The sequence below is a fragment of the Gymnogyps californianus genome, chromosome 5 (genome assembly GCF_018139145.2).
Source record: "Gymnogyps californianus isolate 813 chromosome 5, ASM1813914v2, whole genome shotgun sequence".
NCBI classification, from domain to species: Eukaryota; Metazoa; Chordata; class Aves; order Accipitriformes; family Cathartidae; genus Gymnogyps; species Gymnogyps californianus.
Genome location: NC_059475.1, coordinates 5,663,704 through 5,952,061, shown reverse-complemented (window position 1 = coordinate 5,952,061; position 288,358 = coordinate 5,663,704). Strand labels below are relative to the sequence as shown.

The window sequence follows — 288,358 nt, the reverse complement described above, 5'->3', positions numbered from 1 at the left end:
TCCCAGCTGGAAACACAGATTGCCTTCAAGGTGCAAATATGATAGGTTTTTTTAATGTTAAAAACTACTAAAGAATATTTTATATATTTTTCTTTTCTCATTGGTTGATGAGTTATGAATTGTGGAAAAAAATGACAAGTCAAACAAATGCAAATAAAGTTAGCTATACTTCATTATTTTTGAAAGGCTATAGCATGGTCTTATCTTTGGAATTCTGGAATAAGTATCAGTGATAATTAAAGGTAATATGACATTTCAGTAACATTCTGTAATATCAGTACTGCATCTAGTGAGATATATCAAAAAGTGAAAGCTTAAATCACATTCTGATAACATTTCCTAATCTATTTTGAAACAATATAATCCTTCAGAAATTAAGGATGCAAATCATTCCAGATGTGGTTGATTTTTTGGCAGTCCCACACACACCAAAACTTTGGATCATACAGTCTGCGTTCTCCCTCTCTCGGGACAGTATGGCTATCAAACAGGAGTTTGGGAAAAGAGCCAAAGGAACCAAAACCACAGATGTCTGCAATGAAGATACATTATTTCATCTTGGTGAAAACAAACTGTCATGTATTAAGGAAACAAAACCAATATAAGATCAGGATGTCCCAAAGCTTAATTTACTTGAGCACCTATGCAATTTAAAGCTCTTGACTATTTACCCCGAAAACCCAAGTGGAACATCAGAACTTTTCGTGAGCTTGTAGGTGTAGATATGTTGACACAAATAACAGCAGCAGAGTGTTAATAAACCCACTGTGCAGATAAATGGCTTCAATTAGGTTTCTTGTTAGTTTCTACCAGGATATTTCCTTAGCTATGACTAATTTATCTCATTTTGTTGCTGGCTTTTTTTTTTTCTCCCCTCTCTCCTCCTTCTGTTTACTAAGGCTTCAGGGAGCTATTCGCCAGGCATATGAATTAGGATGCATTTAGGAATCTACCTTTTTCTTTACCTTTCCGGCTTTTCTTCATCTCTTCTATTTAAAAAGAGCTACCAGCACTGTACTACAATGAATAGAGTAGAAGAAAATAATGAAATATATATATGAAAGGGTGACAGATTCATAGGACTGCAGGAATATTCACAACTATAGCAAGAATGTTGTGATTAATCCACTAGTGTTTCTGCCAGGGTTTACCAGTTGTTGCACTCTTGCTTAAATGGGAGACAAAAGAAAGCATCTCCAACTGAGCTAAAGCGCTTCCAAGACAACTAGAAATAAGCTGAAACACGGAGATAACAAAGAGTTTAAAGCTCCATGCTTGCTGCAGCTGAGGGAAGACACATCAGCTGGTGTTACAGATTACACAGTTAGAGCAAGGTAAGGATTTAAGGGAAATGATTTTGAGTTTGAAGAACAAAAGCTTATGATATGACTCTGCTTTGGCTAGGCACTGAGTTACGCTCCTGACATGTCTCTCCGCATCTTGAGCTCGATGACAGGCATGGGCAGGAAGCAAAGGTGCTGGAAAACACCCATTTCACACCACGTGGAAGTGCGCTCTGCAACGACGTAGAAAACTAATTCACAAAAACTATTCTGTTTTTAAGAGTACTTTGGGACTATTTCATCTCTCTCATTTTTAAGAGATGACTGGCAAGCCCGGTAGCATTTTTAAAGTGGAGACAGAAGGCAGCAGAAGCAGGCTGGTAATATCACAGCATCACCTGCTGTCCTGCCAGGTCTAGAGCCTCATCCAATGCAAAGTTTGGACAGATACTAGGAATATTTGACTCCAAACCTCATGCTCAATCATTTAAATTCAAGTCTTCACGGACATAAACTCTGCCCTGAGCAAGGTCTCAGTCACCCAGGTATCACCTGTACTGCTTATGATGGGGGAGGCCAGAAGCAGAGCAGACATCCTTTAATCCAGAAACTGTAGTACCCATTTTTATGGGAGAAGCAGGAAGAATACTCCAAACTTCATCCAAAATCCACTGAAGTAAACAGGTTTTCTTTGATTTTAAAGGGCTTTGGCACAAATTTGTTAAAGTGATAGAATGTAAGAGGCTATATAGATTCAAGGAAAGCTAAGTGACTGCACAAGATCCTTAACCTAACCAAGAAGGAAAGAAAGGTAGAGGAGAGTTTCAGGACGATAGCCTGAAACTGATAGAAAGCATTGGAAAGTAGAAGACATAATGAAAAAGGCAGTAGGAGGAATGTACTAATCATGTGCTGTCACCATCCAGCTTGGAACATGAAACATTTAAGAGGAAAACAAAACCAATCTGTCCAACATGCTGTTAGTATGGCAGGATATCAGGTCGTCATTCTGCACCGCTGAGATCAGTGAGTGTTTGGTTCAGACTAAGAGGAACTAAAGCTTTGATTTTACTGCGTTTCAGTGGTAAATGAGTAATGTGCAAATGAATTTATTAAGAAATTACAGATTTATTATTTATGCCACTTAACACACACAATAGTTCTGAGGAAGTTATTCGGACTACTCCAGTGCTTAAACTTAGACATACTTAGTCCTTTCCTGAATCAAGATTTCATAAATCAAGTTTTCACCTAAAGGATCAAAGAAATAAATTGACCATGTAAACAAACTTGGTACTCAGACCCCTAGAATAGAGCTGTTCTCCTGCTTTTTTGAAAGTTGGGCAAATAAAGTCACATTTCTCTGTTAATCATAAGATCTAAGCACTTGGAATCTGCTTTGATTGCTGCAGGGCAGCAGAAGTTCTTCTAGCAGTAAAACCTTAGGATTTCTGCTAAGGTTCCTGTCCCAAGTATAAAATAGAGCAATGCAGAAGTAAATAGTATTGGGCTGAATTTGGCTGACAGTTTCCTAGTTGTGGCTGGCACTTATTTTCTAGCTATGTTTAGTTTGTCACAGTGTGCTAAGGTGTTCTTTTGGTAATTCAGTTTCCTAGTGGAGTTTCTTGGCAGAAGTGTTATTAAAGGTCATCCCAGAACTTCATGCTTCAGATCAAAATAAAGCTATGTACGTTAAACTTTTAGCCTATTCTGAGTTCTGTCACAGCAGCGTAGAATTCTGTATTTTGGCACATCATTAAAAGAAAAGCTCTATTCCAAGGCCAGACCAAGAAAATGAGGTCAATCAGAGATCAAACTGGCCTCCTTGGAAAACAAGGTTGTGCCAAGAACAAGCTATCCATTTGGGATTAGCAAACTTTCATTCTACACAGAATTTCATTTGCAGTTGCAATTCTGCATTGAATATTTGGAATATCTGTACTGAAATCTATAGACTCTGTCCAGAGTTGTTTTAATGTCCAGATGTACATTAAAATAAGAAAGAGATCCCTCCCAGCTCCCTCAGTTGCTGATATTTCCACCTTGTTTTTAATAAAGAACAAGTAAGCCACTTCCCCTGCCCCCGGGACAAGTTTTATCGTGTTTCTTCACTTCTGTTTGTCAGTCTCCCAAACACATTTATTCCCCCCAGAAGTCCGTTCATCTTTTATTTATTGTAGAAGCTGAACTCTCTTAAAATGATATACAAGCTATGGAGCTGAAGAGCAAACTTTAAGGTTTTGGATAACACCTTATGAAATTACATTGACCTTCTACTAAATCTTTTTGCACAAACACTGCATCCAAATTAAGTGTTTGTAGGAACCATCACTGGTTTGTAACAGCCGTGTTGTTACAACCAAAGCCTTTTGAAGGTTTCCAGGTTCTAGCTGTAATTTGAGGGGTCTTGTATTTGGGTTAGGATCTTGCTTAAGAAGCAGCAATACTGTGGCATCATTACTTTCATAGAATTGCAAACTGAAATGTGAAGCATTGATTAGCTAGTTAAAAATAAATATTTTACCTCCTGCAAAAGCACTGAGAGATAATATGATATGAAAGTGTTTTAATATTTTTTTCATGCAATTTATAGAGATTTTAGGACTGGATCCAGCAACACTGATACCAGTAGGAATTGCGAACAGTGAAAGCATCACAACATTGCAGTGCAGTAATTTCTCAGTTTTAGCATTGTTATTCCCGTTTGAGGTCCCAGTCCAACACAGCATACTTATTCAGGATAGAATTTGAACAAGCAGAACATGCAGATCATAGGTTTATCTTGAATTTGGTCATACGAAGAGCTTATAATGACAAAGTCACAGAAATGAGAGAAGAACCCCTGTTAGTGTGTCAACTTGAGCCATAAGGAAAGCTTTAACAGGGATTTTCTCCTTTAGTTGACCTGTGTCTCATGACTCTTTAATGAGAGGTATACATGATAGGTACTGGTAAAAGAAGAAACTGTACTTTGCCTACAGCTCCACTTAATATGTGGCCTATTCACTTACAACATAACTATTTTAAAAAGATTGGTGTAATCATATAGCCAATCTGAGGCATTTTCCATTTGACCTATTCGCCTCTCTTAGCTGGAACTATTACTTCCCTGTAGTTCCCCATTACCTTCCCGTACTTTCTTTTTTTTTTGTTTACCAAGCAATGAACAGAATACTTTACAAACACATACCATTCAACCCCAGTAAACTAGGCTTTTAAATTGTGTAATAACTCATTCTTATAGTAAAGATTTAAGGAGAGAATCAGAAGGGACAATTTCATTTATCTTTCTATCAGAGGCTTAGGTGAAGAATGTTTTCAAGAGAGAATAATGTTTCTGGGACTCAAAGATATTCAAGGCAAAAAAAAAAAAATCTATTGAACTAAATTGCCCAGGGATATCCAAAGATTACTAAATCAAAAGTTCACAAACACCCCAGTACTGCAAGATGTCTAAGTCAACTTCATGCTTCTAATTCTCATTAATCCAACTGAAATTGGGTACCTAAATATCTTACAGATCGAAGTTCAGTTTGCTGACTGAATAAAGTAAAGTTTCACACTAGCACCTATTTTATGAGTAGTCCCATTGATTTTTAATCTTTTGACATTCTGATCTGTCAATATTTTTAATATTTGTCAATTTTCTCCAGGAATGGTTTACTTGAACGTTCAAAATTTTAGCTGGGAAGTGTTTTGGTTTTTATCACAGTCGTTTTCTGTCACTCATGAAGGGATTAAGCTTTCCTTGCCCACTAAAATCAGCAAATGATGCCATGGATTGATCTAAAACATAAAGCATGTTGTAAAGCACACCACAGAGCCACTTGTTGCAACTGAGTGAAACCTAACATACGGAAATTCTGCTCGTAAGGAATTGCCTGGGATTGTTTCACTCCACTGCAACAAGTCAACTGAAAGGTTCTCGTGGAGGGCTCCGTCATGCAAGATACTGACCATCCAGGCTCTAGTCCACAAAAACAGGCACAAAGTTCAGCATATTTTTAGAAAAAAGCCTAAAGTAAAGTACCTGCTGAAGTGCTTGGCCATTCCTCAGGCTGCACAGAGCTGAGCCCCCAGTAGACCTTCCTGCCCCTTCCTGGTCACAGGAGGGGCAGGACAGAGCCCTGAGCAGGGTGGGAGACTCCCTCTCCCCAGGACCCGCCAGATTTTGTCTGGTAAAGACACGGCTCCAGTTCCACAAAGATCAGGAGTTTTGACAGCGGCATGATTTGTAATTCCCATTGAGAGTGGTACAGCTCATGGTAGGCTCTGTAGACACTGGTATTTCATTTTAACATGACTTTACTACTAATCAAAGTGAAGGATTTAGACCACTGGGTAGGATACCAAGCTGCAGGCAGTGCCACTCCGTTATCTCATATAACCTTGCTAAGGTGCCTCATTCCCTTCCTACAGGAAATTTCCTTCTTCAGGTTTTTTTTTTTTGGTTGGTTGGGTTTTTTGAGAGGAAAAGTACCAATTACAAATGAGCTTAAATAGATTCATGATGAAACTTACTGTTCCTACTGGCATCAAAAATGTAGTCATTTCTTGTAGAAGTTGTTCATAAGGCATTTAAGACTTCAGATTTAATGATTCCTTTGTATGTAATGTAATTACACATTTTCTATGTTAATTACCCCTTTGTATACAAACTATGTCTTTGCATACAATTACTTTTGAAAAAAAGGCACGGTTATTTTTACTGCTGCTAATTAGCGGAGTTCTTTGTTCCAGTTCCCACAATGTATTTTCCCTTTTTATTTTAACATGCAAAGTTAAAACTCTAGAACCTGGAAATTCTCTGCAATATTGCTGGGTTTTGTTTCTTTTTAATAACTACTCTGATTTCAGACATTCTTTTCCCATATTTACCTCGGTCTCTCCTTACTGAAGGATAAATTCAAACAAGCTCAATAACAGTATGTGTTGCCCTCACTGAAGGAGCCCACAGAAACATACAACTTGTCGACCCAATGAATGCTGAACTTGATTATTTTTTTCCTGGGAAACCTTATTCCCATGCAGTTAAGATTCAAAGACACTGCAGCCTGCTTGCAAATATTCCACAGAGCGATAAACAGCCAAATTAGTAAACTGAATTATTCATCGCAAATTATTTGCTCATTTTTACAGAGCACATTGCACACCACGTATAATTGCCATTACACTTTCTTCTCATAATGTTGATTTTGTGGCTAGATTTTACTTTTCATTGAGTTTTCCATTCTCCCTCATCTCCTTTCAGTATTAGGATGCTCTTTCACTAAAATATCTTTTCACAACCAAATTCCAAATTGGTTCTGTGTGAAGCATAATAGCCACTTTCTTCCCCTGTCCAAAACAGCTCTTCAAATTAAAAAGAAGCGACAGTCACTGTGATCTAACAGAGAAAAACGTGACAAAGCTAATAATGTTGGGCAGTATTCATTGTGAAGGTGAAGAATAAAGACAAAAACTAGGCAAATAGACCAAAAATGGAGACTGCAATGAACGGATATAACACAATAGCATCACTCTACTTATTTGGAAATGCTAATGAAACCATGAAGACAAAGCTATACGAGGGAGAGTTTTACGTTGTATAATGACAAGGCTGTAACAGCTCTATTGGAACTGGAAGAGGCAAACCTACCGACTCTGGTTTTGCTAAGATAATCAACAACTTCTGTAAGTGCTTCTCAGCTCTCATTCGAATTGCTGTTTCACTATAATTGTCTCTGTATCGGCATACACAGTGGTTAATTTGAAAAGCCTTGTGAAACTGGCCAAATAACTGCTGCCCTCACCCTTCCAATCTCCCGAAGGCTGAACCTGCCACAACCATTTGCAAGTGATGAAGCTGTCACGGCTGGCTACTGAGAGCGGAGGACAAACCATAGAGACCACCGAGGATATGGTGTAAGCCATCTGCGTATTTTAAGTCTGTCTCTACAGTCAGATGACATAACATATTTGGACAGGTAGGAATTATTGGCCTGTAAATAAGGACCAGAACATTTGAGTTAAAGCAAATGCCCCAGAATATTAGCTGTAACTTCAGAACTAATAGCTGCTATTACAGCCACTGTGAATTCTCCATTTATACTTTTGCTCCCAGGTTTATCTATTCACTGCCGTGGAACTAGAGATTATACAAGAATGGGGTGGGGGGACATAGCAGGAGAGTATGTGAAAGATCTCCCAAATAGAAAATTCTTCTGTGATGGAAAAGATCATATCAGTACTTATATTTCCTAGTTTCCCCAGATTTCCTCATGTTTAATTTCTTATTTCATTTTTTTCCCGAAAAGACCTGCTGCTTTTTAAATAAGAGAAAATGATTCTTCAGTGACTGAAACATCATTATTCTGTGCTATTAACAGAAGTCAGGTCTATAGTGCAGAAATATATTTCTCAACATTTAGATTAATTAGAAAATCAGATTTATTACATTATGTCCTTTCCCTCCTTTTGCTTTACATTGGTGCTTAGATAAATTATGTTTTGTTCATACAGAAGCATACAAAAAAAAAGTTTGAATTCTAATTACCTCCCTCTATTTTTTCAAACAGTGATTTTTTTTTTTTTTTTTTTGGCATGAGGCTCTATTCAAAAGGAGAACTAGTAATGCATAGTCCCTAAACCTTGCTGTGATAAATGGATTCCGCTCCCATAACTTTTTATTTTCCTTTCTCTGGGAGAATTGAAATTCCACTGGTTAAAACTTATCACACTGTATTTTTCTTACAGTTCTAATCATCCAAACTGGAGAAGAAAAACAATATGTCATTCAGGTGACTAATCGCAAAGAGATAATTATGAATAATGAGCATAATCCACAGCATGAAACTTGCTTCAGCAATCACTGATAGTTTTATACAGTTTTTAGCTTGCTCACAAACAGAATGGGTCAAAATGCACCAATAAGGTACAGAGACAAAGGCAAAAGTCTAATATCAATTACTTTAAGGTCTTTGCACACGATTCTGTTATACTATATGATAAGAATTCCATCTAAAGTCAGAAGTGAGTAACATGAAATTGCAAAAGACCGTTCTGGAGATTCTGCAACAGAACTGTGACAGATGCAATGCTCTGGAATCATGGACTATCCAAATCTTTTACATTGAGATACACAGATGCAATATTAAAACACTGCTGTAATAAATAGATGCTCTATGCTTATTTCTGGACTTTCTTCCTATCTGTATTGCTCACTCAATGGAAGATGAAGAGTACTTAACCCAGGTACTAAAGGTATATCCAAGGAAGAAAATCTACACAAATTCCCAATACCAAAAAGGTCTCAGTAACTCATCACTTGCCATTTTATTTCTCTGGGAGAATGAAGCAGGTAACACTAACATGGGCAGAAGAAACTGTATGAACTATTCCAAGAAGTGGTATTAATATTTAACTGAAGAACCCAAAGTTGTACATTTATTGCTGGAAGCCAATCATGAGACCGTGTCTGAACTGCTTTAGATGGACTAGTGCATTCACTGGGAATGGAGCGACCATCAACCAGTCAGAGTCTAAAATGGTTACAGGGCTGTGAAAAGGCATTGTTTAAAACACGTCTCTACTAGCAATGATGCCTTACCTTATAAGCACTACCACTGCTGTGTCCTTTGTATCTCTCCTCTGAAAGTGCCTTTCTTCCTCATTTCAAGTTTGAAGTGATGGATGTGATCTAAGCAGAAGTCCCAGAGGGTGTTTATTTGTCTGGATTTAATTTTCCTGGGAGACATGCTATAGGTCTCTATACTGAGCTGGACACTGTAGTTCATCTAAATAGATTCAGTTGCCGGATGATTTTGTGCAAAGAATATTGAGACCCAACGTCATTCATCCTTTTTATTCCCCTAAATTAAGTCACTGGATAGCCTAAGAAAATAGAAGTATAGCACTTGCTAACCCTCATGGGAGGGGAAAAAAAAAAAAGCAATATTTTTTCTACTTTATGTTATAGCTCATTGTGTTGTTTTATCTTTTCAAGAGTAATGTTCATTGCATTGGAATATGTCTAGCAGTAAACAGTTTTGCAGTTATCAGACGTCTCAGCTTTACTCCAGCATTTAACCAATATCTAATGCCTTAATGTTTTGTATATTCAGGACCATACACACCATTCCCTTCCAGTTCAGAGAGTGCTTATAAATATCTGTTCTTTATAACATGTTTCCAGACAATCGTAGGCATAAGTTACTATTGATAATTTTTTTTTTTTTTGAGTTCTCAGTGACTCTGTCTTATCACGCACCTGACAGGAAAAGGAACAGACATTTATTTTCAGTTTCACATATGAATATTTGAAGGGCAAGGGTTACAAGCACATATATCCAATGCATCAAAATGAGAATACACTAACAAGAGGATACCAGAGATTTTAATGTCATCTCCAATATAAGCATTCAGCATGCTCCATCACAAATAAACTACTCTTGACATTCCTGTTAAAAGCGATGCAAAACTGGAAAACCCTTACCATTTTCCTAGTTTAAGTACTACTTTAATGCAGTTGCTCATGCAATGCAGTGCTGCTTGATGCGAGTCATTAGCAGAACAAGGTTCATACAGGTTCTTCTCTCACACCCTCAAGTACACTCATCAGTGTTTTAATTTTAGCTTTACCTTACAAAACACAGACTGAATGGGAGAGCAGGACCTTACAGATCTGTGAACCCACTTTGTCTGAGACACACATGTAAAAATTATATCTAAGCTTGTGGAGTCTTGGCAGCTTAGCTTTCCTAGTTCAACTACTGTTTATTAATAAATACCTTCTCTAAAAATTCAAATCAGCAACCGCATTATTACTTGGCAAAATGTGGCAGAATGCAGATGCATCCTCTAATATATAATTTACAAAGCCAATTATACTCGCCTCATTAATAAGGTGGATGGGAAGCTGTTGGTAACTACACCTGGAGAAATACTAGTACAGCTTCACAAGGATTATTAAGAATACCTCCTGTGAGTTCTTTCTGGTTTTGATGATCTCTGCATTGATTCACACAGGTCTACTTCTGCACTTCAGAATCCTATTTCCAGATCCAAAACCAGGTAAATCTCAAAATCTGTTAAGTCATTTCCATTTTCATTACTTTTGCCATTTTCTATTTGTAATAAGGAAAAGTTACTGATGCTCATTACACTAGTTTCTTTCCTACCATTTCAAGCAAATGATATGCTTTATTATCATTTCATTCTCCTCTTAGGATAGTAAATAGACAGTCACAGCAGGGATATAGATGTTTTTTGGAAGTAAAGAATTTGGCACTTCTCCTAGCCACCCAGGAAGTTAATTTTATAGGTTTAACTGGAAGTGTCAGGGTGCCGATGAAAAGAAACGTCTGAGCAGTAGCACCCAAGGGTCAGAGCCAGTAAGTGACTAACACTGGTCATTTAGCCATCCTAAGGCAAACTGCCCAAGTGAATGACTGCAAGCCCATGAGATAGCTCTGTAATAGGCGAGCTGAAACGGTTAACACTAAGCTCATGATTAAACTTAAAGGAAAAAAGGAACTCACAAAAAACCAGGATACAGGCATTCTTCCACTGTGGGAATCAGGATGTCAGGGATCTTCAGAGAACTTAACAAATGAACTCAATTGAGTTATATGTGACGCAGTGACAACGGCTGTTGTGTCTTGAAACTCAGGACTGCCGCCTCCGAGGTGTACTAGGCAGAGACAAGCCTGCCTAATTTACCCTGACTTCGTGAGATCCTGATCTGTCCTCTGCCTGACAGAAAGGGAACGTATGCCATCTCCCTCTGAGAGGTGCTTTGTGAGGAGATTTCATGCAAATCTGAATACTGGCCACACTGCAAAAAGCAGTGTAAGGTGTCCTGTAAGAGAAATGGGCTGTAGAGACCTGCAGTTAACCTCCGTGACTGCAAAGCCCCGTCTTCCACTCCAAATCTTGGGAGGGAGTAAGGCGGGGACAGGGTGAGAGGATGGTAATTTTGTTTTAAAGCATGGCAAGAGGAATAAGAGGGAAGAGTTTCCTTTGCTCAGCTCTTTAGAAGAAAGCTCATGGACACCTAGCTTCATTTAAGGACTCCAGGCTGCAAATCCAGCTTTAAAGAGGTAGAGATCCTACAGGTGCAGATCCTAGACCCCTCAGAAAAGCACCTGGGAAACAGCAGGAGTCTCATAACACCATTTTTTGAAATGACTCTCTAGTTTTTCCCCCTTTTTTGCTCTGTAAAGGGACTCAGGCACTTCAGTTATAGCTCTAGAGCCTACTCTATAGCCAAGTACCTAAAACACAGGCATTGCAGCAGATAATGCTTACTTGTCTAAGTTTGATTGGCAATAGCTTTTGATCCCTTCCCAACCAATCTGAATAATTTACAGCCTTTCTTGACCTTCATTTAAGTATATGTAAATTTTATGCATCATCTACCCTACCTAAATCACAGCTATAATAAATATAATAAAAAGCTTAAGTGTTTGCAGAGTACTCTGAGCTCCACCAGTGAATAGTTTCACGTAGGAGAAAAACATTCATATCCAGGCCTTTAAATAGCTTCACCAAAAGAAAGCTACATTAAATCTCAGATGCAAAGAGTATCATGTGGATATGGAGAGTGTTAAAGGATAAAGTGTCTTCACTGGAATTGGTATTTGTACATGTATTTAGAAACACTTTTCATGATGTAATGGAATGGGTGAGAAAGTCTCCAGGAATCTATCCACTGACTGTATAGAAGTGTCAGCAATCCTTTCTACTGACATATCATTTATTCCCAGCCTATCCACACATGTCACTGGCAAAAACTCTATGCTGCAAGCCAGACCCAAGGGAAATGAAAGAAAGAGTAATTAATTCTCAAGAACTTCCTCAAACTGCCTCCAGTAGATCCATCAGAGCTCCCTGCTCCAGCTGTCTAAGCTCGAGGCAGAGACGGCAGAAAAGGCTCCGGCTGCACAACCTTTCTCTTAATAATCTGCACTCCAAAGGTTTCCCTCAGCTGGCTAGCAAAGCATTTCTCTCCCCATCACAGCCACACACCAGATGGGAAGCTCTAAAGAGAAACAGAAAATTAATACGGCTTTCTTGATGGAACAACACAAAGAAAATGCTCCTGAAGGACCCAGCCTTTTCTTCAGGCTCCCACTGCAATGAAATCTACAGTTTCCACATGGATATTACAGTGCAGAAAGTGATATAGCACATCCCCCCCCACTCTGTTTTACCCCTGGGGAGCTTATGGCAGCTGAAATGCTTGATTTAACTTACTGCTACCTACTGACTTCTCCTGGACCAAATGACTCGGCACTTTAAACACAAAAAAGTCTTCTCTGATGTAGAAGTTTGTGCTGGAAATTTCCCCAAGCAGAGGAGATTATTGAATGTAGGTCGCACATATTGGCCTGCTATGGGTTGTTATAAAAAAAAAGTATTAGCCCCTGGGCTAATGCACTAGAGATTTTTCTCTGGTGTTTTTGCCATTCTACTCCCTTCTTAGTCATGACTGTCCAAGCATGCTCAGTGCAAAAGTCTAAAGAATAAAGCAAAGAAAACAAAGAATCTGTCCTCAAGACATCTGGTCTCCTCTTTTCCCATCCATTTTCACATCACAAGTCTCGATAACTGTAAATCCCCCTTTGTATTACTGAATCAATGAATGAATAAATAAGCAGATATATTGAAGTGCTGAGAGGACACAGTACACAGGAGAAGTCAAAGCAGCGACAGGGGAAGGGATGTACGATATGAAGACCATTAGAATAAACAGAATTCTGATGACAGGAAACACTGCAAAATCTTGAGTTTGGATTTAAAGGCCACTGTTTTATTAGGGAGAAAAAGATGACCGGAATAAGACCATCATGTTTAGCAATGGAGGTTAGCACTGTCTGGTGGATTGCACAATGAACGTGTAATTAAGCAAGACGAATTTTCGACCTACATTTACAACCCTGGGCAAGCGACTTCAATTCTCAGTACTATAATTTCCACATGTTGATCACGGACCACACAAAGCCTTAGCACAGTAGGACAGACAGGCTATGTTGGGTTTTTGGGATGACACCAGAATATAAATAATAGGTGGTAATAATATTAAATTAGAGGAGAAAGAGCATTCAAACTCCACAAAAGTGTTGACAGAAAGAATAAAGACACATTGCAAGAATATTCAGCTCAGCTGGATGTTTCATTACTGCTATGATCTATCTTTACTAGATCAAGAAAAAAGTTACTTTGGGAAATTAACTGTTGTAAAACAAAGACAAGAGTAGACCCTGAAAAGCAAAGAAAAGGGTATTTTTACTATCATGCAGAGCCTTCACTACAAGACTAAAATTTCTCACTCCAAATCTGCACTTCATGACCTGCCTAATTTTATAAATAATTGAAAAGGAAATACATGCTACATGAGAAAGAATAAAACAATTGGGAGAAAAATCTGGAACAAGTTTTGTTTCTTTCTCAACTTTACTCATCCAACCTAAATGTTTACTTTCAGAGAAGACACTGAAATAAGAATAAAGCAGAAACACAGCACAGGGAATAAGCACGCATTCCTAATTATGAAATTGTATTTTATTCCCAAGACAGCTGACTTTTCAGTATATTTAATAAAAGGAAACCAAGCAAATGGTTTCAACCATTAATGAGACCTCCTGGGAAATCAAAAAATGTAAAAGAAACAAATTCTCATGTAGGGACAAAATAGAGAAGCTGTAATTATAGCTAAACAGTTGACAGATTCTAAAGTAATACTTTGCCACAAAGTTGCAAGAGAATTTCTAGCATTAAGACATCCTTTGGAGACTCACTCAGCACTGTTTATCTCTGCTCATATTCTGACTTCCACTTTAAATTGCCTGTGTTGAAATAAAGGATTTTTCAGTGGTAAACAAATTATAGACCAAGATGAAAGAAAGTATTACAATTTGACTTGTTGAAGGATTTCTATCTATTGTAAAGCTTGTTTTTGAGATTGTTGCTCACACTGAGCTGTTTCTTAGTCCAAAGGTATTCCCACTGAAGGTAATGGGGGGAGAGAAGGTCGGGATCTGTTCTGTTGTGCCAGCTGAAGGTCAGTTGCTGTGGCACCAAAGGAATTTAAAGTGATATAAAATAGTAACTCTTTCTACTACATCACTCTTGACTTGAAATCATATGCCTCTGGTGACTTTTTTTGAATTGGACATCCAAATGTATGATGACTTGGAGACTATAAAAGTAGACCCATTCCTTTTTCTCTTTTCTTTCCAAAGGAAAACAAGCCCAGACTTTAACATAAAGTTACAGGTTTCCTGAAATGTTCTGCTTTACCTTCGAGCAATGATTTAAGTACTTAGTACACAGCTTCAGGAGTCCGAAATAAAACCTGAGCACATTTAACACTTTGCAGATTAAACTCAGCATCTGATTAAAGATTTCTGGTGCACTTTTGAATTTAGCAATATTTCTTTTTCCCTAGCATGAAAAGCATATTTCTTCTACTGACCTTCTGCCAGCAACCCTCCTGAAAGCGCTGAGTAACACAATTATTTTACAGTGCCAGGAAATGTTTGTCTCCACCTTAACTAGATTATTCTCACTGTCTTTCAGAAACCTGACTGCCCTCATTTATGTGTGTGTATATACACATATATAAACACACACACACACTTCAGAATGCCTTCTTAATTGCCTACACTTCCATGCAACTTCTAATTTAATTTCAATTTCATGGCAGTTTTTCCTAAATGCTTTCACATTGTAAGCTTTCTCATGCTTCCCGGAACATGGTGTTATACATTTTCTCTTAACTTTCATTGCTTCTTGTACTTCTGTATCCAACTTCCTTGCCCTTTCTCTGATAACGCTGGGGTTTTTTTCCCCCTATATTACTCACACACAACCTTTGGGTACACAACAATTTCTCCTGAACACTTTCATTTCTTTCTGCACTCTTTCAGCCTATTACTGACTTGCAGAGTATCTCTCCAAGTCCTAGCCTATCTCTTCCTATCCGTGTGGCCTGAAATTCAAAGTTCTGCCTTATTATTTTCCAATATTACTCACTCAGCCTTACCCTGACTGAAGACCTAATTAGATTAGTCACTTTTCCCAACTGTTCACCTACCATCACACTCAAATCTTGTTTATATGTTGCTCAGAACCAACTGTGAATCAACACTTATTAAGCTTCCTCCTTTATTTACTGTGCAATGAAAGCAGCTTCTTGTAGTACGGCTAGAACAGTGAGTAGCAGTAGTAAGTATGCCTTTCATACGCCTGTTTGCTTTTGGCCTCTTAGATTGAGGTAGAAGTTTGATTTCCCATCACCAGTTGTCTGTACTTGCTATAACTCTTTGAATGGAGTGATGAAGAAAACACAGAAGTCAAAGTCTGAACTCTGTTCGGATGAACAGCAAAACTAGAGAGACAGATCTGCACTTCAGCCAAACTTAATACACTTCTTGCGTCAGAGACTGTAAAAATCTCAGGACTGGACTCAGCTGAACTATTATGAATTGGTGCATTGCTTATTTCCAGTCCTAAGAATAAATCCCACAAGGGTACTTAGAGTAATCTGTTATGATGCAGCTAGAACTTCATGTGAAAAAGCACATAAAGAGAAAAAATATAAATGTTCTCCAAAAATTTAGGAATTAAGACAGGTCTCCTTGAGTTTGGGTCCAAGTATTAAGTTAATAAAACTTCATTTTTCTTTCAGCCAGATTGTCAGTTAATTCATTCATTTTGCACAGGACAGACTGAGTACTTTTGTTTTGTGTTGTGTCTCTCGTTTAAGTCCTGATTGATCCTACACTTCAGCCTGCCTCTGGTAAATTAATAGAAGGACAGACTGCAGAAAAGCAATGGATCAGTCTTCTATGTTTTCTTACTTACTACCCACTGTACGAATTAGTGTCTGGGAACATCTGGAATGGGATAAACACTCTGCTTTTTCCCCCACTTAGCTTCCATTTGTCTCCCTCGTTCCTCAGTTCCTCTCCTCCCCCAAAATGCCTGGAGCAGGAAAAACTTCACTGCCTCAGGATACAGTCTGGTTTTACCAGGAGAAGGTTACGTTCTTACCTCACCCTACTCAGTAAGTGAAACTAAACACAAAATAAAACCCTTTAGGCAGCTCTCATATTACAAAATGCCTTGCCTTCCTTTCACCTTCAATTCATTAACAGTGGTAACTGATAAGAAGGAGCACTTTTTTTTTTCCAAAAGAAGGCAATGTCTTTTTGAAGCGACTGCTGTTATATTTCTGCTGTTTCTTTTTTCCTTCCTATGACCTTATGCTACTGCTGCTATGCATCAGTCTTCATTATCTGCTGTGGCTTTTTGCAACGTTCTTGAATAAAATCTTTCTTCTTCCCTTTACCATTTCATCCTGTAGTGATAACGATTGCATGGGGTCTAGCACGGATGCTACAGCACGACATGAGACATTGTTTCAAATGTCCTAGAATTTGCCTTTTTCAGGCCAGGTCTTCAAACCTTTCCTTGAAGAAAGGGACACATTTGTGATGACGTGATATTGGTATGTCTTTGGAAAACGGGTATTTCTCATTCGCTGGTAATATCTGTACGATATCTGAAAAATATTTAAAGGCTTCAAAAAAATCTATGAGTATCACATCTTATACTCATTATAGCAATAGTCCTATGGTTTCCTAGCCAAAATACCTCTCTCATGTACATTTTAAATCAAAAGACTGGCTTTTGTACCTGGGAAGCTATCATTATCTGAGATAAAATATAGAGACAAGTACATAGCAGCATGAATTTAATGGGAAAAGCCTGCAGATTTGCCTCCTGTTGCTCACAGAATCATTGTAAAACCCCAGAGAATTAGGAATAAGCCTACTTCTATTCAAAATACAGCAGAGTGGAAATGTTCCTCTTAAGTCATTTTACATGGAGAAAAAGTTTATCAACCCAAAGACATTATGATTCTGGAAGTAGCAGTAACATATGGTTTATTCTTCTTACCTGATCTGCTCCCTATGCTCTGTTTCCCCAAGCTGCGTATATTTTAGTCCTACGTCTGGTCTGTCAGATCTTTTACAAAGCAACTGTAGACCTGCCAGCAATTCAGGAATTAAACTAACAACCATTTCTGATCAAAAGGAAAAAAACACTGTCTGGAAAGCAAGATATAGAGAATTTTTTTTTTTTTTTTTTTTTAATCAATGTCTTTATTATTACATTGCTACTCCTGTGCCTGGATTTCACATGACTTCAAAATAAGGTCAGGTACCAAAATGACAAACTCAGAAACACTTTGCATAGACCAGCTCCAGAGCAAGGAGGAGGAGGGGAGAAACAGGTGCAGAAATATATAAGCTGACTATACATGAACCTGCTCATGTTTGGGTTTTTTGTAAACACGTCTAGGATGTTCTAGCCCTTTATTGATAAATCCCTGATTGAATCATGATCCCATATTCCACCTGTTCCTAAGCAAGTCCCCACACTGATAGTTATGGCAATTTATCTAAGATTGAATCCAAATTTCCTGAATCAATGAGGCTTTGATTCTGCTGAGCAAATGATTAGGTTACTGGGGTGGGAAGGGAGAGAGAGACAGAGCAAGAAAGAAAAAAATAGTGACTGCTGAGATCTTATAACCAACAAAGAAGCCATATTCTGTTTTCTGCAGAACTGGATGTAATGGGAGTGCGTAGATCCTCCCAGGCGATAAAAGTGGAATATTTTATGCAACGTGAGATATATTTTGCACTTCTCAAAACTGTCAAAAAGCATCTAAGCAAGTTGGGAAGCTTTGGACTTCTAAAGTAATAAAAAGACCCAAATGCATCTTGTGCTAGGGAAATGAAAATGAAAGTTTACAAGGGTTTTTATAGTAAATTAAGTCCTCCTTAAATCTTTTGGATCATCTAATTTTAAATCCGTTTCTCAGAAAACTTTTGCCTGTTCCTAGTTGGTGGAACAAAGAAAATGCAAGGACTCTTCCTTTAAAAGAGATCAACATGACTTAGGTGGTCTCAAGGCAGGAGAGAGGACCAGATTTAGAACTCCTGCTAGAAACCTGCAGGAAGGTTACTAAAAGATTTGTATGCAAAAGCAATATTTAGAAATAGATATGTTTTATAACGATAAAGAGACTGTTAGAGATTTTCTTTTCACCAGTTTAGACTCCTTTTGTAAAACATAATTATTGTACTGGCAAGTCTGCACAAAACCTCAGAATATCCTTTTTTCTTCCCTTATTTTTTGCTATCTTCACTTTCAATTTTACTGTCTAATGCCTCTTCATAAACAAATATGAGTGAATACGGAACTACTGCAAGAGGAAAGAGAAAGAAATAGAATTTCTTGCTCATGTACTGAGGACTTGGTAAGGCAGTCACGTACCAGAGTGATAAGAATGGCTGGATACAGACAGCTCGATTCTCATTGTGCTTTAGTGCTTCCATTTGCATCTGAAACTAGAAATTTGAACTCAGGCAAATGTTGAACAGAGTGGTTAAAAAAAGTGCTTTCCCCAGAAACTAAATAAAAGCCAAATTTATTTTAAAATCTAAGAAGGAAAGTTGTGGTTTAAGCATGTGGCAACAGTCAGGAACTTTAAGAGTTAATGTTGGAACTGCATTAGATTCAGTGGACATCAATGCACTAATAGAAAGCTGGACTGCAGTTAAGAATGTAACAGTTAACACCAGTTGTCAGATTATAAACCAAGCCAAGCACGTACAAAATAAAACATGAACTGTGTACACATGATAATGGAAATAATCACAGCGTTAAGTATAATTACCTCTAAATTCAACCAAAAAACCCCCAATCTGCTAATGATAGTGTAATAATTTTCAATCTGAGTCCCAAACACTCATAAAAAACCCAATGCAGCTGGCAAGAAATGCTTTTAAGTGTCCAGAATTTAAGGAAAAAACATAACTATCTTAATGGAAATTACTTATGAACTCATTCATGGTGGTGCCATCTAGACTGCACTCATTAGAATATTTTCTAATATGTTCAAGCAAAATTAATATTAAAAAGTTCTGTCCTCTTAATTTCTGCTTTCTTCATCTCTTGTGATTTCTATAGCCAGTGGAGCAAAGTGATCCAATTCCTTGACCCAGTTTGAAAGGACATGAGCAATAAACACAGTACAATAAAAAGCCAAGAGCTGACATGAGCTGAACTGCATAAAGGGTTAAGGAAACACAGGGGTATTGGCTCCAATTACTAGTCAATATTTATGCAACAATAACACCCTAAAACTGAAGTTGGCACTGGAGAGCCATTGTCCTAGGTGCTGTACAAACACTGAATGATACACCCAACCATAAATGAGTAAAAGATTTTGGTTTTCCATTTGCCCAGATGGAAGTTGGTGTTGTCCCAGGTAAGAGGTAGAACAATTGAAACTTACTTCTGTGCTTTCTTGGAGTACAACCATGTCTATTCATGTATGATTATTGATGATCTTACCAGAGAATTGTTCAGATGCCTTCTCCGAGCATCACTGGCTTTGAACACTCAGCAGCTGACTTCCCAATAGTCAGTCATACACTGCTTTTCTCCTTCCTGGTTCTCCTCAACGATGACTGTTCTCCATTCCCATTTTAGTTATTTTTTCAAATCTCTCTGTCTCCACCAGACTTTAATCATTTTAGAGGACACCTCTCTAATTGAGAAACTCCAAAGCATAAATAAATGTAATAAAATCATATTTACTGTTAATGTACTGCCCTAAGACTTTTATCAATTAATTACAAATAACATAGAATGTAATAACCACTGCAAGTTAACAATGGATTAATTTTTTGTGTGTGTGAGCACAGGAGCTGGGTTACAGGCATTGGTCTTGGAGATGTTGGAACATGTAACATTTATATTAATTATGAAAATATATCCCTAGTGTGGTCTGCAGAGGGCCTGTAAAAGTAATTTCAGTGCATATAAGCAACACATATGTAAACTAACAGCAGATCAACTGATTTTTTTTTCCTTGCTCAGTATATGCAATTCAGAGAAAACTATATAGTCAAAACAAAAAAAACCAAAGCTTAAGCAGGTGATAGATTGAGTTCAGCTTTCTACTGTCCTAGGAAAACTGAACAAAACAGACAGTAACTGGACATTTTAATGCACCATCCAGCTTCATTCTCAGGTGATTCTGTTACGGACTAAGGAAATTTAGCTGACAGAGAAGGAACTAGGGACCATATGCTTATGGTACCTAAATACAGAAAGCCCAAACACACTCCGTATCCAAAAATTAATAATTAGGACAATATTCCATCCTTTCAGTTCACAGTAAGTGGCACCACAAGTGGTTAAGGAACAGGCAGAAATTATATTACATGCCAAGAAAATTTAGAACTGCATGGCATCCTTCCCAGGTAAGTATTGTCTTCAAATAACCAGTTTAAATGGTATAACCCTACATACCAGTTTGCACATATATGCACTTCCTATTTTAAAGCAAAATGTATCACTGTAATTCAAACTATTCTGTAATGCAAAGTAACTGGCCCTCATCAACATACAACCACGTGCACAGATCAACACATGGAAAACTATCTTTATAATTGCCAGGACAGAATTTCTTTGAATCTCTTCTATGATCATTCTTGTCTGCTTTTTGGTGTTCTCACGGGGGAATTCTCACTCCCTGACCAGTGTTGAATGCTCAGCAGCTGACCTCCCAACAGACCACCCATATCCTGGCTGACTATTCTCTACACCTGGTGCATCAAGTTCTTTCTCCTAGGAGAGACTTTTATTGCTTCTCCCACATCTTCTTCTCGGTTGTTTTAAGAACATTTTCCAGTTTTAATGTTTGTGAGCATTCTGATGTGCAAGGCTGCACAATGCTGTAGATCTGTTTACTTTAATTTTCTCTTAACTGCGTGGCTTCATTAAAAGCAAACAAAAATCCAAGCCTGATTAAACCCAAAGGAAATAAGTTATTTCCATTTGCTTCTCTGCGCTTTGGACTGAGCTCCCCGAGAATAATGTTAGTCTCTTTCTCAGTCTCTTTTTGGTGGGCTTTTCTTTGAAGGGTTAGTATTGTAAAAGGGGTCTAATTCTAGACTATGTCAATTTTTACCTCACACTGCTGCATATATTTTTCTCAACATTCATGTATTTGAAAGCTGTTAAGTCAAAATTGCACATTATTTCTTTTAGAATGACAAGGTATGCACATAATATGCAAAACCTGTAAGATGATACCAGTCACTGTTTACCTCTTTCATCTAAAAGAAATCATTTTATTCACTTCAAAAGAACAGATTTCAAGCTTGGATCCCTTGAACTGAGCAGCTGATGAAATGAATGTATTTAATACTAATGGATTTAACTAACTAAGCAACCAGTGTGGTGTTTAGCCTTCTTAATGTGTTTCTATATCAGATGTCACTAATGGAATTTAGTGGATTTAATTCTCTCCTGCTTAAAAGCTTTTATTTATAATAGGTTTTCTGGATATTAATGTTGTAAATTTAAATTATAATAATTAGGGAAGTTTAATGTCCCATGAGTTCTATTGCTGTTTTTAATAATGCAACTACTTTGAGGGCTTCCCCCCCCATGCAAAGCAGTACAAGAACAAAACCTGATCATGCCCAATGACTACCCAGAAACTTTCTTTGTATAATTGTTAAGAAGGCATGAAATAAGATGGAAAAATAACCTATTCAAACCTATTACGTATCAGTTAAATACCACAGGATGATACTTCTCTGAAATTGAAAGGTTACCTAAGGCTGTGAAGAACCCCTTGCCATCCTTTGTTTGGCAGGTGCAAACAATCTGGGTGACTTGTTTGAACTGAAAGAATTAAGGAGTGGAAGAATTGGCCGATAGAGAATAACACTACACTAGAGAAGCTTAAGTATTAGACCCCTAGGGAAATTATCTGAGAATGTCAGCATTTGTTGAAATCGAGCATTTATCAAAGGTAAATACATGTGCTCTTTAGAAATATCTATCCGATTCACAGAAAATTTATCTGTACATTGTCCTCAGAGGGACCTACTATTTCAAAGCAGCATGTGGACAAGCTGAGAACAATAGAAAGCAGACCAAAGAAAGCATCATGACCCTCTACTCCCCTATTCCTACTGTGCTACAGAAACACCCAAGCTTTTCTTAATTTAACTGAAACACTCAAAGTAATGTTCTGCTGTATATAGGCTTAAAAAAGAAATTGAAATATATTTCCATCTTCTGATCTGTTCCAACTTCTCAACACAACATGAATCTTGGCACCTGTTCTTGTGTGCCTTTCAATGTCACTTTCTTTGCAACAATACCCCTGTATGAAAGGGAATATAGTTAACTTAATTCCTCTTACTTAGGTTTTTCTTGGAAAGTAGAATATCTCTCATTACAAGCACTATATTTAGCAACTGTTCCAAAAAGTTGATAAACTCCATTAAAATAGAGTAGCAAAGAAACACAGCTGAACTGTATCCTTAAATCATATCACTATCTAAGGAAACAGCTGGAAAATTCAGCTTAGAAATCCATAGAGGCATATGAATGAATATTATTTTTACCTGAGGAACACTGTCGTGCAGGCATTTTAACCTTCTACTGTACCAAGAAACAACTCAACTAAGTGCTTAAGAGCTTTATACAAGAACTGTGGATGACAAAGAGGGCTACCTCAATTTTGTATGACCTGTAATGGCTTGCTCCTGCTTCACAGCACCTTCCCACCATCCACTCACAGTATCACAACTAAAACAGCTTCTAAGCCGCTGCTATTTATTAGCCAGCAAACCGAGGTAACTCAGTGCCAATTAGCCAATTATCTTAACACACCAACCTATGAGCTAATTCTGCAGCCAGCCAAACAAATGCCACAGCTCTCATTTCAACAACAACAAACTGCAGATTCATCTCGGCACATACTCGCAGCTCTCGCTCTTATGTTTCATAAAATCACATAAAGAAAAAACAGCTGATTTATTCTACTAAGCACCTTGTCACTAGTGGTACTATCTCCTCTGAGTGCTGTTTGTGTGTTCATTTTGTGTACAAAATAATCTCTTGAATTAAAGGCCCAGGAATGAGATTATTAAGATTAATCTTTCACCTATATTCTTACTCTAGGAGTGTTAGCAGCACAGGGATCTCCATGCAGCTTTTCCAATCTCCATAAGCTCTTGACATATTGAGTTCACCTGAGCATTAGCAGAAGTTGCTCTTGTTGGCAGTTTCCTTCACCGTCAGCTTTGAGATCTGAACTCTCTTTTCATAGTAGAAAAACCAGACAGATTTCAACAGGGTTTCCTAAACAGGCTTTGGCCCACATAGTGATTAACCAGAAATTATGTAATATCATTTCCTAAGTGAGACTGGATGTGAATTTTGTGATCAGCTTGGAGGAAGTAACAAAGTACGTTCTGGTTTTATGGACATCTAGATAATTCATCTCAAATCAGTCCAACAAAGCAATACTTGTGGGCAAACCCAGAGAAGGAAGATTAGAATTTGTATTTTTGAAGGACATGACTTTGAGTTAATCTAGACAGCCACTGGGTTAAAATGAAGCCAGTTATCTGTATCTTCCGCTGCTCCCAGATGCGGATTTGTTCTTCTACCATGACATCTACAAAAGATAATATTTCATGATGTGCTTTCCGCTGCAATATGATTACTTTTTGTGCGTTATCAGTAAGCGAGATGAGACAGATTCATCCCGGTTGTGGTGACCAACTGGGGGGCCTGGCTTTCCCGCAGGACTCATTGCTACTTGTTGGAGAACTCAGTCAGCGACGGAGCTCAGACACGTCAGTGCTTTGGCGAGGAAACGCTGGAGGACAGTCCTAATTCAAGAGATATTCTTTGCTGTTGTTTTTAAAGGATGCAGGTATTGCTCCATTTTGAAAGGCAGCCAAAACACAGTGGGAGGTAAAGAGTGTGAAAAACAGACTGGGAAAAATCACTTATTAACAGATATAATTTAGTAAATACATACATAACCACGGAAAACTCCTGCAGTATAACCAATGGGTAATAAGGGAGCATGCCAGTGCAGATACGGTGTGTAATGATGTGACACAAGATGTTGCTTTATTCACACATACACAGATGACTTAAAACTTTTTTTTTGCACTGCTTCAAATAATTCAGCAATATCCTTGATGAAGTTCAGTCTGTGAAGTCAGTTGTATTGGAACAAAGTGTTGGTGTTGATGATCCTTATTTTCTGTACATTTGTAGAGTTTAATCAAATACAATACAATGGTACCACACTAGTTAACCTCAGTGGCTAAAATAGGGCATAAAATAAAGTTCAGGTTTGCGTAAGCTTTCTTCACAGAAACGGTTTCACCCACAGAGGCGATTACAGTGTTCTGTTTTTGGAAAGAGATGAGGAATTTATAGCCTAACAAATCTCCCTTCTCATAATTAGTGCTCCTTAATTCATCGGGAGCTTGACCTTCCCTATCTTCGCCTGCACAGCACTGCATTTCACACAGAGGTAACACCAGTTCCTTCCTGAGGAAGTTCACAACAGCATATACCTTCAAAACACACTGCCCTGTAGCCGTCCAAGGAGGTGAAAAGGCAGAAGTTACGCTGCCAGGGAGCAGATCTATTCAGTAACTTCCAACAGGAAAGTGCAAATGCTTATTTCTGTGTATGCAAAGAGCGTTGTCAAAACTGCCTTTTAGGGAATGTGCTGATGAAAGTAATCGAGAGGATATCACACAGAGAAGTAAAGCCTACCATATGGCAAAAATCAGAAGACGCATGGGCTGTTCCCACGTAAGAAAACAGCCTTTAGGCACAGGTAACAAAATAAACATGTAGCAAAACCAGTCAGAAGCAGAAAGGAAAGCAAGCTGTGAGTAAGTTAGAAGATGCTCTTCAAGTATGCACAGCAAGAAATCAAAGGAGCAAAATGAGTTATCAGTCACCACAGAATGGCAGCTTTTAGCCTAGGCAAAAAAAAACCACAAAGAACAATTCACAACGAAATAGAGGTTCTATTGACTTATTAAATTAAAATCCTTTCTCTGACAGCTCAAGAGATTTAAATGAAACAAAAAGAAACAAACAAAAAAACACCTCAGGAAAAACTCTGTTTGTTTATTTAGTGTGTTTGTGCTGGCTTCTAATTTAAATGAGCTTCTTTGTCAGCTCTGTGGTAGCAATCTCCTCCTGGTATTCATCAAGCTAACCGAGTGAAAATAAGTGGTGAGGAAGACCTCTGTTACTACAGTATTGCAATACTAACAATCATGGTAAACTACATATGCTCTCTAATTACAAATGTCCCTGTATGATTAGATGCCCAGCTCTCTTACATCAATGCTTTCTGAAATGTTTTCACCTTTGGAAAACAATCAGCTTTATTGGATGCATTAGCATGCAATACACAATAGATATATTACCAAGGATGAAGAAACCGTATCCCAAATTCAATTCATTACTGATGCATCAATTCATTTCCCAAATACAATTGATGTAATACATCTAAGAATATTAGGCAATGAATAGGCAAGTTATTGATCCTGTAAGTATGCTCTTTTTCTGGTGAGCACACATATTTTTGCCATAATATAATTGTCATGGACACCTATGCACATTACCACTATATTTAAATGATTGGGTTCAAAACTTTATATTATTGCTACAGTAAACAAAGGTTTTTGTTTAGCTTATTACTCACTAAGTTTATGTATGTGTGGAAAAAAAAAATCTGAGCTCCAGTGTTCATATGTCATGAAGCCTTAAGTAAGTAAGGAGTAGCCACCTCAGCTATACTATTCATCTACGTTCCTTCTGTAATGAGGGGAGACAGACATCTCCAGAAGGTGAGCAATCCCATCCGATCTTTAAATACTTGAGATGGGTGATGTGAATTTCCCTCTGGAGCATCCTGTATCTCTCAATTGCCTGTAGAGGAATCCTAGATTAACTAGCGTAGACCACTTCGGCACAGCTAATATTGCTTCTATCATCTTTACTTACATGGGTCTGCAAGTTACAGTGCTCATCACAACTGCAATATTTTCACAACTAAGGGAAGTTCTTATGACATTTTTGTATTTTTTAAGAGCATCATCTTTGAAAACAATATATTCCCTACTCTTATTAAATAAAATGTTTCCTTCTTAAGCCTTACTATTTATACTGTGAGCAAAACAATTTAAATATTGCAAAATCCTTCTTTTACAGAAGTAGCTGTAATGAAGATTTTCAAAATAAAACAGATATCTAACATATATTTTAGGGCCCATATATACGTATAATACTGTATTAATGCTTCTGCAGGCTAGCATGTTAGTTGTGCAAGAATATATTAATGATAATGCAAAATGCCCCAGTATGCAGGGAGTATAAATAGCAACCTACTAGTTTGATCTCAATAAAAATAAACTGAAAAATAAAGAGAACTCTATCACCTTTGCTTCTGCATGTGTGTGTATGGAGGCATAGTCTTGTTTTTCGAATCACCTTCCTTTTTACTCCTCTCAACTACATGCAGATTCTTCACTAATTACCACAAAAAAAAAAGCAAGTGCAAGTCTGAGCAATTAGACATTACAGGTTTCCTGTAAATGCTGCTGAACCAGACAAGTGTATGTTTATATCTGTGTGAAAATCCATTATATACAGTTATGACTTATCTAAAGTTAGCTAGAAATGCATACTATTTGATTAAAGATATATAATAAGCTAGAGCAGCAATTGGTGATGTTTTTACTTCATTACAGATATGAGACAGACATTCTGCATGGCTGTGCTCGGACTATGTATTCTGTAACGTCCTGGGCCCATTGCAGTCTGGCAGAGTTATAGACGGTATAACCTTCCAACAATAAATCTCAAGGACCAGGCCCCAATTACAGTTGGTGCTTTTCCTTTAGTATCACAAGAATCTGTACAAAACTGCTAGAATAGCAGAAAGGGAAATAGCTGGTCATAATTTTTTGAACTATGGACTGAAGTAGTTAGTTTTGTTAGAATATGTATCTGTTTTCTGAAAACAAAGCAAGATAGCATTAGTGCATTTCCATTTTGATAGAACTTGGCATGCTTCAACCTAATCTATTAATTTGTTTGTGTGATAAGGTAGAAAAGATTTTCAATACATATAGAAAGCATTGAAAATACAAATTCGATTTGCTAAATCATAAAGTGACATTCGTAAAGAAATCTTGCTTCTTCTGTTTTGCCTTTTCCCCCATCCCATGAGCGGTGACAGTCATAAGTACTATTGGATATACCTATTTCTAGGTGCTGCCAGTGAGACTAGTGATTTGAGGAGGAGACAATATACAGCTGTGAGGAAGTATGGGCGCAGGGTAACACATGTAGAAGGAGCAGAGGATGAGTAGAGAGTGGCAGGGAAGCATAATCACGAGAGCTGAAAGGACTAGGAACAGGCAAAGGAAATGAAAGGAAAGGATGAAAAAAAAAGACAGAGAAAACGTAGCATTGGCTTGAAAAAAAACCTTAATGAAAGTGTAAACAATGTGCTTTAAAAAGGACAAAACCGTCTGTCACATGAAAGCCAGTTAAAGTTACAGATCTTATTAGCCTCGTGTGAAAACAGTTGCTGCAGATCCCACAGGGATGCTTTATTTGTGTTATTAGGAGAGAGATCAGATTTCATGATACTGTTTCCTCATAATTGATAGAAACCAAGAATATTTTAACCTTAAATTATTGCCCCAGGCATAAAGAAAGATTGAAAGCATGCAACTTTAACATCCTAACTTTTGGGGACAGAATAGTTCGTGACCTCTTGAGGCCTCTTCCACACTGAATCTATTACCTATGATTCACGGTTCTTTCCTTAGCCATTTCTCCTTAATGGAGGGATATCATTAACCTGCTTAAGGGTTCCTGAACACTATCTCAACTACTCAGTCCTTCAACAAGAACTAAGGGACTGTCTATTTACTCTATGTCCCAGCTCTGCCATGTTTCTTTCAGGATCTGCTCCTAAGTCTACTTCCATTTCAGGCTTACCAGAGGTTTGGGTTTTCTGTGGAAAAAGGATCTACATGTAGTTCTTCCCCTGAGGACACACAAGCGGTTATTCTGACCTCCCATTTCTGTCCAGATTTCTAAATACTCAATAACTGTCTCCTTAATGTTGATCAAAAATATACTGGCTTCTTAAACCCATTCAAAAATATGTTGGCTCCAGCTTTGAGGACTGCACTCTGCATTTTGCTTCAGTGGTTCCATCACTGTAGGTGCACCCATGTGTGGCACAGTTTTGTTTAGAAATAAAGATAAATGTTACAACTTAGGCTGCCTTTCCACTAAACCATCACTCATCTCTTCCAGCTAATGAAGAAACCGTACTTGGACAAGCAGACTCCGTGAACACAGGACAGCACAGTGCATGCTGTTCACCTGGATTGTCACTCCCAAGTTTTCAAGCTTTGCCCTAATGGTGCCCAGTTAACCACAGTGGTTACTGCCAGAGACAGCACTGTCATCATCTGACTCCGCTGTACCTTCTTTTCCTTTATCTGTACTTCTGAGCTATTGGAAGCTGTTAGATTTTTCTCCATGAGAGGCCACAAAACCAATCAGCCAACCTACATCTTCCCGTATCTGGAGTATTTTCAGGCACTGAAAGTTTTTTTTCTGATAAAATTAAGTACTAAGCCTCAGTTTTTCAAAGTGATTCTCCTCAAGTGGATTTTAATTTCAGAAAGCATTAAACAGCTAGAATAGTGAATCACTGAAAACTTAAGTCTACCTTTTTCCAAAAATGGTGTTAGAAACCAAGCTGGCTATTGCACCTTCAGCAGTACCTTTGTTATTGGGACCAGTGCCTGAGACCACCATCGCTGTCTGCATTAAATAGCAGCTTGCTGTAGAAGTCAACTGGGCTCCTCGTGCAGTGAGGAATTCTGCTGCATGAATAAGTAGATCTGATCACAACTATTTTTTTAATTGCCTGTATTTCCATACTGCCCATGTCCATTTTGTTGCTATTAAATACGTCTAAAATTGCACCAAGACCCTTTAAAAAGGGGAAAATTGTATTAGTTTATCCAGAAAACTGAAGCTGGTTGTTGGAAAGATTACTTTTGATGATTTTTAAATAATATAGCTTGCAAAGTAACATGTCGGCTCTTTTCTTTAGAAAAGCATTTTATTTCTGATTTTAGTGGGCTTAATACAGTTTACCTGAAAGACCTGAAGCCTCTTCCAGACAAGTTCAGTTTTAAGGGTCTAGCGCTATAACAATTTTGAATTAAATTTTCCCTACTCCCTAAATGAAAATACTGGTCTAAACATTCAAAACACTAGCTGATGTCTGCCCATCAATTTTTCTCTACCAGTCTTCCTGGAAAAATCAAGCTTATTTCTACTAGACCATGCATAACACCATCTTCAGAAACAAATTGGAAAGTTAATAGGAATGTGCAAATGTTAAACTGCATGTAGTGATGAGAAAAAAAGCTGTTAAAATGGTCAGTTCGTAGCTGTCTTTTTGCTGGCTCGAATAAACCATAACTTCTTTATAATCTTGATAATTGTATCTTACTGTGTTCTTAGAAAAATGGACAACTTCTTGGCAATGTGCAATTCAGTCATAATCATGTCATTTCAAAAGCCCAGCAAGGCAGTATTTGAAGCCTCCCAAGTAAGAAAAGGATTACATTTATCATACTGCTCCATTTTCAGCAGTCAAAATGATGAGAAAAAAAATGGTTAGACTCCTAAATATGGCTCATTGCATTTTTCTTTTCATTATGCTTTGAAGTTATCTGTTACAGTGCTTGACACCCTCCCTATGAGAAATTAAGAATATATGCATTCATCATGCTCAGAGCTAGATATCAAGATAGAATAAATACAATGATGTCATGAAGAAAGCAGTAAGCTGCTAGAACATAAAAGGTTTTTACGTTCTTTCATAGAAGAGCTGATATTGTATTATTTTGATCCATCATGTCATATAGAGTAATCGAATTCATTAGTACTGGAATACCTAGTACTGGCTACACAAAGTGTCAATAAAAAACCAGAGCTGTAATTAAGGAAGACGAAAGTGATTATCAGCAGCAAATCAGGTACTTATCAGCATCGTAGTAAACTGCGCGCTCCAGAACTGACTTCTCCTTCTCCCACAAAATCAAAACTCACGACACTACTGAGTCTGTACACAACAGCCTGTTTTGAAGTGTTGTTACCCCAGGTGTCACACTGGCAGGACGCAGTGATCATGCTGCTGGTTAGCTTATTGAATTAATCTATTCTAGAAAAGGCTGCTCAGCTGCTGGAGACTCAGAATCAAACCTGGATCAACTTCAGCTGCTGAAGTCTATTTCCTAGACACCACCTGGAAGATTGTTGGAGGGAAAGAGGATTCGAACTTTAAAGTTGTATATTTTGCTGAAGGTGTTTTGCACAGACTTGTACTGCTATATAACTTTATAGAGAAAACTATTATTATTATTACTGCAAGGCTATATTAAAGTTAGCTAGACGTTTTAATATCTAATGTATTAATGTTTTTCTAACAATGTCATTGTGTTCCTCAAAGGAACGTAGGATGGTTAATATGGTCTGCAATTATTTTATGTGATTACTCTTTCAGCAAAAAAAAATGATCAAAAAATGTCCTTTCATATTGCCATTCCAGTTTAAATGTGGTAATTGTTAGTGTCTCCTTCCATCAGCTGCATTCAACATTTGTGTATTGCATATACAGCTAGCTAGCATTTATTGACCAGCATTTGCAGGAGCAGAGATACTACTGTGTCTGTATCTTTATGACATTTTCTATGGGTAGGAGCTCTGATAGCGTATGTTACCAGACAATTGGAAAAATGTTGCCAAACACTCTGCCCTGGAGCTGCTGTAGAACAGCAACTAGCAATAAACTGAGGCACCATCAAATACTGACCTCAGTCCCTTAAATACACATTTTACAGTATGATCACTATCATAATTTTGATCCGAATTTAAGAATAATTGTGTTAAATCAACACTACATTTGACAACAGATCAAATAAATCTCTGGAACAGAGAATTAATTAATCATGTCCCTGTAGAGAGAAATAATGCATGACTCAGTGAACTTCTCAGTCTTTATTTTCCTCATTGTCCACTCCAAAAACTTTAAATGTTGTATCTATTCATTATTTTAGTAATTCTAGTTGTCCACTTCGGTACTCTACTAAGTAGAATTATGTTAACTACATAAAAGTAAGAAGAAAGCTTTGATTTACTGGTCTGTGCTTTTATGGACTGTTCTAGCTGAATACTGATTCATTAATCAACCACTAATTCCTCCTCATTGTTTTGTTATATCAGTTTATATGTGTTTATTTTCCGTCACCTATTTGCAACTTTAGTAGGCAATACTTTGCTATATGATTTACAATCATATATGTTATGCTGGACTCAAATAAAGTAGTCCAGTAATACAAGCACATTGCAAAACTGAAATCCTGTAACTCTTCTCTGTAGCCATCCGTACCTTTCCCTTCTTAAAAATCAAAGTCAAGTCTCCTTGGTAGGAGAAGGGAGAGCAGGTAAATTTAGAACTTCACTTTCTCATTATGCTAGCGTGGCACATTGCACAAACCTTACCTTCTCCTATGGAAATTGCTCAGGTTTTTGGAGTTCTTTCTGGACAGAAAAGTAGAACAAAAAGTAACAGTGCCACAGTAGAATTGTCCTCGTTCTCACCGAAGTACGTTGGGATCCCATTGCATACGTCACTTTTAGGTCACCATTGAGATCAATATGTGTTTCCTAATTTTATGCTGCTTGATGTCACTGTTAGATTAATGATACATAATAGACAAGGTCAGCTGTGGTCAATATTTGCTTGGTTTTTTTCCTCTTTAAATTCAGGGGTAAAGGAGACACTCTGTCCTCAATAACCTGACACTACCGTGAGAAAACAAAGGTGAAGTGTTTCATTGTTAATTTCTTGTATTGCATCCTTGGCAAAATTGTCTCTTTGCGTTTAATGATGACTAATAATATATCGTTTTGAAATTATCTTAGCAGGAGATTCTCACTTTTTTCATTTTATAAAAGCCTCCCAAACTGAAACTACCTGTCTTTCTATAATTAACTTCCTTTTTATTCCTGCTTTGCCCCATTCCCATTTTTCTTTGGGAATATTAGAAAAATGGGAAAATAACATGTGCAGGGAGGAACACCCACACCTTGGAAACATCTTTACATAAAAGAGAGAGAAAAAATATTTCAGGCATATTGCAGAAAAATAAGAGGCTGGGGTTTATATATATTTTTTTAATGAAAAAGATCTGTTAAATGTATTCATTCTTTTTTTCAGATATTACTTCTGCACAGCATTTAACAAAAAAAAATTAATAATGACACCCACACAAAACATTGGTTCACCCTCACCCATTTTAAGTGCTTAACTAATTTTTTTTTTAATTTTTTAATTAATTTTTTTAAAAAATACTTTAATCACCTTATTTCCCTTCACTATTTTTCACTTTTTTAGTTTTCCTGACTTCTGCCATAAGGAACTAGCAATATTACAATGGTATTAAGACTGTTTTTGTAGCTTTTCTTTAAGCAATAAGTTATAAGTTACCTTGTAACTTGTCTATGATAAAGAGATTTGTGACCTTATTTCCCTGAGTCCAAACTGCAGAAAATTTCCATAAGCGACTCAAGTATACTTTGAGTTACTCCCTACTAAATTAAACATTGATTTTTTTCTTACATTCTTAACTTTATTCCTTTTTTATTTATTTTTTTAAATAAGAAGGAACCCATTTTCTACTAACTAAGAAGCACACATGACATATATCAAAGTTTTTAATGTCATTTTTTCCTGACCCTTGGCATTTTTCAGGATCCATGGTTGCATTCAAGGATAGTCAATATTTTTTAAGAACTTTCAATTTAAAATATTTCTAAGGAATGTCACTCAATGCCATTCTAATTAATTTTATTTTCTCATTAGAAGTCTAAAGTAGTTCACGAACCTTTATTTTGCATTTATGCCAAAAACCAGATCCTCAGTTGTTGTAGGTCCTCCAGGTTGATTTTACCTGGAGTGAACAGATTTTGTCGATTTATACCAAGCTGAAAGATCTAGCACTCATATTTTAACATTTCTTTTTAATAGAAAAAAAAAGAAAAAAATATTTTTATAGCATTTGTATTATATGAATGTAGCTTCTACACACAAAATGAATATACTGCCTATATTGACAGAATTGGGTTATTTTTAGGGAAGATTCAAAACAAGACAACTGCACAATGTAAAACCAGCAACAAACCGGAACGGTTGTCCCCCTTTTTCTCAAGTGGGACTCCCCTTATCTTTAATACCAAGGGCAGATACTTTACTATTTAGTAAAGTCCTTTGTGACATGTGGATATTTTAGGCTTATCACACAGTCCAAAGCTCTCTGTTTTAAGCAAGAGAAGCATGTGTGGCTCATTCATTTCCATATGCCACATAAACTGCTCTCCTACTGGGTAAATTAGGAGTTCTAAAATTGCTGTATTATTGATGGCAGAATAATAATTTAGAGTCATTTACATAACTCATAAAACACAGTTCTTCCTTGTAAATTATGTGTCACTGAAATGCCTAGCTCTGAAGTTGCAGTCAGGGAAGCCCGTCAGTTCCAACTGTGAATCTTGGCTCCCTTGACACCAAGGATGCTGTTACTTCTCTCAAATTGCCTTTTAATTGGTGGGTAATGTTCAAGTATGCATAATGCTTGAATTTCAGCGCAAAAGAAAGTGTAGTCATGTATTTGCTACCACTGGAAGTTTTCATTAAGGGCTCCATAAGATGTCTATCCCTCTTTTTAAACTCATTATATATATATATATACACATGCTTAGTCTTTTCCAGGAAAACAGGGCTTCATCTCCCATAACAGTTACTTGGGAAGACAAACTCCATAACTCCAAATGTCCCTCCTTCCTCCTCCTTCCCCCAGCTTTTATTGCTGAGCACGACGTCATATGGTATGGGATATCCCTTTGGTCAGTTGGGATCAGTGGTCCTGGCTGTGTCCCCTCCCAGCTTTTTGTGCACCCCAGCCTACTCACTGGTGGAGCAGCATGAGAAACAGAAAAGCCCTTGATGATGTGTAAGCACTGCTCAGCAGTAACTAAACTATGTTGTATTATCAACACTGTTTTGGTCACAAATCCAAAACATAGCACCATACAACAATGGTCATTCATACTAAACTGTTATCTGACTTAATGTGTTAACAACGTGTCTGTGATACCAAACAGATCTATTTGCTGCTTAACGAAAATCTACGCATTACTAGATGTTTTACTATAATTGACAAATGCTATATTAGACAGTGCTACACAGAAGACGGTCCTAGTAAACTGAATTTAATAGTCCAGCCATGATGAAGGGAATTACACTGACAGTTCAGTTGCTCCAAACCATTTAGTGGCAAATACCAAATTACTCGGCAACATCTTCCAAGTAACAGAGGTGTCTCTTCCTACAGACCCATTACTTGTATTTGCAGTTTAGAGTTTGTTGGGTTTTTGGTTTTGTTTTGGGTTTTGGGTTTGTTGTTGTTCGGTTTGTTATTTTTAAAATTTCAAGAAATGAAGAGAGCGAAGTACATTTAAGAAGATCAAGAAGTCGCCCTCAGCGACACTGGTGTCGTGACCTAGAGAAGCTATTCGCGACCTGTTGGCACACCCAGCAAGGATGGGAAATCCTAGATCAGCTCTTCTCACATCTGTGGCATGTAAAAAAGGTCTAGCTGAGGGACATCGACACCACTAGCAAGGAACCTGGCTGGTGAGGCATGTTAAACAGATTTCTCAATTATATTGCCATCTTTGTCAAGTACTTGTGACAAGTAGATGACACCAAGACCAGCGAGGTAAGATTATAAACTCCCTGAACCAGAATAAAGCAAGCCATCCATGGGGACATAAGTCTCCCAGGAGCCAGAGATCTCGTCTCTCTAGCACTTCTCTAGCTAAAACACTCAGGCCAGTCTTTCACTGCACAGTAAAATGGGAGTGAGAAGGCTGCACACACCAAAGCTAAATACTCTGTGAGAAGGTCTAGCTAAACAGTGTCTCCCAGTCATTTGCAAGACTGCTTTTGCTCCATGTCCCAAAAGACATGACTTCCCACTGGAGACCTAGGAAAAATCATTTCATCTGTTACTTGCACCTTGCTGATTGCTACAGATTATTTTCTAAATTGTTAATATATCCCATTAATACATTGCTTCTGTTCCGGTACGTGCCTTGCTTCTTCTCAAGGAGATCCATAGTCTGTGGAATATTTACTTGTCAACGTAAGGAAGGATTTACTGAAATAAATATCAGTTAGTTCTTTTGTCTCCATACAGCTTGTCTGCTTAACACAGCTAATACAGAACATTGGAATACATTGACTTAATTTGCACTTGACAAAATACAAATATATATGATTATGTTTGACTGTATTATGTTGCTAATCAGTGTATTCAAGATGGCTGCATGCATATTATAATAAACTCCTATTTATTATGTATGTGCATGAACTGTATTAAGTCAATGCATTGCCTAATTGTGTAGGCAGGAACTAATCTTCCCTGTTATTACACATGTTGCTACAATTCGCTATGATAGAAATAGCTTTTACTTTGAATCTTTCTGTAGTATGGTAGATTAACAAAGCACTACAATCCCATGAAAGACATCAACGCACTGGGATTAATTTGCTAAACTAATATTTTTCCTTTTATTAGAAAAACGCTATATTAACATTTAAATACCTTGTTTCATCTGAGTATCAGAATGCTGTTGTAGTCGCTCATGTTTTCTGCATCTGTCAAATCTGTACTCTTAGCAAATATCAATTCATTTTTAACAAAACCCTAACTGCAGCAATTAGTGTTCTAAAGATAAGAATATTACATTCCTCAGGAGAAGCTGAGGCATATTATGTTAACTTGTTCGTCTGTCTCTATATAGGGACACTTGCCTTTAATTAAGTAGATAAGACAAGTTTTAATGAACTCTTTCAAAAATATGAAAGTTGTGATTTAGTTTTAATAAGAGAAAATTTGATGCTCAGCACATCCTCAGCAGTGTTATTTAGTTCAGATGCTGTAATGACTTTTCATTTTAAATGACAATCTTTATACAATCTGCTTATTTACTCTGAAACATTAGTCCATGAGAGGAATTTAATCCCTTTTCAGAAAGTGAATGTAAGCTCCACGTGTCAGCTAAGTCTCAAGCCTGTGATCACGGATGTACATAAATTTTGAGTTGGCTTTTGGCAGCAGGGAGACTATAACCTATATTCTATGCAGGCAAAAGAAAGTATAGTTAGGGTATTGTCATCTCTGTCCTAAAAATAACAACTCTTGATTCTCAGCACAACTAGTTAGTCTGAATGCAGCACTAAACTAATTCCAGTTCCAGAGTGATTTAACTAGTGCTACTAATAGAATCACATGTCATAATCTGTGACGTGTTGGTCTGTATAGTATGGACATTCCCTCTGGTGCCAAACTAATACCAAAAAAAACCCCACCCCAAACACTGAGAGAGAAAAGAAAGAAATCTGATGAAAACTGTGACAGGATATGTCCGCAGACATAGTTTTAAACATTCATGGTATAGGGTCGGGGATGTTACTTGAAACAAAGGAACTGAAAATGAAACAAATGCTATTACTGCGGTGTCACAGGTAGGAGGTATCTGACACCTACGTGCAGTCCTGGAGAACTAGGGATGCTCCAAGCAGAGGAGGAACCATCCATAAAACACAGGATCCCGCCTTACAAGTAGAGCTGCAGAGAAAAAGACCTCTCATCAGCATGAACAGAACACAGGCATGCAAACAGAAAAAAGGCAGTAAGCCAGACACTGAGAGATGAAACAAAATGTAGGCACTCTGGTGCCAACGATGCAGAGAACACAAGTAAGATGGAAGGAAAGTACAATAACGGACAGGACTTGAGCAGAGGACAAACCGTATGTCCCAATGCTGCAACTGCCTGAGGAAGAAAAAGTAGCGACACACAACATTATTTAGATGACAGAGGCATCCAATCAAGAGAAAAATATTTATGGTAAGACTCAAGTAAATCTAATGAGTCAAAGTACATGAACTTCAGGAAAAAGTCACTCCTCCCCTTACTATGTCGTGAGGGGAACAACCAACTTCATTCCAGCCTGATTCCAGCAGCACAGATAAAGTGCAACAGAAGACAGGTACTATGACAAGTCCTTATTATCTCCAGAAACATCAGTTGGAAGATTGCTAAAAAAACACGTTATTAATGCAAAAATACTCTAAAAAGCACCAAGACTTATCAATGCTTGATGTTCACAATGACACAGCAGAGTGTCATCTATTGTTACGCCATTGGAAAGCACAACCTAGAAATTGAGTGTCACACACCAGCTTAGTTTTGATGTGTCAAAAGAGTGAACACAGACACTGTTAGCTTTCTCTAGAGTTCTCATTGACTTCAAAGGCAACTTTAAATCCATAGAGATCCGCATGTATAGGCCATGGAACTATTAAAATGCAGAGTTTCATGACTTCTGCTAGATTTGCCAGACATAAAACCAACAAACCTACAAAGCATCGAGAGCTCCATGCTATTTATTCCATTTCAAATACATAGGCAGACAGATTAAATAAAAATCTTCTAATATTACAGGGATCTATGCAAATCCAAAACTACTGAGAACAAGAAGAAATCACAGCCTGCTACTGTAACTGCAGACATATGAGCAGCTTGAACCTGTCCACTGTTTTGTGGTCAAGCATGAGGTTTTGCACATTGAATGACAGGTTCCTCCCAGAAGTTATTAGTGGCTGCAAATGTTACAGGCAGAGCACATCATCCAGAATATATTGTAAGGGACAGCAGGACAGAAAAAAAAACCCAATCTATTGTTTATTGACATGCTATCTAACTTTTGTATTTCGGCTGGGTCTGTCAGCCCTTGAATTAGCCCAACTGTCTGAGGGGCAGACTGAAATTCTGGGCTCTGCCACAGTCTCTAGACAAACCAGCAAACAAAGTTGGGAGTCACAGGAGGAGATGAGTTCCTATCAAGATAGTGATATGGAAAAGTCAATTTCCCTGAAAGGGACTGAAGAAAATACAGCAGGTTTGTGCTGTAGCGTCATGAGAGCGAGAAACTTCACATCTGAAGACAGAGAAAGGCCAGAGACAAATGAAGGTTTATGTCTTTTGGCAGGTCTGATCACTTCAAAAGTGGAAGGCATGTAATGCCTCAGAGATGCCATTTCTTTCCCACACCTCATAAATAACCCAAGTATGTTACTCAGCCTAGCCGTGGCTCATCTTTTCAGGATCACTTTACCAGCAGGATGGCTGGTAAAGGTGTTTGGCAAGGTGCTCTGCATCTCGTGGGGCTGCGAGGTGTCTTCTGCCTTGCTGAATTCAGTGCTCATACATAGCTCACCTTCAAGGTTTCCTTGCACATTTTTAAACAAAAAGCCCAGCAGATACTAATTGTTCTTAATATTAGATACCTAAATGGAATAGCAGGAGAAGGCAACCAGATTTGGCTTATAGGCAGAGATCCATTCCAGTATGCCAGAGGGGACAAATGGAGGCCACCTTCCCTGTCTCATGCCACCTTATGGGACATTCTGACCGTATTCAATAAGGGCAAACTCTTCTGAGAAACAAGAAGACAACAGCCAATATTTTGGTTTAAATATTTGTGCCTAAATATATTTGCTTTCACAACCAGCTTACGTATTAAATTACCGTATGTTTTGCCTTTATAGAAAATTTAAAGAATTACCTTTTTTCCATGAAATAAGTTTATTTTTAAAAAATTACTTAAAGTACCTTCTTTTGCATGTCTACTTATTTGTAATGATCTTAATTTAAGTTTACTCAACAGGTTAAAAAAAAAACCAATTTAAAAATTTATTCAGAAACTTTCATGGTGTAAATTTTTGCAAAACTGGAAATTACACGTTTGTTTTCTCTATTCAAAGCAATGAAGTTGCAACCTTCTTCAATGTGGAAAACAAAACAGATATAAGGACCTGTAAGTGCAGCTTGTCTGGTGTATGAATCAAAATACATCATCTCTAAATAAAGAGCTAGAAATAAAGAAGATTGCTGCTGTGGGACATACTTATTTTTATTTAACTTTTCTCCAGCAAGTTTGAATACAGCTTACAAAACAGACATTAACAATTGCATAGGAGAATTCTGATTCATGGATAACCGCTGCTAGCTGGATTCAAATGAAAGGATTTTTGCTGTATTCAAAATACCAGCACGTCGTGGTTTGACCCCAGCCAGCAACAAGGCACCACGCAGCCGCTCCCCCCTCCCCTCTCCCAGTGGGATGGGGAAGAGGATCGGGAAAAAAAGTAAAGCTCATGGGTTGAGATAAGAACAGTTTAATAACTAAAGTAAAATAACATATAACACTAACTAATAATAATAAAAATACAATAATAACAATACTCATAATGAAAAGGAATATAAAATAAAAAGAGAAATAAAACCCAAGAAAAGACAAGTGATGCACAATGCAATTGCTCACCACCCGCTGACCGATGCCCCTCCCGGCCAACTCCCCCCTGTTTATATACTGGGCATGACGTTCTATGGTATGGAATACCCCTTTGGCTAGTTCGGGTCAGCTGCCCCGGCTCTGCTCCCTCCCAGCTTCTTGCACACCTGCTTGCTGGCAGAGCACGGGAAACTGAAAATCCTTGGCTTAAGATAAGCGCTTGTAGTGGGTTGACCCTGGCTGGATGCCAGGTGCCCACCAAAGCCGCTCTATCACTCCCCTCCTCAACTGGACAGGGGAGAGAAAATATAACGACAGGCTCATGGGTCGAGATAAGGACAGGGAGATCTCTCAGCAATTACTGTCATGGGCAAAACAGACTCGACTTGGGGAAAAATTAGTTTAATTTATTACAATCAAATCAGAGCAGGATAATGAGAAATAAAACCAAATCTTAAAAACAACTTCCCCCCACCCCTCCCTTCTTCTCAGGCTTAACTTTACTCCTGATTTTCTCTACCTCCTCCCCTCTCCGAGCGGCGCAGGGGGATGGGGAATGGGGGTTTGGGTCAGTTCATCACACGTTGTTTCTGCCGCTCCTTCCTCCTCAGGGGGAGGACTCCTCACACTCTTCCCCTGCTCCAGCGTGGGTCCCTCCCACGGGAGACAGTCCTCCACAAACTTCTCCAACATGAATCCTTCCCACGGGCTGCAGTTCTTCACAAACTGCTCCAGCGTGGGTCCCTTCCACAGGGTGCAGTCCTTCAGGAACAGACTGCTCCAGCGTGGGTCCCCCGTGGGGTCACAAGTCCTGCCAGCAAACCTGCTCCAGCCTGGGCTCCTCTCTCCACGGGGCCACAGGTCCTGCCAGGAGCCTGCTCCAGCTGGGCTTCCCACGGGGTCACAGCCTCCTTAGGGCATCCACCTGCTCCGTGTGGGGTCCTCCACGGGCTGCAGGTGGATATCTGCTCCCCCGTGGACCTCCATGGGCTGCAGGGGGACAGCCTGCCTCACCAGGGTCTTCCCCACGGGCTGCAGGGGAATCTCTGCTGGGGCGCCTGGAGCACCTCCTCCCCCTCCTTCTTCACTGACCTTGGTGTCTGCGGAGTTGTTCCTCTCACATCTTCTCACTCCTCTCTCTGGCTGCAACTGCTACTCCCCTGTCACTTCTTTTCCCTTTCTTAAGTATGTGATCCCAGAGGCGCTACCACTGTTGCTGACGGGCTTGGCCTTGGCCAGCAGCGGGTCCGTCTTGGAACCCGCTGGCATTAACTTTATCGGACATAGGGGAAGCTTCTAGCAGCTTCTCACAGAAGCCACCCCTGTAGCACCCCCAAAACCTTGCCACGCAAACCCAATACAGCGCTACTTAGCAACAACTAAAACATCAGTGTGTTATCAACAGTATTCTCACACTAAATCCAAAACCCAGCACTGTACCAGCTACTAAGAAGAGAGTTAACTCTAGCCCAGCCAAAACCAGGACAAGGCAACTACAAATGCATTTTCTGTTTCCTTGTAAAAAATAATCACAAAGTAATGGAGTACTCTTAGATTTCAATTAGTTAACTTACTGGGTAAAAATAATTTGGCTCCATCTACTAAACATCCCAAACCTACTCTTTGAACACTATAGCAGTTGGAAGACTTTCAAGTTCTCTAAATTTATTTAACTTAGGTGTTTGATTTTAAGCAAAAATTGAAGTACAATAGCCTAGTGAAGCCAGCAGATATTTTTTATCTTACACTCACATGTTATAATGGTGTTCATAAGTTCCCTAGGAGAAAATGAGACAGTCATCAGAACCTTTGAAGTTTATCTTCACAGTCTTTCTGCATCTGCAAAAATTCAAAAAGAGAGACTTTAATTTACATTTTAATTTGTTATTTTGAATTCAGCAGGACATTTGAGTAAGCAAAGATGACCCTCTCTTTTTTCCTGTATATTTTAAGTGACAGAACTTACACTGTATATTACTGCAGTTACATAGTTATGAGTCAATTTTAAAAACAATTTAATGTATTCCTTTTTTTTTCTTTTGAAGGCTTTAGAATACAATTAAATCATTTTTGCTTTGAAAATTCAATTACACGTTTTAACTAGCCTTAAATAACTGGATCTGTCAGAGGAGTTAAATGGAGTCTCTGGGGTACACCTAGAAACTCCATTAGTTCAGCCAAAGAACTTAACCCTTACCAGGTTCTTGCAGGGACTGCTACTTAAAAGAGGATCTTTAAAGCAAGTTGTTCCACAACAGACCAACACAATGTCTCTGCCTTGGTTAAAAGGGACCTGTGAATCCGTAGCTCTCTTCCCCACTTCTGGCGATGACAAGGAAAGCCGGGTGGGAGGAGAACACCTGGGACCTCACTGCTGCGAGAACTTGTGCACACAAAATGCACACTTGTGCACATGCTTGAGCCACAAAATGCTTCTCATCCCCAGTAATTTCCCTGAATAGGCATGGAAAACCCCCTCAGACTTGTATTACCATGTTTGGAAAATAGCATAATTTTGAGAGCACTTCTATTACTCATTTACATGCTAAAACATTGGCCTTTATTTCTGAAAAAAAATCAACTGCATTGCTCCCCTTCTATCAGAAAAGGATGGTGAGATGAGCCAGCCCTAGTGACAGCACACTGGCCCAGTCCAGCAGCCACCATGCCCGTCTGCTGAGGAAGAAGCCACAGCTGCTGCCTGTGGAGTCACATTGCCACCACACAGCTGGCTTCATGTCCTGACCAAAGCACCAGCTCGCTGCTGCTCAAAGGAGAGGTCACGCAGACCCACCAGCGTGATGCTCAGTGCTCATCTGATTAGGAGATAAGTCAGTTCACCTTGCTAACACAGCAAAGTGCTACTGATTTACTTTCTTGGCCCTCTTTTTTACCATTTTACTCTTGAATGTGTATGATGAGCTGAAGCACTTGGATAAAAGTTATCAGCACTTGTAGGGAAAGCCAAGCTTCACAAACCTGATGCTTTTGTAAGGAGTCATAAGGTTTTCACATGGGCAGATCCAGTTGATACAATCCATTTACACTTCTAAACGACTCCCAACCAAGCCTCTTACTATAGGTCTGAAGATATTTAAGCAACCCTTGCATAAAAAGGAAAATAGGTAAAATAATTGGTGAACAGGTAGGAAACCGAGCATAGGATAATTTTCTCAATCGAGAGTGATCTCCAACGGTGTTTCACAGTATTCTGCATTGAGATCTCTGATGCTTAACATATCTGTAATATCACAGGAATGCACTGAATAGCAAGATGGCAAAATTTGTTGATGGTAGAAAGTTATTCAGAGTAGAAAAGGTAAGAGCTACTGCAAAGAATTCTAGAAAGACCTTGTGACACTGAGCAGCTTTGTGTCAAAAGGCAGATAAAATTCAGTGTAGAATAATATATGGCACACGCAGTAAAAAGCAATCCTAACTTCAGAAAGAAAATAATGGGCTTTGAGCTGACCTTTACCAGGAAAGCAATCTTGGGATTATGATAGATAACTCCAGGAAACATCAGCACAGAGCTCAATAGCAGTCAAAGAGCAAATAAAGTCTTAGGAACTACACGGAAAGAAAAGAGAACAAAAGAGAGAACTTTGGATCACTGAATAATGTGGTTTGGCTTTCCCATCTCAAAAATGACTGAACAGATCTACAAAAGGTTCAGAGAAGAGCAACAAGGATGATCATAAATTACGAAAAACTTGTGTCCAAAGAACGATTAAGGTTAGGAGTTTTCATCCTGGAAAATAGGTGAGCAAATGGAGATAAGACAGACGTGGATGAAGACATGAGAGTCGGAGAGAGGATGGCAGATCAACTGTTCACTGCCTCCTCCAGTAGAAGAAGGAGAGGGTATTACGTGGTTTCCACCAGGTGGCAGGTTGAAAGCAAACAGAAGGTGGTGGTCCATCACACAGTACACAGCTAAACGGTGGCTCCTGTCCATGGCTTGCTGCGAGTGATAAAAGCTTATAAGCGTTCAAGGAACGACTGGATGAGTCTTCCCTGACAACTTCTCTGCTGAAAAATCCCTTGAGGGTTATCACATACCTAGATGCCTCTTCTGGCTTAGAAAGCCTTGGAGTCACAAATTGCTGGAGGGTGTTTGGGAGGGGTATAACTTTCTGATTTTTCTCTCCTTCATGAGCCTTCAGTTTTGCCCACCATCAGAGGCAGAGTCCTGGGCTAGAGGGACCAGCCCTGTATGGCCTTTCTGCACGTAAAAAATAAGGTTGTTAGACAAGTGCCACAGCCACTACAAGGTAAGTAGCAGAAATACGTGCTTGGGACAGAGAGTTATAGAGGAGGGAGGAAAAAAGGCTTTATCCATTCTGGTGAGCTTTTAGAAGAGCTCAAACTATAACTTGCAACCACACTTTAGATGTTTCAGTTGGGACACTACTAACCTTAAAATAGCGTTGTTCCTAAGGGTGCTAAACTTCACACAGGATGATTCAAAACACCTAAACAGGATGCATAACCTCCAGCTTTTTCAAGTTACCTCCTTATTGGGGCAAAGGCAAGGTACCAGATTAAATCTCCACCACTGATTTTTTCAGCTCACAAAGCATCTTCTTCACACAGTGTAGCCCCATTTAGAAATACTTTGGTATTCTTGTTGCACCAGGGGTCCCCACAGTCCTCAGGCTTCAGCTAAATTATGTTTTCATGAAATCATGTTCACAAAGCTCTCAGGAACCTTCAGCAGAATTGTGCTTCACCTGCATGAGATACAGTGTCACTGTATTTAGAAGAGTGTTGTCAGGTGGGATAAAAAAAAAAATTAAGATAATTTTACTAGCTTTAGCCCTGTAATTTTAAATTAGTTAATACTATAAGCATGTGTAGCTGTTGTGCATACGCCTGAGCAACAAATGCTACCCGCAAGCTAGATATAATGCCAGGAATATTTTATGATAAATATGTTTCATCTGCTGCTTCTATGCTTACACTTCCTAATCACTCTTCCAAAACCTGGGACAATGAGGTGCACTGTATGGTCTATAAGGGGCAGAGGAGAGTATCTGCTATATTTCCACAATTCCTGTGGCATTTGAGAAGCTTTAGGAAATTTTATTGCAAATTAGATACATAATGATCGCTTCACTCATTACTGAAATGTCCGGGAACAAGCATTTCTACTGGGGTAAAGGGCAAAAGCCTTTTAGCAATGCACAACACAACAGTTGAGGAGAAAAATGAGGAATATCTTTTCTAACAGAAACCAGTGAGGAATTTTTAAGTAGGTAGAATGTAATTATCCAATTGAAATTAAGCCATGACATTGCAGCTGTCACCTCTACTCTTGAAAAAAGGGCCCTGGGATCTGTTTAAATGACTACATGTGGTCAGGACCTCAGTTTTATATCTCATTCAGAAGCGTGGTGGGAAGGGATGTCAACTCAGCATTTAAAAATCCCATTTGTTTTACATGCAGCTTGGGAATATTTTTAAGCTTTCACTTTTCATTGATTTGTTCTTAATACTAAGGGAGAAAGAAAGAGAGTTTCCACAGAAAGGACTGCAGGTACAAAATAGATAAATGGTCTTTCTGCACAAGAAAAATAACACTGGCAAAAAGAATGCAAAGATACCAAAATATTTGTGTGCTAAAAATATGTAAAAAATACTCAGGGAATAAAACACCCTGAAACTGGAAACTGGTGAATACTCACTCATTTGGAGATATTTGTTCATATTTTATGTAAATATATCCAGAATATAAATGGAAAGGATTTTCACTAGGGTAAAATAAAACTGGACTTTCTTCAGCCAGAGTAATGAGTTGCAAATAAAACAATTTTTAACACAGCAACTCAAATATGCCAGACGTGGGGCACACATACGTGTGTGTGTTTTACTAAAAATAAAATTAAAAAATGGTGAGTCTCTTTCCCACAGAATAAGCTTCATCACAATGACCCTACCAGTTATTGCCTCCGACTTCAGGTTTTATCTATACTCTATTTGAAAGAATCTCGTGTTCCTGTAATATGAAGGATGGGAAACTGAGTACTCAGAGCATGGAACAGTGTAGAGCAAAGCTGAAATGTCCACATTAACTCTGCTCGCTTCTGCTTGCATCTTGAAATATGATTTCCATCAGCAGCATGAATAGCCATAAATGAATGTAACGTACAGCACAAATAAACTGGAACACCTTCACAAGTGGCACGTGCAGCCTTCACCTCTGCCTTGATCTTAACAGCGAGTCTAAGCTTGGTGTCCTGAAGCGCTAGTTGCTCCCGAGACCTGAAGCTTGATGTTTCCTTCAGCTACCCTGACTTGTCTGTCCAGCCCTGCTAGTAAGACGGGTCACTCACACCATGCTCTGATGGGGGTGTGACAGAAGCCATGCCAGGCCCCTTCTCTGAGGGGACAAATTCGTCCTTGAGGGTAACCTTAAATTTAGGGAACTTCTCAATTCCCCAAATTCAACTCCTCAAATTCTCCCCTGCTCTCAGCTCCGCTGCCTCACGGGTACTCCAGTAGATCGCTAGTGTGGATTGGCAGCGAGTTTAGGCTCAGGCTGGATTCTGCACTGTATATATGCAGTCAATCCCAGTGCTTCGATACAGAGTCCCAGAGGAATCAATGGATTGACACGAGGAAGCAAGGGTTCAAAACTTTACAGGAATGGGTCAAAACTGTGCCTAGCATATTTCATAAAAGTACACACATACCTACTCAGCTGCTGAGGAATTCTAGTTTTTTCTTCCCCTTTTACCCAACATCTAACCCTCTCACGGAAACTCAAGCAGATGAGAGTGTCTACACATGAGAAAGCTAAAGCCAGCTGGAACTGGACGGAACAGACCTGGGAAGGGCTTAATCAGAAAAGCTAGCATATTTAGCATCTTCTCTGTTCAGACTCAACGCTCAACAAGGAACACAGTAGCAGCTGTGGATAAAAGGAGCTTTGTCACAGGCTTCAGCAGGAACAAAGGCAATCTCTGTATGAACCGTTAAGGTGAAGGCAGCCCTGATTATCAATATGGTTATTACTACCTCAAAGACATCTTCAGGTGCTGTGCAGAACACCCCTATGCATGTGTGCTGCACCTTCGCCTGCACGACCCGTCCCACCTGCATACACCTCGCACCAGCAATGTGCAGGATCCTCACTCTGAAGGGTAAAACCCCCTTGTTCTCACCAGATGAATGCGAAGCTGCCAGCATATGGTGCTCAGTTAACACTGTCCTCCCATCCTTGCACAGTTTCGAAGCACATCGGAACCTGTTCCTAATCCAATGGCTGCCTGCCGCTTGTGATACACACAGTGCTAATGTTCAGAGAAATTATTCGGCTGACACACTTTTCAACTAACCCTTGTCTTTAAAAACATGTTATATGATACAATTTGCTGTGAGTTAGAGCTGAATTTTAATTCATATTATTTGTATTCTGTAAGTGCATGAGGGGTTCTTGGAAGTAACGTTTGAAATGAACAGTTAATTTCTGAGTAGAAATTAAACCTGAAAAGAAAAGCTAGAAAGATGACACTTTTGCACCTCCTGTACAATGGAAATCAAAGTGTTAGAATACAGCTCTAGAAAATTCCATATATCCAACAATAATATCTAGAAACAGTCTAGGAAACATTCTCAGAGCTTCATTTTGTTGAACCCTTCTAAAAAAAATTGAAAGTGTCCGTCTGAGGTGCATATATACAATATACGCTTACAAATCAGGATCTGGAACGCAAACTAATGTTTTTATCTTACCTGTTTCAAGCATCATATAAAAAAATCTGTAAGTAAGAATATTCTAATTTGCAGCATCTAAGATCAGTGGTCAAAAAGCAGACCAAATCTCTCTCCCATCTCCATCGCCTTGAGCCTATTGGGTATAATGTTTGTTAGTGAAAATATGGATTTGGATTTCTTCCTTGTTCTTAAAAGTTTGAACCGAATAAAAATGATCATAGCAGCTTTCTAAACTTTTGCTGAAGAGGCAAGATCATGAAAGTGAAACACAGCAACGGTCTCCATTAATCTTCCACATTACGCTATGCTTTATCCTTTGCTTCTGCTTCACTAATTCTCCTGTTCCCAGACGTGATGACTCAGCCAGGTTTGCTTTTTTTTTAAAAAACTGTTTCCCTTCTGACTAACCAAACATCAGACTCTTAGTCCAATCTTTACACAGTGTGCACAGGAAATTTCATCTTATTCTCAGCAGAAATAACTACACGGACATAATAAATACGCTTACATCAGCACTGCAGCTCAGATCAGAAGCTCACATGGAAGCAAACCTCTCGTTTTACTTCCTTTGCTGTGGTTTTCTCTCTCCATAAGCTCAGTCTCAGAGCACACAGGTTTGATTCCTTTTGGATGTAACTGAACTGGAAGGTGTGCTCTAGTGTGCACAAACAGTATTTAGCTCCTAAATACCTCAAGTCATTCTTTTCCTAAAGTAACTTCCAGGCAGATAACACAGGAGTGGTCTTTCAAATTTCATTTCTGTCTTTAGCTCTGATAGATGTCAATTTTTATTGTCTGACATTGTAATAAAAGTCACCTGTAATTATTTTACTCTAAGTTCTCAAAAAGAATATAATTTTAGTTTCTTTTCAGCCTACACTCTCCTTCTTATCTCACAGCATGTTTGCATGATGAAAAAAATACTTTTGAAATGAAATCACATCCTTCTAAATTAAATCTCTCTGCAATACAAGTGGCAAACTCATGCAGTGATTATTGCTATGAAACAACACTCTTTACAAGAAACAAAGTGTGAGATCTTGTGTGTATATATATGCATGTATTTAAGACAGAAACTTTTTGAACAGAGTAACAGTCCCTCCAGAAAACCTTCTAGCATCGTCTTCTGAGAGCTAGCTACCTTGTTAAAAAAAATTTAAAAAGGACTAAAAAATTATTTTTCAGTGTTCTTCTTGGCCATATGCTTTTGTATTTTCTTTTCCAGCAAGTGATAGATTGGAATTGTGAATCCAAAGATACAGTATTTGACATTAAGTACAACTGAGGAATTAAAAAGAAGGTTTCTAAAACAAAACTCTTTGGATAAATCAAATCTACCCCTTCTATGTAAATAAAATGAATAACCAAATATCTGCCCTATCCTCACCTCCTTCCAAAATGACTTTGCTGTTTTATACCAAAGACTAGTGCCTATCCGTCTTAAAGTCCCTTTTTGTATTACAGCTATAGCAATGCATGTCAGCTCTATTCTATGCGATTTAAATGACTGTGGTCTTGTATCCAGAGCAGGAGACCTGAAGTCAAGGCAACACTAGCCAAGCTCTGATTTTTGTCAATGGTAGGACAAGGGGCAAATACGTCTCTGTTTTCAGTGCTCTGAACACCCGTAGTTTGCACTGGAGATGAGTAATTGTAGGGATATAGGTTTGAAAACTGGAATCATATGGTCTGTCTCACTGTCTGAGCAGGAGGTGACATTATACTATTTATAAAGACAGAGATCCTGAGGTTTAACTGACTTAATATAAGCATCTTTTAAACTACTGTACGAAAGGCGCTATATGGATTTTTATTCTCTCACGTTTCATCCTTGAACCAAGAAAGGCAAAGATCATTGAAACCTTCATTAATGATTTCATTTTGTGTATACAACCAAAACAATGTTTAAAAGAAGCCTATTACTGTGTATGTCCACAGTACAAAAAACATCCTTCCTAAAGATCAGTTCCAGCTTTTTTCTTTTCTCTCTCAGCTCAAAATTTCTAAAACAAGATGGGACAGTGTTGCAGCTTTCAAGGAATGGGGTCTTTGTGGCACTGCGTGGTTTAACCCCAGCCAGCAACTAAGCACCACGCAGCCCCTTGTTCGCTCCCCCCACACAGTGGGATGGGGGAGAGAATTGGAAAAAAAAAAAACAACTCATGGGTTGAGATAAAGACAGCTGAATAGGACAGAAAGGAAGAAAAAAAAACCAATGATAATAATAATTATAATAAAGTGACAATAATAATACTAAAAGAATTAGAATATACAAAACAAGTGAGGCACAGTGCAATTGCTCACCACTCGTTGACTGATGCCCAGTTAGTTCCCGAGCAGCGATCTGCCCTTCCCAGCCAGCTCCCCCAGTTTATATACTGGGCATGACGTCATATGGTATGGAATATCCCTTTGGCCAGTTTGGGTCAGCTGTCCTGATGGTGTCCCCTCCCAGCTTCTTGTGCCCCTCCAGCCTTCTTGCTGGCTGGGCATGAGAAGCTGAAAAATCCTTGACTTAGTATAAAGACTACTTAGCAACAACTAAAAACATGAGTGTATTATCAACATTATTTTCCTACTAAATCCAAACCACAGCACTATACCAGCTACTAGGAAGAAAATTAACTCTATCCCAGCCAAAACTAGGACAGGCACAAAGCCAGGGGTACCTTTAGCAAGCTGTTGGGCATGGCGCTGAGGGCAAGGAGGTGCTCAACGACAGAAGAGCAGCAGAGGTAGCGCCTGGGGAGGGTGCGAGCCAAGCATGGCACGGGCTCATCTGCCTTCCTGCAGCAGACTCTCCCCTTGTTGAGTTACACCCAGCTTTCTTGCAAAAATAGCTTCTTGGGTTTGGCAGAGGGGTGGTTGTTTCAGTCCACCCACCCATGAAAGAACATAGGAATGAGTAACCATAGCGTGGACAACCAAAATGCTGCATCCAGAGAACAAACGAGGATGCCATGGGTTATTTGATAGCATCCTGTTAGCGGTCGCTTTACATGTCTACTCTCCTTCCATGAAACTCCTCCATTCCCTGATTTTGGAAGCTGCCCAGCCACTTTGGCTTTGCCTTACCAACTACGTAGGAAACTTGGAAGCCTTTTACAAAGGAAGATACTTATGTCACGCATCTGATGTATGCTGCATATATATCTGTTCCAGACAGTTCCAGCTTTTGAGAGACCAACACTCTCTTAATAAAAGTACCTGGACAGTTTCATCCATCTAAAGATAATTATATTTCAGGACAAAGCACGCTTCCTCACATTTGCCTCAGAAAATGCCACTTTATATTGTTGCCTGGCTACCCTCCACTGAATTCAGGCACAGCACTGGTTTTGCCCTTTAAATGTACTAATTACTTACTGCGGTAATTACAGCACACTAGTTTAAAGGTTTTATCATTACTTTGGACAGATTAACATGCTGTTGTAAGAGCACTTGAGAGCCTTTTGTTGCAAATTTCCATCATTACTCAGGCCAATGTTTCTGTGAAAATTCAATATTTATATTCCAGATAACAATGTGTGTACTTATGGGCATCTGTGTTCATAAATGACATATAAAATACAGGTAAACCAGTGGTCACTGAGTACATAATACATCTTTCTAATGTACTGGAAGTATTATATACTTGATGAATCTCTTTTTTTCCTGTCATTGCATAAAGACAGAGTGGAGCAGGATTTGCAGTAGGGCTAGTCAATGCATTGCTCATCCTGCTCGGACATCTGCCTTCACTTTCACTTAAGTAGATGGGACATTACCCAAAAGGGCTGTGCATATTTGTGTGCTGTGGCCCAGCGCACAGTGAGATATTTAAGGCTCTGGACATTTGGCATAGGGGGTGCGGGGGGACAGCCCTTTGGCCCTCTGCCCAGCTCAGCCTGCCACAGCAGACTTCCAGCTCCTAATCACAAGCAGCAGCTGCACAAGCATCTTTCCATGCCAAGCACCCTTCTTATAGGCAAACCCCATCATCCAACCTTGCTATGGCCCTATTCACTATGAGTTTTGTATGCAGGTACATCATGTTCAGAAACAGGCAAGGAAATCAAGAAGATAATTATTGGAATTAAACACTCTTCACTAATAGGCTAAATATTTTTATTATGTTACACATAGCTTGTTGCCTGAATTTATTACAACCTATCATGTTTGGCTTTTAGAGCAACAACTTTCATGTCCTAGCTTTTAGGCAGATGAACAGCTCTGGGACACAGAGTCCTCAGTCAGGTCCCTTCTGCCTGGCAGCAAGCAGAGCAACTGAGATAACATTTTTCCACCAGCAGAGATCTGAGCTTCTATAGAAGTTTTATTTATAATTTCCAGCAGCGTGAATTACGGGCAGACTACAGGTAATCCTTAATTAGCACTGTCTATCTAGATGTCTATTATCATTAGCTGATCAATCATAGTCAGGATTTTCAATTAAGAACAAAACTGTAGCTTGGCCTGCATATGGAGGAAAAAATTGAAGTTTCTAAATCTCTGAGCTAGGCAGGAATAAGCACAATCCTTGCATTCAGGGAACCCAAAATTGATAAGCACAAGTTGACTGCAACTGTAATGGCCTCTCCACTGCATATAGCAAGAAGTGGAATAATGGTCTTCTACTACCCAGCCCCATAGTAAGGACTAAGACTGACCTCCTGCGGCATGCATTGCAGCCTGAAGGGTATTACAGAGAGCACGTTTCATCAGGAAGAATAACCAGAGCAAAAACAGTTATTCCAGAGATTAAGTATTTGGAAATTAGCTATAATTTTTACTAATTTGTGAAATAGTCGTTGGGTACTCATTAATAGTTATGTGCTGTTAACCAAATCACACTGCATATTTCTTCTGATTCAATAGATTATGGTTTAATAAACAAATCACTTTTCTGTTGATAAAGTCCAAGCTGACATAACAATTTGATTTTTTTGTAAAAAATGTATAATTTTTAAAGCTTCTTTAAAAGTTTTAAGTGAGGGTGCTTCTCACCTTAGAAGCACAAATGTTGGACTGCTTTATTCATAGCTGTACAACTAGAGATCTAGTCCCTCCTGGAGAAGTCCATCCTCCCATTCTTTTCAGAGGCCAGCTATCCAGTTGCAGCTTTTTTGGCCTTTCCATTCAAGTAAGAGTCCATTCCAGTAGTATTATCTCCTTCATATACTAAGAAAATAATGAGTGTGATTACTCATTGAAACACTTACTGATACCTTCTCAGTGCTTTTATTCTCTACAAATACTCCTCAAAATGGCATTCAGCTTTACGCTAGTACTCATTGATAAGTACTAAGGAGAATACAAGAACTAGAGCATACAGCAAAATATTAAAATATTAAAATATTTCTTTCCGTTATGTCTTCCCAGCTTTATCTGGCTTCAATATATGGGCCAAATTCCCACCTATAACAGCCTCTAACTGTGCGGATTCTGCTAGGGTCTTCTGCGAGTTATAAGCATATGAATTACCTTCCTTTTGGCCACCCTACAGAACTGCTCTTTTTGCTTAATTGCCAAGCGCTATCGGAAGCTGCTGAGCAGAACCGCCAAGCAAAAAGAGTTCAGCATCCATGCACCTTCTTATAGCTTCTTCTTCAACACTTCAATGGCCAGAACACCGCCACAGAACCAGGGGTTTTTTGTTTCACAGTAGAAATGAATGGCTCTCTTCCACTTAGGTTAGGTACGTCAATGACATGAGTAGCTAAATTTGACCTATTGACTTCTCTGAGGCAATGGCCTAAATCAGGATCACAAGACTGATAATTGCCTGATACTGCAAAGGCCAAAATTTGGTAGAGTATTCCTGCAAAAAGTATTGATTTTCTGTCTAAAGCAAAAATTGACATTTCATTTACTTAATTACTTTTCTCTTGTTCCTAACATGTCACTATAAAATGCTTCTGATGCAACAAAGATATCTAAGCTCTGGGTTGCAGACACTGAAAACTCTTTAAAGACTACAGTCTAGTACCGTCATTGGTAGTTGCAGAAAGTACTTATACATAGCAAGGATAACACACTGGTTGCATCAAGGTGATAAATTCCTAACATGGGCAGAATCAACAGCTTCTACCTTAGCTATTCAGTCCACAAGAAAAATGCAGTAAATACAGTTACAAGAAATTGAAATTTAGAGTTATATGTAATTTTTATCAGGGAAAAAAGCTAATAATCCAGGCACAGAAAAAATAATGATAAATATTTACAAATTAGCAACCAAATCCAATGTGTATGGAAGTAGAATCCTGTCTTGAAAAATATTTCAACTGACTTTTTTTTGCACTTACACAGCATCTTTGTGAGGGTATCTGTCCTGCTTTCGGCTAGGACGGAGTTAATTTTCTTCCTAGTAGCTGGTACAGTGCTGTGCTTTGGATTTAGTAGGAAAATAATGTTGATAACACACTGAAGTTTTTAGTCATTGCTAAGTAGTGTTTCTGCTAAGTCAAGGATTTTTCAGCTTCTCGTGCCCAGCCAGCAAGAAGGCTGGAGGGGCACAAGAAGTTGCGGGGGGACACAGCCAGGACAGCTGACCCGAACTGGCCAAAGGGATATTCCAGACTATATGATGTCATGCCCAGTATATAAACTGGGGGAGTTGGCTGGGAGGGGCGGATCGCGGCTCAGGAGCTAACTGGGCATCGGTCAACGAGTGGTGAGCAATTGCATTGTGCATCACTTGCTTTGTATATTCTAATTCTTTTAGTATTACTATTGTCATATTATTATTATCATTATCATTGTTTTTCATTCCTTTCTATCCTCTTAAACTGTCTTTATCTCAACCCACGAGGTTTTTTTTTTTTCCAATTCTCTCCCCCATCCCACTGGGTGGGGGGGCAGTGAGCGAGCAGCTGCGTGGTGCTTAGTTGCCGGCTGAGGTTAAACCACGACAGTATCAAAGCACTTTCCAAACACTGTCAGTATTCATCTCCAGAAACACTGGTGAGGAACTGAAGTAGAGTTTCACTATCAACCAGAACAGTCTTCTATTAAAAATAATGACCTGATGGTGTAAAAACATGCTCCGGGGACTTTAAATAGAATTGGCAGTCACACAAGTCAAGCATCAAGCAATGCCTGATTTCCATCTGACCTACCTGGTTGGAATCTGGAATTAAAATCAGAAAAGGACAAAAAAAATAAAGTCAGGAAAAGTGACATTTACCACAGGATTATCTAGTTCTCTCGCATTACCTTCAGCTATTTCTATTGGCAAATAGCCTAATTCAGGCAGAGCTCCTTTGCATAGAAACTCAATTTTGAAATATGTTTCATATTCAGATGGACTTGGCTAGATTTGTATATTAAGACTGTAATAGCTTTAGCAACAGAAGTAATATTGTAACCTCACAGCTTAGCCTAACAGATGCCCTATATCTCAGAGTTGCATAATAGCGTAAGTTCATCTGGGTGTTTGACCATATGTACTTTTTGGAATATCTCAGTGTACTTATTCTGTGAAATGATATATTCCACTCTTGCATCTTTCCATTGAACTTGCTTTCCTCTTGCTGCCCTCTCATCCAAGAATTCCTCCTTTTTGGCTTTGGTTATGATTCATTTGGGTTTGAAGCAGTAAATGAACCTTTGGGGGATGATAAGATCTCTCAGTATCAGCAGTCAGAAGAGCCAAGTCCAAACAAATTGAATCCTTTGTGAAACACTTGTGTTCAGTCATAATTCCTGGACTCAACACACAGTTTCATTAAATGCCTTTAACAGGCAATGCTGCTTTTCTGGAGGGGGAAAGAGGAAGGGGACAGAGAACAGTTATTAGTGAGAACGAGAGAGATACAGCTACCTCAGTAGTGGTCTACACATCATGAGTGACATGTACAGAGAGGGTCTTCACCATCTTCTCCAGCAAAAATCTAGGGGGGTAGAGTGAAGAAAGTAGAGGTCAGGTTCAAATCAAACCAAAAGAACTTGTTCTTCACACGCCAGGTGGGAGACCTGCTACACCTCTTCCCAACGAGGGCTATGATTGCCATCCGAGGGGCCGACACAGTAACAGGATAGAAGTCCGTTCAATAATTACTAAAGAGATCAGAAACCACACCTGACCCAGCAAGTTCCTGGAGATGAAACTAGCTGGCTGCTGGAAGATTAGTGAAGAAGCCTTCCCTTCTCTGTGCTTCCTTGGGAGTCCTCGAGCCCTTTGCCATGGTAGGAGTAGGCACCACTGGTCTTACAAACAGGTATCAGGTCCAACTCAGCCCTGTGTTCTCAGTCTTCCATACAAAACTATGCATAAGCTGCCTAACAACCCTATTAAAAATGCAACTAAATAGTCACTCTAAACCATCAAATTATACACATTCCACTGTTCAAAACCACTTGTAATTATACAGCACTCCATACATTTCCAGACTGCAAGGAAATCAATAATGTTCCAATGGTTACTGCTAATGACCACTTACAAAATGAGGTGTTTAAAGCACACTCTCCCTTGAAAGCCTAGCCCCTTAGAAGGCAGCACAGGAGGAGTAATCTCTAGGTTAGAAGTGGCTAATTTAAATGAGGAACTAAAATACTGCTTATCAACAATATGAGAGACAAGTAAGTACCATGAGATTTAATGGTGGTATTACTGCTTTGATCCCTGGTGCTCAAAGCAATAATCCATGAGTTTTAAAATTCAAGTGTTTGACTGAAACTCCGAAAGCTCAAGTGGATTGTAAAGCACAATTGATAAAAGTAGATCTTTAATTAGACAATCACTTTATAGGAGACTTCTATGAATATTAAGGAGGTTTGAAAAACTATCAGAAGTTGTTTACGAAACACATGCAGCTCTGGGCATTTTTTCCCTAGGAAATCTCATGAGTAGGAAAAAAAGGTATATCTTTTTAAAAAACTGTATATGAGCTAAACATCTATGATACACATACAGAGTCATCAAATTACAGACATGGGATATGTGGACATGCCCTAAAACTGACGTTGGGTGGTCGAAAATCCCCACTAACCCAGAGCACCTGTAATATACGAAACACAATGTACAGTTTGCAATTTTAAGGTTAACCGTGCGTTTTCTTTGTCATGTTGCATCTCAGCTTTTTTCTTCTCTGACTCAGTATTTCAGTCGAGTACACTGCTTTTGAAGTGCCACTTGAGGCACCCTGTACCCCTCACTTGCCTTGCATCGCTCAGAACTCGCCCATCTGCTTGCTATTCATTGCATGGGATAACCCTGCCGAAAAATGAGAATTCGCAGTCAAACCCAAATTGTGGCAAATACTCCAAACACAGTCATGTTCCATACAAAAATAACTTGTTTCATATAGTTTATCAGCTTTCACCCCTTCCATCCCACTTGTATTCTCAGAATTATTTTAAATTACTCGCTGGTTCTTAAATTCTTGATGAACGACAATTGTTGTTGGCTAAGAGAACAATCAACTGGATTAATTTAAAGGGATTTGCTTGTTTTCTCCTACAGCTAGGAGAAGCTGACTTGTTTCCTGAAGAGAAAAAAGATTGTTTGTTAAAGTCAGCTGGAGCTGTGTTGGAAGAGTTAGGAGCTACTGTGTACAAGTGTCTGCATTTTATCTAGTGTACTAAATGAAACAGTCAAAATAGTTTCACCTTTTGTTTCCTGCAGGCACTATGCACTGCTGTTTAAGAAACAGTAATATTTGTTCTGAAGAAAAAGGATATTTAATTTACCCAACATGCAGACTCCCTAGTTTCCGTGCACACCCCCCCCCGCCAAGTCCACTCATGAAAATCTTCCTGTTTGTGAGTATAACTTGAACATTAACTCAAAAGTTATGACCTTGATTTCAGCCATTCCCGAAGCTAATCTGCAGTTAGGAAATAAGTAATACTTTAATGGTTTTCATGTACTCCATTTTTTTCTCAGTACACTATGCTATCTGCTAGAAATTTCTTAAATAATAACAGCAGCATTCGAAAATAAAGATAAAACCCAGAAGTTGAGGTTTCACTTTGCTATATGACCCGTGCTATGTGTCTGGCAGAGAAATGCATGCCCAAGTTATTAATTGCTCTTCCTTAGTAAGGAAAGATAGAAATAGAGACATAGAAATGCTCCTGTTATCAGCTTTTCATTTTTATTACCCCTTTCTTTACCAGTGTATACTAATAATTTTTACTTATCCCAGGTGACATAACTTGTAACCACTATAAGCTTTTATCCCACAACAATCAAAATATCTCTTCCTTATTTCTTTTTTTACTAACTCTCTTGTTTATACTTGCTTAATAATATATCATCTTCATTTCTCCCCTTTCTTGCTATGTACCCATGCAAGAAAGAGAGCTATAATTTCTGTAGCTTTCACTCCTTTTTTCTTCCCCTCAAGTTTTTGCTAAATTAATTCCTGGGAAGTCCCTGGGGTAAATGTGTATGCAAAAAAGAAATGTCCTTATTGCAATATGTTAGTAAGCTCCTATAATTTTAGTATTAGCTTCTTTCAGTGTCTAAAATGCACTTGCCAACTGACTTGATGCAGGGTGAGAGTTAACCAATGATATATTCAAATATATATTGTTAAAGAAATGTCCCAGAAATAAATGGCAGACTATTTCTGGAAATGAACTTCTCAGACTACCTCCAGTGGCATCGTGGTATAGGAAAGACTCCAATTATTTTCACAGCAGCGCTGGCTGTAGCCATCAAAGGTGCATATCAACCGCAACTGCGACTATATGCTTTCTTTTTCCTACCCTGAACAATTTCTCTTTTTAGCTCACCTTTTTCCAGGTACTTGCCTGTACTAGCTGCAGCTTTATGCTTTCCTTTCAAATTGCCATTCAATCTGGCAAGCAATGTGCTGATTTCTAGCTCAGATTAAATTTACAGCAAACCTTTGGGTTACAATTACCTCTAGCAGATGTTATATGACCATCGTCGTGAGGATCTGTTCATTCCTAGCCACATCATTTTGTAAGATCACTTTCCTTTACCTTGATTTTACATGAGTTACCATCTTTTGTATCTTCCCTTCTCAGAATCTATCAGCATTTCAACTTCTTAGTCAAACAGCACTTTTTATAATGCTATGTATTTATTAATACCACATGTGTTTGTTCTATATTCATCACACAGTTTTATGCAATGGTTATGATTCCTCATCCTTTTCTGCACAACCACTTTATTTCCGAGGTGTGTTACTGCATATAGCCCCAGTGGCTCCTACTTCAACTGATGGCTCGCTCTGACGAGCTCTATAAACGCTGTCTTGGCAAGCTCAGGAAGCTCTTCCTATTTTTTGTAGCAGAATAGTAGAGAAACATTCAAGTGATGTCCCTCATCTGCAGAAACATGGCTCCGTTCATTTTGCTTGGATCCTGCTCAGCTTAAAACTTTATAACTGTAGGATGTTGTAGGAAATTTCAACTAGAATGAGCTTATTAGCAGATAATTTCCTTTTTCTTCCTCAATAAAAACAATACTAGCTGCAGCTATTTCTTGATACACGGTCTACTTGCTTTGTAGTAACAGAGAATAAAAGTGACTGCAGCAGAAACATTTTCAAAAAGCTTTCATATGCGAAGGAGTGTTTCTGTCCCAGGCCTTGGGTCTCCCTGTCATCCACGCATTCATCTGCCTCCGGTGCCTTGAGACTTTTACTGCATGTCATTAGCAATTGCCTTGACTCCAGATTTGATTATTTGGTGCGAGACTGGCAGAGTTGCACAGGTTCTGGCTCTCTAGAGGCTCGATTCTGGATTTTCACCTCCAGAACTATACCTTTATGTTGGGGGTTTGTAGTTCGTGTATCTTGTAAAAAAAAGTTGTGCAGGTATTTTTTTTCCTCTAATCAAGAAATGAGATGCATGTTTTTCGTTAAATGCTTGCAAGTTAAAAATAATGAACCAACAATAGATCTCTGTCTGTCTTATTTCTGTCTCTCTGCATTTCTGAGCACCTCTTGCACTCTTCTGCCACTTTATCCAGGAGCACTGACCCACCTCGGGGTTACAGAAACAGACTGCTGTTTCAGTGACACTTTTTGCTCCGTCTTGCTTTCTGTAACTGGAAACAAACGCAGTCTGCGTGTAAAGAAGAACATGTGCACTTTGTATATGGAAGAAATAATACCTGTCTTTTTATGTCTAGTTTTGATTTTTCAGTGTCACTGAGGTGTAGAAAAAGGTATATGAGCTATACCTTGGGGTCCAGTGCATGCTTATTCTAACTCAGGATTTGGATATTAAGCTTTTCCAGAGTTAGTGTGTTACATGATGTTTAATTCAAAGTTATATATGTTCTGATAATTCAAAAAATCCTCCAGGAAGAAAAATGTGGTTTTGAGTTGTTACAAGCACGTAAAATCCTGTCCTGAGACGAAGGTTTGGATTACCTGGAAATAGGTCTTGGAATGGAAAACCGTATCTCCATCTCTAGGAAGATAAAGAATTATCTGTTCTGTCCACTGCAGAGCAGACATTACCTTCAAACTCACCTAATGCAATTAAAATGGCTACACTTTTAATTGATACTTATGTCATAATAATTATGCATAATAGGGCCACAAAAGTTAATAAATACATTTTAATAGCCCATGGCAATTTCTCATCATGCATCTGACAGTAGCTAACAGATGTGTCAAGAAATTTTCTTCTGTGTAAAGAGCTTTCTTGAGAAGAGCTGCTGAGTATGTCATTGCACTATTAATTGCTTTTCTTCCCCTCACTTTGAAAAACCCTACGGGTGTAAAAACTACTGGCTGACGAACTGCAGGTAGAACAGGTTGAGGGACTTTCAGACGCTCAGCTGAGGGGCTAGGGAGGAAATAGCTTATATGTATTGATGTTATCTTGGGAAAAAATTGCCAAAATGGCACATACAGTGCCTTCAGCCTCTGTCTAGTACAATAGAAAAATCATCCTCCTCATCAGACAGTAACAGCAGGTATAATTCATGTGCTGAGTGTAGACCCTTACCTCTACACAACCCGTTGAGTTGGTCATAGAAATCACAGAGGAGTTTTACCCCTGGAAGCAAACTGAACAAATTAAGACCCATCTTTTCAGAGGACAGCTACAATTTAGCAGACAGATTTCCTCAGGAAAATGTTTACATCTAAGTGGAGGTCTGTGGAGCTCACTGGGGCTCTGAACGCCTCCAAATATTGAATTGTACGACTGGGTAAAAAACTGCTCAGAGAATCACCACAGATTATTTCAGTGCCCAGTCTGCCATAAACTCAGAGGACATCCAACATTGTGAATTTTGCCCCCTTTGATGAAGCAAAACATAAAGCATGGAGCAATACTATATACTTCTAATTTCAGTAAACAACCATGGGAACATCATGCAAGCATGGCTGGTATATTTTGCTGTTGTTGTGTTTGATGCAGTGCTTCAATACTCCTTAGCGATGAGATTCCTTGTTGAAGTCAATTTAAAAAGTTGGCAGAAACACGTTGTTTCAGCAAAGTAAAAAACATGAAGTTTTATTTTCCAGAATCTGTATTTTCTGTGTTTTTTACAGAAAATTCTCGGTCCCACCAGATCACAGTACTAAGGTTGCATAATTTATCTGTATTCTACTTCTTAGGCAAAAGGAGTATTACAAATAGAAGTCACAAGCATCAAAAGGTTATAACGTTGAAAGAAAGAGACAGTAGAAGAGTGAAAGCAGACAACAATCACTTTTAAAGCTGCAAATGTCATAATCAACTCATAATGTATATTGCAAAGAGATTAAAATACTCAGCATACGTAATACCTCAGTTTTGACTTAGGATTTGTATTAAGTACAGTGTCTGAAGCAAGAAGAGAAATTAAGACATGTATAAATCTTTTGAAAAGCTGCTAGGCTGGCAGTAGCATTTCAGGTTTCATTGTATTGAATAAAATAATTGGAATGGCCACAATCATCACACCGTCAAGAATTTTCCAGTAGCATTTTAAACAAAGATGAGTATCTATTATATTGTTTTGGTGCTTTTGTATGGTTGGCGGTTTCAAAAAAATAACACACACCCATATACACACACAGCACTGTTAGTGAAGAAAAATAAAATCCATTTGTACTTTAAAGAAGCAGCTCCACAGCGCCTGCAGCAACGCAGACACCCGTCACGCACCTCAGCACCTTTTGGACACTGTAGACATATAAATGGTAACAGTACTGCTTGTTAGCATGCGGCTCCTAACCCAAGCCACTTATGGTTTCCCTGTCAGTACCTGTCAAAGTCAGTGAAAGTTCTTCTGTATGTCGTGTTATGTTACTTTAAATATGTGAGGGATTGGGATGTATGAATATATCAGAAGAAATATCTTAAAGTAACATCTTACCCCTCTGCCTCGTGAAATTTAGAAGTGAGTAGGACTACTCAAAAAAAAAAAAAAAAGAAAAAAAAAGAAGTAATCTTCACAAAAGAAAAAAAAATATCTGTAAAATCAGAGCTTTGGTGTGGTTTTTTTGGTTTGGGTTTTGGGGATTTTGTTTTGGGTTGTTTTGGTTTTGGTTTTGGGGGTTTTCAGGACACACAAACAAGCACCAAATAGGATCTATGGTCCAAGAGTAGGGATTAAAGGCTAAAAGTTCTCAATTCAACATAAGGGGTTTTTTTTGTGGGAGAGTGAGACTTAGTTTGGTCTCTGCTTCCCTCTGCTTCTCTTTTTACTGTATTTTTTAATGCAAATTGCTTCTCCCAGTCATTTCAGTGATGTCTAATTTTTCATCTGTTGAGCATGATCTCACTTGAACACTGTTACGTTTTTAATTAAACTCTTTGGTTTTCATGGTTGAGATCCTTGATCAATTACTTTACATCATGTCTTATCCATGAATGAAATATAGTCCATAAATATGTACTGGCTTATTTATCTTCTTTACAAAGTTGAAGAGGCACTCTGGAAGTACTAAAGAAATGCTCTGTTTAGCAAGCTTCCTGATGATAGTTCATATTTTCTGAATATTTTAAAAATACTTTATATTGCTAAATAGCAGCTACATGCAGGATTAACATCTTTTTTTCTGATTAATGAATTAATGTTTTCCCACTCACAGACAACTGTATATAAAGAATACTTCCAGGATTATTTTTGTGAGTGCACATTTAAAGGAAGGGAGAATAGAGCTTTATTATGGCTGTGGTTTAAGAAAACCTTGTTATTCCCAATGCAAAATAAAGCTCCTGCTTTGTTTGCTCCCAGTGCAAGACAACACACAACACATCTGTGTGCTGTAATGTTTTTATGGCTTGAGAATAGACTACTGATTTTAAAAGAAAACTTATATTCACTTACTGACATATGTTGACATGGGTGGTCTTACTAGCAATATATTTCTTTCAATTTAGCGGTCTCACCATGCAAGTTGGGGCTTGATGTCAAAGTCTAGTTTCACTCACCAACTAATGAAGCTTCGTCTCTAGCGCAACTCACCCTAACGTACTGATTTGTATATGCAAATGGCCCTTATAGTCTTTGAGAATACGGCCTTCAAAGTGACACACCAGTAATTGGTAGTCAGCATTGTTTCACTGCAATCAAAAATGATGTTGCAAGTACAGGATTACAATTTCAAGGTGAGAAAGAGCAGGTAGTGGACCTTAACTTGCCGTACTCTTAAAAAAAGAGTGAAGAAAGAGAAATACAGAAAGGAGTAGAAATGTAGTGAGAATGTAGAAAGAATTGGCTCTGAAGGCAATGCTTTTCAAAGTTATCTGGGATGCACCGGTCTGGTTTTAATGTATACCTTATCGTGCCAAGCCAGGCTGTGGAAGGAACAGACCGCAAAGAGCTTTAGAGGGATTATTTTCCCTTGTCTTACTCCACTTCTTTTCTCTAGGCCTTTCTGTTTTTTTTTTTCAGGAGATACTGTGTATGAGATGAGCAATTTTTCACACAGAAAGGTAGAATCCTACAGAGTAGCAGCCCCAGAAATTTCAACCTCCCTGTGAAAACACAGCCAGGAATTAGCATGTTGGGGAGAGAGAAGGGCTGGCAAACACCGTGCGGGCTTCCAAGCCTGCCGCGGCTCTGCCAGCGCACCTCGGTGCTTCCCTGAATAAACCTTTTCAATCATGCTCTCGTACAGAGCCACTGTGATGAACTGCAGCAAACAATTGGCAATGCCAACGTGGATGCAAGCGTAGGGGCTGGCACAAACACCCCAGGCTTATTCATCTGTGGCCTAATTACTGTTTGCACCTGTATCACCTACTGAAGAGATTTCTGCGGCAGATTCGTCTTCCCCTGCTGTGAACACCCACACTTGCAGCCCTCTCAATTACAGGTGAGAGAAACAATAACAAAAAAATACACCCTCAGACTTGGCCATTTTTCAGAATTCAGCTGGTAGCAAATACAGCAGGTGCTTGTATCTCATAAATATCAGTTAATCTGAACACACAGCTTCACTTTCAAATAGGTATCATTCAGATAGAAGAGGTGTGTTCTGTACATTCACATCACCAAGGTCTTGGTCAGGCAAAAAATAATTCCAGATAAAATTAAGTCTTTTGCAGCTTCTGGGGACACAGCACAGCACTAAAGCCTGCCGCTCTGCCTGTAATGCATTGCATAAAGCTCAGCCTCTACGTATAATCTGCTTGAAAAGGGAAGCGCGTCAACCAGTTTAAGAGGTGGCTTTCCAGTTGGCACTTACCGCGATACCACTATAGTACTTGCTAATAAGCAATTGTTAATCTCTAGCATCAGCAACAGCTCGTCTTGTACTGTTAAGTAATGGGAATCTGATCCCGGTGATGGATTTTGATGAAGGTTTGTAGGAGTTCAAGCTACATTTAATTATCACCAGAGGGGTTTTTTTTTTAATACAACTCCTTATAATGTTCATTGGATAAACCACTCTTTCTGCCTGTGGGGTTATCATTTTTCTCCAGAACTTTTTCCTCCATTGTCTTCTGGGAATAATTTTCATCCCAAGACCACTGAATTTTCTCTGGCTTTGAAGAATAGCTTAGCATAAAACCAAAATGAGAATCGTATTTCACTCCTATAAAAGTTAGCTCATCGGAAGGCAGCGGGAGAACTGTGAGAATCCAAATTGCGTAAACCAGTCCTTCGCTTTATTAGGGATGTGCTGTTCTTCTACTGCTGAAACATCAAAAATCATGACTACTATCTGTCAGCATCCTGAAATATGCGTGTAGTGTGAAACAACTATAAATGCCATTAAGGTGTCTTATTTTGTATAAGTCGTCATGAAAATCAATGTGCTGACAAATCTAGAAAATTTCATAAATAAAAATGCAAATGAATATCACACAATTCAAAAAAAAATCTTATGCCCAGGCACACTGCACAATGACAGTTTGGAGCCAGCGTCTGAATCCTCACTTATCATGACTCACAAATCCATTTTTCTCTCTTTTTATGGATTCTAAGGCCATAAGTAGCTGCAGAGATAGTCCAGTCTCACATCCCACAGAATACAAACCTCTTCACTTCCAACAGCAAACTAATGATCACTGACAAGGTATTTTGGGGGAATTTAAGTTAACAAAATAATTTTTTTTTTCCTCAGTTTCGTCCTTCCAGCTTTTAGAATTCAGAGATTCCTCCAAGATCACCAAAATTAGGCTTCCCAGAGCTTGCAGCTGGGACTAAAGCCTTCCAGAGAAATTTGTTTGCAAACCATCTAATCTCTGTATAGAAAATACTAGTCTACACATGTATTTCCAAATATGAATCATCATCTTCTAGGTTTTCTTATGAATTAAATAAAAGGCATAATCTGGTTCCTTTCAAAACAAGATGTTGAGAATGATTCATTTCTTGGACCCACCTAGAGAGGGCAAATTCAACCATCTCCTTGGACCTCCCATTCCTAGGAGAATTTTGCACTTGGCAATTTCCAGTAGGTTTTCTTGGAGGTATTGACACAAGAACCTGGGACTGCAATTTTACTCCTTCAAGAAGAAAATTGAGGGAAATTCCTGCCCCACTCCAATCCTACAAAATCCAGATTTACGCCTCGAAGATTTCGCTTCCTATATTATCACCAAGACTTCTTTCTGGTGCCCGAGACATTTCTTTTCCTATCTCACATACTTTATCCTCATGTGAATGAGTTTGCAGTATGGCCAATACCCATAATGCAAAAGCATTAAGAAGTCTTCCCCCAAATTATACTTACTGCTTAAAATAATCTCATTTTTATATATACACATAAACACAAGCAGAATGCTTCTTTTAAAAAAAAAAAAATTGTCAAACTTCTATCTGGCACCAAAATGGGCAGAAATGTCCTTGTTATGAAAACCAAATTAGCCATGAACCTAACTTGCATTTCAGTAAGAAGGGTTGCTGGCCTGACCAGAAAAGGCAGCGTCAGGAACCTCATGAGGACATGTTTTTCAAATTTAGTTTTTTCAAACAAAAGAAGCTTTGTGATAACATAGGTAAGAGTGAAAATTTCCGAGTCCTCATTAAAACCAACAATTACTACAATCACTATTTTTCTAAATTCATAACGGAGAAAAAAAAAATCTGAAAACCTTTAAGTCAAATTGTTTTCAAGGCATCCATTAGTTCCTTACTGCTCCCTTTAGAGAAACTGTTTAAATGTTGTTTGGTACTTCTGACTGCGTAAACATTTCTCTCATGATGACAGTTACCTACAATTATCCTTAATCATGCTTTTTTGCTTTGTTGAAGTACAAATAATGTTCATTACTTATATTTTCCAAGCTCTGCAGTTTAATGCACATCCTCCTCTATATGGTTGTAAACATATTTGTGAACTGCAGCTTTCATTCCCACAGTTAATAGGCTGTATAATGCAAAAATGTAAAGGTCACAATGACCTACAAGAAATCTTCATTTTAATTTAAAAGCTTTCTCGACACTCAGAGGGGAAAATACTGTAGCACCTTAAGATCCTAAAGCTTAAGATTCACATATAACACAATAAAAGCAAGACCCTCGTGGGATAAAAACACACGTACAAACCCAGAAAGTAACAAGAAAGAATATGACTCTATATTTGAAATTTTTATTTTAAAACAGGGTTTTGATCCTGGGGAGAGCTGAACTAATGTATTTTTCCTGTCTTTATTTTCTTGTAGTGTGGAGTGAACAACTGGAACAGACATGTAACAGCAGAAAGCATAACAGCTTTATGTAAATGCTTTGTAGCTGAATATCTGAGGAAATGGCAACAGCATTTTATGTCCTGCTTCTTTTAAGGAGGAAAAAAAAAAAAAAAATATGGTGCCTACTTTTTTTTTTTTCCCACGGCTCAATTTGCAAACAAAAATAATGAAGAAAATAATGAAGGCAATAAAGCACAAATTCAGACTCAGAGGGAAAACATTTTGTTTCAGTCAGCATTTTCAAGGACAAGACAACAACGTTTATACTTTTGCAGCAGTTCGATTTATACGGCAACTAGATTGCTGCACCAAAATTGCAATGGAGCTGGAGACGTACTTGTCACTCACTCTGTTATTCTGTTATTCTGTTCGTCCTGGCACTAAGTGAAATTCTCTCCTGCCCTCTTGGTTTTGTGTTGTGGGGCATAATTGACACAGCTTTAAGGAAAACAAAAGACAAAAAAAGTGAAAACCGCATGTTAAGGAGTTTGCTGGAGGTGTTTATTTCTATTTAACTAGCAGAGAATGGGGAGGACTTGCTTGTTTTCTGTCTGTCTGACTGTCCCTTCAGGAAGATGACACTGATGAAACGGCACCAGGACTCCACAGTACTGAGAGTTTCCTTTCTGCTTTTGTGTAAGCATTTCAGAATTCAAATCCTGAAAGCAAGAAATGCAATATCAATAATCCCCTTTCCTTTCCTCTTCTCCTAAGACAGGAGCAGATCAGATCGGCAGTGCTTTCACAGCACTGATTAGCCCTCAGAAGTCTCTTATACTGCTCCTGCAGCTCTCCGAACGATATCTGTGAACCATCTGTTTTCCCCTCTTATGTTTTGTTTAGCTTTAGAATTCATTCCTTCATCTATTCCTGTCAACAGGACTGTTTCATTAATCTAAGTGGGAAGGGATAAGCAGTTTGATTACTTACCTCAAGCAGTAAAAACTGTAATGCACTCCAAGTTACCATGAGGTCACTAAAAAAATAGACACGGGGTTTCAGCTGCTTTCTCCTCACTGTACACTGTTCATCAGCCCAGAAGCTGTGCCACCAGGGACCCAGAGAAATCCAGCTCCGTGTTTCTTTGGAGTCACTCTGTGTAGGGGACTTGTCTGAAACAATAAGCCTAATAACGTGACGGCCTTGCACTCTTGCTATCTCTAACCCAAGGAACAGGCTGCTGTGTCCCCTTCCTTAGCATACAACCTGGAGGAGGTTTTAGGCTGTTCAAATTTGTGCCAGCAGCTGAAAAGCTTCTAGATAGCCTAGGGAAATTAAGAACAGAAAGTTAGGTTGAATTTCTTCCTTCTCTCAGGTCCTACGCTTCGTATTTCACCTACCCAACTTGAAGATTGCAAAGGCTGTCAGAGCATCCCAAGATAAATTCCCTCTACAGAAATCTCCAACCGTGTCATGTAAACTGTCTCAAACAACTCTAATCTTTCCTAATTGTGAATAAAGGCCAGTGTTAGAAAATTCTTGCTTCCTCATATTGTCAGATACATTACTATTTCTGCTAAATATACGGAAAACACCTTAGCACCCTTGCTACATCACAGTGTGGCAACTCGACAGCAAAGTTGATTTTTCCAGTGAAATCTATTCTGTGCATCTTGGTCATCACTATGTGTCTGTCCCCTAAAGAAAGACCAGCCTGTTTTGGAAGTTATTCCCTTTCATGAAGGGACATTTTTGGCACACGCACCAAAAATTTCACATGACCTGGCACACTACAGATATATACCCCTGTTACCTTAACAAAGAACGACTTTTCAGTTGTATCCTGCTGCTTCCAGGGCTGTTTATATCATGGCATTAACAATTGCAGAGGTTTCACACCGAGGCAAGTGAAGCCTTGGCAAGGCCACCACTACTCACACCAGCACACTGAGAGTCCATTACCACCGTACCGTCATGCCCCACCATCCCCTTCACTCCCTGATGAAGGAAGCAGTATTTTTTTTTTTTTTCCTTTTACCCTTCCAATTCATAAACAAAATTAATGAATACAAGTTTTACATAAATTAAAACCCACAAATCTTACTCCAAGCAATGCTTCAACCCATGAGAAGAGAAACACAGATAAGACCACAAGCATTTCAATATCCTACGGAGCTTGTCTTAAAAGGATTTATATACCACACCAGTAATGAGAAATATCAAATTCTGAAATAAATCAGAATAAATGTGTCTTGTGTTAGTGTTTAGGAGCGCCAGGGTGCGACAGTGTCACAACTTCACCATGACTCTAGAACAAAAAACATAGTTTCTGTTTCAAAGGATTTAAAATGAAAAAATAAGACAATGGACAGTAAGTGAATATAAACAAACAGATAGGGAACAGGAGAACAACATATTTTAATCAGAATTGTGCACGGTTAATGCAAGAAATCTTTTCAGAGTGATAGTCTCTGTTAAATACATGTATGAGCACCTTGAAAGTTTCAACATAATTCTACATAAAAAAGAAAGTTTTCTTTTTCTCCTTCCTGCTGTCTAAAAGCCATCTGCAATCAGTTACTAAATATAACCCTAGGAAAAGCAATAAGACCCCGTGTGGCCTCATGTAGGTGTATAGAAAAGGTAACACAGTTGTGAAACTGCAAGTATTTACCTCCAATCAAAATTTTCTGGCTGGATTCCAAGCAATGGATTTAGCATCACTAAAGGCTGTTTAGCATGTCTTGAAAACACATTGTAATTTGTCTTTGTTCCCTTGCATAAGGATGTAATTCTAGGGAAAAAGCTCTCTAAATGGGGAAAGGGGCTAAGCATAATTCTAATAACGGGTGTTAAGATTTGTACAATCCAGAGTGGCATAACATAAAAATGCAAATTGAAAAAAGCAAAAAAAGCCGCAGTGTTTTCTCTAATGCAACTCAGTGTTCACATCTGTAGACAGATATACTCCAGTGAATCTACTATCTTGATTTTATAGCACCTGATGCATCAGCACCTGACTACTAATAGAATTAAAACACTCTCTCCATTTCTAAAAAGACTGCATGAGAGGCATATGTATTTGCCAAAACAATGAAGAATTACTGATCCGTTGCAATACAGCTGGTGTCTCCAGAGCCACTGAGCCCTCAAAGTATCCTTCTGAGGTATAGCATCCCAAAGACATTGTCAAGGAGCTCCACACACATTAATGTATGTGCAATGAGGCCACGGTATTTTGGGATATCAAATCACTTTTTTTTTTTTTCCTGAATTGAATGCTAACTTCTCATACATCGGTTTCAAACCTGCCAAAAACATTTTGCATGAAAAATTAAAAAGAATACATAAGTTTAAAAAGGAGACATACCATTTATTATTGATGACATCTGTGAAGACTGAAATCTTGTACTTTTCTCCATTAATAACAATTTCTCCTAGTACACTGCCAATACATGACAAAAAAAAAAAGATTGCAAAGGTATTAGTCCCTGTGCAGAAGATGCTGAGCACTTCGGAAATCGAAACACTCATTTCAGTAACTAATGCACAGATTTACACATCTGGTGCTGCATAACTTAGCCGGTGAATACTGGACTTTCTTTTATACGAAACTCTAAACATATTACAAAGCTATTGAAAAAGTTCTCACAATTGCAGGAATCATCTAGAAAGTGGGGTTGAAGTTTGTCAAGAATAGATCTAATGCACCTAATTTTGAAAATATATTCACAGGAGGAAAACCTGTCCTGTAGTCATCTCTTCTTTGTTTTTGCCCTCCTCTCTCATCAGAATTTAAAACCCATTCAGGACACTACTTTAAACTTAGAATTTATACATTACAGTATATGGTAATATCACTCACTGCTACACTTGATGAAAATTAAAGCTGAATGCAATTTTTCACTGAAGTATTCAGATTCAGATCTGCAGCATTTTTGAATTTGTGTGGGATTTAACTCAATTGACTGAATATGAAGAACAAACCGCACTCCCTTCAAGACACAGAACTTTCAGGACTTCAGCATTTTTATGATGAAACTTCAAGTCGGGTTTTAATTTAAGAAAAAACAATTTTGTTTGAAATAGCCAAATAGAATAAAAAATTATTTTGGAGTTAAACAAAATATTTCCTTGACCTAGGCGCATTTTTTTCTAAAAATTTAATGAAAAATAATTTTCAGAATGGTTGTATGGGATAAATCCAAAACTCATTTCCCCCATTTTTTTTCTTGAAACCAAGAACAAAATAATTCCTGTACTCCTAATTGAATCCTGATTTTTTTGGCAGCCAACAATGCAATATCCGTATAAGCTTTGTTGACCTCTCCTTCCCTAGATGATGGTGCTTCCTTCATCCTTTTAGGAAAAGGAAAGGGAAGTGGTTGTCCATAGCTAGGCATTGAGCGCAACATTGAAAAGGGACTGAAAATCTGGATCTGGTGGCAGATCCCAGCTAGCTGTACTTACTATGCAAGGTCGTTTGAGCATGCTTCTAAGCAAAAATAAATAAATAAAACAAATAAATCAATCTTTAGTTTCAACATCAGCAAGATCCTGTTGAAATCCCAGCACACTTACTGCAGGGAAACACTAAATGGCTAAGTAAGTATTCATTCATGTCTCCCTTTAAGCCTTCAAAAATCAGTAAATTAACTTCAGTTTTCCCTGCTACCACCAAAAATTCTAAAGAAATATACCCTGGAATTTCCTTTACATTACCAAGTTGTTTTACCTCGGAAGTTCAACTTTGAGGAATAATATTCTACGTGACAGTGTAGCAGATGGGGCATCACTTGTGGATCTGCCATCAATTCATTCAAGTCTCTATTGCCTTCATTATGACAGAGAATTAAAACCAAATCTGAAACCTGCCATAATAATTTTAAAAAATCTTTTCAGATGGGACTTTCTTCCAAAAGATTAAAATGCAAGAGAAATGTCCAATGAACTCACACCATATGTTTGTTAAAAAACGCATTCCTGGGACAATACCTTTAGATACTTGCTTAACCCAGCAAAATGAAGAAAAGCAACAATAATCCACTTTGCAGGTGACAGACGGTGCCATGGGCTATGGGCTATTACATTTTGTAACTCTGCCAAACAATTTAATGCAGCTTCATTAAGCTATGGGCGTGTGTAATTATAAACTTGCCAGGTAAAATCTAAATTCAGAATCTCAATTTCAAAATCAAGTTTGCATATGTCAGGAAATCTTGAAGTTATGTGCAATTGGAAGAAGTTAACTAATCCCACTCAGTATTTCTTATCTGGTGAGTCCTGAGAATTAGTTAATCTTTGCACAAAATGGTATTTTTTGGAATGTTTACAACACCAATAAAAAGTCTGAACAGCACCCCTCCAAGGGACCATCATGAAGTAAATTGAGTTGGCCAAAAAATAATGGTTCCATCTTGCCTTTATAGCCTGATTATTCTCTTGTATTTCCTCTCCACCTCCTATACCGACGCAGATGCTGTGAATGAAAGCCAACAAGACTGGCTGGACTGACTGGTCCCTGAGCATCTTTAACAAGGCTGGCTTCAGCTGTCATGAAATGTATGTTCCACTTCAAGCTTTACCTTTGGGTGTTTCCCTCTTGTATGGGACTATTTGAGGAGGAAGATTTGCCTATATGAATGGAGAGCAAAGCATCAGGTCCCATGCTCTCAGCACGCTACCAGAAATCATCATGTTACTATAGCTCCTCTCCCCCTGACATCAGCAGCAGTTTTCACTCAGCTTTTGGAGAAGCATGTTTCAGTAGGGCCTGTTGTGATAGGACAAGGGGTAATGGTTTTAAACTAAAAGAGGGTAGATTCAGACTAGATACAAGGAAGAAATTTTTTACGATGAGGGTGGTGAAACACTGGAACGGGATGCCCAGAGAGGTGGTAGATGCCCCATCCCTGGAAACATTCAAGGTCAGGCTGGACGGGGCTCTGAGCAACCTGATCTAGCTGAAGATGGCCCTGCTCATCGCAGGGGGGTTGGACTAGATGAACTTTAAAGGTCCCTTCCAACCCAAACCATTCTAACATTCTATGTTTAGACATTTAGCTGGGTTCAGGTAAAGACATACTTATTGCACTTAATGTGTAAGGTTCATAAAAGTTTTCATAGTTGACTGTACATCCATATAAACTTCTAACCAAGTGGCTCTTCCTACCAGTGACCTGCTATCAGAGACCTTAGCTGGGAACACAGGGACCAGAGCAGGTAACTCTCGTTTTTTGCTGAAAATTGCCCGTGTCTGGAATTCCCTGAATATTGTTTTAAATCCCCTTTTCCCTGCTCGGGTATTGAATTGGGGGAGACCCAGATTACAACCAGTTGTTATTAGACCACCCTGCATTCACTAAGATGTTACCATCAAGAGACTCAAGCTGGTTTTGTTACGAGCAGGTAGCTGTTCACACTACGCATGGACTTCGCACAAAGGGGCACGTAGAGGTTCAGCAGGCACCTGGTTTCTGCATCCACCAGTTCTTGCAGATACCACCGGGGTAGGACACACCAGAGCTCCTCAGTCCTTGGGGAACTTTTGCATGCTACCTATTTTTCATCTCTTCAGCCTGCTGTTTTCAAAGGAACCATTTCTGCATCCGACCTATAGGTACACAGAGAAACCATTCAAACACTTGGATGGAAGTGGCCTTTCTAACAATATTCCTTTTCTAGAGCCTTGGGCACCAAAAAGTTTCATCATATTCAAAATTAAAATAAAAACCTTCTCATCTAATAAAAACAGGAATCTGAACAAATAAGTAAATACAGTGCATATTTCAACTTCCAAACTTAGTATTTCCATAGGGAAACAATATATAGTCAAACATGCTTCATTAATTGGACTTTTTTTCCTTTTCCCAATCCCCTCCTCCTAAACATTCAGTCACAGAACTCTTTAAAAACATTCATTTTCTCTTCATCTCAACCACATTACACAGTAATATCACTTAAACCATTACTGTAAGTCTGAAGTTGATGAAGATTTCTGGAGTTTACCCTGTCATACAGGTAAGCTGGATATTTAAAAATTCTTTTAAATCCCAAAATGAAACATAGTGGCAAATATGGATACATTTTATATACACGTCCATCAGAATAATCCATTTCAATAGGCTTGCAGCTTTCAGTCCAGTTTTATTTGCATCTGTTACATATCTTTATTCCACATGAAAAAAACCCAGCATTTTTAAGTCTCCAAAATTTCCAGACTAAATTATTGTGGTGGGTTGACCCTGGCTGGATGCCAGGTGCCCACCAAAGCCGCTCTGTCACTCCCCTCCTCAGCTGGGCAGGGGAGAGAAAATATAACGAAAGGCTCGTAGGTCAAGACAAGGACAGTTTAATAAAGCAAAAGCAAAGGTCACGCGCGAAAGCAAAGAAAACCAAAAGATTTTTATTCTCTACTTCCCATCAGCAGGCGATGTTTGGCCACTTCCCGGGAAGCACGGCTTCAGTACACATAACAGTTGCTCCGGAAGACAAACGTAAATAATGAATGCCCCCCCCTTCCTCCTCCTTCTCCTAGCTTTTATTGCTGAGTAGATGTCATATGGTACGGAATATCCCTTTGGTCAGTTTGGGTCAGCTGTCCTGGCTGTGCCCACTCCCAAGATCTTGCTCACCCCCAGCCTACTGGTGAAGGGGGAGGAACATTGGAGAGACAGCCTTGATGCTGTGCGAGCACTGCTCAGCAGTAGCCAAAACACTACTGTGTTATCAACACCTTTCTAGCTACCAATACAGAGCACAGCACTATGAGGGCTGCTATGGAGAAAATTAACTCCATCTCAGCCAGACCCAATACAATTATAAAAGCATTAAATATATCTTCAGTTATTATTTTAAAATTTTAAAAAACATCGAAACCAACTCTTCCCTAATGAAATTTTCCTTTTCAGCAATTTGCAACTTCAGAAAAAAAAAAGTTTCAGCCAAAAGCTGCTGCCCAGTGCAGTTCAGCCGTACTGAGTCCCTGTCTCCCAGGATAAAAGGAAGAGCCTAATTGTCACAGCTCTCTCTACCTCAAGGCAGTTTCCAAGCACCCCAAGTTCCACGAAGCTTTAAAACAGCAATAACATGCAGGAACTGAGCATTGAAGCACAAAGCGCATTGAAAATCCCTGTTCAAAAGTAGCCCAGAAATTAATTCCCCTCAAACCAGTGGCTTCTGTCACAGGCAAGGTCCTCTATAGTCACAGAAAAGATAGCTCTGTGTTTGATTTGCTTCTACAGAGGTCCACGGATTTTATGATGCTTGATAGCTCATCAAAAATATGTTCATCTAACACCCTTCTGAGGAGCTGCCTCGTGGACACTCCCTTCTTCCTGAACACTTTGTAGAATAAATGGATCCTTTGCTAATGAGTCCACAAATAGAGGCAATTTTACCAAGGTAAGGAGAAACGTATGACCTGCAAAAGTATCTACCATTTTCATCCCTGCTGATTCTGGAAATCTATAAAAATAACTTCACACCATGTAGCAAGACTACATTTCTGCTTTTATCAGAAAATTGGCATTGCTGAGGTCTCATCCTTCTCCCACCTCAAGTCAATTGAAGTTTTGCCATTGACGTCAGCTGGAACAGATTCAGATGTAACTCGAAAATACCTTGCTGGGTGTGGGTAGGCAGGGGGGTGAGCTCTGGCAGGCGTCCTCCGACAATTCCCGCTTACAGTATTAGTATGGAAAATTCCTCACCTCTTCTGAAACACTGTCAGAGCCTCTCTACCTTTAGTCCCTCTGATACGAAAGCAAGCAAATTGAACTCTTAGGCATACATTTATATTTTTGTAAGGGAATAGAGGGGTTTTTTTTCTAAAACTAATGAAAAATGCACTTAACATGGAATTTAATTATGTCAAGTACACTACGTGAATTTCTGGTGATACATGGTGAGGCTCTAACAGTTAAAACAGAGACCTTTATAGGCAAGCTTTTTTTGTCTTTTTTTTTTTTTAAACAAGTATTAGGCATATGAAAATTGAAGGACTCTTCAATACATCACTCAAGTGTTTATAAAGCACTAGCCTAACACTTGAAAAGCTCTAATTTCTGTTCATATATTCTTGCTGTCTTCTCTCCAGCACAATTCACTGGCTGAAAGCTTCATGAGTACATTACAGACTTCCTTATAGATGTTTAACCTCAACTTCGAAGTATCAGTGATGCCAACCTTAGGGCTCCCAAGAAAACCTCCTCTACCATCTCCGTGCTTTGCATTGCATTTACTGTGGCCATAGCACCACTTCTTGGAGCATCATGTGGTTCACAGGAATCCCGCACCAGTGATGCTCAGACACATCGTCATGTACAGGGCACAAAGCAAAGAGAGAAACAGTCCTGTGATTGTCATTGCGTAGAGGCACTGGACGAACACGGTTGTGGTTTCCATAGAGTTGCCCAGCAGGCCAGCAATAAAGCCAAGAAGAAAATCCTCCACTTATATCCGAAGCTGCCTTCCTGTTTCACATATCTGGAAACAAGAGAGGAATTCAGAGACCTAGGACAACTGTAAACTATGCACCTGTGAATGTATGCATAGACATTGATCTCCAGCTAAGGATCAGTCAGAGGAATATTTCTTTGATCTGGCTATTAGTTTCTTCTCTGGTTGACTTTCCCAAACCAGGACAGTGGAGAAAATGGTATAGATCTAGTCACAGTTGCTTCATTTCACAGGACTTTCTTTTAATCTTGAAAATCCATAATGTCTCTTCCTTAAGGAAACTTCCTGGTGGCTCTGTGTCACCCCACAAATAACAACTCAAAGTAGCAAAGGCTCAAGTCTGCTGTATCATAATGAGGCACAATTAGTACTCTAGTACCTTGTAGTACCTTTCCGATTCACAGGCTTAATTTTACTAGCATGCTTACCAAAGCACCTAGTCAATACTTACATTAGTAAAAATTATTTTTAAAGTATTCTAGTTAATGCCTTCTTTGGGTTATCCCAGGTGTTTTTACTGCTCCATTTCCATTTCCCTGATTAAAAAGTAATCTTTTACCATAGGAACTCTCTCTACCCAGTGGTGACAAGAGCAAATATAAATTTTTTTCCAAGATAGAAGGAGCTCTGAGGTTTTTTTATTTTTGTTTCATTTTCCTTTGGAAATGCAGAGACTACACAGCTTTTTGATAATTCTGGACAATTGTGTATTTCCTTTTTAATCTTTTCTCTACCCACATTTGCTGAAAGTTCAAGACAAAAACTTATTTTGCAGTAAGAAGACAAAGTGGGTTTAGATTGATTCCTGATTAGGACCGATCAGGAGCTTTAACAGGAATTTTTAACTAGAATTTCTACTTTTTTTTTTTTTTTCTTAAATACAATGACATCTGCATCAGATTATACCCAGGCTTGTGCTTTGCAAGAAAAACAGAAATAATGCCAGTCAAGGCTATTTGTAATGAACTTTCATTACATTGCTGGAACATTGTATCTGAAGATGATAAAAATAAAGCTCTCGAGCATTCAAATACTGAAAGCTTAGAATATGAGCCTTGATCTGAAAGCATGGTCTAAGCTAACGTTGACACGAGTGGAAAGACTAGAATAGTTTTCAGTGGGATTGGGATCAGGCCCCTTATGATTAAGCCTGCTAGAGCTGGCTTCAGCATCCATTTTCATTGATGGTCCCACGTGTAACCCTTTGTTTACAGGATGAGCCCTTAAGCAAGCTGCCCCAACCAACCAGGGGAAACATGATTCAGACTATCTTCTTCTGACATGCAGCTTCTCAAGTGCAGCAGGTATTGCAGGCAGCTTTAGAAGATTAGTGTCAATGTAGGGTGGAACAATAATAAACTCATCCCTAAAGATGGTTAATGGCCAAGTCCACATAATTTTATTGTCTGCACATCACAGTTGCTGAGCAACCTTCCCGCTACACAGCCCAGAACATATTTGAAGCAATCAACTTCAATTGAAATGAGTGAAGTAGTAAACTGCTGGGACATTATTATTGATCCCTAATTAAAATGGACTACGTGGAAAATAGTACTGGAGAAGGCTATTAAATTGAGCAACATAGAAACTAAAGCCCAGACCTTTAATGGCATTTAGATGCTCAGCTCTCAGGTGAAGCTTTCCTCTTCCCACACGGCATCTTGCAGAACTAAAAAATGCTTTAAAAAAAATAATCTTTTGACATAACTGAAGCATTACTCCTTTATCCATATGACCCAGAAGTTAGAAGCGAATTCCAATGGTTTCAGCCCTGTACTGATGTGAATGTGGCATTATTTCAATCTGATTTCAGCTAACTACTCTCATTCACAAAATTATGCACATGCTTATATGTAAGCAGAATCAGATACCAATTTTCAGGGGTTTTGTTTTGGGTTTTTTTTTGTTTGGTTGGTTTTTTAAACAACACTTTCTGCAAACATATTCTTTGACTACATATAACATTCCTTCTCTATTATCTGATGGTAAATGAAACAGCACCTCTACTATTTGCATCCTTTTTAATAAAAGGCTTAAATTTGTCCTACACAGTTCTTTACACTTGGTTGGAATATCACTGCTTTACTGAGCAGAAGTTTTTGTGCCTGCAGATCCGAGCCTAATCAGCAAATGTAGATGTTCATAACTAGCCCGTTTCCCTATAATTTACCTGGACAATAAGCAGTAATTTTCTAGCGCCTGGGCCAAAAAAAACATTGCATATATGTAGGCATATATATGCATATATGTGCACACACACACAAAATTTAAACAGAATAAGGTAAATAACTAAAAAAATCTTGTTGGTTTTCTTTTTCCGCCACTGTATTACAAGATGCAGTGTATAACATAATCTTTTAACATCTTTCAGTACGTGGTATAATTTTTTCCTTCCTCTAAATGGATCACCAGGCACCAACTGGAGGATTATTACCAATCAAGGCAGGTTTAAGTTCTGCTCGCTCTTCCAACATCTTTCACTGGTAAAAGACTGCGTCATCATCTGATTTGTCTGTCACGGCTCTATCCACAGCACGTTTCCTCAGCACTGGGGATGCGATTTTCAGTGCCTGATCCCTCGACAAGCTTTTGACTTGAGCTGACTTTGGTTTATTTGTCTTTCCTCCCCTCCTCACACCACCCTGCCCCTCCTCTTTGTTTTCCACCTAATTCACAGCAGTCTAGAAGCGCTGCCCATCAGGCACTTCAACATTATTTCTCCCCTTTCGGAAGGTTACAGAGAAGAAGTAGTGTGCCTGCGCTAGTCTGCTGCGGCCAAGAGGGTACAGCATGCAAAAGAAATACAGGACTCTCTTCTCTAGTGTAAAGCATCATAGATGTATGAGTACAGACTCCTGTGCTGAGAAAGACCCTTGGTTAATAATGCCACATCATTTACAAGACAGCTGACAATAATGCAGCTTGCATCCTTATGTTGATTCAAGGATGTACATGCCATTCCACCCAAACGACACACCAATGAATGCTTACGCTCTTTTATTCGAAAACACCCATACTACTTATTTCAGAAGCCTGTCTACTGTGAGCACTGAGGCCGTGCCACCCTGCAAGGGGATTTGTACCACCCGTGGGGAACCAGAGGATGCAGTCCTAGGTCCTTCTAGGGCAGGAACCACTGTGGTACCCAGCCTAGACACCACTGCTAAACACTGAGCCTCAGTCACCACACGAGACCTGCACACAAATTATTTCCAGGTTGCAAACCAAAAAAGAACAACAACAAAAACATTTCAAGACAGCCACTAATGTGTTACAAGGGAAGGGCAAGAAGAAATGCAGACAGATACCCCAGCCCCGCTAAGAGGGAACCACCAGCAGACAGCCCATGGGGGAAGGCAGAAGACATTTCTGCTGGGATCAAAGTGGCTGAGAAGACTGCTCTGGGACACCATGTGCTTCCCACATGGGGTGGCTACACGGCAGCCTCCCAAGCGCTGCCCTGCCACTGGGATTGCCCACTGCTCCTCCAGGACCATCGCTGGGGAATGGGTGGGATTTTGAAAAACAAAGGAATTTTAATAAACAAGAGGCAATTTCCTAATGGGCAAAGTAGAAAGTCCTTCTGAGCAGAAGTACAGTCTTCAATTTATTATGAAAATCCTCTCCACAGATGTGTTGAGGTCTCACTGTTCTCTTGATCCATATGAAATTATTAAAAATATCTGAAGTTTTTTATGCAAAGATCTTTAGTTCTGTGCTGCACATTTAGACTCAGTCCTCTTTTTTCCTCGTTTCTCTTGTGCTAAGTAATCAGTACATTTTTAATTCCTATAATTTTAAAAAGTAGTTTTCCCTTGTAGAGGTTTTCCCCCCCAACTGTTACTACCATTTTGAAAAAAAAGATATTTTAAAAGCAAAATTCCAGAGTTGACAGCATGAAGGAAAAAGCAGCTTACATTACTTTAGTTAGTCATGACAGCAAACATTTTAAGCCATACTACCCAGAACTGAGAAACATAATCCAGATTTAGTCACTTAAATAAAAAGGATATTAACTGTCAGAGGTGCTAAGCAGGACAGCATCATTTCTGCTCTAAACTCGCCCACAGTTTCTTATATAAACTCAGCTGACTTTCTCCACTGCTTGAATCCCATCTGGTCTGCTCCTCACAGCAAAGTCACGGTGCATCTTCTCTGAGAAGTGTTTGTGCAAGGATAACAAAAGTCCTCTGCTGAGATACGTCCCAGTTCCTAACCTGTGTATTTCCATTAGCTGCTGCACTTTAGCTCAGCTGGAGAGATCTTTTCAAACTTTTTATATTTTGTCATCCTGAACAACAAAACAAAGAGCTGAGTGACCCAGATGCTTCTTCTGAATGAGATACAGTGTGGGCTGCTCTAACAGCTTCTGTAATAGTAACTCCTTCACTCTGAAAGTAATTGTTGTTTGGACACGAAACACAGGAAGCCCGGAAAGCGTGAGATGCGGTAGGAATTGCATAGAATCTATGGCAGCAAGTTAGACCTTTACAAATAGCCTGGAAATGTGATATCTGTAAATAAATCCGCTTGGCCAGATAAGAGGAGGCTATCAGCATCAACCCTATTCCACAATGTCTTCTGCACCTGTGAACTCCTGTTTCCCCATTTCATTGTTTTTGTTGCCTGAAACAGAAGAAACCAAAATGCTGTGAGGCTGCTCGCTGCCATCTGTCAATTTAAGAAAGAAAATATTGGGATGTGGCGAGGTGGCAGCGCGAGGGCCAGCCGGAAGCTCTGCGCATTGGGCAAACCTAGTTCTCTAATTGCGGTTAATATATTATATAGGGGATTTTTAATTGTTTCACAGGGGACCTTTGTGAATGTAGCAAAACCCAGCAGTGGCTCAAACATACCCTTAACTAATAGAATAGCAGGGATAGGGACTATTATTTTGACTTAGTGCAAGCAATGAAAGGAATGCACACAGCACTATGGTAAATACAATAAACTCCCTTTTTATACATGATAGAAAAGTATTTGATGAAATTTCTCAAGTTATCTTATGGAGTCCCGTCAGTAAGCTAATTTCTATTTTAGGGGTGTTTAGAGAGGATACGAAGGAGAAAAGAGGTATATTCTGATGGGTGCCCTGCGCTTTTATGCTTTTCCCATTTCTAGACTTCATCTTGATTTTTTTCCTTAAATGCAACATCTGCAAAAGCCTTTGTTTACAGGCAACCCCACTGCATTTCAGCTTTGCTATTATACGTTGAGCTACTTAATATTTTTCTCAGGAGTGGACAATGAGTATCTACATTGACATTTATTTAAATATTTACTGTGGATCAAAGCATCATCAAGTAGGGATTTAAAGCCTAAAGTAGTTGCCTGATGATTAATTTAGACTCCTTGCATTGCTGATTAAGGACTCATTTTACTTAAGAAGGATTCTCTGAAGTTAAGTAGATGCAGACCTCCTCAGAGAAGAAGATTTTACACATCTTTAACTATAATTAAAATAAGCAAATGGTTTCATTTACTATTTTTAAGAATTTATCTACTCCTTATTTTCACTTAGAGCAAATAAAGCTGTCAGATTGGTTCCTTGTGGTCTCAAGAACATCAGTAAATGAAGCTTCTCCTACATATTTGTTAACATTACTTTTGTGTGTGTGTGTGTGTGTGTGACTTTAGCACATTAATCCAGTTTTATCCTGCACAATCATTAAAAAAAAAAAAAAAAAGAGAGAGAGAAAACATAAATCAAAGCTTCCCTGCTGTGGTAAATTCTTACTCTTTTGGGTTTGTTTGGGTTTTGTTTGGTTGGTTTTTGTTTTGTTTTGTTTTAATGTGCAATTTAAAATATTTTATCAGGAACATTAACTCCAGAAAATTCTGCTTTTAAAAAGAGTTTATTTTGCATTTCAGCTGGTATAAGATGTTGATACTTGTGTTCCATTTCTTCAATCAAGCAGAAACACCACGTGTTGTTTCAGACCAGTATTGCCAGTATTTCTGGCATACTCTGTCTTATAAAAGGCATACTCTACAGAAGGAACCTGGCATGGATTTTTTTTCCCTATGCATCATATTTCCTGGTGGGACCATGTCAGTGCCTTTGGCCAGTCGGGTCTATGACTGCATGCTAAGGGATGCCATTCTTCAGCGAGCCAGGCTCATGAGAGGACTGGGCACCCGAAATGCAACCTTGGTAGGGCAGGAACAGAAACAAAGTCTGATGTGTCAGCAAAGGAGGTGCCATCATCTGCTCAAATCAGCTTCCGAGTTCAGTGACAACCTCCAGGACAGTACCTCCTAATGCAAAGGCCACAGTTTCAGCCATACGACCAAACCCACACTTTAAATTTAGAAAGCGTTATAGCTAAAAAAGGTTAAAATCTGCTGTATCTCAAGATATTATTGAGGTTATGCCTCCATGTCAGGATGCACTGCTGCAAAAACCATGCAACCAAACTGAGATCGTCCAGTGTCATGATGACTAAATCTACGTCTACATTAGCAAATGGCACGTGTAGCAGCTGATGCAGAGGGCCTGGTGTCCACATTTTAGGGAGCTACCTCAGCTGAGCTCCAGCCTGGTACCCTCGACAGACGGCCCGTTTGTGGCTGGGGTGCATGAGGTGTGCTCTGAGATACAGACCACAGCACAGCGACAGGGACAACTATGAGATTCACTTCAAAAGCGCATACCTGGTCGAACCTAAACCACACTTAGAGTTTTCCACTGGATCTGCTTAAACGTCCTCCTACAGTCCAGTTGCTTCCAGCAAACTCACTGAATTATGCTAGTGTCAGCCACAGGCTCATTCCAGCACAGCTATTAAACTGACACTGTCTTTTATTCTAGGATAAGTTTCAGATATAGGGAATATCAAAACATTGCAGACTTCTGATTAAGGGCAAAATTCTGTTATATGCTTTTCAGAACTACTGTTACTCTAAAATCTTTTCATTTGCTCAATACACAAAACAGTTCAAAGACAGATTTAGTAATTTCTTCCAGCTATCAAGACAACTGAAAAGGAATATACATTCTGGAAGGGAAAACAGACTGTTATTTTATTTATCTGTGTATGTGACTACATCATAAAAACATAAAGAGATAATGGAAAAATAGAATGGAAGAATAAATGAGTTGTTTTAATCTAATGTTTGACTGTTTTTAAAAGCAGTCATTAAAATTTCAATCCTATTTAACATTTCCCACAATTATATTAAAAACAAGGCATTGCCATACTGTAATTAGTTGTATACCGTGGGGCTACGATCACAGACTTCTTATTGACAGTGAACTGCAATTCCAGTGAAGGAAACAAAACATATTTTAGTGAGCGGGAAGAAAGGTCATACAATACATTTTCATATTTCCATTCATATTTTGATTTTTTTCACTAGCACGGGGTTAGAGTTCGAAACTATTACAGCCAACCAGAAATTTCCCAAGGAAATCATCTCAGCTGGAAAAGTCTGATTTACAAAAATTGTTTACAAAGGCAGTGCTGATACTGAGAGGAAATAAGATGGTGGTTTTGCCACAGAAAAAGATCCAGTCTTTTCAAAAGCTGGTGTTGGAGGCAGGCTCACCCTTCCCCATGCCATTAATCCATCTCGGACTGCTGCTCATGGTCACCCCCAGCACTACCTCCTCACCGCCTGGCTGCTCTCCCTTCTTTCACGTTATCTTTGTCTCAGTATGAGACACAGTTTTGCTATGCAACCAGCCCGACTCCGTAAGACCCTTTGATCTTCTTTTGTCTGGCATGGATTTAATGCCCAAGGAAATTTCCTCGCATAAGATTTTTTTTTTCCATCTATGAGATGATTATTCTCGGTGGGATCCAACAGGTACCCAGGTATTTGTAAAATCAGAGTAGTTAAGTGTCTACGCACATAGCCACTGCACAAGGAACCCAGCTCTCCTTGTACTGAAAAATCTGGATTTTAAACTGCGCTCTGGCTGGCATCCTGGGCTACAGGTTAAACGCAAAGGTGGTTTGTTTTCTTTTCTTTTCCTTTTTTCTCAATTCTGCCAATAAATTGAAGTGTCGTCTTTGTCCAATCAGTTTATTAGTAGCATGGAGACAAAAATGCTTAGCTAGATGTTGCAGAAATACCTGCTACAGACAAGCAGCACATTTTTATTCTTATTACGACTGCAGACTGTAACTCTATGCTGTGAGCAGGACGTGATGAATGCAAGATTATTGAAACCATGACTGGACAAATAATATGATGAACCCAGAGGGAAGAAGAAACACCACCAAAAAAACCCAGAAAGATTAAGTGCTTAGACTGTAAAACAAGGTTTTATAAACAAGCATTGAATGAGAGAAAAGAAGACTGAGCATGGATATTTAAACTTCAAACAGCTACTAGCATTCCAGGTTTTTTCCCCATACTGTTATGGTGTTATTTCAGAAAACACAGAGCATCTATTTTAAGAAATGAGTTTTATTTATGATGTTTTGAAAGCTGAGGAGAAAAACGTCTATTGATTTTAACCGCAGACAGAAACCCAGAAACAAATCAAGGTGAAGTGACAAAGCTAATAAGAGGGCAAGCCATCACAGCAAAGTACAATAGAGCAATTTACTCGAGTCCTTGAAGCAGCCCATTGCAACGAGGCTGTGCTGCACAGTCAGCATCATTTGAGGATTTTTCCAGTCAAACTACTTGGCTACCACAGGTGAACGAAAGCTTACCTTGTAGTCAGATACTTCAAGAGCCATGAATTGAACTTCTGTCTATGGATTTCGCTAAATACAGTGATAAAACCTGATCCTAATTCTGATATATCTAACAGAAAAATTGTACCTACTTTCAGGATGTCAGGTCCCTGAAGCATAATGTCAGAAAATCACTTCCAGTTCTCCGTACACCCATCTCCCCCTTTGCAGAACTGAGAAAAGATTATGGCCAAGTTTCTGATGCTTGTGGACATCACATATTTTACTAGCTCCAAAATTCTGGGAAATGTATTGTAAGGACATGCATTGTATTTGTCTTAAGAAACTGTAAATTCTGCATAGTTTTGTAGCAGTCTTAACTGGTGAGCCCTTAAAAATCACTTTTCATCAATAGGTGGCTAAATGGTTCACAGAGGAGAATGATCTTTGTTTTCAGGAAAGAGAATGTGAAGGAGAGTATCGGTATGAAAAGAACTCAGTCCTCCTGAGTCCCAGCCCAGTATTTTTAACAGTCATACAGGTTTTTCCCTTTGATCATTGCTTTTTGGAACAAGTTAATGCTTCAAAGAGTAGCAAGGTGTGGTCATCTGTTGAAAAATAACTGCAAAGTATTTTCCAGTACATTAAACACCGTTGACTGGATTCTAACCTGTCTGTTACTCACATATCTATTTTCCATACGTGATAACATCCCTGCAGAATGTACAAAACATTCTCACAGACCTTTGCTCAACAAAATAATTCATTTCAGCACCAAGCCAAATCGACATTATGACTACCAGCACCAGCTCAGGCACACGCTCCTCTGCTTTTCTGGATCAAGATCATCTCAGCTACTCCTCCGGAGCATTTTATATCAAATCGTAATGCATATGCTTGCAAAAAGGACATCTTAACTAAGTGCAGAGGAATTTCCTCCATGTAAAAACCTCATTCTAAGGTCACGTCAACAAACCAAGAATCAGTCAAATTATTTTGTAAGTAATCTGGAAAAAAAACACCCCACACCAAAAAAAAAAAACCCCAACCCAAACAAAAAAACCCCCAAAACTATGAACTGCAATTTGTGAACAGAAAGAAGATTACACATATATATATATCCACTTGAATCTATTATTCACTACAAGTTATCACTCTATTCCTGCTGTAATTGCTTTATTTATAGAAAACAGCAAATGAGCTCTTCCTGCTGTCTGCTCTGCAGAGCCAGACTGGCTGAAGAAGAACAAGCTGGCCTCCTTTCTTTTTAACGTGATTATCAGAATTACCAATGCTGCTGCCACGGTCCTTATCGTCATCGTTAATCCATAATGCCAAAAGTCTGGGGACCAATTCCTAGGTTCAGGTGAAGCTCACAGTTAAAACACAATGTCATATTTTTTGTACTGTAATTCAATAGATTTTGTCTGGGAATCAGTGAGGGAGAATAAATGTGAAACACTGAAGTGATGCTTTCCTTCAGAGACTCACTCTTCAGACAAGCTCTACATGCAGAGGGTTTTCATTTATCATAATGAAAAATGGCAGATCATTAACATTAACATGTCTTTAAAAACTCAAGGTGCACGCTCCAGTAACGATGTGATGAATTAATGGGCCAGCTACTCACCCTACGATGGCTTCTTCGCTGCTTAGCCAGCAAACCGAATGAAAAGCCCGTTTAACCAGCCAGCTGCATATAGATCCTGCTCTATATAGTCTGAAGGGTACTTCAGTGATCCCCAAACCTGAGCAGTTAGAAACAAAAAGACCTCAAACCAGAAACTGTTCTCATCTTCTCTACAGCAAACGGGCCAAGGACTGGCACTCATATGGAAGATCCTTCATCCGTCCCTCAATGTTTTTTTTTCCAACCCTTTTCAGGCAGAGCCAAGAATTTATCCCACTCAGTCCACTCTGATTTGCTTTTTTTGAAAGCAATATATCACGGAAGGCATTTTGCAATTCCCTCATAAAATTTAATCAAACATGCAATGTCCTTTTTCAGGAAGCACAGTCAGAAATATTGTCCATTAAATTAATACAGGAAGAAACATTTCAAAGGCTGTTCTCAATACCCAGAACTGTTTATTCATAATAAAAATCTATGCTGCTTTCAATAGAAGTTTGAAGTAGTAAATTGGAAATGGAAGACTGAGTCTGGAAGCCTTGGGGAGGGCAGGGGGAGTAGAGGAATACAATAGAAAACCTTTTAAATTTGTTAAATTTCAGATCCATCAGACCAACGCATTACTTGAATGCTTGCCTGCAAATCAGCGGATTATTTTAACTGTCAGTCACATTAGTCTGTAATGCTCCCATGTGCACACTGATGTCTCCAATGCCGCAGAGATCCATGAGTGAAGACAGCTACATTTTATTCCCAGTTCTGCTAGAGACCTCCTATGCAACACCACGCAGGATGTCTCACCTGCCTCTGCCTCGCTCTTCCCACCGGCTAAATGCTGCTGTAATCATCCTCCGGCTCCCTGGGGAGTGACCCAGAGAATACGAACTGTTTGCAAAGTTGTCAGAGAAGCACAAATAAATACATGTCTACGGTGCACAAATGGGTCTTTTACATTTCAGAGCAGACACTGGAGGTGGGTGGGGAGGCTGTTTTCTTCTGATGGATGAATATAAGCGATACAGAGAAAATTAAAGTGTATATTGGCTTCACGTCTTACATGTCTGAGAATGATTACCTAAATATAAATGTTTTTCTGAAGATGCCAGCCCATTTAGACACATTTTTCAGATCCCGCTTATTTATAAACAGTAGCTCCCAAATACTTGTTGTCAAGATACTAATGCCAAATTTGAGAAAGCTGTTACAGGTATTCTGAAACATCTAGCTTGTCCCATTATCTCCAATTTATAGAACACTTTCATTTCACTACCTGCATAGCTGAATTACTCTCTATAAAGCATACAAGCTTTATTCACGTTTGAAATGCTGGCTGTCTGGCTTGAGTAATTTCCTCTTTGCTCCAACTACTGCAGATATTTAATTGTACCAGCCCACAGAGGTACAATTGTACCAAGACTGGCACAGGGCTCATTGCAACAGTTGGAACAGCTTGGTCTTTGATTTCATGGACCTCACTCCAGACCTAGCACGGCGCAGCATGGGTGCATCCCTGCCTCCCCACCACTCACTCCCTCTGGGCAAGGGCTAGTGCGAGCCCCCAGGCTCCGTTGCGTCTTCACTGCTGCAGGTTTGGGGTTTTATGTCCTTTCTCCTTCAGATTCTGCACTTCATCCTGCCGCGGTGGTGGAGGCAGGGCAGCGATCCCAAATCCGCCGTCGTCTTCTCTGCCTCTCTCAGTTTTCACACCGGAGCGCCGAGACGAACATTAGCGGCTTCAAATGCAGAACACTTCGGCTCTCTTTCTGCAGAGAGGTTAACGCCGAGTAGCTGATTGCTGCTCCCAGGAGTGCCTCTCTGGTGTTTTCAGCAATGCCCTGGACAATCTTTGCATTAATTTCTCAGCAGTTCTCAGTGTACTGTAAATGTAGCTGCACTTCAGTTTTTATTAGGCCAACACAGCTGTTGCTCCAGTTCTTGTCTGCCTGCTTGTCACAAGGGAGAAAGCTTTTTCAAGCCAAAGTGTTTGAAGATTAAAAAGTCTCAAGACAAGGAGAAATGGCTCTTTTGCTTGTGTTTTTCCACAGTTCTCAAGGCTTTCTTCTTTTTCTTTTTTATTTTTAAACCAGATATAGAAATATCTCCATTTTCTTTAGTTGCCAGAGTAATAAAGAACTCTGATCACTGCATATTTTGCATACACTCTATGTTCAATTTCTCCTCCATACTTAGTTCAGAGCACTTTTTTATTTTATTTTATTTTTAATTTTAAGCAGTGTGACTTCATTTATTAAGAACAAATGTTTTCATGTTTAAAAAAAAAAATTAACTATTTAATGACCAAGGGACCAAAAGAAAATATTACTTATCTTCCTCAGTGAAAATCTCTTGAATTTCTTCTTCATCTCTGTGTTATAAAAATTTGTCCATTCTAAAGCTGGTGTTTTATCTTTACAACTGGACTGGACATCATAAAGCAGTTTGGAATTGCTGCCTTGTTCCAGATAGTAATTTTTGTGTCTTCTTTGTACGCAGTAGAAGGATACTGTTACTACACATCTGTTGCTACTTCCACCTCTTTTCCTGAATCCAGATATTGGACTGAAAAATCTTACTTATGCTTGGTAATCTAGATGGTATTCTTTCCTGTAGGGTAGTTTCAAAGTTATTACATTCCAGGGAAAGTTTTATCTGGAAATACAACAAGGACTCTTTCTGCACGAGTTTATAGCTTTTCAATATTAACAACTCTAGCATCTTTCTCTATAACTAGTTTCACCTCATCATCGTAAGTTACACTTAAAATAAGAATGCTGATGATGAAATAGAGGAACATTTGAAATAGAATACGGATATCATTCACAAAGGAGGCTGAATCACTGCAGTGTTTGGTAGCCATTTCTACAGTGGTTTTTCCAATAGCAGCTAGTTTTCTGATATTTGTTCAGAACTGAAAATTAAATAAAAAATAATAGGTATAGTCCAAGTAAGGCCCATTCTTATCAAAATGATTACTAATTTTCCCAAAGACCAGAACTTTCTTTTCTCTCCTACCATCCTAAATAACCATAGCTCCAGCTGGGATCTGAAGTAAATGTATTTAAAAAAAAATAGACAAAAAATTAACTCTGTGTTATTCCTATTCCTGATACTGTGTATAAAGTAATGCAGTAGTATATATGAACATTAACTGGATGTCTGACAAAACAGCTGTGTATACCACAAATCTGAACCATCAGATAATTTGCTTTAACATTATTTACAAAGAAAAGTCACCAGTATTAGTAAAGTTATTATGTGATTTTTGAATATACATAAATACTTTGCAACATTTTGCCAGAAACAGTGTTGGCCTTGACTCGCCTCTATTTATCAGTGCTCCAATTAATAAAAGGTTTGCAGTTTCTGTAATTCAGTTTTCCAAGAATGTCTAAACAGAATCATGTGTGCCTAATTAATATTTAAAATGTCAGCAAAATTACAAAAATATTACTTCATTTAGATAGTGCTCAGACAGAAATCTCATGTCTAATCTTGAAATTATCTATTTGGTTCGTAAAAATGCCCAGATGCTCACAATTTCTCACAAGAAAGCATCTCTCTTATTCCTAAAATATTCTTTGAGGCAGAACAAATTATAAACCTGCTCTGAACTATTTCTTTCATGGGGGTTTCGCTGCCAAGACACTTTCTTTGTTGAACTGCTTTGGTTTGCTTACAACTCTTTTCTCTCACAGCAATAGTAGAAAGAAATAAATGGGATGAAAAAGTTTCGTTATAAGCCAAGACAGCTCATCCCAGCTTTACTGTACAGGAGGACTAGTCCAGCTACCTCCATTTGCTGTGGTCCCACTCACTTTATATTTGTTGTGCAAGTCTTAGAAATTAAACCTCTTGAATTGTCATGTAAAGAATTTTAATTAAAAAAATAGGAGACAATACTATTCATTCAGTTATTTCTGCTCTAAACTATGCTTTTTTTTAGAAACAGGATAGGATTCCAGAAAGAGGAAAGTACATCTTGTTGTTCTTCTGATTATAACAGCATATTTAATTGCATTTCAATCATTTCAAAGTAGATAAAGCTGACCTTTATGCTCAGCACAGTGTGTTTCAAAAGAGACATGAATAAAGATTAGGTGACTATGAGGATTTCTCCATCAGCTGCTCTTCAATAACATTTTAAGAGAACATAACACTAATGCCAGTTTATCATAAACTTGGTTATCATAATCCAATATGGTTCACCTAAAAGTTAAGTCTGTTTACTGAAACTTCCTCAAAATTACAAATTCACCTATTTGCCATTGCAGATTTTTCCAAACTTATGAAGTGTATTAATGTTTTTATGTAATTTACATTCCCAAAGTAATTTTACTATGAGTTTTCAGCTCAAAATATGATTACAAGCACACCTAATCTCACTTTGTATTTTTGTATTCTGTAAAATTGTACTTTACTACAACTTAATGACAGTACAGATATTGTAATGCATTAAATACGTGAAGGGGTTTGTATTTTACTTTCTTAGCATGAGTGGCCCAGTAACCTATTTCAAATAGTGCCCACAACTACACATAGGGAGAAAGCACACACGATAAATACTTTTTTTAATTTAAAAAGCAGTATTTAAAAAAAAAAAAAAACTGCTAGGTAGGACAGACTGACCCATTCTATTTTCTTGAGAAAAAAGCTCTATGTTTATTTGTCTTGCGATGATCCTATACCAAAGTGTCACACTCTTCCTTAGAAACAGAAGACGTTTTGAAGCCTACACAGTAGGACAGGTCAATCGGCAGCTTCCCTGTTTTTAAAGAAAATATAACATTTCAGTTATAGTATTACTAACGTACAATGAAATCGATCACCAGTTGATACCCTGAACCAACTTCTTGGGCTCCAAAGAGCACACACAGAGTGGAGCCCAACATCTCTGCTGCCAGAGCAATCCAACAGCTCTCAACAGTTACCTCTCAATCCTGCCTGCTTTTGATTTATCCAGATCCCTAGCAGCAGGCTCTTTCACAAAAAAAAAAAAAAAAAAGAGAGAGAGAGAGAGAGAGAGAGAGAGTATATTCCATAATACAGAGAAACTACAGAAGTGGATCTGCTTTTTATAAGATGAATTTTCATCAGAGTTTCCCCAGGCTCTTAGCCAGCTATGTCAGAAGAAGTAGTTTCACCGAAAACTTGAAAGGCACCAGATCAATTTGCCTGTATGTTTTTTTTTCATTCAGCTATCATCCTCTGTCATTAAACAGGAAAAAATATCACCTGGAGCTGAAGAAAACATCAAAAAAGTCAAGTGAAAGGCCAGTTTTAATCAGTATTTCATCATTTATCTTCAATGTTAGAATTTATTTAGTAAGGTTTTAAAATGGAACTAGGCATATTATCAGATTTCAAAAAATGAAGCATTTAAATGATATTGAAAATTCTCATAAACATCTTTCTGCAAGTTTATATCCTTTTTTCTTTTAAAAAATAACTCAGCTACTTCTGGCAAAAAGCTTTTTCATCCTTTATGAAACAATTTCAGGAGCAGGCATAGAAAGCCTGAGCCAATGCATCTTAATGGTTTGCAAGCATCACCAACATCAAGCATATGCAGACCAAACCAAACATTAGCATGTAGACACACGAACTAAACCAAAGGTGTCCAAATTTAGTTTTTATTACAGATATACCATGCTCATTCTTATTTTTCTTTACCCACTGCAGAAAAGATCCTTAAATAGAAAGCTAAAACCAAATTGCATCTATGCTTTATATAGAGAGATGTCTCCTAATAGGAACGCCCCATCCCTCCTAGCTAGACAAACAGATGGTGACCCATTAGAACAAGCAAGTTTTGTTAAACAAAGCTGACTTTTTCCTTCTAAAATAAGTTCAGATGATGAAATTATTTTGCTGAGTTAGTAACCTAAACAGGAAAATATTTTGGAGAAGAATATTATTTCAACTAATTAATATTAGTGTAATTAAAGCCATAAACGAAGTTTGATTCCGAGCAATGCTAATTCAGAACAGGGCATTCTAATTTACTTTTACCTCCAATCAGTGGAAATTTCACTGTTCTTATCCTGGAAGATACAAGCTTTGAAGAAAATCACTTAGCTTCCAAGGGTTGTTTTAATCAGTAAAGAATACCCATTCAGCCTTAATTTCAGAGCTGTTCTGATTCAGAATTCGTGTTTATTACAGAGATAAGTGTCTTAGTGTCTTCATAAATCTGGTCTTGTACAACAATAATTTTTGCACTGTAATAAATGCTGACTGAAATTGTTATTTAATAAACAGTTAATTGATAGATTAACAAAAACCAGAAATGGAAAATGTTAAAGTATAATTGAATCAAGGTTATTCTAAAGAAGGTCTCTCAGAAATCTATTCTTGAAATAGGACTTTCATTATTTTTATGAATCCTATGGAAAAGGATAGAAATGCAGTGGTTGTAAGCCTTGTAGGTGATGCAGAAGTAAGTAGACAGTTATTTCCCAAGAAATCTCATAGTGTTCAGTATGTTCAGCTTTGGTAAAAAATGATGTGGAATACAGTTCAATGCAAACTGGTCTGAGGAACCAAGAATGTATATCACAGGTAAGCTTAAGAATTCAAAAACCGTAAGAGAAAGAATAGCCAAGTACAAATAAGATGCTAGGACAATGCAAATGGGAGCAAACGCAATCCTTCAATGAGTTCACAGCAGAATATCAGACAAAAAACTGTTATTGCCATGACATATCATTACTGAGACACTCCTGGAGCGCTGTATCTAATAATGGTGTCCAGATTTCTAAAAACTGTTGAATATAAATAAATTGGGCAGTATCTTTTTAGTGTGCACAACAGATATGGCAAGATATGGTTTATTTTTAAAAAGCATGCAATAAATCAAATAAAATAACATGCCTGACAGTGCAGCGAAGCTAGATCTCAGGTACTCCTCAAATCAGCCCTTCTCAGCCATGCTTCTCCACAGGCAGTGTAACGCTTCGATATCTCTAAGAATTTCAGTTCACCAGGTTTATTAGGGACCACAGGTTATTAAGGGCTTGATTATGTCAAGTGAGCTTCATGGTTGAAGCCTCATGCTAATTATTTATCTTTACGAGTACCAGTCCCCAGAAGTTATTTTGTTGGATATACCAAAAAAAAAAAAAAAAAACCAAAAAAACCCAAACCAAAAAACCAAACAGGACTGAGCTGTGCTTGACCAGGCATACAGTCTTCTGATAACTCCCCTTTGTGTAAGTTACTAGTGAATTTTATTCCTTGGCTGTTAACCACAATAGCACACAGTCAATGCTTGATTTAAAAGAGCCGACTGCAATAGTGTCCATTAGTTTCCAAAGAACGAGCAACTACAGAGCGACGTGATGCCTTGGTGCCACGTAACCAAGCAAGCATTTCTGCAGGAACAGTAGCGTGGGGACAGAAACCAAACAGCCAAGCTGCTTGACTTGCTTTCCTTCTACATACAGTGTTGCTGGTACACCTCATCCACTTTTTTTAAAATATATATACACACACATATATATATATACATACATACAGAAAGCAGATGCAGAGACAAACACACACTGCCTTTACATTAATCTTTTAAAAGAATTAATAATTTAAAAGAATGAATAATTTAAAAGAATGAATAGTTACAGAAGCATTTGGTCTTTTTAAGGGTACAGATGGCAGGGGAAAGAAACCACACGACACAGACCAGCTGAAACACTGAGTAGAAGGTTGCACCTAGACAGCATCTCAAGCAGATGAGGAAAATGCACTACATATAATGCAGAGGGAGCATTAAGAGCTCCAGTTTAAAGGAAACCAGACTAGGAGAGTTCAAGTTATTTGGAGACAAAAGCTAGAAGATTAGTGACAGTCAGTCTGTGGCTCCAGGCGCCCCAAATGACTCGGTTTCAAAGCTGACTGGAAATGAGGGATATTTACAAATATTTCCCCCAGGCACTTCATGTTTTTAGCTTCAGCCTGAGTTATAGCATATCTCTTCTCACCACCGTTCTTTGAGGAAAAAATGAAGTTCAAATGTACTTACAGTACATTCATTCACACTTGAACTACAAATTAAGACAGCCTGTCAATTGCCAAACCTTTATCTTTTCAGGAAGTCACAGGAGCTGGTTTTATTCTCAGTATAATTTGACTGGAAGGGGTTGCTGCTTCCAAATGAAAGGAGGATTGGAAAGACCAGCAGATGCCAGGAGCTAAAAAATAATAAACTTAGAAGTCACAAACACAGGGAAAGACAAAAAGGAGAAGAACAGGGTAGGAAAAAAAGTGGCCCTAACAAGATAAATTTAAGACACAAAAAAGAAACAAACCAAAAATTGTCTCTCTAGATTGTCTCTGAATTTTTGCAGCCTCATAAGTATCCGGCAGAGTAGCTGATCAGGAGGGATTTGAATATTTACAGGATAGAGATGTAAGAGATAAGATGGCATATATATAGGAATCAAAGCAAGCTTCAGATGAGGCTTGCGTCGCTGAGCAGATAAAGAGAGAGAGCGAGAGGATAATAGAGGCAAGTACAAGGGTTATACAGAGCTACAATGGATGGAAAAGAAATATCTCTGACCATGGCAGAAAAGGGAGCCAACCCAGGGATTCAAAGAAAGGCTAAGCATCCTAACGGCGTCACCTTGCACCGCGCCAGGTGGAGAGCACGGGGGATAGTTGGGTGCTGCAAGGACAAGGCCCCAGTTAACACATGGAAGGAGAAGAGGATAGAAGTGACAGGGGTATGGAGGAGTATGAAGGCTGAAGGTATGTTGTAGCAAGGCTGTATGAGAGTAGGGAGGCCAGGAAGAATACAGATTTCGTACCAAATGGAAGGACCAAATTCTCCTTGGCTTCCTGCAGAAGAAATGATTTAGTGGTTGAAACACATGCCTGAAGGTCTGGAGCTCTTTATTCTGCTCCCATCTCTGCTGATTATTTGCTCCATGACCCCAGGCACAGAACTTCTCTGTGCCTCAGGATTTCCACCGCAAAAATTAGAACGATTCTGTTGCGAGCAAGTGACCCTTCAGGCTGCCCAGAGCCACCCACTCCCAGGGCACCAACTGCTGGAGGGACTTTAAGAACGACTACTGCTGTTGAGATTGAGCCAGTTTCAAAATAAATAAATAAATCAAATCAGATTTACCTTTGTACAACCAATGAGACAGCCTCATTGGTTTCCAATTCAAAGAGAAAACGAGTTAAAATGTTCTGATGTTGGACTCAACAGCTCTACCCCCCACACCCCACAGAATACTGCTCCTCTTGCTGCATTTACTTTGTCTGCTAACATCTCCTCCACCAGCTCATCTAAGTGCAAGAGAGAAAACTGATACAAAAATAATATGGAGGCTTCATGGCTGGAAAAAGATATGAATTAAAAATTGAGATACCCATACCAAAAAGATATATTTTTTTTTAAAAGGAGAATTTTACTTTCCTTTGCAGTCTTAAAAGAGAAACTGAGATCCAGGTATTCAGGACAAATAACTGCAGGAAAAAGAAATCCCCGCAGTAACCTCTAAATTACCTGAATGAGTCATCTATGTCATTTTTCTTTTTAAAAGAGTGCTTTGTGGAATTATACCTAATTTTGCAGTAAAGTTTTAAGAGAATTATTTTGCTGATTCTTCACTTAATAATAGGAAAAAAGCCCTTCACATAACAAATTAGCAGCAGTACCAGGAAGCTATTCATATGGGGAACTCCATACAAAGATCCATAATCCTTCTGTTTTCATATAAAGTATAGAAATAAGCAGAGAGGAAGACTGCATAAGTTCTTAAAATAATCATAATGTATAAAACAGGACACGATAGTTTCTACATCATTCTGGAAGGCAGGAAAACTCTCTTTTCTGATCCTGATAAGAAATTCAATCTTCTGCCATCACAGAATCCAATCGCTTTGGCTGGTTTTGACTATATGAAAAGATTGAAAACTCAATTCTTCCGCTATATTGGGGCTAGATTGATTAGGGGTTGTTCATATTGATTAGCTGTGACAGCTAGCAGCTAGTTATAAACAACAAAAATTCTTTCTTCTCCCCACACTGGCCTTATATAGAAAGCTCACCAAGGAAAAATTTGTGTGGGTGCAGGGGGAGGGAGAAGAGGCCACCTCCTTCACTTTTCTAGGTACTCTCTCAAGTCAGAGGACTTAATAAGGGATTATTTTTTGTTTAGAATTGCTTCTTGTCTCATGCCTTTTCTTCTCATGCCCTAAGTTAATTAAACCCTTAAAGGAAAAAGGAGGGGAAAAAAATAATTAGGAAGGCAGGCCCTTTCTCACCATATACCATAGGTATTTTCACCAACACCTGCAGATCAGAAAGCAGCATGGAACTGATTAGCGACAGTTCTATTCTCATTTTACCCTCCTTTCTGTTGCCCTGAGTCAAAATTGCATTACAAAGGAACAGACACATTAGCTAAACTCAAGCTCTTCCCACAAGCAATATTCCACTGAGCTGAGTCTCATGTTGCTTGTACACGTTCCTCTGCATTTCTTAGACTTGGTTCATCCTTGGATGTACCTTATTCAGGGGGACTCTTACACATTTTCTCCCTTTTCTATGAAAACTAAAATACTACCAGAACCCAGACTTCCTGCTACAAGCACTACCAGCCAGCAGAGATATTAGAGCACTTTATCTAAGCTATATAGTTCAGATAAACGCATGCAAGGCATCTCAAATCAAAAGCTTTCAGGGCAAAGTTAATTTTACACCCCAGCCCCCCCAAAGTCATTATGCTATACCAGCAAAACAACAATAATGCAGACAATATGCCACAATACCCCTCTTGAAGCTGGAACGGGTGGAGTTACTTCTCTTTCCATTTATTTAAGGAAGGTATATAGAGTCAGTAATACACCTACACCTGCCATGTAATTTGAAGCTAGCTGTGGTACAAAACCATGAAGGCCCACTGAGATCAAAATAGTGATATCCCAGGCTCTTAGGTACATATTTACCGCAGTTTGCTTTTTTACAGGTTATCTTAAAAATTCCAATAGACACAGAAACTTGATTAAATGGGGAGTTTTGTAGGATGAGGTAGTATATTTTGTTACGCTGATTGATAGATAGAGAAAGAGCTTTTACCAGCTCATTTTTTTAAATTCAACCTCATACATGCAAAACTTTGTTTTTTCTAACCATATCAGATATTATTTCTCTTGCAGATTTTGTCTCATTCATACGCATGATCTGTCAGAGAATGACAACATTGGTACACTACAAAACTTATGCAAAGCACAAGGAGAACTGCAGGAGCGCAAAGGAAAATGAGTCCAACCTCAGCTCTTCCAACACGGTTAGAAAGCACAATGTTTGTCAGTCTCAGATTTCTGGCACAGTTTTGCAAACCCCAAAAATATGCTTATGCATCCAGGCTTTTTATACACTTATCTGAAAGACAGCTTTCTTCACTTGGTTTCCTACAGCTCTAACAATTTTAGTAACAAAATATGTGCACCTTCACTGATTTAGACAAATGATACCAAAGTTCCCAGGGTATTCGTCACAGCAGCATCTTCAAACTCAAATACTTTATTTTCATGAATAACTGAGTTCAACATCACTACTAATGTTACTACTCCAATTCAGCCCTTTGAGAAATCTTGTGCTATTTCAGGAAAACATGAGAAAAAAAAAAAAGGTACAAGAAAGAAGTCATTGTGTTAGATTAAACAAGGTAGCACTGTTTAGCAAATTCAAGCAAAAATTAATGATACAGATCTGGTGATCTACAGAAAAACACAGTGGCTGAGAACCTACCCCCCTCCCTTTTTCAGACATGACAGCTTGTTTTTAATCCCACACTGTTAAACACAATGGTAAGGTTTCCAACCTCATCTCTGGTGCAGCTATATACCTAATGCATTTCTGGGGATATCTGGTATTTGCAGAGAACTGCCTTAAGTGTCTTACAGATTAGGAAGTTCAAAAGTGCACAAAAGACCTACGTATATCATACCCTCATCCACTCACACAAACATGTGTCTGTACAACACCGCTCTGACTTGTTCTGAACCTAAGCCTTTCCTCCTAGGAACTGCCATTGCTGTATTTCAGGGTTTTTCCTAAAACAAGATCTGAAAATATTTGTATTACACTCAGACTTGATCAGTTTAACTAGAATTTTAGACAACAGTCATCCTACTGGTTCATTACACTACCGCCCTAATCGTACGTAGCAAGAACAGGAGGATGATGCCTTCACCTAAACATAAAAACAGGTTTCTGAACATCATTGCAGACCTCTCAAAGTAGTTCCTGCTATTGCAAAGTGGTTTACTTGCCAGACACACTGCTGAGTCTTGTTTGAAAAAAGTAAAAAAGTATAACTATGCAGGATTGGAATAGCCACAGCCGTCTTGTTTCCCGTTTAATTTCTTCCTTTCCCACCAGCCAGCTGATCAATCAGACCTACTTCTGGTAGTGCGACAGTAGTGAATAGGTGGACGGTGCTCTACAATCGAAATATTTTACACTCACTTAACTTCTGAAGGTATCTGAACGCAGTAATGGTTCAGGGCACAGGAGAGTTGGGCTGTAATTGTTCTTTTCTGCTTTGAATAATGCATGTGAATAAATATCCCCCTTCTCTATTGTCCTTTCAAATACTAAAATCCTATGTTACCTATTCCTCTGAAGAATAAGGTCAGACCAGAAGCCGCTAAGCTTGCTGCAATAGGTGTAGAAAGCCATTCTCCATAGAATAGCCACATTGCTGCGTAAATTAGCCATGAAATCCTTGTAGAGCGTGAATAATCAAAAAAAAGCAAAGCACCTTAAATTTTTTCCCAGTTATTCATATTTAATCAGAAAACAGACTTTACATTGCAACCAAAAAAAGAATGTATGTAGCATGCATGGAATAAAATTTGAAAAAAGGCACTCAGTTTGACTTTACCAACTCCTGCAATGCTATGCTGTTTCAAGAAGATAGGCAGGACACACAGATTCTAATATTAATCAAAATTTTTTCTTGTAACCTGTGCTGATAAATCCTTGGCAAGGTCTTATTTAAAGGAAGCTTCTTGATAGGAAAAATTGTCTGCATCTTCCATATGTGCATAAACAGACTAGTAATTGAAAGAGCGAGCAATAGCTGTGATATCAAGAAATCCCAGGATATTATTTACAAAACGGACAGCTGTGCAATTGCAACTACAGCAATTTCAGTGGCTACCATTTTCAGGCAGTTTTCAACTCCTCTGGTGCCAGTCCCTAGAACGGAGACGACCCCTTCCTCTCCCTTAGGGAGGAATTGCCAGACATGAAGTCAAAAAACGAGTAATGTCTGGACGGCAACTGGGCCTGCCTGTCTGGAAAGTGGAGCCTTATCAGCTTTAATTCCAGTTGGTCCTCAGGGACGATCGGTGAAGTTTTAATAGATACAGGGGCACAAATTTCAATACTAATGCAACAAGATGCCAAGAAGCTGGGCGTGCCATCCGGACGGCAAAGAGTTAATTAAAATTACCGGTGTGAACGGAGGGAGTGTTGTGTGTCCAATTGCCAAGGTGAATTTATGGCTCCCTGGCGAGGAGCGCATGGCAACTACTCGCTTTGCAATTAAAGATCACCATGAAAATATTTGAGTTCTGATGTTTTGATCTGACGAACCTGGCGCCTGCCGAATGGCAGTGTGTGGTCCTTCCGCTCAAACATCGATCCCAACCCCGGCAGACATCGAGAGGCGACGGTGCGGGTACTTCGTGCAGCGCCGGCACTCCCCAATTCAAAAATTACTAATGTACCGCAACATCCGATTTCTGCTGTGGCACGAAATGGAATTTCTGAAGTCATAGCTGATTTGGAGAAACAACAAATTATCTCCAGAACCCGCTCCCCATAGAACTCACCTGTCTGGCCAGTTCGGAAACCAGACGTGAGGTGGCGTATAACAACTGATTATCGGCGCCTGAATGCTAATACCAGCCCTATTAACAGCTGCTGTACCAAACATTGCAGACTTAACAGCTACTTTGCAAGCAACTGCACACCCATGGATGGTGGTGCTAGATGTAAAAGATGTGTTCTTTATGGTTCCCTCCAAGGAGGAGGACAAAGAGAAGTTTGCTTTTACTTGGGAGGGAATACCTTTAACAGACTCCCACAGGGGTATAAACATTCACACACAATTGTTCATGCCCCGCTCACTGAACTTTTACAGACAGTCTCCTTCCCCCAAGATGTGAAACTGTACTAATATATAGATGATATTCTGGTTGGAGGATCTTCCCCTGAGAAGGTGGGAGAAGCAGCAGCAAGCAGTATGGCAAGCACTAAATAAAGCAGAAATTGAGATTCCACCTGGAAAATGTCAGGGACCAAGTAAAGAAGTAAAATTTTTAGGTACTTGGTGGATAGCAGGCAGTGCAGTGATTCCTCCAGATATCTTAAGAAAAATCGAAGAGCTGCAAATGCCCCAATCAAGGAAGGAGTTACAACAATTAGTGCGAACTTGAGGATTTTGGAGGAAGCATGTACCTGGATTTTCTGTAATTTCCTGTCCATTACACTCACTCTTACGGAAAGGCAAACCCTGGAAGCGGAAATTAGAGCATAAAGAAGAGGTCAAAACTCTAACTGAAGAATTAAAAACATATCGGTCACTGGGACCAGTACACCCCCGCAACCCTATTATAGCCGAATGGGGTTTCGCCAAACACGCTACTTACTGTAACCTGTTCCAAACTGGCCCCGATGGGCCAAGGAGGCCTTTATTGCTTAGCTCAACTGCATTTAAAGAAACAGAACAACAATACTCTGAATGGGAAAAGGGACTTCTATCTTTAGTCCGAGCAGTTAAACAAGTTGAGAAAATACATCAAGGACAACCTGTGCAAACTAGAGGACCATTTAATTTACTAGAAGCAATCCTAAAGGGGACTGCTCCCCCAGAAGGAATTGCTCAAAAACCCACTATCAGAAAATGGTATGCCTACTTAACAGGAGTTGCAGAAAATACGCAATTAACTGAAGGACACACTAAGGTCTCCAATTTGCAGATGCCCATAAACACAGACCCTTTAGTGTTTTGGGTCTTTTACCACCCACCTTTTAAACCTTCACCCATTCTGGATGCACCGCCCCTCACTGAGGGTACACCAACAGAAAACATTTGGTTTACGGATGCTTCAGCAAAAAGGGTAAATGGCAAACGGCAATATAAGACCATTGCATTAGATATTACCACCAGCAAACAAGTAATAGAAGGTGGTGAAGGCAGTGCACAAGTAGGAGAAATAAGAGCAGCTGTTTTGGCAGCACAGAACGAGCAAAAATCACATGCGTAGACTTATGCTGTGTGGGCTGGTGCCACACAGTGGCTCTGTCAATGGAAAACCTTGAATCGGGAAGTAAACAGATCCCCAGTTTGGAGAAGCAAAGATCGGCAATTATGACTAGATACAGCCAGGAAAACACCTTTCAAGATGGGATGGGTAAAAGCTCATGCTAAGGATAATCAAACAGCCACAAAGTGGAATCAAAAGGTAGATGAGCTAACTAAAATTAGGAAAATCACCTTAAAAATCCTGAGTGGTATTGATTGGGAGAATGGTTACATCAAAACCTAGGCCACACATGTAAAGAAGCACTCTGCTGCACAGAGTAAAGGCTGGCCTATAAACAGAAAAACTTGTGAAACTACTCTTACAGAATGTCGCCAGTGTAGATTGAAATTACAAGCAGATCACCCTGCTAAAGCACTGCCTCTACGTATCAATGAAGGGAAAATTTTATGGTCTACATGGCAAATTGATTGTACCAGAACATTCAAATCCTCTGTGGGATATCGATACATCCTTACAGGGGTGGAAGTATTCTCCGGCTTGCTTATGGCGACTAAGTATTGGAAAGCCGATGGGTGAAATACAGTGTGAGGGTTACTGTTTTGGTTCTCAAATCTACTTACTCCTGATGTTATTAGAACACCCATTGCGGTCTTCTCTATTAGCACTGGGAACTAACCAATGGCTCTTATCTGATATACTGCCTCAGTGGGAAAGAATCAATGAAAGGGACCACCAATTGATTGTGGATGCACTTGGTGCAGCCCAAAATAATGTTTCTCCAGCTCTTAGTTGTATCCAAGCGCAACTGTGGATGCAATCTATGGTAGCACTAATTATAACAGAAGGTGAAGATGGCACCTTACCCACTGAAATTCGAAAGGTAATCTAGGATAATGCAAGTAAATTTGAAAAGGAATTCCAATCCTGGTAGTATTTAGTAAATTTTACTTATGACCCCATCAACAATAAGGCCACAGCTTTTGTCTTAACAATATGCAATGCTTCGGTATATACCATATTCCCAATCATTGCGCTAGGATTAAATCACAATGGAGCTATACTCTATCCATTAGAACACAGAGTATGGGCCCAACGAAATGGAAACAAATGGCAAACTATTGATATTAACGCATGCGTTGTATGGGAACAACAAGGATTTATTTGTGAGAGTAACACCATCAAAGCCCAAGATATTTGTCTTGAACAAAATGTTTGTCATTTTGAAATACATCCCGATGAAACCCCTGAAACTGTACTTGTATATATCGGAAAAGGATGTGTTTGTATGAGAACCCTTTGTGATTTTATATTTGTAGATAATATTACTGTAGATACAAGCAATCGCTCAAATATTTGTGTTTGTAACTTTACTAAAATTATGCGATGTGACTTTAATTATTCAGCTCCTGTTATATCTTATCAATTGTTACAATCTAATTATACATTGAGTCAAGATTTATTGCCTATCCCCATCAGAATGAATCTTACATTGGTGAAGAAACTACTACAACACGATGACCTGTGTCAACTGCTAGAACACATCCAAAACAACGGACAAAAAACTCTAATCATCGTTCATCATGATACAGAAGAGATACACCATGTCTTGGAAAGAGTGAAGAAGGATGGAGAATGCCATTGGTGGGAAACTCTTCTTGGATGGTTACTCACAGCAATGGGAGTTTTTAATTTCATGTTTCACCCAGTTGTGATTTTACTAACTCTAATACGTCTATTGCTTATAATTATATTGTACATAAAGGTTTGGTACATGATAAAACAAGTAACCCAACTTCAACCACCCAAAACATACAAGCTAATACATAGCAAATAGCAGTGCTTCACTATCTGCTTACCATGGATCTCTAACTGCACAAACTATCGATATACTATTTATGGCACAGAGGCAAGAGGTGACTGTACCACCACTCTGTGAGGGTAAAATGAACTGACCACAGTCACGGGGTGGAGTGTGACGGTGTGCTCCCCACCAGCTCCCAACCTGACCTGTGTTTCCCATAACCCTGCTCAAGTGATAACCACCAGTGGCGGTCGTAATGGACACGTCTGGTCACGTGGATTTGGGGGAGAGAGATAACAACACAATAGCCAAGGGCTACTTTGAACAATGCGCCCATCTAACCAGTGCTGGTCAGTGTCCGACTCAAGCCAAATTTGGAAGAAACTAACATCTGTAGTTGGTATGTAAATATGACTGTAAGTCAATTATCTTACTCCATAAATAGTGGACAGGCCAGGGCCCGTTGAGCTCTCCTGCACGGCAGCGGGCTGCATGCCAGGATCTCCCCTTGAGTAGGGACACCTCTCAAGGTTACTCCTCAAGGCTGAGAGAATCTTTATTGCATCAGATACTCGGTAAGTGAATTGGGAATAAGCGCACTGAAACTTTGAAATCTTAGCTAAGTGATATAAAGGATTGATTGTGCACATATAATCCTTTAGACATAAACCATTGACCAAGTCTGGGATTAATTCTGGATTCAGCCGCACCTAGACTCCTCTCTGAGAAGGAGTTTAGAATGCAAGGTCCTTTCTGAACCTCATGACTCAACAGGAGGGTCTCCCTGACAGTTTTGTCTGACCCTATCCTCTATGCAGTAAATAATCAAGCATACCTTGCCATCGAATCTTGTTAAACTACTGTCACGTTTACCATTTAACTTTGTTAACTCACTGTCTTATATCAATAAAATATATTTAAAAATATAAGTAGCAATAAAATATATTGCTACTCCTCTCTTACTCCATCTGCAACACCTACCCAAATCCAACCACATTGCTCCTCATGCAGACCAGCTTCTTCCCAGAAGTAACTATTTTCTTAGCATGCCTTCACACAGTTTTCTTAATTTATGCGTTTCAAGCATAGGCTATCTTAGAAATGAGGGGTATTAGATATTCTGAATCCCAGCAAAACACATGAATCCTAGAACTTCACCCAGTATTTTTTGCAGCATGCCATAATTCCTTACTGAATGAAAGCATATCATTATTTAAGTGCCTTAGATCTCAATTTAAAAAATTAAGAGAACTGGAGAGCTCATGATTCTAGCAGTCTCCATATAAGCCATCATTTATATTAAATCCATCAGTGTTTCCTTAAATGATCTTCCAAGATGAAAATCAGTTGTGGCGTTAGTACAGGGATCAGTAAATTTGGGAGTCCACACACAACTCAAAACCCATTTCTCAGCATGCATTTCAGTATTTTCATTTGATAAAAATTTCTGAGAAACCAAACAAGAACTGATTTAACAGATATTATTTCTCTGTACAGTATATTTCCCCACCTCATCCTGTCAGTTGTCGTCTATTCTTGTTATTTAGAAAAAACCTGCCGTTGTAATTGAATGCACCAAAATTCCCAGCCAACCAGTATAAGCTAATCCAAATACAAGAGGAACAGTGTCACGTACCTGCAGGCTAGATTTGGTTAGGCACCTGGCCTCTTTCAGACGTGATCTATGAAAAGAAAAGAGAAGATGCTGGAAAATTGTGTGTTCTTTCTGAGCCAAGCCATAGAGATAAATGTGCTGCAGCCTGTTTCAAAATCTTTTTATGACTGCGATACCTCTGGGTCAGGGTCTGTTTTTGTAGAGCAAAGCAGATTTTGACAGAACTGTATCTCTTTGTGGCTGTAATAGAGTAATGTATCAAACTGGTGAACAAGACAAAATAGGATGCCATTTTTTCCAAGTTCACTGAAAACTGTAGGGGTGAGTCATTACACAAATGAAAAACTCAGAACTGAAGAACTCAAATAGGGCAAAAAACACTCTAATGTAACCTTGAAGCATCCTCCGCTGGAATATACGCTTTTTTACAACAGCCAAACACACAAAGGGAAGCTTTAAATACCAAGCGTGACTTGACTCACTATTAGATGTAACTGAATTTCTCATTTGTTTGGTAATAAACAGTTTGGTGATTACCATTTCATTTACATGTAGGAATCGTTTGCAAACTTCAGAAGGTCAGAAAGATGTTTCCGAAAAACACAGTGGCAGAATAAGGGATTTTGTAGTCTGCAAGAATAAAGCAAATAAAATATAAGGAAGACTGGAGACCTGGCTAGGGTCATGAATATTTTCACAAGCCTGCAGAAAACAGAGGAGTGACTTGCTGTGATGTTTTGCCAATGGACTCTAGCCTATGTTATTATTCACTTTCAAAATCTCTTGACTTGCAAGAAAGTGCTGTGGCATTTAATTATACATGAATTTGCATGACTAAGCAGCCCTCAGTACTTTTTTCCTTTCTTTTTGAGAAGCCCCAAACAATAGAATTTTGATTTCAGGTAGGTTTCAAGAAAATATTGATCTGTTTCTATTATTGTGAAGAATAATTAAAAATCCCTGATCACCTCCAAGTAGAAAGCAATGTGTGCTTAGTAGAAATTTTGTGCAGTTGATAATATGCACATTTCTAATACTTTTCAACACACATATGAAACGTTTTCCAGAGAAAGCTTGCTAAGCTGTCCTGGTTAGGTAAATGCACACAACCCGAGAAGTAGTATTCTCCTGTAGGAAAGGACACGTGGATCACATCAACCCAACTTCATGTAAATATCTGAATATTTATATAATGCATTTTTTAATACAAGCATACATAAGTGCTTATTATAAAAACATTACACCTCAGGCTTTTAAAGCATTACTTGATGTAATACCTAATGTGAGACCGCACCAGAGACAGAAAGACAACCCAGAAAGCCTAATGAGCTGGTAACAGAAGTCAGCATACAAAGTGTAAGGATATCACAAATTAAAAAGACCTTCCAGTGAGATTTTTGCTAATGTCTCACGGTTAAGCTCCAGGGCTCTAGTGTCATTTACTTTCTTGCCTTGAGTAGGGAAATTAGAGCACTGCAAACACCAGAAATGAATGTTTATGTCTGGTCTGATTCACTGCTGAATCAAAGCTCTCTGTGAACCAGCCTGAAGAAGTGTGTTTAACTGGTAACATGCATTGGGAGATACAAGCTGCCACTTTTTATCAAAGGCTTACACACAGGAATATATGGGAATTTGAGCTATACAAACTGGTTATGGCAGTATTTTGGGATAAGGCTTCTATTTTATTTTCTAGAATCCAAGTTACATGTTCTCTACTGTCTGTATTGTCCACTTGCATCATTAAATAACATGAAGCTCCACACTGACCCTGAAAAAACCTTAAAACAGCTATTTAAGTGCTAGGCAAAAGAATACCAGAAAAGAGAAATGGCTAAGTGGAATCACTTGTGTGAGATCTCTCATTTAGGGGACAGGGAGAGTAACACTACTCAAAACCTCCCCACTCTGCTGCTGCTGTCTTACAGCGGCTTTCGGGGGCGGGGGGGTACGGGCAGGGAACGGAGTACGTGTCATCTTATTTTCTGTAGGGAAGCTTGCAAACATGGACTGCTGTGGGATCAGGCAGAGAAGAATTTAGATGCCTGGCACTCCAAATTTCCAAACAGCGCTCTGCTGTAGAGTGAGGTTATATTTCCCTTCTCTACAGCTCATGTGTACCACATGTAATGCAGTAACTCAAATTAATTTTTCATAAGATAAAAATAACTCATCATGTCCCAGCCAGCTGGGTACTAAACCTAACTAGAAATAAAAAAGTTTCAGAGAAGGAATTCCACTTATTTTTTTTAATATTTCCAACTCTTTTCTTATATACATGAACAGCATCTGCCTATCTGCTTGATAGCTGTTACCATGTGACAGATATTCCAGCACAGCGCTCCTATCCTAAAGAGAAATGTGTACAAACATTTCATGAAATAATCACAAGATCATTGTTTAGTATGAGAATTTTCCAATGCCTTTCCTCTGTTTAATATCCCAAGTGAGTACAAGTAGATGTGTTACGTCCTATAACTTTACAGCTACAAAACCAGAATCTGAATGATAGTCCTTCCCCCATTTGGGAAAACTAAAAACTGTACTACTACTCAGCTTTGATAGCGATACTGGTACAGCTACAAAACAAATACTGAATGATAGTATACCGAACACTATTCCCACTGAGATTAATGGGTTTTGCCAAAATAACACAGATCACACAGCAGTGCGAGGCACTAATGCTGGGGAAGCAAAATGAAATCTAAGGGGAATTCCAGGTGAGCAAAGTTCCCGTTTGTCCTTTCTGGATCCTCCTCTTTGAACCTGCACCTCCGACTCAGTGAAGGTTTTGCTCTTGATTTGTACAGGAGAAGCAAGAACATTTCTTCCCTGTTTGCACACACTGGACTCATCTCTGTGTTGCAATCGAACAGCCTTTCTGAAGTCCTCATTGTCCATACACAGCATCTGCTTTCTGTCTTCCCTCCGAAGTGATTCTAGCCAGACAACTTGTTATGTCCTTCCCCGATCAATTCACAACTAAGTTCATGCCGAGAAGTTCTATCCCAAGTCCAAGGTTTCAAAAAAATCTCTCCTCCCACAGCTAAGAAAAAGCAATGCAATTTACAAATGGCTTTAAAACATATTTAACTACAGCTATTAAAGTATTACATAGTTATTTTAGTGTACACAGCCACCCCAAACTAGAACCCAGTTTGTTGTGCGCTATAGAACCAAAGCCAGTCTTGACATTCCTGTCTTATTTCCCTCTTCTCTCTAGAGATAGGAACTCCCTTGGCAAAGAAACGAGGTTCAAACATCACAAACTGAATCCATGCAGAGGTTCCTCCCCACCTTAGCTACTACTCAATTGCAGAGTCAGTTCAAAACCCACAGGACCTAAATTTTCCATATTAAGATTCTTCATGCACGTAAAACTCTGCCTAAAGCATTTCCAAGAGCTACACAAGTTCTGACAGTGCCCATCAGTAAGTGCCTAGGTTTCTAAATTCAGCTTTGGCAAAACTGGGTGCTCTGGCATCCACTGCCTTTGCAGGACCCACATTTGGCACCTGATCTGCAAGTATATCTGGTGGACAAGGTGCCAGAGAAAGAGATGGCAATGGTGCTGCTCTGTCTTCTCTTCTCGTCCCTCTTACTGCCAGCGTTAAAGCAGTGACAGAAGATACGGCAGATGAGCTCAGTTCCATCCTTCGTCTTATTTAAGCTGCCACTTGCCACAGAAAATGTTTAAACCTCCAGATACAGGACAGTCTGAGGTAGGAACGGCAATGGTATCAATCTTTCCTACTGAAGCTAAACCGCTTCACAGGGATGAATTAAATACTCATTGAGCCAAGAAAAGAAGAAAAAGGACTCATAGACCACTGGTTTGGGTATCTGATTATTCACCAGGGAAACACAGCTTTCTGTGCTGCTCTACTGAATGCTTAATGGAAAGAAAGTGTTGAACAGCACAGACATGGGGATGAATGTCTCCTTACCTCCCAGCTAGCCACCAGAGCCACTGGGCTTTAGAGTCATGCTGGCTCTATTTGCTACACCAACAAATACTTAACCCTTCCGCACAAAGGGAATCAGGTTAAGGAGACTGAAGCTCTTTCTATCTAGGAGGGTTTATTGATGCTATAATATCCCTGTGTCCAACAAAGCCAAAAAATTTCAAAACCAAAACAAAGCAAGCAGAAACACCCCCAGACAAACTGAATGCGCTCATTTATGAAAAGTTGACATAGCTGGTCACAGTGCAAATTAGTAGAGAAGTATGTAGTTATTTTTATTACTCCAAATTAAAAACCAATGTTATCTGCAACTCTGACAAGTGATTGGTTATTACCATAATAAAATATTTACAAGCAATGGATGACACAGACCCTGACATAATTTTTTGTGAAGCAGGACATAGAAATAAGTTTCCTACAGATCTCAAAAAATAGTCCCTACAAATCTCAAGTTAGCTGCAATATACATACATGTGATCTGTTAGTAAAACCCTCTTGCAGTAATGAACCACTAGCCATATAGTCACAGCAATAGCTGCTGAAATTTCCTCACTAGGCTAATGAGAAGAAAAACAGAAAGACCTTTGTTTACGCTATAACCAGAAGCCATTGTAATTATTTTCCTAGGGTTAGCTGACTGCAAAAAAAGTCTGCTATAATGAATGTACACTGGATTTGTCAGGTGGTCAAAGTTATTTCTGGTTTGATGGTGGAATTCAGTAGGTTTGATCCCTAAGGACTTGCTCAGAAAATTGTAATTTGGGGATAATCTCTAGCGATGCATACAATGAAAATTAAGTTCTACAAAAAAATAAAGATTTGCCACTGGGCAGATTGCTGAATAAAAAGCTGGAGTTGCATTAGTTCCCGTTATCTGTATTTGCAAGCTGTTCACAAATAGCTAGCCGAATGATAGGAGATTTTCCATAAATATTCACTTCATGTTTACTGAAAAAAACATTGTAGTTTGCTATCCGAATATATAGTAACTATTTTCTCTAGAAATATCATTTTCAATAGGCAACACAAGCATAGAAAAAGCTTTTTTGGGTAGAAAATAGCGGAACCCGTGCCAAACTATCAGCTTTGTGCACAGACCAGAAAATGCTCCAGTGCGCTGGAATTCAAATTTTATCAAGTCAGTCAACACATTTCCAATAAATGTCATTTTCATGCCCCCTTTTTGCATACTTAAGCAAACTAGGACCAAACAAGCAATATAATACCACTGAAACAGAACTAATAAACTAGAAATTATGTGCCTTTTTTTTTCTTGCAATATATCTCCAGGGTATCAGAAATTCAGCCATGGTGACGAAGGACTCAAACCCATTAGAGTTGTTGTTGTCTCTGCTGTTACGCGGCACAGACTGCAATACATAGTTCAGTGAGGAAAGCACGTTGGAGGGACACAGTCAAAGGACTCCTCCTCCCATATGTATTAAAGAACAACTTCGATGATCAACCAGATCATCGGGCCACTCACTTTAAGCATACGGTAGTTGGTAAGTAGTTCACGGCAGCACTTCAGAAGAGCTACAGTAAGCAGGTTGATACAATTCAGTCTTTTTTCAGACCGATAGCCGTATAAAATTTCTTAGGCTCTGGGATTTACAGAGAGAGGTTGGATCCTCAGCTATTACAAAGCATCGTAGTTTCATTCAGATCAATGATGCAGTAAGCATGAAAGTCATTTACACTAGCCAAGGATCTAGTCTACAACGCCTGGCTCATGGCCACTGAACAGTTCACAAAGCTTTGAGAGAACTCGTAAAGCATTGCCCAGTAACAAAAAAGAAATTCACAGCTGTCCTTGAAACTTGTTGGTTTACTAGGAATTTTGCTTTTAGATTAATAAACCCAAAATTGGAAGGACAACAGTGACAGGGATCACTGGTGCATAAAATCAACTGAAATAAAAGAACTGAAACCATGATCTTTATGACATGCCCCACATGCCTCACTCAAAGCCTGGTTTCAAAGATTTAAGTGGCCAATATCTGGTGTCCAGAGTAACATAAGGCCTCCAAGAGCAGAGGACAGAATAGCAGGAATTCAGAAATTGTACTTGCTCATTGAGAGAAGTGGCACCCATAGCAATGCTTTAGATGTGTAGAAAGTATTGTTAGTTAATATAACCGAGATCTCAACTTTGTAGTCAGGTTAAAAGTGAGGTAAGTGGTTTAATAATTGCCCTTCCCCCTAGAGACTACCAATATTTATTTTGTTTGGTTTTTTTAAATACCTCTTCCCATGGTTTTACATACGTATTTTTAATATGCTTACACATGTGTGTATGTGTGCATGCAAGCTGCACAAAAACTCAAGCAGCATCCAGTACGTGAAGTTATTATGCACCATAGCGAGCAGGGTAGTCCTGTTTAATCATGAGAATATCTGTTGTCCAGTCAAATAAACAGGGAAATGGAAAATATATATAGTTAATTTTATCATTCCAGTCACATACTACAAGCAAAAAGGTAGCAAAAAAAATTTAGAGCATTGACAGATTCTTTTAATCAGCCCATACTCTAAAAAGCACCTGAACCATGAGTGGTGTGGGGCAGGCTACAAAGCTGACTTGACAGAAAAGGTCATGCAGGGCCTGAACGCACAGATAAATTGAGAAGGGATATTAGTTCATTACCCTGAGCTCCTGTAAGGCCAAAGGCTTTAGTCTTTCACACAGTTGCTCCTGCACTGAATCCAGTAATGTGTATTTGCTAAACCGCATCTTCCACGGATGCGGTCAGTCTTGATTTAAAACAACAGTGATATTATGGAAAGAATTACAACTTCCCTGGTAATTAGCTCCAGTGGTTGATTACTACATTGCAATGGAGAGGGGAAAAAACCAAACCAAACCAAACCAAAAAAATCTGATTCCAAGACAAACCTGTCAGGCTTCAGCTTCTAGCTGCTGGGCACCACCAGAATAAGTGCTTCGGTGATCAGTGGGTGGGTTGTTCGGTTTTTATTGGTTTTCCTCCTGTTAGATTTATATATATTCTGTCACTTCTTACTTCCTCCTTCCTTTCTTCTTTGATTTTGAAGTACTAAATAGCCTGATCCTTCTCTCATTACAATGCATTTTCACCTGCCTTCAAAAGTGTCGGACCTTCTTTTTCCTTTGAGATCATCAATTGCATGCCACAACATTAAAAGAAGTTACTGAAAACTCAGCGCCATATACCAGTATCACCATTCTCACTAGTGCTGTAAAGAGACGAATCACTTCCTTGCTCCTATTTACTGCTCCCTTATTGATGCCCCTGCAGAGCATCTCACCTTGTTTGGTTACAGCATCACACAGAGAGCATACGTTCTGTTGTTCATATACTGTTACCCCCAGGTCCTTTTAGTTGTTGCCTTCCAGGGTAATTTCTCATTTGAAGTAAGCTCACACTCCTTGTTTCTATAAGAATCGCTTCACATTTGGTGTATTTAAAGCTTATTTCTGTTTCAATGAACCTCTATTTATCATTCTTTCAACCGTTGATTTATCTGAACGTTTTCTCCATATTGATTTTATAGATACTGTTACAAAACCGGTATAGCTGAGCTGTGGAAAACTTAATAGGATGATTCCATACAATCTATCCTGGAGTCCTGGGGACTGCTAGCATCCATCAGACCAGGAGCTTATAGCACTTCTGGAAAAGAAAGGCCTTTCTGGCATGCCCACAAATTTACTTGGGTGGAAGTTTGGGGGGCAGGGAGCAGCAATCAAACTTTCTCAAGTAAGGAAGCACTTCATCTTTGCTGTAAAATAAAGTAATGGCAAGAGAGCTCTCTACTGTACAGTCAACAAAGGTACATGAAAAAGAAAGAGAGCTCATGAACCGTGAGAGGTTAGGCTACCAAGAGTGTACTTCGGCATGGGCAAAGGGCCCATCGAACCCCCAACTGTCACACTGACACTAGTCTTACACAATGAGTAACAAGAAGCATTTGAAATAGCTTTCTTCAAATGACTGCAGAAGATTTAAGGCTGGATGGACTCACTTTGTCACCAGAGGAAGCCATGGGTCAAGGAAGAAATGGGTCAAGGGGAAAGTGAGGAAGATCATTTTTACGCTAGTCCACAATCCACCTTGCAGGCGAGGGAATGACTGACATCCCAGACCCAGCGGGTACCAGATACAAAATACAGTAACCCACCAGGCGAGCCGAGCACTGCATTAGGACAGAGTCAGGGACAGCGTGTCATGTCCTAGAGACGTTAGCAAGGAGCAGCATCTCAGTAATTCTCCTAATGACAAACAGAGAGGAGCAACTTTCTCAATGAAGAGAAATTCATCATCTGGCCTGCTAAGCATGGCAGATAACCTAAGAGAGTCAGGACAAGGGCTCCTATCACACCCTCATCTCACAGATGGCCACCTTCTCCCTACCAGTCTTTGACCGCTGTATTGGGGCCAGCAGCGGTCTAATTCCAACAAGAACTGGTGCCAGCCCAGCACTGATGATCAAGTTTTCTACCTATCCTTCTGACTTGCCCCACACAATGCTTGATCAAAGTAACTTATAATTATCACCGCAGCATCTTATGGATTCATTGGCACTGCCACAGAACTGCCTACTCAAGGGTATCATAGTGTTGTGTAAACAGAAGCAAACCAAGTCTCAAAGAAAATGGTGCAGATGATTATATCTATTTTGCAGTTGGGAAAAGCAGAAGCTCAGCGAATGCATCTCATACAGCAAATCCACGGGTAGAGCTGCAAATAAAAGCTCAGCTCAGCCCTTGACTCTCATGCACTATTCCTGCCTTTCTTCCTTTCTCAAAGTCATTTTGAAACAAAGAAAGCAATAAAGGATTTAAGTGCTTTGAAGTGACAAGAGATAATATTAATGCTTGTTAATCAAGTGTTTAAGGAAACTAAATAGTGCAGGAAGTTGCCTGTACAGAGTATATTTCATTCGAATTGACTTAATCTATTTTGCTTTATGAAACAGTTGCCTATATTAGAATAAACAAAGGAATTAGTGTAGTGCCTTAATACTCTGGTAATCTTGAACTGCTCTTTACAATTTTTTTCTTGCTGTGGAACTTCAAAATCATTTCTGATAATTTGAAAAATGTTCCCAAGCAGAGTCAGTCTGCCTCTGCTCGGAACTCTGCGCCTCCACTTGGGACCTGCTTCCTTTCCCACGTTATTACTGCAAACAGAATGTCTCCTAAACTGAGAAATCCAGCATGAAAAGATACTTCATTACTCTGTATGGCAATGAATACCAAATTTCTCTTGGGCTGTCAGGAAGTGGAAGGTTTTTTTCTGTGTATATCAAAACAACAGTCGGATTTCATGAAACCTACTTACAGAGGATTTTTCCCCACCTCCTTAAAGTTCTTTACGATTACTAACATTTCGGGACAGGGAGCAGAAGCAACACCATTTAAGATAGTTCCATTTTAAAGATGTTGTAGCCACTGTAAGCAATTTCTGCTGCCCAAGACAAGTTATAAAGGTTATTTTCAAAGACTGTTTATCTTTATTGGGACTTCAGTGTGGTTTTGTATCATATTTTAAACAATTATTTGCCCTGAAAGGCATTACGATGACCTTTCATCAACAAATCAGCTTATTTATTGCTATTCACAGTTTTCATTCACATGCTGGCTGACTTGGGAAAACAGTTTGGTTTTTTAAAACTTGATTTTACTCATTCAACTTTTGCTAAAATAGCATTTCTGTCAATCAAAATAATTACACTCACATTTTCCTTCCTTCACATTTATCTCTCACACAATGACGAGGGGAAAAAACAAAAGTAACTTTTTAGACCTTCACATGTTTACATTTCTCCAGCTACTCCACACTGACATTATTTTCAGACAGGACTTCAAAATATTATCAGTATAATGATCACAGATTGGAGCTAGAAGCACACAAAGTATCAGAAAAACATGATAAATATAGGATAACGATCAGCAGGAAAGTTTTCCCTGAAGCAAGTGAACAAGAAGTTGGCAGATAGTTTCTATGATTTATATTTGCCGTGACACTTTCATAGAGACTAAGAGTATTGCTTCACAATAAATATATTTCAGTTCACTATTCATAGTCACATAGACACCTTAGATTTGCATTGGGCTACAGAAAATGCTACATCAATATACCATCTCCTCTGCTTATCAGAGATTTTGTGCAATAAGGACCTACGCTACACTTGAACATAAGTTTGCTGAACTGGCTTTGCTCATTTGTACCGTGCTCTTAGTGCAAACAGTAGATCGAGCAGGATCTTAAACACAGAGCCCTGTCTTTAGAAGTCCTGCATTTCTCTGGGCCAGCTGCATGCACCGTATCACCGCAATACATCATCTACCCTGTACCCTAGTAGATAGCCAAGACTTTCAAATGCACTGAGAATGTATAAAAAAAATGCACGTAGGAACAGAAAATACGGACAGCGATCATTTATAAACAGACGATGAATAAAGTAATCATGACTTCCAAGATGTGAACATTTTTCTCATTGCAAGAAGGGAAAGTGAAATGCCATTATGAATTTAGAGATTAAAAGCTTCTGCACAGTCACCAGAGAAACTGATTTTCTTGACACATGTTGAAGATAAACACGACATTTTTTATTTATACCTTACACTCAGAAGCTCAAATAAGCAAGTTATCAAAACTGTAGTAAAAGTGTGGGTTAATGATAGTATTAAAAAAATTTTAGATTAAGAAGTCTTCTAGCTTCCTGATGCACACAAACTGTTCTCTGCGATTTAAGGAACTTGACATGTAAATACAGAGTATTCAAGAAAAATACTACTTCTTCAATAGTCAAGCTAACCTCCTGTATCAGTTAGAATGATGGAAGAAACGAGATCATTTCAGCACCCTTTCATCATCTGCTGAATATGAATCTATGGTGATTCTTGTCTCAATACATAAAATCCTAGCAGGTTTTCCCCTCAAGTGAAAGATGAAAGATATAACACATGCTTATTCACCAGTGAGGTTCAAGTATTGTGAAAATCTGATCATGAACCATGGTGCCAAGTTTACTCTCTTTCAAAATTCATTAGAAAACCCTTTTTATTTTTTTTCCTGGTGTTAACAAAGACAAATCTCCTTCCCAACACACTCCCATTCCCTATTAAAATGCATATTGCTTACTTTTCTCTTTAGTGAAAAACACTGTTCTCTGACAATCTTTTTAAACATCTCTTCTATATAATAGAATTCCCTAAAAATCAGTCTTCATACTTTGCAATCACAGTGGCTAATGTTGGCAAGACTTGTTCATGACATCCCTGCTGTTCTTCTCTATCTTGTTTCAGGCTTATGGCACATTTACATTAGCCAGATATTTATCAGGATTCTTTAGATATATTCCTTTTATATTACACAGATATACATGACTCATTGAATTTCCTCCCAACGTGAGCGAATTACTTCAGGGGGTTATCACAACAACCCAGCTCTGTTACTTCCAGGACCCCAACTCTTTGTATCCCTTATTACCTATTTCTACATACTACATCATCATAAATGTATTTTTACTGTAAACCGCTCCCAAAGTGCTACATGTACCCTCCATAATTCAAATGGCTATGAATCCAAACACTTACAGATGGAACTCTAAAAATCAACTTCTGTCTTTAAAAAAAAACAACATCAAAAAGAACATGCCCTCAATTAGAGCACTTTCTATTTAAAGCAGAGCTCTGAAAATCTGTAGCATTTGGCTATCAGTCTCACAAAAACAATCTGTTGAAAGACTTCCCCTTCCTGCTTCCAAGCGGACCAGAAATACACACAATCTGCTTTGTGGTACTTTAGTATTTCTAGTCTCTGCTGTACGAAAGTACACGAATATAGTAAGGCATGTTACAACTGGTTGAGAAAAGGACATAGGTTCTTCCCATCCTCAAAAAATATAGTTGAATAAACCTACAAGTTTGTTTAATGGAAGAAAGGACCACCTAAGGATGACTTAAAAACTAAAACACTGAGTTTGCAAAGTTGCAAGCGGTACTCAAATCCCTGATCCTTCTAAATAATAAGAAACATGCCTTAGAGCTGGGGACCATTTGCAACCTTGATTGTGATGATAGCCCCAGGCTCTTGAACGCTTTAAAATCATTTCCCAGTTTAATGAACTGTTCATTGCACAGCAGAGTTAAAATCATTTCTGGCAGAAATCCCCCAGCTAATGGAAACACTGGACTTCATCTTTTAAAGGTAGCAAGGACAGGGCAAGTGAACTAAGTAACATCACGTCTGAGGTAGGGAATCTCCAAAGTGATGCTATTTTGACAGCTTTGAAAATGCAACAGATAAGCCAGAGGCTGCATAATTAAATGATGTGATGCCAGAATTATTACTGCTACATCACTAGAAACCCCTGGGTGTATGGTCTCCTAGTCAGAATTAAAAAAACACCTGTAACTTGAAACAGTTAATTTGTTTATCAGTGAAGTACCAGCAGCTGGCCAAAGCTAAGGGTTAAAAGATTACCATTTGCAAACCTTCAAGTTGCAATTGATTTGATCTCAGGACAAGTCTAAATGCCTGGGCTGTCCAGGTCCCACAGCGAAGGCCAGGAAGCACAAGTTAAATGTTCTGTTGTGTTCTCTCCACATCACCGTAAGCCTGGACTGAAATCCCAAGGACCATTCTTAGGTCGCACTCGTGCAAACATATGGGACTGACAGTTCACACCCGACCAATGGTTATCATTGAGCAACCTGATCTAGTGGAAGATGTCCCTGCCCACAGCTGGGGGGTTGGAACTAGATCATCTTTAAAGGTCCCTTCCAACCCAAACCATTCTATGATTGTATTAGATACAGGTGTCTATGTGTGACATAGATGTGTGGCATCTAAAGACCATGCTTCATTTTTTCCTCTCAAAAGAAAACTCCTGCCTTTTTGATCACTAAGTCCAAATCCTCCACCAAAGTACGGGCAAACTCAAAAATTTAAAACTGGACGAGTCTGCTCCTCCAGAACCAAGGCAAAGGCAGCTGCATGAGGGGCCTTCCCACCACAGTTCCTTGTCTGATTCCAGAGCCGGTCGAATGACCGCCAGCATAGGGTTTCGTAGCATAAAGAAAAGACTTGCAGCCTCACAGGTCTGATACTTTTCCTCCTTTTCTGGAAGCGGCAGAGTATGCTTGAGGTGCAGCCTGCCCAGTCTCCAACATTAATGCACATTCACAGGCAGCACTTTGGGAAATGTCTTGTTGCAGCTCTTACTCCATGGAGCCAGTTTCTCTCTACCGTGGAGCTGGCTGGTCTCAGAGAAAGCGATAGGAATGCGTCTGCTCTTTGACTGACTGTTTGTCAGAGAGGCTGACACATTTAGTTTTGAAACCTGCCAATATTTCACAGCCTCTGGAACAGACAAGCTGCCAGATTTCCTTTGGGAGAAAGAAAGGAGGGGATGTACATCCACTGAATGAAAATAACTGATACAGGGCTGGATCCAGCCTTAAATAAGCAAACCTTTCACTGAATAAGGGCTACAGGACTTGCCTTACTGATTTTAGGTGGAAAACAATTCTAGGATTTGGTCTTTACATTTAAGTGTAAGACTATTTTATAGGGTTTACTTGCCTAAAACCAGTAAAAGACTGAAAATTTGCATGAGCACCAGATGCATACAGAACAGTTTCAACGCCTGAAAAATAACTCTGCAGGCACACAACTGTTACACAGACCAGCAGCCACTGCAAGCTCATATTGTTTAATACAACAGCAGCATCATTAAAAGAACAATTTGCAACGCTCCAAAACATCGCAGAGCTTTGTGAATGGCTTGTCAAAAAGTGGTCACCATGATGGCTAGCTTATTTCATTATTAATGACATATTATACATAATAAATCTATTTATATGGAATAGCCAATACAGAAAACTCTGTAGATGAACAACTGTTACTGCTTTCCAACAAATGGTCAAGTGAATCCTCCTTTTGCTCCCCAGGTTTCTAGAGATTTCCATGCTCCAGCATGGAATCGCCCTCGACTCTGCAAGGATCCCCAACCCACAGAAAGTCCTTCCAAGTCTTGGATTTAGGCAGAACAGAGTGTGAGCATGCAGCATAAAGCTCACTGATACTGTCCAAAACCTTTTCACTGAGATTTGGTGTCTTTAATCCTTGTCTTTCAAGGTATAGAGGGGTTCCAGAAAGGGATTCATGCTTGAAAGAGCCTTTCTTTCACAATCTGAAGTGGTTGCGAACACAGCTTGTACTTGTCTAAACAGAAAAGGCTAAGCAGGGACCAGTTCTGCTTTGGCAGAAGGTTTTTCTTTGGGGAGGGCGGGTGTGTGGGTGGTGGCATTAGGTTTGTTTAATTTTTTTTTTTTTTTTTTTTACACACATAGAAAACACAATTCAGATAATAGTGGATATGCTTTCTCTGACTTTTGATTGCAAAACCTATTTCTGTTACCTGTAACTTTGTCAAGCTGAAGTTTATCAGCATGAGGCAGAAACCTGACATAGCTGTTTCATTTTTTTGACAGAACCAACTGAAATGTTACATTGGTTTCAGAGAAAAAGGTGGGAGAAGGAGCCATACATAGGTGTAGAAAAATAATTTCAGCAGGTGTTTCAGTGCAATGTTTTGAAAAGTGAGTCTCCACATTCATCATAAGGGTCACCTTTCTTGTCAAGGAATTGGCTTGTGGGAATATTCTTGAAGTAGGGGGAAAAAAAAAAATCCACAAAGATAAGCAAGAAATGAGCTGCTGAAAGAAATAATCACACTGAGGGTTACTGCAGCTTTTCAAAACCCACGTGCTAACTCACAGCTCCTCCACTCTAATAAAATCACATCAGCACCAACCTTTTAAACTGACTAACTATGCACCAGCCCAGAAGGGCAGGAGCCAAGCAGTTGCCAGGCACAGGATTTCATAAGAAAGAGGCTACTCCGAGGGTTTCTGCTGGACATAGGAAGAGGACCCATTTTTTCCTCTTCACATAAAAATAAAGGTTATAATGGTGGAGGGCTGAATAGCAGCAGAAACAGCTAGAGAAGAAACTGGTGAATCAGGAGGCAGGTCTGCTGCTGGGGCTGTACCTTTAGAAAATCTGCATGGGGCAAAATCCGCTTCAGTGGAATATCACTTGCATACCTATACACCTAATGCAATCACCCAGCATTGTGTGAGAAGAGAGGGCTAACACGCACCATCCACTGAATTCCCACGGACCCCCAGGAGAAAGGAGTCTTTTCATCTATTCTTGCCTTTTGCTGGGGGAGAGAAAAAGAGGAATGCAGTGTAAGGCGAAAATATTCTGTCTGAAACGCTAAATGTTAGGCAGCTAAACAAACATCTTGCCTCCTGTAGCCCCAGGTGATTTCCATTAAAACAAGGAGGAATAATTCTGTCATGAAGCGGGGTAGCCTACCTGGTTAACTGCCCCCACGTAGATTCGGATAGGAAATCCTAGATGCTCCGAAGAGGACGAATTCTTTGCTCAAGGAAGCCTAGAGTACTTTGAATTACTCAAATTACCGGCCAGATTACTTACATGTTTCTAGGCATGCTCCCCCATGTTACGGCTGTAACCTTTAGTATACAGCTCTTAAGTCTTCTTTCGAAACACTGGGGACTTGCACAAAGGACTAAGTCCTCCCCTCCTCATAGTGCTAGAATTACCAAAATAATTTCAGGACAAAGGAGTAAAGGGCAGTTCAGGAGCGGGAAACCATACTTTTCCTGTCTGCAGCCCAGGGGTTTGAAAGGATGCAGGAGCTAAAGAGAGCCACATAATGGAGGTAATAAGCATTCCTGTATTGTAGGATACAGCGCTAAGAGAGCGAAAAGAGATAAATATCATTTCATTTGTTCTAAATCAATGCATAATTTCAAGAGGATTCACATTTGTATCTGAATACAATATTTACATTGTTGGTAAGTGTATTTTCTCGACAGATGTCTTATTGTAACCCTGATCTGATTCAATCTGCAATCACTGGGGCCATTCACATGCTAAAACACTATGATGGATGATGCATTTTAAAGAGTAATTGAAATGGGAAATAAAATACTTAGTTTTGAGTCACAAAGGCTACATTACATATTCAAGAAGTACTAGGACTGAAAAGCAAGCACTGTTACGGATGGAAAGACTCCATGTAGCTTTCCCTGGCCTCTAGCTTACCACCGAGCCCCTAAAGCTTTCCTGGGCAACAGACACAACTCCCTTTTCATGATAAAAGCATAACAGAATTCAGGATTTGCCCCACTGCAATGAGTATGCTGACATTGACTAGGAATTTTATAATTACTTTTACGTTTTAGAGGCTCATGAAATCTGGCTGAGATGACCGTGTTCTTGAGGAACGTTCACACCTGAAATGAGGACCTTGGGCCTGGGGCACTTGTGGATCTCTTGTCCTCACCATCTCAGCTAGCAACCCACGCACTGCAAGTCCTTCGCAGTGAAAAATTAGTATAGCATCCAATCTGAAAAATACTTCCAATTGCAAACAATAAACTTCTGGGAAAGAAATCAATATTAGATTAGCTGCAAGGTTAGTGCAAGTCTGTGAAGGACATAAAACAAACACACCAAAACCAACCCCACAGAGCAGGTTACAGAAGACAAGCGCACAAGGTCAGGATTCCGTATTAAGGGCACATTGTTCAAACCAGAAAATGAAACTTTCTGTTTTATTAAAGGCTAATACACATCTGCTTTGAAAAATGAACTCCAAAAATATTGTTCACACATGAGTACAGACAAAATATTTTGCATTGAGCATACTCAAAATATCGAACAGAAATTAGGCTGAGAAGAAAACATGTAGTGAAACTAATCTGAAAGTTTAGAACTTAATTTTTTTTTTTTTAAATGGCAATCTTTTGATGTCATTGCTATGTCTTCTCAATTTACCAGTCAAAACTAAATAGCATACTGATCACTTCTCAGGTCTCCTGGCAAAGAATACTCCAATATTCAAGGAAAACAGGATGCACTTTTTTTCTACCTTGATCTTCAAAAACATTTGCTCAGCATTTTGTGTGTTAAGTCAGGGGACCTCAGGTACAAAAGATGCTTACAAACAATCTAACACAGGACCAAATCCAGCCAGAGAAAATCTCTCAAATTTAATAAGCTTTGTACAAGCAGCAAAAAGCTGAGTCCCAGAGGTCATCCATAGTGGTGACAACGCAACTAGAGGATGTTGCATTTATGAACAAAGCTTACAAGTGTTTAGTATGTAGAAGAATTTCCCCAGGTGCCTCCCTGTTGAAAGCACAGTGATGAAGATGGAGATGGGTAGTGATCTGATCTGTGTCGAAAGCAGTTGGGTCCTACAGTAGGACGTTGACAGGGGCACACAGCAACCCAGTGCAGTGCCTTGCCCAGGTTCACAGGCATGAGAGCCCGCAGTAAAATTCAAGTCAGCCCTCTCATTCTAGCACCATACATCACACCAGCTAACAACAAAGCACAAGTTTGTCTAGCTGTAATGTAATATTGTGTCATTTTCCCCACCGTACTAGACACGAGTCTACTCTGTAACAAACTCTCCTATAACAGTATCGATTGCTTGGGTCCATAGACTAAATTCCAGCCACATACTCGCAGGAAGATCCCTCTTTCAACAGAAAAATCTCCGGTAGTAAACCAATAACCCAAATTCGCCCTAACACCAAGTGCTCAATTCGGCTCCTAGTCTTCCCATTTTCATGAATATGAACTTCAGCTTCTTAACATGGGCCAGGGCGCTGCTAGAGTCCTGTAGCTTTATTATGCAATGAACAAATGAGAGGGAGTAACCTTAGATATTGATCAAGGGCTATGGGTATCGATCGGTGTCTGGCACGTGCCCCAGCTTGCGCTTCGCTCTGCAAAACGTGCTGTAGGCACAAGCCTCCTTCACAAGGCCATTTTGACCAGTGACAATCTGAACGCCACAAAACCTTCCCTCCTCATTCCAAGGCTGTTACTTCCCAGGGCTCAAAACTTACTATGTCCTTTACCCTGGAACCTTTCCAGAGATGTTTAAGAGAGCTATTACTCAGGGACTACTCTTATCTGTTGGATCTTCACTCTCAAACAAGGAAAGAGCAACACGGCAGCATTCAGGGCAGCTACGCACATCATACTATTCTGACACAATTATGCTGCAGACACTGCAATTCCACACAAGCTGAATTTTCAACCCTTACTGCTGCTGCTGGCTTTTTAATAATAGATATGTTTCAGAAAATCATTGTTATCTCCAGTTTATCATCTCAAACTTGGTGACAAGAAAGAACTGGGAGGAAGTTGTTTTGAAAAGACTCACTAAAATAAAAATTATTCAATGGAGGCCCACAGGCCCACAGCCCTGCAGGCTATCATGTGTGTTGAAGTTATTATATACTTATAATGACATCTGTGAACACTGTATTAGACTGTAATCAGTCTTCATACAGCATAAGGACAATAGCTATAAAGTGACTGTGACATCAGAAATGGCATTGCAGTACCTCACTTAAAAATACCCGCTCTGAAAACAGGACGCTAAGCCTTGTGTTAAACAGAGGGACAGTAAGTTAGGCATCAGAGCAGACTTTGGCAAGGAGAAAGCCAGTCACTTATCTGGCAAGAGACTTAGCTAACAAAATAAGGATTAAGCATATGTTGAATTCTGCTCTCTGGAGCTTCAGCACCTCGCCCTCGGCTTTTCCTTGGACCAAAGGTCTGGAACCCTTTCCTAGAAGTTTTGAATGATGTCTTTTCTCCTAAAGAGAGTAAGGGAGAAAAGGGTAAAGGCAGGACAGATTTTTAAATAGCAAGCATCACGCACCCTTTCACTGCGTGTGGGCCAGGACTGAGGCATGGGTGAGGTGGTGCAGGATTGAGACATGATTCAATTTCTTCTTCCTAAGATTTAAAACACCACTTCCAACCTCCCAAGACTGTTTTATGCCACTAAATCTCTGATGGGAAAGTAAGAGAGGAAACACTGATATTCAGGATCTGCTCTCAGAAGCAACGTTTCTCCCGTGTCCCAGAGCCGTCATACAAAATAATTCATTTCTGTCCACTACTCAGATGAGTTACTGTAAAAGCAGAACCAAAGCTCTCCCCGTTCCTGCTACACATACCAGGCATCACGTATTTTTTCTAATCCCCACAAGTGACATCCTCATGGACCCAAGCCCAGGGTGCGAGCAGCTTATAGACTCATGGGGGTTCCAACTCCACCTTATGCTCTTTTCTCCTGAATAGTCCAAGCTGTTAGCTAACCTTAAACCCGTAAGTATGCATGTATTGATCAAAAATATTTTAAGGCTGCTGTCTCAGCGAAACCACAACAGCTGTGATACCAAAAGACAAGATAGGAAAGCTATTTTCATGAGTTGACTGGGCATGGTAAAGTGAAATATAGTCATGAACAGAGAGAGAGTCATAGTTCCTCTCTTATGAATAAAAATATTAATTTATTTTTATTTCAATATATGCATGCATCTCTTGTAATCTAATAGAAACTCCAAAAGACATTTTTGTTATGTTTTTGGATGCCTATTAGTGAGTGAGAGGGTGCCAGGGTACATTTCACTCATCTATTACATTTAAGTGCTTGAACGACTTTGCCTGCGGCCAGTAACTTTCCAGGTAGCCCAGTGTGGTTCAAAGCAGGTCACGGTCAGCCAAGGTATGACTCAGGCACATCTTAAACATCCGAAAGGTAAAAGGCATTCCTTCCCTTCCCTGATCTGCTATGGTTCTACTACAATAAAACAAACATTTTTCACCTCATGTTGAAATTCAAATCTGCAGAACATCTGACTCACCTGAGAGAAAATGTCACAAATGGCATTATAGCAGAGCATCTTATGATGGAAACCCTTGTGGAAGGTTTTATTAAAATATCACAAAAGGAATAGTCATCTGTCCTGGTTTCGGCTGGGATAGAGTTAATTTTCTTCCTAGTAGCTGGTCCAGTGCTGGGTTTTGGATTTAGTGTGAGAATACTGTTGATAACACACTGGTGTTTTAGTTGTTACTAAGTAGCGCTTATCTTAAGCCAAGGACTTTTCAGTCTCCCATGCTCTGCCAGCAAGCAGGTGTGCAAGGAGCTGGGAGGGAGCAGAGCCGGGGCAGCTGACCTGAACTAGCCAAAGGGGTATTCCATACCATGGAACGTCATGCCCAGTATATAAACGGGGGAGTTGGCCGGGAGGGCGGATCGCTGCTCGGGCATCGGTCAGCGGGTGGTGAGCGATGGCATTGTGCGTCACTTGTCTTTTCTTGGGTTTTATTTCTCTCTTTTTTTGTTATATTCCTTTTCATTACAATTATTCTATTTTTATTATTATTGTTAGTATTATATTTTATTTTAGTTATTGAACTGTTCTTATCTCAACCCACGAGTTTTACTGTTTTTTTTCCCCCGATCCTCCTCCCCATCCCACTGGGAGAGGGGAGGGGTGAGCGCTGCGTGGTGCCTTGTTGCTGGCTGGGGTTAAACCACGACATCATCCTAAAGTATCTCCTGACATTGAAGAAAGAATTCTATCCCTCCAATACAATTCTGGAGAAGGGTTCAAAAGCCCTCTTTAAAAAACAGGTAATTCCTTTAAAATATGCACATTTCTAATGTAATTTATGTAGAAAACCTTATTGGTTTCATTCCTGTTAAATGTCACAGGACTCTCCACAACGGAATTAATTTCAGAAGAAAAAATACCATTTAAATTTATTTAATCCTATGAATTAATAAAACCATTTTCTGACCTACATTAAAAAGGACGGGGCTAGCCTAAATGAAAACACCACTCCTTTGAGATTTTGTCAGTCATTTGTAAATTATACAGCCAGTTTAATTAGACCTACAACATTAGACATGAAGTTCAACTCAGACCCACATCTTTTCATTCACACAAACACTAGAGTGTCCAATATCTTGAAATGGCTCTCATCTCTCAATTTCTTCTTCTGGAATAGTGAGTATAAAAGATAAGTATTCCATAAACTGTGTACATTTACAAGTAAATAGAAATGCAGCACTGCTTCTACTACAATTCATAGAGAGTCTCCAAAATGATAGTTTCTACATTGAAGAGAATTTAAACTATGCAGTAATCCTAAAAATCACTATTCAATCAAGTACGAGGAAAGAGGTGAAACTTAATAGCTCTCAAAACAAGCTTTGCAAATCAGTTTAACAACTCCTGTTAATCCAGAGATTAACAGATTCAATAGATGAGGTTTGCTTTGAATTTACATCTTAAGTGAGAAGAAAAATAACAGGAGCTCTAAAAAGAAAAGTAAAGCCCCAAATATCTTAGATGGATTATCATGTAAAACTGCAGGATGCACAGCCATAATAAAGCAGTTAGACTTCTTTCTGGAAGAATCTCAAGACAATAAGTAATATTTCTGAAGAACAATATCACCTGTTTCTATTCCAGTTAAAATTTCCAGCCTCTTAATTATCTTCTCTTAAAAATATGTTCTGTATATGTACATATATATGCATATATATTATAAATGCATATACATATATATGAGCCTTTTTCACACCCTCTCATTTGCAAGCCATTAATACGCATGTCATGTGGAAGGGATACATATCATATCAACACACCTACTGAGACCTGAACAAGGCTGTGGGAGAAGCTAGTCTGTGCAGGAATTTGTAGTTGTTTTAAAAAGTCAGACCTGAGGCGTACATGCGAGGCTGGTGGTCCTCAGGAGCTCTGCATGCTTCCCCTTACTTCACCAGGAACCTCCTGGTGAGTCTGGTGAAACTCATTGTGCCTCGATTTCTCCGTCCATAAAGCTGTATGTGTGCTGCCTTGACCTTGTCCTCAACCTTGACGGCGTAATATTGTCTCAGTAACAACTATGCACATAAATGACATTGTATAACAGAACCTCAATCTATTTAGGATCACTTAGAAGCAGTCTTGTGTCTTCAGGGTCCTATTTCTTAATGGGGAGATAAAAGGAGAGCACCAGAGCTCATGGAAGCACAGGCTTGGAGAATAAGAACACATTACTGTGATCAACCCTCCAAGTTCCCTAGATGCCAGAAACGTGCAATTTTCTGCAGTATGAAGGGCAAGCTCCTCTTTGCAGATGCAGTTCCCAGGGAAAGACCTTGGTTATATTTGGATGTAACGTTGTATCATTTCTGTAAAATATGCAGTTAATGATGGACACCTGAACCTGATGCATTATTAGAGTAAGTAGTCTAACCATGATGAGGAATTTCCCCATAAAGTATTTTACATGGATGAGTATACGCATTTACGTCTTACTGGTTTCACTAAGAATGGATCTTATTGTAAATATTACCATGACATCACTGGATACAAGATGTTATTCCTGTAGGAATACTAGGAATAAGGAATATAATTATTAAGAAGGGGAAAGTTAATTCTTCCTTTCATCGCTTTCAATTCTTCGTTTAGAGTCACAGTTCCTATTCTTATGGTCCTGATATTTTATGTAACATGGGAGTATTTTTACATAGCTTGTTGCCTATTGTATTTCAGGAATGAATGAAGAGAGTCTTAGTCATAAGTTAAATATCCTGTGATTCCAAGATGTATAAACACAAGCTACTTTACATTAAGCAGGAGGTAACCAAAGAAGACGGTATTCTGCAAATATTAAATTTCAGGGTAATCTATCAGCAACTTCCAGCCAGTGAATGCACGTGTACGTAAAGGTATAGTGAAACTTTCTGAACAGCATAAAGCAAAGCACTGACCTTGGAAGCTTTAATGTTGTAAAAATCAATTATTACCAACCAGAATTATTCTTCAATACTGCTGAATTAGTGCCTCTAAAAAGCATGTACCTTTGTATTTGAAGATTTTAGGTGGCTGACAGAAGAAAACACAGAATTTATCAGGCAGCTATGGGCTTTTAAACCTTGCTACATGAATTAGTCAAGAGACATTTTTACTTACAGGACTTAAGATACGAAAGATCACGCTCAAGAGCATATGCTACAGCATTTCATTAGGAGAACAGCAGTTTCTTCAACTTGTGATCCCCTTTTCTTTCATTAGAAAAGAAAGCTCTGGTGGAATTAGGGAGTATATGAACACACTAAAACCTTAATTAAAGAATTCTTCACCAAAAGCAACTAAATTTAATGACACCAAGAAAGAGCAAACGGCATGACTAACTGGAAGAAGATTGTGCTGTAAATCATGGGCAACAGCAACTTAAACATAGAGGCTATTGCAAAGTCTTCCCCCACACACACAAGAAATACCGGATTTGACAGTCCCCAAAGTTCACTGGGGCTTCATGAATTTTCTCATTTCATGTCAAATCACTTGGACCACATGACAAGATCTTCCCCATCAAAAGGCATCAAGCTTTTTAATCTGCTCAGTTTTAAGCCAGAAAAGCACATTCTTCAGGTTCTAAACATGTTTCTGGCAATCGCAGTGCATAAATAGACCACAGAAAGCTCGAGAGAGGAAAAAAACAAGCCAGCAGGCAGATATTACTAATAAATAAGAAAATACCTAAATTTACCTTAACAGTTGCTTTAATGATATGTGATCTGTGCAACTGTTCATACTTAATAGTAGGTCTTATATCATGAAGTCCCCAGGACAGCTTATTTTGTGGAACAATAAGTAGAGTTCTGGGATCTTGTTCATTACAAACTCTTCTTTTGCCCAAACAATTAGCTGCTGGATTTTAGAATTACATGTTAAGAATAGAGATACAAGCCGTTCTTCAGATATCTAGATGTAATTCCTGAGACACTCAGAAACATCTGTGCTCAAATGATACACTGATTATTTGCTTGCCATTAAATTCTGTCACAGATAATCAGGTATCTAATGGTACTGTATTGTTCCTCTTCTGTTTCTTACACACCAGTTTATATTTTCATGGTTGAAACATGATTTCCACTGGTATTTTTCCAAGTCATGTCTAGGCTTTCTGGATCGTGCTCACCAGCATCCCTCTTGGTTTGCTTTAATTTGCGCTCTTACCAGCGCCCAACAAGACGACATGCTGCTATGACAGTACTTGTCATAACATCATACTTGACAATCATGTGTGTGCATGTGGGCACTGTATTGGGTTTGTGTGGCAAGGTTTTGGTAGCAAGGGGGGCTACAGGGGTGGGGTCTGTGAGAAGCTGCTAGAAGCTTCCCCTATGTCCGATGGAGCCAATGCCAGCCGGCTCCAAGACGGATCCGCCGCTGGCCAAGGCCGAGCCCATCAGCGACAGTGGTAACGCCTCTGGGATCACATATTTAAGAAGGGGAAAAAGTTACTGCTCAGCAGCAATTGCAGCTGAAGAGGGGAGCGAGAGTATGTGAGAGAAACAGCTCTGCAGACACCAAGGTCAGTGAAGAAGGAGGGGGAGGAGGTGCTCCAGGCGCCCCAGCAGAGATTCCCCTGCAGCCCGTGGGGAAGACCTTGGTGAGGCAGGCTGTCCCCCTGCAGCCCATGGAGGTCCACGGGGGAGCAGATCTCCACCTGCAGCCTGTGGAGGACCCCACGCCGGAGCAGGGGGATGCCCAAAGGAGGCTGTGACCCCATGGGAAGCCATGCTGGAGCAGGCTCCTGGCAGGACCAGTGGCCCCGTGGAGAGAGGAGCCCAGGCTGGAGCAGGTTTGCTGGCAGGGCTTGTGACCCCACGGGGGACCCACGCTGGAGCAGTCTGTTCCTGAAGGACTGCACCCCGTGGATGGGACCCATGCTGGAGCAGTTCATGAAGAACTGCAGCCCGTGGGAAGGACTCATGTTGGAGAAGTTCATGGAGGACTGTATCCCGTGGGAGGGACCCCACGCTGGAGCAGGGGAAGAGTGTGAGGAGTCCTCCCCCTGAGGAGGAAGGAGCGGCAGAAACAACGTGTGATGAACTGACCCAAACCCCCATTCCGCATCCCCCTGTGCCGCTCGGGGGAGGAGGTAGAGAATTCAGGAGTGAAGTTAAGCCTGGGAAGAAGGGAGGGTGGAGGGAAGGTGTTTTTAAGATTTGGTTTTATTTCTCATTATCCTGCTCTGATTTGACTGGTAATAAATTAATTTTTTTTTCCCCAAGTCAAGACTGTTTTGCCCGTGATGGTAATTGCTGAGTGATCTCCCTGTCCTTATCTTGACCCACGAGCCTGTCGTTATATTTCCTCTCCCCTGTCCAGCTGAGGAGGGGAGTGATAGAGCGGCTTTGGTGGGCACTCGGCATCCAGCCAGGGTCAACCCACCACAGGCACGTATATATATACACGGACAGAAAGAGAGAGATGGTAGGATGCATAGATTCCCTTACAAGATTTGTGCATTTCCGTTTCAAGTACCGAATATAAATATATTCCAAACCTAATTTAGGATACTATTTTAAAAGGCACCAGGTTGAAAATGTTGTGGAAGATCGTTTTCAATTTATATGGGATATCAATAACACTGCCTTGGAAGACACTGGGGCATACTTCTCATTAATCTGATGCACAACTACCATCTTGTGAGTACAGTTCGTACCTGCGAGATCAGTGTCTGGTTTTACAAATTCCTTAAATACAGGTATAAGTTACACCTCTCACCCTGGCAATCCAGTTGCATTTTTTCTGCTTATATATATTAAATACCAGCTGAAATTAGTCATTGACAAATTAATAACTAAAACCAGAGATAAATAGGAAGCATAATAGCAGTATTGAAAACTTATCTCAGTAAGCCAGTAGTACAAATGTTTTGCAACAGTCAGTTAAAAAGACATATAGAATTCATCTACAACGATGTGCTTATTATTGTCCATCCTTTGTTATTTTGTCTGGTTTTAGCAAGTCACTGCAGTAACAGAAAGACCTGTAGCGTTAACAATTTCCACAGTGCCATGTCAGTGCTTGATTGTTCCAGCAGCGCCCATCTGTATCCAGTACCGCTGCACTTCAATGGCTCCTGTAATACCATACGAGATTTTGGTAATGCAGCCAACTACTTCAGTTGCGCCTCAGAGTCACACTTTGTTTTATACATGGTTTGAAAATATATTGGGATAAACTGCACACTTGCAATCACGCAAAACATATATTCACAATTAATTTGCAGTCTGGATTTCAGCAAGATTCCTTGAGTCCTTAAGGATAAGGAGGAGAAGCGGGCTAGTTCTACAAGGCATGTTTTTCTACAGATGCTATTACCATGACTTGTAACAGAGTACACATAATGTGTAGTGCTTGGAGAAACTTTTCTTTCATAGTCCGAAGAGTTGCTCACAAAGAAAGTCTGACTGACAACTGGGCAGGCTTAAACAGAAATTTGTAATTCCCATTTATTTAATAGGCAACTATCAATTGGAAGTGACTCACATTCAGCGTTAGGATCAATACCTCACCAAAAAGTACATATCAGCCTACAGTAGTTGTGCATAATTGTTTTAATTCAGTTTTAAAAATGATAACTTGTTACTTGCATGGAACATAAAGTTTGTCTGAATCCAAATTCTAAGTTCAACTATATAGAATAAACAGGCAAAATGTTGCCATGGAAACATTATACTAACGAGATTCAGATTTGATCTCCAGTTCACAGAAAAGACAGCATTTCTTTTTAATTGCTGCAGCCAGTTAAAAATAGCGAGCACTGCTTCTGAAGATAGTCAAGAATCCTGAAGTGAGAGCCAGCATGAAGCAGTTCTGTTTCCCACTTACTCTTCCACTTCCACCTGCACAGCTTTTTCTCCACCAGTCATCAAAACTCCCATGTGTTCTCAGTGTTGACCAATACCTAGAGCTGCCAAGGGCTGGCATCTTATCCCCGCACAAGTCACACCCCTGACACTGGGGTAAGGCCTTTGCTAAAGAGCTTTGACACACAAGAGTCTCAGGGCAGTTATTTGCATTAAGCATCTGACTTGGTGCTGCCCAAATACCACCCCTAGTAGCGAAACCTTTTTTTTTTGGCTGAAGCTCCTCAAAGAAAGGCAGCCTGAGGCAAACACCCACACGAAGAATTTCAGTCCAAGCAGCTCAAGTTTGGCAGTGTTAGAAAAAGCTGAAACCCAAATCTTGTCACGCTAAGTGTCAGGAAACTTTAACGGAGCGACACAAACACTTCTGTCTATAATAAGCACATGTAGAAATGCAGAATTGAGACAGTATTCTTCTGCAGGGTCAGTACATGGGCAGAGGTTTTGCAAGATCACCCCTGACAAAAGTAGTTGGAAAATTGTAAGATAAGAAGCAGCTGAGAGAAAAGAACATGGAAGTTGTAATGCTGGCAAGACACGAAACATGTGGGAGTATAAATGCTAAAATGTCACAGGACGAAGGAATGAGGTTATTAAGCACTATTGTGTTAGCTGCTCCTGACAAGGCGTACCCACGCCTCTTCTGTGGTCAGCATTTTAAAGCAGCGGACTGCTTGTTCAGTTCACGAACAGCTACAAGGTGCCCTTTCCCAAGCAAATTAACAGTGCTCCAACCAGCCTGTTTCAAACCAGCAAACTTCCTACCTAGGAGACAAAGCAAACTCTCAGAACATTTCTATAGCAATGAAAAATCCCTTCGTTATCTTTCAAGCAAACTTCTCACTTCTGTGCCCGTTAAGCATTTCTGTGTGTTTATAAATGCATGCATGCACACACACATGGTTAAGTTGAAGGCTATAGTTGAAAAAGTGTTTCCCTGGAAAGGCTCATTGACTGCTTGTTTGCTCTTTATCTGGTAATTAGTAAGAATACATTTGATTCACCACTAGTGTATATCAGAGGACAGTAAAGGGCTGGGAACATGAAATCCTCTTCCCATTGCCATTCTCTTCTCGTATGGGATTAAAACATCAACAGTCTCAGAGACTGATGTGTCCTGAAAACTATGGCAACCATTTCTGGAAACACCAGTGAATAAAGACAACTTACTGCAACAGGATTTGCTGGTAACATGATGCACAGGCAAAGTTCTGGGAGTTTACCACACCTTTACTATTTCCTGAATTTCACTATGGTTATCGGGATTCAATCTATATGGCCTGCACGATGATTTCTGTTCAATTATTCCTAGAGCCTTTATTAAACATAGTCAGTCACACCGGAAAGCAGAAGTTTATATAACATATATAAACCTTATAAATTTCCTACAAAACACACTATTTCAAATGGAATAACAAAGAAACAACATAGTTCATTTATTGTTAAGAGACATACTAGAATTATATACATTTATTCTAAAGGTCTGGCAAACGTTCTTGTTTTTCCATATAGCTCTGACAAGCTTAATTATTAGAACTTCCTAGAACTCCATTATAATGTTAAATAATTGATTTTTACCTTTAGTTTTCCGATTTCTATTTATTGGACTGTGATATGGCATTACACTGTAAATGAAGTCCTAAAATCATTACTCAGTAATTTATCGCCAGACGTGTGTGTAGGTAAAGTTTAGGTATGTTCTTCTCTTGTTTCAAGGAGATAATTAAGGCAAAGAAATATTGCTACGTTCATGGAATCACACAGGCAGCTTGCCATATGACTGAAGAAACCATGAAACATCAACATTGCAAATATGCGCCAGAACGTGCACCCGTGGGTGTTGGTGACAGAATAATTTATGTATCACTAAAAGTTTTATCGTTAAGATCTAGTCTGATCTACACAAAAAGGGAAAGAGAAAAAAAGGTAGATTTCAGCCAAGTACGCTGTCAGACACTCCAGCATCTGCTGACTGCAAACATCAATTTTTGATGCTTTGGTTTGGTACAGGAAGCATGTATCACTTTTCTTAAGGTACAGGCTTAATTTTTAAGTCACATTTCCAGGATGAGAGAAAGAGAAATGCACGTCTGTGTTCTTCACCTTTTGGCCCCCCGCCGCCCCGCAATACTGATTTAAAAACGTGTAAGTGAACCCAAGTGTTCCCCACTGAGCAGACGCAAGAGGTTCTAAAAAACAAAACAAAACACACATACCAATAGTACAAATGCACTTACGTATGAAAATACCACAGCCTTGTAGGAGACGCTGTAGGATGTCCCTGCTCTCACAGCCCTACTCTTTATATGCCACACTCTTCGCAAGGGCCTAAGCATTTCTCAAGTCTGAAGAGGCAACTCTGCAACATGACCCATGTTAGTGAGTAGTCAACCAGTAAAAGACCCAAACTGGGAAGCGTCAGAGCAGCTGTATCCAGCCAATTTTGAGCAGGACAAAATTTCAGCAAGAATATCGTCTTTTAATGAGGTACATTAAAGCTGTACCAGTCTCCGGGAATACAGACACTATGGCAGGGAACAGACTGTGAACCCCTCCTCAAATTGGTGAGGGTTAGTCGACATGCAGAAGCCAGATGTGCGAGAGCTTAATTCCGTTCTGTACCCAAGATACGAAACTGGTGCCCCAGGCAGGGCCAGAGAGTATCAGGTGCCTGCAGAAACCAAGCAGAACGTGCAAAGGCCAAGAATCATCTGCTCCCATCCTTATCCAATTGTGGGAAGACAGTCTGCATTTTACTTGTTTTATTTATGCCCAATAACTCCAAGTCTATCTCTGCTAACGTGCTAGAGGGAGAAAGCATATGCATTGCTGTATGTCTTGTAAAGGAGCCTATTGCACAGTGATTTCTCAAACTGTGTAGCGGCACAAAGGCAAGCAGAGAGCAAATTGACCTTAAAAAGCAGTGAAATCTTCCTTCTGGGTTTTAATTGCCCTTGTACTCAAGCACAAGCTATTTCACGATGCAAATTTATCCTTAGAAGTGGTGACTGTAAACAGATGTTCTTTTGGCAGTCCCTAATTACTGTCTAACTGAGGTATCCTGGACTGATAAATGCATCATCTGAACATGCTCAGCACAGTAGCTAAAAGCATTCTTGTTTTAGGTAGAAGAGAAAGCTGAAGAGCTTCACCAGGATTCAGAGTTTATCATTAGATGCTGGACAGTCAGTCGAGCAGGACTTCCACGTGCTTTCACAGATTTTATTCAAGGATATGATGCTGAGTTGTACACTGAATTTTCCCAGAAATTTTGCACAGTTTTTTGCACAGAAGGAAAACATATAGACAGAAGGCTTGTATGCAGTATGCAAGTTTTTAGTCACCAACTAGCAACATCCTTAAACCTGAAAAGCTGTCTTGCTTCTGTAGAGCAGATCGTGACAATCCACGAGGAAAGATGTGAAACTAATGGAAAGGGATTCATTGCTAATGAAGGAAAACTACCAAGATTAGCTGCAAGCTTCTGAAGTAAGTTAAGCCATAGCTTAAAAAAAGCTCAGCTTTCATGGACCTCAACAAAAGCTGTACTCTCAGAGATCATACAGAGCTTGGACTGCAGTCTGACATTCACAGTAATCCCTAAGCTAAAATATAAAAAGAAATTTGAGGAAACTCATGAAGTGAACACTAAATATCTGCATCCGCAATCTATAATTAAGCGTTACACCATATTCACTCACCTCTGGGTAGAATGAGTTAGAATAACAAGTAAATTTAAAAACCCAACCTTGCTACATTCTTTAAAAAAATTCTCAAACTTGCAATGATGTTGAGAACTAGTACATTTAACCTGTCATGAAGTATTAATTGTGTATTTTCATCTAACTGCTGCTTACAGATCCCACAGCCTTCCTACATTTTGTGCAGATTTATATACATCTAAACAGAGGGAAAAATTAAAGTTCATTATTATTTCACTGCTAATATTCTACTATGCACATATATAAAATATCTTTTGTCTAAAGTTAGTTATTTAAGAGCTAGTTTTCTAAATTGTCCAAAACCAGACACTGTCTTGAAATTTTCTTGTCATATGTTTCCAGACAGGTACAAATCTACGGTTCTTATCGGATGTAACTCCTGAGACACAGACCTATAAAAAGACACAAAATACTAAGTCACTAAATTGTGCTCATCCCATGCAACTGTCTCCTTTCTCTTGGCCCACAATCAGTTATAATAATTAAGAACCTGATTTGGCAACAGCAAGAAAAGATCTTTATTTTTTTCTACCATGAACTCTGATGGAACTACTAAGAAGGTACTGAGGTGAGAATGAACTTATGTCCTAAGATCTCATGATCTCTGTGGTGGGAATCAACCTCCCCATATATGAATAAAATGTTATGAATAAAAACCATCAAAGTCGCATTGTTTGTTGATTCCTTACACCAGCACTCGGAGCCTGCGTCTCCAGTAACCGCCCTTTGGACGGAAGGCTTTACACACATGGCTGTTCTTGAACCCCCCAAGGAGGAAGGAGCCAGAACGAAGCAGCTGAGGATCCAAAACCAGCACCGTTGCCAACTTCAATAGCTTCAGCGTGCCTGAAGCGTAGCAGAGTCTGCCTGTTTCTTGCGGCTAACCACTTATTGCCTGGATTATACATATTTTATAGAGCACTCGAATGGCCCTGAAGAGGACAGGACAGAGGTGGAAACACTCCCTTCCAGCCCGACCTGCTGTTCTGTAGCTGACAGGACTCCATAAGCACATTCCCCTGAATTGCAGGTGGCATTTACACAGAGACAAGAACTCTTCTACAACCAGAAATTGATTTCCCCTTTAATTTACTACTTGGAGAGGATGGCGGCATGCAACAATACAGCCAGAGAAGAAATAACTTAAGTGGGACTGACGTAGTAGAACTGCTGCGGAGAGCGTCAGACCTGGAGGCTTGCTAACCAAACCCGACAGACATCCGCTGCGCATCGCTGCCCATCAGGACTGCGCCTGCTCTCACCAAAATCAATGACAGCCTTCCTATTGATTAGCTTCAGTCCTTTCCTATTGATATTTAAACTGATGGCTAACAACTACAGAGTAACATATCAGGGCCACAAAGATGTATATAAACGTTCACAGATGCTGCAATTACTTTTCCAGCAGACAGCCCGGCACCAAGCTGTTCCATGCCTTTCCTGGAAAGGGCTCCATGTCTTTGTCGCTCTGAAAGCTGCCTATGGCAAAAGCAAGTACTGCCGATTCCCAAACCACAGTTACGATTGAGTCACAGCCACTCTTACAGACACTTGTCTTCTCTTGAAGAAAGATTCCTGAATTTTAAAATTCAAATGAATATTTTTATTAGCTGGAAGAGAGATATGGTAAGTAACTGAACATTCCCAAGTTAAATCCCAACTATAATTTAATCACTAATGAATTTTACTTTTCTTTTTAAATAATTAAATGAGCATGATAACTTTCTAAACTATCAGTCAGAAACAGATCCTCTCTAGGTTTATGTGCAATAGCAAGAATATGAATCCTCCATTATCAATACGTTCCCATGTTCAAAGGTCAACACTACAATTGCTGTGCGCCCTTTAGACCTCGTACTTGATAGATTCTCTTTTGTAGTGGTGTAATGACACGAAGTGTTTCGGAAGATGGAGGTATTGAAAAAGACATTTATGGGGCAAACTGAGTACATGTAAAGGCTAATTTACATTGTGCATGGAAGTGAAAGTCATCAACCTGTGAGTCACTTGGCCAGGGTTCTTGAAGTAATTTCCCTTGTACCTCCATTGCTCTGCACACACAATGGCGCAGGGTAAAAACTGCCTTTTTTTTTCCCCCTGCAGTCCTTGTCAGTTATTGTGAAAAGCTTTTTGATGCTTCCAGAAATCTAGCAGATATTAGCATCTCCATTCCTATTCAAAGCCACACTGCCCATAATATCAAAACAAAACAATAAATCAAAGGTGTGGTTATAGATTTGGGAAATACAGGAAATTTTTGTGTCAATAGTACCACCTGCTGGATTTCGAGAAGATAAGAGCTAGAGACTCATCAACATTGATAAAAGTCAGAATAAGATGCAATTCAATACCATTCTTGCGCAAATGCCACCATAACTAAACCATTACAAATGAACCGATTAACAAATTGCCACATCTTCTAACGCGCTGCCAAAAACCTGCAGAAAGGTCAGTGACGTTTTTAATATGTATTTCTTGTTAAATCAGATATTCAAAACTCACTGCACACAATTCATCACATGAATAAAAAATTTAAAATTGCTCAGCTTAGGAACCCCATTTAAAAACCATGTGCTACTACTATTAATGTCAGTGTTAAGTATGTTTCTTTTTAAGTTGGTTCCATAACTAATGTGTTACTCCACTACAGTATTATTTGGCAGGGTGAGGGAAGTGGACAAAAGTGACCCCAAAGCACTAAAACAAATAAAAGACCCCTAACCTTCTGTTACTATTGAGCTACCAGGCATTAATAGTTCTGACCTCACAGCATCAAGAAACACTCAGCACACCATTAATCAAAGAGCATTGCAACCTGTAATGGAGAAGAGCACGCTTTGCTCTGTCAAGCGATCACTGCTGTGTTTATGAAGATGAGCTTCACTGCCAAAAAACAGAGGGATGCTCTGCACTGTTCACACCCAACACAGGGAGTAAGTTTCCAGGAGGAAAAAAAAAGCAGAGATTGAGTGGTAAGGATTAGGAGACTCTCTCTTAAGAAAAGAAAGACAGGTAACTGCTACTGCGTGTTTTCAGATATGCTTCCCGAGGCAACGCAGATGAATTCAGCCAAAAACCACAGGACTGGTCTGTGTCTTACTAGTGCTATCACACATCACACAACTGCCCCAGGGAATCAGCTGCCCTGGTGCTACAGGCCAGAGAGCTATCAATCCTCACCTGGCTCTTGGAATACAGCGAGGCCAACTCCTCACACATAGAGAGCCCAAATTACCCCCAAAATCTGAATTTGTATCTAATTTTCAAGCTATCACTGGTTATCAGTGTATCTGAACACACAAAGAACCTGTTGAATTCATTTCAAGTTACACATCCTCAGAATTTCTTTAAGCTCATTCCGGAAGTCTCAAGAAGAACCAGTTATTAAAGCACCTCAATCTAAGTGACTTCACTGAAAAGTTATGCCTAAAACTTCAGCAGTAAAAACATCAGCCTTGAAAACCCTCAGTGATAACCCTTTGTTACAGAACAAGTTGTTACCATATTTCCTGCTACTTCTCAATAAACAACTTTCTGACTACCTGCATAAGCAGGCACTTCAAAAGAACTGAAGTTTTGCTTGAACCACTCACCTTTTCAGTTACGTGTCTGACCAGCTCATACTACCAGAAAGCTGTGCTCTCTTTCTCTATGCAGAGTTCTGTCCAAGTATGCTGCAGTCTTCCCTAAATCTTTTAGATGCGGCAAAGTGTATTTTAGCCGCTCTCAGGCATTATCATCTGATGGATCAAACGGGGGACTGCAACCAGCCGAGAATCCCTCAGTTCTACCCTGAAGCTTGACAAACACTAAGCACTTAATCCACATAACCATAAAACAATAGCATCTTGATACTTTAAAAATAAAAAAAAATAATAAATGCTTTCATTACAAAGCAGAAAGTTAAATCATAACACACTACACCATGCAGCGGGAAAGCTGCATGCAGAGGTGCTGCAGCTCCTAGGACAACCCAACGCAGCCCAGCTGCTCTGCTAAAGCTTTTGTGCACTCCTGCAGATAATCTCAGCCTCGCTAGCCAGGGACGGGCAGCAGGTGACCCTCCTGCTGCTCCCCCTTCCACGAGCCTCTTCAGTCTCCCACGACGACAGCGAGACTTTTGATGTCCAGTTCAGAAAGCCTAGGACCATGTTGTAACTTGTGTAAAGTACTTAGTTCAGCATCGTGATGACCCTCTCTGATGGCTAAATATAGCTGCAGGGAACAAACACAAGAACTTAAATTAGTACTTTACAATAATGCATGACATCACAGGCTCGTGGAATTAATCACAGGACAAGAACATTGGTGCAAAAAGATATACCTTGTTCAAAATCACAGAGGCAGGAAAGAAGCTGGGTAGATGTTGCATTGTTTATGAAGAATACATATTATACTCTTTACATAATCCTTGGGGATGGACGTATACACCAACACTCAAATTCAGGAAATGTTGTTGAATAGGGTAATGCTGGAGTCTACTATAAATAACTAGAAGAGAAGGCAGCAAAATTTTAAGAAAAGGAAAGAGAAATAGCGGAAGAGCCAGAAAAGAGGAAAAGACTTTTGGTTTCCTCTGATACCGAATTTTCCAATGAAGGCCAGCAAGGACAGAAATTCTTGCATGGCAGTTCCTGGCAATAGGCCACAGCAAACCATTTCAAAAGGACAAAAGATTGAACGCAAAATAAAGTATTAATCCATCTAAAACCAGAAGCTTTCTAAATGACATAAGCATTTAAAAATATTAAAATAGAAAAAAAAAAAAATCACATACATCTCAAGATGAACATAAATGATTAGCAAAGAAATGTGAATGTTTTCCTCGGCTACACATGCAAGTCAAAAAGGCCGAAAGCTGCTGGAGGAGACCTGAACAAGGACCGGGCTGCACAGGCCCGTGCCATCCCCACCCGGCCCAGCGGCTCTCATAACCCATCTTCACGCGTGTGAGGGCACGGTCCTCCAGGAAAAAGCAGCGCTGGCAGATGCTTTCAGCACTTATTGATGAGATGGCTGCAAGCTAAGACCACACGCTTAGGGCTTGGCCACAGGCAAATCAGCACTAGCTTTCAAAAGGACCTTTGAGACACCACCACCAGAACCGTGTTGGAGCTTCAAAGAAAGAGGGTGAAACCCGGCATGAGAGCCCCCCTCCTGGCACGCAGCAGCACCAGCAGCACCAGCAGCACCAGCAGCACCAGCAGCACCAGCAGCACCAGCGCTCTCCTGCCATCAGCACACGTACCCGCTGCGCGGTTCGCACCGCCAGCCCCCGCTCAGCGCCAGCGGGCGGCAGCACCGGGCCAGGGAATGGAAACGCTCTCTGCCGTTGAAGCATACTTCCAGCAGGCTCTGAACCCCTCTACAAGGTTTACCGGAGCGAGCTGGAAATTAATTAGACTATTGTCCCTTTTGCCCTAACAGAATGAATTTAATTTAGTTTAATTCCTGGGGGGGGGGGAACTAGCGCGGGCCCGCTAGAGCCTGCTTCCCCGCGGGTCTCTCCCCTTCGCCGGCCCCGGGCCGGCCATGCCCGCCCCCGGCGGCACGTCGGGGCGCCGCTCCTGGCCCCATGACGGGGCGGGCCCTGCCGGAGCGCGGCGCCTGGCGAGGGCCGCGGGCGGGGCCGCTGCTGCCGCCGCCACCGCCTCCTCCTCCTCCTCCCTCAGCCGCCGCCTCCCCAACGGTCGCCGGCCCTGCCGGTGGTGGGGCCCGCCATGGGGCTGTGCCTGCCCTGCATGGGGGGCGCCGTCAAGGACGTGGTGGAGACGCCCGACCCGGTGAGTGCGGGGCCGCGGCGGCTGCCGGGCCGGGGGTGGTTTGCCTTCCGCCCGGTTGTTTGTAAGCGGGTAGTGACGCCCAGCGGCACCGGGACGGGGAACGAGCGCGGGGAGCACCGGCCCTCCCCGCCGGGGCGGGGTGGGGGGGGACGGGGACGGGCCGCCTGCCTTAAAATGGAGGCCGGGCCACAGAGCCGGGGCCTCCCTGCGCCGTCGCTCTGCGGCAGCCCTCGGTGAAAGGCCGTATGGCTGCCGCAGTGCCCCGGGAGGGGTGTCCGAGGCAGCGGCTGTGCAGGGGAAGCTCGTCCCTTCGGGCCCCGGGAGCTGCCGGGGCCGAGGCCGCCCGGGGCAGGTGGCACCCGGTGCCCCGCAGCCTGGGGCCTGGCACCCCGCCGCCTCCCTCAGTTCTGTCACACATCTCACTCGTGGGCACTTGTATGGAGACCGGGGATTTCACGTGAAGGGGGTTCGTGCCATAATCGAGGCCAAGAGGACCCTCATTTTAACCAGAAACGGGAAAAAACCGTGTTTTTCTCTCTAGTGCACAGTGATGCTTGCTTCTAACTCCCCTTTATAGGATGACATTTCTCCTAGGTGGGTAGGAACCCATCTCCATGCTTTTGCACCGCTCACCTGAGGATTGGGGGGGGAAGGAGGGGGAGAAGAAAAGCAGCCCATTCGGCCTGGAAGAGTGAGCTTTCCCCTTTTCAAACCCAAAAGGACATCTCACACACTGCGTGCCTTCTCATTCCAGTCTGGATTTTTTGGAATGAAGGCCTGATACAGCTGAATACAGATTTCTGGTGGGGTTTGACTGTAGATACGTCAGCAGCTGCTCTTCTGGCATATTAGTCACTAAAAACACTTTGTTCTTGCAGACTGGTAATGGAGGGAAAGATGATGCTAATTGACTTAAGGTTGGCATTTTGCATTACAGATTTGAGTCATATTTAAAAATTAAGACTTTCAGAAGAATGTACAGACTGTATTGGAATAGAATTTCACTTTCACATTTTATTTAGGAAATAAAAAGAAGACAGCTAGCAGAAGCTGCTGAGAAGAGGCAGATGGAGGTAACGTCTGATAAAATGCCATTTATTCAAAATATATTTAGGTAACTGGTTTATGGGGAAAACAGCTAGGGCTTCTGTGGGAACACTGGATATCATGCCTGGATTGTGGGAATTGTTATGAAATATATTCATAGTATTATTAATGTTTTGCCTTTATACCATTTTTTATATATATTTACAGTAGAGTTTCACAGCTAGGTGGGTGCCCAAAGACCCCTGCAAGATAACTGAGCTCGTTTGCATGGGAGAAGTTTTGCAGTAGTTAAAAACCCAAGAATTGGAAGAGCAAGTTCAATATTTTTTTCCTATTTTAAGACTTGAAAACAAGAGATTGAGAAATATTTCAAACCAGAGTTGTCAAACAGTTGTTGTGGTAATTTCAAGTGGAACTGCACTTGTACTTCTCTTACAAATGCAGGTTATGGGCACTTGCAAGTTCAGTTTATCAACGTGGCAACGATTGAGCATGTTTCTCAGCTCAAATTCCAGCAAAGAAGTAGTATTAACTTACTCTATCTTTTTAAAGTTGCTAAGTTTTAACTACTTCAATATCCTTAAAGTTAGAAGAGGTAGGATGCAAATGTTCTAGCAGAATGTAAAACTAGCTAGCCTATTTCTTCCTTTCTATACTTCTCAAAAAGGCTTATAAAATACACCATACAAAATCTACAATAAGTAAAAAGTGTATTAGAAACCACAGCTGAACTATGAAGAGAAAGGAATGTGTTATTTCTGTGAGTGTTAGTGACATTACATATTGGATTAAAAATCGACCGTTATTGATGAGGACCACGTTGACCTGGTTTTAAGGGAGTTTGGTGAGTAATTAGAGCAACAGCTGAATGATGCTTCAGAGTCCTTCTTTAAAAACTCTTGATTTTGTGTCAGAATACATACTAAAAGCAATCCACATGTAATCTTAAATAGCAAAGGGTTTGTTAAGCATAAATGTGGGAGATGTACTTTTGAGAAGCATGTGAAATGGGAACGTCCCCATCTAGCTCTTAAATTGCTAAAAAGCTTTTCTGGAAGGAAGGAGAAATGAAGCAACTTGGGTTATGGATGGCTTTGAAGTTCTGTCGTAGCCGTTGAGCTGCTAAAGAAAAATGGAAGTATCACACTCTCTTACTTTTTGGTTTCTTAAAAGACAAAGAGATAAAACATCTACCAGGATTTTTCAGGACTATCTTTGAGAGCATTTTAGCCTCTGAATGTTGGGTAATAGAGATGTCTTGCAAGCAGCCTAATTCAGTTTCCCCCTCATGAGGGACAAGGGAGTAGATCAGATGTCCTTCCCTGCTTAGTGTTTTCCTGTACGTGCTTCTTAACTGCTCGTTATTCAACCTGAAGTCATGTGAGGTGTTCTTCCTTTTGGGGTGCTGTGGAGACAGTCTGGGTAGCTAACTCACTTGGCAGGCCAGTTGCCTAAAAGCTAGATGTCACAGGGTCTAAGTAAGTTAGTATTTGTTGGTAAGATTTGCCTTAGTAGCCCATTGAGAATTGTGCTTGTCATCAGGGCCTTGAATTTCAGGTGAGAGCATTGCTGTTTTCGCTTGGTAGATTTTAACATCTTTTGTATAGCTTATGCTGTAGTATCATAACCCTAAACTTAGCTAAGAATCAGTTTTTAAAACGGTCTTTCTAGGTTTACAGTGTTAACTGTTTGTCTGTAGTTCTGATACTCCTGCCATCTAGTCTAGGTCCTCAATTAGACCATCACCGTGAGGACGTGAAGCAGGCAGTTGACAACAGGTTTCTCATCTGTGTACTGCTGCTGTCCACACGTCCTATGAAGTTTGAAGGGCAGACTATCACACAGGTTATTTCTCACAGATCACAATTTAGAAGTTGGATTTCCTACAGCCCGGGCTAGCGCTACTAACACAACCTTTTTTCTCCCCTGCATGTAAGGTTCCCATCGATTTCTGTAGTAGCTATACAGAGCTTGTGACTTTCTCTGTCCGCTTATTGAGTGTTAGAATAGAAGCTGTCATTATGATTTCCATCATCTGTATCCTATCTCTAAGTAGCCTTCTGATAAAAAGAGATGGAAGAAGTGAACAGATGATGAAACAGCTAAAGCTCTCGGAAGTTCTGTCTGCCCGAATCATCTCTTCCCAGTTAATTCTGTTTGTGAGGGCAAGAGTAGGCCCTGACAGTGGAAAAAAATACAGGCTAAAAATCTATGGGACTTTTGGGAAGGGAGGTTCTGGTTCTGCATCTTAGGATGCAAAGCAGGTACACGCAATTGCATTAAATATGTTCACCCGGCTGTAATAACAATATGAAACAAACCCACCCTCACATACCTGTGGGACCAAGAGCTCACGGTATGAAGAAGTATCCGAAAGGTCTGCATTTATGTCATAGTAGCATTACTTAGTGTTTCAGTCTTTTCATGCAAACCAGAGTTCACAAAATGGTGTCGCCAAGACTTGCAGTTTGGTTTCTATCCAGAAAAATAGCTAACTGGTCTTAACCCAAATGTGTTTTCTCCCAGGCTTCCTCTCGAGGTATTAAGAATGCTTACTCTGTAGAGCAAAAGAAAAAGAAACAGGAAGAAATAGAAAAAAGAATTGCAGCTTCAGGTTCTGGAGGAGAAGGAGGACTGAGAGTAAGTTTAAAAAAGAAACAACATGGTACAATTGTCCATATATTCACTGAGAAAATCCTGTTTTGTTGTTGTCTACAAGATTGAATAACTTGAGGAAAAACCAAGAGGAGGGAAATGGAATAGAGATGGAAGTATGAGTCATTGTCACGCAATGTTCTCAGTGAGACTTCATTTCTGGGACACAAAGACAGCAAGGATGGCAGAGGCCTTTTTTTTTTTTTTCCCCTCCTCTTCCCCAGTTTCTGCACCTACAATGCATCGGTTTTACAGTAGTCTCCGCACTGGGGACCTGCTCACTGAGTTGACCTGTACTCCATGTCCCTTTTCAGTACCGGTTGGGATTGTCTCTCTTCCCTCAGAGTTTATAGAAAATGTTTGAACTAAGTAGGGTAATGGCTTTGGGTTTCATGTATCTCTCTCTCTACAAAAGAAACATACAGTGTTGGCAGAGATACTGATGAACTTTACTGCTACGACTTTTCTAATGTAAACTTTGTCTCTGAAGGCCAGGCAGAGATTTCATTAAGAATTAGAATCTCTCCAAGGCAATAGATGCATCTGGTTATCGAAACACAGGCTGCATAAGCCTTCATCTCTTACCCTCATTGCTGTATATGACTCAGGGGGCAGGTTATGAGCTGCTGCTGGCGGGCTGCACGTCCCTCGCTGGATATAAAAGGTGTTAGAACGGGGAATTTATTGTCTTTAGACAACCTTGTGGTATTTGGGGTTTTTTTGTTTGGTTGGTTTTTTCCCTTTCTTTGCCCTGTCTTCACAGAAACCTGTGGTATGTTTTGTTCTTTTTGTCTTTAGTGGCAGGTTGGATAAAGAAGGGTGACTTCTGAAGAGAAGATTGATGTTTACTGCCAATAACTTGCCAGTTCCTGCAGCTGAGTGGCACTTACTCATCATGTGGCTTTTGCTGTTTGCATATGAAGACTCAGCAGTACTTTGCCATTGTGGGAGAACAGATGTGGAAACAAACACTAAGAAACTTAAGAACTAACTCTGAACACTAAGTTTTGGCTGATTTTTTTTTTGTTTGTTTTATGTGCATGTCTTATTGCTTCCCTGTCAAGGGAGTGAGATGGGTTTTCTCACATGGAAGTGGCCTCCTTACCTGTAGTCAGTCAGTATGCGTATACTGTCTGGTCAGTTGATGTATGTATGTCTGTCTGTGTATGACTGGCTTAGGCACAGCTCAGGTGCCCACGTGTTGTCTTTGACACTTATTTCAAGCTCTACAATTAAACTTTTCTGTAAGTCCTCATGTAGAAAGTTGTTCATAAATATATATATTTGAATATGTGGGTGACAGCATTTGTCTTCAGTTTCCTAATGACTTTTGAACTGCTTAGGGATTTAGTGCCTTTTTTGAGAAGGAGCGCAGATTCATGATGGGTCCTTACAAATAGAAGCATTTTGTGACACTAGTTAAAAAAATAGAAGCCTTTATAAACCCTGTATACTTATAGCGAGAAAGCTGTTTTATTATGAGTCTAATAATTGTCCCCCTCATTTTCTGATGTGAATTTCTTTTGAGTCTGTAAGTATTTATAATGAATACTGGAAGTTAAACATTAAATTAAAAATACTGTTATTAATTGTTCTCCTTTATTACCACAAGAGGGCAATGCTGCACTTCTCAGGATTTTGAAAAACAAAACGCAAAAGACTTACTACGTCATCTCTTGGATGGTTCATTTCCTGAAGTTTCTGTACTATCTAGGCGGGTTTGTTACAGCGCAGTAACATTTGCTAAATGCCCAAAGCTCTGTCGCTTTTATTCTGTGTTCAGCAATGTCTGTAATCCCTTTCCCAAAGGTGAAGCTGCCTTTGATTATTTAGAGCTACCTAAACTACGGTGTTACAACTAGACTTTCAAACTAGTGGCCTCAAGCTACTGCTTTGATAGAGGAGGGAAGTTTGTTGCAGCATGATCAACACTAAGAATCTAGCTCTTATTTTCCCCTGACAGCATTATGCTTGGCCTCAGTATCTTACTGCCCCCATTTCTGACCTAGTTTAGGCTGTAAAGGCTTTTCTTTTTTTTTTTTGCCTTGAACTAGATATTTCTTCTTTTACCTCCCCCCATAGTGTCTTACGCTGTCTAAGGAGCACAGTCCTGACACAATGAGTTTCCTGGCTTCGCCTTCAGAATTGAGTTGAGAAGGGAGACTTTTCAATATTAATACAATGGTGTTTGGGCTAAAAAGCGGTGTCCTTGGCAGATGAATACCTTCAGTTTCCTTTGATTGCTGGCAATTGCTCTCTTCACTGTATTGACTGGTCATGGTGAATTTTTTTTTTTTTTAAGTCTAATGAAAATGCATTGAATTATAATAAAATATACTAAACATTGATTTGAAATGTAAATTTCAATCGTAACATCTGTCACAGTGGGTGTCCTACAAAGACACTTAAGCAGCACTTAACACTTAGTTGGTCACTTGGGATATTTCAAACTTAATATGTTCTTCTCTTCATTCTCCATCATACTGCTCCCCCAAAACCATAAGGAGAGGAAATAACCATTGGTCTCTTTTCATCCAAGCCCCTACTGTATGAAAGAGCTAGCACACTGACCAAACAGGAGTCTATGCTTGGATTATATCATGAAGACGCTCACTTAAAACCACTGAAATAACCTAGTGAAACAAACCACAGTTCCTGGGTCTCCTGTTGGTGTTTCGATGCTGTCACAATTGGAGGAGTTACCAGTGTGAAGCAGTTGCACTGCTGTGCCCCCCATCCTTGCTTGGCAGCCCAAGGCAAGCCTCTTCTCTTCTGCTCCGTTCCAGGTGCTGTCTGTCACCAATAAAGGTGCTCTGCATTTGAGTAAAAGATTAGCACCCTGTCTGAACACCCACACTGCTCGTCATCCAGCTCTTCGTCCTGCAAAGACAGTTGGCTTGCTTCTGGCTGGCTGCCTGGCAGCTTTTCTGGGAGGTGGGAGTAAAGATCTGAAGCGCCTCAGATCAAGCGGACCTTGTATTTAAGAGGCAATTCTCGCAATTCAGAATTACCATAGAAGAAAACACTGCTCTTCTCTCTCTCTCTCTGTCCTTTAAGTAAAAGCCAGATACGTTTGTACTTCTTAAGAGTCCTTGTTTTGAATGTGAAATTTATTCCTACAGCTAAGAAATAAGTCAGAGGATTTGGGAGTGCATAGTTCTATATTACAAATCACTGACTGATAAAGCTATTTTTAAAGAGGTGTCTATACTCACTGTTCAGATGGCCAGTCTGAACTGAATCTGGGAAATTATTTGGGTAAATAAAAACACCTCTTGTCAGTTTAAGTTTTTTGGTAACATTAATTTCAGTTGCGAATGAAAGCAGAAAATACTGCAGTTCAGTAGTATACAACTGATAGCTACCTGAAGCGTACTGTTAAATGGTAAGGCTCAGAGTTACGCCGATTAGAGCTGCTCTGTCCCTGTAGAAAGAGACACCTCCCCTCGCTTTCTTACCACTTAGTGCTGCACTAAGTAAATATGAAACACAATTGGAATTTGGTCCTTATTTCCCCCAGTCCTAGATGTTTGCTTCACATTACAGGCTGTTAAGATACACCCATTCATGTAGATTATCTAGGCAGTTGACATTCTGTTCGCTTTACAGCGGTACGACTATACCTTTTTTCTCCACCTTCTGAAAGCATTTTCTTGCAGATCACTTGAAAAACTCCTGGCAGTCAAAGAGCAGTGCTCGTAAGCTGAAATGAAAGGGCTGACTCTCGGTGACTGCGATAGCATCATCTTTGTTACAGTAACAGAAAATGAAGCCATCTGCTACTGCATATTGTTAAAATACACAGATTATGCCAGGGAGGGAGCATTTGGGGCAGAACTCCCTGAGGTTTGGGAGGACACAGAAGCTGCGTCTCCACAAGGGTGGGTAGCACCGCTGCTGGCCCTTAGGAAAACAGATGACTTCAGCATGTGGATTTGGCAGGGTGACAGACTGAATCGTTGGGACACAGCTCATCAGGCACAAGCGGTGCCAGCAGTTGGACTGGGATGGAAAAACCTCTCCAGCTCCATAAATGTTTGCATGATCCCACGTCTCTGTTTCACCTTACTTTAGATTCCTGACATACCACAGGCTAAGAAAGTAGGAGACACAGAGCAAAGAAAAAGCACTCTACCTCCTTCCCTGTCAGGTACTGCTTATTAGCAGCCAACGAGGCAGTACAAAACGTGAGCCCAAAGAGAACCAAACCCTTGTCAGCATCTCTAGCAGATGCTTCCGTAACACTGTGGTGTGGCAAACAGCTCATCTCCCTCATCTAAAACGAACACATAGAATGAATTCAGTGTTGGGTCTTAAGTTATAAGAAACTTGCTATACCTTCCCACACACATATATTGACACCTCCCTATTTCACTCAGCCCCACAGCCCTTGAAGTGGCGTCCATAGATTTTATGTATCACCTCTAAATTGCTGTTGGAAAAAAGGTGGTAATGCAACGGAAGGAGCAATCATCACTATAATAAAGATGAGAAAAAAACCCTATCCTCAATCATTTGTGTAAATAATCCTGCTTGGAAGACAAACTCCAGGTAATATATGAACAGCAAGGTGACAGGAGGTACCTCCTGTAATGAGCAATAACAGATGTTGCATTTCCAAACTAATTCTGAATTGCTTCCAGCATGGCGATGCTTATTTGACATTAGTAATAATAACAGTTTTTATAAGTCATCTTACATAATTTCGCCATCTTGAATTTTAGCACAGTTACTCACAGCCAGCAGGAGCTCCCATGGGGTTTGTTCTATGACCCAACGAGGGCTTCGAGAAGAGGCTTCCTTACAGCTCATAACAGTTCAACTTTTTAGGACTTTCAGCCTCCTCAACACTCACATTCAGCTGAGTTATACAGCGATAGAGTAAGCTAAAATCACTACATGGCACTCCTCCTTACAGTCATCTTCCATGGCTAGTTGAACATTTCAGCATCTCATCTCCTGCCCTTTTAACAAACTCTTCCACCATCTCAGCTGACCCTCCCTCACTTGGGGGGACAAGAGAAGAGCTGCAGGTCTTCCCTGTTGGTACTCTACAATTCAGTTCAGCCTTCTAGAAGTCTACACGAGATACCTTAACACCATAGATTGTGGTATAGAAACTTCAAGTATCCTCCATGCTAGCTAGCTAGTCAAACAATGGGGTTTTTTTTCCTCCCCCAATACTTTCTACGTGAAGCCTGTTCTGCCCCCATCACTGCAACAAAGGCCGTACCTCTTTGAGCAAGATTCTGCTGCTCAGCATTAGCTTTGTAAATTCAGCCTTAGGCTTCTAACAAATTCCCCAACTCCTACATCACTATAGGACCTAGTACACTAAGAAAATACCATTTATCAGATCTGCAACACTTACTTACCTTCTGAATAACATACTCAAACCACCTCCTCCAGAGCTAATTAGCTTACTACGTTTGCTTGCTTGCTTGCTACTCCTGCTTTAATTTCCTCCTCAGCTCTCCACACCAGGTGCATCAAATGCAGTAAGTCCCACCTGCAAGCTTTGTACACAGATTAGGTGGCAGTGGCAATACTTTAACAAGTCCTTTATAGGTGTCCCACTCTGGAACTGGCTAAGTTGAAGTTTTAAGTCAGGAAGTGTTTTAATGTGATTTTTCTTTTTTAAGATGCTTGAGTACCCTGAATCAAAAAAAGACTATTTTGATAGCTACAGTCCAAGCACATAAAGCAGTTCATGTTTAATTTAAAATCTTGGTTTGGATTTACCAGGATTATTTGTTGAAGTTCAATATTAAAATACACCTAGAGAATACTTTTTTTTATAATTATCTGCTCTTGATTTATTAACATGTAAACACCTTCAAATATTTTAAAGAAAAAACAATAGTAATGCAAACTTAGATGATGGAAATACAACTATTTACATTTAAAAACTTAACCATTATTTCAAAATAAACATCTGACACTTTCACAAGTGATTTTTTTTTTTCTTCTCTGTTCATTTGAAAACAGATCTCGGTGCATATATTAAGGTCATGATTTTTTTCAGCTGTGCTGCATTTTTTTTAAAAAAAGTTGCTTACGGTCCATTCTCCGCTCCCATAAGGGCTGCATACATTGCTTCTATGAGAACTGGGTCTTCCTATGGCTTTTCAAAGGATTTACTGCTTGAGTGTATGTTTACTCTTCCTAGAAAATGTCTCAAAACAAGGCTCAAAAGGCTGCAATTTTTCCTTCTGAAAACATGTTTGGAATTAAGTACTGCTACTTAGCATGGTGCACCAAGCGATTGTGAACTGTTTGTATTCAGCAGATATTTTTAGACGGTGAGGTAGAATGGTTCCACGGAAGTGAGATATGACGTGCTGATTTTAGTAAGGCCTGGAACATGAAAGGAGGTGGTCCTGATCCTGCCTCGCCAGTAGATATTTTGCTGTTAATTTTAAAGACCACAGGAACAGATCATAAGGATATGTTGTAAAATTAAACTTCAAAAAATACAGAAAAATAACCAGTTGGTACTTAAAAAATTATTTCAAGAATGCTTTCAATTTTTTTTTCCCTGCAAAGGAGAATTAATTTTCAATAAAATCCAGGTATCTCTGTGCTATCTGTAGTAAGTGCATGCTTGTCCCGTTCCCTGTGTACCTCGTCATTAGGTTAGCAAGCAGTATTGTATATTGCAGGCATCCAGTCAGTAGCAGCAAAGTGCAGGAACACAGGTTACAAATAACAAATAAGACTTTCAAAATGTATGAGTATTTTAAAAAATTTTATTTCATTTGTAATGAAACAACTGAGTTCTGCTCAAATTTATACAGTCAGTGAAATAATCCTATAAAATGATTTTTCTAGGACGTTACAAGGCACATAAATTACCAAATATAAACATAGAAAAGTAGCCAAAATAATGAACTAAGCCCCCATATGCCTTTAGCTATTTTAGAGGTGTATGAATGATTTACAAGAACGTGAATCACTCTACTGACAGGGTAATGAATATTTCACATTTGACATGACCAACAAAATTAAAAATAAGGGGAAGGAAAAGCTCGGCTCCAAGAGCAGTGTAGTGGTTCGTGACTCAGGAGGGACTAGCATCTTCTGAAGCTCCTCCTTGGGTCAAAGGGCTGTGCATCTTTTACTGCTTCCCTTCGTGGGCTGCAGTACATCACCCTGCTAGTACGTCTGTATTGTCTGACAGAGGAAGGGGCAACCTCTCAACTTCCCCGTGCTTCTATATCGGGCAACTTTGTGAAAAACAGGAAGGATCTATGTACAGATCTAGCACTGAGCATTGTCTTTAGCTTCAAAGAGTAGAAGGTGTGGGGGTTGTTTTCTTGGGCTTTTTTTTTTTATTCAGAGTAATCGCTTTGGGAAGTCGTTTGGCATGCAATAAGTCTTTATATTCTACTGGTTAAGAAAATCTTGCAACCCATAAAAATAGTCAATTTTTATTTCATTTCAAGAGGCATTACGGAATAATTTCCACAAATATTCATTTTCCACCTGCATATATATTTTTCAACTAGCCTAACAGTCAAGGATTCAATGTAATAAGATTTTCATACAAATATATTGTGTTGTGTATTTTCTTCCATTAACAGGATCCACTCCTTTATGTAACTCTAAGTATACATTCACATATTAAAGAGTAATAATTTGGCTAAAAATATATGTCTATTTCTTATCTGATTGTAGTAATTAGCCTATCGAGGGTAATTTGCTATAAAAGATACAGTACTAGAAATAAATAGTTCTACAATTCAAAGATCTTCAAAACGGGTTGCCATTTCCAGTCTGTCTTAAATTTTCCGAAGTCCTTTTAAAGCAGAAACTAAATTTACTACACTTGAGAAAATAAGTTGGACCTACGTACATAGAGTCCCAATCACATGAGAAGCTTATTTCACTTAATCTCCTTCTTGGTTTTGTAATGGGCAGAAACCACCAGGTAATTATCTGGATTCATGTCCCTGAGGGTTGGAGACTTGCTCTGGACCGGAGAAGTTTTCCCATCCACGCGGGAGATCTGCAACATTCGGCACGGGTCATGCTTCAGTAAGTAACCTGCAAAAGTCTCCCATCCGCCTCCAACACGAACCATCACATGTTTGTTGTGCAGCATCTGAAATTACATATACAGGAAAAAACCACAAAAACTCTTGACAGAGAACCATTCACTGGGAAATCACATTTTTTCTACTGGAAAAAGCTCTGCTTACTTTAATTAAACAGTCACAGACATATGTTAGTAGTCTGCTTTATAATAAAAGGAAAGGAAAAGAAATAGTAGAATGGTTTTTATTTGAATTTAATAAGTAAATTAAAAAAACTAGGAAAATGAGATAGTATTTAAAACTAAAGATTTTCATATTTTATGTAAACAATGCTACATGTTTTTCTAGTCCTGTAGTACTGACTGATCCTGTTCTTCATGTGTTTAGTATAAACATGTTAGGGAACATGAATGTTTTTCAGATGAATTTTTTGAAAATGTGTTAGTAAAGACACCAATTTATGTCTTGAAACTGGCTTTTCTTTATAGGATAGGGAACTATAGAAAAGGAGTAGCGAAGGATAAACAACCAAAACAATCACCTCTATCTCCTAAAATATCAAAATAATTATTTAGGAAAATGAAGTACCATTTAGTTTAACAATTTAGTATTCCTGGCATACATTCTAACTAAAATAGCCTAATACTGTAATTAAATTAGTCTAATGAGGGACATCAGAAATAATATATCTGGAACTGTTTGGAGATACCTGGATTTATGCTGAGTTGTGAAAGAAAACACAAGAAAAGTCCCCAGGCTCTTACTAGTGGGAAAGCTCAGAACTGCTTATGCTTGCTGTCTTTATTCCAGAAGCACTGGGGCTCGACCTACAAAGCAATTTCAGGTTGAGAGGGGTACGTAACTGCCAAATGAGGTACCAGTCTCTAAGGTGTGTCCTCCAGATCCACGCTCATTTTCTGCCTGAACTCAAAAAAATTTTTTGCCAAGTACCAGTAACTTCTCCCATGTCTGCACCTGTGAGTTCAGTTGGTAATTTCACTGATTTCTCTCCTCTGGTTCTCCATGCGGAACAGTCAAATAAATACCGGTGAAGTATCACAAAGCAGCGTATTCTATAGAAGCCACATCATCAATCACGCATTGAAAAATGCTTTGATTAGTACATCTCATGAAATGCTAAACATCATTTAGCCGTAGCGCCAGAAATTAAAAATTGGCCCTGTAAAGGGCATGCTAGAAGATGTTTAACGTAGCCTGCGTAATGACACTCGGATTTATGGCTGTGATGTGTATATGGGCTCTTCTACATGTCCAGAACTCCCTTGAGGTCTGGCAGTATTTGCAGTTGAGACTTACGTGGCACGTAAGCCTTTTGTAACATAGCGCAATTCAGATTAGTACACGTAGCATAGACAACAAAACAAGAAAAATTCTCAATCAAACAAAATCACAGATAATTAAAGGCAAAAATGTAACTTTTAACCTCCAACCAACAAACACCCCACTTCAGCATAAAAATATGTTGTTTGACTTCTGTTACATGAGGAGACAGATTCACCTGGAGCGACGAAAGCATGGAAAGCTGTACAACTTTCTAAAGTTTGAAAACCAGGGTAAGTTTATAAGGAATCAAACTCTTCATTTGAATAAGCGGCTGCAGATGAAATCTTATTTGGAAGTTTCATTTAAAACATTTTAATGCAAGGAAATTCTTGTTTCTGCATTTTGGTTTTTATGTGAAACACAGTGGGAAGTAATTCAGCTTTACAGATGCTGAAAAACAAAGTTACTTCTCATCCATCCCAATGAGAGCACACTCAAGTCCTCTTAGTTTAATTAACATCTCTCAGCTACTGAGACTGTCTGTGCTGTTGCTCGGGTTGTAGGACTGTTAGCTTCTGCAATAGCTATACACAAGTGAGGTTTCTCTCTAGGTGGGTATGGAAGCAGAATCAGACTCACATCTTCGCCAATCACACTTTTTCTCTTCCGTCTCAAGCTTTGTATTTTAGTTTCAAGACTTCATTTTGAACTGACAATGGTATGATCAGCCTTCAGTGGTATGAGATTTGAATCGTGTCTTTAGTCTGGACAATATATCATGAAAGAAGCAAATGTTTTTTCCATCAAGTTTGAAAATTGCAGTTCAAATGGTGACACAGCCTTGAGACAACAGAGTCCACAGAATTTTATTTAGCAACTTTCTCCTCTTTGAATGCCTAAAAAAGCATTTGAGAAATGCCCCAAAAACTTTTCACGTTAAAACATTTTAAGCCCAACTTCATTCCACTACAACATGTGATGCTGCTGTGGGAAGGAGTTAACTGTTGCTGAATTTCAGCTTCCACATATTGTCACAGGGGGATTCACGTTCCAAGACCAGTTAGTATCTGGACTTTTGATTAAGGGTTAGGAATGGAAAGTTAGCAAAAAGTATATTCGGCTCAACTTCTCTTAAGGACTACTGTGCAGACAAATAAAACCTACTGCTGGTATGTTATTTCCTGATGCTCAGGTTAAATGCACATCTTCTGTCTTTCCCCTCTTCTTTCTTTCTCTTTATATTATTATACTATTATAAAATCCATTGAATGTTTGCTTTCTATAGAGACTGGGTTTTCCTACATCCTAAATATAGTCATTGTTCATGCTATGCTGTGCCACAAAAGCACCATTTTGCTCCTACGGCCATATTTTGATGTTAGTAACACCAGCACAAATGCAGAATCATTCTGCTAGCTTCAGAATTGCTCCAGGTTCACAGAATTCTAAAGGATTTCTCACCAAGAAAGAAAAAAAAAAAAAAAAGAATAAAATAACTTGCTCTACTTTCTAACTGAAAAAGCAGTTTCTTCCCCAACATGCTTCAGCTGAAGATGAAACTTTTGAGATTTTATGGTTCACCCAATTCAGTTTTTCCATTGCATGAGATCTCTGAGAAAGAAAAAGTTGGATTCTACAATAATGAAGTTTATTAGTCAGTTATCAATGTAAATAAATTCATGACATACGTGTATTTTCACACTGCTATCCAGCCAGTTGAAACTGAGAAAACCCCTTCTGTAAAATAAAATCTAACATATGTTTATGATAGCCATAAATCTTCATTATTTCAGTTGTGCCTGAAGCAGGGCTGTCACTAAAGCTGTTCTCACTAGAATCTGTGTTTAAGTTGAATCTATAGTGAAGCAAACATATGAGAAACCAGATGACCAGACAATAGCATCGCAGAGGGAGAAAATGTAGATTGTTTTGGTATGCATTAAGGCTGTATCAAGAGATAACATGAAAGTCAATACAAGTTAGGGGAACTAAGCTGTCATTGCATTGGACTTTGGCATCAAAGTGAAATATAGTCTAAATGGTTCTGGTTTTTATGTGAATAAGTTTAGAGAGCTTTATGGCTTATTAAAGAGGGATTAGGCTGTATGTAAAGATATTAAGCTCATGTAAATGAGCATAGTTTTACTGACTTGAAAAAAATCTGTTCTGTTTTATAGGAAATGAAAATCTGGCCCAACATCGTTATTCTTCAGATTATATTATAACTTTCTTAAAGAACATTTCAGGGAGGGGAGGGGAAGCAGGAGGGGGAATTACACACTATGGATCTGATCCAAGTACTGCAAAAGCCAACGGAAAGAATCCTACTGACTCGAAAGGAACTTGGGCTGGGCTCTGGAAGCCAAATGCAGCAACCTAAAGCAAATCATAGCCTGGAGTTAGTTGGTGTGATTTTAGGCCAACTTCAGAAACAATGTAGGCTACATACTGAGATAATATTTACTATAAAATCCAAAGGTGTTTGGCAAAATAACGCAGTGCATCATGCCAGTGGCCGTGCAAAGAAAATTTTGCACTCCAGAAGTGAAACGTTAATGAGATTGGGAAAGAGAAGAACTGAATATATTTCAATTAATTTTTACTGAATATGAGCCACTTAGACTCATTGTCATCAGTAGATATGACGCTTGTTTCTCATATCTTAGCATTTACGGGACTTTCTTTGAGAGGTGTTCGGAACTACATCATTAAATGAACTTCTAGATCAATATATTTTCACCCTGACCCCAGAGACATCGCAGGCCAACACTAAGGAAATCCCAGTGTTGTGAAAACTTATCCACATTACTGTGTCAGACCACTACCCATAGCAAGCTGGAAGGCCTCGCCGCCGTCACTGCAGACTTTGAGGCCCGAGGTGAGTACACACACGGTACACTTAGACGTAGCACCTCTACTTTATGATTTTGCTGCAACCCTAGCTGATGCTGTTTAGGAATCATTTTGCTCCAGCTTGTCTGTACCGTTTATGTTGATGATCTACCCTCCTGCCTATGCAAAAAAAAAAAAAAAAAAAAAGCTTTCTCAAATCTCAGCATTATTCACTAACCATTCTTAGGGAAAAAAAAAAAAAAAAAAAAAAAAGGTGAGAGCACGGTACAAAACTTGGACCAGGAATGGGACCCAGATCTGGGCTGTCAGCCTTCCCCAGTGAGTCTCTGGGCCTGTATCTAGAATATGGTATTGTCAAGTAATGACAAGTTATTCCACAGGGCATAGCTCATGTGGACATTTTCATGGAGTAGGACATCTCTTCCATACAAAAGACTGTGGTCTCTCTCAGCGTCTTCCTAGTTGTGACCTGGAGAACTGATGTTAGGAGAGAACTTGCAGCCTGTGGCTGTGTGTGTGGCTGACAGAAGGTGAAGTCCTCTTGGAATTTGGTGTGCATATCTATATGGAAGAGGAAAAAGTATTATCTGGGGACTTGAGACGCTATTGCTTCAGAGAACAAGGCTCTTGTTATCAAGTATCAAAATTTTATTCCTTCTCATGGCAAAAACTTTAATGGTAAAGCTCTAAAGCCAGCAAAATTAGTCCTCAAAATCCCCAGCAATTCCAATGCTTAGCAGTTACCTAGGTCCTCTTGAAAGTGGCTACTGAAAATTCTCACATCTATCATTTAATGTGGAGCCAGGTCTAGCCTGGTGGGGCCCCGAGAAAGACTCTGTGAAGGACTGGCAGTGTGCAGAGAAGCCTGTCTAGCTGTATGCCTTCACAGAAGCGCCGATAATATTAGTTCAACATCCCTGACAGTCACCAAAACATACCAAAGTTCATGCTAACAGGTAATGCTAATGCCCCATTCAAACAAGTCGTGACTGGGGGCTGGCCAAGAAGAGGACCCTGAGGAGCCCTGTATGGGCCCTGACCATTGGTCTGATAAAGGTCTGACAATTGGTCTGAAAATGGGTTTGATGATAAAAAAAGAAATTGGGGGAAACTACACGGATGTGCAACACGTGCTGAGAATGGCTGGCCTCCGATGGGGCAAGCCGGCGGCAGACTGGAGTTAGGATTCCTACTTGTTCCATGGAGGTTTTGAGACCTGACATGAGCAAGTGCAAGGGCCTTGGACAAAAGAAAAAGAGCTGCAGTGCTGCCCTGTGGATCATGGATTAACGGTACTTAATAGTGATGTTTAGCAACCTCATATTTCCATAATCATTGATGTTATCATACTGACAGTTTACTTATTTCCAGTACATGCCCGTGCAGTAAATGCAGTAATAGGCGGTAGCAGGCATTTACACCAAGTCTTCTAAATACATTCAAATGGGGAAGTGAATTTTCAGAAATTTGTAGGTAACTGTTGCTATATGGAGTTTTTCTACTTCCCTGAGAAATCAGTGACCTGAAAACACCATCAAGAATGTGTAATAGTCTCCTGATTAATTGCTGTAAGCCACATCATTACAGACGTTAAAAATACCTTGTTAGCAGAGATTATGCCACTTCATCTCTAGAGTGCATTGTAAAATTTACAGCAAAATCCTGCAGTACCATCAGATTTAAACACCAGTCTGGTTAGATTTAGATACATTCCTATTTTAAAAAGTTTACAGCCACGGTAGCATACATTTTGTAAGAGGCATTACTGATGCTACATACATAGAGTTCACCCTTACGGACACAAGGGACCGTGGGAGCAATTCCCAAGAGGATATGGAAGAAAACCAGCTTCCAGCTGGAAAGCGAGAAAGCTTCCCTCCAACTATTCTTTTTCTTGGCTTTCATTCTCCTTTTGTCATTGAATTTATGTGTTTTCTTAGAGAAAAGTTTGAGTCTGATAAAGCATAAAACTTATTTTAGACTTTTAAGAACTCACTTATTTGCCTAAGTGCACATCTAAGGAATTCAAATTAAACCTCAACTCTGCACATCTGAAAAAGTGCAAATTATGTAGCCAATTCCAGATATTAATTATTCATTCACATTGAAGTAATCTACTTACAGTATATTAATGTGTACTTTGGCAGGCAACAGTATATTAGTCCCTTCCAACCTGAATTATCCTATGATCCGATTGTATGAAAGGGAAAGAAAAAAAGAAAAAAAAAAAAGAAATCTTTCCCCACCTGAAAACCAGGAAAAATGCACTCCTCATTTTTCCTTGTCATCCCTCATTAAGTCACATTGTGCCTAGCCCCCCTCTTGATATAGGATTATACAAAACTGTTTTCAATTATGTCTACTAGTTTTAAAAGTTCCAAATGATGCAACTTGTATCACTCCTCTCATTACATATGGATTTGTTTAGGGACCTCTGCTGAGTTTCTGTGTTGTCGTTCTAAAAACCCAATAAAGGAGCCTGCACTTCCCCTCTCCGCAGACACCATGATAATGACATGGAAAATAGACAGCTTGCTGGATTAACATCTCCCTCTCATTTTCAAGGATTTATATGTAGTAAATCACACTAAATGAATCTCACTTAGCTGGAAAAAGCATTATAAAAAAGCTCAGCTTGAAAAAAAGATGTCAAGAGCGCACGCTAATTGCTTGTCACAATATTTCTAGCTGTGCTAGAGCTGGGTTTTATAATTAACACACTTTCTGAATTATAAAGAATTTTATTTTAATGTTATATCTTGGAGTGTATCAAACACATTAACAGGCATCCACTCAGTTTATTGAAACGATCTCTTATACTAAGTTTTATAAACAAAGAATGGCATGGAATGATACTTTATAAATAATTTATAAGCTTCATTGGTTCAAGTCTATATTCCTGAAACAAATCAAATGCAAAAATTCCTGATTTTATAGTAAATATTAATGGTGGAAAATAAACCAGAATGGAAGCATTCATCAGAATCCCTAAATCTCGATTTTTGGGCAGAATAACCTTTATTGCTTTGTGTCAAGTGATATTTCTCACTGCACGAGGAGCTCAGTTTTCATGTAGAACCTAATAAAGTTCCCAACCGCTTCAGCAACACCACCACACTTATATTCTCCATGTCTATTGACTGACATATGGGGTGGGGGAACTGAAAGAAGTATTGACTTAAGTGATACAAAAAATTTTATCAGTGTAGTTCCAGCTGAAATGATTTTCAGTGGCTGCTGATACACTGAAGCCTGATAGATTTTCCAGGTGAGGCAGCCATAGAGGCTCACACCAATAAAGCCTTCAAAGCATATATAGACCAGGCCTTACACTAAATACAGATCAGAAGCCTCCTATAATTCATTGAGTTATTTTTTCAAAGTTTGTTTCAGATCAAAAGAACAAGCAGACTTTATGTATGCAAATACAAAAGGCATCTAAATAATCATTTGCACATGTAAATACCTGAAAGGCAATTTAAACATGAGAAGTATGAAACAGAAAATGGCACGTGTCTCTGCTTTTCTCCTTTTCAAAATTTGGCTATCACTTCACTCAGTCAAACAAAATTCATCAAAGAGGACTATAGACTTACATCTCTGCAGACAGGACTTTCATTTAGGAGGTCAGCCACAGTAAAGACAGAGGTTCTAAGCTTATCCTTATCTCTTTTGAAGTTAAAATCTAGTACGTGAGGCTTTCTGCAAAACTGAGCTGAGTACTAATTTTCATACATCCTCCTAGGCAAGAACGGTTATTATAATTAAAGTGCTAAACATAAAAGAAGGAATGTTAGTGGTGCAGTATATTATATATAGTGACATCTTCAAGACAAACACTATCTTTCACTATATATGTGGCAAGATCCCTGACCTGTGTCTGTTGCCCAAAGGCATCATCACACAACAAATAAGGATTTAGGGTACAATGACATATTTTGCTACCATTTTCCATATTCAACTCCAAACTGCTTCAGATACACACATCAGGTTCACATTAATAGTGAGGGGTTTTTTTCAGCAATAAGAATGAGATATTAGTGTTAATTAATAATGTCCTCTAGCACAGAGACTGTTACACCTTCAAAGAAGACTTAATCTTTAAAAGAGAAAAGCCACCTATCTTCAAATGAGTTAAGACATATGAGAGACTCGTAAGGTTTAGTGGGCAATCAACAGACACCTTTAACAGTCACTACTCTATGAAGGGAAAAACGTTTGATTTTGAATTATAATGGTGTTTTCATTAAATTGTCTTCCTACCCAGACTTTTGTCAGTTTTCTATTACATGGTTGAGCCTTAAAAATTACGTAGAAATTCTTCAGGATTTGTAAAGTGATAGCAGCTTATAGTATTATTATACAATATAATATTATGTACTGTAATTTATTATTTTAATAAAATATTATTGTAGTATAGTATTAAATTAAATAGGTATTACCTATTGTTTCACACTTAAATGTATTAACAGACTTTGCAATAAAGTAGAAATGGAAATGTTTAAATATATAAATAAAATGAAGATCCACTCTCCAAATTTTGGAAGCCTACTCAATAACAGATACACTTTTGTCTCCTGTTCCTTCTCAAAAAATTAGTAGGAATTTGTATCTGTCTCCATTTGTCATTGAAAAAAAAAAAGCCAAAACAAAATGAGTTGCACGAAGAAAAGAAGCTTAACATCAATGAGATTGATGCTGCTCTCTGATTAATGGAATTTTTTTTTTATTTTTTTTTAAGAAAGGATTAAATTGAGAATTAATAAATTGAAAACTTAGCACAGAACGTAGTGAATTTGGGTAGACAGTATATGGAGATTTTCTTACTTCTACTTTGCTTATTCAGATCTGATCTGAAACATGTAATTCTTTGTGGGTTTTGTAAAATGGCTGGTGGTCTCAAAGCTGAGAGCCGTTGCCCAATTGTAAATCATGTCTACTTGTTGATGATCTTAGTGAAAAGATCAGACACTTGGCTAGCCTAAGCAATGACTTACACTCTTATTCCTCAAAATGATGCTGCCAGTTTAGGCCTTTGCCAGTCTGACTGAGGAAGTTTTGGAAACCAGAGTTGTATCTGATTTTTGTTCTTCAACACTGCGTAGTAAAGGTAGCCATTACAGGTATTAAGTTATTTGACTGTATTATTTATGTATCCTCGCTTGCCCACAGGGTTTTCTGTGATCATAGAAGTTGACTTCTTAAGATTGTTTCACATGAACATGAAAACGCCAGTCTTTAAGTGGCAAAGGGTGAGGTGTTTGAAACATGATGAAGCATTATTACTTTGCCACAAAACCAGAAGGCTCACTAACAATACTTACAGCACAATGCTTGCAAGCTTCAAAATACTTAAACATTGATATTAAAATGATCCACGTGAGGTATGTAAGTTAACTCCTGGTCTCCTAGCAGATTAACTAACAAACATATGCACCAAAAGGTCTCAGAGGAAACATAATGAAAACTAATAAAACCGAATGAGACCAGTTACACAACATTTTCATTAAGTGACGGATCCAGGTCCTACTGAAGTCAATGGAATTTATCCAATTCTTCAAAATGCATTTTGGGTCATGTTTTTCTGAAATCTGAACCTGACCCTTTTGCTAAAATAAGTCTTTTTTTTTTTTTTTCTTTTCTGAAAAATCCCCAAGGATAAGGGTTTTAAAACCATACCCACCACGTCCTTTGTTAATTAAATCCACTCCTTACAAAGCAGCCCTCTCATTCTCCTTTACATCTCACAGATATTTCTATGAAAAGATGCATAACACCATCAACTTTTTTACTTCACTAAATCACACTGCGGAGAGCTCTCTTCTTTTAGAATATGAAATGAATTGCTTTCACCTGACTCATCCTTACTTAATTGATTAGTCAGTCATTTTGCTTGATTTCTCCTTTTTCTAGACTGACATTACTGTCCATTCATCAACTGTCCATTTGGTAACTGCTTCCACTTGCAAAAACACTCCTTTCCGTGAAAAACTTAAGTGAAAGGAGGGCAAGTAAAGCTGACCTGAAATGAGAACAACCTTGCCTCTTAGGACTCAGTTTCTTTTCAAACCTTCTTTATTCCATTTGCAAGTTCCTGCTAGAGGAACTTTGGACCTCATTTGAGATTTCCACGTCGCAACATTTCAATTTATTTTTCCAATACTTACCCAAGTTGTTAAACTACCTTATCAGTCAAAACTCTTTCTTTATAGTGCTTATGAAACACTGTTATAAAATGTCACATTTTCAGCACAGGGCTGATGATGCAACTGGGAACTGAAGACATCTGTATCCTGCTGAAGACAGAGAGGCACAAAAATAAGTGTCTAGTGATTCAACAGAAATCAGACTGCTGTAGCTCAAAAACAAAGGCTTCATATATTAACATACCTTGTCAGTATGGCCTATATTACCTGGTCACCTGCTGAAGAAAGTTAAAATGCTCTAATACTGCTTAAGTGACATATAATTCATACATGATTGTAAATTCCCCGTAACAGGAAGGCAAGCGGGACTTGTATAAACCTTTAAAAATCTGCAGACAGTGCGAACAAATATATCAAGTCTCTGCCTTTCACCCTTACATAGAGCTAAATCCTGCTCCTCTGTCATTGTTTATGCAGGAGGCAAAACCTCCTCACCAAGCATCACAGCAATATGAAATGAAAACAAAAATTCATTTAGATTTAGTCACAGCTCAGCAAACTAGCATGTAATCGGGTTAGAAACCCAATACCAAGGGGAAAGAGTTTAGAAATTGTTCCTAGATCTTTCCCCTAGTTGAGGTACATATGTGGAAAAGTTGAGATGGCTTCTTAGTTACATCCTGGTTTACAACAAACAGCTGCTCAAAGTGGGCAGTTTTTAAAGGTCTGAAAGAAGCCAGGAAGCATATATTTGAGCATGAAGACACAGGGTGTCTAAGAAAACAGAATGAATAGGATGCTAGATGACTAAAGCCTCGTACAATCTGAGGGAAATAACAGAAGATAACTAGGACCATGACCTCCACTTAAAGCAGTCAGAGAACAGGCAAATGGCATGTTTACACTGGTACCAGGCATGATGTGCCAGAAGATTTTTCCATTTGATATTTCAGCAGATCATATTAGAACAGCACACAGCCTCCCAAAAGGGGCAACAACAATTGCTGAAAACAATGCTCCTGTAAATCTAATCTAACAGCACACATGGGTAACAATGAAGATCAGCAATTATGGATTTATCAGCAGTACACTATCAGCAGGGTGGTGTCAGAATGGGAGAGTAGAAAACAGGGTTTCCCAGGATGTGGGGATGAGCAAGATGCCAACAAACGGGTGACCCAGAAACATCCACTAAAACATTAGAGAAAGCAGTACTTTAAGAGTACATAAGAGTCAGGGGAAAGAAAGTTTCTTTTTGACAGGCATCTAACAGTAAGCAAGAATCAAGCAGCACATTGAAACCCTGAACTGATGAGAGACATGGAATATTAAAGGATGGAGATGGAGATCTCAGGGCAACTAACAGTAATTACTGAAACTACTGAAAGACTCAAAGGACAAACTGGAAGTGTGACTGACAACTCTGTCCCATAAATTATGGGATCTAGCATAGAGATGATTTTTAGCTGACACCAGTCATCTGAAGAGATGGTAGAGATTACAACTATGGAGCAATGATCAAGAGAATTGCACACAATACCTGACACAGGGACCTGAAGAACCTACAAAGACATATATGGAAGGTGGTGTCAGGGGAACTGAGAATTTTATAGGAATGGGATAGGAAAGAAGAAAGGTCCACTTGCACAGTGAAGTGAATGGAAAGATCTCATTAAGCCTCAGGCATTGAGGAACAATCAGTTGATTAGTGTCGAGGTCCCAGCTTGAAGGGTCATTCCACCATTAAAGATACTTAGAACCCATGAAATAACATCTCGCCTTCTGCAAAAGAAATAATCAAGTGGAGAAACTGGAATTTTTCCCCTTTCACATTGCAAAAATGCAGCCTCCTCCCCCTATTTGTTCTTGGCAAGAGATGAAGTGAATATGCTTGGTATAATGGCATAAAACACTAATGCACGTGGATGGAAACTAATGAAGAAAATTGCCTGTTACACTGGTTCAGCTCTGGACTGAATACACGTGCAGGGAGCCAGCTTCATTTGCAAAGCTCTAGATTGTAACAGAACAGGAGTTTAGCCACTTTTCACATACCTGAAGAAGCCAGGAATTGGCTTAGAGAAAATGTGAAACCACAGCCACGTAAATCCTGCATGGCATAGACACCTTAAGGTTAACAGCCTATTGACCTCTGGAGGTTAAGGAAAAGGCAAAGTTGCATAAAGCATTTTTACAAAGGGAAGACACTGGGGAAGGTCAAATTAAAGTATTGTCTCTAGCACAAATTTTGCACTTAATGAAACTAAAGTCTTTATTTCTGTTTTCAGGATATAGCAGACCCATTGAAATAATTGCTCAAAGTATTCCTGCTTAACTAACTGAAATCAAGATACATCTTTGGATGTGTACCAATATAAATAACATGCGAGTTTGGACGTTTGGGATTCTCACTCTTGATTAAACTTTCCCTCAAACCTTACTTTTAGTTTCTGTCTGACACAATTTTATAGAATTTGGGAATAGTACACGTTTGGTGTCTAATTAACACTAGACCTCGGTTGCTGTTTGAAAAAAGCATCCTGCGTAGGCAAGCACTTTGTGTGCGAGAAATGACTCAGATGCAGACAGAAGTAAACACACTTGTTTATTCATTAAGAGACAAGTGAATTTCTGACAAGTGGAGGCTTTTATTTCTTGGACAAGGAGGAATATTGTCAAGGAAAATTAGATGTGGTAGTCATGTTCATGTTCAGAATGGCATTTGTAGGTAAAGGGACTGACCGAGACCCTGCACCTGGTTGACTGTGAGGGCAATGAGGGTGACAGTTTCGTGTTGCTTCCCCTCCAGATATTTATGTGGGGGCCAGCCACAAAGCAGAGCTATTCCCTATCAACTGAAGTGTGGGATATTTAACAGAAATCTAGTTGCTTCTAGCTACAGCACTGACTCATAAGAAATATTTTATGCAACGCTCAGCAGAAGAGATGATATGGCAAACAGATTAAATACAGAAAAAGAAATCAGGCAGAGTTTATGAGGTTAAGTGAAAGAGAAAGCGTAAACTGGCAAATGCTGTCTCTGGATGGAGACATGGAAAACCAGATGTACTAAGATCAAATAATGGGGGGAGGGAAGACTGTCTTTCAGAAAAAACATTTCAAAAACATAAGCATGAGGCTGCCAAAATAATTCTATGAGTGAGTGCTTAAAAAGCAGAAGACGACTTTACTCTTACCTTTGAATAAAAAAAAAAAAATAATAAATTAATTTTCTTAATTGTAGATTGTTAATGTTTCTATTAACATTTTGAGCCTTGGAAAGTCTCTCTCAAAAACAAATAGCTAAGGGGACAATTCTTTCTCACTTTCTAAAGTTAATTAAATTTTTACCCCTCAAGGAATACCACTGAAATCATATATTGGAGCAGTGAGATACTACTCAGAATGAGTTAGGCAAAATCTAATGAGGAATAAAAATATTACTTCCGTTTATAAACGGTGCACAAATTTAAAACAGAAACCTCTCTAAGTACAAAAGGAATTAATTTTACCCAGACTATCAAGATTCTCCTAATTTACATTCCTTTAAGGATATTAAGTCATTTAGAGTGTATTTGTGCACAGAGTGATCATCCATTTAGATTTTGCCACTGAATTCAGCGAATCTAGGATTTCACCATGCAAATGTGCGTGGGTTGCATGTGAACATGCTCGTGTTATAGCATTGCAGTACATGAAAATGTTCTTTTGAACCCTAAAGTGCCATCTGTTTTCTAGCTATTTTCCCAAGACTCATTCTGTCTCTCCTAATTTCCTGAATAACAGCTTCAAAACAGTCAAATAAAAGAAAATATTTCCCGCAACCAAATAAAAAACCCAACACCTTCATCTACAGAATTCTTCTCACTGCCTGCCTATGGAAGTGATGTGCACGTGGTAAGTGACACAGATATGTTGTAAGTCTAGCACAGATTGACTTATCACATGCACCAACTGCAGCAACCTGTATGTTTCTCTCACTCTGCCTGGATTTTTTTCTTTTTAACATTCCAAATTGCTTCAAACAGCTGCTTTCAAGTGTATGCAAGATTAATGCAGAAGCTGGAGTTAACATGTTTAATGTGCTTCCTTCATTGTGCATCCATATCCTCAGGGATACCAGTACAGCAGACCCAGCAATAACTTCCCTGCAGTTGTGATCTTTGTAATACTTGTCACAAAAGTGACTGTAGGCCATTTTCCCCAAACCACTATTTTCCTCAGTGGACAAGACAGGCTCTGACCTCTACAGACAGCAAACCTAAAAGGATGCTTTCAGAAGCAGTGTTGCAGCAGGAGCTTACGCTAAGTAGAGAAAAGCAACCAAGTTGAATGCAGTTTCTCACAAGCGTAGAGGAAAAAGAAGGGAAATTTCATTATTAGAAGTCATTCATTCTACTTAAAGCATATGACAACCAGGCGTGTTGTGGAGATCGGAAAGTCCTTGAGCAGAAAAACATTTGAGTAAAGTAGCTGAAAATATTTTTGCCGAAATAAAGCTTTCAGTATCTGTAATTATATTTTTCCTATCACACAGAGATACTGATATAAAGCGTTCATGAACACAAATTGCTCAGAGCCAGAAGGTAAAATCTCTTACCTTACCTCAAACAATGGGAGTTCGAGCTGCATTTCACATAGACTTTGATTCACTAGTGGCTGTTTTAAACCACCAGCATCTAAAGGCAGTTCACACTGCTCCCCATAATTCTGGTCCCCTCATTCCTTTCCTGCTTGCATGTCTGGATTTTCTTCCAGTTGAAATGATGTTGTGTTGAAAAATAATATGCCCATCTTTTGCCTCCTATTGAAATAAAGATGCTGCGAGCTCCTTTAGCGGTAAAAATCATGACCCATAAATTTTAAAATTATGTTTAAGGTATTTTGATTTACCCAACATTCAAAATTAATTTCAGTTGAGATAGGTGTGGCAACGTCCTCAAGTTGGCTGTTAGTATTTCGGTTTAACGTGTTAAGCCCAAAGTCATAATACTTTGGAAGAAAAAACCCAAACTGCAAACCCCAACATTAAAGCATAACCACAAGAATTGGTGCTTTTGAATATTTTTCCTAGCTGACTTTCTGAGCTTCTACAGACCTCAGGTCCAAGCAGGTCAGTGAGACGGGATGGATCAAGAACTGGATGCATGATTGGCCATTTTTCCAGTTTGTATGACTGACCTTCTCCATGACCTTGAGAAATTAATTCCATGAACACACTCTTTTTTCTTTCACTACCCTTCCACTTACTTTGTCTAATGTGATCATCTGAAAACCTAAACAGAAACAGCTTTTAGTATGAATTTTAACAATGTCTAACATGAGAGACCTGATCTTGGTTAGGTCCTGCAGACTTCACTGCAGAATAAAACCATAACATACAACATTAATAAAGTCATAAAACAGAACTACCCCATTTTCTTATACTGCAAACCAAAGATTTGCAAAAACATCATCACTCTGTCCTAACCTTTAAACAAACAGACATATAACAGAATAATTTATTCAGAATTCCCAAATTTCAGGGTTTTTTACAGTTGGATCTGGTTCTAACCGTTTTATTTTCACCCCTTTTTTAGTGAAACAGCTACTTCTCATAGCTGTGCATCCGATGCTACAAATTAACATTACTTAAAATAGAAAATGTTGTTGCCTGGAGTAGCAAAAAGCCATGCACAAAATGAAGTCACTTGTAGGATAGTGTAACGTCTTACTGAGTCACAAGATTAAAAACCTAGTCAGCAATGGGAAGGTATGATAGCATCAGCTATCACTTACACGAAGAAAAAATGATGACAAAGTATGGGATCATGCTCATCTGTTCATTAATGAGTCTCTCAAGGGCATCACTCTTATGTGTTTCTGAGAAATAAATAAAAAATGGCACGCCTAGAGTCGTCACAATACAATTCAATTGCTTAGCATGGCCTTTGCAAAAATACCCAGAAGAACAAACCCACCAAACACATCAGGATTGCAATTATAAAGAAAATCACAAGGAGGCAGACAAACACCACAATCAATTAAATGCATGAGAAAAAGGAACAAAAAAAGATGTTCAGGACAAGTGAAGATCTCACAAAGGATAGTTAGAACTTTTTCACTTGCTTGTGTAATGAAAACTAACGGAAACTAAACATCTCCAGACACCGTAACAGATTACAAAGAACTGAATGCCATGTATTTTATGTTTGCAGATTTATCTTTGTGAAGAACTAAAAAATATCTGACACTGTAGAGGTCTTCTGCACTGATCAGCATAACCAATACCTTGACTTTAGATAATTTTCTGCAGTCTATGAGCTCATTTAGTATTAGTACCTGCCTCATTTGGTTTAACACTATCAAGTAACTGAAAGAAAAGACAATAGTCTGAGGTGCTTTATGGACTGGAGAAAGGAGGCCTGCACAATGGCAACATGCTGTATATCTTAGCTGTGAGAGAGAGGGCACAAAGACTGTATGCTCCTAGGATGGAACAAAAGATATAATTTCTGTTTAATCATTGGAAACAGAGGAAAGTCTTGTCTCCGGGTTTAAGCCAGAGCACAGACCCTTGTTTCAAGCACATATACCTGAAAGGGTAGGTATGTCCCTATTTTCAATTTCCATTCAGGCTTACCTTTAGTTTGAAGAGATTTTTGAAAAAGATTATGTCTCTCTTCCTGTATCCACATGTTTGATTTCGACAAGCTGAATTATGTCACAAGTAACAATCACCACAGAAGAACTGTTACACTGAACTTGAAGCTGATGGCAACAGCTCCTTCTGTGTGTCTGGGCTTAGATATCCACCATGAAAAGCTTGCTGCTGTACCAAGGGAAGTTCTCACAACCATAATGTCCACTGCTGCATCTAGCAGCATCTCTGTATCGCCTTTAATCCGTGCTATATTGAGAAGACTTTGCCTTTGGAATTTACATAGGAAGTTATTTCATTACATCTTTGTCCAGGAAGGCAACAATAACACTCAAACAAAACGCCTACAAAGCACTCTGCAGTGAGGGCCCAAACAAAAGAATGCCAGTAAGACTTGTATTTTTCTGGACATTCTCCGAATAATCTGCACACTTTCAGGTGCAGAAGTTGCTTAGAATTTTTTTGATGAAAAGTTCAATAATGCCTTTATTACTCAGACTTTGTACCTCTTCATGTCATTACTTTCAGGACTGGCAGAGTGCTGGGCTGTCTGATCCAACCCACAGGAGTAAATAATATACAATGACTATAATACCATTTCACTTCCTCAAATTTATGAGAGAGATGTAGGTTTAATCATAAGCTCCAAGACATACTTTTCGCATGACCTTCAGCAAGTAAATATACTGTAATTCTATACTTCAAGCCTCTAGGCTGGGCATAACAAGACTTATTTTTTCCATTTCTTCTGTGTACTGGCTTGCCGGCTATTCAAAGACAGGATCTTTGAATATATGCGGATAAAACATCAACATTAGAAAGTACAGTTTCCAATAACTGATGTAAACCAGTCAGAGGGTAGCTATGGTTGAAATTAAAAGCAGTTTTTAAGACTAACATATGCATTATCATGACTCCTCACTGAACGCTTGCAGATGAAATTGGTCTGTGCTTATAATTACCAAGCCGCCTACATGTGCCTGACGATGCAGCAACTATAGCGCACAATTTCAATGTGCGCTAGGCCCCATCTCGCTGTGACTGCAGCTTATTTAAAAAAAAAAAAAAAAAAAAGGAAAGCAAGATCAACCAAGCAAACACAAAAGAACAACACAACATGATGCATTGCAGTGATGATTGTTATGAAGTTTAATTAAAGTGAGAAATTTAAAACTGGAGAAGCCTCAGCCACGTGACTACACCGGCCTGGGGAGATCATGTGCCAAAACCCAGAAATGATTCAAGAGGAGCTGTAATATGCTTACAACCCATTTATTCCTGTGCCAAAGAACTAATGTTCTTTTAAAAAGCTTTTAAAAGGAATACAATATACCAGCCAGACATAAAGCCATTTGTCCTTGGTTGCTTAGTGATCCTAGAATAGAGATGTAAAGAAATTCATTGGCCCTTTATTCTGACTAATTCAAAAGGTTACATGCTATTGTCTAGTCTTATCATTAAATAGATTTATCAATGTGGTCTGTTAGAAGAAAACTATTCCTTTATATTATCCGCTATGAAAGAGACTCATTAAAATGTGGCTACACTGAAGATATTGCTTACAAAATCTTTTCTAATAGCAACAGGAATTAGTAAACACCCCTAAGGTACATTTATCGTGTTTAAGGATGGGTTACATTTCAATAATTTAATCCATCTATTTTACCTCCATCTTTCCTCTACAGGATGTTTTTTTCCTTCACTTTCCACAACCCACAAGCTTTAGGGAAATCTGCTCTCTGCATTATAGGTGAGAGAAAATTAAAACCTGCCAAAGAATGGAAGCACAAAGGAACAACTACAGAAATGGAGAAGGGCACAAGCCTTCTCTTTACGAGTACCCCGTGGCAATCCAGTATTCCAAAATGGCAAGGAGGAAAAAACAGGGAACTCTTCTCGCCCCCATCTCCTAGCCCTCTGGTATTCCAAGGCCAGAATATTCCTCAAATAGGTGCAATGTAATTTTAGTACCAGTCCATTAGGGACTATTGCTTACCATTTACCTTAAGGTCAAAGACTGCACGTGAACACTTGTTGCGGAGTAGTTGACATACTGCTAACTCACACCCTAAAAGTAACTTGGTTAATTTGCCCAAAAAATCTAAGTAGCATAGTCTAGTTCTATAGAGAAGTAAATTAATTCCCAATATACTGAAACAGATCTTCTAGTCTGACTCTCTTCCAAAAAATTCTGGACCATGGAGTGAAGGCTTGGCCTCCAATTGCTTCCCCCCATGGTGCAGTGCAGCAGGAGCTGTAATCCCATCTCCTCCCACTCATGCTCTCTCTGGTAGGAATGTTTCCACCACTCCAGACTCCACCTCCTTCCCTTGACGAGTTGCAGGAGAGCACCACATCGCACTAAGCGCCTTACCCTCTCACTACTTATCATAAACAGTAAGGAACTCTGGGCTCCAGAGCAATGCGCTCCTGCCTCATCCAGGGTTTGTCATGTATATAAAGAAGGGTACATGGACAAAAGGACAAATAATGGACGGAATAGTTAAGAAGAAAAAAAGACTTCCCCCTCCCCCCCAAATTTATACAGTTCCACCTCTACAGCTCCATTCAAGTAGGTGTCCTTCTCCTCTTTTGAAAAATGCCCTCCTAGATTCATAAACCCTGTAGGTAGAGCACGGTAAGGTAAAAAACATGAGCTGACCAACATTTAAGATTAAAGGTCATGACATACATATGTCTATATCTCCTCTATTATTTGTCATGTATCTGGTGAACAGATAGTAGTTAAGAATTGATATTTAACAATACTTAATTATACTGAATATCAGTATATTATACACTCATTCTAACAGCTATTTTTGATTAATTTCAGTCCAGGTTTATATGGGCTTTTTTACTCATATAGCAGTTGTCTTTGAAAAATGCATCATTTGTATATTTTATTTCACTCTTTTTCACACTATGTCTCCATCTCACTCCTGAGTGCCAGCAAGTCTCTGCACTGTAATTATCCTATGGCCTCACTCTAATGTCAATTCACACAAAAAATTTGATGCTTATCTCTTTTAGCAACACGATGTTCTCACTGTTGTCAAATGCCAGCTCAATTTGCCTTTACGTATGTGGTACAGTCTAAATACAAACAATTTTTAGTTTCATGTAAATTGGAATTAAATAACACAATAAGGGAATAAACATTATCTAAGAAACCTAAGGTCGTAAGAAGTAAGTACACTGTCAACTCTATCCTGCAGTACAACTGCTTACATTGACCTGTCACTGGAAGTGGCACAGCTATAGCTTTTATGGGGAAAATTATCTCAGAGAAGAATCTTTTGGTTACTAGCACCTATAACAGAGATAAAGGGCTTATAATAAAAACATCAGTGAGCTGGCAATATTCAGATAACATTCCTGCAACCATCACTGACTGATTTTATTCACAAGAACTGTCAGGATTCTCCAAGATACTTCAGAAACCCGTGCAAAGCACAAATAGCCCACGATACTGGTTGGCTGCCTATAGAGCGCTTCAGTTTCCTTCTGTTTTTTGATTCTTAGTTATGCTGGAAACCTTAGTCCATGTGCTTTTAGATAAGATCTAATAGACAAAGAACACAAAAGTCTCAAGATTTGTCTTCCACAGTCTTATATATGAAGAGTTCAGGGCAACACCAAAATTATGAAAACAGTCACAGATGTCCCGACGTAAGATGCAGAGATTTGGAAACTGCCTCCTACCTCCACCCCCTGTTTTTTAAATCAACAGAGCTACATGCATAACCAAGAAAATTACATTTGGAAAGTATCTAGAGACAGATTACTTTATCAGATCTTGCTTGAATTAAGACTAGAGATTATTCTTCTAAATGAACAGGCCTGAAATAAACTTATTTAACTCCCTGGGTTTCATTAAAATGTCTTCTAATTTACACTGGGGTAATGAGGGGAGAATGAGGGTAGCATAATTTCAATAATGTTTATACTTAGGCTTAATTTCCTTTAAATAGTACAAAGCATCCTCTCAAAGTTTTCAAAATGATGTCAGTGTGAGTCTATGGGGTATGATGTTACAATGTTGGAATGAAATTATGTCACTGCAAATCTATGAAAGCAATATTGTAAGTAACGAACCAAAGCTATACTAATGTGTTAAAAAATTGTGAAAACAATCTGAATGGAATAAACAACTTTGAATAAAATTAAGATATTACAGACCAGAAATTATTCATCTAAGACTGCAATCATCCGTCTTGACTATAGATCCAAATATATATATATATATTCAGATACGGAGCCAAATCTAGTCAAGTGCAATCTGTAGTGTATTACCTAAATTCAAATCCACCGTAGTTCAAGTGACTGCAGCTTGCATGGAAGTCTTTGGGCCAAATTTGGTCAGAGTATAAATAATACTGGAAATTACACACCAGGTACAACAACTGGAGAAGAGTGCAAATGGTTGGAGAATTTAAACTAGCACATTAAGTGGACAAAATTTACTCCTGATATAATGTGAAAGCAGGAAATCCACATCTGGTCACTCTCCCAGCTTCTGAAAACAGTCATCCAAATGCAAATCAGAGGTGACTGAATTGCACTGATGAGGGTAGCATAAGCACAAATTAACATATGACAACACGGCTGCACGATATTTCACTATTACCAACTTTTCTTACTCCACCTTTTTCCTTTCTTTCTGGGATTAGATTAGCACTCGCAGTCATCTTCAATCAAATTTCTAATGTATTTGAAACTAAAATGGGTTTACTCTGAAATTATAGTGCCATAGAGAAATGAAGGATCTGCATTTCAACTTACAAAATGTATGAATTTTACATATTGATTTTGACTATTTCATTTCACACGCCTAACTACTTTGTCACAGTCATTACACCCATTTTTGGACCTCCTTACCAGCACCCCATATATAGCCTTACACTATTACTCCATCAATACTGAACAGAGCTGAGCATACAAATTACAGTAATTTCAGTTCTCAGGAACATTAACAAATCTTTCTAATGTTCTAAACTGTACACATATGAATCATCTGAGGGGTTTTTTAAATCAGGCATTTCTTTTAAAACAGTTTAGCCCAAAGTGAAATTCAGCTGAAATCACAGTCTCATCTAGTTTGATGTGTAATGTTGAGTTTTTAATTGTTTTGACACAAGACAATATATTTTACGTGGACATGAAACTGCCAAGATTCACTAGTTTGGTAAATTTGGGTGATAAAAGAGAAAATACTGATGTTTTTGTTCTCCTCAGCCCTACTTTGACAGCACATCTGATACTAACTTTGTGCCTAATCCTTACTTTTCCACGGGACGGATCCAGGAAAAAATCATGGTAATACTATCACTTCTGTTCTGCAGAATTCCAAGTTTATCTTTGGAATGTGTTCTAGGACAGTTTACTGTACTGTATTTTCATGACACTCGTGAGTGTCTGACCAGGTGCCAAGCCCTGAAATCTGTTTAAGGGCTGTGAGTGCTACCAAAAAAAGCCACTTCCTTGGTGTGGAAGTTAAGATAAAGAACCGATGGGGTCAAGGGGAGAAGAAATCAGACTTAAACAGTGCACAGATTTTTCATGTAGTGCTCTTTTTCTTTGGGATATTTAATAAATTTAGGACTCTGATAACTCTCTTGACACAGGAATGAATTATTTAAAGTTAGTATTAGTAATTTAGTTTAGTTTTGATAGCTGCCAGCTGTAACCTGACGGCACTTAGATTTAGTCACATGGAAATCCCCTGTTGTATATATTCTAGTATGTTGGATCTCTTTACACTCATCAGTTTTATATCTTTCCGCAAATACCAGAAGAAAGATCTTTTTAGGTTCTGGCAAAGATCTTGGAATGGGAAAATGCGCTAGTTGCCAAAAAGGCACTGATTACTGTAACAGAGTAGCCTGGAGTTTCTATCCTTTCCCTTTTAATATGTAAACTTGTTTCTGATTTAGAACCGACTCTCCTGGCAAAGGTGTTTTCTTCAGTGCTAGTTTGTGTATAGCTAGACTATCTGTGACTCTGTTGTCTCAGAGTACACAAACCAGTTTTCACTACTCGGAAGCACAAATACATTTTATACCATTTAGTCCTACATGGCAGGAGATAGAGCAGGTACACACAGTAGGGACAGAAACAGTACTTCTATTGCATGTACGCTTTTTAACCATGATTTCAATAGCAGGAACTATCGAAAACTCCTCAAAAAAAAAAAGAAAAAAAAAAGAGGTCTTTCTAACAAAAGGAAGAACTACCTTTGGACAAACCCGGTATGCAAGGATCAAGTACGCAAGGATGCTTGTATACTTCAATACTTCATCCTTCGACTTAATTTCCTTCAGAGAAGTGCTTTTTGCTTACTGTCAGCATACCAGATTTTCCTTTGATAAGGCTCCAACAGAAAATTTAATGAATGTTTACAAGATGACCTTACACAATGATGACATTTATTTGTATGACTGGGGGGGGGGGGCAGTTTTGGAGTTTGGTTTTTTTCTTTTTTTCCATTAAGGTGATCAGGTGATGTTCCAGTGAAGCCTGAAAAAGCTATGGAAACATTCTTGGCTGAAATGCCTTCTCAAATATTCTCTCTCTTTCATTGCTGCTACATCTGAACTGTGAGGTAGAAAGCACTTCCTATGTTCCACGTCTGTATGGTGTGCCCTGGCCACATCTTAATCCATGAGAAAGCAAGACTTTTTTTTTAACCTTATCTCTCCTCTTACTTTCAGGTTTCCACAGAAGAGAAGCCACAACAGCTCTAGCTGCACACTCAATCTGGGCATTCAAGAAACCTCGTGTGTCCAAAATTACATCTATTTCGTAACCTAAACATAGTCAGAGCTGACTAGAAGGAACTACTGTTGCAGTTCCTAAAAATCTTAGTTGAATCTACAGGTCTGTTAAATCCCTAAAGCCTTATTATGATCCCTTAGTCCATCCACAGTGACTAAATTATTATTAAATATATATATATATGTAATCTAAGCATGAAGCATGACAATTCTTGACTTCTTGAAATCACATACTGAAATGCTACAAATGTAACATATTGAACTTAACCAGCGAAAGTGAATGAGTGCATCCTTTCAAATGAGATGCTAAAGGCCAGTCTTCATGCCCAGAGTCCTGAAAAGAAATCCATTGCAACTGCATGACGAGTTAGATACAGTTACTAAGCCATATCTGCTTGAAAGGAGATCCTGGTGGCATGTACCTTATGAAGAAATCAGGTCTTACTTCAAGGGTACTGTTTGTGAGAAATCAGTTTCCCAACTGGCACTGGGGAGATTAATTTCTACTGAATCCTTGTGCACTGATCTTTGTCTTCACAGTGCCTCACATCATATGCTATTTTAATTGCTTCTTTTCACTATAGTGTATATGTTCTGCAAAACAGTTTGACTAGGTTAGAAAGTAGCATATAGACATAAATATTTCCAATTCAGAGCCAAACCAGAAAAAATTTAATCAACATTCCCTTCTTACGTTTACAATATTTAAAGGGCACTGTTCTTCCTTTTAATTCTCCCTGGGTGTCTAACAAACACCCAGATAATATATATCCCAAAACGGCAAGAAAAGCAGATAGAATGTCACTGTCCTTGAATATTGTAAGATATTTTAAAAGGTATATTGAAGTGAAGGAGAGAAAAAGAATAAAAATCAAAACATGCAATTTCACAGATTGCTCTTCAAGGTGGGAATTTGGCAGGGTCAGATGACACCCAGAGGAGGGGGCTGCACTCAGGTCAGTCCGTGCATTTAGGTGACCAGCTTATGTGTACAAGTAGAAGGTCAGCTAGCCGGAACTTGCTTGAAGCCATAGGCATCTTTTGGAGCAGTTCGAGCAGTAAGTATGTCTTTAGGATAGGTAACGAGCTATTTCTCAGAAGGAAAATATCTCAGCTTGGGAGACTGGGGGAATAACTAAAAATCAATGGTAAACATTGGAGAAAGAGTAGTGAATTTCTAGCACCAAGAAAAGGCAGGAGAGTATTTCTGGGTTTGAACTGATTTGTCTTCTTATCTTTTATCTTACAAAGTTCACAGCTGGCCCTCCAGACTTCACTGCCACCAAAGTCCAGCACAGAATGGAAACACAGAACCACCCAGCTGACACAGGAATTATACCTGGGAGCATGTATAAGTGTGCACACGGTAAGTGAAGCTGCAGTCTGACATGCAGGGTCTGCCTTATGCTTTAATCTGAACTGCAGCCGTTGTCCAGTAAATCAAACCATCAGCTGGATACTACTGCTCTTTGATGCATTTTGAGCTGACATCATATAAATTTTAGCGAGAGGACGATGGTTTCACACAAAGAAGAGTTTGGCATTTGTGTGTTTGTATGCACGTGTGGGTGTGTGCACACACACACATATACCTCTCACATAAAATATGCAAAGTACACTGTGGCCAGGTAATATGGTGTATAAAGCAAACGAGAGTTCCTAAATGCAAACATATGTATTTAGGTGGTAGGTCAACTGGTTCATAAAATATTTTCATAACATTTTTTTCCACTTCTGTATTATGACTAAAGCCAAAAAATCTTGTGTTGTAAAAGAAAGCTTCTTCAGACTGGAGAATCTATTAAGCTAGTTTTAGCTTTCATTCTAAAAATACTTTGCTTTTAAAACAGTTTTTGTTATTATCTTAATCTTGAAAGTGGAAACTAATTGTTAGGATAAGACTGTTAGTTTTAACTTCTTACCTGGTCATGGATAACCCCAAGCAGTAGCTCTAGACAGAGACAAAGCTACAGAGACCTTCTGCTTGGACTAGCACTGCTAATGCTAAGCACCAGTTCTGAGAAATTCTTCCCATGTTATTTTCTGCTCAAAACATCTAAGCAGGTATTATGATTTTTAACAGCTAAGAAACCCGAATGAATTCCTCTTGTGAAGATGACAGTGTAAAAATGTAATGATTTGTATTTTCACGTCAACATCATTTTTCATCATCGGTATAGTCTTATTTTTGTATTGGACTCTTTACTTCAGTATTAGCAAAATAGGGATATTATGTAACAATTCCTGAAGTATTAAATGTCAATACATTAATATTCACTAGAATCTGCAAAAAATTACTTGATGGCTCTAAGCCAAATACAGCCAGACTCTTGGCTTCACAGAAGAACTCATTGACCAACCTTTTATACAGAAATAGATACATTGCCAGACCTGGATCAAACGCTTGATCTCCACATTTCCTACAGCAAAGATTTTATACCACAGACACCATATTACACAGTATAAAGCTTTAAGCTTGAAGGCATCTCATCTGGCTTAACCCTCAGGCCAGCTTTTTGGACAAAATTGAAACCACAGCAGAGAAAAGACAGAGGAGTTAAAAAAGCAGTATCGCAAGCCTAGTCAGTATGTTAAGGACATTTTGCAACGCTTTTCACTAGCTGAAAGAAGGGATCTGGATGCTTAGCACATTTAACAAAAGGTCTTTCCCCTACTGTTCTATACATACTCAGGTACTCCTAACCCACTGGCAGCTTACTTATCCTCACTGGCTTTTTTTGTACTGATGGGATTTGCTGAAGCACTGAGAACCAACTTAACTACACAGAGATTTTTTCTTTTTTCTGCACTGCTTGCAAGAAAATCAGGGCTAGGTCAAGACTGAATACTTAAATTACAATATCTGATTTAAAAAACATCGAAACCAACCAAACAAACAAACAACCCCCCTCCCCTTTGCTATTACTTTTCCTCAGTTGGAAAATGTGTTCTAAAATTAGGCCAGTAAGACAATAACCCTAAGAAAATTAGCTGCATTATACCTGAATGTGTAAGATAACAAAACACAATTATCAATACATACAGATCAGGCTTTCATTGACTCCTTCAAAATCAGGGCTTATGCTCAGAGTCATCTTACGTAGGACTTTCTATAGCATCTTTTGCAAACACTATATTTAATTTAAATTAAAAAAAACCCCACCATTCTACCAAAGCAGACTAAAGAGAAGGAGGAAGACTTGAGAACAATGTACACTTTCAGCATGAAAGCGCCATGATATCATTCTTTGGCTTGCTCATATATATACTTTGAGAGACTGGGGCAGGGAGGAGGGAAGGAAACAGAAACAGGGTTCTTTGTACCCTTATGAAACGCCAAATGACTCTTTCTCCCTCTTGCCCCTCAGTAAATCACGGGGAAGTCGTTAAGTAACATGAACCAAGAAATTAGCACAAACAGCATAGTCATTTCTGAAAACCTGGTTTAACTAAAACGCCAGCCTGTCATTTTACCTGATTTATGTGACTCCGGTTAGAAGGTTTTACGCAGAATTCTGAATGCCACTGTGGTTCTACACCTTAGACACAACAGAATATTGATATTTAAAATACATACTTTTTGCAAAGAAGGTTTTTTTAGGCCAGCCAGGATTATCCTTATGTTCTTGTAATAGATGTTTGTGTTTTACATGTATACAGAGAAGGAATCATAATAGTAACAATGCCTTGACATCAGGAGGTGTGGAGGTGCATGTGTTTTTTTTAGCTCAAGCTGTAAACTGGCTTGGAGTTTACCTTTAGGCATTAATTTTACTTTCCACTCGTAGATCCCATTGGCTTTCACTACCTTTTTTGTGCATTCGAACAAGGAACAGACTGGAAATATATTTGATGGAACATAGAAAATGGACACTGTTCTAATCATGCCAAAAGAGAGAAATTGACCTTATTTACAAGTGGAAATGATAACCTGTTGGCATTTAACAGGCTGCTGTACCAGCCAGGAACACTTAGGCAGCCCAAAGTCAACGTATTGCACTTTTTAATTTTTGCTATGCTTTCCCATGTACAGCAAAATTAGATTAGGCAATTAAAGATGGTCTAATCAATGTTTGGTTAGAAAAATCCACTGATGCATTATGAGTTTTGCAACAAGTTTAGTGAATATCTGTTTTGGTTTCCACATTGAAAATTCTTCCCAGAACAGAAAAAGAACCATGTTAAAAAGCTAAACAAAACAGTTTGAAAATTTTATACTAACAAAAAGGGAAAATGGGAGTTGCTTTTGTTCACTTGATGTTTACATTTGCCTAACTAAAACATTCCAGTTGTATATTACCTTCTCTACTTCCTTGATAAATCTCAGCCAGCTAGCAGAGTACTGGACCAGGAATACTGATAATCCTGACGGATTTATGCTGGATTTTACTTTTTCCCCCCACATAAGAATCTTTTGTAGACTCACTTTTTCCATGCTTTCAATATTGAATTTTACTGATCTATGCTGAAGTTGTAAAATTTTTAAATGTGTTATTCCTTTGTTCTAATTTCAGTTTACCTGCCTGCTGGTCCTTACATCATAACACTGTGGGATCTCAACAACATCCATCTTAACGTGTTGAAAAGTACTTACTAACCTAGAATGACAAGGAAAAAGGAAATAGCAATAAAAGTAGTTGTGAAAGACTTTGTTGTGGACTCTGGCCAGCTTATGGTCCACCTGACTTTTGAGTATCCAGGGAACCAAGTGATTCCTTTCAGTTGTGTGTGCAACCTTACGAAGGGTCAGCTTCATCCAACCGCTACTCTTCACGACTGTTTCACTAAGATACTCCTTTCTGGGATTTAAAACAAGATTTAAATACATGGAGGACAGGACCCAAACCAAAGCCAGGAAACAGAATATGAAAACATCAGTAGTTTTTATAAAACTGTCTAAAAGGAAGCATTATGAATTAGGTCCTCAGCAAGTCAGTCAGGTTCCACAGAAACATTGGCTGCTTTTGTTTGGTGTTTAAAAAAAATAAAATAAAATCTTTTCCAATACAATGAAGATGGATGAAGAAATGAAACAACACAGATCATTGTCCTGATGATCAGATGATAAAAATAAAATGACGTGGCAGCAAGATAAACTTAGGAAGTTTTTGATTGGGAAACTTTTTAGGTTAGAAATTTTAAAATCCTGTCATATAGTTAAAAGAATTCAGTTTACTTTTCAAAACAATATTCAAATATTATGATCAACTACAGTGTTTGAAACTAAGTGAGCTATATTAGTTTAACTGGTTGGGTAACAGCCTAGCTAATGGCAAAATGTTTCCCAGGCCCAATACTGAAAAAGAAACCTGAGCTGTAAAAATAACTACTACAATTTAAACGTTTTTGAATGTGTTCCCTTGAAGGAAACAAGGAGAGATTTTGGAACCTGAAGTGATACCGTATACCGTATCAGTTAAGTTGAGCTCAAATGTCTTCCATGGAAAGCAATGTGTTAGAGCAAAATGGTATCAAAGTGTTAAAAATCTGTGTCGGTTTAAAAAAAAAAAAAATTATAATAGACACTCTCATTTTGTGACTTAGCTGGGTCATCTTTAAGCGATCTATTAATATGCTCCATGTGAAATAACACTAACAGAAGGGGGCCAGGAAGCTGTCAGTTGCTAAGCTGAAAGGCCCTGGCGACATGTCACGTCTTTGGGCCTCCCTGCCACACCAGAACCATCTGCAGCAAGCACACTTATTTAAATACATTGTTGCTCTAATGGAAAGATTCCAAATTGTGTCTGGGATCAAGGCTGAAATTCAGATGTGTAGAGAACAAGTATTATATCTCTATCTCATTCAAAAGAAAAAAGACAAATTAAAAATTCACGGAAAGGAAAGGTTTCAGATTGGGGGCTGCTGGGGCAGAACACAGATAAGGTAGAAACCAGTTCCTTTACATGAAGCACAGGTAGTCTAACAGATGTAAAACTTTGAGACTGAGGCACAAAACCACTTCCTTTATATTTAGAAAGTCTTTGTGATTGTTAAATCTTCCTTCAAATGAGACAGGAATTTATTATGGCTATGCATTTGCCGGATAGTTATAAACACATCTCCTTATGAATAAATAATTACTGTTAAATACAATAACGTTCACGTGAAGTTAAGATGGTCAAAAGTTTAAGACGATACGAGAAAAGCCAGACTGTCAAAGGCTCTAGGTAGTAAATACAGCAGAGGAAGCAGCTCCTTTTCCCTATCTGTATTGTGATAGAGTTTAAAAGAAGATCTTAATGCAAATTAAAAAATTACTTAATGTTATTTCAGCATTGTTTACAAAAGCAATCACAACCTAATAACTAACACTAAATGGCATGTTTAAGGCAATGGTTCTGGCTCTCTTTTGACTTTTTAAAAGTGCAAATAGGGCTGCATCTAGTTGGGTAGACAAAAGGCATATCTTTGACTGCAAAACCTAAAATGACCTAATCAGTTCTGATTTCAGCATGTATTTATCTAAATAGAGTGTTCATAACAACTAAAGCATTTCGGCATCTGTTGCCATGATTGAAATACTAACTTGATAAAATAATACAATTTTAATTATCTGGTATGGTGGGGTTTTTTTGGTTGTTTGGGTTGTTTTTTAAACCTTAAGGTAAATCAATTTCTGGTGAGTTGAAAACAAGGCATGATAGCACACCACAAAGCAGTCTGAATCAACTGATGCTGATCTATGACTTGAGTAACAATCTATATCTGGTCTTCAGTTTAATAGTTGCTGTTTTTTGGAAAATACCCTTCAGATAAATAGTTGAGCCTGGGATCTCCAGAGTTTACTAATGTTTGCCAAAGAAATTTTTTGCTGTATTTAATGCTTCCTTACAGCAACAGATTATTCTTGTTTTGCTCTGAGTTTCAAAAATTAATGACAAAAAAAGAGCAGAAGAGATGCTCCTAACCTTCTATTAAAACATGCACAGCATTATTTAAAAAGTTAGATCAGTTTTACATTTATTAGGTCTTAATGAGATTTGCAAAACAAACTGATGTTAAAAAAAATAGTTTAAAAAATGTTTTAGAAATGTGCGCATTCACCATTTTTAAAATCAACATATATGGGAAAATTTGTTTTCATATATAGCCATCCCTCAATGAAATAGTTCATTACTACAAGACAATCACAAGAAATCACTTCTGGAGTTCTGTTGTTTTCAGAAGAGGATAAATAATAGCATTGGGTATATATTTTAACAGAACTTCATATCTAGTTTTAACTCCAAATTCCACATTTGGAGAAGCTAGAAGTTTTATCCCTCGGCTTTTGTGGGCTACCACTGACTTCAGTGTTTGTCTACCAACTTACATCTGTCTCTAAGTTGGCACTTACTTTGTAGCATTCATGTGATAATAAATAAACATTTCATCAAGGCAAAAAGGCAGTAATTATAGCCTTTTTAATATTCCATTGCTAAAGGAGTAAAACTACGCGGAAAATAATTTCTGTGAAAATTCATTATTTGATGCACAAAGCATATAAGCAGACTTGGACTCAAAAAATGCTACTTCTAATTCCAAGAAGAAATTAAACAAAACCACAGAAAATAAAGTCAGGTTCAAATGTTGACCTTGGTTGAGCATGTGCAATTTCTGTTGATGAAGGAGCCATGGAAGCATAATTTTGGTCCCATGTGAACTGGGGTAGTCATTTGCTGCAACTATTTCCATTTGTGACATACAAAGAGGTCATACATTCAAGAAGCAGAGACAGTAACTGATACAGTCTAGTCTAGGGTCTGAAAGTTACCCATGGAGAACTAGTAAAACCTATATTTTAACCTGTTCATGTATTTTGATCATAAACTAAATTTTATATATATTCAGCATAAACAGCTTGAATGGGCAAGTTGTCATTATATAAGAACAAAACATACAATCAAATTTGAGTGCACATAACCTTAAAACCTCTTTCCTTAATTTTCTCTTACTGTAAGCAAGAACATTTGCCAACCCGTTTTTTGAATGATTAATTTAAAATAGCAAATGAAATTTAAAATATGAAGTAAAAATAACTATTAATACCATGCTAAATTAACAGTAAATTACGTTTCAAAGGAAAATTTTATTACATTGTAGTTACATAAAATCTAAAAATCTGCACTTAAAAAGCATTGTTCAATATATCCTAGAAGTATCATTTCTATGCTATTGCATATATAAGATAGATACACTGAATTTATCATGACATTTCATAGTCTTTGGCTCCTAGACAGATTAATAAATAATTCAAGGATATAACTGTTACGGATAAATGTCTCATTGTTTTATCCAGTCTCTCCCATGAGAGTTTATTCTTGATTGATAAATACTTTTTTTGGTTTTTGAAAAAGAAATCAATTCCTATTGACTCACACAGATGCAGCTGAAGTTTTGTTTTGTTTTTTTTTCTTTTAAAGTTGGAACATAACATCTCAAGATAGAACCTTAAGAAATCAATGTAAAAAAAAAAATCCCCATAGTTTAGAACAAAGAATATCTCAAATTGATAGTTTACTTTTTAAATTTTCAATCTAAGAGATAAATAACATAAAATACCATGTAATTCTGTAAGTTGATTAACAATCCAGTTAATCAACATAACGGAAATAGAGAGGAATTGCTTGTTCTTCTCCACTGAAAGAACCCTGTAGGCATCAAACCTAGGCGAGATGAATGCAACCCTCCGATTCTAAAAAACAATATTCCTTTTTTAAGAGAACAAAAAACAAAAATAAAAACTCAGCTTCCCCCTGTCTCTTTAGGAAGAGTGGGCATCTCACAACTTCTGCTAGAAAAAAAACCATCCTATCTAGTGGAAAAGACTGGTTGATAAATTCATTAGTATGCACATCATGAATACTCTCATTAAAAGACAATGTTCTATATTTCAAAGTGATAAAGAGGATTTGGAAATAGAGCATTCACTACTTTTCTACTGGTGAGAATTAGAAGGCAGCACAGAGGAAAAACTCATCAATAAACACGTGGGATAAAATCCCGCTGCCTTTGTTTATGGCAAAAAGTACTTTACACACATCTTGCATGTTGCCACAGAGGTGCGATGGAGCTTCAAAATAAAATAGAGTAGACATAGTTTTTGGTGAACAACGTGAATGCATACAAAGTGTAACTGGATGCAACAGGAGGAAAAACCATTTCAGGTTTCAGACCCGTTATTTCAGGAATGGAAAGGCCAAACCACATTGTATTAAATAGTTAAAAAGCCTACATACCATTTTTGTCAAATCATGGCCAATTCAGTTCTACGTAGAACCATCACTCCTGAGTCAAGATATAAAGTCCAGTTGGAAATTCCCATGTAAGCTACGAGTTCTTTAAGAATACTACCCTAAAGCTAAAGAATACTGCAATAGATAATCAATGTACTTTTATGCCTGAATCCTAAATGTTCAATGAGAATCTCCGATGAACAGTGCAGAAACTTCAGTTTACTGATGCCACCACATAAGCCTCATTTATTGTCATTTCTCTAGATGGTAGCATGAGTTATGTCTATACTGTAAAAGTATACTGTACACAAAGTATATGACAACAAAGAATCAGGGTTTTTTTTTCCTTTTAATTAGCATTGTATACTAATTATCTAAAGCTTCAGTGAAGACTACTAACTTTAATTCACTCCATAAAATATTGCAGCAGCATCTTATAAAAGATAGATGTGCTTACGTTGACTGTGTTAAATATTATTCATGTTACTGTCATACAAGAGCTTTTCACCTCATCAAGGAAGAAGTTTAAAGAAGAATATGGAAAGCTCAGTGCTATCCTTCTTAAAGAGCAACACCACAAATAGCTGCATCTCCAGTTCTAATGCATCAGGCTTACTAGTTCCAACCTGTGAGCATTAACTGCTGTCTCATCGTTAATGTAAAAAGTATTAATGTCTAGTGAGTGTTAAATGGATTCTTACAAAATGATTAATCTATTACACAGAACTGCAACAAGAAAATAACTGAACAAAAAGGAAATACTTTCCCCTATTAACATTTTCAGTATAAACTTATGGGACCCAATCTGTGGTTCTCAACAATAAACTATAAAGGCTTTTTCATTTTGCAAATTCTTGTCTGTAGACTAATGGTGGAGTGGATTAGCAGTCTATCTGTGCTCTTAGATATGCAGATGCTGATCCAGTACCTTTCATATAAAAGGAGTTGGAGGAGCAGGAAAAAAAAAAAAAGGTGGAGGGGGAGCAAACAGGAGGGGAGTTCTATAATTTGGTCTATTTTTGTATTCTCAGCATTCTAGGGGAAAAAAAAAGCCTGAAATAATGAGATCTATAATACATAACATATTTATCTAGCTTTGTTACTCATCTTTATTTACCTTTAAAGTATTGAGAAATTTTTTGTATAATTAGTCACCACACAGAAAACACTGCTGATACTGGTGTGCAGGGCAATTTTACCCTGGCACATTCCTGCCAGAGAGGAAACTCTGGCACCCACGGAGGTCTCGCTTTGCCATCTTCAGCTCTTGCAGGCACTGGCTGCATTAAGAGCACACCAAAGGCTTCCTAAGCCTGAATCACATCGCTAAGGAAGTCAGCTGAATTTTTGGGTGGTGCTTTTAAAGATATTACACATATAGCTTCAGAATACCTTACCCTGACCTCCTGTTCTGAGCCACCTCCCGAGGGAGATTTCTCTTTCCACTGAATACAGGGAACCTAATATTGTTATAACTTCGACTCTAGGAGCCTAAATTATAAATACCGTGGCAGGAAATTACTGCAGGTGTATTAGTCATTTCAAGAACTAGAATGTGACACTTCTTGAAGATGCATTACATCTTAGAAAAGCACAATATGATTTGCTAAAGATTTTTCAAACATCCAAGTGGAGTTCTCATTGTGCAATATTGCATAGAGGAGGACACTGGGAATTAAAGACGACACAATATTTAATTGTCCACAGAAGGAGGTCACTAAGGCAAACAGGTCTAAGCTAGTGAGAAAAACTGCTGAGCTATTGCATAGCCTGAATCAGAATATTGCATCAGAGATACATTCTGTCAAAACCTTTTCAGCCAAGATTAACAAGAACACCATTTGGGTGAAAGTAAAAAGGAGTAACTCCATCACTTTTCCATTAAATTAACAGCTAAGAATTTGACTTACGCAGCTTTTTTGTAAAGTAGTTTACAATGAATCCTTTCAAAGCATTTTTGCTCACAATATGCATTCCAAACTATCCCCAACACACACAAGTTCTAGACACTCAATTACCATGAATGGCCACACAAAAGAAGCATGTCAAGGAAAAAAATAGGAAATTAAATCAAGAGAGGGGAAAAAAAGATTATTTCATTTCTAGTACATTATGGGTTTGGCTAACCCTCAGTGAAAGTCTGTCAACCATCTAACTAGAAATGTCAAGTCTTCACAGAAACAGATAGCGGAACCGTAGCTGCTCTTGTGTCCAGCGCAAACACAGCATCATCAAGCACAAAGCAAACAGAGAGCTGTCCATGGGCTGCTGGCTCCACGAAGGCTGCTAGGCCTGAATAAGAAAGGCTCAAGGCAGGAAGGGGGGAAAAAAAATAAAGAAAAAAAGGGAGGAGCAGCAGAGAAAGTGTAACTATGAGAACAAGCAAGCTGTAACTTAAGTTGGGGGAGGGCAGGGGTCTGCCTGATGTCACTCAACAGATTAATGGCAGAGTAAAGAAGAAAACGGGTTTCCTGACTGTCCTATAGGCAGCACTGGACTCCAGTCCCCCTGCTGACATGTTCAATATCACTGTTTGTCCAAGAGCTTTTGAGTCTCATGGACTGAATTTTGTCAGCCCTTTAAGGACTTTTTTTTAAAACAAAAAACAAAACCTGAGAATGTTGAGAAGAATTCCACCTTCACTAGCACAAGTAAGACCAAAATGTGCCAACTACTCTGTGAGTATAAAGCAGTTGGAGAGGAATTGGCACATAGTAAAAAAGTGTCCAGCCACCCACTGCTGGAAGGTCTCCAAAAACACCTTACATCTGGGACATAAATTAGGGCTGGACTTTAGACATGCCTTTCCCTGCATCTTTAGCAGTCTAGAGTTGAGAATTAGTATGTTTGTCTATAAGCATGAGGAGACTGAGATTAGAAGCCCAAAGAAGAGGCCAATGACTGTCACTGTCCTGAGGCCCGAGATGTGTTTTCAGAATTTACTCGCAAGATGACTCCCAGGCATCCCACTACATGTCCTTTGGAGTTAGTTCAATTAAAACTCCTGATTTGCCTATGTTTTTGACATTTTAAATATCCCTGAAAGGTATTTGATATGGATAAAGCTCTAAGGAAGGAATTTCAGTGCTAAAAAGGTAAACTACTTTGTAGACTAGAAGCAAACAGGCCTGGGAAAAGCAGAACAACTGTTAAAATCCTTGGAATAAGGAAGACAATAAAAGCCAGGTAAATGATGCTGAAGAAGAAACAAAACACAGAAGCAAACGAAGCAAAAGCTATGAGTATGACGTACATATTTGGATTGGAAAAGCAGAAGACGACATTTGAGTCTTGAGAACTGTGTAATCAATCTGCTTTCCATTTTTCCTTATTTCCAGTTCTTGGATGGTATATCATCCCTACCTGGATGGTTTGGAGTAAAGCGTGCTTCCATATTTATACATGAGTACATTTTTCTCACCAGGAAGAAGCAATAGCATACACCAGACTGCAGAGTGGTTTTATATATATACACATATATATTACACACACATATACACACACACATTTTAATAGTGAATCCCAAAACCAAGTTTCTACACAGGTGCTGTAGCAGGCAAATAATGCCTTTCATTTCCTGGGATTTAGCGGAAGCTAGTATTAAACAAACATTTTATTATTACTACAGCAAAATAATGCTAAGTGATATTAATGATTAAAAGTACAAGGTCAAAAAGTATAAGAGCAATCACATGCTTACCATCTGATCTGCAAGGTAGAGAACACCTATAAGTTATAGGAAAAACGATAGGCTTTAAAGCCAGGATCCATTATATCATCTAATCTGACTCCAGTTGCACAAAGAAATAATTTTTCCATTGTGCAGAACTCAACGATTTGAATGTTATTATGGGTACAGACCAACAGGACAGATCTTTCTGAGAGAAGCTTGCTAGTTTGTGGAAAGTGGACATCCATATGCATATACAATGTAATAAACACAAGATGACTTGAAATAAGAATATTTGCCACTGAAATCATTAAAAAAAATTACCTTTTTTTTAAGGCCTGACTAACATTTCTTACTGTAAAAAAATCTCTGTTAATCTAAATAACTCCTTTACTGCCTTCTGCAAGGCACTGTAAGCACTTCAAACTCTGTGACTCTTTTCCAAGTTACAAAACATGTGTTTCTGCAAGGTAAGTTTTCATGACTTGTTATTCTTTATTTTTAAAAATAGGCTTATTAATTCAGTTCTGCTTTGAAAGATTAAGGCTTGTTCCCTAAACCACTTCACAGCATAACGGTAGGATCTAAGAGTGAATAGGCAAATAATTGATTGTATCTGGCACACATACAGAGATCACACTAATTCTAAATCAAAGTTTCAGTTTTAAATAAGCTAGTAATGTCATTTATTTCAAGTTATTAACATCATCCATTATTGTAAAACATGTCTTCCATCATTTTTGTGGAAGTGGATTTTAGACTTTCATTCCTATATCACAGGAAGGAAAAAGAATTCACGAGCAGATAAATTTTTATTGAAAATAAATTTTTAGCATCTAAGCCACCACAGCATTATGGTAATCATGTTCAATTTATGCATTACGGAACTACTTCATGCGTATGGAACTACTTTTGTGACACGCATTTTTATCAGCAGACTTAAGTATCTTACTGTTTTCACAGATTGTCATCATTTCCATTACTTTATGGATTTCCATGGTTTATTTTCATCTCAAATTTAAACATTTTTCCATGTTGGGGGGGGGGGGGGAGGAATCTTTATTCAAGTAATTTTAATGCGACCATTACCTTAAGAAGTTACTATGATACGAGAGAAATTTTGAAGGACTGTCCCCTCTGTGTTTTGCTACATATTCCAAAGGTTTTTTTCCTTAAAATTACTTTAGATTTATGTGTGTAATTTTTTGTGTGATTTTTGCATTAATTCTATGTTCTGCCCGGTTTTATTTTTCTTTGCTGTTCCTTTTTCACTTGTTTCATAAACAGATATAAGTTAACAAAAAGAAGGACTTGGGCACTTTTTTTTTTTTTAACAGAACTTGTAGAACTAGAATAAAACAAATTGGTTATGGATATAATATTATTAAATAATTTCTGAAAAAAAAATAATCTTAATCATCAATTAATGGGTGTTAACTCCACTTTAAACTTAGCTCTTGTAATGTTTTATCACATGGCAGACTTGTAGCATCACTGAAACTATATAGGTTTTAAGTCCTATATAGGTTACTGGAGAAAGCTAAGAGACAGTAATGTGTATACTAAGCCAACTTAAACCAATGAAACTTTCGATCTCAATTCAACTGGAACATGCTGGGTTATAAACAAATGGCATAGGTTATAAACAAATGGCATATATCTGGCTGTGTCATGCTGTGTAAAGAACATACAACGTAGGAGGAACTACCTCAGCGGCATCAAATAGCATGCCAAATATCAACAAAATTAAAAGTCAGCTACACATCTCAAATGTGTTTTCTCACGAGTGTCCAAAGGATTCCAAAGAAAGGCTAATAAATCTACTTATGTACACAAGAAGAAGTAAAAACTTACTGTGATCCAGTGAAGCGTTCCAAAATGAGGTTCAAACCAACCAAAACCAAAAGACAACTGACTTTTAAAACCTAGGAATATAGACTTGCTCCCACTGAAGTTCATGGCAAGTTTCCATTGATATCAGCTTTGTAGGAATGATCTCTAATACTGCAGTTTAATGTCTAATCTATATTACTGTTATTTTTTGGCACAATTCAACTTGGAATGCAGTAGCGTGATATGAAAAGGGTGTTTTGTTTGCAACCTTGGAATGAAATCTGACTTGGACTAGATTGCACAATAAAGAAGCCAGCAAAAGGGAATTTGACACTCACCATTCTGGCAGAAAAACTTAAGTTTCTCAAAACTAGAAGATTAAAAATGCTTTGATATTCTTATTTGAAATTAAAATCAAAAGGAAGAAAACATAAGTGTTAAACTGTGCCAGATTACTGGAATCTTTGGTTAATGATCATTACCTTCTTCGAAGTCATTTGAAGCTAGTAATAAAGCTAGTACCTAAAAATACTACAGAATTAAAAAAAGTCTCACTGGCTACGAAAGAGAAAAGCTATTAATCCTTTATGCTAGCATGTTAAATCTCAAACTATCTGTGACAAATCCTGTATTTCTTCTTCTTTCTGAGCTATTACTGAATTAATTGGGAGATCTCCATCCCTATTCAGCACAGTACTTAAACATGTTCTCAACTTTATACACACGAGAAAACCTAAATCCTTATCTAAATTTGACTTCATTGTAAGTTAAGTCTAAGTTTATGACAGAACAAGCACTCTGGTGTTTTATTGAACTAGGAACTTGACTTCTACAGATGGGAAGGAGTCCCTCTGACTTCTTTTGTTCTCACAAGTGCTAAATCCTCAGTTTTATCACGTCACAGTGGTGTGCCTTTAGCAAAATAGGGATAACAGTTATTTGAGAGCAAGAGCTATCATTTTCTCAAGTCATTACTCAAGGATAGTAGATGTGGAGAGAAAAATAGAAAATGGAGAGAAGCATCGCATGAATCAGATTCTTAACCTACTACTACAGAATAATATGATTAGCATATTTTCATTATTATTACCATAAGCATATATAGAGAAGATTAAGAGGAGCAAAATTAAGTTAGGATAGTATATTTGTGCTAAATTCAGCCAGATACTAATGCTAGCAGATATTTATATTAACGATTAACTTTGTGCTACGGGAGTTAACATACTACGTACGAAGTCTGAAATGCAACACCGGGTTTGGAAATATCTGTTAATCAAATGAAGTACTACGGACATTAATGTTTTGCTCACCCTACTTTAGCAATGTGTCTTAGTCATGACTTGGCAATTCAACGACCATGAAGTCTTTGACCTGTTTCCTGACCCGTCAAATAGTATCAGTCAAAACAAAGTGGGAGAAAGGCTGTTTTAATGCAGTGGATGTTCTTTCAAACTAAACTGAGAGGAAGTCATCATCTCCATTTATGAAGACTTTTGGTTGCCATTGATCAAAGACAGAGCAAATTCAGTGACCTAAATTTAGAAGGATCTACCACATGCTAATAATTCCCTGGGTCAGTTAACCCACTGTAGTTTATTTATTCCCTGACAGCGTCATAAAAATGAGTCAGTGCTGGTTAATAAGAAAATATTTTCTGTTAATCCGTGATATCATTTGCAAAGTGGAAGGTAGCAGAGACTAGCAATTCACTACAAAATAAAAAAATAAAACCTTTACCCTAATAAAGAGGATCTTCTCTCCAACTCTGTATCTTCCTTGTGAAAGACGCTCCACACAGAACTTATTAGGGCATTTACAAGGTGGATCTTCAGAAATGTGTTTAACCTGAAAAACAAGGAAGTTATTAATAGAAACTGTTTAAAATAGCATGCGTAGCAAAACAGTCAAGAAGACAATTGCCATAACATGATATCACTAATATAAGTCTTCATTGATTATATTTTCTTAGTTTTTCTTAATATTTCTGTAATTCCATACTATGGTGCTTCCAATATCAAAAATAATTTTACAGCTGTGATGAGGTAAAAATAGATACAAGTGTCACACAGTTCAACATAAAACTTGCACTGTTTAACTGAAGTCAAACAGTTTGTTAATATAGTTCAGCATCAAACTTTTGTAGATGTGTTCTCAGTATTTTATGGCGAATCAGCTCAACTGTTAAAGTGCTAATATTGCTGACAGGCAAAATGAAGATGTCATAACGATGTATTTTCCCTTCTAAATAAATATAATAAATACAGAAGCATCTTGCTTATCAATAAAAGGCCCTGCCCAATACCTTCACTTGGCACTTTCAAATAGTGCACTAACACCTTAAAAAAAAAAAGGTATACAGAGAATACTTTGACATAATCACAAATGCATGTCAAGATGCTCCCCAGTATGGCTAACTACCCTTTGATGATCTCCACCTAAGGGTACCAGTGCAGTCAAGGGTAATTTAAAGGGGTCTCAAGAGTACTCTATCATTGCCAACAATAAGGTCTGAGAAAATACAGATGAAAACTACTTTCCTGCTTTTTATCAGCTGCATCAGCTCGACTTCAGCCTCTTGTGAAAACTTGGCCTAGCATGTGCTACCAAAGGCGTTAATGCTTAGTAAAAGTATATTTTGTACTCTTCAGTGATCTGAAAGTAGCACAGCCATCAATGTCAAAAGAGCAGATCTGGTTGAGAAACTCTTATTTGACATTCAAATTGCACTACTGCAGAGGAACAGCAATAACAAGTGCAGCATTTTCATATACTGCGGTTTTCTTGGATGAATGCTGACCTAGTATGGCAGTGTCAAACAACGCAAAATGCCAGAGGAACTTCCTAGAGGTTTTGTCCACTTCAAATAACATTCCAAAGACCTCGTCAAATCCAGTTTGTAAACCAAGGCCTGTAAAAACAGTCTGAGTTCCGGGAAAGGATATTCTCAGAATAGCTAACAAATTAAAGTCTTAAACTGTTTCAGAAAAAAAAAAAAAAATATCAGGGCAAAGCTACAGCACTCTGATAGGTGTTTTGGTTATCTCGAATAAATGAACAGGAAAGGCTTCTGAAGTACAAAAGTTTTTCAGATCTGCTTTTAGAATAAAGTTATAGTATGTTAAATAAACTGGAAAGAAACTAAAAGCTAACCAATTAGTGTTTCTACACTAGAATAGGGAGCAAAAATGCTTTTGAAACTAGCCCTGTTGACCAATTTAAAGGCTTTCCAATTATGTCTGAAGTTGTTCAACGTTATTATCTGAATAACTTTATTACTTTGTGGAATTTTTTTAATAATTACTCAGCTTTTTTTTTTTAAAGCGGGGCATGATATTTTTGTGAAAAATTTCATTTTAAAATAACACTTAGCAGATGAACTCTACATCTATTTTACACACACACACAAAGTGTTTCTCAAGTATCAGATGAGTTGTCCTCAGTTTGAATGTACAATCACTGAATTATTTTAAGATTAATTACTCCAGTGATTTTTATCAACATGGGTGAGTGTTAGCCTCCATTTCTGGAGAATGAAACTATTTAGATAGTCAGAGTACAATAGGAATAACTTATATGAAGTCAGTGGTTGATGACTTAAATCCAAATGCAGGTTGCTGAGGATGCAAAAGGTGCATTCCTGTATCTCTTGGAATGTGGTACCAAGACTGGGATCCTGCTTAGAGGACTAGTTGGCAATGGCCCTCTGAATGCTGCTCGATAATCAGTGATTTCTGACATAATAGCCTTCGGCATTTATCACCTCTGGAGACACTCTTGAAATTCAAAGCTGAAAATGGATAGTGTGAACTATGCCTTAATAGCTGCATCTACCAGGGTTCATCTAAGCAAGCAAAAACCCAGAGTAGCCAGACCTAAGAGGTTCAAGGTTGTTTTGAACTGTGTAAGCAAAATAGAGCCATCTTCGGCCTGTGGAAAATCAAAGCCAACAGATTTATACTGGTGTAAAACAGAGGATAACGAGACCTTCACTGCTGATCCTGCTATTGAGGCTTCCATTACCTTACTATCCCAAAGGACACAGAAGTATTATTGAGTGGAATTTGGAAATCAAATAAGGAAGCAGAGGGAAGAATTATATCCTATTTTATTTTGTGTCTGGACTATATGAGCACTGCTGCTATTTTATGGTGTGAGTGTCTGGGGCAGTGCGGGTCAGGAATCTAGCTGGATGAATTCCATTCTGTTTCTATCCCTACTGCTTTCTAAATTAAAGGAGGTGGTTGGAGACAACCTTCATACTCTCTGTTCTGTTCCTACAGGATACGCAGTCACCACCCTCCTTCTACCCACAACTGTTCTTTCTCAATTCTTTTGAAACATAAGTGAGTGCTTTTGCAAAGTTAAGGAAGAAATACAAAACGTAAAAAAATGTTAAATATAATTATTTGCATCAAATAGTACAAAGTATTTCAACAAAATGAACAAACATTATATTCCATCTGTTCTTTGTAACAAAAAAGTGGCCCATGGATTTTTCAAGAAGTGCTTTGTAACTCCCAGGTGGCACATCTACCTTGTAATATAGCCGTTACTATAGTAACTGCTTCTTTTTATAGAATATATTTCTACTTTTCAAGTTTAACCTCTTCATGGTCTCGAAATGTGTCCTTTTCATCTGATTCCAGCTGTTTCAAATGAACCCCTCTAGGGTTTGCAACAGAGAAATGAACACTGCAGTATAGTGCAAAGAGTTTAATGAAATTCAAAGCAAGATAGTTTCTTTGTAACAACACGGGAAAAAATGCTTGGTTGTTTACCATGTGAGAAACACGCAGAACAGCAGCATAAAAATTAGGCTGAGATAATTTAGCAGTGTTTGTTAACATTCTGTACAAGGCAGTATAGGCCAAATCTCGTAGTCCTGACTCAGTCCTTTCTCAGACAAAACACCAAGTGGGAGTCGATGAATAAGAAGTGAACAGAAAAAGAAAGCGGAATAATAAGAAGGGAACTTGGCCCTAAGTACAAAGCTAGGCTAAACTGCAGATCTCCTACACAGTGTGACATTTTTTCCAAACTTCAGGCATAAATAATTGTGGTCAAAAATAAACTAACTCTATCACTCTGCACATCTTTAAAATACAGTGAGATGTTAAACTCAGGCTTCTGTGTGCTTTGCAAGTGAGTGCACACCAGAACGGGTCAGATAGGAAGAAGCTTCCTCCCACAACTTACAGCATCATCCAACAGTTTCCCTGTGCTCTTTTTCCCAGGAGACTTTGTTGGTGATGGTGAAGGAGACGGAAGGGGGGCTGAAAGTGTTTCCTCTTGTTCAATCTCTTTTTCCAACTTTATTAATCCAGGAGGCTCCACCCCAAACCTTTTGGAAACATGCAAACAAAATTACTTGTCCTTATAAAGCATTACATATTTTAAAACAAAACAGTGGAAAGAATTTATACTATCTGTATTGCACTATTGTGCAATAATAGAATGCTACATACATTAGTAAACATGTATAAAATATATCAATCATTAATGCCATCATTCCAAATTAATACAAAAAATGAATTTAGATGGAATCTCTCAGTTGATCAAATTTACAGGAAATACAGGTTTTTCTCAGCTTCTCTGTCTGATAACGTATATGTTGGTGAATGACTCATGAACAACACTAGGCCTCAAAAATTGCTATACCATGTAGGACAGATTCAAGTTCAGTACATTCGCTTTTTTTTTTTCCTTCCCCCCCCCCCCCCCCAACATCCTTTCAAATTACTTGACAACTTATATTTTGTGTTAGTATTTTTCAAAGAAACCCAGATGAAAAGGGATTAAAAGTTATCCTGGTCTCAACTATTGCACTGAATTTACAGATAAATAAATTGAGACACAGCCAATATTTTTCAGAAGTGGCTAATGCTTTATCTAACCAATTTTTGACAGCCAAACTTCAGATCTCTGTTTACCAGTGGCAAAACACTTGTAGCTCCAACTAAAACAAAATACGTGCAACTTTGGCATGGAGCATCTTAAACACAGCACTTGGAGAGCAAGGCTCTTTAAAACAATGCCTGCTTTTGAAAGCTTTATGGCAAGTGATTAAGTCAGTCTCTCATAGCAAGCAGCAGAGCTTGGACAGATGTCTGAAGTCTAAAAGCCCATCCCATTTTCCTAATCATTGATAATTCCCCTCTGTTTTTTTTCTTTGCCAACACTGAACAAAACTCAGAAAAATAGAAAGATTTCCTTTTTCAGGGAAGGACTTCAGCTTGGAAAAGTTATCGTGCCAGGTAGACTTCTCACAGCAAACTGCTTGCATAAATGAAACCATATTTTCTTCTGTAGTAGAAAAGTCCATAGCCCAGATGCAGAACTATGCTGACTTATCTAGGTAAAGATATGGGCGCTAAAATAGCGAGCAGTAACAAATATATTATGAAAATCTAAGCTAAATAACATAATAATGTTAAAAGTGTACAGAGAAAGGGCATAAGCGCATATACTATCTTTTGTGGTTTTTTGATAACTTTTAATTTAGTCACACTACTGCCTAGTAAATTAATATAAAGAAAACCAAGAACCAAATCTGTGCTTGTATTGGCTTCTAACTGGTGCAGTCTGCCTAATGAAAAGTCAGCCAACATTGAAGCAAGCACTTATATACAATCCATTTACTTCCTGTCTGTCTGCAGATGCCGACAGGCTGTAAATCATTAAATTCCCACTGGGCTCTAAGCCTACACCTGCATGCAGCCTTACTCATCAAATAAAACTCTTTCACTCTAAGCAATGCTGCTTCTTTGCTTCTACTGCTTTTCATAATCTCCAATTTTTGTCATTGTGACAGACTTTTAAAGTTCCCTGTACTTCCAATATTCTGAATTCCTCCGGTGATGAGTTGAAAAATAAAATGAATGAACAAACAAACATACACGCATTTTTTTTTCCACATATTGTATCAACCTGAAGCAACGTTGCTGGAAAGCTGAAATGGTAAAAAACACATCTTTTCTGGGAGGGGTAGAGGTGCAAATTCTGTTCTGGAAGGTATGCTGAGAATTTCCTTTTCTGCTCTTTTCTAGCCTGCCTTCGCGTAACTACAAATGAAGCAGCACTGGACTGTAACATGATCTCCAATAGACTTCTTAGAGCACCACTTCCCATTTTTACCAAGGAAAAATTGAATACAATAGCAGAAAGATCTTGAAATTGCTCAACAGTAATTTCAAAAGACCTGTGGGGGTTGTTTAACCCCCCAGAGTTTAATAGTTACCCAAGAACTTCATTCTTCCTGCAGAAAAGATAATTTAGCTGTTTGCCATTGTATAATCTCTGACTTTAAAATACTTCGGGAGAATGTTGGACCTGTGCAAGCCGCTGCCATAGCCCTGTGTACTGTCAATGCTCAATTTCATTCTGTAGGACACTTCCCTCTCTCATAAATGTTCTCACTCTACCCACATGGTATCTGCTGGGTCACACAATGGCCCGTTTTAGCTATTGAAATTTCACAGATGACCTCAGAATTTTGTTTTCATAAACAACTGAAATCCAGGATAGTTTATCAGGCAGTTCTATTTTTATTAGTACCTGGGCTTTGAATTGCCACTCTTTGAGCCCAGTGGTCACACCAGTTTTCCACTCACTGTGTAGTCCATCCATCCAGCCCATCCCTCTCTAATTTTGCTAAAAGGATGCCATGAGAGAATATGCTAAAAGCATTGCTAAAGCATAGGTGAATTATCAACTGTCTCCCCTCATCCACAGAGTATCTGTTGAATGGGTTCAAGTTTAGCAGAACAGAGCTCAATTCTATCTCCTCCTCAAACAATCCCCATTCCTGCTCACTTGTGCCTCAATCTCAAGCCTATTTTCATTAAGAAGAAAGGCCTAGGTTGACTTATGGAAGTTATAGACCCTGAAGACTAACAGTAATCTAGCTGGGCAAAGTGTGCTAAGAGTTGGCTCCTTGTGATGAATAAGCCACTTTGAACATATCTTTCTGCTTCTAAAACAGAAAAGGAAAAGTAAGAAGTTATTCAGTGTCTCTTACGCTTTTCATTCTTTCAAAACGTACTGAGGCACCTTTCTGAAGGCCTGCGGCTCCTGTTCTGGAAAGCAGACCCCTAAGACTGTCAACAGACCTAGTTTGCTTTACAAAGCAAGCATACATTTGACTTCTCTCCTCTTTAAAGCAGCACAATAATGTCAGTTTAATGTGGTCTTTCTTATGCTTAGTGGAGTCAACTATCTATTCTCCTTTTCTATATAGTTCTAGTTTACCACAGCTCAGGCAAAATTGGCATCACATATTTGCTTTTCAATTATATTAACCTGATGTTCCCCTTCAACAGTTTTTGTGCACCTTGGAAGCTTACAAGATTATAAATGAGGTTTTGTTTGTTTTCAAAGAGATATTAGAGCAGGAACAAGTAGACAGACATATGTTCTTTGACCCCTAAGCTATAAACAAAAATAAAATACAGTAACATAAATATAATATATAACATACATTAATAATATATGGTAATATACATGTATTATAAATAAAAATTAAAAATATTTTAAAGGCAAAGGGATAGATATGCGTAATAAATGAAAACATAGTTCATTTATTGGTTCAGTATTTGTTTTCATGCCTGCAACAGAGAACACCTGAGACACGGAAGCTTAAGACAAAAGACAAATATGAAGGGTAAGATTCTATCTTAATTCCCTTGTAGATCTGTTGAGAATTGAAATCTCATTGCAAAATGAGATTAATCTAACTCAACCAACTTTAGCAGAATCCAACACTGCCTAACCACGGACCTGCATTCCCTGAGGAAGCTGCATACTATCAAGTAATCAACCTGGGGCAGACCTTCCTGACAGCTGTGCCTGGGGTATAAGATCTTTGGATGCTGGAAGGTCTGTCTCCAAGCTGGGGACCTTGAAACCACAGTTTGTTTGCTCAGGTAAATTAAGATTTGTGAAAAACAACTTCATTGAGCACTTACAGATCAGAATACTTATTCATGGAAAGTTAAATTAATTTTTTTTTTTTTTGGCCATGTTGGACTGAATCCAAATTTTAGAGATAAGAAAATTCCTGCAAACTGGAAATCAACTCTTTTTCTGGCCAACACTATTCCTATGCAAGCTTCCACTGACAGTGAGGGCTCTTCTGAAACTTGACCAAGAGATAAATTTCTAGTTAAGCAGCTTCCCAAGTGAGTTGCATTCAAAAAATATGAATACCCATAACGCAATTATAACATGAAAATACTAGTTCTTAAGCTAGAAATAAACAGAGGTCTCCTTGATTGTAACCACAAGGAATTCTTCTGAAATTAATGAAACTATTTGAATAGCAAAGCACTCCAATTTTATACATATGGATGAATGCAACTGCAATTTACATGCAAGACTGGGCAGCAGCACTGCTGTTCATATATTTCGTAGCAAATCTTATGCGCTATGCTGTTTAAGTCTGCATCTGCAAAAAGGGAAAAATCACATTCTAATTACTGTCATTTTGACTGTCTAGCAAAAGTGACTGTTGTCTTGACATCAGAGATAATGCTACAATGCATTGTAGGTCCAGGCTGGCTACAATCATCTGACAGAGAGAGAACACAGACTGTTAACTCAATTCTCATATTGCTTCTGTTGGTGAAAATCAGAGCTAAGTTTATTTAAATAAATAAACAAGAGTCAGTGTTGCTTAGGTCAGATTTAGGTCATGCAAAGATTAATTTATGATCAGTAAAGTTAATGAAATCTCTGTTGTTTATGGAGAAGTCTGACTGTTAGAAGGAGAAACAGCTCAAACCTTTATTTAGAAAAAAATTCTCAACTCTTTCCCCTCCTAATACGAGGATAGCCAACAAATACCTTCATTGAGGTGATCGTACAGAGATTTCATTATATTTGTTAACAACTGCCCACAAGATATTCCTGAGTGACATCAAGACAAGCATTCTCCTTGAACCTAATGAGCATAAAAGTTAGCTTGAGATGTGCTGCTTTAGTAAGTCTCTCAATAGCCACTGCTGTCAAGAATGTAAATATTTCTTCATTCTTTAAATATTTTCACCTACCTTGCTGCAATCCTTCCAAGTTCCAGCAAACAAAGGCACACTTCTCTTGGCTGCTTGTGGAGAACTGGAAAAGCAAAATGAAGATGGAAAACATTTATAAATAAAAGCTTTTTTAAAGATCTTGGTGATGAATGGAACCTAATCATCAACATCTGTAACTCTTGACTAAGATAAAACTTGGTTTTCTTTGGCTTGCAGTGGAGTTTTACTGGAATAAAAAAGATGGGATTGAGGAGTGGTTCTCAGAGTGCAAATGATTTAGGAAGCTCCCATTTAGTTGTCCTTTAGTTCCTTTCAAAATACCATTCTAAATCTGAATCACTGAGTAATTATTTGGGCTATGTGGTAACCTGCAAGCAGTTCATAACTATTTAAAAATAATCAAGAGCGCTGGCAGAACACTAAAGTAGTAGAATGTCAAAAATAAATTAATGACATTAAAGTGATACTTTTCTTTCTACAAAGTAAGAGAATTCCTATCCTTTAGATCACTATTTTTCTTAGCCTATTTAAATCGCAAAAATAACAAAATTGCATTAGCAAAGATATATCTCATCATAAATTTGGTCCTGAATTTGTTATACATCTACTTTTAAAGCAAATATGAAACTAGAATACTTTAGGAATTCAGCTCATCATAGAAAAAAACCCAACCAAACAAAAAACTTGTCTTTTCTGTATACACACACACACATATATGCAAGTTTTCATGCCTGGATTCCACACAAGACCTGTAGTTTTTAAGCTTCAGAAGCAGCTGTAACACAGCTGAACGTCTCATTAAGAAATACCACCATAATCCAAGATAATTCTCCCCGCCCCCCCCCCCCCAATTCAGATAGGTAATGTTCTGTAGAGAAGTCCAGCAAAATATATAAGAAAAATCCAAAATCAATAAAGGAGGAAAGGCCTGTGGCTGTTTGCATAATCAACTCCCCAAAAGTCCAAAAAGAAGAAAGGAAAGAAGAAGAAAAAAGAAAAAAGGAATTATGAGTACATTGTCATCTTCTCTCCAGAAATCCCTATTGTAGTAAAACCCTCATGTTGTGGATAAAATTCAGGTTTTAGAAATTTCCACAATAATCAAAAGATTTGTACCTTATACTTCAGATTGAATTGACACCAAAAAAATAATCGTGTGAATATTTGTTTAAATCAGAAAAAAAAGAACCCAGCAACAAAATTGATTTGTTTTTAATCAGTTAAGGTCAAGACATCTACTGTATAAACATTTTGGTTATCTAAAGACTCACCTAACTCAAATGCATGAAGAAAAAAATACCATACCTGAAAAAGATGTTTCAATGTCTAGTTAAAGCTCTGAAGGTCATTACTTGGTCCTATACTGTATGTATGAGACCCAGAGTGGGAATCCACAGACTTAAACGTCTCTAAATAACTAACACCCTGGGGCAGATCTTCAGCTTCTGCAACTTCAACTTCCAGCTCCACTGACTTGAATAAACGTATGGTAAGTTGCGTGAGCTGAATGCTCATCCCAATATCTTTCACTAGTGCATATGTAGCACTTTGAGATGTATGCATTCTTCCTCTCTAATCTCATCCAAATATATTTCCAGAAGTGAAACTGCAGAGCATGAAAACTAAAATGGCACTGCACTAGGAAAAGTATTTTTATCCTTCAGCCATCTGTTATTAAGAATATAAGAGATGCATACTTGGACATTCAGCTATTCTCAATATTCTTCCTTGCCACAACACAGTAATTTTATGAAACATTTACCTTTACTAGTAATCAGTATTTTTAAAGTGTTACATTCATGACCTTAGACATGTCTTCTGCTGCTTTGGTTTTAAACCAGTTGGGACTGCCCCAAAATAAAACTTGATTTTAAGAAATAAGGCATCTCCCAAAAGATAAATGGAATAAACCGGTTTTGGAATAGTCAATTCACATACATGCACATCTGAATGACTTTGGAAGGGAGGAGAAAAAGAGAAGCTCAAGTAATATTATTTGCAAAAAGATCCATAAATAGAACTGGAAGAGGATTTGATTAAGAAAGGTAATATGTTTTTCTGTCAATGCTTAAAGCTCTTCTACCCAAACAAAATTCAAAGTCCTTTAGCAAATCTGACTCAACATAATCTAGACACATTTCATGCATTTCACATCAAACAACATGACACAGTGAAATCATTGTTAGAGGATGAAGAGCTGTGCAGGCAATAACCAACCACAAAAACAAACATCTGGTCATCTGATAAGACGACGGTGACACAGCGTTTCTAACAAGAAAATGTTAGCATTCCTGAGGACTATACCAGCATATTTATTTGGGAACTTCAGAGACAAACAAATGTTATTTTGTATACTGCAATACCCACTGGAAATAATTTAGATTCTCACACCAAAGTTTTCATTTTTTTGCAAAAGCACAGCTGTTTAATGGGCTACCACCTCACAAGAGACTGGTCAGGAGTTACAGCAAAAGCCAGAGAGATATAAGACTGCATTTCCACACCTATCTTGGTCCCAAACATTCAGTATAACCTTGAGCGAGCAAATAAGACCATTGCCTTTTGGAACAAGTAGCACTTTCAAGTGCCTTTATTTCTGAGTACTTATTTAGAGATACTTTTTGTCTAGTGCTATTCCACAATAACTGAAAGAACTCAATATTTACAGTCACTTTCAAAAGGCTACCTCCTAAGTTTTTTGGAAAAAAGCTACCTTTACACTTTTTTCCATCTAGAGAATGGAAGGAGAAACATTTCTTACACTTCCTTTCTTAGTTTTACTTCTAGAAGTTGAGTTAATCGACATTTTCGAAGCACTTCAAGACATCTGACAGAAGAGATGGCAAAAACTATTTCAGAGGCACTACACAGCGTCATAATCACTTGGTTCATTATTTAAAATAAGTATGCCACTAAAAAAGAAAATCTGTAGAAGTCCTCATAATTCACATTTAAATTCCCACTGTACTGTAATTTAAATTTGCATTTAAATTCTGTCTGTGCTGCAGTTCATGGCTAACTACACTACATACATGTACATAGTTTTATAAACATGTAATTGTACACATATATATGGTAATAACTAATATCATTTGAGGACTACAGGCAATTCATTCTGAAGTGATTGGTTACAAGATCAGGTTGAAATGTAACACCTGTACCTATGGTATTCTGTTGTACCTGTGGGAACCAGCATTTTCTTAATTACTTACTATAATCTATATTAATAGTTGCATTTCAGTAATAGGCACCACCTCAACTTTTTGACCTGACAAGTTACTTAGTCCCAGATATCCTATATGGCAAATAGACCTTTGCTAAGCAACACATTTTCTATAACTGTAGCAATTTATACGCAGTTAGACATGGTAAGTGCTAGAAGCCAAAAAATTATTTTGAGAGACCATCTTCATTCTACCTACAGCCACATACACAATTCACTGCACATCATTTAAAGTCTATAGTCAACAATTCATTTCCACAACAGTGCTACTGTATGCTGTGAAGAATTCAAAGAAAAAGCAAAAATGAAGATTTCTCTAACACTTCTATGACTTAAGTAGTAGTATTATCCCTATCTTATACATGGAATGAAGGTATAGCTATTAGATACAAAAAAAAAAAAGCACACTTATCTAGGTGCCATTCTAAAATACTTACTGCCTGATCTCCAGGGTACTGTTGAATTTCCTAATCCTACATTTTGTATGAGATCTAAGCCAACAGAACTAGTGATCCCATTACAAAGTCTGATATGGATCCTCCCGCCCCATGTGGGAGCTATGTGATAGAGCCATAGTCACTTCTTCCGATGCCATTCAGTAGCAACATCAAAATATTATCCTTCAGCATCTTGCATCATTCTCCAAACATCTTCAGATTTTTGCAACAAATGAGGCATGCGAGGAGAAAATAACATACCAATAAGAGTTTCTTTCACTTCATGAACCATACCATACCAAGATGTTGGCAGAGCGAGGTCCATCCTAAAGAGAACACAGCTCTTTCAGGGAAAAAATAGCCCATGACCACATGAAAAGTTGGTAGGTGTATCATAACAGTTAAATAGTTTAACTAATGTAGTAAAGACAGCCTTAAGTATAGCCCAAGTAATTCACTTTGCATCATTAATACAATTTTTGTATGCAATTTCCTATAATTTTTCAAGCTTTCATATAGGGAAGAAAACATTCCTGGAGAATCATTGGCCAGTCCTCCCCTATCAAACACTAGCAAAGTGAATCATCCGAGTAGGTGACTATAAGCAAGTACCAATTTGTAAATGTAGAAGACACATACGCTATGCAGATCTACCGCATAAGATGAATGGAAATATCCACCTTGCCAGAGAATCTCACTGATGATATTTGGTTGACAAGAAAGCAATGTGAAGATTTAGAAATAGTGCATACAAGTCCAGATTATTTTAGGTGTCCTGACAGTTACAGACCCTTTTGCTTTCCATCTCATTCATTTCAAATCCTTCTTATCTGCTGTCCTCATTGCCTGCACCTTTTCAAGCTAATTCCAGCCACTCTTTTTTAACAGCACTTCCTTTTCAGCTCCTAGCAAGCTTTTACCCCTGCTCCTCTCTGGGTATAACTTCTTTCTCCGCACTGCTTCCATCTTGTGGCTGCCCCTTTCTCCTTTTACAGGTCCTCCTCTCCTGATCACTCACCCCTCGTTCTCCTTCCTTGTACTTCGTTTCTTTCCGACCTACTGTTCACCACATTTCTGCATCCTTCACCACTCCCTTCCCCAGTGTCTGGATGCTACCAGGAGAAGCAGAGAGAGCAGAGGAGGAACAGCCTCTGCTTTCAGTGCTGATCAGACCCTGGGGCTGTGAGGAGACAGAACACCCCTGCACATGGAGACCATGTGTTTGCTGAGCACATTTAAACTGAGAGTGTTCACAATAACAAATGTGAGGTTTTTTGTTTTGTTTGTGGTTTTGTGTTTTTGGTTTTTTTTAAATTAGCAGAAAGCCCAACCATGATACAGGAAAAAGCTTCTTACACCTCCCTGCCAAGTTTCAAGCCCTAGCTCCTAACATTTTTATAAACCATTTTTAGTGGAGTCAGTTTTTCTTCTAAACGTAAACTTTTTTTTTTTTTTTTTTTTTAAGATCTCAGGCATAGCTGAATCAAAAAAGTGAATACGATTTCTGCTTCTAAAGCATTTTTTAGCTTACTAGAAGCAAAGAGATTTTCCGAAGGGGCTTAGTATTTATTATCATAGGCTTCCAGTTGCCATCAGAATTCACACGTTTAGGGAAAGTTTTTCTTAAGGTTGATCCTTTGATCCTTCTTCCTATTGTCTTTCACTTTCGCCTTTAATACTTTTTCTTCTGATCCTACAGAAGTCTTTTTTTTTTTTTAAACATTGCTTTCACAACACTTACTCTGTTCAACTTATCTCAAACATATCCTTGCTTCTGCATCAGAGTTATACTATGACATACTTAAATCAAGGAGTTGTGTTCCCCCACCCCCCATTTCAGTCACTTATGGAAGTCTCAAAACAATTAAGGTTTCAAAACACAGTAGATCTATGGATAGTAAAGAATTAATCTAGAATGACTATAGAGATCATCTAAACCCTAATAATTTACTGGAATTCATTGATTTAAGACACTAATCCAATGGTAATAACACAGTGTCCAGGATGCTTCTATAGTCCTCAAAACGAGACATATTCAACAACATTATGAGTTTTTAGTAAAATGTTGTGAAAGACAGGACAAAGCCTTATTCTGATGCAACTACATGTAAAATCTAACATGCTGTTACAAGCTGTAAATGTGTCACTGTGAAAGAATGGTCAAAATACTTCCATCTTGTAATATGAAATTAGATAAACTAGAGTATTAATTAAAAAAATAATTTGCCCCATGCATAAAATATTTTTAAGCAATCAACATTTGAGCGGGTTTTTTTATAAACTTAAAAACAACAACATTAGAACAGAGATCAGAGGTGTTTAAGTCTATTATTTCCACTAAAACACTAGCTGCTTTTGATTAGGGAACCTGTCCATTAAACTCTAATCAATAAGTTGCATCAAAAGAAGTCCATGTCACATATTGCATGTACATACGCACAGTTACAGAATATACAAGCACAAGACATTAATACAACAATATCATCCAACAACTCCCAAAACAAACAACACACATTAGCATGCTGGCACACTTGGTGGCAAACCCTTTTCTTGCCAGGTAGACTCTTTATCATAGAGGAGGTGCAGAATATTCATTGGTTCCAAATCCTATAATCATCCAACAACAATACGTTACCGACAAAGAGTTCATAATTTATGCTTTAAGTTCACTTAACTAAAGCAATCATAGAAAATCTTACCATTCTTACTATTTGGCCAAGAAGAGTTTTCTTCGAGTATTACACTCTTCAGGCTTGAGCACCATAAGTACAAATATCTCCATCTAGAATGCTTCCATAAATTGAATTACCATAGCTGGGTGGATCTGATGCCCTAAAACCTACAAAGGGGAACTTACAAAATATACATATCATGGGAACAGAGGCGTTACAGACAGTATTACTTTTCTTAGACTGCAAAGAGTTAGTGCATCATGTGCTGAGTCCTAGATAGGGGACAAATTTTGACCTCTGATACATCTAAGAACCCCATTCAAAGACAGTGTATCTCAAGATTTGCCCAGATGATGAAAGTTTGATACCAAAAACTATGATCCAAAGTCCAACAAAGCTAATTCCTTCTTTTTTAAATACACTACCTATAAAAATAACAATTATGAAAAGCACACTAAATTGGTCAATGAGTGCAGGGAGTGTGCAGAGTCTCCCTCTGTTTTGCAGCATTCAAGATTATCCCTGTGTCGCTGTATTTGTCACAGATGCTAATGTCTTTTCTGCAGCTCATACAACAGGTACACCATCCACCTTTTCTTTGCAAAGGCATTAACTCTGAGACTTTCCTGCCACGTCTCTGCATTAAGATAAGTTCAAAGGGCAAAATACATATAGATTGCTACCAGTCAGCTCTGGCTGTATTATAAAACTTTACAGAAAACTATATTTCCAATTTGTTTGTATTTTCAACTATGTTAAAGCATCATAACATTCAGCAAGACAAAATACATCATATTATAGACTACTAACTACAAGTTAGTAGTAGAAGTGCATTGTTTTCAAACTTCTGAGCTCTGTACTGATCTCAAGGATCTTTAAAGTAACTCTACTGATTAGAAGGCATAATCATATCTAGCAGCATAACAAACACCACTTTTTTTTCCCCTTCTATTTATTTTGAAGAAAGACTTTGATCCTGTTTCCTTCTTTAGCTGAATAGCCCAAATCCAATAAAGCATTTGAACCCATGCTTCACTTTAAATAATTAAATATATTACTAAATCAGTTCACAAGTGTTGGACAAGGACACAAAGTGACATGAGTAGGTCTACTCACCTGCTTGTCTGGATCAGCCCTAGAACTTTAACACTTTGTAGAACCAAGCCTCTAGGAACACTCAAGATGCCCATAAACATCACTCACCCGCAAGCTCCTCAGGCACGGACTGCACCTATCTGCTGTTGTGTCTGTTTGACACAGTTCCATTCCAGTGAGGAATACCTTCACATGACTTCAATCTGAGTGCTAAAAAAGTGGGAGTGTTGGATGCATGTGTGCAGTTATACTTGCATGATTTCAAAGACTTCAGAACTCATCAGCATGAGAACATATTTTTTAAGTAATGAGAAATAATAGCAATTAATAATTTCTTAGCTAGTATGTATCTAATTTTGCTGATCTCTGAATAGATTTGGGACTTTTTTTTTTTTTAAATCAGTAGTGACATAAATCCATCATTCAAATGTTTCAGTGCAATAAATCTTCAAAATTACTCTTATAATGTTAGAATACAAATTTGCCAGAAAAAGGCCTCAGGAATGTTTTACGTGATACAATGGCATGAAGAAAATATCACTATGTGCATCTTATTTAAAAAACCAGTATTTACATACCATAAGGCAGGCAGAATACAGTAAAAAATAAGGATAAAAATCAAGTCAATTAAGAACATTAACACAGTAAGGTTCCTCAATATAGACAGAAAATAGTTGCGTTATCACTAGCAATTTACACATCAATACAGGTTATTAGCCATGGGGAAAAAACACCAGAAAACACAAAAACCAGTTATCTCTGTAACCATAATTTCACCACAATTATTTATTATCAAAAATACAGCAGAATTCCATGAGGCAGTGCAAACACTTAGAGGTCATTCACACACATTTCTCACCACTTTGAATAGAACCTTTGATATTACTTACCTTTGCTGAATTTTTATTTCCTACGCAGTGGAGAAGTGATTTGTGGGAGAGAGGGGAACATAAAAGCTTTAGATAGACAACTATTATGATTCATCATTATTTCTAATGCATTAGAAAAACTTCAAATGAAATCGAAACTTTTAAGAATTCTAGCTCAAACCGAGGGAGAATAGTAGCTTCTATTTTTATCTTTTTTAGAAATGGCATGGTCACTATCCTCTTCTCAAGTTCAGAAAAATAGGTCAAAATATTATCAAGTCCTAATCCTATTTCCAGCACCATAAGTCTTTTCAACAAGTACATTCTATAAACAGTAACACTCAGAGAAGGAAAACAAACAGAACCTAGTTTTCAATCAGTGAAGAAAATCGGTCACTAATCAAACAAATCTAACACAGCACAGGTTTGCACACTGTGTATTTGGGCATATTTCACTTCAGTTTTCTGAGAGAGGAAGTCATCTTGAACATCAGCTTTCCAGGTGCATTTGCACTCAGTGTTATACTGTGGCACGCAAAGCACTGTGTATGTGTAAAAATTAACTTACCCAGGGAATGTCGTTATTTCAGCTATACCAATTCCATCTCTAAACAAGATCTGATTTCTTAACAATGCACAAGAAAATTCCTTATAAACACGCTCCCAATTACACAGTTAACCTATTACTGGAACAATGGTAAACTGCTGGGTTTACCATAACAGTACAAAGTCTAAATTCATTTAAGTGTTGGATTAACCACAGGTTCTTCTGCTTATCTCAGACATTGGAGGTCTGTGTCTCCTTCCTTCTCGTGTTTGCAAGTTTCTTTGTCCTAGGCAATGTCCAACTTCTCCATCATTTCAAATCTTTGGAAATACAATTATTGTTCATCTTCCAGATGATTTACCACGTCCAATAAAAATTTCATCTTGAGGATTTAATTAACAAAACAGAGACAATACATATATCCTCCTTACTATTTGTCACCTTTGTGATACTAATATCTTCTCTGCCAAGCATTTTCTCCTGGAGACATAAAATAATTTAATTTAAATAAAAAACCTCACAGGATAAAAGAACAGACAAATGAAAAAAAATTGCTTCAGAAACAGTTGTGCTAGAAGAGCAAGACTGTAAAAGGGGAATAGATCAGTTGCAACACAGATGAGAACTTCAACTGGGCAGTCAAAGACCTTTTGAGCAACAGAACAAAGAAGCCTCTTGATTCTCTTTATGTGTTCATTTGTCTTCCATAGAAACTGAGTTGTCTGTCATCACAACTGCTTTACACTTTTATCTGAGTTCAGATAACAAACAAACATTTGATTCTATTCATTTAATGATATTTGGCTGAAAAACTCTCAAGGTAAGATTCATAAGTTTTCCTTTGAAGAGAGAAGAGTTAAAATAATGAAGAATATGTAGTATTAGAACAGTGATTTCCTAAGCAGTCCAATTCTTTTGATGGAACACCCTGAAGCACTAGTGTTGGATAATTCTTGTCCAGAGTTGCACAAGGGAATCAGCTGGAAAAAAGGTCAGTATAGGATGCAGAGAAAAATTTCATGTTTTCTTGCCTCCTATGCAACCCATTGAATCTGCATGAATAGCTACATGTCTGCAGCCAAAACTGAGCATGCACTTGTATCCTACTTTCCCGAAACAGAAAAGCACCACCTTATACATTGAAATATGGAACAGCATTCCATGATCAAAAAAGTGTGTGTAGGGTGAAAAATCATCTGTGTGCAAGAAGTCATAGCAAGATTTTTGTCTCATTTAAGATCCTCTTAAAAGAGACTTAAATGAATTTTAAATGATATGTACTTTATTTGTTCACGCTTCAGATAAGGGGCAGAATTAACACAGTCAGACACAGGTCAGATTTGGAGTCAGGATCTATTAAGAGAGCCATTCTGTCTTTCAAGGCAAAACACAAAAGAAAAGTTATTTAAAATTACCAACTACTATATAAACAAATACATACCCAAACCTTCTGACTCAAACAGGCAGGTATCATCCACCCCTACATCTCTGCACCAGGATAAGAAATTTGCTGTGTTGTCCCGTGCAAAAAAAGACCCTGAAGGAGCATTGGCTTTGCATGGAATCTTTCGTACTGGTAAGGTCTGAAAAACAGAAGTTCTTTATTGAGATAAATGATACATGCTAGCATAATACTTAGGTATCATGAAATTAATATGCAGGTTTTGCATAGATGGGTGACTGCCACCAACATATTTCCTTGTCCATTAAAGAATTCCAAGCAAAGAAGAATGAGAAGTGAATTTAACAGCATGAAGTTGTCGACCACAAAGTCTTTTCAAAAGCGTCATGATAGGCTACGCAATGTGAAGTTCAGAGCTGAATCAATATTAGCAACTTCTTAGGAATATTAGCAACTACAATTTTGGGATTTAGTGTTTGTTCCAGTTCACTGAATTTAAAAAAAAAAAAAGAAAAAAGAAAAATTTTATAAAGACAGACTTTAAACTAGGAACTGAAGTTTCCCCAAATTAAGGGTGAATTAGTTTCAGATCTACATTAGGAGGGAATCCTAGTGTAAACCAATAGGTCTTGAGACCTAAAGACCATAAACACTTCAGAAAGGCCACTGTCTCCCATTTAACAGCACACAGAAGCCCTCTATCCACAACACAGAAATGTAATCTAGTAGCTACAAGATCAAGGTCTCACACAGAGCCAGGCTCTCATTGTACCAGTGTGGTTCCATTTACATGATTTTGATGTCAGAGGAGATGCTACTGATATAGCATATCAGTATCTGAACCAGAGTAATTACCACAGCAAGCTTTTTGCTTGTATTGGTACATTTACTGAGACACATATAAAGAATACTTTAGAATCTAGTTCTCATTTAAGGTTTCTTTTCCTCAAATGAAAAATAGCTGTCATCCATGGCAAAATGAAGAACGGAATATTGTTACTACGTAACTTTAGAAATCTCTAAACCATGGAGGAATTCAGACCCCATGTCAATTTGAATGCGCTGCTTTTCTAATGCTGATTTATGAAATATTTGCTTCTGTTCTGGAGTCAGTAGTTACTCAATGACAAGTGAGCTAAGAGGTAGAAAACTGAAAACGGCGCCTCTACTAGTCCCTAGATGTAGGTCCAAAATTCTGTTTTTAACAGTCTAAAATAATTATTGGAAATGTGGAGAGGGAAAAAAAGATACAGGAGTAGGCTTCCCCTTACAATAGCTGCTGGTAGCATACTAACATCAGTGTTTAAAGACAATTTAGAAAGAGTTTATATATGATTTTATATTAGACATACGATAGCAGCAATGTAATTGCAGAATACATCTACATGCACAGAACTACTCACCTCTATATACCTGATAAACCAAATAAACTGCAAATAGCATGGCTACAGGGATAAACACCACTCTACTTATTTTATCAATATGTCAATGGGAGCTTATAAATTGTCTTAGACATACACACATGCCTTATAAATGTTTGGACCTATTCCTCAGATCACCATCTAGCTCTCATTCCACCATGATTCTTATTCCAACTGCACTTTTTCCCATGACCTTGTTTTGCAAAAATTATGCTTATGTTTCAAAATATTTACAAGGAGATATTAATACTTTTCTATATTAGCAGAAAACATTGACCAGTTTTACGTGATATTTTAAAGAAAAATCCAAGTAAACCTTGTGTCACAGACACCACATCCCCCCGGACCATCCTGGAACAAGGGAGGGGAAGGAAGAAGAAAGTAGGGAAAACAGCTATTCACTAAATCCAGAATAAATAAAAAACAATGAAACCTGAATCTTCCAAAGGGCTCTAGATATGGAACAACCTTAGAGATCAGAGCACAAGGAAGTTGTTAACCATTATTTTAAATCCCTTTCCATTCTTCGGGGGGGGGGGGGCGGGGAGCGGAGGGCGTGCTCAGTTCCTTACAGACCAGGGCTTTTTCTTTTCTTTTTAAATAACAAACAAACAAACCAAACCAAAACAAAAACAGAAGAGTTGTTAGCACTAGACACATTTCTAGATTAGCACCCTTTTCACATCACACTAATTTCTTCGAAGAAACAATGATTATCTGTACCCTGAGGCAAATTCTCATTATACTCTACAGACTGCTTCACATGTTGAATTTCCCCTTGTGACTTACAGCCTTTAGGAAGAAGTAATGTAGCATTTGTCCATCTCTGCCCCCCTCTACATCCTTTCTCAGGAGATTTTAATTGGACAAGTCTAATAGTCTCAAAAAAGTACCCGCTTCTGTTAAAAGGAGTCACACAAAATTCTCTGGCAGCCTGCTGGAGGAAGGTCAACTAGTCCAGTCTGCATTTGGAGAAAAGCTGTCAAAATAGGCCTTTTGTTTCATGATTTTCTACTGAAATCTTACCCAAAACATTGCAAAAACCTTAACGAAGTTCCTTCTTCAAAATAATTTCCACAGCGAAGGTCTAACCTGACCTTACTTCCTCCAGTGCAGAAAAGGAACAAGCAGCGTGGGCAGGGATATTTGACTGGCTAACGGCAGCATGAAGCAAGATGGGAAACAGGCAGGCAGCAGCAAGAGTTCGGCTGCTCCACGAGGGAAGATGAGCCAGGAGCCAAGGGTGATCCCAGCACAGGCGGTGGCAGCCCTCACTGGCAACGGTGCAGTCCCATAGCACCCAAGTAAGGCAGTGCTGGTGACATAACACTGTCCTGTGACAAGATGAGGCGACAAGTCAGGTCTAGTGTCTATCCAGGAAGACAAGTCAGAAACAGCAGAAAACAAGGCTGGATGCAAGGCTACAGCAGAAGCTGAGACTCCAACCACGAAGCCCAGGCAGCAGGAAGCAAGGCTGGAGATGGTCTGTCTACAGTGTGGCTCAGGCAAGAAGTGGGGCTGAGGTCACAGGGAGCTCCTGGGCCGTGGACAGAGATTGCAGGTTGGGGTCCCAGGGGAGGCTGGTCATGACTGTTAAGGTATTTTGGTTCCCTTGGGTCCTGACAGCAACTATTCCATGTTTTTTAGTGTTTCAGTGGAATCAATCCCTTCAGAAATTCATAGCTAGTTTATAATCAACTCTATCTTGTCAGTAGATTCAAAGAGGTGCCATTTCATGGCACTGTATCTTAATCTAATGACATAAAACATCCACTGTACATACAACATACTTGATCATATTCTCACAGAATCAAATTACCAGCAGCTACAAATTGGTTTAACACCATTAAAATCAAACGGAATGAAATTCTTTTCCCATAATACCTCTGCTTGGACTAGAGTATCTGAAGTGATACATGGATGTTGAACCAACTGAGTTAACATGTCAACCTAAGGAGACCAAACAAATTATATCTGACAAAACTATACTCTTTGGAATTTCTGAATGATTACGTACAATTTAGAGCACAAATCCTGGATGACCTTGTAATGGATTAGCAGCACTGTGACAGGAACAAGATGACAAGAAGCCAGCTCCAGTATCCCTGGCACTTGCAGACTTGTACGTAAGCTACTTCAGAGAGCATGGAAAGCAGATAAAGCTACAGTGACTTTTCATGTGAAAGCAGACCTGCAGTGTCAAATCACATCACCTCCCAGTTCACTCCTCAGTTCTCATCTCTCTCTGGATTTTCCACAGTGCCTATATGTTACTTTGCTCTCAGGCTCCCCTTTGTAGAAAACTAGTGAGTCTTCTCTAAGACAAAACCTGTTTATAACTCCAGGAACAGCTCGGAAGGGCATTACAGGTGAAATCCTACCAGGTTTCTGTCCTTCCACTCAGTTCTTCAACTCCAGCCCAGACGATTCCGTGCCTTTAAACTATTTTGTCCTGCCATGTCCCCTGATAACCAGCCTATATTCTTTCATGTCATGCTAAGGGTATTAAACACTGTTCTGGAAGTCTGTGATAAACCCCTCATATTATTTCAGGAAATTTGAACTAGGAAAAAAAACCACAAAAAAAGAAACACTGTGCTATATGGCTGGTGGCTGCGATCTGGCAATCAGAGGAGACTTGGGCCCAGCGCGGGCACAACCAATCTGCTCTACTCGGCCCTGAGCCCACAGGGCATGAGCAAGTCTGCAGCACCGGTGCTGGAGACCAGGAGCTGCTCCTTGCCACAGATGCCCTCAGCAGCACAAAAGCAGCTAGAAGCGACGAGATAGCCAGGAGAACCTGCACTACCTTTCTTTTAAGGGGCTACTGGGAAGGCATTGCAATGCCTGGCAGGAACACAGAAAAGTCTAGTTTTCCCCTGCGACACTGCTGCTCCCCAGTACTAACAACATGTAAATAAATCTGGTTCTAAATATTTTATGTCTTCTGATTTAGGTAGATCGTAATGACTGAATATAGAAATGCTTTCAAGAAAAGCAATTCAGAACAGATGGTTTGTGTGTCAGAAATCTATGCAGTTAGAGTCAGCAAATAAACCATCTACAACTTCATGTACGTAACGGACTATCCATAAATTATGCTTCTATACCTTGACAACTAAGACAGACCTTTAAACACATCAGTCAACCTAGCTTCACTGTGAAGCTTAGACATTCATGGAGCTTGCAACATTTCTTTTACAATTATAAAGATTACAGTGTCTTTTAAAAGTACATTTTGGTAGTAACACCTACTGACGGCAAATAGTAAGAGTCTAGGTACAGAACTGTCACACTTAACTAGTCAAACTTGTGATATTCTCTAGTTTCATAGTGACAGAAAAAATGTCTGATTAACGGGTGCCCTAAACAACTCAGAAGTGACAAACACCCAAATGTAAAAACAAGGCATGTCCTGGACTACAGAAGGGAAAAAACCTACATGATTGAAAGAAAAAGAAAAAGCTTTAAGTCATTTTATGGAACAAACATTACACAGATAAATATCCCTGGCATCACATGATCTCACTGAAACGTAGCATTCTCTATTTCATCCCATTTCCCACAATATTAGGGTCTTGCTGAAGAGAACAGCAAAAAAACCTCCTCTCCATTCAACAATAGCACGATCAGGTTTATCACAGAAATCATAGGGAAATACTCGTATTTTCTTATCACCTAATAAATTTCCCTACCACCTTTTAAATAGAAGTCTACTTTTTTAATATTTCCAAAACTATCACTGTAATGTTCAACCTTTAACACATGAAAGCTCTTATTTAAGAAAGGTCTCATGCACAAATATTTTTTACTGATTTGTATAAATGGCCTGACTATCTCAAAAGTGCTTTCTAACAGATCATTCTGAAGTAATTAGGTTTCCATCTGGCAAAAGTGACTTTTGTTGACATAGTGTAGTATAACCGCAGTTGCTTTGAAACAGCAGTGGCCGCAATTACTCCTATCAAATATCATGAAAACAATTCCCCAGTTACACTCCTTTTACAATCTTGTCTTGTTGATGTGCATGCATGTGGTTTAATGCAGGATGTGAAAGTGTGAGTGAAACATATGATGCAATCCTGGAAAAATGCTGTCAGGTTCACTTCTAGACCCAAAAGGGACTCTCTTACACCGATGCTCTGAAATCACATGGAAAAATGTATTTTTTGTACTGCTTTTCCAAAATGAGGGTCCACAAATACATGTTAAAAAACCCATCTTTTTTATAGCAGACTTGAGTCATATTTTAAAGATTCCTAATCATATTTCCCTCTTTGAATAGATGATTTCACAACTTTTTGAACTGTCACACGCACTTGAATAAAAGGAAAAAGATTAGCAATTTTGCTTCTTATGGAAGAGGGTTACATTTAGCTAGGCACTCATAGGAAAAATTTGCTTTTATCGCCTGATGACCTACATTAACCAAAACGGGGGGGAAAATTACACTATGGAGACTTCAGTTTCTGACTGCAGTGGCTATTTAGTGTTACGCAAGCATAAATTCATATCGAAATGTGAGTATATCAGCTAGACAGAACACGTAACTGTCTCGGAAGTCTTTACAATTTTGCCTTTAACTTTGCTACTGGCCACAGAGCCATTCTTCTCCTTAAAATCTTCCCTCATTTTGCTCAGGTGTTCTTAGAAAAGCCCTCCTCCCCCTTGTAAAATCTGAATTGGCTCATTAGGATAGGGAATACAAAAGAGAAGTTCTGCCACAATCTTCTCTGTAAACATGATTTTGCTCCTTGTCTTTTATTAATTTGGTAAACATAAGTGAACTGAAGCTCATTGCTACATGAACTTACTCTTATTGAGCTGTTGCAGTACACCTCACCACAGAGCGACAATACCCCCAGCCAACCATCATTTATTCAGTTGCTATTCTTAATTCTTCAGGAACTCAAACCTAAAATGCTTCAGATCCCTTTTATAAATCACAGAAGTGGTGTCCCAGACAGTCATTTCAGCAAAGGAAAATTAAGTTTACCTTAGACCACTTTGCAGTGCCAAAATTCAGGTTTAGTGAATAGCCATAAAGTACAGACAAGTATGACCTAGACATTAAATAAATGAAACTGTAATACCTACAAGGTAAAATAACTACTCCTTGGCAAGGCGGGCCCAGTTTTGTTTTCCCTCTACCCCATTTACTATGGGAGAGAACACTTTCCAAATATAACAACGCGACCAACAATCAAAAGAATGTGCTAAATGAAGATGCAAAATGGATAGAAAGAACTCTGAATATGGAAATACATACATAGAATTTAAAATTAAGCATTTCCCACTGCAAAAAAGAAAACCTAAGGAAAAAAATATGATCCTCCCCAGCCCTCCCAAAGCTGCAATAAAAGTTAAAATCCAGGAAAACTTAAAAAACAAAAACTCAACATGGAAATTTTGAAGGCTTAGGAGACATCAGTAAAGATTGCCAAACTTTTCAACAGACATGGAACAAGGAACGGCTTCCAGATTAATGAAAAATGACATTGCACTTACAACAAAGCAAGCATCCCTAAGCAATTCACTTAACAACTGACGAAACATTGTCCTTCAGTGAAATACAGTCTTTGCACTGTCACATTAAGTACTGTAGAGAGATGTCATTTTAATGGAATAGCAGGTTGGATTTCAAGTTTGAAGATCATGTGCTGACCAGATTTTTACCCTATGTAATCACCGCAGAGATCACCAAAAGCCAAAAATCACTCGTTATCAACTTCCTAGATTCTAAGAAAGCATTTGTGATCACTTTGGAATACCTAACAGATTTATGATATGCCAATAAAAATAATTAACATCATCAAGACTTTATATCAACATACAGACTACACTGTTAAAATAAATACAGAACTAAGAGAATGGTTTAGCCATCCTATTAGTGTCAAAGTAGAATACATTCTCCCACTTCTTCCACGTAGCCCTAGTTTAAACTTCTTAAGAGTAAGCACAGATGGAGAATAAGCTTAATTTAACAACAACATAGTTTTAAAAGATAAGATTTTGTTCATGGCTTTGTTCTTCTAAGTGCTCTGTCCAAGACACAGCTTACTAGTCACCCAGCAAAAGATGAAAGCATTGGTTATCATTCCAAAAAAGATGGGGTTAATAAATAGTTATGAAAAACTAATTGAACAGAAACACTGCAACTCCTACTTCTAGCAATGTGTTAGAAAGCCAAGGAATACAAGGGATGATTCAATTCACATACAACGCACCAGATACCTGGGATACCCAGAAGCAAATAATGTCAAAAATTGGCAAGGCAGAAGCTTCATTCACCAGCTTAAGCACATTTGATTATTTGACTAATAACTAAATTAAATGTAGTGAAGGGACACGTCCATTTCAACGTATGGAGGCAAAATCACGACGTCTGCCAGAATCAGAAGGCCGCCTATGAGAGGCTGGCTATCGGGCGGCTGGATAACACACGGAGACCAACAACCAGGAACCTTCCATTGGAGAGCAGGTGAGGCACAACTAATGGAAGCTGACAACAAAGAGCGCATTTAAACACATGTCAGACCCTGTTCCTGCCCACTCAATTTGTGTAATTGAGAATGGGATTAAGTTACTATAGTCCAAAGTCTTGGGGAGGTCTATAAATTGACTTTCAAAACTTCCAGACATCTAACTCTAACATATCTATGCCTACTGACAAGTTCACTTTTATTAATAGTCTTTCAAAGATCTTGTAGAAGTAATTTACAAACTCCAGGCATGTACGAACCACAAATTAAAAGCCATTACTTCTACTTATCTACAATCTGAAAATGCTGGCAGGCCAAAAGCAAAAATCAAAGGCAGTTTGTTTTTTTCCTAATGCTATAATAGCATTAAAGAGAGAGACTACCATTAAATAGCATTAGCGACTGCAATCAAAATAAAAAAAGAAAAGTTTATTAAAATTTTATAAGCAGAGAAACTGACAGAGACACTAAGGTAAGTCATGGCACAGACCTCCTTGCAGTGTTCCTGAAAACAAGTGCAAGGGGCAAAGCCTGGGATTCAGTAGTTCATTCCCATTCAATAAATGCTCTGTACTTTCTCCTTAGACCTCTGGTTTTCAGAATTTACATTTGGATGGAGATTTTTAAAATTGGCATTTCATAATAGGTTTCTTAGATAATATCTGTTTAGAACAGAATGGGGCAATTCTCACAGTTGCTCTTTCAGAGGACAATTACACCTTATCTTTGATACATGATCGTGAGCTTTTCCCCATCACAATCACAGAAGCCAGAGCTGAATTAATGTAGAGTTAGCTGAAGAATCCTCGTTTCTGAATTTGCCTCATTTATATTGTAATTTAATGAGAAAAACAGGAGGATTGCATTTGAGTAAGTTGTTTGTGGCTATTTCATTGTCACACAGCACGACATCTGAATGAACATGGCAAGTACATGCATAAGTAGCAATTTTTCCATGAGACAAAGTGGTCAAATCTGAGTGGATTTTCATAGGACACATTTCAAAAAGCATCTTATTAACCCACAATCATGTCTTATCAAACATCACATTCTTGAAGGGGATATGATTCTCTCAAAATAAAGTTAAATATGAAAAATATTAAATTTTGGCAAAACCAACTCATTTTAGTCTCAGAAATTTCAGAATCACTTTTTCCCCTTAATCCTTCCAGAAGAACCCAAGCTAAGGACAACGCTTAGAAAATTTCAGTCTGAATAGCTGAAGTCCATCAAAACACCTTACAGGTTCTAAAATTTCATATTGAAAGATGTTTCCACACTTTCACTTACGGTGTGGTGTAATATAGATCAATAACAAATTGATCTATGGAACTATAGTGGATAACCTTTCACTGGCAGTCTGAATAACAAATGTCAGAAGTCATTCAAATTCCTTGATGTAATAATTATAATGCTGAGTATACTGCTGTATTACAGTCGTGCCTCTTCTTCCTTTTCCTCCTGTTTTTCTCTCAATGATCAATCTTACACTTTGTGACCTTTTGAAGTGTGAGGCAGGGTGGGGGGTTCCCAGCCCTTTCTGTAAGATTAGTTCCAAATGGTGCTTTACCTAACACAAGCCAAGTGTCAAGGAAGACCATGATAAAGATCTATGCAGTCTACAGGAAGACAGAGTTTTTTCAGATGCTTTATCTGTTCACTTTTTGGATTTCCAGATGTTTAACAGAGATACAATTTTTATGCAGATGCTGAAAGCATTCAGAAAGAATTTCACATGTAGCTCACTGCAGGTAAGTCTGATTCTCCAAAGCCCTGTATGTCCATTTTTAAGAAAAATTGCATCTTTGCCTTTATGATAAAGAATCTGATTTTCTGTGAGTTTTCCAATTAGAAACCACAAGGAAACTGCTAGAGCCCTGGGAATTCTAAGCTGGCGTAGAATTTAAAAATGTCCATGATTTGAAAAACATGTTGGAATGTTAATCTATACAGCCAAATTTCCAAACCAGCCTTAAATCAGCCTCTAAAGTTGTGAACAAAGCTTTACTGTATACTTGAAGCATTTGGGGCCAATTTACATATGAATGTATATGTATATTTACATATACATGGGAATACATGTTTATTCAAATAAACAAATTAGACATAATTATGACATGTATAAATTGGTATCTATGCCTCAAAGTGACTTCTATTTTCTCCTTCTGCATTGCATTCATCACTTATGGCTGTATATTCACTATTCTCATTGTTTCAGAAATTTTGGCCTGTTATTGTAAATTCAAGACTCACTATTGGTAAAGGGACCAAATTCTGTAGTTCTTACTTATTCATTATTCCCTAAAAACTACTAACACTAAGTTTGACCTAAAAATTGCACAATTAAGCTGAAGATAGTTCGTCTAAATTATATTTTCTCAAGCTTTTAAAAATATATGCTAATTTCCATTCAAGTCCCTAATCTGACATTTGTGTTCCAGACTATTCCTATTAGTCTAAATAAAAAGCCCCATAGAAAGATCTATTACAAAGATTTTTACAGTTTGCTCTAAAGACTTAACAAAATAAATAACAGGAATGTTACAATGCATTTCACATAAGAGGCAAAATCCAGCAAATCTAAAAATGGCTATTTCTCTCAAAAAATATGCCATCCCTATTTGCAATACCTGGACTGCAGTAACAGTAAAAATGTTATGAAAACTTCCAGTTTTAATACAAATTTTATGAAGTGTCTAAGTATTATTATTCCATACAAAAACAATGTTAATTAAATATCTCTGGAAAAAACTTGAGATGTCTTCTAGTTAAATGACATTATTAGAAATCAAAGCTTGGTTCTTCTCTTGACCTGATTTGCAGTCTGAATCACTACGATATTTTCCAAAGCAGGAGCTAACAGGCAGTTAACTGCTTAAATCTGCACTGCTTTTTCCATGACAATTACCTTGAGATGCAAATTCTGATTATTTCTGCAATGTCAAATAGAGCAGAGGGAGAGGTACGCAGGAGAATTCCTACCTCAGGTTCACTGACAAAAGCAAGGCCAGTTCACACAGAGATTAATTGTGCTCCAGCCAAACAGGGGAACAAACCATGCTTTCCCAAGGACAAGAAGTATCAGCGAGAAGAACAATCTGGAGAGACATGATGTTGCAGTGCTCCTTCCAGGACTGTGTAGCTCTGCCCCAACACAGTGCATGGCTTAAAGTGCACCTAAAAGCTTATAAGAAGTTCTTCAATGTATTCACCTGGAAGGTGCCAAGCAGACAACTGCATAATATCCTAAATCTGTTCAGAAATCTCCTTTTATGATCTGGTGGGAAACAGAACTCTATTCTACCACGCAATTCTCCTGCAAGCAGAAAAGCTTTAGCTGTAAGAATTATTCGCTGAGGCATATAGGGTTCGTCCCCATGACCCGCTGCAGGCAAATCTTACAGTATCTGCAAGAAACCTGGTAGCAATCCAGTTGAACATAAGCTCAGCAAGCTATTGACATGTCTGAGAAAGGTACAAGGAATTCTCTAACAAACAGCTTTACAGTCTTGTGGAAATGATTCCTTCCAGATGGATTAGCACTTGTGAGTCATTTCACAAGATTATTCTTTTCCTCTCATATCCACATCAGTCTGCCACTATAAAGACTAATACACAAAAAGACAATGCTGTACTTTTTTTTTTGCCCTCCCCAGTAACTGAGGGCCATATCTATATTGTATATGATTAGAGATTGGCTCCACAAGCTTTTACTGCAAAACAAAAGTCTCCAGAAAGTACAAGTGTGCAGACAAGCAAATTGCTGCCCCAGACCACAAGGAATCTGTTCATAGCCTAACCACATTCATGCAATTCTCGACTGGAGAGTCAGATTTATAACTTACAGAGAGCACCTGAACATGGCTCTGCTATAGCTGAGGACTCTTTACACTGGGCAGACAGGCTCAAGGCACCAAGCTTACAGACTACTGTATTTGCTGGGAATCCATCCCATCTACAGGACACAGATAACCTTGAGAAACTGAAGCCTACAGTAAAAATAAAACCACCATGTTGATTAGATCAGACTTTCAGCTTGGTCATCCAGGGTCTAAGAGCAAGATCCACATACTTCAAAGGAAGATACTTCAAAGCAGACAAAAAAATGGAAGAGACTGTCCAAAGAGAAAAGTTATTCTTAGCCCTTTCCATCTGAACTTGAATTACACCTTCAGGCATGAAAATTTATACCCTTTCCAAATTTAAAAAACATTGAAGCAATTCTCTCTATTGTACCTATGGATGCTTTCATAGCAATCACACATATCTGATTCTGTTTAGGAATCTGTTAATCTTATTCTTAATTGAGAATAATTTGATGCAGTAACTTCAAAAAGTATTATCATATTTCAGAAAAACCAAATGAAAGGAAATTATAAATTTACTAATTTTCATTGCAGAGCACCTCAATCATTTGTCGAGAGGAACATTTCCTTAGGGCAGGACATTTTCTACTTGAAGAAGAAAAAAATGTTACCTGGTTTGGCCTATTTTTTGCATTTTAGTATCCTGAATAATTTTAATGCACACCCACTTTTTGACAGCTCCAGTAAGGGAAGCTCAAAGAGCTTCGGTGTTGATTTTATAAACTATAATATCTAGGCCAAAGAATTTTTTACTAGCCTCCTCATTTTTAAGAGCCCTTCAAAAATACTGTAGTCTTTACTATTTTATTCAGGTTTAGTTAGATCTTAAACCAACTACTGAGTCTTTGAGTTACGCCAAGCACAGTCTACCTCCCGTCCACCAGCTAAGCTAGCTGCCTTGGGAAATTATTAAATATTTTCCTAGTTCTCTTCCTGGTTTGATATTTGATCAGTTTAGGTGAAAATATACTAACATGACCTATTATACCTTCTACAATTTGTAAGTAATTGTAAACAAAAATAACAATATAACCTTACAGTATCTGTAAAAGTGTCTCACCTTGTTCAAGACTTGAACGGATCTTCCTGGATAACTTACAAATGAGGGTTACAGCAGCATATTCATTTGTCATTTAACCTATGTGATAATATATCAATATGAAGATACATAAGATTTTCTAAAAACAAATTTCCTCATTTCCAAACTGCTGCCAGACACCTTGCCTTCTTTGATGATGCATGCCTTGGAGACTCAGAGGCATTTGTTACTCCTCATGAACCTCCAGGATTCTAATAATTTCTCCATTCACATAATTCCCTTTATGCAAAGGAATGACTGAAGAGATAGAACAAGCATAAATGTATCTTTTGTTCTTATAAATTGTTAGAGCAATCCCAGAGCTGTTACTCAATCCCAACTCTCACTGGTTCAGGAGATTAATCCTCTCACTGGTTCAGGAGTCAAATCCCAAACCATTAGTCCAGATTCTCTACTTTAGGAGGACTAGGTTCCCTACATTTGCTTGTGGCCCCATTGCAGAGCAGACACAAAGCTCTTTGAAGCAGTAGATTCACAAGCAAAGGTCTGTCTCCTACCTACACTTAGAGAACCATGAGTTTCCATGTTTCTTGTAAGCGAGCAGAGTCAAATATCAATTTGTTTTCGTAATGGGAACTACCTAATACTAATCACAGCTCACCAAATGGGGCAGCAACACTCAAAGTGCTCAAAGCACTTTACAATGTTCACAAATCAAGCCATTATTGTACAGTGAACACTATTCCCAGGTTACAGATGTGGAAAATGAAAGCACAGAGATGTATTCTCCCAAAAGTAAACAATAAGCTTACAGCTGAGATGGGAAATTAACTTGGCCTCCAGTTTATAATCTTGTTCTTTTGCCACCAGCCCCTTCTTTCAATATTGACAGAATTCAAGTCAATTCCCCGGCTTTTCAAGTCCTTTAGTTTACAGGATTCTGCCTCTACTTCCACAGATATACATAATTCTCTTTAGAAACATAAACATCTTGTAATTTAAAACAAACTGTGAGTTTTCAGTTGTGAAACTGCTGAATCGTTTCGCCTCTGACATCCAACTTCAGTAGTAGAACTTAATTAAGGGCAAAAAACTTCCATCCCAAATAGTGGTTTAGATCTCTTAATTGTAACTCTCAAAATGCATAATGTGACTCTCAAAGGGCTCTCACTAGGCCAAAAATCTCGCCTTATGCAAACCTGCATGACTCTGAGAAGCCAATGCTGTTCACAGTGATCTACACCCACCAAGTATCAGATTCGCTAAGTACATTTCCCAGGAGCAAGTGAAAGCTTTGGATACGGAACAACTACAAAATACACTTCAGATACTAGGACTATGGGTAAGATGTGGACAGAATCTCGTAATGTTAGGAAACACATGAATGTGTGTATGCAGAAATTACTGTTTCACAGACAGTTTCAATGGAAGTGCACGTGCACGTCCAAGGACAAAATTTACTTGCTGTTTTCTACACAATGGCTTTATTTCAGTGCACATTCAGTTTAATCGTATTAAATCCGCTCCCATTGGAAGAATAAAATTAAATGCATATTTGAATTAAACATTCTAGGACTTAAGAAATACTTGCATCTGGATTTATTTTGTACTTCTACTTCTTTTATAGGCCAAAGCAAATCTAGATCCCGGCTTCCTGAAAATGAGGTTGAATTTTAGATTCCGATTCATTATTCAAAAGTATTTCTAAGAGAGATTTGAGTTGAGATTTATCTGATTAAGCTCTGAGAACTCAGAGAAAAAGGATGATTCAGCTTCAACCTGTTTTCATTCGTTTGCCATGAAAACATTGTTTTCAGTGGAATGTTCATAAATATATAGGCAGCTTCAAGGATGGTGGGCAGACTACTATACCCTGCCTATTAAAATGGTGATAACTATTAACACAATTTATTTATGCTTATTTTAAAATCTTAATTAATGGGCTTACTAAACTAAGCCCAAGCAAATGTGGGCTCTGTGCATAGTGCACATGCCTTGATGCTCTGAATTTGTTTGTACAGCTGTGAAATTCTCAAATTAACTATCTGTCAGGAAAAGTAAAATACTGCCAGGAGAGCACGGAGATGAAATCCAAGCCAATGGGAGAAAATTACAAAATGGCATCCTGTGACATGAATCACTTTTACGGAATAACTCCCACTATAATAATAAGTCTGTAGTTTCTAGACAGAAGATCATTAGCAGCAGCAGCACAGGTAGTTCCAAAAACTTACTACCATACAAATCTTGAGCATTTATTAAGATTGATATCAGTCATCTCCTTGTCATTTTATAAATGTACATGATTAGATTTATTTATGACTGTAAAATCTCCAAAAAGGGGAAAAAATGACTTCTTTAAAAATATATCATACAGTCACACCAGTCTAATACTGCCCTCCCTGTTTAAAATTTCCATTTTCATTTAAAACTCAAAGTTTTGTCTGTCTGAAGCAAAGGATCAGATACAACATCAATGTTTTCAGAATCATCAGGTTTTGAAGCATGGTTTAGCTGCTTAACAATGAAGAACATCATTGTCTTCTGGGATTTGCAAAAGAACCTAGCACCTAACATACTTTGAAATGAACAATTGTTAAATGCTTCTTCTTTAGAAACAGAAATGCTTTTAATAACGTACTATTGAATGATTAACAAATCAAACACCACAATGTTAGGGAGCTGGACTCGTGGAGGACACATTCAGAGTACCTATTATGACATCCAAAAGTGCCTATTATGGCATTAAGCTGAGAAGGGCAATGAGCAGAGACTGCGTAAATGGCACCAGAGGCTGCCAAACTCCAGTGCTCTCAATCACACGTTACTCCCCTGGATAACAGATACCAGAGTAGAGTGTGACTCAGGTGCTATTTTTAGCTGCAGGGATTCAGTCCTTAAGAGGCATCTTTATACAAAAAGAAAAAGTACAAATTTAATTTAAAATAATTTCTTTGAAGTTTGACTCTTGTGAAAGGATAGATTTGCCCATGTTCACCTGCACAACCAGCAAGGTATTCAGCCCCAAGAAGCAATAACGCACAGAACATAAGAGTGATCCTACCGGGTCAGCTAAACATTCATCTAACCCAAATGCAGACTGGCCATAAGTATCTAGGGAAGACTAAGACCACAGCAAATAAGTTACCCCTTTCAATGCTTTCTCAAGCTCCAACCATTTTCAGCTATGGGGACCTCCTCATCTAGATGGGGTTCCTGTGTATTCAGCCTTCCAAGAGTTCTCTCTTCCATTACCTTATTCAGTGTTTTCTTGAACCCAGGTAAACTTTAACACTCATTGGCAAGAGATTTCCAACCAGTTCGTAAACAAGGACCCCCTTTTATTTGTTTGGCTGCCAATAGCTTCATTCGATGTCCCATAGTTTTTGTATAGAAAAGACTGAACATCTACCATGCCATTCCTGATTTTGCAGGTACCTCATGCTACCTCTTTCCACACTGAAGAATCCTAACCTACTCAGTCACTCATTGATCTCGTTACTCATAAGAAGTTACTCCTTCTTTGCCTTCCTCTGACTCTTAAGGAAAGACTTTACTTCTGCATTGCACACCTTTTAATCTCCTTTTCAGTTTCTTAAAGCTGTATTCCTAAGTCATATTACCAGTAGTTTCCTAACTCTTTTGAAAACGTCCCCAGTATCGACAAGTGTCTCCACATGACACAAAAAGGAAGTGTTCATATCAATACCACCATCTTCCTTCCAGATTTGGAAAACGCGATATTTTGGGAGGCACAACTTTTTTGGTTTATGCTTTTCTGATTTATTCCACACTCAGAAAGGCTGATGCTGACCTAGTGGGTCCTTGAAAGCTGAAGAAAGTTCAGTCCTCCCTAATAAGAAAGGGAATGATACAGTTCTGTTAAGAAACAAACTGCAAAACTGACAGTGACTAGAGACATATTGCACAAGCAGTTAACCCAGAAGCTATAGGATTTAACCTCTGCCATTCTGTAGACTATTGCAATATGAACTTAAGGAATTACGGCAAACAACTGATGAGTCAGTGTATGCAATATTAGTTTTTAATGTCTTCTTACATGTGTTGCTACAGCTACTAAACTGGCCAGACAGCCCCAAAGAGCTGCAGAAGTGAATTCATGATCAGTAGTACATATCAAGCAGAACAGGATATATCGTCTTCCTCTAGGACAAAACTAAAACCAAAATATTATATGGAGCTTTCCATCTAGGAAGTAGCTCACATACAAGGAAAAACTTCACTTATGAAGACAGACCAAATCTTCAGGCTTGTGGAGGGACTTGGTAAGATTACACACACACACCCGCCATGGTCTATAGCCTTATCCTGTCTCCCTCACTCAGCTGCAACCTGGTGCTGCCTGCAAGCTGATCCTGCCTGCAAGCTGATCCTTCTGGCAGCCACTCATTTTATATCAGTCTGCTTCTATCTAAAAAAATTTAAAGTTACATATATGGATAGAAAAGCATGTAATCTATTTTGATAGAGGCTGAACTCTATAGAAGTCAGCAGCTTCTTCCAGCTGCCAGTGAAGTCACCAGGGCACCTGGGTGAAAGACCATAATGTTTCCGTTTTCCTGTGCACAGCAAAATGGCCAAATGGATTCAGAATTCCACATGTATTATTAACAGAGTGCATGATAATGATTCAGGGGAGGATTGTGGAATTCTTACTATGCTAAATTTCATACGGTATAATCTTCTTATAAATTTCCTTGGCACCACAAGTCAGATTTTCCAATGTGTAGACTAGTCCTATTGCCTAGGACTGCTACATAGGGAATTAAAATCTGAAAGGATTAATAGCTCCCTAATAGTCTGCAATGACACAAATCTATTACTCTGCCATTTCTTTGAATTCTTACTATACTAAGTATGAAATAATATACATTGAAAAAATAGCAGTGGAGCAGAATGTTTTCCCTTGAATTGCATTGCCTGTTATACCAGTTTGACAAATAAAGACCAACAAATGTAAGTAATTACAACATATGGGATCACAAATGTCTAATTGGCTTTTAATGTAACTTAGGTTCAAAAAAAGGGGATCAGCTAACTGAAGTAAAGGAAGGCCATATTCTCAGCTGAGGAAGTTAATACAAGAAAGGAGGTCTACCTCTTTTCAGTGGCAAAACACTTGGTTATCTTTCCAAATGGTAGCTCTCTCCAAATGAGCCACCATCAGACAAAAGTCTGATGATATAAAAAAACCCCAAAACAACAAAACAACCAAAACCCCCAAAAGCACTAGTTAGATATCGAACAAAAACATATTGTCTGAATTCGGAATATTCACTAGAACTTTGTAGTAGAATTTATGACTATTATTCTTCCTGAGAATTTTACATTAAATAGACATGGCTTTCTGAGATGTCAGTCTGGAAAAAAATGCTTTACACTTTGTGATTTAATTGATTTTCTAGTACACCAGCTGGGCAAGATGTGAAAAGGGAATGTTTTAGAACTATGTAGCCAAGTTTACCTTTTGGGTACTCACTGAAGCTTTTAGTAGTTTTTGTCAGCAAAGGTACCTTTTGTTTGTTTGTTGAGGGAAAAAAACAAAACAACAAGTAACCCTTCTTTCTGCCTAGCTAGTTCCTAGGCTCAATCAAAAAAGACTGCCATCAGTGTCTCCTCAACTTGGGAGCTACCATGACACTAACAGGCCACCACTTAGGTGAAGACAAGCCGGACCATATTATAAAGAGGAATTCAGAAGTCATCCAGTACTGGTACTAACCAAACCCTGCTTGTAATTTGAAATATGAAATACTAGTTCCATCTGTCTTTTCCTCCTTTGTGGAGAAAGGCTTCCTTCCTTCTCTACTCTACTTCTTATCTTTCTTCCCAGCTATCTCTTCCTTTTTCTTTAGGAAAAAAAAAACCAAAGCAAGCAAACAACACCCCCCTGGACACCCCCAACCCACAGAAGGTTAAAAATAATTAGATAAATAAAGCCTGCCTTAGTCCAGACAATTTCTTCTGCAACAATTGTGAGCTTGGAACCAAGAAAAACAACTTATGCAGCTGCAGCTGACACAAGGCTGTCAGTTCTCAGAACTGCCGATAAAATTTATGCTGTGCCCTAATTTCTGCTACAGACTAGTTAGGAAAATATCAAGAATAGAAGATGCATTATGTGATTTCGGTTCTTGGGCTCTTTTTTACCTGCTGTGTATCTGCCTGTTTTAGCTTTCAAGTAAGATGTATCTGAATTCAACAAGAAAAATAAAAACAGTTTCACAGTAAACGCATTAATGTAAGTGTCAACCATTTAATTTAACTTCTCCCAGAAAAAAAAACTTGCTACACTCTTGAATTTCTCCTAATAAGATTGTCCTATGAAAATCATTTAAATTAAAGGGGGGTTGTGGTCAAGCAAGATCTTAACCTGATCTTTGCAAAGCTCTTCAGTAGCTTCTGAAGGTTCACGTTTTCCACATCATCCCTGCAACTCTTTACTGAACCTCTTCCAGTACACCAACAGGACCTTTAAACTCAAGGCACCAAAACTAACTACAGAATTTCATTACTGGCCTCACTACAGCTGTTCATGGAGGAAAAGGCACCTCCCACAGCTACTTAATATTCCCCTTGCAAATAAATACAAGGATCACATTCTCTCTATTAGCTACCACATCACACTGCTGGATCTTGTTCTATGTCTTATCCTCCACATGTTACAAGTCATTTTTTGAGTAACTGCCTCTAATAGTTGCCTTAATAATTACCCAAGAAGCAATTCCCCCAGTTTTATATTGTATTTTTTCTATACAGAGTAATTACCTCCCTGCCCATTTGCAGAGCCTCCACAAATGAAATCTCTTAACTGTGCAAAAAAGTTCAGTATCAAAACAGTCAGATACCTCAAATACTGATAATACATGCTAGAACATTTACCAACACTTACTTTGCCAGGCTTGTTTGCATCAAAGCTGTTTTCTTTAAATTTCTCCTGCAGGGTCTCAGCTAACCGACAAAGCAAGGCACCATTATCCAATTTCTCCATAAAGGTTTCTGCTGTTATTTCTCTACCTGAACAGCAAACAGAAAGTTAACATGGCAGAAAGCGTGCAACAGTATAGACTGCATTTCTGTAAAAAGAGAAATCAATAGAAATCTTGGCAACAACTTGAAATATGCTTTAACTGAAAAACTTGCATTACTCTGAATATTTAGTGAATAACCTCACTACTACTTTACTGGTAGACATACAGCAAATTATTCAAAAATAACATGCTTCCTTTGGGAAGGCATGTGCTATTTGAAAAATAATCAGACTCCACATATCTCATTTTACTTATGAAATTCCAGTGCTTTTAACACAGTGTTTTAAAAGACAGAGTACAGCAGGCAAATGGTTTACACCAGTGTGCATGGGTAGCTATAGTGTGAGAGTTGCTAACACTACTGCAGCTTATTTTGTAACAGAAGTAGAAAACCATGTCAAGAAGGAAAGGACTGTATTTTTTAAAAAAGACTTTAAGACTTGATCCTGCAAGAAGTTACAAGATACTACAGTGACTGCAATGCTCCTTTGAAACTCCTTTGAAAGAGCTTTTTCAGAAGTAAAATTAGGTACATAAAAAAAAAGGGAGAAAGTGAAATTTCATGTTATGTATCTACTTGCCACACAGATCAAGATTTTCACCCAAAGAACAAAGGCAAAAAATATCAAAAAATATGTGATTTCAAAACATATCAATTATTATCATGCTAGGTGACACTGTACTTCAGCTGCCACAGATTGTCCTTCCTGGCTACAGCAGACCAGATGACCTTCCATTACACCGTAATTACATCCTCCTGGCGGAGGAGATCACAAGAGTCCCACGATGAGATGTGCATTCTGACCAGACTGGACAGGCCAGATGAGGAGGGAATCATTTACCACCCTAGACTAAACTTCCAGGATCTTAACATCATTTCCAGGTAAAAATATTCCTATTTCTTATTGAAGGTTTTCCATTTTCACATTTCTACTGGAAAATTTGCCTTCTCTTTGGACACTTTTTTGACCAACAGCTGTATTTTTCAGCCCTCTTAACTTCTACTAATATCAAGAGAACATCAAGGACTAATTCTTGCTCTTCCTATTGCGACAGGATTTATTTATTTTTGGTGATATTTACATATGTCATTTGGGAACAGGAATAACACTATCAAGTGATTTTTCACAGGCTGTTACACAGCAATCATCAGTAACAATAGTCTACCCTGCCAAAAAACCAAAAAAAATGAAAAACTGAAGCGAGAGTGGTTCCTCATCCCATCCAGAGCCACTTCTGCTACTCAAAACCAGCTTGTTTGCTACAGGACGACAGGTAGAAGTCTGCCCACTGCTGGTCAGGTTTTTTTGCCACAGATTTTTGACCAACAAGCAGCTGCCTGACTAAACCAGGGGTTTTTTTGTTTTTCTAGTTTGGGGAAATTTATTTCCCCTGAGATGTCTGGAAGCTGAAAACATTAATCTGTTTAGAACAGGTTCACAACATTTTTTTGTCAAAAAAACCTAGCAAAAGTAGATTTAGAAAAAAGAAGTAAAGCTTTTCTATACCTTTTCACTCAGAAGAGAGGGGAAAACTATCATTCAAAAGTAACAAAAATGAAGTAGATAATAAAAAATTAATATTGTACTTCTGCAATATAGTGTTGGTACATTGTAATCTGACAGTCAATGTCACTTATAACACTGAAGATCGCAGTATTATAAAGCAATATGATTACAAAAATGCTAAAGGAAAGTTCATTTCTCTAGGCCCTTGCCTGAAAACTGTTAGCTACTTCAGCATCCTTTGGGCAAAAAATTGTGAATCTTTTCAGTTTGGTCGGTTAAAAATCAAAGACTAAGATAAAGACCTTTGTAGCAAATCATCTTCAGATACAACAGTAGACTTATATTTTTGGTGGAAGTTAAATTTGTTTTTTCTAACACATTTCTACTTCAAAATATCTGGGTTTTTTCCCCTTTTTATTCCCCCTTAATTCTCTCTGCCACATAGCCCACTTTATAGCTCCTGTATACCTAAATGACTTCTCCAGGCAAAAGAGCAGTAGCAGCACTGCAGACATTCAGTGGCAGATTGTGCATAACTGACAATATTTTAGCAGTGCCTCCAGCTCAGCTGAAGCCAGGACTGAAACTATAATAGCCCACAGATACAAAAATTGAACATCTCAGCACCTCAAAAGCCTTCATCACCATTCTATCCTACATATTTTCCCATTTGCCCCATCAGCATTTTTGGCAAGAGGTATAAAGCCATTAGAAAGCTAAATTTGAAAAATGACTATGTTATACAAACTGCTTTATTTTTAATAGAGCATTGCATTTTATAATAGATTCATTTTCTTCTAAAAAATTTATTTCAAATATTAACCTACTCAAGATTTGTGTTTTATTTCGGAAAGCACAATTTTTCACACAGGTAAAAGAAAAATCACATTCTATGTATCTATTCTGTCCCATGATTTATACATTTATTATTTCACTGGTCAAGTATTAAAAAACCTAAAACCTATTTAGAGGTATTTTCTCTTTACACAGACATGGAAAAATTCTTCTGTCTTCTTCTGCTATTTAACAATATGTTTATGTTATTTTAAATGCTGAATTGCATTAGCAGTTTGGTTACTGCATATTGTATGCTAAGCTGGAGTATTGTAGTTCTGTTCCCTTTTATGAAAGCTGAAAGAATGAGGTTTGCATTGAACATCTGTATCCAATGAAAAATATATTAGGTGTCAGCTTTCAATTCACTGTATTTTATGGCTCCAAAAGGTGGCATTTCTTTGCTAAAACAGACACTCTGACATATTTAACAGTTGAAATGTATTGATTCAAATGAGAGTAATGTTCATAGCCTGAGGAAAAAAACGGCTCTGTATATTTGTATGGAAAAAACATTAAACTCCATTAAAAATGTATAACTCCCCCTATAATTACAAGAAAGCAGTTGCAATGTTTTTATAGAATGGAAATAACATTAAGTATAATAAAAAAACAACACTAAAAGTATGATAAAAAAACAGGAATATGAGGGCTTTCTCAAACCTTGCAAGCATTGCTTACCCTCTCTTTTACCACAATCACCAGATGCCCCTTAAAAAGACAGACAGTTATACCCGAGCACCTACCATTTGGAAACTGTGGGCAGCTATCTGTAAGGCCACCCAGTCCTGGGGGTCCAAATGCAACCAGACTGGGAGGTCTATGAAAGAATAACTGAAAAGAGCTGATGCCCAGGGTGTGTGCCCAAGAGGCCAAAGATAAAGCATTCCGTACAGGCCATCTCAGACAACCAGAGCCTTCAGAAGAAGGCGGAGGGACTCAAAGACTAAAACAAAGTACCAAAACCTACTCGGTTCCTCTATTATTGCACTGAGTTCTTCCACACTTAGTTTAATAACTACAATGCAAGACACTGACTCCAGCCTCCCAACCAGCTGATTGACTATTTTAATTGTATGCTTCAGTGGTAACACAAAACTACTAGTTTACAAACAGAAACATTTCACTCAGGTGAATCTCTGAAACACATTGGTAGAAGGATGAGCTTCTACAATACCGAGGCACCAGTGGAACAACTCCTCCTAACCCTCTCAAATTGTGTGGCATTTAAACCCAAGATAACAAAACACGATAAAAATAAAGAAAACAAAGGCCAATGATTTTATGCACACGCAAAACTGGTTCTTTTCTGACAAGGCTACTCTGTTTCCTACAATAGCTGACAGCAAGAGAAATAGTTTTGATAGCATTGAGACATTATCACTTACTTGAAATGGGACATATAAACAATCCCAAAGGCATGTTGATACTGAAGAAAATTATAAAGCCACTCAACTAAATAAGAAACTGCATCAGTGCCAGCAGAATCACTAGAAGTATCAGTATCATGAATGTCTTGATATACAGATATTTAAAACCTGCATTTCCCACTGGCTTGAGCTGAACACGCTGATGTTGAAAATAAAGGTACTGCTACAGAATCCTCTTAGACAGCAAGATGAGCAAGAATACCAAGCTGAAGCAGGTTTTGCTTTAATTCAGAATCAAAGACAGACAGTTTTCTTGCCGAAGACTTCCCACCCTTCATCCCCCAAACTTTACACCTCCTTCAACACACCTTTAAATTCCAAGCCTGGTCTTCAACTCAATGCCGCTCCTAACATCCTCACCTCTCTGTTCCTTTTCTCCAAGCCTGCTTCACTTTTGCACCCAAGAAACTTTTACATGCCTCATACAACATTCAATGTTTACATGTCCAATTCCTCACCATCTTGCATTCTCCAGCTGCTTACCTATGAGCGTCTGAAGCCCAGAAAGCTCTGTTAGGAAGAGGCCTCAGCACTGAAACCTTGGACCCCAGACATGTGCCCAGGGCACATCTTACAGGTCTTTTCTGTGGTCCCCTGTGCTAAATGAAGCTGGATGGAATAAGCAACAATATAACCCTCTGCAGCTGGTAAACGGCCTCCGGGAATGGGAAAAAAAGATCAGAGCTCTACACAATAGCCAAAGGGGAAACAAAGAAACCATCCCTCTGTACCTGCCCTAAACTACAGACTGGTGATGAGGCCCACTCCTCCTGATGTCAGCCCTTTCGCTTCTGCAGACACACAAGAGAAAACAAGAGAGTACTGGAGAGCAGAGCAGACAAGCAAACCCTATTTGCTTTCAAATTGCCATTTTGCCTCTGCTAGAAGATTACTGTGGCTCATCTGTGCTACTTCCCATGTGAAACTTGCTGAAGATGGAACAGAAGTTTTCAGTATCCACAAGAGCATTCTACTAAAATAAGTATATATAATCTACCAAATTTGGAGTGTGTCAGCAGTGAAAGCATTGCCAAGTGCTTCATTGGCTATATACATAATAAAAACAAGGCTGAGAGATGATCATGATTTGCAAGACAGCTGGGTCAACACATCTCCTTAACTTTGCCACTGCAAGGATCTCTTGACTGAGCCACCAGAGCTCGGCAGAGGGAAGTGAGGGTAAGAGACACAGCATCCATAGCTCCAGTCTTCCTCTCCAGCATGCAAACCCTGCAATGCTGATGCGTCCCACTTTGAGAATGCTATGATGTACAATATTGTATGAGTTAATACCAGCTGACACATTGATTTCATCTGCAATGTCCTTTTTCCAGCCCCCAGAATACAGGCAGCTAAAATCTATTCAGCAATGGAGCTGTAATGACAAATCCTCCCCTCAGAAGCTTTGAGTTTCTCTGACATGGTTCCAAAAATAATTAGCAAAATGTGTACAAAAGTATTAGTGATTACTAAAAAAAACCCACAACAATATCCACACTAAATTAGAATAAAATGTCCTAAGTCTCAGGGTTAAAAATTCTTAAAGCATTGTTTTCCAGCTGCACCTCGTATCTCAGTCTTCCAGTTTATCACTCGCGTAAGGTCAAATTCTAGCTATGCCTAATTTCCATCTAATATCAAACCCCTTCATTCATATTACAAAGTGCAATATCCTTCTAATGTTTTCCAGTTTGTAATTTCAAACTCACACCAGGCTTTGCTGCTGCAAAACAGTCACCATTTTAACTTCCAGTAACACTGTGTAGGACATATGTGCCTCTCCACAAAAATTTCCAAAAACACCATCAGTTGATCAAACTACCTCAGAGAGGTTCAGCCCTATTCTTGCCCAAAATACTTTCTATTATTTAAAAAAAAAAAAATCTACATTTATTTGAAAAGATTATGTGTCCTTGTTGAGTCATAGTACAAATGAATGAACAAAATATAGATGAAACAAAACATGAACCAACATGGCAAAAATTGAACCGCATATTAATTTTCTTTATAAATTGAGAAATCCTATTGCATTAAAACTGGCATAAAGACACTTACAATGAAGCCACACAAGTTATAGCACAGAGCACACTAGGGTGTGGATACACAGAACATGATCTGCTCTGTGTTATCTGCACATCCATGCACGTGAAAATCTACTGACCATTAATGCAAAGTACATTATTTCTCCCATGGAGGAAAAAAGAACCACAACAAAACAAACAAAAAAAGTCTTGCGTATCCTTTTGGATGCTGGAAAGCGAGAGTGTACAAACAGGTTTTCACAACAAGGTAATGCAATGCTATAAATTCATATCTATTTTATCTTACAGCAACATGCTCACACGTCCCTCCTCTCATTAAAGTTAACCTAAATTATACAGTAATTAAACACAATTTGAATTCTGAGTTAATATATTTATATTAATGTGAATTACTTTAATTCAGTTACACTTAATTTATTTTGAATGTGAATTTTAACTTAATTGAATTATTAATTTGAATAACAATGCCTACACAGGAATTCAAAGCAGTTTAACAAATCACTATAATTTCAGTTCTTCAGGACAAACTCTGAGAAAAGAAGAGCTTGGTGTGAGAAGGTGTGGGGGAACGCATTAAGCAAATGAACTGTGTATGCTGCTTAATTAAAAGAAGGTTGTGCCCGTTTAGTTCTGCAGGGCAGAATTTGGTGTCCATATGAAAAATCAGATTTTTAATTATAGTTGGCATTTCAGAACCTCCTGCTGGTTGCTACTCTCTTGCTAAAAAAGTGACCTCATTCCTAAACTTGTCACTGTGAGAACTCTGTTATGAACTGCAAACAAGCTTCTATTTGTTTTAGAGTGGCTCACTAGAACTTCATTGTTTAAAACATTTAAACAATATATTAAATGCTTAATGGAATGTGCTTCTTCTGATTCAAAAAACAGTCTTTTGGATTGCTGTCTTGTGGTAATTGGAACGAGAAGTCAGGATTTCTGGATTTTGTCCTGGCATCGCCTAGACAATTTTATATTCAAAACTCATTAATTTAAATGGAAGTACCACACAAAGATGTAATTTAAAACAAGCGCCATTTTTGCAGTCGTGGATTCATAACTCTTCCAACTGTAAAATGGGTATCGCCTACCTGCAAAATACTGTGTTCTTGCATTCTACTGACACTGTACCTCTCATAACATAGTGATAATTCCCTCCCTCTTAAAAAAAGAGGAAATACAGCAATGTAGAACGTGCAGATGAAAGGCACTAGGTATACTCTATTATTGTATGATATCACTGAGACAGTTCAGCTACAGCATTTGCCAAGACAAGACACTGCCTATGTCTCACCAGAACAGACTTCCAGAAAAAACAAACAAACAAACAAAAACCCCCAAAACCACACACACCAAATTTAAAAATGCTCATCCAAATTTTCCTCCAAAATAACATCAAAGAATGTTTCATGTAAAAATCACCTCCTCTGAAATTTTTTCTCCTCTTTGTTTAATCAGAGGAACTGCTGGCATGTTTCCCTTAGAATGAGGTATTGTGTAAGTCATGTATTTCTTCAGTAGAATCCTTTGGACTTACAGAGATCACACAAAAGCCATTTTCCCCTGAGTGTTCTCAACAAATGTCCTGGTTTCGGCTGGGATAGAGTTAACTCTCTTCTTAGTAGCTGGTACAGTGCTGGGTTTTGGATTTAGTGTGAGAATAATGTTGATAACACTCTGAGGTTTTAGTTGTTGCTAAGTAGAGCTTATCTTAAGCCAAGGACTTTTCAGTCTCCCATGCTCTGCCAGCAAGCAGGTGTGCAAGGAGCTGGGAGGGAGCAGAGCCGGGGCAGCTGACCCGAACTAGCCAAAGGGGTATTCCATACCATGGAACGTCATGCCCAGTATATAAACGGGGGGGAGTTGGCCAGGAGGGGCAGATCGCCGCTCCGGCATTAGTCAGCGGGTGGTGAGCAATGGCATTGTGCGTCACTTGGCTTTTCTTGGGTGGTGGTTTGTTTGGGGTTTTTTTTTTGTTATATTCCTTTTCATTACAATTATTAAATTATTATTATTAGTTAGTAGTGTATTTTATTTTACTTTAGTTAAACTGTTCTTATCTCAACCAACGAGTTTTACCTTTTTTTCCTCCTCCCCATCCCACTGGGAGGGGGGAGGGAGAAGCGGCTGCGTGGTGCTTAGTTGCTGGCTGGGGTTAAACCACAACAACAAACAACATACTATTTCCTGGCTCATAGTTTCTAAATTCCACCTTCTTGAATGAGTCGTATATCCCAAAGAACTGTCTCTCTCTTTCCTGCCAGGGACATACTCTCATTTGCTCCTTTTCAGGCGAACCTGATTTTTTTTCTTGGCTTTTGGTTTGCATCCTCTTTCACCAACAACATGTTTTGGCTTCACACACCAAGACGTACAGCTGCAACCAGTAAATCCCCAGGTCCCAGCTGCAGCCACTAGGTCAGACCCCTCTATGCACAAGCTTCCACAAGTCTTAGCATGCATTGCCTTGGGTGGCAATTATCAATCACTGGACTGCTTGGTCAGCAAAGAACTATTTAATGGCTCCTTCCATTCAAGACAGTCAGTACACCCATACTCTTTAGGAAGCCTACCAATAAAAATGGAAGACTTGGGTGATGGCAGTAATCAGCACCATTCAGCTTAATGGTATTAATACAGAAAACACATGAAAAAGAACATTTAAAAGAAAATTTGAGGAAACATAAACATGAAATGAATAATAAAGTTCAATTATGCTACTCACAGAAACACTGTGGAGGCAAATTACTGGCTTTTCTGACCTTGCTAACAGTTGCACTATGTGGAGGTAGCTACCTAATCATAACTACCTTTATTTTTTAAATGCAAAGAAGTCTGAAGGACTGAATTCCCAGCTAACAGTGTATAGAGTTCTCTTACTGCCCAGTATCTGCATTCCATGTTATTGTATCTTACCCAGTAGGTTTGTGAGCCACAGGGCCAAATCCTCTTTCATCGGCAACAAGTTGGCCTCATGTCTACTTGCAAGCCACTGACTGTATTGATGCATATCGGAGAGGCCAGGCCCACGTGCCTTCGGGCTCAGAGCAGTGCACATCGCTTATCACTTGTTGTACCTGTTTTATTATATATATTAAAAAAACAAACAAACAAACAAAAATTACTCCATTATACCAAATCAAGTTTCGCAGGTCCTTTTTTTAGAATTCCAAGAGATAATAACAGTGACTATGATTCTAAGAAATCAGATGTCAGACAAACAGATGTAGATCTAACACACGAATACAACATCGATGACTGAAGTTTTGTTAATGGATCACACTGCAAGTGATTAAATCATACAGATAAACATCAACTTCATTTGTACTCACCAAGCTACACATGTTGCCAACACATAACCAAATATTCTGCAAGGAATGATTAAAATCAAATCAAAATAGACATTTTACACAAAGCTAACAACTCATTACGGTGCCTGATCCAATATCTATTCAAAATAAATGGAAGGCTTCAGAGATTTTTGGATCAGGCCCAAGAAAACCACGGGTACAACTGAGTTACGCTACTACAGCAAACTTACTAACAATTAACAAATACTGTTACCAAATGGAATCAGTCTATTCTACGGCTTCAGAATAATTAAAGAAAAAACCCACACCAAATATATTTACTGAATAGCATTATTTCTTCAGAAAGCAGCGCAACAGCTAGTGCTGGTCACCCACACTTCCCACTTCCACCTTTTATACAAATATTCCTCTGCTTCAGTGACAACTTACTGAACTTTAGTTTCAGGTAAGACAATATGTCATGTGTTAAATATTAAAGTGTTGTGAGTCTTGCAGCAGCCAGAGACGTTAGGCCCACTGGACCTACATCTCTGCCCCTGAAGGACTAATTGCCCCATTTGTGGCAGAAGTGTGCTAAGGAAAGGTTATTTTTCGCTCTGAAAAGAAACTCAGACCTGGACTCTAATGCTTGTAGCAATGAGCTGAGATGCTTTCTTGCCTGGTAGGCTGTAGCCTGCTGAAAGCCCAGTCACACCAACTAGCAGTCACAAGGTCTTATATAGGTGGCACTAGACAGGCATTAACTGGGGGTGGCAGGTCCCTAAGGAATAGTTCTTTGCCTATTGTCAACTGGCTGATCCATGCCAACTGTGGTTACACATGTCAGCTGGCTTCAGGTTATGATATTCTGCAAACACTGTTTCTTTCTGTCCTTTGCATACCTTTCAAGTCAGGTAAGAGGTATTTGTGACTTTAAAAACAACAACAAAAAAGAACAATTTGTTATACTATTCCATTGTGGCCTGGAATAACAAGAATACTGAAAACAATTCCTTTGCCAAAAAAAGGAAAACGTTTACTGAATGTAAAAAGCAATTGCCTTTCCATAAAATTGTGCTGTAACTGACATTTCCAAATATACGAAATGCTATTTGGGATATTTTAATGCTTACATTACAATACTCCAGCATTTTTTAACCATACCCTGGGTTACTAAACTCCTTGTTTGCAAAAACATCTGCTTAAGCTCTTGTTGAGAGTACCTCACCCCAAATCCTGAAGTCTGGCTTGCCCTTGAGATAGACACAGCTTTCACTACGAATATACTTCTTACTGAAATTAGACAATTTTTCCACTTGGGGAGGGGGGAAAAAATAGACATAAAAAAGACTTTATTCCCTTGTACATTTCTGAATTATCAGTAGATTTTACATTTTTCTACCAAAAAAAAAATCCTTACGCATCAAAGTTCCTTCGAAAGCAGAGGAGTTTAAGGCAGACTAGAGTATGTAATTTAAGCACAGCACTGTTCTGAAAACTGACTTTGTAAAAATGTCAGTTTGGATTTATGGCTTCCTGGTTGATTAAATCCAATTCATACCTGTTCATTTGGGGCGGGGTGCAAGGGAGTGGAGGGAGAAGAATTAGGCTGCTAGCTCTGCAAAAATCAATCTATCAAGAATGTCACTCTCAAAATAGATTCCTTCCGACTAGATGATACTAACAGCTAAGGAATTACAATGACAGTATATTTAAAGTTGCTCTAAGTCACTCAGAACCATGCAATTTAGTGCTTCAAATCACCACTTCACTTTGGATGGAAACAGAGGTGAGATGGATAATTGACGCCACCTTGTCTTCAAAGATTACATGGGAAAAATCGAATATACCTCTGTCATATACTTTCTTTCCAGAAAAAAAGCCTTAAAATAATTTTTTGACTGATTTCTGGAGTCTATAAACTGCATTGATATGGTGAGAACCAGAACTGAAACTAGTTTATTCTCTTGAATCACCTCTGAAATGATGTAGGTAAAAAGTAAGAAAAAAAAATTTCTCATTCCTAAATGTTCACTTCATATACAATACACAAATAAAGCAAAATAAAAATATATCATTTTTTGGCATAATTTTTTCAGTTTATTAACACCTATGTATCTAAATGTTTAGGAAAGAAAATCCTGCATTTTGTTTCTTTTGACATACAGATTGGAAAAGTATACCTGAAAAAAGAAGCACCATTGTCCTAAAGGAACCAGTTAGACACTGCACCTCTTCACTGGAAATAATTTCATGGTTCATACATGCTTTGAGGAGGGGATTAGACTAGATGACCCCTGGGGGTCCCTTCCAACCTAAATTACTCTGCAATTTTATATTTTAAGGATGCGCATAGCAATATTCATCATGAGACCCTAAGGGTCTGCCCTGCTAGGAGTATAACACAAGGCACATACACACTGAGCTGGGTTGTGTTAAGAGGAAAACTACAGAGACAACATCCTTTTCTGTCACCTCAGGAAAGGTCCACCTACCTTATCACTTCCAACACCATGTATATTAAGTGCCCTATGAAACTTGGAGCTAATTAATAACCAACGACATTATAATATGCCTGACAGCCAGCCAGATATGATACAGGCTGCTGCCACCGGTGGGGCTGAAGTAATTCTAAGGTCTGAAAGTTGCATTTCTTTCAGACTAGAGAAAAGAGAGGGAAGGCTTCTGGAGCAGCTACATGGAGGCAGTTTGGGTTTCCCCATCAGTCTCTGAAACAAGCACTGCAGTCTGTTTACGCTTCAGGCTGATCTCTGTGGAGGCGCAGAGCAGCGAATTCGGGGATTTGAGATGTTACTTCAGTTTATCTCTAAAATACAGGGCTTTCATTAAATATATTTCATACTGACCTACCTCTTGTTTCATAAAACTCAGCAACCAGGCTGTGTAAAGGTCTCAAGGAACTTTTGAGACTCACTGAAGGAAGAAAAGTGGGAGAACAAAGAGCTCTGATTTGGGAGGATGCATGGGTGCTTCAGTTTCGTAGTAACTGTGGTAGTAAGAAGAGAGAAGATCCAGAGACAAGAAGGGTATTCTGAGCTTAAGGCAGTTTTAATAGGACGCAGGTTCTCAGAATGGGAAACTAGGAAAGATGAGGAAAGGCAGACAGACAGGTGACAAAAATCTCTAGAAGCTGAAAATTATTCAGGCATCTCTATACTGGGACTAGGTCTGCCAGAAATAGTAGTCCTGAATTAACAATGATGTATGGGCTAATTTGTGAAGCAGGCATGCAAAGTGAGGACCGCGGAACGAGAAAGTTAATACTGCTGAAGAGTCTCCACTGAGAAGAACCCTGAAGAGTCACAGATGAATCGCATACACTCCAACCTTACCTCTGTGTAAGCTGTCTTTAATTTCATTTCTGAAAGAAATGAATTTTCCCCTTCCCCGCTACTTCTCTGAAAACCTGCCCTACACTTCAGTAAAATACTTTCCTATCAGAATCAAAGCAACAAAATTCCTACCTTGGATTTTAAAATAAATAAATAAATAAATAAAATGAGCCTTCAAGGAGCAGAGTGCAATTTGTTACCTGTAGCTCCTGTCACAAATTCTACAAGTGATATTGTGGGTCAGTTACCAAACTGCAAGTACCAGCAGCTGTCAAACTCTTAATTATTCTTTATGCAAACACTGACCGCTACTGAACTTCTAAGATTAACTTAAGCCTCCACAATACTTCAGTGCTGAAGCACTTAAGCTTCATTAAAATGTTCATCCACTTCATCAATTGTAATAGCCCATACATTAACTATTAAAACTTCATCACATACTAGCTGGGATCTGTGAAGAAGCTGAACTGAGTGAGTTAGGTAAAGGTGACAGCAGTTGGGTCCTGAGCTCCTTCAGGACCCCTTTGAAGATTCTACCTGTAGTCAAGGCCAGGCTCTTGATTCTTCGCTCAGATACCACCAACTCACCTCCTTCAAATGTCTTAACATATTTATTTTCTGGTGAGCTGGAGAAAAGTTTATTGACAATTTAGCAGCGAAGAATTTGGTCAGAGAAATGGACTAACTTGCCACAGATGTAGACAGTAGCATTCAAGGATACATCACCACAGCTGAGGCAAGCCTTTTTGGCTCCAACAACTGTTTCATCCTTTCCTTTTGGCAGACATAAGGTATGAATAAAGTAGCCAAAAAATACTGATTTTCCTAATCTCACTACTTTCCTAACAGCAACATCAAATCATCATATATACAGCTCTTTAAAACTAGCCAACACAAACACGTCAAATATTTTATAGAATGTTACACTTCTCTATAAACTGTTGAGGCTGATGTGATATGCAGAAGCATTTTCAAAACTTACCTCTAAATGCTTTGTTCCTCAAAAAGCAACTTCTTCCCCCTACTATTCTGAATGCAGACAAGGAAAGGTCTTTACTTTTCATTCTGTTTTGTTACAGGTCATATTTATGCAGCCCAGTCTTTTTTTCCACCTCTCTCAATAAGAGGACGACATCTCAAATTCTTAGACTTATTGTCTAGCTGAAGAATTCAGTGTGGGATAGTTTACAGTACACCCAGTGACATGTAACAGATTCAACATACTAAAAGGTTATATTTCTCTCTGCTTGCTTCTACCAAACAGTGAAGTTTTTATTTTGCTTTACAGTAGTACATTTAGTTTTCTGTGTATTGTAGCTCACTGCTTGTATTTTGCCAGCAGTGTAACTCGCACTATCTGCTGATTGTTGTCAGTGATCATCAGGTGAAAGCAATGAGAATCAAACAAGTAATCTTCTGTAATTCCACTGGCTTTTGTTGGGGCTAACTGGTAGCACAAAAGGATTCAAGAATGATACACTCTGTACTCAAAACACACAGGAGGCAAAGACCGTTTAATCCAGAAGGTAAAACTGGCTGCACAATTAGGCACTCACAGTTGCAGATCCCTGGATTCAATTCCATTTCCTATTCCAACCACCTTCCTTACCTGTAAAATTGCGATAATAGTACTCTTCAACCAAGTATAATCTGGAGGAAAAAAAATTATTCTATATAGTAAAAATGTATACATAAAAGTGTGCATGTATGCATAGATATACATACACAGAAAATACACATGCTCCACCCTGTGAGTTAATCATACAAAACAGTAGGCTTTTCCTCCAAATTACCCATCCAGTTCCAACATATATACGTAATGGCTTATACTGAGTAGCTGCTGGCTATGCAGTGCTCCCTGTATTACACAAGTTTCATTGTCACTTCAGCCTGGTTCCTACTTACATGTGCATTAGTTCTCAAACAAAAGGAGGCGTGAACCTCTCCTTTTAACTTGCTCCTATATACAATCCTTCCAGGTCAGGGATGAGGAAGTCTTGCTGAGTCACTTGCTCTTTATGACTTGGTTTAAGAATTAGCACAGAAATTAAGTATCCAGTGAAACAAGCATTTTTCTTTGTATTCAGTCAGAAAAGAATAAAAATATGTTAAAAGTGTCTATGGAGGGGAAAAAAATAAATCATAAAGCAAAAGCAGAACTCTGTATAGAGATCAATCAAATCATCTGTGATGCAAAGGTCCTACATGATGTCCCCTTTGCACCATACCAGCTTGACTGTGACAGTGTGCAACAGACATCCGTTTTGGCCCCCCAGGTACTATCGCCTAGCAGGCAAGCAAAGTGAATGGCTCTGTTCAGTTGGCAGCCAAACCACAGTTATCCAGGACTGAAGATTTGTACATATGCCAATTCAGTGGCCTAGTTGCTCAACAAAGCTGGAACAACTGGAACAGAAGATGGCATAACTCTGCCTTGGACACTGGGTTCAAAGACTCTATTCCATAAAATCTTCATAGAATTAAATATGCAGGCTTTAGGCTTGTGAAACGAGGTCTCTTGTAATATGATTGAGGAAGCACATTAGCTATCAGCTGTAGAAGAAACAAAACATCATGCACGCAACTGTGCAATAGCTTTACTGTCAGTGGTAGAGAGAGCAGACAGCAACTCAGACAAGAGCAGCAATAGTTTTCTCTGAAGGAACTGGAACTTGAGCACTAGACTGCACATTGGCTTTGACAGAGGGGTATCGGCTATAACTGCAGACAATCTCCTGCTGTCTTAGAGAGAAGGTAATGCTATTGGAAAGCAGCCATCCTGGAAAGAGAGGAGACAGAGGATCAAAAGCCAGAACAGAGCTCATGAGTATCTGGCAAGGGTCTCTGCTGGATCTCCCTGCTAGTTCTAATCACCTCAAGCAGATGGAAAAGAACAGAACTTTTGAAACTTTACTGGAGTTTAAGTGGACTGTGTGAAGCATTCACTTGCTGTAATTGCAAGTCGGGTGCAAAAGAGGCTTAAATAAAAGATTCAATGTTCATAAACAGATTAAGTTGCAGCAACAAAATGCGCATTTTTGCAAGCAGAAATGAGGCTGCCCACAATTTGGGACCCATACTTGCAATCACCACTTTCACATAAGCAAGTGCCAGTTTTACACACGTAGCACATCCAAGCATAAATACATTCACATTTGAAAACTGATTTCAGTTTTCCTGTCTCAGTGTTGGCATATTTTTCAAATTTGAAGAGTATATCATTAGTCCACAGACTAAAGGCTGCTCTTGTTTTTCCACCCCCTCACCCATATACATACATATGTGTATATACACACATATATGCAGAAAGGGGGGAAAAAAAGATATATGAATGTCTTCCTTTGAGAGCCACAGAGGTAACTAACAGCTTCTGTAATTGATATTTTTAATGTCAGGAAACTGTTCCCTATGGTGAGGTCTGCTAGACAGTGGAATAATTTCCCCACGTGAAAGCTCCCTTACTTGAAATCCTTAAAATGGACTAAAAGAAGCAGTAGGAAAAAACACAGAGACCTGTCACTCACTGGTAGATGTTACTCAGCCAGTCTTTACCACCTGCAATTTCCAGTTTACTACACAAGAGTAATCACTCTCATTTTGTCCTTTTACATATGCAAAACCAAACACAATCACTTTTAAAGTGATTCTGCTACTACATCGCATAACTCCTTTTCAAGAGCTATTGCAGAGCTTTCCCTTCTGTAAGAAACAACAGGTCATTCTTGTCTGCATCATCCTAAATACATATATCTGTAATCTTAGTTTTCTCACTACCACAAACAAGCAGATAAAACATAAGCTCACAAATGCAGCAAGCATATTTTTGTAAGGAAATTCAATTTTTCTAGTTATTTTATTATCCTTATAAACTATACCACAACCAATTTAGCCCAAGGTTTCTGGAGCTTTCCCAGATTAACTTGGAGCATACTGTACATGTGAGGAGCAGGGGGAGGGGCACTGGAGGGGAACCACCATCTGAAACTCATTAATCAATTAGAATTTTTAAGGGCTTACATCAAAATGTGATCTACACTGATAAAGTAAACTTTAATCACAAGAAGCCTTTGTCCTTTACATTACGAATATACGTGTTACAAATGTGTGCACTGCTTCGAGCGGAGGAGAGAGAACCTGGCACAACAGCTTACTGATACTTTAGACCTTTAAGGCCCTTGGTCTGAGGCCAGACCAAAACTAAGTTAACCGCACTTAAAAATCTGAGCTAATCATTGGAAGCCTAGACATTTTCAGGACTATGCCTAGTAGAAACAATTTTGTTGCCTTGATAATGTCTCCTCTACCAAAAGGAAAGCAACAAGTCCTTCTCACATAGTCCAAAACAAAACTTTAGGAATGTTCAATATCTACTTGCTCATAAAATTATAACTTCTGGAAACTGAGCCCGATTCCTAACACAGTCCAAAAACTTTCACATTTACTTCTCTTTGCCTGGCTCTTACTGTATGTTTTTCTGCTTGTCTAAGCAAAATAGCCATTAAAAATTAGTACAAAAGAAGTTTCAACCTCCACCAACTAGAAAAGGAAATACATATTTAAACTGACACATCACATCTTACAAGGAGTATAAGTGTTTCTCTTGGTGCAAGCACACTACGCAGACAGTATTACAAGCTGACTCCTAATCATCAGCTTTGCTTTTAATTATGAAGTCCCATTTCTAAATCCTGTCCTGAAATTAGTGTGAAGCTTAACTGAGAGGTGTAAAGTGGAGTTGAAGAGGTACTTTGGATAGTAAGTGTGCCAATTCAAATAAGACTGTGGGTAAAATAAGTAAAATGACCAAATAAGTTAGTAGCCTGAAGTCAGTAAGAGCTAGAAACTTGAGGATAGTACTGACTCTTCCTCACCTCACCACCTCCATCTAGGTTTGGTTGTAGTTCCAACTAGGGTACCACGGTATAATGCTGATCAGATGGCCTACGGTACCATATGATATGAATTTAGGAATGTCAGCTAATTTCTTATTAAATCACAATCCACATCACAAAACCATCATAAAACCATTACACTTGGCACAGCATCTACTCCACAGTGAAGAAACCATTCATAATTTAATGTACATGGAAACCGAAGAATACTTTTTTTGTTAATTTTTAATTTCAAAGTAATGTCAGAAGTGTGCTGGAACCGCACTGGGGAGCCCTGCGACGCATCCTTCCTGGTGCCCGAAGAGCCCTTCTCCCCTGGGAGCACGCAAAGCCAGCAGAGCCAGCAGGCTCAGCTGACACACACCATTGCACCAAGATGCTGACAGCAATCCTAGATAAGGAAGGCAGCAACCTTCACACGTAAAGCACTAGTGAACAAACAGAGCTCTCAAAGTCAAACTCTGCCCTCCTGAGATTTGAATCTAGATCCTGAAGAGGAAAGCAAGAACCTGGAAGGACAGCTTTTGGCATGAGAGGGGTCTCATCCCGCCCGCCTTTTGGGGCAGCGGAGGGGGGAGGCCGGGAGCGCTCCGAAGCGGCCACCGGCACGGCGGCAGGGCTTGGCCGCCTCCCACCCAACACTTGCCGCAGCCTCAGATGCAGGCGCTCACATTTCCCACGAGCGCTGCAAACGTACAAAACCCGTCCTCCCCTCCCTCTCCTTCCACGACCGGCAACCCAGGGCTACGCGCAGCGGCCCGAAAGATAAGCCAGAGGTGCGGGCGGGAGGGGAGGGAGCCCACAGCGAGTAGGAGCTACCCGAAAGACGGGCTGGAAACGCGCACGCCGCCTCGCAAGGGGAATCCCCCCCCCCCCCCGCGTTTTGCCCGCACCGCTCCCAGCGCCCGGCAGCTGCCCCCCCGGCTCTCACCCGCCGCGGAACCCGGCTCTGCGCTGCGCCGGGATGCGTTTGTCCTCCTCGGGGCCCCTCCACAGTAAAGCTGAGCTAATGGCTTTGCCATGAGTGCTGCATGCGCTGCTCCCAGGTCTGCCCCTCGGGGGCAGGACCAAGCAAACCCGCCACGGCCCCCGGCCCTCCGCGGGATGCCCAGGGCGGCCCGCCAGCAACCCCCGGGCTAGCCCCGGCGAGCCCCGGGTGAACCGCTCGTGGATCTCCACCACACACCCACGCACGCCCTCATTCCGCCTCCGCGATGCTTTCAAACTCCGGACACCCAGAGAGAGGGAGGGGGAAAAAAAAAAAACCAAAACACCAACACCAAAACAAACAAACAAACAAAAAAACCAACCAGCAAGAAGCCCCCCGCTGCCCAGCGCGCAGGCAGCCGCAGCTGCCCCCGCCCCGCAGCACGGTGCCCGCCGCCGAGCCCTGCCGCTTCCCCGGCGGCTGCCCCACGGCCGCCCGGGGACACGGGGGGAAGGAAACAAAAGCACCTACTCCGCAGCGACGAGCCGCCGGGCGAAGCTCACCTTCCCGCTTCGCTCCCCGGCCCCTTTCTCTTTAAACTCGAAGGCAGCCGGCGAGACACACGAAACGCCCTCAATTTAAAGGAGCCCGGGCTGCGGGCTCCGCCGTGGGGCCGGCAGTGAGCCCCGCTGGGGCAGGCAGGGCTCCCCCCGCCGCCGGGGCAGGCAGGCAGGCAGGCAGGCAGGCAGGCAGGGCTCCCGCCGCCGCCGCCCCCGGGGCCGCACTCACGGGCCGCCCGCCGCGCCGCTGAGCCCCCCGCCTCCGGCAGCCGCCGCCGCCGTCCCCCCAAGCTGAGCTGAGCAGACCGGCAGCAGCCGCGCTGCCGCTCTTCATACTTCTGTCCGCTCCGCTCGGTGCTCTCTTTGGGAAACCCTTTCCCCCCCCCTTTTCCTTTTTTTTTTTTTCTCTCCGAAACCGATTTCCTATATTTCAGCAGTCCACACAGACTGAACGGAAGTTAAATACTTACTTTTTTTCAGAGGGACGGCAAACGCAGTTCACACCGATTTACCCTTGAAATGCTGAGATATTGTATTACAGCCCTTGGCAGCAAGTTGGTGCTTGGGTCCGTTTCTCTTTTATTATTATTACTCCCTTTCCAAGACGCTTGATTGCGGAAAAAGAAAAAAAAAAAAAAAAAAAGGAGAGGAGAAAGGAAAATTTCACATCCAAGATAAAACTCTCTTTTTCTTTAATTTCACTAGTTGTCTCTGGAATTTTTTAACACTTAATAGCACTTCTTTCAATTGTCACTTTTTTCTTTTTTTTTTTTTTCCTCTAAAGGAACATCTTGGGGAACTCTGCTTTATCGCATATTTCTCCAAAACAATTTCGTGCCACCTTGTAGTCTATTTTGAACAAAAAATGTATGCTGTTCATAAATTAATCATTCTTATATTACACTTTTAGGAGAGTGATGGGTAGAGGTTTTGCTTGTTCTTATATATCTGTGCTTCGTTTGCCAAGCTAACTCTTAGCACACCTCTATTTCACTCATTTCATTCTCACCTTATGTCATTTTCGTGACATTTCAACATTTTGTTAAATGTCAGAGATAACCTTCTCCAACTGTTGTTTATTCACTTATTCCCTGCACAGAGAAGCCCCTTTCATGAATTCAATAGCGGGAAACAGATGTTCAGACTTCTGCTTCTCTTAATGCATGGATGTAGATTGTCTTGTTGAGTTTCCTAATGGTATCATGTTATCACTTCCCATAAGAGTGCTCCAGTCAAATAGCACACTTATTTTTTTCTTTCACAGTGTATATCCACTTAATTAAATTGTTCTAGCCAAAGCACATTATGTATAATTATACTGAAAGAATTGTTTTAACCTGATTGCTGAAAAGCACATCAAGCTGACCCTTTTTTTTATTTACATTCATTTCTTTGTACTCTGATCTGCTGGGAAAACTTGATTTGCACAATTAATGCCGGGCTATTTCTCAATAATTGCACTGTAAGCAAATTCCTGTTCTCTGAATAGCAGATGTTCATTTCTAGCCAATCAGAATGCACACATCTTCCGTTATTTATTGTATTCCTATACTCATATTATGCTGTTCTGATGGACTATTAACTGCTGTGATGAGTGCTACTTAAATGAGCGCATTTTATCAGCATGCTGATGTATTTAACTATGATGACCTCTAGCCATGTACTATGTGAGTAACAGTACAGAATTAAATGAACTCCTAGTTTTGTTCTGGTTAGCAAAATTTGGATGCCCCTGGGCATGATAGTTTTCTTCAGCTCATCCAATTTCTTGGTCGGGGAAAAGAAAAAGAAAAAAAAAAAAGGAGAAAAAAGCCCTCAGATATCCTAAAAATGCACTGGGGTGGAACGGATGGTGAGCTGATGAGCAGGTTCCTGTATGCACTTAATTATCTTACAGAGGTTTTATCTGACCTTGAGAAAGATTTTTGGTTTTTTTTTTTTTAATAATGAGCAGCAATTTAAATCCAATTTATGTGTCACCTCAATATAAAAACCACCTTGAGATGAGAAGACCAATTCTGTTAAGGTGTTCTCTATACTTAAAAGTCCTGCCACTTCATAGAGAAGTTGGAAGACATTCCCCTAAGCAGCAGTAACATCTCCAGTAAAAGCTTCTCAAGGTTCACATGTACTCTTGAATTTACGAAATTCCTACTAAGTTTAGGAGCAATTCTACACAGGGAGTTAAGCTGAGGCTTTTCCAGATGTCATGCAATAAATCTTGTATGCGCATTTGCATATGTACCAGTGGGAAGGGCTGAAAACGCAGTTGTAAGATTTTGAAGCCAAAGCTGGTTGTGCACTCCTTAATATGGTCAGTTTGTACCAAAGAATAATCTAACATCAAGTGATAGTAAAATAGCATGCATTCACAGATATACTATCCACGGCTCTTTTTCTACCTTTTATTATTTCAGTCGTTAGTTTCTTAGCATCACTTCATAAAGAATTGATAGTTGACAAGCAATATGCAACACCCAGTACAACAATTAAGAAAAACAAAAACCTGAAGGTTAGATCAAATCTTATACAAGCAAGATTGAGGGGAACACAGTGCCAAATATGCATCTGAAATATACATTATATAAATGCTATGGAAGTTTCAGTAGTGACACCATAGTTATGAATGCACTGAGATTCACACTTCAAGCAGGACTACAACTTTTCTGTTTCACACTTAAGCATTAGAATTTGGCTTTCCAGTTTGACACAGTAACTTCGGAGCCACAGCACAAATATGTTTTCTGCATAACGTTATTCCAATAACATCCTTGCTAACCTTTGTAGAGGAAATACACAAAAGTTTCCTTGTGAAATGCTATCATTTTCATCACTATTCCTCTACATAAACAACCTTAGCTCCCCACACTTTCAACTTCCCGTGTCCACATGTTCTGATAATATTTTTGACACAGTCTGCTTCCAAACAGGTAAGAGGATGAGTGGGCATACGAATAAATAATGAAGACGGACATAGGAAAGAGAAGAGAGAGAGAGAGGGAGGATTTACAGTGACTGAGGAAGGTAAAGCTTGTTTGGAAGTCATATGCGCATGCAGGAAGCCTGAGCAAAATTATTACCATGACTAGGACAAAATGGTTCTACACATTATCATTTAGATAATTTTAACAGTAGGAAGGGAATATTAACTCTCAAAAGAGATAGAAGATATGTGTAGTTGGCTGAGATGCAGCAAATTCTATCTAAAGATGTCATAAACTTTCTGTGACTTGGGACAAAAATTCAGGATTAAAGATTCTGAAAGATTTACTCTAACTTGGTTGCACATTATAAATCTTGATGCATAGATAATTAGAGATGAAATTCTGGAGCATGAGGTCAGCAAGGATGATCACAATGGCCCATTTTAATCCATGAAATTCCTCAGCCCTTTTCTAAAATGGTCTTATAATCACCATCTCTGGTGACCTGCAGATGCTATATCATTCTGTGGCATTATCAGGATTTTCTTAAGAAGGTACCTTGCAGGTCACTTACAAATGGGGGGAGAAAATTACCTAGATCAAAGGGTTATCAATGCACAAGGAGCTGCAGCAGCAGTCACTACATGAGAGGAAGAAAAGGGAGCAGGAGAGGGAGAATGTAGAGAGGAGGTTGAAGGTCTCGGTAAGGAGAGAAGAGACACAGGCATCTGGTTTGGCATATCTCTAGATCACGCTTTCCTGGTGATTTTCCAAATTTCTCAAGTCCTCCTTCTTCAGTATGTAATTAGTGTCACAACTGACCAGTATAATATCAGTCAAATATAATGGATACAATGTAATTTATGACTGGCATCCCAATTCTATATCAACTCTTAAAGCACATACAGCCATTAAACAGGACATACCTTGGTTAGCTAAGAGAAGAGAGATGGGAGAGAGCAACTGAGGTGAGTAGCAGAAATGATGAATAAAGGGTATATTGAGTAGAGAATGTCATACCTGTTGATTTTCTTGCTTTTTGCCACTAATGGGACTATACAATTAAACTATTTAACTGAAAATTAAGCAAGTTTGGAATGCAGAAATACATTTACTCTGTTCTTTCTTTCAGTATATGCCACAGAAGTTAAAATTCGAAAGATGTGGAGTCAGAGCTGAGTAAAAACTGCTGATACTTGAGTCAGCTTGCTAGAATATGAGCAGCCACAATAAGTGCAGAACATGTTTTGTAAATGATTTAGCATTGTCCCAATATTATAGTACTTACTTTGCAAAAAAATTTCTACGTCTTCCTTGACTTTTAGAAAAGGCAGACTAGTCAGTAGCCTTGCAGGCCTGTGATCAACAAATATATCCTTGTGGAACTCAGTGAAATACATTGCACTAACTGGTGCCAGATACCTCTTAATTTTACGTTTTTTCTAAAACAGTTGGAATATAATGTATAAATCCTAGTTAAAATGTGTCCTGTGTTTGGCAATTTGAAGACTATATGGGAAAAACATGAATGGGTAAAACTTAAAATTAATTCAGTTATGCATGATTTTCCATTTTAATTATCATGAAAATAAGGCAGGCTTGTAAGTTAATTCCACCCTCTGATAATTCAGTTCAACGCACACAATGACTTGGTAATCAATTGAACTTTTATCAAACCTGCGGTGGAATACCCATTTTAAAGCTCTGCGAATAAACTGCAAACAATTCCTTCACCATAAAAGTAGTATGTTTTGTCCTTCCATCTGGTAAACTTACTATGCAAGAAATGTACTTTCTAGTCATATAATTATACGTGACTTAAAATAATTACAATTTTCCTGAAACTTTTTTGGTTTTAATCTTAAATGTGAAACTGACTGCTGCAATCTGAGAAAAACAAGTTTTCATCATTGTAAGCCTAACTACAAGTTAACTGTTTCCTCTGCATCATATTTACTAAAACACACCTACTTCCAACCTTTTGGAGTAATCTTCATCAGTGTCAGGGAAAACACCTGGATGAAATCTGACCCAATAACAGACAGTTTTCTATCACCATGGAGTACACATACTTGAATTGATGTACTGTGCACAAGCATATATAGACTGCTCAGAAGCTACAGGTATATAGTGCACGCATCACTGGGACATACATTATGCAATATGCACCACTGCCATGAAGTGCTCACAATTCTGATTTATATAGAAAGCTATTTTTTGGCTGAGTGTCATAATAGTTTTTTCATGGATAGAGAGCACGCACTTGACACGCCAAGAAAAATACTAGGCTTGACACAATGATTAGCAGGCCAAAGTCTATGTTCTGTTTGACAATTAAAGTGCAATGATCTGTCTCTAAACAAACCAGTGCCTTAAACATTAACAAGGCAGATTGTTGTCATTATTTTTTTTCTTAAATATGAGGATCTCAGATACAACATTGATAAAGATCATTTAAATGCCCAGGTAGATTAGATAGGCCTCATAACACCTTCCTTCCTTCTTGAAGTGAAATCAATGATACTCACATACAGAACTCAAAGTTGTCTAACTATACCTCATACTGCACTGCCTTCTCCATGAGACAATGTAGCAATTGAAAGTGACTCAGGAGACAATATAACAACTGAAACTAACTCAAATACCTGCCAGAACTAGCCCAAAAGTAAATGAAGTGATGGGAAAATGCATATTTGATTTCTGTTCCTTATATTTTACACCAAGAGCCCCAGATTTTGTGGCCGGTTTCTACTTGGGATGGACAAGTCATTAAAATAAGGTGCTACCTAAAGTCACATAGAAGCATCAGATTTTAACTACCAACAGCACAATAACAGCAATGAGAAAAAGAGGATCTAAGTATGCCAACAGCTACTACAGCAACATTGTCTTCTTGTATCAGAAGTGTTCTGGAATCATTTTATCAGCTGCTTCTTGTATAGTAGCTGACTCAAAATAGACTAATTTTCAGTGGAATTAACAGATAAACACTGTGCTTTGGGAGGCAATTTACAAACAGTCCAGATGCACATGTCACAGTTTCTTGAAAGTAACAAATTCTCCAGACCAAGAATACCAGAAGACCAATTCATTATTCAAGAACTCAAAAATTCATTTAAACAGAAAATGTTCTAACAGAGTAGCAACATCTGATCACCTGCTACCTCCTTGGCTGGTCAAAATCCTGCCTTCCCCTCTTCTTCCCTTTGCCTTTCAATGTCTTCCTTCTCCTGACATATACCTAGGTGTCTCTTAAAAGCATTAATATTCTTTGCTTCAATTTCCCTTCCCATTAACTCATTCCCCTTGTTATTGGACTTTGTATGAAAAGATTTTGTTGAGTTTCTATTTATAGTAAACCAGGGCCCAATTCTGTCCCTAATGTCACCCACAGTGAAACTCTCTTTAACGTTAACGAAATCAGATGAGGCTTTTTTTGTACCTAGTTTATAAGAACTAAATTATCAGCAGTTATTCCAAATCTGAGAGAACTGTAGGTAACTACCGATATAGCTTTAAATCTCTTCTTACAGTCTTATGGACTCATCTTAAAGTCTTCATAAATTCATCATATCCGCATTGATACTTTCCCACACCACTCCAGTCCATACTTCTCAGAGACATTATCATAATATTTTACTGAATGGGGAAAAATGTATTTCAATAGGCTAGCTAGTGATCTGATACCTCTAAATGAAAATGCTAAGTTCAACCCAGAAGCAAATATGTGGCATACAGAGGTATCTCCGTACAGGCTTACGTGAGACAAATACGTCTTCCTTCTCTACTGGCTACCTAGCGAAAAGACAGCGATTTCATAGAGCTACTCTAGCCTAGTCACTGGAACAACTTCTGCAGTCCAATTTAGGATCCTGTTTCCATATAAAAACTCCATAAAGCAGCAGATTCTTTGGCTATCTATCTCACAAGTTCAGTGCTACTTTTCTCACACTGCTCTGTCCATGAAGTAAAAAACGGCAGATAATTAATTCTACCCCATTTGAAGTGATGCACGCTCACAAAGTGTGTAATTTGTAATAAACCTGCCTTTGTAACAACTAAATTCAAGAGCTTCATTGCCTGGCCAGCAATGTAAAGGAAGAGAGACAGGCTGGTCCTTGTAGGTGAAAATTAGGTGCTCACTTATGTTTCTGTGAGTTTGATTTTCTTTCCACACTACCTTCCTAGTTCTCCCAGCCTTTGTCCTGGTGTTTCTGACACCGCTTTTCAGCATTTATCCTTTAGCCCTACACTTTCTCGCATCAACATTTCAAATTAATTTTCCTCAGAAGCTATTGTTGAGATACTACTTCTGCTGCTATTCTTTTCCAGGTTTTTTTCTCCAACTGCTCAGTTCAAACAGTCAATCTTATACCTTAGGGAATGCTTCAAGTCCACCATTCCTTTTCATTCTTCTATTAAAGTGGCATCATTGAAGCATTCCTATTGGAAAGAACACCATTCCCACTGCGCTGTATTACATTGCCAAATGAAACAGGGTGAATGCCAGCTCATTTAATGAGTATAAGTTATTCCTGTCTCGTGGGGGTTGGGAGACTCAGTTCCTTTTCCCAGCCCCACAAATTTATCTGTCATATGAGTTTCGTCAAATCACTTTTTATTTCAGTTTTCCCATCTGTAAAATAGGCATAGTCATAAAAAAAAAAAAAAAAAACTTTCTCTTGTAAAGTAGTCTGACGTTAGTGGACAGCGAGAATTATATAAAGATGGGCTCGATTTATTAATTTAATTTATAGAAGAGTCCTGTACACATTTCCCTTCTCTGTCTTTCCTCCTTCCTTATCCTGCAAGCCATGTATCTGGTAATATGCTATTAGAAGAAGGGAAGTAAGGCAGTTTGGGAATAATCTTGGCTCTGGTTATCACTTGCTGTCATAACAAAACAAGAAATCTGTGTGTGATCTTGGGAAGGTTACTTCATCTTCCAGATGCTTCAGACTTCCACTCTATAAGATGATTATTAAGTATATCTCATGAGGGTTGTGATGTAAGAGACACCTATTAAACATTCTGATGTTACAGACTGAGGATTCAACAGAAATTACAAATATTACTTTTTTAATGCATTACCTCTTTTGCAAGCATTCTTCTTGCTGTGAAGAAGTTGCTCAATCCAGAACCGTCTCTGTGACATTATTCTTCATGTAAGGACATGTTGTGGAATGGCAGTTTCCTTCAGAAGAATCTTCCCAGTTCACAGCGTTACAATCTGAAATGTGATAAGGGAATATCTAATTGCTGACAAAAGACTAGTGTTTATGTTTTTAGTGTGTTTCTTTCAGACAAAAACATGCTTTTGTAATTCTGTACATTTTTAATTTAGGAGGTTATTATTTTGCATAAATGTTACTTCAGCACCTGCAATCCACAGATCATCCTTTTCCAGTTTATCTTTCTCTTCATTGGGAATGATTCTTTATCCTTGCTGTTAACCATACCAATGTCAAAATAAGGAGCTGTTTTTGTTCAACAGGGTTCTTGTTCAGAATAAAAGTGAAGCATCATTGCCAAGTGTATACTTTTGGTTTTCTTCTAGGGGGGAGCCTGACATATCTCTGTTTATGCTATAGCCTATGCCTTGGGCATGTTTTCCTAATTGGGGCTGGCCGAAACTGTTCTGCTTTCCTGCTGCCTGTCATAAGCTGAATTACAAACAGTGGTGAGACCGGTTACCCAGCTCCCTTCATTAATGACATATGTTGCTGAAACGCATTGAGAGAATTTAAGTAAGATCAAATTTCAGACCTTGAAACCAGATGCCCAAAACCAATAACGAGGAGAGAAACCTATAGATAGAAAGCAAGTTTCTTTACCTTGTGAACATTATAGCCATGCTTGCAAATAAGACCAGGGTCAGAATTCCAGTATTAAAAATCATTCTGTGTGATCTTTTAATTTAGTATGTTGCTTTTTCTTAATCTGTCACAAGTCCAGGCAAAGAGCCCACAAAATAATTAAATCAAGAAATAATTCAACAAATGTGAAAAAACACTGGTGCAAAATATCGTAGGCCTGATAAGTGAGAAGAATTAGGAACAAAATAGACCAAACAACTAAGACCAAATATTTAGATCAGTTATCTGAATGATATGATAGCATGAGATACTTGGATGCTAGTAATTCCACATGGAATTCGCTACCAAATACCATACTGTGTATCTGTGGCCCTCAGGCTTCATTCAACAAAAAACAAGATGGGAAAGACAGTAATTTGAAATACTTCAGTCTCAATATACGCAAGTGCTAGGGTCTAAATCCATCATAAGGACCTCTTTATATCCATCCCAGTAGTTATGCATGTGAAATTTTGATCTGCAGGAAAAAATGTAAGGTAAACAAAAACATGCAGTGATCTACCAAGGCATAACTGGTGATACACACCTTCTGCTGTAACATACACTAAGTCCTACTGCACATAGATAAAAATTATAACTTTCTTAGGGTAACTTTAAGTTTTTTTACTCTAATAATGAAAACTAGTTTATTAACCTAATAATAAATATGGTAGCCTAAGTAGAACAGATAATCATATTTCATATCCTACGAATAAACGGAGTTCACCGTCTGCTTCTTCATGAAATGCTATAAAAGACAAAAATCAGGAGAAATGCTAACGAAGCCAAGAGATTTACACTACTGTGAAAGTGGAGCAAGTACAAACAATGCCAGGCCCACAATGTGTAAATTTTAGAAAAAAGAGTCTGGAATATATCTCCTTGAAAAGACACTGGAAAAATAAAATAAAATCTAACAAAGACTCCCAGTTTTACGAAGTTCAGCAAAACTCTCCCCAGGGATTCAAAACAGTTCCATGGATTTTGCTGAACATGGCAGTAATTTGTATACAGACCAGTTACAACTGACTGGGTATGTTCAGTCAGCTGTTAAGAACTGGGATGCTGAATCACTTTGGGGACAAATTTAATAGGAAATCCATGACCAAATCTGATGGAGTAAACTTCTGGTTATGTCCGTTAATATTATAACTGGAGGAATACTCGGAACAGGACTGAAGTCACTGTTTGCAATTTACTAATTAAAACAACATGTAACAACAAAAAAAAATTGAAATAACATCCATATTGTTATTTTTGACCAATATCTTAGTCAGTACTTCCCACCAAAGTAGTTAATTCAAATTACCTGAGATAGTGACGCATTAGCCATAGTAGCAAGTTAGGCAGAAGGGGTCTATTTGCAGGACAAATTACCTAGAACCAATCTGCTGTGTATAACTTGAACCTTACATGTTTAGTATGAAGCCTAAATACACATATTGAAATCATTCCCATGTGAAAACTTTGTAAAAACTGTAAAAGAAACGAACTTGGAAACCAGAAAGGACAAAATGCTATTAGAAACAGTTATACATTCAGAGAAACAAACAGCAAAACAATATAATGTAAGCAAAAGGAGAAACAAACATTTTCTGTTTGGCTATCGACCCATGCTAAGCCTACTGTCTGAGGAACAACTGCATCCTACCAGGCAGTCTCTACATTTCCAGTTCTTTGTCGTCTGCAGTTCTTCCCCACACCAGCAAGAGAAAGGGTAATTTTGAACCAGGCCATGTATCTCGATCTTGTCAACAGGACAGGGACTGACAAGACCCTTTCTTCTTTTCCAAGTCCTTTGAACAGATCAAGTCAGGGAAGAGCAGTTCAAGCCAGTGAACATCCACTCAAACTAATAAGAGAAGGTTCAAAATATTTCGATGGAAGACTGGACAGTGCCTTACTTGAAGTCAAACCTCCCAAACAAATTCTCTGCTTAGAGTAAAAATTTATTGAGGTAATAGTAACCCTCCTTCCTCAACATTACTACAGAATTAGACTGCTTTTTAAAAATTTTTTTGAAATTGATTTTTTAAATCTTTAAAATAGTTTCATTTTAAAATGTTCATTTAAAAGTTAAGTCAAAAATATTAAACAAAACATGCTGATTTTATCCAAACTAACATTTTGATTTATTCCAAGTCATTTCATTTGATAACTTCATTCAGTAGAAAATTCTAACCCCTCATTCATAGTGAAATCACTGTTTGATAGCAAAGACCACCAAAGAAAATAGAAGCAAATTCAATTTTGAGATTAAAAAATGACTCAGATTACTCCCATGGAAATGCTCTGGACTATTCTCTTGGATAAATCACGTCTATACTATAGTTCGTAGCACCTATCTACTAGGATTGCAGTATTTAAGTGAGTTACACCCAGATTATTAACTGTCAAGTTTCCCGTGTAAAGCTTCAATCATGACTATTGCCAGATGCACAGAATGCTTTCACTAGATGAATGAGGATCCCCAACTTGGACGCAAGCATCCCTGTTAATACACAAATTTTCAAGAGCTCTTAAGACCCTTAAGCATCTGGTTCCCATTGACTTGCTATTGTGGGGAGGCGCCTAACTCCCTTAGGTGTTTTTGAACAGTCAATCATAGGCAAGTTTTGTCTGGAAGACTCGATCCATATTGTCCCTTTTCTAAGAACTATTAGATTCAACTCTTCCTACAGACAGCAAGGGAACCAATTCCAGCCCTCAAGGGTCATAAGTTATCAGTTAACAGAACTTCACGCTCTTTCTAATGCTGACGAGCATCAGCATTCCACAGAAAGAAAAAACAGACACAAACAATAATTTTTCATTGTTTCATGAGTGTTATTTTCTCCATGCAGAGTATAAAACTCCAATAGATTCATTAGAGAGTAATTATTCCTTGATGCAGTTACAAATGTATTTCTCTCAAACTAAGGGAAGCTATTGTAACATCAAGAAATATGAGGACGCTTGCAGCAGTGGTGTCAACTAAGAATAGTGTTTTCACTAGAACTAATTGAATTAATATGAATTTGATTATTTCCAGGTTTAATACTGGGTGATTGTTACCTTTTTTCTTACCAAAAATATGGGACCTTTAATAAAGCAGACCTCTCTTTTAGACTTTTTCCTTAATTCTAGGAATTCCTCTTCACCCATCACCTTCATCCCATCCACAGGTATGAACTACACAGCAATTTTTTTCTGCTGGCTTTTAGGTTTATGCAAATATCCTGTGTGCTAGAATCTCATCTCTGCTGCTTTTTTTTTTTTTTAAACTCATTGTTATTCTTTTCTGCAGGTACAATTCATTTTTTTAGCACTGCTAATTCCCTGTCTTATTGAGAAAGCTAATGGCAACGTCGCAGGTTCAGCTATGAGCTAGCATGTTCTACTACACGTATTACCTGTATTGTGGTGCTTTTTGGATCTACACAAAGGCTCCAACCTTTGCCTTTATAGAAAACCTTAAGTGCGGTTCAGCACTGGACCAGGAACCAAGTCAGACAACCAAAATAATATGGAATTAATATGAAATACACAGATCCTAACTGCTGTGGAAAACTGTAACAGCAGATCAAAATATTTTGGTTTCTGGGCCTTTTTACTAATTAAATACCTCTATTTTCTGTAAAATGTGGGAAAAACTTCTTCTTAAAGAACACTATTAAGTTAAAAAACTCTGGAGCTAGGAAAAAAGTTTAAGTCTGCGTTTATCTGGCCTGCCTTTTCTGCAGAAAATATCAGTATCAGGACAATATGACAGTTATGGTAGTGGTTTCTGCGATATGAGAAGCTTACCATCAGGAAGGTCCTGACAAAATCTGCCAGAGGCATTTCCAAGAGACAGGTACACAACTCATTATTAACAAGTGGCCCTCAATAGAAACCGCAATTGTTTTATTGTACTATTGATCCTATAAGCAGCTGTACCAGTTTTAATGATTTGCTTTCAGGGGATGCTATGAGTATAGATAACAGAAACCAGTATTCCTTTATATGTGTTTAGATAAATAAACAAACAAAAAAACCCTTAAACTTTTCTGAAATAGGAAGAAAAATTCCTTCCAAGTTTTGCATTGACTTTTGCTTGATTCAGCCATTTATATGTTTTTTTTTTTTTTCCATGGGGTGTTCTTCTTGATATACTAGGATGGAGAAAAGTAAAATCTTTTAATCATTAATGAGATTAACATATAACCCCCCCAGTCACTTAAATAGTGATTCTTACCATCCCACTCTCCCACGTTTGCTTCACAGTGAAAAGGATGTTAATATGGAAAACTGAATTCCTTTGTAAATATTAACCAATGAGCTTCTTTGCAAAGACTGAAAAAAATTTATGTATATATTCTGTGGTTTCCATTTCCTTGGCTTTATTGTTTTTATGTAAATTCTCCCAGGACATTTCAGGTTATATGTCTGGAAGCCCCAGCCATTCAGCAGAAGAAAGGTTGAGAGAATAATGAGAAATGTGCTGGAAGAATTCACATAAAAGCTTTGGAGACATGAAAATGGAAACAACAGATACTTAAAAGCCTTATTGCTCAAAAAAAGAAATGTCTATCCAGCATGTGCATGTGTGTGTTTTAACGTAGCTATCTCTGTATACACAGACATGTATTATTAGTAAAGACACTGTACAGAGCTATGAAAGAACGATATTAGTGTATCTGATAATTTAAGATGTTCTCAGGATATTAGGGCAATGAAAGTGAAAAATTCAAGTGACTTATGCTATTAGAACCCAGACATACGTATAAATAGCTCTGTACATAGTTGTCTTGCATTGAGTTTCATATATCTTTTTATGTAAGTAAAAAAATATAACCAATTCGAACATGAAAGTGTGTTTATAAGATCTCCCTGTACTCTTGTGAATGACAGCAATTTAACTGTCATGGAAACACACAGAACCTATAAGCACGAAAGAATTTTTAGATGCTATTCTTAAATGTACAAATTCCGCCCCCCCCCCCCACAAACTCTTAAAGACACTTCATTGTTAAATACTAAACCTGTGATGCTAGACTAAGCTTAGTCCTAGTATTCTTGACTTCATACAAGTACCACAGCATTATATATCAAAATTACAAACCTTTAGCCATAGCCAGCGTTTTACGACTTAAGCTTTATGGAACATTATTTTCAGAGGATTCTGATAAGATGGTCTCTGAAACAGATAGCTCTTTAAGACACTTCTTAACAGGTACCCCAAAAAGGGGGGGATGCATTCAAACTGCCTCAGAAGGCTGAATTTGTGTACCTGATCCTATAACAAATGTACTTAACATAAATAACTAAGAGTTTTCTTGACTTAATGGAGAAGCAGCCAGGGAAAAAAGGCATGTAGACCAATACCCTAATCAGTACATGCTGTGATCTATCAAACCCACCACCACAACAGACAGCAAATGAAACCTCTCTAAAAGGTATCACAAACAATGGCAAGTAATCAAAGCACACAGCTTAATACCTTGCCATTCATCGGCTGAGCAACGTTAACTGACTGCATGCATGCTCTTACCCCACAGCAAACATAAGCTAAAATGCATTAGCTCAAACAACCTTAAGGCAAAACTAGTTGTAGCTAATACACACTTAACTGCAACTGGTTTTGGAGTGCACACATGAGCATTTAACATGGCTCAGCTGGTGAGGGGGAGCTTCGTAAGTATGTAGTAACTTCATCACTTCTAATCAACTATTCACAGTTAGAAAAAGGTGGCACAATTTGCCACTCAATTTTACTTATGTTTATGTCTATAATACTGAAGAGCTATACCCTAGCTTAGTAGCTTTGCTAGTACAGTCCTGACTCATAGTATCAAAATTATAAGTGGGGCTAGGCAGCAAAGTCTGTCTGTTTACATCAATTTCCTAAAAATTCAGTTTTGGTATAGCCAGGCATAGGCAAAATTCCTAATTAGAGTGTTTTTTTATGTTATCTCAGTAATGACGTTACATATAGCACCCTTTCAACACATTGATTTTCAATCAATTTTCACTCTAGTGCATTATAAAACTGCTGCTTGGCTGTTGACATCAGTTACTGAAATCATAGGTCTAACTCATCACAAATGGGCATTGCTATTAATACCTTGATACACTACAATCAGCATATACAGGATTTACCATGCTATCCTAACTGGAGCATAGCACAAAGAAGTTTCAGGGGAAATCCCCCTGCTGACAGATACGCCTTTTGTACAGTCTGAGGCTCACGCTGATGTACAAATTAGTACGTTCAATACCTTTATTATGCAGTTTGACCTGTTCTCATTCCAGAAGTCCACCACAGCCTTGCTAGTTTTTGAGATGTGAGAGATTACATTGACAAAAAAATTCTAAGGACCTCATCAGAAGTTACGGAAGGGGTGACATAGTCTGCCAGGTACTGGCTTGACTAATAACCTCAGTTTTCCACAAAGTTTGTTGCAGTAATAGGAAGAAATTCTACCAGAATGGTCCACAAGTTCAGAGTCTTCAATATATAAGAGTCACTATATAATGAGTGTGGCAACCTTACGCCTAGTGTGCAATTTGTGGCAGCTAAACAAGCCTCCTGACAGTTAAAAAGTGAACATTAGTGCCAGAAATACAGCAGATGATCATACATCTCTCTCAATGTATGCATTTTTGTAATTTGAAATAACACCTCCTGCCTAAGGAAAGACCATTTCGGAGTTTTATAATGCTAGGTATACCGAGTAAACAGTGTCCTAAATTTCTATTCAGGAGAAATAGTATAACCGTGTAGCAGCCAATATGACTTCTGAGAGGAAGGAAAATACAACAATGGAATCCAGACTTCTGGCTACTTTGACCAATTTTGCTTCAAAACTGATATTCCCTGCCAGGGCGAATTTTACTGGCTCCATAACCAGAGTGAAGAAACTCACTAGTTCCATAAAACTTCATATGAATCTTTTACTTGACTTCTCAGCTTAGATAAAACAGTACAGTAATTCATACAAAATGCAGGGTTTGTGAAACTGTTTTGCAGTGCTTCACTGAAAAGTGGGCTTGTTTTCAGGGAGCTGTGGAAATGACTTCCCAGATTCTGTATCTAACCGATACTTTTCTTCCTTGCTCAACAACTTTCTTTGCCATGTATCTTATCAATCAAAAGCTGTAATGGAGAAACATTTACTACAGCTTAACACAACAACAGATGAATACTCTCAAAGACTCTTTTCTTATTTTAATGCTCATTTTAGAGATTAAAATAAAAGATAGACTTTGGCGGGGAGAACCAAAACCCACAACACAAGAAACACTGGCTATCCCTGTTCACAGTATCATAGCTACTTGCAAGAAGCACATAGCAGAGAGCTTAAACAATCGTATGTGTTGCAATTCTAACTCTGTACTCTAGTCTATCATACAAAATATGGCCTGTTCTCTCTTCTAGTTTCTTCTTTGCTTTTAAATCAGACAAAACAAAGAGGTTACTTTTCAGACTGTGTAATGAAGTGATAAATGTTACTTTAACATATTTCCCCATGCTCCACAGAAGGAAGCCTCATGTACTCATACAAGTAGTCTGAATGATTTTCTTTAAGATATCTTTGTGGGTTCAATTTCTTGTTAGGAAAAAATAAAGAGACTGCATAGTTTACACGACATGAAATACACATTCAAACGCAGCCTAAAACAGTATGAGAGACTACTACAAGAGTCATTAACAGAGGAAGCAGACTGATATTAAACAACCAAAAACCTATGTGAGGCCCAAAAATGAAGCGTTAGGTTTTTTTCTTAAAAAGTAATCAAGATAAGTAGGAAGGCACACACACACCCCCACCTGAAAAACCATTCACCATTCTACCCCCCCCCCCTCCCGCCCCCAGTGCTCTTACCATATCTCCTGACATCCTGACCCAAGCTTTTCCAACCCCTTCCCCAACATTCATTCTCTACCTCACCTCCTCAGTCTTGCAGTGCTTACCTCCTAAGTATCTCCTTGGTATCCCATGGACATTTCCCAGGCAGAAAACCAACTCAGCACTATACAGATACTTTTAAACAATGTCTGCACAACTCGGCAATACTATCAGGTAGCAAAAGACTTAGCATAAGTTGGTAGACAGTAACTACAAAATGCAGACTTTAATGCTTAGTAATCTTGCTGCAGGTAGGAAAAGCCCAAGGGCTAATCAAGCTAGAACTAAGACTGATCCTAGAAGAGCGAGCACTAGCACTTAAAAGTTATAGGAAAATAATTCACCTGTGAGAAAGAAACCACATTTGTTCAATTTAGTTTGATTACTACATGGCACTAGCATCAGCAGATCAATCAACAGATAAATAGATTCCAGTCTTACAGTGGAAGATCCCAAAACACATTGTGAGAGGGGCCAGGCTCTCAAATAATAACCCAAAACTTGGAGTAAAAAGGGAGTTCCTTCAATAGCAAGTGTGGAAAAAGAATTACTAATTTTAAGGGCTATTGTAGGGTAATAATTTATTACATGAATTGTAACTCTCTCAGTGTTATCTTGTTTCCTTTGTTTGTTCCTTGTGTTTATCTTCTAATGCTATCTTATGCAGAACTCTGCTAGTTCTTTGGCTCAAGCTCTATTTTTCATTATATGCATCAACTGTGCCCCATCATGACTGGAGACTCCAAATGCAGCTGCAATACCTAGAAATACATAAATATCCTTTTTTCATGAACCATTTCATTACAGAGTTGTTAGACTGTATCCCCTTGATGAAAAATGCTGATATTTAGCCTTTTCATCCTAATTTGAGACAAAACCAAGTGCTGAAATATTCAGAGTTTTTTGTAAAATGGAAATTCCATTTTTCAGTCAGCTCTACAGAGACTCATTAGAACACAGAGGTCATCTCCCCTCACATGCAAGAGTATTCCAGATACCATATTACTCAGTGTTTTTTTCCAGTCTAGTTAGATTTTCACAACCTGTTTTTGTTAGTTTCCTGGTGCTGCAAATGTGATTATTTGATTTCTTTCAACTGAAACATAGAGAGACATTCACAGGATATAAACCCATATATTTTATCCAATAAAGAAAAAGAACAATAATATGAAAGATTTCTTGTGAAAAGTTTTCTAACGTAAAGGGAAATATCTCTTCTCTTCTTCATGACATGGGGCATATGCATCTCCAAAAATATTCCTCACTAAAATAGAACGTGGGTCTGGAATTCACTGAAACTGTTTTCTTCCTGTACGTCACAGCACTTAATTCAAGAGATGCTGTATTAAACCTAACCAAGAGGCCAAAGTACATAATATGTAATCATATTCCAACCGCTTCAGGTTTCTATCACTTTTCCATTTAAGTAAAGCATTAAGTAAAATGTCCCAAAGTGTTGCACTCAATTGTATGTAACTGAAAAGTTTGCATGTTCCATCGTCTCTTTAATGTATATTAGTTTATAATATGCTTTGGAGTATATGACCATGGCAGATGATAGGTAAGTATGAATTTATTAATAACAAAAGCAATTCCATTGTTAACAACGCAACAAATCTCTAGCCACCTGCATCCAATTTTATGTTAACTACTCCAGAAATAGTTAACAGAAAGCTTAAAAGAGATTTTTCAGGAGAAAAAAATCTATTTTAGAATGATACCTTAAAATACATTATATTCATAGATACTGAGGGATTGTTATAAGCTCCTTCAACCAGAAGGGCCATAGAATTTCCCTCTAACTCCTGTATTAGGCCCTTAACCTACAGGTGATCTAGACCATCAAGTCTATAACCCCATGTTTTTTTAAATAGATGACTGAAATAAGAAAATAGGATAAGAGCTCAGATGAGAGTTCTGGTTTTTTGAGAGTACTTGAGAAAGATCTTTCCTAAACAACCATCCAGGGCAGTCCAGGAGAGGGTTGGAAGGGAGGAGGCTAGTATCTAAACTCTTACTTACAGTTTTCTTATTTTCTCTTTTGCTTTATTTTGGAGGTATGATGTGAATTAGAGAAGCTGGTCACCAACAGCTAGCAGTTACCTTTAGGGCAGGGGTCTGTGGCCAGGGGACAAGGTCTGAGCACATTCCGAGCGAGTCATGGGACTCTAATGGGCTCAGTGGCTCTGTTCACCTGCTTCAGTTTTCCTTAGTGGAAAAGAAAGCAGTAGAAGCAAGTTGTGGGCCTCTTTCTTGTCTTTCACCCATGTTAGTTCAAAGTCTGGTGTAACTCAGAGGCTGTAAGAGTTGCGTCCCTTACTATCTGAGCTAAAGAATATTTGCTATCAAGAGTCTATGCACACTTACTCCATCACCCCAAAATGCAATTCATTTAGATAACAAACCCAGGGGAAACCATTTCCAGCATTAAGATGTATGGAAGAAAACATGAGTTCTGCATAAGAGTATTACGGTTTGCCCTACAGTATTGTAGCTCACAGCATTATAGTTTGGTTTCTGCCGCTGGTTCCTGCAATAAATTCCAGTCAAACCTCGTTTACTCTGCCAGGTGTTGCTCTTGCCTTTTAGAAAGCCCTTACCAAAGCAGTTGCTCAGGCAGGCTGGCAGCAGGGTTTGTGCCGTCCCTCACTACTGTCACCCAAGGGGTGGGCCACGGGGCCGTGTCCTGCCAGGCGTGGGTGAGGGAATGCCTCCCCACAGGCCTGGCGCAGCCCAGCCCCGCCGACTGCCCTCCTCCCCCCAGGCACTGCTGCAGCTGGCGCTGCCCTGCAGCCCAGCTCGGGGCCCAGCCGACGGGGGCTCACTAGTCCTCTCCTCTGCCTCCGTACCCGCTCAGTGGCCAGGATTATGCCACGGGGCTTGTGAACTCCCTGAGGAGCACCCAGCAGCTCCCAAACCTACCAGCTCCAGTGCCCCGACGCCTTCCCGCCACTGCTTCATCGCCTCAGAAGCGGGGGCGCAGGGGGCACCTGAGGAAGCTGCCAGAAGCCAGGCCGGCCTGCTCCCTTCCGCACCGTGAGGGAACGCTGAGCGTAGCAGGTCTGTCATGGGGACGAGGATGGAGGGAAAGGACCCATCTCCCAGCTGAGCAGAAGCCCTCGAGGCGGCGGACATGAGGGAAGCACCCGGGAACAGTCGCTCCAACGGGTAGGCTGCATCTGGCAAGCTACACCTAATAGCCCTAGCCTGCCATGTAAAACTGTGCTTCAGCTGGCGGAGGTGGAAAAGGGAGAAGGGATCACCTCTCCTCGCTACAGAGAGGAGCAGTTATAGCATGTTTCCACCATGCTGTCTGGGGGGCGTCCATGTGGCAAACCCTGGCTGCATCGGATCCCAGAAGGGCAGGGTAGGTGTTAGCCATTACCTCTGCAGGCAGCCAGAGGCCTAGCCTGGGTACCCGGGGAAGGCCAGGTACCCTGGGGAACCGCTAATGAGCTACAAAGCCATTAGTTGGTAGGTCAGTAGGGCAAACCTGGCCACGTAGGCTGAGCAGGGTTTGGCCCTGGCAGGGTGCCGAGCTGCGGGCAGCACTGGGGAGCCAGCGCAGCTCCACGCTGAGGTCAGCCATGGCTGTGCTCCAGGGATTGGGCGTACCACAGAAATTGGGAAATACCCCCAAATGCAGGGCAGGGGATGTTTGCTCCTGAAGAGTTTTATTTTTTTAAGGGGTATTTAGGAATATTGTTCTAAGGCTTATTCTAAGCCTCTTAGCTATTTGTTGTTGTTTTTTTTTCTTTTAACTTCTTAATCCTGCTCGGTTTTGAACACTGTAATTCGCCTCAGTTTCCCCGTCCCCCTTCCCTGAAGGATTAGACACAAGTGACTGACGCAGCAGCCCGCTTAAAGTCTCCTTTAACGGGAAATCAATCCGCGTCCGATTGACGTCAGATTCAGCCAATAGAGTTACAAATCCCCTCCCTCCCCGGTTCGGATTGGCTCCGGTTCCCGGCGGGAGGCGGGACTTCTGCTCAAACCGGTGGCGCCAAGGCTAGGGCCGCCCGCGATGGAGGCCGTGCTGGAGCAAGTAGAGCAGCTGCCCGCGCTCTTGGCCGTCTCCCGCTCCGCGCTGGTGCGGGACTGGGACTCCCTGACCCTAGACAGGGCTCTAGAGTGGGCCCGGTATTTTCAGCATCTCCACGACCGCTTCCGCACCCGGCCTCGGCTCCGGGAGGCCCTCGGGCGGCGGCTGCGGCGGGGTCAGCCGAGCCCTCTGCTCGGCTTCCCCCACCTGGGACGCTGCCCGCAGCTACTGGGCCTGGCGCTGCTGGAGAACCGCGCTCTGCCGCCCGCCGCCTGCCGCCGCCTGATCCACAGTCTGCTGCAGCCTCCCGGCGCGGAGGCCGACCCCGAGCCCCGCAGCCTGGCGCTCCTCGCCCGCCGGAAGGCCGCCTCCCGCCTCTTGGCGCTGCCCCCCGGCCCGCCGCGGCCCCCGGAGGGGATGGAGCCGCAGCTGCAAGCGGAGGCGCAGCTGCTGCTGAGCCGGCTGCGGGAGGAGGGGCAGGAGGTCGAGCCGGCTGGGGAGGCCGTGGGGCGGCTGCGCTGGCTGTCCGGTGTCCTGGAGCAGCTCCCCCAGCCCCGGGCCTTCGAGGTGGTGGCGGCGGCGCTGCTGCTGCTGAGGCAGGGGAGTGGCGCTGAGCAGGCCGGAGGCAGAGGTCGGGATGGGAACAGCCTAGACAGAAGCCAAGCGAGTGCAACGGGAGACGAATGCGTTGCCGGGCCCCTGCTTTCCTGGCTCCTGGGGAACCTGGAGCGATTTTCTGCCTTCTGCCTTTTCCTTCCAGGCTCCCTTCTTGCCTCCCTAGCTGGTCACTATTCCCGGTTCAGCAGACCTTATTTGGACCTCTTAACCAGCTGGGGAAGCCACTTGCTCTATGACCCCTTGCAGGGACGGTGGGTTAAAGGTTGTCTTGACAAAGCTGAATTGTCCTGGGAGGAGCTGAGGGAGCGCTTCAGCTGCCTCTGTCAGGGATCTGCGCTACTCAGGGGACAGACCCAAGCTGCTCTGAAGCTCCTGAAGGCACAGGATGGAGACTTTAAAGTCTGTGGCCTAAGTGTGTGGACTGACTTACTGATGGAAGTAGAGGAATATCTGAGGAAAGAAGCGGCGCGTTAATGCATGAATGCAAAAGCAACATGAAAACTTCTGAAATCCAGCAAATCTGCTTAACTCTATTTGATATGAAAGGCAAGAAAACCGTACCTCACTTTGGGTTGAAAACCAAGCATTGTTGTGACTGATCACACTGTTTCTGACTGCATGTGGAGTCTTTCAGGGAGGCCTGGTGCTTTGTTGTAATTGCACTGTCAATTCTGGTCACCGCAGGAAATGTCTTCAGTACTTGCTGCTCACCTAATAAAATGAAGAAAATGCTTTATGTTTCAAATATAGAATAGTTTTCTGTTTAGAAAATATTACAGTTCAGATATGGTCATGGTAGTCGTGTCTCTAACTGTTGGAGGCTGACTAAAAGCTCAAAGGGAAGGTGGAGTTTCAAACATGAAAACCCCAAATTCAGGGCTAGTTTAGCGGTGGTTGTCTTCATTGGGCTGTCTGCTCTGGTGGACACTTTCATGCTTCTATAGCTCTTGCATGTGACTTAGCCCCTGGGTCTAAGTGAAGGTGAGAGAAAGCCAACTGGAAAGCTTATTGAAAAGTTCTAAAATTAGAAGGCTTTATTGGTTGCTATATTATATGATAATAGGCAAGTATTTCCTAAGAAAACTGCAGTAAAATGTAGAGTGTTCTGTGTGGTTTTCTTCCCTTTTCCATAGTCTGTTACATGATTTTTATTTTTGTTTTGTGGAACAGAAAAGTGAGTGGACAACAAACTTCTTTAGTAGATGGCAATTTTTTTTCTCTTCATTCTTTTATGTTTAATCAGTTTCTGTGAACAAAACTTAATCAGGGTAGTTTCTATCTTACCTTGTCACTGTCATTTAAAAAGAGTATTATAATGCAGAGGAAACATGTTCATGTATATTTAGCTCTGTAAGCTAGCATTACCAAAAGTGAGCAGTGTCATAAGAGAATAGTTGAGGAAGATGGGGAAATGTATGTGAATACCGCAAAAAGAGGTCTTCATTAATATTTTGTGTGGACTACCTGTCAAAGAGTTCCTGCAGCCCATATTCTTGTAGTTTCAAGATCAGTTGAGACATCTCTCTCTTTCTTCTCTTGCTGAAGTCCCTTTAGGAAGGGTTAGAAGGTGTCTCGCTTCTGCTTATAAGCTTAAAAAAGCAAACAAGATATTAAAAAGTATAAACTGGATTAAATTAGAGTAATAGTCTGTATTACAATGTGAAATAGTGTGTACAACTATGGCAGATATTTCTGTACCACAAAACTAGAGTGGGAAGGATCTCGTGATTTTGACATGGAAACAATTAGTACAAGGGGATGAAATATTGTTTATCTGGGAAAAGAAATAATGCCTATTCTAACTTGTATGGAAGTAATTAAAACTATACATAAGTTCTCATTCTTCTCCCTCTTCTAAAACAAAAGAGATACTCAAGGGTAGCACACTTTAAATAGTTAGAAGGACATGCTGCTGATCTCCTACCAAAAATATGACTGTTTTCTTTGGATTCCTTGCTACATCATGTCAGTGAGGCAATGAAGTTATGGAGATCTGCAGATGAACACATTCTAAAAGCTACAGCTGTGGCAGTTGTCTTGCGCTTTCTTAAACCGGGTTGTCCCCCCTTCTGGAACTTGTGGTGGTGGTCAGTCTTAAAAGACAGCACCATGTTAGTGGACCTCAGGACTGAGTCAGTATTTCTGTGGTATCGAAAGGAATATGAACACTGTCTATAAGCGTTTAAAACTGCTTAGAAGTATAAAGCATGAAGTTTGAACTTACGTCGTCTAGCCACAGTTCCCTGCGTTATGTAGTTTTGGCATCTGGTATGGAAACTCTGCACTTGAGCTTGCTCTTAACGCTTTTAACAGGCATAAGGTTTTTTGTCTGTTAGAATACTTTTTGCTATCAGAGGTTCCTGATGAATGATATACCCAAAAATATTACCCAAAGTCATTCCCTTCTCCCCCGCTATATGTTAAGGGTGAATATCAAATGTTGCAGTAATGTTACAAATGTTATAGTAACAAAACAAACCTTATCAGTGCTCCTTCTGCATGGAGATCTAATGGGAAAAGTTGGGTAGAAGCTGCTCGCATTCCCTCTCTTAGTGAGGGGTAATTGATCTCAACTATTTAAAAACTTACTGTTCCCAGGTACCTGAGTCTCTGTGAAGAATTTCAATGAGAGTTAAGTCTTGTTTTTGTTTGTCAGGGTAGATATGTTTCCTAATGTACCCAGCATGTTGATCATGAGTTAAGTCTCTTAACAGCTTTAAACTATTTCTAGGATAAATCTGGTGCTTGTAGGGAGTTTGTACTTGCACTATTTCAAGTCTTGCTTTTTGATAAACTTAAGCTGTCTCTTATAAAATTTAGTTCATGAAGACAGATATCTTCTTTCCAAGTAATGTATCATTATACCTTTTACTAGCTAAGTGCAACTACAGGATCTTCTACTGGAGTAGCTAGGAAGTAATAGGCCCTTCAGTGTGACTTTCTTAATAAAGTAAGAAATAATCAGGGAGGGGCAGTCAAGAGATGGGCCAGTGTAGACCATATATACTTGTTTTCCAATTCTGTCCTTATAGGAAACCTGAATAGTAAGAGGTAGTTTAGCCTCAGTGAGGCAGAAGCACCTGGTTATAGCAATTTCACAAAAATGTTCCAATCTGTCCCAAACACATTATAAAGAGGTGCCAGATCCATCATTACTGAATTCCAAAATCCATATGGCATTTATTGAAATAAATGCACCAGTCCACATCCCCTATTATTTCAGTGTGCTCGTCAAGTTTGCCAGGTAGCCATGCAAATGACACTTAATTAAAAATTTTTGGAACTCTATTTTTAATAAAAGTGTAAACAGGAAAGGAAAAAGTGTGACGTCTGTAACCTCCTCACTCTATGTATTTGCATGTTGAGGTTTGCAGCCCAAGTTTGCAAACTCTTGACCTAAACAACCTCAACTGCAATGGGAAGTAAGATATTAGAAATGACAGACTACAGCCTCTTCCCCTCCCACCTTCTTTCCTTTTTCACGAATAAAGAGAAACAGATCTCTGCTATTTTCTCTATTAAAATGATGATTGAAGAAACTTATATTCCTGTTTCTGAAGATTGGTAAGGGTTGTGAAGTGAATCAGGAGGATTTTACTTGCTCAATAAATAGCTAACATGGATACATTTTGGTACCACTGTTTGTTTTGGTTTTCTTTTTTAAAGTAGTAAAGGGAAAACATTTTGCCTTTTGTCAAACAGTACTGTAACTCTCTGCAAGTGACATACTAGGAGATGTCTGGATACTAAGTTGCTTTTTTTTCTTTTTTTTTCTTTGTGAAGTGCCTGTTACCTTGTAATAACCCTACTCAGCAAAATCTAGAAGAAAACAAATTATACGTTCTTCTAGTAATTTGCAGTATGTATCTAGATACTAGAATAAGGATAAATAGTATAGAATAAATTGTTCATTTAGGAAAAAAATATAAGCAGATTGGTACCATTCAGATGAATATATGAGCCCAATTGTAACTAAAAGAACGTGTTAAATTCAGAATGTCCGGTTGAAATGTCAAGTCCAACAATGCATTAAAATGAACTCTTGTTTTGCATGCAAGGTTTCTTTCCCCCTCCCCCCAACTAGGTGAATAAAGATCTAGTGTTCTTGTTCTTCAGTGACAATGATGAGTGATTTCCCCCCCCCCCTCCTTGTGTGTAAGAGAATATTTTTTTAGGTCATGAAGACAGACTAATATTTTGATCATATGGCAGTAGTATTTTCAGGTACTAACTAGAAAGGTAAGTTAAAGTGGTATGGCTAATTTTAGTTCTGTCGTTTCTGAAAAATGGAAGATTTAAAGCTAAATTCTATTGCTCTTGAACAGTTTGGATGAATGACCCATTGCAGGGTGCCAGTGAAGGCCCCACACCATCACCATGCAGAATACAGCAAAGAGCAGTAGTATAGGAATCATCTGCTTGAGAAGCTTATTTAGTTTGATGGGCAGAAAAATAAATAAAATGCAAGTGGAGATGGTGAGGAGAAAAGGCAGAAAACCGCTCCCTTCTGAAGGCCCTGGAGAAAGGGTAGATTTCCCCTTGACCAAAACTGAGTGGCTTTGCTACTGCTGGGGACAGCACTGGGTATGTGAATGTTGTGATTAAAAAAAAAAAAAAAAGTCAAAATACTTTTGATTTGATGTTGGCTGCTCTGTTAAAGCACTCAGCCTCTGTGTTCCCTAATGACCACTTGGATCAATGGTTTAACAGGCAAGAATATTAAGGTAGTGAATGAGAAATGTGGCTGTGTTTGCAGGGTAGGAAACTGTGCTTATTTAAATAGGTGTTGCTCTCGCAGAGGTGAGAGTAAAAGAACAATATCCTATCTGCCCTGGTATAAAATAGACTTGAATAATCACAAGTATGGTCAGGAACGGTAGCTTTTTATCAGTTAATAATTAATATAAATCCTTCTCACAAGCTGTTTGCTCTCAGTATTGTATCTGTCTCATGAGGGATTAAATGTTATTTTGACCAAACACATCGTTCTCTATTCATCAGTTATGTGCCTATACTGAATCTCGGATTAAGAGATGATAGACAACCTGGAAACAATTACATGTTTGTCCTCCCTTACCTACATACTTTTTTAAACGTCTCAGAAAAAAAGATGTCTGTAGCAATGAACTAGACTGGAGATAAACACATGGTTAAATGCTTTCTCTTTCATCACTTTTCAGATATAGCCTCAAAAGATGTTAAGCTGTTTAACGTAGCTACTACTTCAATATTGAAGTCACTCATACACCAAGACCACTTTAATTCCTTGTGTGCCAATACCTTAGAGTTACTGATACTACTTTCCATATTTAATTATATGCTAATAGTTTTTCATTGTGTTAGTTCTTTCACAACTAGAGACCTTTGTCCCTAAATCTTTAATTAGTGTGGTTGGCATTTTATTTACAGTTAGTGTTTTGAATCATCTCAGATGCCACAGAGGGTGGCAGCAGAGTCTCTCTGCACAGACAGGCTTGGACTTGTGATCCAAAGGGAAAATCCAAGCTAGTGGGCTGTTTGTAGAGGCAGAAGAGATGCAGGGAGTAAATACCTACTGTTGTGCTACCCACTCAGAAGTTTCCAACAGAAAAATCCCATTGAGAGTCTATTTTGTCCTTGCAATTCTGATTTTACCAGCTCTTTAATTTAATGTAGGATCAGGTAATAATATAAACTGTATCCCCTAACTGTCTCTATTCACAGACCTGTTTTATTAATAATATTAGGTATTCAGCTCTTAAATTCCTTTTCTATTACATGATAAATTCCTGTAGTATTATGTGATCAATTTACTGTAACCCTTAACTAGGACATTTTACCAGAAATGATAGCAGTATGCACTGAACAGAGAATATAGCAATCAAATTCTGAATTTCGTCTTGAAATGCACCTTCCTATTATATTTCTCCCTCTGGGAAGAAAGTCCAGGATGAATGCTTAGACATGGGCTATTCATAGTGCGTAGCTCACAAAGAGGCTAATCCCAGCATCTGATAAAGCGTTATTTAAGGTTTTGGCAGTCGTCAAGAGTTTTAAATCCCACCACAAAGATTCAGTTTGAATGTTTTCCTAAGGATCGTTTCCAGGAATGAAATGATATGAACTGCTTTTACCTGCACATTTGTATCCCTGTTCCTCTTATGGTGTGTTAGACTTTATGACTATCTGAACAGGAAATCGTAATTGTGGTCTTGAGTTTCTGTACATAGTGCTTCTCTCAACATAAAGTTAGCAATGGAAGACAATGATTATGTGCTTTCTATTGTGTATGATAAAAATTACTCCCATAAAAATAAGCCAGCAATACAAGACTAATTGTTATATGATCCAGCTGTCAGTTAAATGCATAGAGAAATACTTGATTTTAATGCTGAATAACTGGAAAAAATTGTGTGGGTTTATTTGTTTTGCTCTCATAGGAGGAGATAATGAATCCTCTTGAAATACCAGCGGGCTCAAATGTAAATGCAACCTCTATTTCCAATACTTATAGGCAGTGAAGTCATTAATATTTTCTTATTAATGTAAATGAGCTAGCTAAGAACAACTGATTTCTTCTAGGAATTAATTGGGCGTGATCAATCCCTAAAACAAGTGTGACAACAAGGTCATTCATCAGCTGCTTAATGTTGCAATAGCCTAAGCTTGCCCTTTCAGCTAGGAGAGGATGCCATGCCCTGGGGAAAAGGCTCTTAAATCATTATGCTATTGACAAAAAATTGTGTACGGTTGTCTCTCACAGCCTCATCATTCTTAATGTAGAGGCGAAAGTTGCTGAGTTCAGGTGTTTTATAATTTGCCTTGTAAATGGTATCTCTTTTCAAGCTTAAATTTCTTTTACATAGTAAAAATATAAGGTGTAAGGAAAGCTAAATTTAACAATATAAAGAGTGACAGTCAGCTGCTTGGTCTGGCCCAAACATTTGAGAAAACACATGGAGTTCTCTTCCTACCTACAGAAACACCACCAGGGTTTGTGTCCTACCAAAGCAGTTGTGTTTGTGTCCTAGAAAGGCTGATGGTGCTCATGAGGACATGCTTAGCATTCTGCCGAGTTGGAAATTTTTGTTGGATTGGAGGAACACTTTCTACCTGAAACTAAGAGTCTCGACAGCTATGCAGGATCTTTAGGCATTGGAACTGATAAGCAAGAAAATGTCATAATTTAATTTATGTCTAGATCTTCTTTTGAGTCACTCTTGAGTAAGAAGATGCCTTTTGCTGGATTCTACCAATGAAATAATCTGGCCCTGAAGTTTATTTGCTTCAAGTTTGAGCACTGAGTTCACCTCCAATTTTCCTAAGTATTTTGCTTTTTTGTTTACAGGTTTGCTTTCCCCCAAATGCAACAAGCACCTTCCCTTTTATTCCTCATAAATGTGCACAAAATCCTGTTCAGGTTGAAAGATAATATATGTTAAGGGAACGCCAGGATGACCATAGTGCAGAAAATCATTTCTGTAATGTGAAACTAGAATTTCTTACTACTACTGGAGTAGTCAAGTAAATACTTTCCCCTATTTTTAAATGAATTTTATAACAAGTTACTGCATGAGCCAAAATTCAACAAGGCGACAAAAAACCCCACACCTTCAAATGGTATGCCAAACTGTCATTTAACCTAAAAAGCACAGATAAGATCCAACAGCAGGAAGTGAAAGCTTGAGACGGTTAAAAGAAAGATTCAGTTTTCTGTAATGGTCAGATTATCAACTTAATGGAATAATTTATCAACACTTTTCGTGATTTTCATTGCTTCCTTGCAATCCTTTGCAGAAACTTGGTGTATTCCTAAAATATGCTTTTTTATTTCAGGCAAAAGTTTCTTGGCTAAAAGTAGCACCAAGCAAGTGAAATCCTATGGCCTGTTAGGGGAAAAAGGGAAGATTAAAAAAAAAGATTAAAAATAAGCAAAGAAGCAACAATTTATTACATTGGTTATTGGTGTGAATCTGGGTACTCTGGGTCTTCCTGATGTAAGGTTCGCAAAGATGTGTGGCTGTTTTCAAGGCCACATGTCCCTGGGTGACGCATTTAACACCCCGGATGCAGCGCAAGACCACAATGCAGCGCAGACCTGTGAAATGAGCAGGAGTACGATCCTGCTGTTGGTACCGATAGCGTTGTGGCAGGTTTTGCTTGGTTTTTTTAAGTACAAGTTCTTGCTGTGTGAGGCAAAGAGCCTGTTTCTGTTACCTGTAGCAGGCCTGTGAGCTCCAGAGGTGGCACAGTGGGCAGATTTAAACTGGGCATGTGTCATCGTTCATCTTGCAAATCATATTTACCGTAAATGCATGGATATAGTTCAAGGCCCAAGGAGACAGCTACAGCTAGAGAAATGGTTTATATTGCCATGAAGACTTCTGCCACTATTACTAGAGCCAAGATATTGTTCTTTGTTTCAGAGTCAGCTGAAACGTTGAAGTGTGTGGTCTCACAGCCCAGGCCAAGAGGGGATACTGGCTTGTGAAGCATGAAGTCACTGTGTGAGTTTTGCATTGAGCTCACAGTGCTGCAACAGTACCATTGAGTGCGAGCTGCTGTCGTCTTGCCTCCTCCCACTGTTGTCCCACTTTTGCTCTTCTGATTTGACAAAAAACCTGATTTATCTGCACAGCAGAACGTCTCACCGAGATAGTGGTCGGGCGCTGTGCCGGTGCGTGCCCTTTCCCACTGTGAAATTCTGCATCTTGCTGTTTGTCACACCTCATGACCCTGATCTTCTGTAAGTGGTGAGCGTAGCATAGAGCACGTGGTTTATAATGACGAAAGCTGCAGTTGTAATGTTTTGAAGCGATCATTGTTTAAGGCTATTGGAATCCATCCAGTAAAAGTGAGAAAATAAGTTTTATCTGGATCAGGCTTAGTATTGCTTCCTTTTGAATGTAAATGGATTTTTGTCACTGACTGTACTCAAGCAAGATAGAGCACGAATCTTGGTGTGAAATGTAACAGACAATATTGCCACCAAAGCAGGAAGAAAGGCTGCACTTACTTTTGAAAGACTGCACAAACGTGTAGGGCAGGAGTTCCTATGTAAGGAATTTATAATGTGAAAAAATAATTGTTTCTTTTAAGTAACTGAGGAACGATTCCTAGGATGTTAACTCTGGTAGCATAAAACTCATCTTCACACCTTCCATCTAAGTCAAGTTTTCTAAAACTTTCTCTTTGTCCTATGACTTTTTACATATGACAATTTTTCTATCTGTTCAATCTGAGAAAGGGAAAAATAGCATAAATCATTCTTGTCTGTGTTCTCAGTAATGCCAAAAACACGTGTCACTGACACTGCCAGTTCAAGACCGTTGTTGGAAACATGAAATAAATTGCAAAGGACTAACAGGAACAATTTACAGAAGGTGTATTATCCAAACATACACTTGCACACTCCACTAGTCAGTGGACATATGGTTGAATCTGGAATTACTACAGTAACTTCAGGTAATAGTGAGCATGCACTAGCCACTAATTACAACAGGAAAACACTGGACCCTGTGCACTGCACTGACAAATTGCTCCCAGTGGTATCTAAGCTATTTCGCTGTTGTCATTACAGCCTCTAGCAAAGTCAGGATATTTGAAAAGAGTATGGTGTCTGCAACCTATTAAAGATATTATATCCCTATTTATAGTCCAGTTCTACGAATAGAAAATTCGAACAGAAGAACGTTTACTATAGAAATTTTGGAATATGGAGTTTTTAAAGGCAGTTGTGTTTAGTTTATGGGCCAGGTATTTAGAAAAAAGCAATTAAAGCCACCTTGCTTATTAACCTTTCAGTTCCTCACAGAGCACTTTAAGCACAAGGAAGTGATTGCATTTTGATTTGTAATGCTTCAGTGAACTGGACCTCTTCTCTGTGTATATGTGCATTGTATTAGAGCACAGCCTCTAAACACTTGCATGTGGTTTTGTTCTACCATGATTTAACTGATATAATGATCTTCTAAACTCTTTGAGCTCATGGAATCCAATCGCCTTTTGCCGTGCGCTTTGTTTGGTCCTTTTTACATTTGCTTTGCAAAGGTATGATACCAGAAATAAATGGCATAACTGCATTACCATGGTTATTGCTAGTTTGCAGTGACTGAGAAGACTCAACAAAGTATAAGCAACGGCAAATCAAGACAATGATTTATAGAATGCATATTTTGACTTTTGCGTTATAAATTGGAAGAAATGACAGCATGAGTATTATCTCTCTATCACTGTTTGGGTATGATAAGCACAAGTCAACAAATTATTACTCCCTTTAGAATATATCCGAGGTGGGGGAAGAAAAACTATATCCCATGCCGTTGGCCCAAGAAATGGGTTAGCTGAACCAGAAATCATTATTTTAAAACAGTGTACAGGTTAGCAAAAGAGGCAGCTTTAAAAGTATTCTGATTCTCAGAAGCTAATTAGAATTAGCGTGCGTTGGTGGGGATGATGTCCTTATGTTATTTTTTTCATTTTCTTCCAACAGCAATTAAAAATAATAGATAAAAACTATAAAAGGTAAAAGAAAGATTTTTGCTGTCTTCTAGTTTCAGAAAAATAACTCGTATGTTGGATTAAGTTTTTCCTCCTTCAGCCTTCATGAAAGTGTATCCAAACAAACCTAAAATACAGAGCCTCTTGAAATGCAAAGGTTTTTCATCATCTTGGCAGCTGTGACACGCAATCGTAACACACCTGATGAATCCTTGTCAGTACAAAAGCTTCAGGCACAGTGACATTTTGCTCTTTACGCTGAAGATCATGACTTCAGTGTTTGGTGAACGTTGCACGTGTACTTGAGGTAAAAAGTTCAGCTGCTGATTAAGGTCTGGAAAGAACTTTTTTCCAACAAGATTAGAAGAGACCTTAGGTTTTCATTTCTCTTTGTATTTAGCTTCATATTTTGTAGTGTGAATTGTCACTGAAAAGGTTGGAAATGTTAGTTCTTTTAGTCTCCCCTTTTGAGCCTGTCATGTGCAGTAGTAGAGCATAACTAAAATGGTTTGGTCCAACTAAAGCAGCTGGTCTCAAGAAATGAGCTCTTGAAATGTAATGGTAAAAATAGGATTTTCATATTTTTATATGAATTGCCGTGCTGTTTGATATACTTATTTTTAATACATTTTTATAAAATCTCATTCTATAGGCCTGCCTGTACTTCTGGACATACCAATTTTTTTTAAGGAAAAATAACAGTGTAACAGCATTTTCACTGCCGAATCATATTTCTGGATTGTGAAATTCTTGATTTAAATGTAAAATACACTCACTTTAAAGTTATTAGCCAAAAGTTCGATCTTTTAATTGAATTAAGTTCTGAAGAAAGTAAATAATGGCATTGTCAGTTTGTCAAGTGAAAGGAGAACCTGAAGTACAGAGAAATCAAATGACTTGTGCAGAGTGATACAGGGAGTTTGTGGCAGTTGGCCACTTGATGCACCTATTTATGTCCCTGGGTCTCATCACAAATCTGTCCTTGTTTAATTATGAGACTAAGATGTTTTGAGTGTTTCACAGCAGTTGAAAGGCAACTTTTAAGAAAAAGCAAATAGCCATTTGATACTACCAACAACATTGTTCATCACATGCAGTGTTGTAAACTTCATCTAGGCGACTTTCTTATTCCTTTGGCACTCCTATGGTAAAAAGTAATTAAGTTCATATGAAGCAAATGGAAAATGGTAGCTTTTCCACCACAATGAAATGCTGAAATCTGAATGAATGATGAAGCCTTTAGAATTAGTGGCACGTTACTGTAGTGAACTGAGAGAGTGACCTGCCCTGAAGGAACAGGGAAAAGCAATAATGTTCGTGTCCCATCTGTCAGAAAGGTGTAGGAGACATTTCTTGTTACATAATGGCTGTCCCATTCCTTGAAATATTGCGGGGATTAGAAAATACCTTGCATAATTTATGTACACCATCTCTATTCCAGAACCATACATTACCGTTCCCACAGACAGATTACGCTGACGTTCTGAACCATATGTATGGTTTATGCAGGTAACATAATACTTTCAAATTATATGTGCTACGAGCCAATAAAATTAGTATGGGGTACTTATGCAATAGCCTCATAACAGCTAAACTAACAAAGGTTTATAAAATACTTCTCTCCTAATTTTTCATGGGGCAGTCATTGGTTTTTATTTTTTTTCCCTTAGCTTTATTAATGAAACGCAGCATTAGAAACCAGCTCTGTTACTAGCCAAAATGCCGGTGTTCTCAGGCATATGTGGAATTCCATTCTCCTGTCTCTTCTTCTCAGATGTGAATTTCTAGGATTCAAGGACCGAATTTTCAGCTAATATAGAATTGCTGCAGAGCTATGACAAGAATATGACCCACTTAGAATTGGGCTTCTTGGGAGAGAAAATAGATGATAATTTTAGATATACTTTCTGAGATGGCATTTTACTGTTCCATCAGGTTTTATTTCTGTATGGGCAGCCTGTATTATTTTTCCAAATACCTTCACTGGTTCACTTCCAAAACAATTACTGGACCGTTTCATTCCATTAGGGCTTTATTTCTTTGTTTGGAGGGGGGGTTGCTTTCTTTTTTGAGAGTATCCCACTGGTACAAAACCACTGACACTATTTGACTTCTTGGAAGTAGTTTACTAAGACCAATAAATCTATCCAAGGGTCTGTGAAAGGGCAAGAGGATTGATTGTTTCTGTTGTATCGGGATTGTCTGCTTCTGAGCCTAGAGAGCCGGAGCCAAGACACGGCAGCGAGGAGGCCAGTGATGCACAGCTTGTTCGTCCACCTGGGAATTGGCGCTGGGTGCTGAGCTGTGCTGGCCCAGCGGCAGCTGTGGTATCTTTTCTGTGCAGCCTGTTGTGTCCCCGTGAGGAGCAGCCCGGCTCCTCTCCTGCCCCGGAGGATGGTGTTTCCATCGGCCCTGCTTCCAGCCCAGTAATGCCGTGCTTCCACAGACCTACGAGCCTTACTGCTGCTGAAGAAGGTGGCCTGGCCTGCCTGCCCGCTCTTAGCGGGAGGCCAAGCGCTTGTGTGGTCGCGTTGTCACATGGGTGAGAGGCCCTGCTAGCCTGGCACACCTTAAGTTTCACTTGAATCGTTTCCCATTCTGGTTCACTTTGTAGCTCAAGAGCGAGTGTGCTAGAGCAAAGGTGAAAGATACATATGTGGGAACATATGGCTGGGGTAGGGGATATGTGCAGCAGTTTCTTGCGGCAGCATTAGTGTTTTATGCTTTCTTCAAGTACATCCTTCGGAGTGTATTTTCTTTATTCCTAACCAACAGTTTAGAAAATGGGTAGATGTTGTGATTAGGTGAAAAGCACTGGAAAGGAACGGAGTTTCTTCTTTCACGTTACTCCATTGCAAAGGTGCACAAGCTGGGCTGTCTTAAAGAATTATTCATGTAGTCATTGTCTTAAAGAATTATTCATGTAGTCATTTCAGATGCAATAGGCTAGAAGACAGTAACTTTTATTATGTTTTGCTGAATCAGCTTAGATTTATTCTCAGTAGTACATTATTGCGCTCACTTCAGTTGAGTCCTTTTCCTTTTTTAAAATCCTATTTCATAATTTAAAAACAAAAGTTGTTTATTTTCTGTTTAGAAGAAATACTTCTTACTGTACAAGATAACGTGAGAAAGATATGGATCTAATAAATAAAAGAGGAGACTAGGTCTACTTCTATTTCACACCTTCTGAGCAGTGGAACCGCCTGGGACACCAGGCATTGATCTAATATCTGTTCAAGACTTTTAGGATTGACACTTGTTAAAATTGATGTTTCACAGTTATATTTTAAAATCAGATTTCTGACCATTATTGTACTATAATAACTGAAATAGGTGTAACCTGATGAAAGTGAAATCTTCCTGCCTTTACTACTATTTTAAATTTGTAGCAGAATTTAATAAGACTAGGTATGTTTGCTGACAAACTTTCAGCTGATTAATTAGGCTTTCTCTCACACCTAAACAAACACACCCACATGTGGAGTTCTTAAGTAACTGTAATCTGAAACTTTTCCATGCTGTAAAATCAGTAGGTGGTTGCTGTCAGCAACAGCATATTTGTTTTATATTTTTCTGCAATAACTATTGGTCTGGAAAAAAAATTCTGAGAAATTCAATTCTACACAAATAAAATTGGGAAAAAGGCAGGTTTGATTTTTATTATTTTTTTTTTTTTAATTATAGTAAATATCTAGGACATGTTAAAATGATGCTGATTCCCATAAGCCATAGTACCTGATTATCTGAAATATTTGAACATTAATTCATGGACTTAATAGATAATTTACTGTGCTAGCATTGTATGTAACTGTACAGACACATGTTTTGCCATCCTATCATCGGTATTCTTAACACAAAGAATTTTTGGTGATAGAGATGTAAGGAGAATAAAGCTGTAGGAATTTAATGCCATTTCACTGATGTATGTGAAAATCCCCATGGAAATTTAGTGGTCTTTTCATTGATTTCTGTGCCTTGATTTCTTGAGTGTTCTTTCACAAAAATGGCCTCAGGTTTTTCATTATGTTTGAATGCTGCCTGCTTGTATGCTACCCTGAATGCGTTGTAAATCAGCAGGTAGGGTCATTGGTTCCTCTTCTGTTATAGAACTTTATTTATACAAAATATCTAATAATATCTGTTCTGAAATTGTCATTTGTAAAATAACCGATGCTTCAAAGAAAATAAATATTAAGCATGAACCCTGTTTCTTCTGCTGCTACTGGTATAGACCAGTATGGAAAGGACTGAATAGTTCAAAGTCTTCCCCCCCCCCAGCCCCGAACAGCAAGCAACTGCTTTCATTAGGTTTCCTGTGTTTTGTTATTGTGTGTCAAGAAGCAATAATATGTAGACCTAAATTACAAGTGAAATCCCGATTCTGTTGAGTCACAGTGATGTATCTATTGACTTAGAAAGGGTCAAAATTTCCTCATCCGTGTTCTTTTGACATGAAGGAAGGTACAGACTTCACAAAGCGCTACAGAATAGGACTGCCCAGGTGGTCATCTAAATATACGAGTTCTTTTGCAGGGTTTTTTTTTTTCCCAGGCTCTGTATTTTGGGACACTACCATGCTGTTTCTGCCACATCAAATAAGAAAGGTCAGAATATCTCAGTGAAACTTATTTGGAGCCAAGTTGCATTTCTGCCTCAAATTGTATTCTAAAATATCTTGATGGAACTTGCAATGTTCTCTCTGAATGCACAGGTGCAAGCACAAAGGGATTCTGGGAGAGAGTAAATCAAATATTTCTTTTGGTACAACCCAGGGAGGTTTTTATGATCTGGAAAATTAGATTGCTAATTCTGCAGTCCCCCCGATGAAAGTAATTGGTAACAGTTCTGGTATGTATAATGAGTTGATGAGAACACTTGTTTTTAGATACAGAGCTTTTATCAGAATTAGACTTCATTGCATTTCAGATGGATGCTATTTGTACGTGGCAGAAACTTTGTATGATGAGTGCTCTCTCCTTTCTCAGGCCAGTTTTTACCTCGCTACTAGGCAGAAAGTTAACAAAGGGAATCAAGTCTGCTGGGGAATTGGGAAGCCCAGGGGGTACAAAAGGCTGAGCCAGGTGACAGCAGGGACCCTGCCACACCACAGGCTGGAGAAAGAGGGATTTCCAAGATAGTCCAACTGAGCATTGACTTGGGATGAATGCAATGGGAGGTCTTTATTGGAAGGGGGAAAAAAAGTGGGGTGGACCTGTAAGGCATCCTGGTAGTGGGCTAGAGGCTGCTGCTGGTAGCAGCAGAGGAAACGGGTGCTTGGGGCTGACCGCAAGCGGGCACTGCCCAGCTCTGTGCGGGGGCACTGGGCGCAGCTGCTGCAGCTAAGGTGTTTAATTTACTTTTTCCATTATTTTCTCTTTTTTTTCTTCTTCTTTAGTTCTAGGATGCCTTTTTCTGTCATTCTCATTATACTTTCTCTCTTTCTAACCCATTTAATTATTCTGCTGATTTACACTTTCCCTTTCCTCCCATGAATAAAAACCTGCAAAGATTGGATGTAGGTTTTTATTTTTTTTAACAGAAGCTGGTGGCTGGCTCTAATGAGATGAGCAGGATGACATTTTAAAGAATGCCAATTTCTCTCTGCGTTTTGCTGTAAGGCTGAAATTAATCTTGTGCAAAAGGCAACATAAGGCCTATTCACACCTTATTCTCACTTAAAACCTTTAAGTTAGAATTAAAATAAGATCTTATTGTGGCAGCTTAGGATTGAACTGGCCTTTTAAGAATGGCTTAATTATTCAGCAAGTGCACAGACTTTTTTGTATGTGTTCTTAGCATTTCACACTTAGATTACTTAGGTTATTTCATATATTTGAATCTATCCTGCTATAACATTGTAGCTGAGCTTTCTTCTCTTTTATTATGTTGACTCTTTGTCATTCCTTAAATTACTAGTCAATACTATCTCTGTTTTCTTTCTTTGCTTTTTTGTTTCTTTCCAGGGTGGATTTCTGTCTGTTTAAATGAAGAGTAAATCAACATATAAATCCATGTTCAAATGCTTTCACTTTCTTGCTACTCTGCTCTTTAAGTAGAAAGCAGTAATCGGCACAGTATTTGGTGAGAATATGTGCAAATATACTTAATATGCACAAAGTATAGTATTAAATAAAACATCTTCATTGCTTTGCATAAAATTTTTATATGCAAAGTCTGTACATTGTGATTAAGCAACAAGTTTTTCACAGCTACAGACAAAAAAAAAAAGACGAAAATATTATCCAATTCATCAGAATAAACTTATTCCAAGACAGATTTGGAATAACATTATTGAGTTATGCTGGTCGGAATATGAAAGCAGGATTTCTGTTCTAACCTTTAAGAGCATAAAGTTTACATAACATAAATAATGAGTGTCAGGTCATTTTACTGAAGGTAAATGCCATGGCAGAAAAGTTGCATCTTCATTAGTGATGGTGAAACCCAGTAGCTATCATAAGCAAAAG

At 38.8% G+C, this 288,358-nt stretch overlaps 3 protein-coding genes across 3 annotated transcripts; 2 read left to right on the top strand and 1 right to left on the bottom strand.

The window, feature by feature from the left end:
* Nucleotides 1-140,884: 140,884 nt before the first annotated feature.
* On the top strand, nt 140,885-145,683 carry SVIP (small VCP interacting protein). Its single transcript, XM_050897486.1, has 4 exons — nt 140,885-140,977; nt 142,000-142,050; nt 144,551-144,664; nt 145,478-145,683. The coding sequence occupies exons 1-4, from the start codon at nt 140,915-140,917 to the stop codon at nt 145,490-145,492; spliced, it is 243 nt and encodes an 80-aa protein (XP_050753443.1). The 5' UTR covers nt 140,885-140,914; the 3' UTR covers nt 145,493-145,683.
* A 5,725-nt stretch (nt 145,684-151,408) lies between these two features.
* Nucleotides 151,409-266,996, bottom strand: GAS2 (growth arrest specific 2). Its single transcript, XM_050898376.1, has 10 exons — nt 266,815-266,996; nt 258,115-258,253; nt 250,570-250,706; nt 239,993-240,153; nt 231,127-231,251; nt 211,445-211,586; nt 201,179-201,242; nt 196,329-196,473; nt 192,870-192,977; nt 151,409-152,783 (listed from the first exon to the last, which is right to left on the bottom strand). Exons 4-10 carry the CDS (start codon nt 240,132-240,134, stop codon nt 152,565-152,567), a joined length of 945 nt encoding a protein of 314 aa, XP_050754333.1. The 5' UTR covers nt 240,135-240,153; nt 250,570-250,706; nt 258,115-258,253; nt 266,815-266,996; the 3' UTR covers nt 151,409-152,564.
* A 3,762-nt stretch (nt 266,997-270,758) lies between these two features.
* On the top strand, nt 270,759-272,532 carry FANCF (FA complementation group F). Its single transcript, XM_050898150.1, has one exon. The coding sequence runs from the start codon at nt 270,774-270,776 to the stop codon at nt 271,881-271,883; it is 1,110 nt and encodes a 369-aa protein (XP_050754107.1). The 5' UTR covers nt 270,759-270,773; the 3' UTR covers nt 271,884-272,532.
* Nucleotides 272,533-288,358: the final 15,826 nt, after the last annotated feature.

Excerpts from the sequence above, each read along its gene's own strand:
- SVIP (XM_050897486.1), top strand. The coding sequence starts at position 140,915 with ATGGGGCTGTGCCTGCCCTGCATGGGGGGCGCCGTCAAGGACGTGGTG. Across the intron at positions 140,978-141,999 it reads TGGTGGAGACGCCCGACCCG|GAAATAAAAAGAAGACAGCT; the intron begins GTGAGTGCGGGG and ends CATTTTATTTAG. Across the intron at positions 142,051-144,550 it reads CTGAGAAGAGGCAGATGGAG|GCTTCCTCTCGAGGTATTAA; the intron begins GTAACGTCTGAT and ends GTTTTCTCCCAG.
- GAS2 (XM_050898376.1), bottom strand. The coding sequence starts at position 240,134 with ATGTGCACTGCTCTGAGCCCGAAGGCACGTGGGCCTGGCCTCTCCGAT. Across the intron at positions 211,587-231,126 it reads ATGCAAACAAGCCTGGCAAA|ACCTTACCAGTACGAAAGAT; the intron begins GTAAGTGTTGGT and ends TCTGTTTTTCAG. Across the intron at positions 196,474-201,178 it reads CTTGGAAGGATTGCAGCAAG|GTTTGGGGTGGAGCCTCCTG; the intron begins GTAGGTGAAAAT and ends TGTTTCCAAAAG.
- FANCF (XM_050898150.1), top strand. The coding sequence starts at position 270,774 with ATGGAGGCCGTGCTGGAGCAAGTAGAGCAGCTGCCCGCGCTCTTGGCC.